This window comes from Betta splendens, chromosome 15, assembly GCF_900634795.4.
Source record: "Betta splendens chromosome 15, fBetSpl5.4, whole genome shotgun sequence".
NCBI lineage: Eukaryota > Metazoa > Chordata > Actinopteri > Anabantiformes > Osphronemidae > Betta > Betta splendens.
This window is the reverse complement of record NC_040895.2, coordinates 5,983,552-6,264,962: the sequence shown is the minus strand read 5'-3', so window position 1 is coordinate 6,264,962 and position 281,411 is coordinate 5,983,552. Positions and strand designations below refer to the sequence as shown.

The 281,411-nt window shown below is 45.6% G+C and overlaps 15 protein-coding genes, 3 long non-coding RNA genes and 1 pseudogene across 35 annotated transcripts in view; 10 read left to right on the top strand and 9 right to left on the bottom strand.

Moving 5' to 3' along the window:
- cdc42ep3 (CDC42 effector protein (Rho GTPase binding) 3) overlaps window positions 1-2,881 on the top strand; it is a 5,573-nt gene extending 2,692 nt beyond the window's left edge. Inside the window, exon 2 of the mRNA XM_029127677.3 lies at window positions 1,119-2,881. Within this exon, the coding sequence (XP_028983510.1) occupies window positions 1,321-2,385 (1,065 nt within the window). The 5' untranslated portion in view covers window positions 1,119-1,320 and the 3' untranslated portion in view covers window positions 2,386-2,881. The remainder of the gene's footprint in view (window positions 1-1,118) is intronic.
- A 16,443-nt stretch (window positions 2,882-19,324) lies between these two features.
- Window positions 19,325-23,272, top strand: LOC114853339 (uncharacterized; annotated as a pseudogene).
- Window positions 23,273-26,515: 3,243 nt separating this feature from the next.
- On the bottom strand, window positions 26,516-32,731 carry LOC114842115 (uncharacterized). The gene is made up of 16 exons (XM_029127629.2): window positions 32,494-32,731; window positions 31,174-31,633; window positions 30,944-31,049; window positions 30,568-30,785; window positions 30,193-30,324; window positions 29,891-30,058; window positions 29,528-29,664; window positions 29,270-29,381; window positions 29,102-29,182; window positions 28,778-28,958; window positions 28,604-28,693; window positions 28,363-28,449; window positions 28,148-28,208; window positions 27,938-27,976; window positions 27,223-27,407; window positions 26,516-27,109 (listed from the first exon to the last, which is right to left on the bottom strand). The coding sequence occupies exons 2-15, from the start codon at window positions 31,600-31,602 to the stop codon at window positions 27,377-27,379; spliced, it is 1,872 nt and encodes a 623-aa protein (XP_028983462.1). The 5' UTR covers window positions 31,603-31,633; window positions 32,494-32,731; the 3' UTR covers window positions 26,516-27,109; window positions 27,223-27,376.
- A 4,282-nt stretch (window positions 32,732-37,013) lies between these two features.
- On the top strand, window positions 37,014-42,121 carry opn3 (opsin 3). The gene is given in 5 exon segments (XM_029127566.3): window positions 37,014-37,468; window positions 39,067-39,144; window positions 39,147-39,385; window positions 40,954-41,205; window positions 41,497-42,121. Coding segments are annotated over 5 exon segments (1,158 nt in total). The 5' UTR covers window positions 37,014-37,149; the 3' UTR covers window positions 41,767-42,121.
- LOC114842076 (kynurenine 3-monooxygenase) lies at window positions 39,592-50,688 on the bottom strand. Of its 2 annotated transcripts, XR_008692594.1 has the most exons (16): window positions 50,426-50,688; window positions 50,189-50,258; window positions 49,983-50,080; window positions 49,369-49,458; window positions 48,627-48,675; window positions 47,967-48,054; window positions 46,749-46,914; window positions 46,577-46,648; window positions 45,223-45,344; window positions 44,586-44,733; window positions 44,450-44,507; window positions 44,018-44,100; window positions 43,828-43,929; window positions 43,680-43,739; window positions 40,935-43,329; window positions 39,592-40,765 (listed from the first exon to the last, which is right to left on the bottom strand). XR_008692594.1 is itself a non-coding variant. In XM_029127564.3 (15 exons), exons 1-15 carry the CDS (start codon window positions 50,486-50,488, stop codon window positions 43,192-43,194), a joined length of 1,407 nt encoding a protein of 468 aa, XP_028983397.1. In that variant the 5' UTR covers window positions 50,489-50,688; the 3' UTR covers window positions 39,592-43,191. The 2 variants fall into 2 exon arrangements, 1 of the variants encoding a protein (XP_028983397.1); XM_029127564.3 differs by having other exon boundaries at window positions 39,592-43,329.
- A 1,030-nt stretch (window positions 50,689-51,718) lies between these two features.
- ide (insulin-degrading enzyme) lies at window positions 51,719-70,602 on the top strand. 4 transcript variants are annotated; one of them, XM_029175926.2, is made up of 25 exons: window positions 51,719-51,875; window positions 52,789-52,973; window positions 53,775-53,982; window positions 54,937-55,106; window positions 55,677-55,799; window positions 56,115-56,227; window positions 56,388-56,550; window positions 56,637-56,729; window positions 56,863-56,954; window positions 57,148-57,228; window positions 57,691-57,794; window positions 58,981-59,083; window positions 59,181-59,303; window positions 59,534-59,616; window positions 61,269-61,413; window positions 62,905-63,015; window positions 63,159-63,279; window positions 63,948-64,039; window positions 64,442-64,553; window positions 65,784-65,951; window positions 66,127-66,399; window positions 66,802-66,863; window positions 67,671-67,743; window positions 68,079-68,146; window positions 68,547-70,602. In XM_029175926.2, exons 1-25 carry the CDS (start codon window positions 51,790-51,792, stop codon window positions 68,640-68,642), a joined length of 3,048 nt encoding a protein of 1,015 aa, XP_029031759.1. In that variant the 5' UTR covers window positions 51,719-51,789; the 3' UTR covers window positions 68,643-70,602. The 4 variants fall into 4 exon arrangements, with proteins under 4 accessions (XP_029031759.1, XP_029031756.1, XP_029031757.1 ...); XM_029175923.2 differs by lacking the exon at window positions 61,269-61,413 and adding an exon at window positions 60,433-60,577; XM_029175924.3 differs by lacking the exon at window positions 61,269-61,413 and adding an exon at window positions 60,433-60,577 and having other exon boundaries at window positions 51,739-51,875; window positions 52,757-52,973.
- A 48-nt stretch (window positions 70,603-70,650) lies between these two features.
- On the bottom strand, window positions 70,651-79,585 carry marchf5 (membrane-associated ring finger (C3HC4) 5). Its single transcript, XM_029175937.2, has 6 exons — window positions 79,142-79,585; window positions 75,564-75,766; window positions 72,724-72,854; window positions 72,370-72,553; window positions 72,119-72,285; window positions 70,651-71,835 (listed from the first exon to the last, which is right to left on the bottom strand). Exons 1-6 carry the CDS (start codon window positions 79,183-79,185, stop codon window positions 71,719-71,721), a joined length of 846 nt encoding a protein of 281 aa, XP_029031770.1. The 5' UTR covers window positions 79,186-79,585; the 3' UTR covers window positions 70,651-71,718.
- Window positions 79,586-79,677: 92 nt separating this feature from the next.
- On the top strand, window positions 79,678-105,806 carry cpeb3 (cytoplasmic polyadenylation element binding protein 3). Of its 7 annotated transcripts, none has more exons than XM_029175932.3 (11): window positions 79,678-79,815; window positions 81,988-82,892; window positions 86,791-86,944; window positions 90,929-90,985; window positions 93,522-93,545; window positions 94,541-94,708; window positions 95,366-95,455; window positions 99,496-99,614; window positions 99,704-99,818; window positions 99,995-100,176; window positions 101,561-105,806. In XM_029175932.3, the coding sequence occupies exons 1-11, from the start codon at window positions 79,776-79,778 to the stop codon at window positions 101,786-101,788; spliced, it is 2,082 nt and encodes a 693-aa protein (XP_029031765.1). In that variant the 5' UTR covers window positions 79,678-79,775; the 3' UTR covers window positions 101,789-105,806. The 7 variants fall into 7 exon arrangements, with proteins under 7 accessions (XP_029031765.1, XP_055358549.1, XP_029031767.1 ...); XM_055502574.1 differs by lacking the exon at window positions 79,678-79,815 and adding an exon at window positions 80,171-80,314; XM_029175934.3 differs by lacking the exon at window positions 79,678-79,815 and adding an exon at window positions 81,576-81,711.
- A 1,343-nt stretch (window positions 105,807-107,149) lies between these two features.
- On the bottom strand, window positions 107,150-122,436 carry btaf1 (BTAF1 RNA polymerase II, B-TFIID transcription factor-associated). The gene is made up of 38 exons (XM_029175921.3): window positions 121,999-122,436; window positions 120,811-120,934; window positions 120,463-120,577; window positions 119,916-120,059; window positions 119,379-119,578; window positions 118,676-118,809; window positions 118,439-118,568; window positions 118,290-118,358; window positions 117,979-118,068; window positions 117,796-117,891; window positions 117,276-117,452; window positions 116,896-117,036; window positions 116,657-116,781; window positions 116,369-116,489; window positions 116,143-116,247; window positions 115,851-116,000; window positions 115,536-115,678; window positions 115,270-115,444; window positions 114,920-115,123; window positions 114,253-114,673; window positions 113,942-114,126; window positions 113,618-113,774; window positions 113,072-113,181; window positions 112,692-112,893; window positions 112,435-112,583; window positions 112,171-112,323; window positions 111,573-111,694; window positions 111,168-111,335; window positions 110,996-111,073; window positions 110,787-110,916; window positions 110,541-110,682; window positions 110,289-110,419; window positions 110,022-110,144; window positions 109,494-109,646; window positions 109,199-109,410; window positions 108,926-109,085; window positions 108,640-108,810; window positions 107,150-108,328 (listed from the first exon to the last, which is right to left on the bottom strand). Exons 1-38 carry the CDS (start codon window positions 122,010-122,012, stop codon window positions 108,179-108,181), a joined length of 5,574 nt encoding a protein of 1,857 aa, XP_029031754.1. The 5' UTR covers window positions 122,013-122,436; the 3' UTR covers window positions 107,150-108,178.
- Window positions 121,440-127,381, top strand: LOC114870826 (uncharacterized). The gene is made up of 3 exons (XR_003788433.3): window positions 121,440-121,700; window positions 126,780-126,852; window positions 127,242-127,381. It is a non-coding gene; the product is annotated as an uncharacterized LOC114870826 (long non-coding RNA).
- On the bottom strand, window positions 126,129-129,133 carry ccnj (cyclin J). 2 transcript variants are annotated; one of them, XM_029175936.3, is made up of 6 exons: window positions 128,915-129,132; window positions 128,603-128,692; window positions 128,070-128,280; window positions 127,683-127,982; window positions 127,254-127,413; window positions 126,129-127,171 (listed from the first exon to the last, which is right to left on the bottom strand). In XM_029175936.3, exons 2-6 carry the CDS (start codon window positions 128,669-128,671, stop codon window positions 126,805-126,807), a joined length of 1,107 nt encoding a protein of 368 aa, XP_029031769.1. In that variant the 5' UTR covers window positions 128,672-128,692; window positions 128,915-129,132; the 3' UTR covers window positions 126,129-126,804. The 2 variants fall into 2 exon arrangements, with proteins under 2 accessions (XP_029031769.1, XP_029031768.1); XM_029175935.3 differs by having other exon boundaries at window positions 127,683-128,280; window positions 128,915-129,133.
- Window positions 129,134-131,585: 2,452 nt separating this feature from the next.
- LOC114841958 (zinc finger protein 518A) lies at window positions 131,586-136,914 on the top strand. 2 transcript variants are annotated; one of them, XM_029127266.3, is made up of 4 exons: window positions 131,586-131,800; window positions 132,127-132,418; window positions 133,198-135,237; window positions 135,321-136,914. In XM_029127266.3, the coding sequence occupies exons 3-4, from the start codon at window positions 133,212-133,214 to the stop codon at window positions 135,923-135,925; spliced, it is 2,631 nt and encodes an 876-aa protein (XP_028983099.1). In that variant the 5' UTR covers window positions 131,586-131,800; window positions 132,127-132,418; window positions 133,198-133,211; the 3' UTR covers window positions 135,926-136,914. The 2 variants fall into 2 exon arrangements, with proteins under 2 accessions (XP_028983099.1, XP_028983100.1); XM_029127267.3 differs by lacking the exon at window positions 131,586-131,800 and having other exon boundaries at window positions 132,095-132,418.
- Window positions 136,915-137,181: 267 nt separating this feature from the next.
- Window positions 137,182-148,774, bottom strand: blnk (B cell linker). 4 transcript variants are annotated; one of them, XM_029127270.3, is made up of 24 exons: window positions 148,618-148,774; window positions 148,363-148,425; window positions 144,611-144,657; window positions 143,087-143,152; window positions 142,673-142,719; window positions 141,183-141,226; window positions 140,982-141,093; window positions 140,648-140,751; window positions 140,449-140,509; window positions 140,290-140,364; window positions 139,889-140,001; window positions 139,737-139,762; window positions 139,577-139,621; window positions 139,455-139,479; window positions 139,334-139,373; window positions 139,169-139,229; window positions 139,017-139,044; window positions 138,907-138,937; window positions 138,719-138,794; window positions 138,307-138,335; window positions 138,137-138,192; window positions 137,962-138,045; window positions 137,731-137,886; window positions 137,182-137,637 (listed from the first exon to the last, which is right to left on the bottom strand). In XM_029127270.3, exons 1-24 carry the CDS (start codon window positions 148,684-148,686, stop codon window positions 137,521-137,523), a joined length of 1,575 nt encoding a protein of 524 aa, XP_028983103.1. In that variant the 5' UTR covers window positions 148,687-148,774; the 3' UTR covers window positions 137,182-137,520. The 4 variants fall into 4 exon arrangements, with proteins under 4 accessions (XP_028983103.1, XP_028983105.1, XP_055358550.1 ...); XM_029127272.3 differs by having other exon boundaries at window positions 139,976-140,001; window positions 148,618-148,773; XM_055502575.1 differs by lacking the exons at window positions 148,363-148,425; window positions 148,618-148,774 and adding an exon at window positions 144,845-145,000.
- A 1,589-nt stretch (window positions 148,775-150,363) lies between these two features.
- dntt (deoxynucleotidyltransferase, terminal) lies at window positions 150,364-199,685 on the top strand. The gene is made up of 11 exons (XM_029127594.3): window positions 150,364-150,990; window positions 153,606-153,780; window positions 158,746-158,862; window positions 164,657-164,827; window positions 166,421-166,492; window positions 166,715-166,838; window positions 168,544-168,676; window positions 172,687-172,789; window positions 178,043-178,291; window positions 178,453-178,536; window positions 196,768-199,685. Exons 1-11 carry the CDS (start codon window positions 150,797-150,799, stop codon window positions 196,852-196,854), a joined length of 1,509 nt encoding a protein of 502 aa, XP_028983427.1. The 5' UTR covers window positions 150,364-150,796; the 3' UTR covers window positions 196,855-199,685.
- On the bottom strand, window positions 182,795-217,254 carry LOC114842096 (uncharacterized). Of its 2 annotated transcripts, none has more exons than XR_003783253.3 (5): window positions 216,861-217,254; window positions 216,632-216,774; window positions 215,543-215,676; window positions 183,818-184,082; window positions 182,795-183,370 (listed from the first exon to the last, which is right to left on the bottom strand). It is a non-coding gene; the product is annotated as an uncharacterized LOC114842096 (long non-coding RNA). The 2 variants fall into 2 exon arrangements; XR_008692590.1 differs by having other exon boundaries at window positions 216,632-216,771; window positions 216,861-217,250.
- Window positions 217,255-219,853: 2,599 nt separating this feature from the next.
- Window positions 219,854-239,276, top strand: hs3st1l1 (heparan sulfate (glucosamine) 3-O-sulfotransferase 1-like1). 2 transcript variants are annotated; one of them, XM_029127297.3, is made up of 3 exons: window positions 219,854-220,237; window positions 220,862-221,015; window positions 237,865-239,276. In XM_029127297.3, the coding sequence occupies exon 3, from the start codon at window positions 238,026-238,028 to the stop codon at window positions 238,953-238,955; it is 930 nt and encodes a 309-aa protein (XP_028983130.1). In that variant the 5' UTR covers window positions 219,854-220,237; window positions 220,862-221,015; window positions 237,865-238,025; the 3' UTR covers window positions 238,956-239,276. The 2 variants fall into 2 exon arrangements, with proteins under 2 accessions (XP_028983130.1, XP_028983132.1); XM_029127299.3 differs by lacking the exon at window positions 220,862-221,015.
- Window positions 239,277-252,894: 13,618 nt separating this feature from the next.
- On the top strand, window positions 252,895-254,368 carry LOC114842224 (uncharacterized). The gene is made up of 2 exons (XR_003783279.3): window positions 252,895-253,471; window positions 253,655-254,368. It is a non-coding gene; the product is annotated as an uncharacterized LOC114842224 (long non-coding RNA).
- Window positions 254,369-257,817: 3,449 nt separating this feature from the next.
- On the bottom strand, window positions 257,818-259,122 carry LOC114842051 (homeobox protein vent1-like). Its single transcript, XM_029127521.3, is given in 4 exon segments — window positions 257,818-258,281; window positions 258,390-258,533; window positions 258,535-258,623; window positions 258,711-259,122. Coding segments are annotated over 4 exon segments (774 nt in total). The 5' UTR covers window positions 258,997-259,122; the 3' UTR covers window positions 257,818-258,026.
- Window positions 259,123-260,852: 1,730 nt separating this feature from the next.
- LOC114841866 (kinase non-catalytic C-lobe domain-containing protein 1-like) lies at window positions 260,853-281,174 on the bottom strand. The gene is made up of 30 exons (XM_029127061.3): window positions 281,144-281,174; window positions 278,679-278,737; window positions 277,481-277,627; window positions 276,847-276,964; window positions 276,624-276,763; window positions 275,568-276,194; window positions 274,253-274,367; window positions 274,058-274,129; window positions 273,913-273,974; window positions 273,676-273,834; window positions 272,709-272,786; window positions 272,513-272,597; window positions 271,163-271,346; window positions 270,407-271,068; window positions 269,926-270,064; window positions 268,624-268,895; window positions 267,920-268,275; window positions 267,111-267,204; window positions 266,928-267,025; window positions 266,660-266,838; window positions 266,178-266,288; window positions 265,932-266,079; window positions 265,709-265,837; window positions 265,390-265,581; window positions 265,197-265,279; window positions 264,565-264,721; window positions 264,065-264,187; window positions 263,639-263,698; window positions 263,048-263,205; window positions 260,853-262,136 (listed from the first exon to the last, which is right to left on the bottom strand). The coding sequence occupies exons 1-30, from the start codon at window positions 281,172-281,174 to the stop codon at window positions 261,908-261,910; spliced, it is 5,067 nt and encodes a 1,688-aa protein (XP_028982894.3). The 3' UTR covers window positions 260,853-261,907.
- Window positions 281,175-281,411: the final 237 nt, after the last annotated feature.

The window sequence follows — 281,411 nt, the reverse complement described above, 5'->3', positions numbered from 1 at the left end:
CGCTGCCGTTCAGCGCGCTCACACATGTTCCGCATCACTCGGCGTGTATATATAGCCTCGCAGCGCTCGCCGGCTGACAGGTTTATTTGTGCTGAAGACTTCACCTTGTGCTCCGCATCCATGCCCCAGCGAGGAGTAGGTTGTGAGGCGCGTACGGCGGCGCAGCCTTGGCTCCGCGCTAACGGGCCCGCTAAATAAACACAGCCTACTTAAAGTGTCTCAGATAAGAGCGATGCCGTTTGTGTCTGTGGGGTCGGGTGCAGCGGGAATGTGGATGTTTTCTCGGTGAAACCGCTTCTTTTTTTACGCTTGGGGTGGACTTGACCGCCCAGGAACTCACGCGCACTCTGTCAGACAGTCACTGCTGACAGACCTCTCATAAGTAAATATGTCTATAAATGGGCAAGCACTCTTCCCGCTGGTAGAAACCCACCCCCCATCCAGCGCCACCACCTCAACTGTACACACACTTAATCTGTTAACGCCCTTCCTCCTCGAGTGGCCCTCTTTGGTGGCTAAGTCGTCCGTCTTAATTAATTATTTAATTAGAAAACATCTGAAAAGCCAGCTCAAATCAAATTCTTTCATTCTAGCATCACGGCTTTTGAACTTGGAGATTACCTTTTGGCCGTGAAACTCGAAGCAATCCAGAATCCGCCGCACCTCCTTTCTTTTTAAGACCCACTTGCCGTGTAACCCCCCCCCCCCCCCCCCCCCCCCCCCCCCCCCACCCCTCATTCTGCCCCTCTGGCTCTATCTCCTTCTAGAGCGTGCCTGAGCGGTAGCTGGTTGCTAAAACAGGCTGATCCTACTAATACCCCCCACCCCCTCTCACCCCCACCCGCATTTGATTCTCTTCTCCCAATCTGGAATCCAGCTGTTCCACATTAGCGCATCCACAGTTCTGGAGGCCAACGGAGGCTCATGTGTGGAAATGTGAATAGAGCAGCAGAACTCACCAGACGGAAGAATAGAATGACTCTGTTTCTTACAGGATCCAGGGTTTATTTTTGGGGTTTGTGTCCAAACTCAAACTCCTGTCCTTACAATAGACAGGAGTTTGAGGTAATGCTTTAGAAAAGATGCTGACACCTTTTCCTCTTTTTTTCTGATTTCAGAAGCACAAGACCATCTGACCTTTCCACACTGCAACAACCTCTCCTGCTTGGAATACCGCTTCCTGATCAATGCCATAATCGCTTACTTGCTTCCTGTTCGACTGAGAATGTAACTGGAGCCTCCTCCCTGGGGAACCGTGACATCCAAAACTGATTTACAACACTTCTATCCTACAGTATATCAGAGCTCTCATCTGCCACCATGCCAGCCAAAGCGCCCATATACCTGAAACCCACCAATAACAAGAAGGGCAAGAAGTGCCGCCTCAGGGATATATTGTCCCCAGACATGATCAGCCCGCCGCTCGGAGACTTTCGGCACACCATCCACATTGGCAGAGGTGGGGAGGGAGACGCCTTCGGAGACATGTCGTTTCTCCAGGGGAAGTACGAGCTTCTACCAGGGAAGGGGGACAACCGCCCTCAGTACGGCATCCAAAGTGAATTCCTGCGAGCAAACAGCACGGGTGACGCTTCCCTCGTGGAGACGCCCTCGCCCGTCCTCAAGAACGCCATCTCCCTGCCAACCATCGGTGGCTGCCAGGCGCTCACCCTGCCTCTGATCTCCTCCACTGTGTTCTCAATGCCCTCAGAGCCGCTGGAAGACCTCAAGAAGACCGACGACGCCGATGAGGTGGAGATCCTGCAGATGGACGCTCTGCTGCGCTCCATGGAGGTCTTCTGCAGCGAGCCTTCGTCGCCTTTCAAGGACGTCCAGACGAAGCCCGACGTGCTCCTGGATCTGCTCCAGAACACCAGCAAGTCCGCCTCCAAGGCCGTCGCCAAGGCCAACAAAATCAACAAGGGCGAGAGCAGGTTTGAGAAGCCGCTGCCCTTTTACATCGATGGCCGCAGCAGCAGCAGCGTTTACAAAGCCAACGGAAGCCTGAACAGCAACACGAGCAGCGGCAGCTTCGACAGCTTTACTGGTAAAGGGGACTTCCAGAGCAAAACGTGCAACGGGAGTGGGAGTCTCCACGGCAACAGCCTCTACAGTGGATACGGACACTTTGACAGTGACATTGCCCTGGGCTTCAAGCAAGACTTCCCCAAGTGCAACGGCGAGTGGGTGGACAGAGACAGTGGGGTGGAGGAGGGGCGCATCTGCGATTTCGAGTTCGAGTTCTCCAAGGAGAAGAGCACGTCGCAGGATTCCCTCGCTCAGATCACGGGCTCGTTCCTCTCCCTCGAACTCGACCTGGGCCCATCCATCCTGGACGAGGTGCTCAACATAATGGACAAACCCGCAGCGAAGAGCAGGCCTTGAGCTGCGGCCGCGTCCCGGGAGACGAAAGGGAGCCGTTGAACTCCAGCCATGAGGAGGGAAGGACTCGTGAAGCAATCAGAGATGGTGTCTGGATATATCATTAAGATGAAAATGAGCTGCTTATGTTTTTAATGTCAAAACATATAATTATTCTAGCTTCTATGGAGTGATCATCCTGGTTTTGTTTTACTGACGTTTGCCCAGTCACCCGCATGCTCAAGGTGCATGTGCTATTGCTTTGCAGCTGAGACACAGTCTTTGCCTTTGAGTTTCATTTCTGTAAAAAACGCGTTGACGTCTGCAATATGCACAATGATCAGTGGTCATTTGCTTTTTACACACTTGAGGCACAGACTCTTTAGAAACACGTAGCATTTTGTGACTGTGTCTAACGAAGCCATATTTTGTTTGTCACACAATTCATCTTCCACCTGACCAACACTATGCATATTTGTGTTTTTAAACTTGTAACACAAATAAATAGATTTTGACCTATTGTGGCTAATTTCTTTCTTTCGGGCAATGACTGATGATGTCTGTGTGACTTTAGCTGCTACAGGGCTGGGAAAGGCAAACAGGAAGGGTGCCCGGGAAAGAAGGCGTCGCACATGGACAGAGACAAGGAGAGAATGGATTTATTTTCTCGCCTTTGACATTCCTTGCATTCTGTCTGCCTGCCCTGCAGTGGGAGCACCGGTGGGCCTTCATCTTCCCAACCAGGCGCCCGCTCCGTTTGTTTGCATGTGGATGGGACAGGCAGAGGAGGGCTCTTAGGAATTCCCTGCATTCCAGCCACAGCGAATAAAGTGTCCAGGACCGAACATAAATCAGCTGTTTTAGGTTTCGGGGCCTAGAGCCACACGATCTTGTCTGTCTGTCTCTCTGTCAGAATGTGTGTGAGCAGCTGCACCTGGTAAATCCCTTCAAACAGATGTCACAGGACAGAAGAGTTCCTCCGAAACCCAGTCACTGGAAAATCCCAGCATCGGCTCAGAGCGACAACATACAACCTGGGAGCACGGCTAATGAAAACCTTTCATGGTAATTACTGTGCTTATGCTGTGTGTGCAGCGGTACATCACTCACTCGATGACAGTCTGCTTTTTTTTTAGGTGTGTACAGTACCACAAGCAAGCTCGTCCTTCACAGACAGGACTTGCCAGCGCTCCGCTGGCGCGTTTCTTAGGTTATTAGGAATATTTCTGTAGACGGGCCAAAGCCGGCTGACACAGAATACCAGGAAATTCCAATGCTTTCTGAAATCCAACACAAATATTCCACATATGTTACACACTGAAGCGTTCTGTTATCGTGAGCGCTCTACAGTACATGGACCACAGAGGGAAGAGGTGCATTTGAGTCGTCGACCGTTTGGCTTTTTGTTCACATGTTGTAGAGTTTTACTGCGGATTCCATTATTTCGAAGAATAAACAACAGACCTGTGCGTTTGGATTGGAGTTACACCAGAACCAGAACAGCGTATGGAAGTCACCCCTCGTCTCGTTTCTGGTTTCCTCTCATGGAGCCTCAGGGTACAAGATAAAATAGCAGAAACCAATGTTAGAAACCATCCTGGACTGGTTCTCATTAGCATAAGCTGGAGGTTTGACCTCGGGAAACCTTGACTTCAACAGCTACACCTGCCATATACAGTATGTGTATATATATATACAGTATATACCACACAAGTCGAACAATATTCCTCTTGTTTTACCATAAAGTAACAGCTTGGTTTCACTTAACATTGAAGATGTCCATCTCTAATGCGTCACTGAAAATCACTCAAAAGTACATATTTTAGAGCTTTTTTTGAATTTTTCTGACCTTCACGCTGGCGACTGCTAAATCAGTGACAAAAGGAAGCAAAAACAAATCTTTGTAAGTTAGCAGGTTCTGGTTTGTGAAAATTGGTCACGTACAAAGGACGCCAACTTTATTATTATTATTATTATTGTAATTGCAAATGTTAGTGTAAGGCAAATCCAAGTTGAAAAATACAATAATTCAAAAATATCTGACTATCAGCAGATGTGCAGTGGACTGACAGGCTACACTTGCCCTCACCTTACAGTACAAGGGGAATCATTCAAGAACATTTTGTGAACGCTCCTCCAGAACAATGATGTTCTGGAGGGATTCAGCTGGAGCCAAGTTCAAATTGTCAATTCAAAGATGATTAAGCTTTGGCCCGGAGGCCACTGGTGCCAAGCAAAGCACGGCTCAGACCCAGTCAAACGTTCCACCCCGCCTTCGCAGCGCAGCAGCATAATGCGGACTCTGTGTCTCACGCCGAGGCCTTCGTCCTTTAAGGTGGACGAGAGCCGCGACAGGCAGACGAGAGGGGAAGCTGTGGAAGCCGCAGGCCCCAGATGGAAACAGCGGAGACCATGGAGCTCCTCTTGTTTTAAATGGGCCCAAACACACATCTTGACATCCCGCTTGACATTCAGCCAACACGCTGAACAGGAGGAAATATCTGAGGAATGAATTTCCTCAGCTTTGCTCAGAAATGTTATTGTTAAAAAGTCCTCCTTCTCACTACAGTGTTGCTCATTGTTAATACGTCCCGTGCGTCAGGGGGCCTCGCTGCTGGAACTTTCTCCGGATCATTTACTGTTTTAAGGCTGAAGATGGAGCTCGGACTCTCTGTTCATTCAGCGGCTCCCTTTCGGAGCATTGAAGAAAGAGCTCCTTCTCGTGATGCAGTGCAGATACGATGGGGCTCACGAGCACAGTTTGGCTTGGCAGGCGGCGGGTGCCCGGGCTTCGCGGCGCTGTTGACTGCTGTTTGCTCCACAGTAACCATAGCGAGGCGACTGGAGCACGTGAGGGCTGGGCTGAAAGGAGGGCAGTGAGAGGTTTACAAGGCTGAGCCATTTTACACTCTCCCCAATCATTTATAGAGATATGAGATAATTTATTAATGACACAAATAATACGTGTCTAACAACCCAGCAGCATGTCGCTCTAAGGCCCAGCGCAGGTGCTGCTGTGTTTTTCCAGACAGACGCTGGATCCTGTACATTCCTGCGTTGGCTCAGCCTGCAGTCAGTGATAAATAGTGCCGCTCTGCAAATCTGGGCTCGTCTTGTGTTTCCCATGTTAATCAATTTAATTTACAACTCCCCCCACGCCGCAAACAATCCATGAATTATTTATATTTAATAATATTTATGCAGCCCGGGAAGAAAGGGACAGTGACTGAGCCCAGCAGGGCGGAACAGAGGAGCGGTACTGGACGCCGTCTGTGTCTGCTTCTCCTTTTAAGGCTGCACGAGGGAATGAAACCAAACGCAGAGAACATGTGAGTCCTCCTGAAGTCACCCTTGTCTATATTTTGACTCTTTTCAAATGGCGCGACCCAAAGCGAGGGCAGCAACAGGCCGTCCACGTGCCATGGACAGCGTCTATATGCATCCAGCTGCTTACTGTATATTTTTATATACAGTATGTGCTCTTCCTCCTCTGCTCAGGCCGTGCCTCGGAGGATTCCTTCGGTGCCTTGCTGGGGGGCAGAGGAAGGGTCTCGTGGGGTGTCTCTCCTTATGGATGTGGCTGACATCACCCCAATGAGACGGCTGAATCCAGGCAGCGCGTGGGACCCAGTAATGAGGCCCGGCCACCGAGCTGCTGACGGGGTGGTGTTTATTGGCGGATGCATGCCTATGAGCTAGGAATAGTTCAGGTTAATAAGATGCGAAATATTTTGGTCCGCGTCGTCGTGTGAATTCGGGTGTCACCATTGTGCAGCCTTCTTCCGTCATCGGCGGCGGCGGTTCTTCGATATGTGAGGTCGTCACAAACGCAGGTCTGCCTACAGGAGCATGTGTGTGTGTGTGTGTGTGTGGGGGGTGGGGGGGGGGGGGGGGGGGGGGGGGGGGGGGTGGCGTGCATAGGTATGATTTCCAAAGATCCTCTTAAATAAGCACAGTAATATGAGGATTGATGGATTTCCCTAGCATCCAGCTGCTTGATACTGTAATTGTGAGTCTATGGAGATTTCACAGCTTGTACAAAGCTTATTGCTGAGTTAACATAAGTGGCTCCTTGTCTGAAATGGAGTGCCGGTCAAAACGAATTTGACAGTTGTAATCACCAGCAGTTCCCCAGACAACAACCAGGGAACTGGTTGATTCCTCGCCCCCCGCAGCTCAAGGGAATCAAAACTATTCACATAGCTGGAAAATGACACGGGCTCCTGTATGTTCAGTGAGCACACGGAGCTGGTTAGCCAGAATTTTGAAACGGACTGTTTCCTTCCAATTGACTCCATCTCATGGTTATTTGTCAAAGATATAAAGTGAGTTCTAGCTGCACTTATGGAAAGCAACCAGCGTCCAGGTCAGGACTACAGTGCATTCCTTCATGGCCTACAGCTCTCAGGCTTCTGCCTTTTAAGGCAAGACCCCATTCTGTTTCTGCTTATCCCCACGCAGGCTTGATCCCTCTGCCTCCGGGGGGCGCGCCGGGTGCCCCGGGGTCTCTCTTCATAAAAGTCGCCACCAGTCATGCAGTCACATCTGCTGGAAATTTTCGGGAAAGGTCCCCGTCCCTCCGACCCCGTAAAGAAACAGCAGCTGGCGGCCATTTATTTTACGCTTTGTTTGGAGGAGCCTTCGCACTTCGGGTTTGCACAGTTGAATTACAGCCGGGCAGTAAAGCGGAACAACAGCAGAGAGGCAAACAGAGAGCAAAACACAAAATCAGCAAACTTCTCAAAAAGGGAGAGAGAGAGTTATGGATGAGCCTTGATGCTTTTCACCTACTGCTGTGACCTCTGTCCTGCTCTCAGGAGCCGCATTGTGCTTCTCCCTGGAACACACCAAGTCTGTGAAATTCATCTCATTTCCATTTGACACCATGGGGAGCAAGGCAATATAGCCACATATCCTCCTGGCTCCTTCACTGGATTGTCAATCATCTGCGAGGACTTAGGAGCCCTGGCTCCTCTCACAACCTCTGTCAGAGCGGAGAATGTCTTGGACGAAGGCCTGGTTTTCGTCAAGGGACGACATTAAACGAGCAACAAAGGTTTTCAAATTCATCAGCAGTTATTGTCTGGAAGCGGCGACTCAAAGCAGAATGTCAGCGATTCCTAAGATACTTTATAACAACTACACATCTGATTTTTGTTACCATTGAGCTGCGGTACATGCAAAGCTTTGGGCCTGTTGTAAAATGTTATTATATTATTATTACATTAAACCCACGTCGTCACATCATCACTTACATAACTGACCTTTGCCAGGGGTCAGAGGTCACAGGGGCCACGTCTTGAGAAAGACGAGAGAGAAACATACTAGTGATAAAGTCTCCCAGTGTCAACATTCAGTTCTTGGTTTGAGGAGCACGGCATTCTGGGAGGAGACGTCCATAGGAAAGATGGATCGCTAAGGCCGGCGTAAATGACCTCTGGAAACCTCACGGCCAGTGGGAGCTACCCCTCTGCCCAGAGTTTGAAAAAATCTCCATTTGTCTAATTGATGAATTGTTGAAAGACCCCACACAGAGACAGACACAGACGAGTGCTGCAAACTCCCACTGACGATCTGGAGGTAATGAGCCAGAGGAGAACATTACAGCATTATTGCCCGGTGGTGTATTAAGAACAAAAATTTTATGTGGCTGCATAGTTTAGGACTCTCCACAGGTTGAGTATTTCCAGGAAAGTGTCTCCTTTAGTTTCCAATCCATCCTGCTGATGAGACACTGGAGCCACTCAAAGTTCAGATATCCAAACTCGCACACTGTATTTTTAAATACAGCTGAGTTGAGTAAAGCCAAGTAAAAATAGGAGAGTACAACAATTCCCCAAACTGTGTAATAAATTACTAATAAAGTCAAAGTGACACAAAAGCCTGATGGATGAACGCATCTGCACGATGGTCGCAGTAAGTGGCGAAGAGCGCCATCTGCTGGTGAATTTAGCCATGTGTTCAATCCTGAACTTTTGCCACAGGTCATATTTTCCTTTGGTTGAATCAAAGCCCATCTCTCCTTTGTTCATGATGGCGGTGCTTCAGATTTCCCCTTACACAATCTGTCCATTCTGTACAGTGTTTCTGTACAGTGTTATGTACAGGGTCAGCTCAGGTCGACACAGGAAGGTGACTTCACATGGTCCAAAGACTGGAAGGACCTCTTGTTCTATTGATCAAGTCAGATAAATAATAGTTCTGTGCCGGTTTCTCACCTAAAAATGTTCACTTAATGTTTCCTCTAAATCTTTTTTCTCAATCACATCAACCCCAGAGCTGGAGTGGGACACTGAAAATGCTCTGGCCTGGCTTCAAGCCCTTTCCTCGCATGCGGTCTGCTAATTGGACCTGTTGGCCAATGAGCCCTTTGCGTGCCAGTCCATCGTTCCGGCCGCTGCAGCAGCGGTGTCCAAAGCCACCGATTCATGGGGGGCAACAGATTAGATAAATAATTCTTCTGATATGAGATTTTAGGTGGACATAGATTATAGACTTTAAACATATTAACATTATAATTCTGAAGATATTGACCTGTATGAAACTGAAAGCTGTATGAATTTTTGCATCAACTGGCCTCATCAGACCCTTAAACGTGATCATTTTGATTTCATGGCGTGATGATATGATGTTGATGCTTATTGCTCTGTGACACTGTGACATGTACACGTGACGTAACTCTAGGCTTAAAGAGATTCTCTGGGTTCTCTGGGTGTGTGTGGAGCCACTGGGTGGCAGCCTGCCCTCACTGAACAAACAGATGAGTGTTCACCTGTGACAGTGAACTTTGTCACACGTGGACTGTGACTCAAAAACACATGGTTAATAAGTGTCCCAGCAAACAGAAACAATCACAGTTTGCACTTTGTGTGGTTTTATAAAGGCTTAATGAACATAACAGTTCAGAAAATCCATTTATTCATAGACAAGCCATCCTCCATGTTTCCTCTTTCTATTCAACTAATCGAAACAGCTCTGTAAACTATCTAACAAAACCATGTTTTGATCTAAAAGCATATGGATTTGAACATTCATCTTAGATTAGATCATTTCAATAGAGCTCTTTCTTTCCTGTATGAAACATCATAAAGCTGTTTTGAGGATTTATGGTTATTTGTTTCCTCTTCCTTCCTTTTTCCTTCTTCTTCTAAAATAAATGTGCCAGTAGTAAAAAACTGCCCTCTTTTGAGGTGTTCACCTGTCAGGAAGGACATGAAACTTCTTGTGGATCCTGCAATGAGCCGATCCAGGTGAGCTTTTCTAAATAACATAAACCTTCTTAGAAGAGTTAACGAATTGCAAATACATAAAACCACCACCTGATGAACGCAGTGAAATGATGATGATATTTGAAGTCTGTTTTAAAATCTCACACCAAAACCTTTTTTTTTCCTGTTTAAACCAATTGCGGTCACAGATCAGTTTCAGTTTCAGTGGTCAAGCCGTCGCACCAAGTCACTGAGTGGATTAGCATGTTGTCTAGGTGTCTGCGCTGCCTTGCATACAAATAGCCACAGATCAATGTTCAGACAGCAGTAGATACGTGGGCAGCAAAGGTGAACGCAAATACAAAACCCTGACCTGTGTCTGCCCAAACTGATCACCCACAGTTTGCCTGCATGCAAGTGGGAACATCTGAGCATGTGTCAGTGGATATTAGCCTCCCACAGCCCAGGGTGGAAATAATAAAAGGTGCTCCCTAAATAACAATAAATTCCCAGAGTAATCAAGAAAAATGATTATAACAGCTGAGGGACATGCTGTATTCATAACACAAAGAGCATTGAAGATGGGATAAATATGAATGATAACAAAACTAATATGATGATGTACTTTAGTCTCTTTTCTATTATAATGAAATCCCAGCTGATAGAGATAGATATTGTGGATAGATAATTCATTCATCCCGGAGGGAAATTCACATCCCCATTAAAGTGTTCAAATTCTTGGGGTGTGATATTCAATATCTATCTGATTCTTTGTCTTGATTTATGTGGGAAGCATTCTGTCCTCAGCTAAATGAAGCAAATTTATCTCGAAGCGCTGAGGACTTCAAAGAGATTTCAAGTAAAGCATCGTCCTCGTACTCGTTTATAACAACTGGAGGCGAAGCGGCAGGGCTCCAGTGAGCCTGACCCTGACCTTCTGTGTGCGGTGGCTAATTAGAAATGCATCGAGGTGAATAAACGCTTCGCTGTGTGGCCTCAGCCATCGCTGTCTCAGACGGCGCTAATTTGCAGGAGGTCATCGTGGATTCTGTGCACCGCTCCATGACGGGCCATTAAATACACAGTTACACCACTTGGCTATAGCTTTAATGCAATGGTTTCAACTCTGAGGCTGAATTTAGTTAAAGGCTGTCATAGAGCCCAGAGGGAGGGAGGAAAGAGCACGCTGAAATGCCATCACTCCGAGGTCATCCATCAGCCTGTGTATCCGTGGCAACAGTGCTTTAGAGGTGACACCTTCCACTTACATTACGGTAGCTAGTCCTCCCTCACAGCCGATGAACTGGGTGTCAGGAATGATTATTGCCGTCATTAATGTGCAATAAGCCACAACTACGCCTTAACAGGAGCAGTTCTTCATATTCATGGGAATGATGCAGATACTGTAGTAGAAATACAAACCAGAAGGGTGGAGGGCTGTGAGGAGTATTACAGATGTTTGTCTGCACTGGTGAGTCTCTGCTGTCACAATGTCCAGCTGTCCAACTAATAGACAGGAGTCAATGAGGCCAGAGCTGTTTGAAGTGTCATTTGTATATTAAATAGGTGGAGGCCTCCATCTGCACCCTTTACAGGCCTTTAGTTTTTTCAAACAGCAGATGAAGACATTCTCGAGTAGCCTGAGATGATTTCTCAGGCAAAAAACAAGACTGGTACTGTAGTTGATTTATTCTCTCTTTAACCCCTTTAATCCTCAGAAGTGTAAACAGACAAGATGCAGCAGCAGCAGGTTTTAATACACTACGATACCATCAGGGTCTGTTTGAGCACGTCATCTGAATTTTAATCAAAGAAAATCAGGGTTTATGTAAATTTATGTAAATGCTCAGTTGCCTGTAAAATATGTCAGGTTGTATCAAAGACACTGTCTATTTGTCCAACAACAACAACAACAATAATAATAATAAGCCCAACCCAAGTAACCCAGGTGTTCAGTGGTGCCGTTCGCCTAATAAATTAGGGGAGAAAACACGTATGCTGCCCGCGGGGCCGTCATCAGCCTGTCAGCTACATTGCTAAATCCAGCACAGTGGCCACTAGGTGACCAGGATTCAGCAAAACACACTCATGAGTAATGTGTGTGATACAATGCAGCATGAGCAGTGGGCTGAAGCTCTTGTACGGAGCCACATGGCATCTATTTAGCAACCTGTCTGTCTTCAGCAACACTTTCATTAACAATTTATTTCTGCAGGTGGACCATTAAACTCTAATGTTTCAGTGAGTTGCATCCAGGACAGTGTGAAAAATAAATAGTTGATGGTCCCTGAGAAAAGTTCTTTTGATAGAAATACACATGAAGTTTGTTTCAGGCTCCTGTAGTTTATAATTTCATATTATTCAGTTTTCAATGTAATACAGTAGATCTGTACATCTATCTAAGCTATCGTATTAGAGGAAGTCGTGGTTGAAGGCTGCTTGTGTTTCTGCTCTTAATCACAGTCACTGAGTACTGTTGGGTTGTTTTAATGGCTGAGCTGGCAATCGCTGCATTATCTCACATTCTCACAGCAGGAGAAGCAGAAGAGGCTGAAATGTAGGACACCATATTAAAGGTCTGTCTGGCTCCCATGGTGACCACTACTCTAATAGTATTATTGTTTTTCTACCAGCCACAGATATTCACATGCCAATATTACATGAAATGACTGATGGATGAGGTTTTCATGGTTTTCATGTCTGAATAAACAATAAACAATGTCTGCACATGGGAGAAATTAGCATATAGTTAAATGTAAAACACTCTTCAACCCTGCATCACCTACAGTACTGTATGTCAATCCTGCAATAGAGGTCATAGGTCAAATGATTTCTCTTAGTTAACTTTTAAATCTTGGTTGCCTCTACATCGTTTCTTCAGAAATTACCTTTTCCAGTTAAAACAGTTGTCTGGAGCCTCTGGAGCTTCGTGTTGCTATGGTGATGACAGCGCCATCAATCTTCAAGAAAGAACATACATCCTGTTTTAAGTGAACACAACCAAATACTGGAAGAGTGAAAGCTAATTTAAGTTTACTAGCTGCTGTCTGTGAGGCAGGACTTCATTAGAGGGAGTTCTGAGGATCGATAGCTGAGAGCTCTGGTGTTATTAACACCGTCTTGTTATGAGGTTGAGTGAAAACGCGCAAACATGCTACGTTAATGTGTGTCTTTTCATGTGCGTTGGATTTATTTGAACGCTTTAAAGAAACACAGGCAACGGACTGACTGAGCCGCACTAAGAGAATAGAGGCATCATCCTCCTAAAATCATGAAAGACACTTTTGATGGATTGCTTCTAAGGCCTTTAAATGAAAGCACATTCACAGCAGAGCCAAAAATTCAAGCAGTGGATTAATATTAGGGTGAAGTTAAATTGCTTTATTCTGAGCTTAATCAGCGTTGTAAACACTTTTTTAATTTGCATTCATGCTGAGCCTTTCATACTAAATAACACAGTGTTGTCCTTTGCGGCAGGTATAAAATGCTGTTTGCCCATTTTTCACATTGTTATTCAAAAATTGAGCAGGAAAAAGGGTTAATGGTGCTTTGAACAAGAGAAGAACGCTCCTCGTGCACTTTAAAGGCTGAGCATGCTGTCACCGGCCTGTCAGAGGTGCAGCAGGAGGAGGAAGGATCACCTTTGTGCCACTTTATTGGCCGTCCCCGTGGGTGGTGCATCAGTGAGAGGGGCTGCGGTGCCAGGAGTCCTGGTCCACTGAGCCACGGGCCGAGGGACAAGGTCACGGAGCACTTGCAACACGATTAGATGCTGTATGAGCTGTGAAGGCGCGTCAGACTGTTCCTCCCGCTGTGCTCTCCCCCCTCTTTCTCCCCCCCCCCCCCTTGTTGACTTCCCCTTCACACAATATGTTCAAGGAGCCCTGGTGTAGTAGTTGTAGCAGCAAATGTTGTGCTCGTGTTTCAAGACACAGCAAATGGTTTACTGAATGAATGACGAATCCAAGATATCTGATTCTATTCCTGATTGCACAGATGTTTCTCACATCTGCTTAGAATCTGGTTAGTTCATCGCTGACACTACAGTCAGAGCCATCTTTCATCCCAAGCCCACGCCGTGGAATCATTCGGTCTCGGAACACATAATCTGCAAAAGGAAATAGATTTTTGTGGGCAATATATATAAAATGAAGGACTTGCTGTGAACATAAACAAACAGTCACAAACTCAACATCCAAAATGAGTTGCTCCTAATAGAGATCTTGAAACAAGTTTTTCACCCCCGCCTCCAGAAGAATCAAATGAACTACGTCTAGAGTGAATGTTTTGTTCCATTTTTCACCGCTAAAGGAAAGTTAAGGCTTGATTGGTGAATAAATGCATTCCACATCTTCTGACCCGCTTCTCTCCTCCAGTTCCAGCTCGTCCAGACTCATCGCTTCAGCGGTTCCACTTCACCGCTGACGCACGTTGCCTGTGAACCTTCGTAGGGAACGGATTGTGCCGCTTCGCTTGGGGGCTGGTGGAAAACAGCGTTTGCAGCCTGATTTCACTCACACATAAACAAGAGGCGTCTCACCTTATAGTACCTGAACCTCTGTAAACACCAGGAATTATTCATGTAACCAGTACTTTGGCGTTGACTGTGAAACCTGTCCCAGTGAACCAACACTATTAAATGCGGTCACGTAAGAGCTCCAACGCATCAGCATCAACAGGAGATGAACACAACATTGATCTTATTTTGTTTGCCAGTTTCTATTTGCTTAGAGCAGACACACGACGCTGGCTTCTGAGTCCAGGGTGGGACTCAATCAGAATCAGAATCAGTTTGATTTGCCAGGTTCTCACAAAACAAACATGGAGTTGTATCCGGTCTGACTGTCTTTTTATACCCTCGTGCCAAACATTAATTGTTTACATATTATTTACAGTTATAAACACTTATATTCTTACTTATATAGTTTTATGGATATACCTATATGAATAAGATATATGCATATATGGTAGGATAATTTAAAAATTGCAGCACACAAATGCAGCAATTGCAGAAGACACAGAGCCAGAAGTTGTCGATGGAGGTGCAGAGGACAGGCTGAATGATGGCCGTGTAGAAGAAGTCAGCAGCTCCTGGGGCAGGTTGAACTTCCTGAGCTGTCTCAGAAAGTGCAACCTCTGCTGGGACTTTTCGCAGACAGCGTCTATGTGGGGGGACCACTTCAGGTCTTGGGAGATTGTGGACACTAGGAACCTAAATAGGTCCACTGTGTTGTTGCATACATCAGGAGTTTCACAGACGGGTCTCCTGTGGTGCAGTCATTAGTGTAGCCGCGTTAAATAAGTCACTTTTAGTGCTCTCTATTCCCAATCACAATGAACCACATTTAGGCACATGACTAATAGTTTGAAATGAACACCATAATACTGGTGAGTGAAAATAGTGAAATACTGGTGGTTTGTGATTTTCTGTATGCAGGTCTGACGTCACATAGTAAACATTCTTCTCCCTCATTAGGAAAAGTGCATGAATAAAATTGTGCAAAAGTTTGTACCTAAAGAGGAGTATCTTCAGTTATAGGATATGATTCTGTCAGAGAAACTCCAAGCCTGAAAGACAGGCTGCGTACAGGAGTCAGTGAAACCACCATAACCCACCATGTCTGTGTTTTGTCTGTGTTGGCTTGGCAGAGTGCCCTTGATGAGGTGTCCAATAAATTGATTGTGTTAACCCTGGACTGCGATGATGAAGATGACACAGAACAAAAACAAAAACAAAGCCCTTGACTTTCTTACTTACATTGTGCTGCTCAGGTTGCAGCTCATCTTACTGACGGTGCCTGTGAAGTGGACAAATACGGGTGCTACTAACAGATCGCTAAGAACAGACATCATCACGTGCGAGGTCGTCCAGTTATTGTTTATTTTTGCTAGGTTCGCACTCAGCCTCCAGGACACGAGTGATGCTGCAGGGAACAAAAACTGGAATGAACGTTGGCAGCGCAGAGGATTCTTCCACATTTTGCTTGCATGGCTTCAGGTGACTGGACGCCTGCCGGCACAATGAGACAGATGGACATGGGCCTAGATTATCTTCTGTAGCACTAAAAGCAACCGAGCTTGAAATGTGTCCACTCAACACAAAGCGAGCTGAATCTCTGCTTTCAATTACACTTAATCAATACATCGAAACAGTTTCAACTTTGACACACATTCAGAGTGCCTCATTTCTGCACCTAATTGAACGTTTATTATAACAAATGTACATTTATACAGAGGAATAATATCAACACACATTTAATGGATGCGTTATGGTGTATAATGTTATTATATAAGATCTATTATTGTCATATTTTACTTTTTAAAGTCATCATTTTATTACATATATACCTGTCTTTGTAACTGTGTCTGCAAGCATCTGTTGCCACAGCAACTATAATCAGTTATGATTCAATAATTGAAATCCTGTAGCTACAGCGGGTGTTCCTGTTTGTGGAGCAGTACACAACTCTGCTGGCTTCTGTGCAATGATTAAAAAATCAATAGATGACGGAAAACCTGAGGCTGATTGGTCAGGTTGTGAGACAGTCAGGCAGCAGGCTTTCAATAACTGTAGTCACACAGATGAAAGTGAAAGAAATCACTGAGTGGGTGAAGGGATGCAACGAAACTGATTCTAAATTAGACTTTCAACTGTTTCTGATGTTTGTTTGAGTGAATTTTAGAAAACAACACAACGGGCTCCTCTGATTCTGAGAAACTCTCAAACTCTTATTGCAACCATCAAAGAATTTCCCAGAATTCCTCCTTCAGGCTCTTAATCCTCGCAGACGTGCACAAGATGAGACACAAATCTCCTGATCCGCAAACGTATTCATAATGAGGCTAGACGACTTCAAAAAAGATTGAGTCCAGCTCCCACGAAGGCACAATGTAATGCATTAAAGATGAGGCGATCTGATCGGCTCCGGCAACACTCGACTCTTTCAGACGCAGTCAGAGCTTCATGTTTACCTCTGTGAAGCAGCTCTGTGTGGGGCAGATGTTGTCAAATGCACTCAAGCATCTTTTATCCCAATCAAGGCTGTCCTCGGAACAGTTTAAAGGACAGGACACGCAGACGTAGAGTCTCCATCCTCTTTGTTGTAGTTTCAAGCAGCGCATACAGTGAAATCCCTGTTTTTCTCATGTTTGACACACTGATCTACTTCTTCCGCCGTCAAATAAACCGACTAGCAATTAACGGAGCGCTAGAGAGGATCTGGGTCATTCAGAGCCCACTGATGAGTAATTTGCCAGCAGCTGGAGGTGCGGCGCCAGACGGGGAACAGGATATTAACTCCTCGCAGCTCCACTGCCTTTTCAGATGGAAGATTGCGGCAACAAGTGACACAACAGTATTTATGAACACCCTCCCTGTTTATGTGTGAAGGGTAAACAGGGGGATGAAATCGGATCGCGGAAATTATTTTTATCAGAAGCGCAGCTCTGCGCATCAACAATATACTTGTGATGGTACAGACATCTTGTCTAATTTAAACAACCCAATAGGATTATGGATAAATAGGAGCATAATGAGCAGACTAACAGAGTTACACAGACTTCCCAGAAGACGCACAACATGTCACAAACTAGATAAATATGCTATTATTACAGTACAGCTCAGAGGCTCCCAGTCATGCAAACTTAAGAACTGATGATATTATTGTGACAAAGAGTCACTTTCTGACTCACTATATGCTATATTTAAAATCAACAGATCCTATTGTGGTTTTATGGGGAGTCTTTACATCATCACAGACACACAACGAGCACAGTCTACTACCTGGCTGTCACCTGTTTGTCTCCCAGTGCGTCCACATGAGCCACAAAGAAGTAAGAGACACCACCGTGTGTGGGCTCGACTGCTTCAACTCATGAAGTCAGAGTCCTGCACAGTCGCAACAAGCTAAGTTGTATAAAATAAAAGCTCAATGCTACAGACACTAATGATCAATACATGTCAGACCAATTACTTTTTGTCCCTGACTTTTTTATCAGATGATAGATTTATTAATAGGCTGATCGACATTAAATGACGAGGTCAGTTCACACAAATATGCCACCTGACCGGGACATACCCACGTCTCCTGGACTGGGCAGACGGAGGGGACCGAGTGATGTGTCTTATCTGGTTTCCCCCCCACTGGTCCATGAGTTTGCCTGTAAAGGGATCCTGTAATGGGATGGAACCCTGTGGCCTCACTTCTTTTCATAGCCTATCATCAGCTTCAGCACAAAGACACAACCACATATCAAATAGCCAGCTGGAGTTCACCCTGGCTGTGAGAAGGAATTTGTATTAGTAACCCACAATCAATCTTTATTACTACTGTATAGCACTCTTCATGCAATAAAATGTAGCACAAAATGATTTTTTCCCAGCATGTCTGTTTGAGCTGATATCTGTTGTAGATTAAATGGCTGACAATGTGGAAGAAGTTGTTTCTTGGAGACGAGTGCGTCCTCAGTCCTAATCCAGTTTGTCACCGAGCCAACAACAGGCCGGAGCTCGAGCGGCAGGCTCAGATAGACAAGTGAAGACAGCTGGAGCGATTAAGAAAATGTGGAAGCGACAGCCTCCAAAGTGGACAATAAAACCGTCAGACGCCCGTAGATGCAGTTTGTTGCTGCCACTGCTTGTGGCTGAGACAGATCAAGAAGGTGGGAAGCGAGAGTGAAAAGCTCACCCTACATTCAATCATACTCTGCCTAGTGTTGCTGTACGACCCCCATCATATTACAATGATGAGTAAAACATATAGTAATAACATAATAATAATGGAATAACTCCTGTCCTGTCAATAGAAATGAGTCTGCCAGGGCAATAGGAAGCTAATAATGATAATACCAAATAGTGCAGTGGCTTATGACAACACTCTTCTGAAGCTTTATGCGATTTTGTGTGATGCTGCACACAAGCTGGGAGTTCATTATGCGAATCAATAGTAAAATGGCATTAAGATGGGTTGAAATACCTGCAGAGGGAGCCCCCTAGTCTTCTTTAATTAATCTGGTCATCCACTCACGCCTGAGATGAGACTTGGCCCTAAAGAAATGCTCATTATAATAATGTGCACATGCCTGCGTGTCATTGCCCGTCAGCAATATTCAGCGGGACACAAAGGACGCTGAGGATGACACTGAGAGCTGCTCAGTAAGCAGCTGACGGGAGCAAGGTTGTTAGTGAAGTGATGAGCACTGCAAAGACGTCGGCCCGGGATGAATGCTAACCGTCTAAAGGGCCGAACCCGACCCGGGGATGAAACGAGGAGCCGATGCAGCGGAGCAGGGAATCCGCACGGTGGTGAATAAGCGCAGAAACATGAAGGGAACGCTTCTCTTTTGGCATTTACGTGGGAGGATGAGCTGTGTATTGTCAAACACTTCTGAAATGTCACATCAGGAGTAAAGGTGCCGCGCCGTCGTTACAGCTGCGAAGTGAGATGTAGGTCAGGAGCACCCGCTTCGGACGTTATCACGGCATTCAATGGCCATTATCAGTGGTTGTCAGCTTATACTTATGGGCCAATAGGTGCCTACTCCACCTACTGACAGCGGTGAGTAGGTGCAGCAGGTCGTCGTCATCTATTCCTAAAGTAGATCACGGCTTGGAGGACCAAACCAACTGAATCCAGATCCACTAGAGGCGCTGTTGAACCCTTTTTCTTCACACGGGAGAATCGACGCGCTGACCAAGGTAACAAGTTCATGTAGTCAGATGATATTTCCCATAACTTTTAGGTAAAACATCCAATTGTGGGAGGCAAATTTTTAAATTGGCATTATCAAACTGGCAAATTATCACATTAACGCTTTTCATCGTGGAAATGTTCCCCTGTTTAGGATTTTGATTATATTAGCCAGCGTAACTCAGCCACTAGCTAGCTGTATTCTGTTCTCCCATTTCAGACGATAATTTTATTACTCCAATATTTTTTGGGGTTATGTGGACAATATAAAGTTGTTTTGTACCGTGAACACTAACTTTTCCTACTTCGTTTCTGAGAAATCCGTCGAGTTTGGTCGGTAATTTAGTCGTAGTGCGTAGTGTAAAGTACTACAATACCCATGATCCTTAGATGCTGTTATCGAGATACGGCCTATACGCCAGTCATGGATGTGTCGTGAGATCCGTAACGAACAGAAAACGCTTTGTTATTAAAGGTATGCGTATACATTCCTAAACCTAGAGTTTTCTAATGCACCCATGGGGGATTCACTAATTAAAACAGAACACGTTACGTGTAGTTAGTGAAATACGTTTAATTACGGCGTAATGCTTATTCCCCGCCGTAAGAGGGTCACATGACCGAATTTTAAGATCAATGATTGGGTCTTGTTCTTCAACGTCACATAGAGTCGCAGTTAAATTATGTTCACGACTAGATCACAAAAGTTTTTTACATCCACGTTCTAGTATTCTCTATGCTCAAAGATAATGTCATACACCTAAAACACGTTATTTATCTTCTCTCTTTCTGTTTGTATTTCTCTTAGGCAGGATGGAAGAAAGGGGTAAGCTATGTAATGTCATACATATTTAAAACCTTGTTTTGTTCACCTAATGCTTTGTTTTGCTCATTGCTTCACACAGGCAGAACAATGATAACAGACCAGCAAAAACAATCTTTAAAACACTTTTTTGAAAAAGGAATGAGAAGTGTTGGGTCTCCGTTGGTACAAGCAGCTGCTGAAACCACTGCGTTGCCGCCTTCTATCATAGAGGTAAGATACATTTTGTAGACCTGGCAAGCTCAAAGAAAGGATCAGAGTATGGCCTCAATTATGACCTTCATATTTTAGATACTAGACAATTTTATCAATATCAAAGTTGAATCTGAACTGTGCACATTACTAAACAGGGACAAATGCCATTTGTCTGAACACTGTGGACAATATGAATTACATTGCATTGCATTACACAGTAAATTACACGTTACAGTACATGGTACTGTATACAGTATGATACATGGTACATTACAGTGCAATACACAGTATACTGTACAGTATACAGAACCCAGGCACAGTACACGGTACATGGAACTGTATATATTATAGTACAGTATACAGTACAGTATACGATACAGTACACAGTAGACAGCACGTCTACTAACAGCATAGACTATATTTGCCCGTATAAAAAATTAGAAAACAATGTTTATTTTCTCTTACTTACGTCAGAGATCGTTTAAGAGGTGCAATAGTTTTACTAACCAACTAATAGTCAATAGATGTATATGGACAGTAATGAATTGGGGATAGCTGAAGGCATGTTTCTGCTGAAGTTTATACATGGAGGCAATTATTACATATCTTGTCTATGCTTAACATTACCAACAGTACACTATTAGAAACTACTATCATCTTGACTCACACGGAGCTAAAATTATGTAGCAAATGTGACATAACACTTATCTGTTTGTACCAACGTTGGCATGTTAACAGGTGAATAACATTAACATTAAATTGTGCTGCATATTATAACTTTCATGCTCTGTGTTTTATGAAGTGAGTAAATCGTAAGTGACATTTTGCTGCCTTTCCTTAGCTCTGCATTTTTCGGAAGAAAACACCTTCAGTAACTACATTAACTGTCCTCACAAGACGCAAGTCAAAATAATAACATTCATGACTGCAAATATAACGTTCATTTTTGTCATTTTAGAATTGGATTGGAAATTTTAAACGAACGTTGCAAGGACCTTCTAAAGTGAGACCCATGAAAAACAAGCTGTATAAACGAAACCTATCACCATACAATCTTTTTTGTAGAGACCATCTGCAAAACAAAGGTAAGAGAGCTGGCGTGATCAATGTCTTATTTCATAGCATATGTAGTATATTTATAAAGTAAATATTTATTTAAAAAATATGTTATCACAGTTGTTTATATTTCACCATTGAAACCCATGGCAAAAAATATATTTTATAGATTATGATGTTTAAACATATTTCACATATTCATGGCTAACAGGAAATACTGTGGGAACAGGCCAAATTATATTTTCTCTATGATTTTGAGGATTCATTCTAGTCAAAGGTTATGTCTCTAAGTCTAAGTGTCTCAACTTCCTACTAATACTCTACTACTACTACTACTACTACTACTACTACTACTCACAATAACCACTTCCAAACTTTAATACTGTTCTTTCAGGTTTTGCTGTTGTCTTTCTGTGTTTATCTGCATGTAAAAAACATCACATTAATTTCTTTTATTCTCAGGAACATTGAAGGATATTAAGCAAAAGTGGCCTATGTTAGGGGAAGAGAAAAAAAGACAGTACTATGAAGAAGCTGCAGCTCTTAGGGCTGAAGCAACAGTCAAGAACCTTAGTCCTGAGATGAGGGAGCTTAAAATTAAAAGCACCTGAAGAGCCTGAAGTTAGAGGTTTGAAAATAACTAGAACCTGTTAATAGTTTCTTGTCATAAGTAGGACATGATGTTGTCATGTATAAGGTTTATACATCATTCCAATCTAAATAAATAATTTCAGTGTTGGCTTCACATAAAACAAATTTGTGTATTGATATCATTTGAGCACATTGCAATGTAAATTTATCTTTTGAATAATATTCCTTTATTCTTATATGATAGACCTGCTGTAGTTTAGCCAAAAGAAATTCACTACTAGACTAACTCTAAGTCTATTTTCTCTAAACATGGATAAAGGTGTCCAGCCTTGAGGAGTTGGGTGTGGAAACAGTTGTACTGTCGTTTGACCACCAAAAGGCCACAATGGAAGTCAGTGAAGTGAGCAGTAAAGGAGCTTCAGAATTTCTGGCCTCTACAGACACTGTCAACAATTTTGCCCTCCACTTTAAAGGTTAACACACACATACTATAAACACATACTTCTCTATTATCAGACTCATTTGTTAAATAATGTTCTCCATTATATCTGCAGCTTCTTCCTCAGCCATACGTACCACAAAGGAACCAGTCAGTGTCTTGGTCAAGAGGGTGCAGGAACTGTTTAACCAGAAATACAGTAAGTTCTGTTTTTAAAGCCAAAATAAATCAGATCTTTACTGTCATTGTTTCATGTACAGCCAAATAGTCAGTGCATAAAATGTATAAACCATATATATATACACATACATACGTACACATATACATATACATTTACATATACATATATTTGTCAAATATCTAAATATATTTCACCAATAACTTTTTAAAGGCAGATTGAAGCAGCTGTTGCACACTCTCTGCTGGATGTACTGTACAAAGTCTATCTGTGTTGTGTTATTTTTATCGAGTGGATGCAAAAAAAAAGTACCATTTTCTAAGGTATGTTCATTATTATAGAGGACGTCGGGGGTGTTGGGAAGATTCCATACCAGTCTCTTCGAAATCACAATGTCACCATTCATGCTGCTGGATTGCCCAAAGGCCTAACATTAAAAAAGCCATCTTTCTATGGAAGAAAACAACTAGAGGACATAATAAAGGCTGAAGATCAGATTTCTTTCCATATAGGTAAGTGATCTTGAGATTTCTATGACATTGATTAGAGTGGTAATTAAAAAATAGTGACATGTAATATCTCTTAATTACTTATCCCTCTATAATAAAAAAGTCCACTGCTACTTAAGCTTATACAGTATGTATGGCTTATTGTCTTTTTAGACTCCACAATTGTAGAACTAGCATCAAAAAGCAGCCTTTAACAAGTACTGCAATAAAACCCATACAAAGGCATATTGTATGACTTAACTGATATCTTGAGATTTTTTCATAAATAAATAGGTGGAGAAATGGGGCACAATCACAGACTGTGGAAGAAATACTGGATGCCATGTGTGGAAACGGTAGGTTTCTTGTGTTTTATTATAGTATTTGCTATTGTTCTTATTCACTACTTTGTGGCTGTGGCATGATATTGCTTTTATAAACATCTAAGGCAAGCTCTACTATACAATATAAATAAATACATTACTTTACTAAAACGTTGTTTACAATGATCACTTGACAACTGTGGCGCTAACGATTCAATTGCCAGTTCCTCTGGCTTTCATGCCAGTGTCCTTGAGCAGACACTGAACCCCAAGCTGCTCTCTGTTTTGTGAATGAATTGTACATTTCTTTGGATAAAATAGCATTTGCTAACAATGCAAGATGGCAGTGTCTCTGAATTATCAAGTAATGACTGTGGTGGCAACAGAGCCGACCCTTGTCCTCCAGAGTCGTGTTCCTCTAGTGTTTTGACACTTTCTGATGAGCCATGATAATCCACAGCTACCGATATGTCAAGTTTTCAGTGAAGGTTTCTGTGCTGATTTCTTGTCCCTCAGGGTGCCATTGCACTCAGGAGCCTGGTGAAATGAGCATTAGTGTGGCAGTGGTGACAGTGGCAGAGGGGTCTGTGTTGGAAAATGATCTTATATGTTCACACCCATCTTTTATGTTTTGCATGGCCGTCATATTTCAGATCCACTAACTTTTTTGTACATGCTGTACTGTAGATGCAGCTAGACGTGACTCATTTGGACTCGACATCTGCAGTGTCTGCCATGCGCATTTCGAAGACAAGCGAAGAAATGCCTTGAAGAAATGGCGACAGTGGCGTCAGTGCAGCTCATGCCAGAGATGGTCACATTTGGCTTGTGGTTTTAAAAGAACTTTATGCATACATTGCCAGGATAAAAATACAGTTTAGTCTATGTTTGTAATAAAAAATAAATAAAATGTTTGTGTATCAGTACTGATTTGCCTTTGGTCCATTGGTTTTCTATACTAGTGCACTCACTACTGATTTCAGTAAGCCATTAAAAATTAGGAATTAGGTTAGCAAGATATATTTCCAAATATGTTAGTGTAAGACACTGCATATTACTTTCATGTTTCTGGGTAACATATGTGCCATGTCAAACCCAGCAGGATCTACACACTCAGTAGCTGAGGAATCAAACAAGATCACTGCATGATATAGCATTGGACTATCAACACACTGCTCACCACACACAGTAATTTCAATTTACTGTATGTCCAAGACACTGTCACACTTCTGGGATACCAACCTGTCCAGTTAGTGAGTAACACTGATTGTGAAACAATTTTACCTGATATTACAACAAACAACAGGTGAAAATTAAAGGCAGTACTGTAGCAAGACAATTCCTATAAAGGAATGGTTCTGCAGGTCGTGACCTCAGACGATTTCCCTTTCCTCAACCTTTTTTTGCATTTTGCCTGTGCCCCAGTCACTGGAGGTAGCTAAGGCCTTTGTCTGCAACACATAGATTTTGCTTACATGTAGGTAGTGCAGCTCATTTAGGATGACATCAATGAGCAATGTGATATGAAGATTTGCTGTATCTCCTAACATGGACAGCAGGAGACGTGGAGGAGGCCCTAGAAAGACAAGTCAGCTGCAAGACTTTTTCTGCTCATTTGTGTAAGAAGGATTAACAGGAGCACTGCCAGAGCCCCTAGAATGACCTCCAGCATGCCACTAATGTGATGTCCTTCTCTATTAGAGTGGTGTGAAGGCTTTACAACAACAGGTTGGGCCTGCAATCACAGTCCAATACCATGAAGGCTTGGGTATTTGCCTGAGAATACCACAATTGTAAGATTTGCCGTTGGAATTGCGCATTTTTTTAACGAATAAGAGCGGGTTCACACTGAAACACGTGACGTGTGACAGAGTCTGGAGACGCAGTGGAGAACATTATACTCCTGTCACATCCTCGATCATGACTGGTTGGAAGGTGGGTGAGTTATAGTCTGGGGAGCCCTTTCCTTGGAGACCTCTAGGTGCCAGCCAGAAGTGCCTTACTGCCATTAGGTACCTGGATGAGATCCTCACACCCATTGTGCTCCTTCTGGTTCATGAAAATGGTTCATCTCACTGAAGTGTGTCAGCAGCTCTTGCATGACAAAGGCACTGATGCTATGGACCATTCCTCAGACCAGAATCCAACTGAGCAGCTCTGGAACGTCATGTCTTCCATTCACAGACTGCCCAAGAGTTGACTAATGTCCTGATCCAGGTCTGGGAGAACATCCTTTTGGAGAACATCTGCTGTCTCATCAGGAGGTGGCCCATATGTGAACCACACACACTACTGAGCCTCACTTTGAATAGTCCTGATGAATTTCAATAGAAGTTCATCTTGTGATTTGACTATCTCACTTCTTAATCTAGACCTCATATTTAATATTGATTTTTATTTCATCATTCTTGTGTCATTTTGTTCTCTGTAATTTACTATGTGGTAAATATTTTCAAGTGGGAGATTTAATTCAGCTAGATTTAGAATGTTTGTGTTTGTATGTTTTCGATTAGTTTACAAATAGACACACCTAAGGAAGATTTTCTTTACTTTCATGTTGGTCAGAAGTCTAGCAGCAGTGATCATCAGTTGGTTGTATTCGGCATGTTTACCTAAACAGATAATGTCCTTAATCTCCAAACAAATCTTACCAACAACTCTAAGTGATAGCATTCAGCCCTATCTAAATGCACACACAATAGTCTTTTGAAAAGCTTTGGCATGACTAGTCAAAAAAGATTTGACTAGTATGTCAATCAAGTAACAAATCTCATAGTCGAGATGGATTACAGCCTAACATTTATTTTTAATGTCATGCAATCTACTCACACTACCTTTGTGATTGACCGGTACATTCCCAGGAGATATATATATATATATATATATATATATATATATATATATATATATATATCTCTTGCCTCCTGTAAAGCTTACCTTGTAAAGTGCAGTGAGATAACCTTGTTGTGAATTGGTGCTATTCAAGTAAAACGGAATTGAATAGATCACGATTGAAGTAGTGAACACCCTCAGTGTAAACGAATAGCTTCAACTGCTACGAACAGTATGTGAACACATCATGTGCATATGCATTCCTTAGCCCTTAACCCCAACCATCATAACTAAATAACCTTATTCTTGTAGCACATTTACCATTTAAAAAGACAAAACATTTATTCTCTTCTTTTAAACTCTTTTATTTCATACACTTTCACAAAACACAGGCTTTAGGAATACCTAAATAAGTACATTTGCACAATCCTGCTTGCATATTTACAAGTCTGTCATTTTAGATTCTGTGTTGGATGAATCTGCATTTTATTTTAGCTTTAAATGCTATCATCACAATCCTCCTCATCATCATCATTACCATCTTCATCATCATCATCATCATCATCGTCGTTGAATAAAGCCATGTACACATCCGGTGATATCACGTTCTGGCAGACTACATTCAACTGTGGCAGGTAAGCGTGTGAAAGAGGAGCAATACTTGGAATGTGTTGCTGGAACATCAAGGTAGCATTATGTAGTTTCTGTTCCAAGTTTATAATGGTGCCAACAAGAACAGCTCTGGAGCCAGGTTGCTTAGTATTAGTAATAGCTGAGTGTAAAGAAGCATGTTGTTGCTGAACATGATGTATTAAAGTCTTCATTTCATCCTGAAGCATGATCTTCTCCTCAGCAGCCCTGGTCTTCAGGTGCAATGCATCAATGGCACGTCTTTTGAGGGATCGTGAAAAGTCTCCTTCCTCTGTCTGACAGCACAAAAATGACAAAAACTGAATCTAATGTAGTACAATAAAGTAGCATCAATAAATGAACAAATAACTATAGATTGATAAAAGTCAACTTCCTGAGGTCAACACACATTTTCATCAATGCTACAGTAGACAGGCCAGGAGGGATCACATGCTTCTTGAAAATCCATCTGTGGTGGGAAGATGGTTGTCTGTGGTGGCCATTGCAGACTATTGTAATCTGTTATGGTTTTCCTCAGTCTCTTGTTACAGGCCTTAATTTGTTTAGACAATCTGACAGCAATTCCCTGTCCATCTGTAAGACAGAACAAAAATGATCAATGACATTTAGCAGCAAACAACAATTATAAAGATGATTGCCCTAAGTTATAGAAAAACACATATTTAGTAAACACATATTTAAAGACAGATTATTCCCACTTGAAAACCACACGTAGAGCCCTGTTTGGTATAAAGTCTGTTGTATAAATGCTGATCTGGTATTTAAATGAATCACAGTCACTCAGAATGAACATTTTCTCATTTCATACAGTACAAAAATTATTACTAGACACATAGGTAAACATACTGTACCTGGATATTTCCGAAGTGTAAGTCTTTCCCTTGCTTCGGTTCGTGCCTGTATGACCAGTTTACTTCGAATGTCCTGGTCGAGCTCTCGCATTGTTGACTGGAATATCGAATCTGACTGATTCCATCTTCTTGTTATATGGTACTGTATTTCAACTTTTTGAAGACAAGATTCAATCCTAAACACAGATGACAATGCTGCTCATACCAAATACAGTGCAAATTAAGTGCTGGGTATTAAAAAAGCTTACTTACTTTTTCTCATCTGCAACAGCTGAATCATGATCACATGATCTAAATGTAAAATAGTTGTGTTTAAACACACACATAGCGCAACGCACTTAAAAGAAAGATGCTTACATATTTATTGTTGGGGTCACATTTTTTTAACATGAAATACAGTGAAGTAATCTTGCATTCATTTAGATTGATGCAATTTTCAAAGTACAACAGTTACTGTCTTACTTGAGCTGCTGGAGCTCAATCAGCGTTGTCACATACACCCTCTTCCATTTGGGAACACTGTCTAGAGAACAAAGGTCAAGATATTATGGTTAAATTATGAACAAGATCACACACACACACACACACACACACACACACACACACACACACACACACACACACACACACACACACACACACACACACACACACACACACGCACACACACGCGATACCTGCTATTTTGGTTTTCAAAACTGTCAATCTAGCAACTTCGTTCTCCGTTTCCATCCATCTCTGTACAGTGTGCTCTGAAACACTCGCTAAAAAAGAATGTATTAGTCATTTTGAAGGTCAGTCATGGATGTCCTTCTTGCCTTCTTGTTAAGAAAACTTTGACGACTGAGAATCTTGACTAACAGAATAGTCAATTCGTGTAACACTTAACTGAATAAAAGTACAATATTAAAGGTTTACCTGGTGCCTCTTTTAAGACAGCAGCTAACTCCTCTTTAGCTAGATTAGCGACCTTCTCTGCTTTTTCCCATCTGTGATGGAGCTGCACTTCTACAAACAAATGTCAATAGCTTCACAATTTTAATTTTTTAAGCATATCAAAAATTTCTATGTAAATACAAGAACTGGCCAAACCTATATCCGCTGTTTTTCTCCTCCCATAATAAAGAAGTGCTTCAGTCAAGAGGTCAAGCCGGTGGGATGGACTCATCTCTTTTGTAATACGAGCAAATCTTCTAAGGAAGGACCACAACCTCTCCATACCTTCTCCATCTGTTAGCCCAAAGCCTTTTAATCTTCTCGTACTGTACAGAACCTATGAAGACACTTTCTTACAGCACACTGAACTCAAACATAATTGTTTTATGTATAACCCTTTATGTTTAAGTATCAAAAGACTAATAACAAAAATAAATTAGACAAAAGTAATTTGTGCCCATAACCTGCGTTAATCATTACCTGACACTGTAATTTATGACCAAAAACATGAAATGCTGGAACAGCCAGAGATACGCCTTGTTGCATTGCTTCTGCTTTTTTCTGATGGCACATAAAACAGCATATTTGAAGTGAATACACAGAAAGTAACATTTACTTGAAAATTTTTAGTTGTGATAACATACTCACATGCATGTGTGATGAAAGTACACATGCAATGTCATATATGACATGCAGATTGAGGTTCTTGCCCTGATTCCTTGTTAGGAGTTCTTTGATTATATACATTGGATATGCTAGCCTTTTGAAAAAGAGGTTTATTGATTGTATAAAAAGGTTTTAGTATTATGAAATTTAAAAACTGACAGAATAAAACATATTTGAGAAACATACAGTTTGGTGATTGGGAACAATCATACTGACACCAGTGCTGTGTCTTAAACTCACCGTTCTCCCTGGGTCATGTTCAAAAACACCAACGGAATCTCATGGCGGCAAGAGACTCCAAACACCCCTGTTACATCTAGTTTTTGTTGGTTTTTTTGAGAACGAAGCAGGTTCCCTGCCTTGAAATTACTACAGTCCTGATTAGAAAATATAGAGAAGGTAGAAAAACTGAAACATTACATCAAAACAAAGACCAATGACCAATGATTCATGACCAACTACTTCATTTCGGAATACACATCAATCAAAATATGTTTTACTAACATACTACAGTTACACTACAATTAAGAGGGCTAATGACACCTCTCAACTAGAACAGTGAAAGAGGTCTCACCAACAGTTTTTGATTTCAGTTTTACTCACTTCATTTGGCTTGGAACCATCAGGATGGGATGACAGGTATTCTTGCACATCTTCTTCCCTCACAAACATTCTGTTACCATGCAACGGCTCCACCAAACTACTTCCTGAACTTCTTTTTCGAACAAGGCCAAAGTTGGCATCCATTGTTACAATCAGATTGCCGTTACTCTAAAACCGAAATGTTAAGATATAAGTGTATAATTATAAAAATAAAATATATTTTATATAAAAATATTTTTACAGTACTTTAAGTAAAGGCCCAGTCCTCAGCTATTGCTTGAACATCGGAATGTAGATCTAACCTTAGGACATACTGGGCATGTTGTTCCATCATCAAATGAGGGACAAAGACCAGATAAACTTCTGCATCTAAAGTGGTGGTGGCGAAACTGGGATATAGATTCTCCCACCAGAGCTCTGTAGAGCATGTTAACCTGTGGTAAAAGCAGTAAAGAATATGTATAATCAGATTAACTGCAACTAAAGCTGTTACATTTGAAAACAGAATGAAGATAAACACTAGACCTACTGTAAGTATTTCAACTATTATTGATTCAACCAATTTATACATTATACATGTGCTTATTAATACAGGATTTATATCACAGGAAAAGTAGCATGATTTTTAAAAAGATTTAGTTTAAATAAAAATATTAATCAAATTTACTTTATATTACCTCTGAAAGAGACAGATTGTTTTTCCACCGCAACATATTGCAGAATCCCTCAACAGACACCTGGCATTCCATGGACAGATAATGAAAAAGCTCCAAAAGAGCTATAGAGAACGCTGTTTGAGGCCTCTCTGGTGTCGCAGGCCAGATTCCATATCTGAGCAGGGTGCAAGTTTCTGGTTCACATGTACAAAGAGTCACGCTGAAGCTGCACAACTGGCCTAAGGCAGAAAGAGAACCAAAAAGGTTATTAGTTATAAGTTTTAGTTTCGGGTTTAATAAAGCATGTAATGTGTGACAATAAATTACAATAAAAAGCAATACATTGCAAAACATTTTAAACATTACAACTAAATATCAAACATCTTTAAAAACAAACCTGTGTTCACAAATATTTTCATATCTCTTGCGTACACAGCATGAGAACAATGTTCTCCTGGTAAGCGTAGTGCTAATTCAAGCGGAGATGTCACATACAATGTTTTCTACATCAGAAAAACAAAACATAAATAGGAAAAAATAAATCCAAATTGACAGCATCATTTAAAAATACCTTTAGCATTATTTGTTACTTAAATATATAAATAAATTAATCAAAATGGTCCTTACATTCCATTTCTCTGGTAGGTGCAAGGAATTGCGGTGGGTTTTTGTGATACAGGTCTCACAAAACATATTAGTACTGCTGCACTCAAGGCACCTATACTCTGCATGCTCTTTGCAGAGAGCACAGATATTTGTAGATGGTGCTGATGACTCATAAGATACCCGCAGCATATCCTCTTTCAATGAGTCCCAGGCCCTGAGCTCCTTCTTCTTTGCTTTTGTGTAAGCAGTCTCGGACATGCAACTGCTGCTTGGTTCTGCCTCTGAATGTTCATCCAGAGATGATGTGGTGGTGACAGGTGTAACATCCACAGTTACAGGTGGATGTGAAACGTTTCTCAAAACAGAAACTTTGGTAGCACCACCAATGGTCCTCCGACGAACACATACTCTATGTTTCGTAGATCGCACACTTGTCCTGTGTTTCACCATATCTCCAGTATCTCCAATATGACAGTAAAGCCTGGAAACAAGGAGATATCAAGAGTCAAACCTAAAAATGGTAAATTCATACTTGGAAAAGAAGTATAGGGAAAGCAAAATAACTAATCCAACAGTAAATATAAAAGCAAAATAATATAAGTAATCCCTTATCTGTCTGTTTAATTATTATTTTAATAAAACGTTGAGACGTAGACACGACCATAATTTAACTGCGACTCTCTATGTGACGTTGAAGAACAAGACCCAATCATTGATCTTAAAATTCGGTCATGTGACCCTCTTACGGTGGGGAATAAGCATTACGCCGTAATTAAACGTATTTCACTAACTACACGTAACGTGTTCTGTTTTAATTAGTGAATCCCCCATGGGTGCATTAGAAAACTCTAGGTTTAGGAATGTATACGCATACCTTTAATAACAAAGCGTTTTCTGTTCGTTACGGATCTCACGACACATCCATGACTGGCGTATAGGCCGTATCTCGATAACAGCATCTAAGGATCATGGGTATTGTAGTACTTTACACTACGCACTACGACTAAATTACCGACCAAACTCGACGGATTTCTCAGAAACGAAGTAGGAAAAGTTAGTGTTCACGGTACAAAACAACTTTATATTGTCCACATAACCCCAAAAAATATTGGAGTAATAAAATTATCGTCTGAAATGGGAGAACAGAATACAGCTAGCTAGTAGCTGAGTTACGCTGGCTAATATAATCAAAATCCTAAACAGGGGAACATTTCCACGATGAAAAGCGTTAATGTGATAATTTGCCAGTTTGATAATGCCAATTTAAAAATTTGCCTCCCACAATTGGATGTTTTACCTAAAAGTTATGGGAAATATCATCTGACTACATGAACTTGTTACCTTGGTCAGCGCGTCGATTCTCCCGTGTGAAGAAAAAGGGTTCAACAGCGCCTCTAGTGGATCTGGATTCAGTTGGTTTGGTCCTCCAAGCCGTGATCTACTTTAGGAATAGATGACGACGACCTGCTGCACCTACTCACCGCTGTCAGTAGGTGGAGTAGGCACCTATTGGCCCATAAGTATAAGCTGACAACCACTGATAATGGCCATTGAATGCCGTGATAACGTCCGAAGCGGGTGTCAGGAGTCGAGAAAAGGCTGTCACTTTGAAACACTGATGCTTCTGGAGGCCACAGAACGCAACACGACACGGAACTGAGGAAATAAACAAGGGTGATGAGCACAAACTCGTATGAATGACAGTGGAATGTAACTCCTTAAGGTTATAGGTTGTGATTTGTCTTTGTAAGTGTAAAATCCCCAAACCTCAACAATTAATTAAAAGACGTGTCTTTGCTACTGTTAAGATGAATTGCCCTCAACAAACATCAGCGTTGGTGGTTTGATCTCCAGCGCCTCTCAGCTTCATCTGCATCTGCAGCTGCATCTGACGCTCGCGAGGGGCTCGTGCAAAACTCCCACACAGAGGTTCTATTCAAAAATACTCTCCGATCCATCTCATCCAATTACTGAGATCTGCTGTGCTGCGATGAATTATTCATGACTCAATGAAAACGCTCCTCAGAGGTTAACATGTTAATCCACAGTCTGCTGCTCGGAATCCCTTTAAAAGATTATTTGTGGAATTCATCTGACATCGCTGCCCGCAGTAATTAAGTTGCTTTCTACGGGGGCTGAGTGGGGCGTCCGATCTGTGACCTGCCGCGATCAGAGATTAGTTCTGTGTCCTGGTAGCGGCGTGTGGAATTTGACTTGGCTTTTGTGAAACATTAAAGCAAACTGATTAATGTTAATTTTTAAAGCTGATGTTAATTTTAATTTTTTTTTATACAGTTTAGAATGTGGAGGGTGTTTAGCGATTGGCCCATAAAATCAGATAAGTGGACAATGACTTGCAGCAGCCTTAGATATCTTACCCTGGAATAACCTTGGATTTTTTTTTTTACATGTCAGATACGAAGACGCCGCAGGACTAAAGCGTTCACACATTTCATGTTCCTCAGACAGACAGTGAAGCTCCTTTGGCAAATTCTCAAAGACTCTTGGCAGCGACAGTGAAGACAAATGACGACATCCAACGTCTCCGTCTACGAGAAACAAGTGTGATGCTACTGATAACTGACACTCTGCCAATGATTCTTGATCGCTAATGTAATGTGCGATGTTCAAATCCCACTTATGGTTTAGACATTGCCAAAAACATGTGAAAAGCTAAAAGCACACTTCCACCTCATGCATCCTGGGAACAGCAGCGCACTGCAGCTGCTCTGTCCCTGTTCTCGGCTCCAAAGATCACTTTCACCACACTGTTAATCCCCCTCAGAGACAGATGTGATGTGAAAACGCCATTTGAGAGAAGCTGGATTTTCCACTGGGTCATTTTTAATCTAAAGCATGAAAAGTGCTGGTGCACAGCGCACAGTAACAGCAACGAACACTGTTTGTTTGTGGTGCTTGATTTCACGCCCACTTTTTCACTGTTGAAGTTGATATTTTCTTAGAATGGAGGATACAGTAATTCTACAATACAGAGTTTAAAGGTGACTTAGTCGAGTATTTTAAAGTACTACAGTGTTATTCTATGTGATTTGCCATCTTGGAATTGTTTGTTTTCACATTGCATCTAAAATGAATTAATAAGATAAGATAAACTTTATTCATCCCACAATGGGGCAATTTTTCTGTCTACATAAGCAAGGAGCCATTAAACAGTACAGCAGTGCGGAAGAACAGTAAAAAGAACAGGCAGCAGTATCAACTATACAAGAAAAAATGACCCTAATCAGGTAAATCAAGAAAGAAGTAAAAAGTAAAATTTTCATACTGAATGACGATGATAATATAACCAGTGAATCCTGCACTGTGGGTGTAACAGTGTGGTGCTGAAGGCGCTGCTCAGAGCCTCTATAGTGGTGCAGGGGTTGGAGGGGTTCTCCATGATGGATGTTAGTTTACCAACATCCTTCTGTCAGTCCAGTTTATTGTCGAGGTGAACACCCAGGTATTTAAATGTGTCCACAGACTGAACGTTCACCGGTGTGTGTGGTGGAGGTGGAGGTTGTTTTGCTCCAGACGAGGCTCCAGCTTCTTCCTGTAGCTGTCCTTGCACCTCCTGATTGCATATTTGAGGTCCCTCTGCATTCTGCACGGCTCCTCTTTGTCCCCTGAGAGAAAGGCCCTCGTCTTCTCATTTAGAAGCGCTTTCAGCTCAGCTCAACTCTAAAGCGAGCTTGTTTAACAGCACATTGTCTTAAAAGCTGCTCGTACCGTGACTTCAGCTGAATAAAGAGCTGTGTTAAGCTTGTCCTGCATCCTTCCAGGTGAACTACGCTTTCATAAACATTAGCTGCCTGCGTTTCAAATGTGACACTGAAGCCTGAAGCTGCTCTGGAATGATTCATTTCATTCTTTTTGATAAGTGCCGTGCGTTCATTTCCACTAAAATATAAACATTTGCATTTCTAGCAGAATGCAGACAAAGTCCACAGACTAATACATTTATTTATTGCCTGCAGCTATTCATTCGTGCATAAAAGTGGCGCTTTGTGTTTGAGGAAGCGAACAAAGCCTGAATATCACCTCTTCTCTGCACCTTCATATCAGCGCATTCACCGGAGACGGAAAAAAATGTGCCAGTGTGACAAGCTTGATGTTTGCGACAGTGAAAAGCCACTTAAAGACTTATTAGAAAGCACATTCACAGCACAGTGACTGTAATGTTGCTTTAATTGCGCCTCAGGAGGCCTCAGCAGGAGAAGTGGTGAAGCACGTATGCAGAGAGGACGCTCAGCGGAACTCATTACCGTGAGCTCACTGTCCTGAGATATAAAAATGAACTGGAAGACAGAGATGGAGAACGATTAACAGATAGAAGGACGGAAATAAGTGATTTGATTGGAAATGTGACCCAGATGCAGAAACCCTGAACTTAAGATAACAAGCATAGCACTATGTGGACTTTATACTGAAGCTTTCTGGCTATACAACACACCAGACCTCAGTTTGAAGGCTTTCAGGTATTTACCACACACACACAGGTTGTTGTTCAATCCTCTTGACCTATTTATCAGTTGGATCTCACAGTTACAGTATATTGTGCTACATCTGTGGATTTGCTGGTGATGCAACCAGCATCACAACACAATTTACCCTTCCAGTCTTCGGCAGCAGACTTCTCACAGGAAGGTGACTCTTAGAGACACAAATTAGATGTGTGACTATATGTTTCATGAAAATTACTATACTGCAGTGAAATCATAGACCCATCATTTCCATTCACGTAAAGCAACACACCTGCATGTAATATATTCAAGCTATGAGTTGTCATCTGCATCATATACTGTAGGTCTGGAGTCTCCCTGTGCCATGCATGTCCCCAGCACACGCTCTATTCTGAATCAACCTGTAGGCACAGAGACACAAGGTCAGACTTACACAGCGTCACTGCAGAAATCCAACATTTCAGCGCGGCGACATTTGTCCGTGGACAAAGCGAGATGACTCTTGAAAGCACCACACTAGATATGTCAGCGCTGCGCTGTCGTCATGTGGTGTCTGGTGTACGTGAAGCTGTAGGTCAGAGGAGCCCACAATGGATTTGACTGCTTCCAGACCTATTATCTGAACATGCAAGTTATTTTGGTAGCTCATATATCTTTTGCTACTAAAAACAGGACTATGAAAAAAACAACATGTCTGTAAAAAGCCCAGCTCTTTGCAAATCAGAAAAGATAATGTGATTATTATGGGGGGGTCTACTGTAAGTGGAGAGGTTTGGTCACAGTGTCAACAGGACCAAAACAAAACTAGCATGTTTTATGGTGCCTATACACATTAGATAACCTATGTATGAATTACATATAATCCATGTGATAAACATACACCAATTGCTTTTTTGACAGCTTCAACTTAAAACTTAGAAAAATACAGTCTGCTTTTAAAAGCAGAAACAAAGCCAGAAATGCTGATTTAAATTGAACTAGATTCTTGGTAGCCAATAATGGTTTGTGAATCGATATTAACTATATACACTCGGTGTAGAGGTGTGAATAAATTATTTCAGCATTTGAACAACTAGAAAGCCTCAAATGCTGAAGACAAGCCAGAGTTAATTTTTTGTAACTTTCGTTTCAAAATAAAAGAGCGAGAAAGTCTAAAAAATGAAATACTTTAGGGATTAACGTCAGCCTAGTCTTTGAAACGGCCAGTCCGGCTGTTTTATTAGAGGCCGTTTTAAAAACATTGTTTTAAGTTATTCTAGTGTCCCTTTTGCATGCATAGCTTTCAGGCACCTGTAAAACATGTAGGTCAAAACAAACATTTTATTTTGAAATTAACGCCGGAATCGAAGTTGCACAACCTGTGTGGCTTGACCGTGTTACATTGACCCACTTTCATCAAACTGTCTCAGCTGGGTTTGAATGAACGTGGCGGGGCGGGGAGCGCGTGGAGCTGACAGACAGTCTCGTGTCCGGCACGCGCGCGTTCTCACACCTCCGAAAGCACAATGCTGGAAACGAAGTTTTTGGCCACGAAATGAATCCTGCCAACGAAACCCGAGTGGAGAGAAGTGCAGAACAACATCTGTTCACCGTGAGCACCTACAAACTTCTCGCTTTGACCATCGGGACCATTGGGGCGTTCGGCTTCTGCAACAATGTTGTTGTCATCGTCCTCTTCTGTAAATTCAAGCGGCTCCGCACGCCCACTAATTTGCTGCTGGTCAACATTAGTTTGAGTGATTTTCTGGTTTCCGTCATCGGGATAAACTTTACGTTTGCTTCGTGCGTCGAACGCGGATGGATTTGGAGCCAGGCGACATGCGTGTGGGACGGATTCAGCAACAGCCTATTTGGTGAGAGAAATAAAATAAGGAAAACCTTAAATATTAGCATGTACTTCATTATCAGAAATAATTCTAGGTCTAATTTCAATTTATTTAATTATTACCCAATTATGCTTTCCCGTACTGATGTCATGTGAAGTAGAAAATGTCATTATAATTTTTTTTTTACGAAATGAGCTTTAATGAAAAGCTCTCGTGCACACATTGTTGTTGAAAACGAAGCTGGTAAAACTGTACACAAGTTCAAAAACACAGCGTGTCAGTGAACTCACCGTCTATTCTCTAAATCTAGCGACCTTGAAGAGGGGTTTAGATTTATACCTTATATTTTTTATATTTTGTGTATGTAGCTATGTGTGTGTGTATATATCCATGTATAAATTATAGCTTAAGTATCTATTAGTGCGTCACTCTTTCCTCCACTGTGTCCTCAGTCTTCTCTGCTGTACGATGACAGTCCAGCGATCAGCTGTAACTGGTCACTGTTCAGGTCGCAGCCCTGCAGGAACCGCAGATTCCTGTGGACGTGGCTGAATGTGTGATAATGAGCTCATTAGTGCAAATCAGCCAGCTAAACACAGATGCACTGGATGATTGGCCCCTTCCTCTGTCATCGTCCTGTCCTTTGCCTGACATTGGATGGTGTGCACATGATGAAAAGGCTGCGTCTGCCTCTGTCTCTGGCCCCACGGTTCACAACACTGCGACGGCAACTATTGATCACATTTGCATTGCAAAATACGTCCCACCGATGAGGATTTCAGATCACAAGCATGCAAAGTCGGTGTTGCGATGCAGAGTTGTGGCTGACATTTCCCTCCCAGGTGTGACTCAGGGGCAATTCACTGATGGGATCAAATCGGATCAGTCAGGCTGCCGCTGTGGCTGACACTCAGACGAGCAGAGCACAGCAGGCCGATAACAGAGACTTTAATTAACGTGACAACTCATCCTGAGAACCCCCCACCCCAAGATTCACAGTACAAGACAGCCCCCCCGTACTCTGTGTGAGTTGTTCAATTGAAAAATTCAAGGTCATACGCGTTGCTGTGGCGTAATCTGGTATAAACACCGTGAATCCAGCTCCAGCGCCTGCTGATACAATCACTCCTGTATGCGGCTTCCTGCTGATACCGGCTCCAATATAAAAATAGAAAGAAATAGTTTGCCACCTCCATCTCTGTCCTCTAGTCTTCCGCGCCCAGGTGTGTCATCATCATTGCACCCGTCCTGCGTATTTACCCAGTGGAGGTCCGTGTTGTGGGGACCCACACACACACACAGGCCACAGGGGCTACGGCACACAGCTGCAGGGCTGCGTCTCAGATCCCTGCATAATGTGAAGCGTACCTTTTCAGTATGTCTGCAAGTTGGATGTGTCTGTGCATGTAATGACACTGTTCCTGTCTTAGTCTCTTCATCAGCTGTCAGCCAATGTGTGTGTGTGTGTGTGTGGGTGTGTGTTTTTAGACCCTTCTGTATCCTGCCCCGATGTGTTGACATATATGCTCCGAATCCCGTTTGATGAAACTTGTTAAGTCCACTGACCCAGATCCTGCAGCAAGTACTCAGTCTCCCTCTCTCGCTCTCTCTCGCTCTCTGGCCAGGCATAGTTTCCATCATGACTTTGGCAGCCCTGGCCTATGAGCGGTACATCCGCGTGGTCCACGCCCAGGTGGTGGACTTCCCTGGGCGTGGCGGGCCATTGCCCACATCTGGCTGTACTCGCTGGCCTGGACGGGAGCTCCTCTGCTGGGATGGAACCGCTACACTCTGGAGATCCACCAGCTGGGCTGCTCTCTGGACTGGGCATCGAAGGACCCCAACGACGCCGCCTTCATCCTCTTGTTCCTCCTGGCGTGTTTCTTTGTGCCTGTGGGCATCATGATCTACTGCTATGGGAACATCCTCTATACTGTGCAGATGGTAAGACGGGCAGATGTTCTCCTGGCACATTTAACTATTTGATGCCACTTGTATCATATTTGACACACACACACACTGTTACGGACAAGGGTCAAACTGGACTGGACTGTATTTTAAAACACACTCACTATGAGTGGGGAACAGGCTACAAAGGCCTTCAAACTAAACTGGAGGGAGGACCCAAATGCACGACCCACAGACAGGACTGACAATAAGTGATTTAATAAATAAATAGAACATACAGACTGAGAACAATACAAACTAAGGACGCTGCGACTGCAGGATAAGCCAGAAACAAAAAATGCAAACTAACACATATAACTCACAGGTAAAACAAAAGATCACTGCAGAGCAGGAAACTAAGTAGCCATACTAAAACACAAAACATGCAAACAACAGTATCCAACACAAACAGTGAACAAACACACAAACCTGGACAGAGCACAAGAGCACGACGACACTGCAACACGTAACAAGTAACCCATAACCAGTAACAAGTAACACGTAACGAGTAATGCACCAACAAAGACTGTACCCAAACCAGAAACTTAAATACTTACTAAAACAGGTGACTCTAATTAACCTAATAACAGGACATGACATGACAGGAAATGAGAAAACAAAGAACCAACCAAGAGGGCCTTAATGCCACGTGAGCCAGAGTGCCCTCTGGCTGTCTGGAAGCTGACTCACAACACACACACTTTATTAGGCAAAATCTGCGTTCCAAATGTGATGTGATAAACAAAATAAATTCATACATTCTTTATTTCACTGAAAAGAAACTTCTTGACCTTCACTTTAATTGGTCTTCCATCATAGGTTCTGTTATAGCATTGGTCTGTGTCTTGTGCCCTCACTCAGCATCTATGACATCATCAGGTGGAGGATAAGTCCTGTTCAGGTTGAGCAGATGAGGATCAAACATTTGTGTTCACGTTTCGGCCAAAACGCGGGGATGTTTTTCCTTTTTGACGTTCGTGTTAGAAATGAGGGAATCTGTATTCACCTCATTGTATCATCTGCTCCGTGCTGAAAACAGATGGTCAATGAAGAATTTGGAACAGGAGAGTACGTGAGCAGAACACTCTGCAATTCTAATCAAATGACCCAGATGTCTGTCTGCGTCACAGGTTGGTGCGGCTGCCGTCTTCTATCCCTTTAAAGCGTTCACAGCCTCGTAGGAAGCACGAGCTGCCACGTCCTCACAACCCAGAACCCAACTCCCTGAGCCCCTCGTGGGCCCGGGAGATCTCCCCACACGTCACGGCCATGGAGAGATGCCGGAGCCTTCAAAGAGAAGCAGTCTGAACTCTGCCGAGTATTTTTGGCTCGACGGTGGAGAGAGAAGTGGTTAGCCTGCCAAAACATCTGAAAATCCTGAAGAGGAAAATGTACACATGCTAAACATAAACAAAAAACCCACCCCGTGAATAAATGAATAGCAATAGAGGCAGCAGTGGTTCAGATGAGCATAAAAATCGGCTACTCTGTCATTGTGTTGCTATATACTCTACAATTGTAGACTGTTTAATTAATGGCATCTTACTCGTGTGCTGCCTTTGTAGCTGCGCTCCATCCAGGACCTCCAGACGGTCCAGATCATCAAGATCCTGCGCTATGAGAAGAAGGTGTCCGTCATGTTCCTGCTGATGATCTCCTGCTTCCTGCTTTGCTGGACGCCCTACGCCGTCGTGTCCATGATGGAGGCCTTCGGCAGGACCAGTCTGGTTTCCCCCACGGTGGCCGTCATCCCCTCGTTCTTCGCCAAGTCCAGCACGGCCTACAACCCTCTCATCTATGCCTTCATGAGCAGAAAGGTTGGTTCCTGCTTGTAACGAGAGCTGCGACTAAGTTTTAATCCTCTGTGAACGGAGAATTTAAAATGGGCAAATAGAGGAAATTAATGGAATAATAACTGTGGTTTAAGTAAATGAAACAGATGTTCATTCATATTTCTTATAGTCATATTTGTATGAGCTTTGCTCAAACTGTGTGATTTGACAAGGAATTTCAGACAAAAGGTACCACTACTAAGGCCTGAGCAGGTGGGCTGTGTGTGTGGGAGGGAGACTGTCACAGCTTGATGACTCCTCTTCCTCATCTCCCAGTTCCGGCGCTGCTTGTTGCAGCTGCTCTGCTCCCGGCTCTCCTGGCTGCAGCGCAACCTCAAAGAGCGGCCCCTGCCCCGGGTCGAGCGGCCCATCCGGCCCATTGTGTCCAGCACGTGCGGCAGCAAGGAGCGGCCCAAGAAGAGGGTGACCTTCAGCTCCTCCTCCATCGTCTTCATCATCACCAGCGACGACTTCCGCCAGCTGGGCGTGGCCGCCAAGGCCGGAGACTCCCCGGAGGTCAACGTCATTCAAGTGAGGCCGCTGTGATGAGCGCGGACTGGACCGCTCAGCCCAGCACTCAGTACGCCTCAGGGGCCCAACATGCTGTTTCAAGCCAAAACCCTCCTGTCTGACCTCTGGATGTTTCTGTGTCTGCAACAGATTTGTATCATCCTCAACCAACATCAGCTGTGGTGACATATGTGACTTATACTGTAGTTAACTGGGAGTAGGGTGTTTCTGAACTGGCTGCGATGGTCATAGTGAAGGACCTGAGTTTGACAGCAGATTGTTTGGTTGGTACCCAACTGAAAGTGTGTAACATGGAAACAAGCCTTAGCTTCTAAGTTCAATAAATGACATTACTGTGTATGGATTCAATAAACTAGACTATTTTAGGCTACCGGATGTGTGTATCTTATCTCCTATCAATGCAAATCTCCAGCGTGACGAGAACAGCAGCAGAAAAATGACATTTGGTGGAATGATAAGTAGGAGAACTGCAGGAGTGTAATTTAATAAGAGGAGATGAGACTGGGACCTCAGTGTGCTCCAGTGGGACACACCTCCCATAACCTCCTGGGCTGTCAGCTATGAATAGAAATGATTAATGGATTTGGATGACAAAGCAGTTAAAATAATGGATGGATGGATAATTTAGTGAGGATATGAGCAAGTGAGGGGTCTTTGCTTTCATACTTTCAAGTTTCAGGACTTCAGCTTTGTAGAAAGTGGAGGTTTTTGTTTAGCCTACTTATCTAGTGTTAGATGAGATGATTCAATCCCAAACCTGAATAAACTCAATGAATATGACCAGTGTAAGCACGAATACTAAGAATAGAAGTAAAGTGGAGTGAAGGCTATTATGAGACTGAAATAAAACTGCAACATAAATAGAAGAGATGAAAGGCGTTTGAGAAAACAGAGTCAGTTCTGGAGAGAAAGGTATAAGACAGAGGAAAGACAATCATTATTATTACAGTTCAGGGAGAATACAGAATTTTCCATGGTGATATGGTATTTGTTGTAATGTTTTTCATGACATGTCAAGCTTCCTAGGGCGAATAAATAATAAATATGACTTTTATATGAAGAACATGATGCAACAGCTACCACCTACCATGTAACCTACTGTATATGTGGTTCCAAACAGAAACAGGCTCAAATAAAATAAACTTCTTAAAAACTTATAAATCCAGTAAAATCACAAAAAGTCATATAATTAAATAATAATTTATAGAATAAGACATATAATATATAATCTATCCATTTATCCATCCATCACCCTCCTTGTCGCCCTGTCATTGGCTGATGGGGCTCATTAAGCATAAACTAGAGGATGTTTAGGAGACAAAGGAAGATTTATTATTTTAAAAGCAACACAATCCTCCACCGCCTCTCACCTTTGTTCAGGTTTATCACATATAATCACATGATGTCATTCGTTTCCCTCTCCACTCTTTGTCAGATCGGTCATTTCGTTACGAGCCTGGTCCAGATTTTCTCGACGGACAGAAGGAGCTTGTTGACGTCGGGGGGGTTTTTGAGGAGCAGGTAGGACCCCCCCACAGCCGCCCCAGTCGCACTCAGCAGCAGGCCACGATTTACCACCTGGGACAAGTACACAAGAAGCCCCGCAGTCAGAGCCCTAGCTCACTATTACCGTCTGTAACCATATAAAAGTCACCAGTAGCAGGTAAATGTGAAAGGTTTCAGGCATCAGTACATTTCACATAAATTTAAGTAGGAAAATCTGAAACACTGTGTAGCAGCTTTGTTTGTGTCACAATACATGAGTTGATTCTAAAAAGGGAAGTCTTTTGAGCCTTTCATGCTCACTGCTGATTACTGGATGGAGCGACTTCAAAAGAGTCCCGAATTACAATCACAAGACGTTCAAAGGCGCGAAACATTCCCAGAGTCGCAAACAATGTGCAGGAAGTTTTCTTAGGAGACCATACTTTGTTCTGCCAGTGCCAGCGCTGCACAGCTTCATGGTAGCGAGTCCTAGTGAAGGTGACCTGCAGACAGTGGGGGCGGAGGTTAGACAGGTGTGTGTGGTGCAGAGCTGTGCTGTAGGTGGCGCTGTGTGGTTATTCTCACACTTGCCATAGTGTACAGTGGGATTATTGTCTTTGGCATGAGGAAGTGAAGCACGTTATCAACATGCTTTCTGAAGAGGAACCATTTGGAGTTGACGTGGGCTCGCATCTGCAATGCAACACAGGACAGCAGCAGATCAGTGCAGCGAGCGGGTGCAGGTGCTCCCGAACTGGCACAGTGCTAAAGGATGCGTTACTTCAATGTAGTTGTACATGGCCAGGTCTGCGATGGCGTGGTCGTCTGGAACCCGCACCCTGCTGTACTCAGGTAGCACAGCACCTGCACACACACACACACACACACACACACACACGCACACACACACACGCACGCATACGCACACGCACAGGCACGCACGCACGCACACACACACACACACACACACACACACACACACACACACACACACACACACACACACACACACACACGCACCACACACACCCACACACACAACACACCAGCGCACACACACACACCACCCACACACACACCACACACACACCACACACTACACCACACACACACACATGCACCACACACACACCACCACCCCACACACACACACACACAGAGTCAAGCAGCTGTCAGGCTGCTCTATTCCAGTTTCTCTTCATTTACTTCTTACCGAGATCCTCACTGAACCGATCCAAGACCTCGTCAAAGACAATGCAGTCCTCGAAGCCCTAAAGAAGCACGATTTGGAGGCGTGAGGCTCCATTTAATCCCTTTCTGCTCCTCACTCTGCTCCATTTGGTACTTACGGCGTTCATCCCCTGCCCATAGAAAGGCACCACAGCATGAGCCGCGTCGCCCATGAGGACACATTTGTCATGGATGTGGTATGGGGAGCACTTGACAGACACCATGGCCTGTGCAGGCAGTCGGAAATAATCCCTCCTGAGAGCCTCCCTGCGGGACACAAATGCAAGTAAAAGAACGGCGGACTCATTTAAAACTATTCACTTTCACACTTCAGCTTTTTCTAAATTACAGACATCGGATTTAACTTTTTTCCAAAACTATCTGTCACAGCTGAACGAGCAAAAACTATGTCTGCCTTTATAAAGTGAAACAGATGAAACTCGCATTATGATGTGTATGCTCAGACTAAAGACCAGCCCAATATAAGCTGAGGGAAGGAACAGCCTGGAGCCTTCCTCCAGCTCACACCTCTTCTGCTTCTGTCACCTACAACACAGGATTCACTACAAATTAAAAGCTCAAAACCGCACAACTGTAGGCCTCCAATTTCACGCTTCACAGATCACGACTCCCGATGTAGCTGGAGACCGTAGGATGGCGGCAAATCAAAGTGTTTTGGAGCACGGCACGGCAGGTGGGATGAAGGGATGGAGGCAGACGAGGAGAGGAAGGAGGTGACGAGGGGGAGTCACTTACTCTCCTATGAGAGGGATGGCGTCGGGGAAGTATTTCTGGAAAAACTCAATGACCTCATCTCCCGTGGCGATCTTCTCGAAATCCTCAAAGGGCATGAAGAGGGTACATGTGAATGTCTTGTCCTGAATCAGAAGAACAGACCTGGTGAGAAGTGGTGTGAGAGCTCAGATGGAGTGTGATGCACATCTGCCAACTGAAATCGGTGTCGGGCAAAGCTCTTAAATGTTAAGGATTCTCCCAAAGTCAGCGGGATGCTAGCACAGGGTAGAGTCTGGGAAAGACGAGCTCCTGCCTTTACTGTGGTTGGTGCATGGTGTGACCACATTAACAAGAAGGAATTAGGGAATGAATGTATTGTATTCAACACGTAAAGGTTGCATTTAAACAGTGTGGAGCAGGTTTTACCTACTATATCTATTTCTGCGATGCATACATTTGCTTATGACATATTTCATATTGGTATTTTGTAATTGAATAGCATGAAGGTGCAAAGGAAAGCAAATGTATTCGAATAAAACGTTTATTAAAATAAAAACCTTATTAAATGGAAAAGTTGATTTTTCTAAAAATGTGCTCCACAAGTTAAATCTTAAGGTTTCAACCCTCTAACCGAATTTGGGGGAGGATGTGTAGCAGTAGTAGTATAGCAGGCTAATGTCTGTCCAGCTTAGACTGGACGCTAGTAATGTTGAAGCTCAGAAAGCAATAAATTGGACATTGTTTTGTTTCATGTATCCTGTTCAGACATCTTGGCCTTTATTGTAATTTATCTGATGTTCAATAGTAATATTTAGTAAATGTGGTAAATGTGATTGTGGAGGAAGAGTCTGTGTGAAAACATCCTACCACCAGTTCATTATTAAATTGAATGCTGAGAACTGAGCTCGTTAGAGAATTTAATAGGATGGGTCCTCATAGCAAAGGTATTAGTCATTATGTGCCCGTCAGAGCAGGGACTGTCCATCAACGTCCCAGTCTCCCTGGAGACCTTTTCACACTGTCTCATTCACCATGGTGTCTATGCACCACGGCGAGGATGCTCTACTCTTATCCTCAGCTCTAATGTGTTCCTGGAAAGTGGGACAGCGTGTGACAACGCGGATCCACCGTCAGCCGCCGTAACCTGGTCTCACGTTTGTGCTGAGTCACGCAGAAAAATCCTCGCGGGATTAAAAAGGACAGGTGGGACAGAGCGACATCAAACAGACTCTGAGAACGAGGACATTGTGCAGCCTTAGGCTTCTGATGGATTCGGAATAAATTGCTTAACAGCCAAATTATGCGACATAACAATGGAGGGCAAACGTCTTTGACATTGCCAGAGTCAGTGCTACAGCTGCAGTGCAACGCTCACCAGGTTGGGCAGGGCAATCATCATGAACGTGTTCCGCGGCCAGATGTGCAGATAATTAGGCTTCATGGCAAACTGAGGGTGAGAGAAACAAAGGAGAAATGGGGAGGTTGTGCTTAGAGACCTATTAGCAGGATGTCTCCAGCGCCATTAGACGCGTGGTGCACACGCTGACCTCTCCGTTGACGGGCGGCATGGTGAGCTCCATGTAGCCGTGAGGGATGTACGTCTGGCTGTAGTTGAAGCGACTGCGGCGAAGGAATTGCTTTCGGGTGGCGGAGAAGGCGCCGTCACAGCCGACGATCAGATCCGCCTTCAGCTGCACCTTAGAACCGTCTGGCCTGAAGAACGAGAACACAGCTTCAGCTCACTGTGACTGGACTTGACCCGACCGTTCTCGGCGCTTTAGCTTCAGGGCGACCGGCCGTGGGAAACGCCCCCAAGCACTGCACATTAGTGCATTATTCAGTGTGCAGAGGCGGCGTTTCGGCCACAGGCCTTCAGCGTGTCCCCGGGTCTGCGTCTGTCAACCAAGCTGTCATCCCTAAAGTAGCTCTTTGTTTCAGCTTTTTAGTTTCACACATTCCAAAGCAAACGCAGATGAGAAGTCTGTGCCCCTCAAACTGTGTCCGGGTCTACACTAAAATCACTTCCCGTCACGTCATGGTTGACAGACAGGGGCTTGTTTGGCTCTTGACTTCTGAATTTGAGCATTTGTAAACCTAATCTTAAATATAACTACACAAAGACCAGAGAATTGGACAATATTGGAGCAGATACAGCAGGAAAGGTTATGTCCTGGTGAATCGGGACTCTCTTTCATTATACAAGCTGCAGAGAGCAAATATGAGCTGTCAGCGTTTAACTGCAGGGGGGGGGGGGTTGATGAGCTGTGGATGGGCAACATGCGCCACGGTGACTTTTGGATTCGGGGCATATTCACGGCCTTTACACAGAACTAACCTGAATAAATTAAAGTGTTTGCTCTCTGTGGCAACAGCTGCAGTGACTCATTCTAATCCTGAGCCAGGAGGCTTTTAAATTGAATTAACAAACCACGTGATAATGTGCACTTTAAATGGGTTTTATACACATCTAAGATAAGGCTGATTTTTGTTTTGCTTATTTAAACTGTGATTAGGTTTTGTTTGTGGTCCTGCGGAAATAATTCACTGCACACGTCTGTTAATTCACACAACGGAAAAGACCAAGAGGTGCCTCAGTGTTAATTAGGTTGTTGAGCCTGTGTCACATTTTCCTCAAGGGCAACTATTTAACATGCTACCAAAAAGTCATTCAGGTTCTTGTGAGGCAACGTGTTTATAGTCGTACGGCGTAACTGTTAACTGTTATGTATGTGTCTATGTACTGTATAGGACCTGTAACTATTTACCTGACAAAGGTCATCATCCCTGTTTCTGCACTCCAGTCATGCAGCTTGTGGTCAAAGTTCAGCTTAGTATTTGGATATGTGTCTGCCTCTGTGGGAGCACAAAAACAGCTTAGACATCAGGAGCAGTAGAATATGGGTTCTACTCAAACGGTGCAGGACACACAACTGGCAAAACTGCTTAGTTTTTTGATCTGATTTAGTGAGACCGGACATTTGAGCTGTGACATTATCAAAATCTCTTGATCTCCGAGTTCAGTCTAGCTGTCTGAACAGATGCTGGTCCTGGCTGCTCATACACCACACTCCACTGCAGCCTCCGTACAATGAGACACTTGGTTACATACAGTAGAGATCAGGCTCAGATTGCCAGAAAGTAGCCTAATGTAGAACAAGAAGGAGGACAGTATGTATTTTAACTCTGTAGAGCTCTGGGTGAGGTTCATGAATTATAAATATATTGGGAATATACTGGACAGTAAAAATTAAACAATGTACATAATATAATTGTTTGTGCGTGGACATTTATAGTATAGTTTTGTCCCATAAAGGGTTTCAATTAATTAGATTAATACAGTGGATTAAAATATTTTACTCTTCATAGAACCAGAGTATATATTGAACCAATTATGGTGTGGTTGAAGCACTGTACTATGATCTTACCTGATAGCAGCTGTTTGTTCAGATTGGCGCGGTCTACGGACAAGATGTACTGCAAGGAGAACAACGTGTGTTAGAGAGCAGCTCTGCTAGACGTGCAGCTTCACAACTAGAGCTTGAAGGGAAACCTCCTGAGTTTATTCTGTGTCTACCTACATTCATGTTTTGTTTAAGACACATTTACATATACTGGCAGCAGTATAATTATAAAAACTATTTTCAGAGGGACAATAACTTCCACTTGAAATTTTCCACACATTTTTCACATTGATCTATTTACAATACATGTGTGTCTTTTTGTTGCAGTTTCTTTTTACATTTCGCATAGAAATAAACAGAAAGGTTGTGTTGGTACAGTATTAGTGAGGTATAGCATGGTGCAAGATTAATATTTAATGTGCTGTGTGCATGAGGCAATTCTTACAGTGTGTTTACACTTCCAGCACTTGTAAAACAACAACTTTTAGAAGATTTTGTTCAGCAACACATAACATAGTAGAAAATGGAGACAATGTTAACAATAAACAAAAGGAGTAGGTGACCCAAGGCTGGTTACTATGTAACTTACTATGTAACACTACTGTAAGCCTGTTTGATTGCGTACGCATGTTGCAGAAAGCTGAAAGATTAGTGTTTTTATGTGATCAACAAGTAGCCTATCTGCTGTATGGTATAATAGATGTTTAGAGAAGAAAGGCGTTTGTAATATTTGCATTCTGACTATATTTTGATAAACTAAACTCACCTGGCCTTTCTTGCCATAAGGGATTGGGGACTGTTTCCCACTCAGTGAATGGATCATCCTGGCATGCATAGGGATTCCCTGAGAGACAATCTGAAAACCCCCACCAACAACACATTATTGCTTAACTTCTTAACGGATTTTTCATTCAGTCACATTTTTAACACAGCTATAATGTGACTAATTACTCATAAAGGGCAAGGAGTGGTCAGTCAGGGGAACCCTGGTAAAGTCAGTGTTGCTGTTATGTTGACTAGTCACATGAGTGCAGCAAAAAGAGCTGATGCAGGTTTCTCAGGCGTGCATAATACGATCAGGCTGCAAATGTGGCATAACAAAACAGTTTGCTGACCTGAGATAACAAAATCAAAACCTCTTTATTGGGTTGCAACCAAAAATACGGAGGGTAGATAGATTCCCTGGGGCAAGTTCACACATATCAATATGTATTATTAGACATCCAGCCAAACACAGCATGAACTCCACTTTCATTTACAATGTGTAGGGTAAAATGCTTTATATGTGATAGAAATAACATTTGCAAAACATTTGCATTGTTTTCAGCTAAACCAGTCAGGGTTTCAATTATTTTCTATGAATATATTTTATGACAATACCTTCTCCTCCATGCCGACGTGTCTCAGTGCCTGTCGGCCTCTGTGAGATAATGCCAGGTTAATGCTCCTTCCCCTCACAATTTGGGCTTTTCGGATATCTGGTTAAAAAAACACACCAAACGCTTTGACGTATCCATTAGAAGAGCAGTGCAGTGAAGTTGGATTTTGATGTTTAAGCGTTTGGCAGAAAGAACTTTGAAAACTACCTTCCCTAGTTTCAAACACTTCCACATCAAACCCTCTTTTGGCTAGAAAGCAGGCATTCAGTGCCCCAACCTACAGTAAAGCATGACAAGGAATAGAAACAACTGTTTAAAAAGTTATATTAGGTGCAATACTGACAGTGCTGAGACGTTTATAAATACTGTTTTGTATTTGTATATTTATTTTGTCCATTTTACAACCAAAATTAATTTATAAATCATTTTTAAATTTTGTCCTACCAGACCACCGCCCACCACTGCTACAACTTTTTTCTTAGTTGATCTGCTGGTTGAATCCTCCATTTTTAATTGTCCTCTGATAATGACACCGTATAGTTGAAACGGATTTACAGAAGTCGACGGTAGATATTTAAAAGAGGAGGAGCGGAGTGGATCCCCTGGATGTCACTCTCGAAATTATTTCCCCTTTCAAAGCAAACGCACGAGATAGATAACATGACTTCCCTGAGTGCGTCCAACTACCAGCTGCGATGTCGAAAGGACCTTGACTATATTAACCCTTGTACTTTAGTATTGAATGTGAACTGTTATGGCCTCGGGTCAATTATTACGTGTCGGATATTAAATCTGTAGTTGCTACAAAAGAACCAAAACCGACTCACTAGTTTGTTTTGCATAAAATTACGTCCATGAAATTATAAGAAAAGAATAGGCTGCGTGATTACAGCAAAGTCGACACAGTGAGTGCAGCACCCACGTTTTATACAGCAGTGTAATAAACTGAGCTCCTGCTCCTGATTGTTACAGGGATCAGTGATGAAACGCAACGCGCCGCACAACAACAAGCTTTGTCTCCATCTAGTGGAAATAAAGAATAGTTATAAGCAAAGTTTATGCTATACGCTGGAACGTCATATTGACGTTGACGACATAATGATGGAACATTAATTATATCTGATTAAATTAAAAGGACACCTTTTTTTAAATAGATCAGTGTTTTAAACAGGCAATGCTTGTATACAGGCCTGCATCTTGATAATATGGATTTTCAATAAATACATTTGTCGTTCATTTTTTTAAATATATACTTTTTTTATTTACTACTTTTATTTCATAGAAACTAACAACTATATAAAAACCCAACCGCTGAAACTCATACGTGCAGGTTTACAGATTTACTCAGACTTGAAAAAAACATTATGGTTAATTTATTTATTTATCTCTGAATTTATTACTAACATATTTATGACAGTCCAATTCTTCTGAGTCTCAAATCCTTTGATTCATCTAGACTGTATTCTCACTAAATCATCAGATTGACACGTACTACAAAAAATGAAACCTGACCTGACGCGCTAGACGTCCATGGAAATCCACCCGCTGGTTTCCTAATCGATACAAGAATCAATGACACAACCCTTTTTTCCGAAATAAGCCAGACAGTTGCCTTTGTCTGACTCATTTTAATTTGAACTATTATACTAACCGCTAGATTTTGTCGTGTTTAAATGTATTACTTGGTAAATCTATTAACAAATGGACAAGTTCCATGCTTTATTACCCTCTGTTCTGTGTTCGATTAATCGCGTCTCTTCAAAGATGGCGATGTAAAAGCCAAGGTTTGTTTTCTATGGGTGTGAAGTATGTTTAAATGCATTAATCAAACAGCCAGGTTTACGAGATATCGTCAGTCAGCGGGTAAAGATTATTTTCCTAACCACGATTTTAGGTAAGTGATGTCTGTTAAATGTTGTACGTCTAAAGGTCTTTTTCACACCTAACATGAAGCAACCGAAGCAACGTTAGCTGCTCGAGCCGTTAAAGCCGGTTGTTGACTAGGATGATCCTGTTAGCATAGTTGCTACACAAGGTAGAAACTAAACATTTAAATGATATAGCTATATTGTTTATAACGTTTTTATAGTCATACACTTTACAAAAACGAAGAATTTACAGCAGAATTAACAACACAAGACAACCGTACCGGGATCTACATGAACATTAACCTTTGGTTAGCTAGCCTTTAATGCTCATTTAGCAAGCTAACGCTGTTTTCGCCGCTTATAGTGGGATTATTCGTGTCCTCCAGCCTGAGTTGCTATAGCTAATCTCGGCTCTAAATAATGTCGCGGTGCGGCTTCAGTGAGTTGTCGGTATATTGTGAATAGAATCCGCGGTTTTATTTATCTTTCTATACTTTGTTAACGGTTTATTTAAAAGCAGTACGCAAGTTAATGTAGCTGGTTGTATTTTAGTATACTGCTGCAAATGTATATTAATAAATGTCATGTCTGATAGATTGGCCTATATTGGCCCATTATGTGTTTGACAACAGTAGCAGTCTGCATAGGCATCCTAAAATACTCCAGGCTGTTTCATGTCCAGTCCTAGTTCTCGAAGATTACTGTCCTGCCTGTTTTTCAACAATTCTTTCCCAAACTGCGACCGATTCCCTGGATCAGGCGTGTTCAGACGATCAGAAACTGGGGGTGCAGGAATAATTGTGTGAACAACTAGGTCTATGACCAGAGAAACAAAGCAAAATATAATGTATATAAATATCAATATGACGGTTCATACTGTTTGACTTTGACTTCACTAAACTTTCAGCTTGTTTGTTTGTTGTTGTTTGTTTGCTGCAGGCTGGTGTCATCCTTGCCACTCAGAATGACTGACCAGGCTGTGAAGAGGGTGGTTAGTGATATAATTCGCTCACCCGAGGACAAACGGGTTTACAGGGGCCTGGAGTTTACCAATGGTCTAAAAGCAATACTAATCAGTGACCCAACAACAGACAAATCATCTGCTGCTTTGGATGTTCAAATAGGTAAGGACAGTTCTGTATCACCCTGCCAAGTGCAAATGGATTTTATTCTGTGTCAGTTTCCTTTTTTAAAAGGGCTTTGCTTATCAGTAGAGCTAAAGAACCATAGGAAAAACATATGCAAAACTTTTTTTTCATTTAGATTATGGAAACAAACCCACAGTTTAATAAATTGGCATACATCACAGAGTTAGTATGCACATATCTCTAGGAAGGATTTTCCACCAACATCTCTACAAAAGGAGAAAAACGGTAATGTGAATAAAACAACATAAATCAGTGTGAAGGACGGAAGCAGCAGAATTGCATTCCACGGCAGAAATTTGTACAGTATATTACAGTCTTAGTCACGCTACACTGCATGTGTATATGGGGGAGGTAGAGGCAAAAGCTTGAGAGATAGAAGCAAAATTGCATTTTTTTTCCTTATAGTAATGGGACAGTGTCCCAGCTGGAGTTTGTCAGAGCTGACTGCTCTTGCTTTCCCGTGCAAGCACTCTGCGTACACTGTCAAAGGCCCTCAGTTCTTTGAGCATTCTTGACCACCTGGGACAGGTTCCCCTTGTTCCGTGTATGTTCCATCCAAATTTTTTGCATATATATATATATATATATATATATATATAAGCATTAAATGTGAAATTATTGTGTTCCTGTTTTAGTTTGTTCATTTAAAATAAAGTTACAATTCTAACTTGCGCCAGGCACTCTTTCTCCACTCTCATGACGCAGTCTCAAACTCTGTGGATTCCCGTGCGTATAAAAATACAGATTATCAGCATGTATTCTGTGTATGTTTTACAGGCTCACTGTCAGATCCTCCCAACATCTCGGGCCTGGCACACTTTTGTGAGCACATGCTTTTCCTGGGAACAAAGAAGTATCCCAAGGAGAATGAATATAGCCAGTTCCTCAGCGAGCATGCAGGCAGCTCCAATGCCTTTACAAGTGGAGAGCATACCAACTACTACTTCGATGTGTCCCATGAGCACTTGCAAGGAGCACTAGATAGGTAATTTGCTGTTAATTGAATCACAGATAAATGTTTGATTGTTTAGCTATCCGTATAATGCAATTCTTTACATAGCTTTCCAAATGTTAAGAGCTGTCATGTTGTTCTGTCTGTTGGTTACCAGAACCACCTTCATTGTTCTCTCTTGTAACCATCAGAACAATTCCTACCCCCCTCGAGCTACAAACCGCAGGCATAGGGTGACACCGATGTCCCGAGCCTTGCAAGGGGCTCTGCTCACATGTCAGCTGGGGTGATTTGAAGAGGACATTCAGGCAGTGTCAGAATTTAACCTATAGGATATGCTTACCTACTTATAAATGAATGATAGTCCAGCAAGCACCTGTCTGTGTGGTGCTCCCGCGCCAGTGAATTGTGAAGGCCATCTGGAGTTTTGTGGTAGTGAAAGGAAACAACAGTGCAGAGTATGCTGAAATATTGATGATGGTGCCTGAAAGTAGAAGAACTCTGCGTCTAATAGGATCATGTGTGTCATTAGCTGCTCACAATATATTAACCATATTATGCTTAAATTAAATGTGTGGGTGCATTTGTGCTAAAAGGTCACAAGAAACTTTTCAGAGTTTAATCTCTTTATCTTAACAACCAACTGCTCTGATGATGCAGATGTGCTTTCTTAGACAATAATTAAAAGGCAACAACTTATTGTCCTGAGTCATGCCTGTAGCTTCAAACCAAAAGTGAGTGCCCGGGGACATGTCTTTGCCATTGCATTTAAATTTTGTCTGCTCATCCTTTCCTTATTTGCATGGCAGTTGATTTCACTTTGCACTTTGTATGCAAATGTAAATTAATGTTCATGTTGGTGTTAACAAATGGTCTATAGGGCAATAAGTGTTTACCACCACACAGAGGGAATATTAAACATAAATATGAATTAAATATTAAAGATATGTTTGACATCAAGTATTTGTCTTTATACAATGTTTGTAGGTTTGCCCAGTTTTTCCTGTGCCCACTGTTTGATGAGAGCTGTAAGGACCGGGAGGTGAATGCTGTGGACTCTGAGCATGAAAAGAACCTGATGAATGATGCCTGGAGACTGTTTCAGCTCGAAAAGGCCACTGGCAACAAAAACCACCCCTTCAGTAAATTTGGAACAGGTAGGAACTCGACATTAAATTAGTTAACAAAATTTGAATCTGTTTGGATTTGGTAATAGACAATTATCCGTTCAGTGAATGCAGTTCTTGGCAGGAAGGGATCTTACTGTGTTCTAGTAAATTAAAGCGGACGTCTCTGTGCTTAAAATAGCCACCTGATGGCAGTCTTGAATTATATACTTGTTATTGCAGATAGCAGGGGATCAGGCAGGCCTGAAAATCCTGCTCTCTTGGCAGACTAATTTATCTTCTCCAGACTGTTTTTAGCTTTTATGTCTCTCTCATTAGAGCTTGTGCGCTGGCATTTGACCTCCCTCAAAAGTGCTGCATGTACACAGTAGTTATCAAAGTACTGTACTACTTTACAGATGTAGAAAGGCAGCTTTTTCACATGAACCACTTTATTTTCACCTAGACGTCATATCAAATTAGAAGGACTTATAAAACTTCTTTTTTTACTAATCTATGTATTAATTTCAGTTCATGCAGTCATGAACTGACCTTGCTTATGTTTTATGTGTTTTCTTTTTTAGCTTATCATGAAAGTTGTGCATTTTTTTTTTTTTACAGGGAACAAATTGACTCTTGAGACCAGACCATCTAAAGATGGGATTGACGTCCGCCAGGAACTCCTACAATTTCACTCCACCTATTACTCTTCTAATCTCATGGGACTTTGCGTGTTAGGAAGAGGTAACCATTAATCTCTGACACATATGTTTAAATGTAGCCAAAGCTGCCACAAGTTGTGTATGGACATGGACAGAAGCACAAAATTTACTATTGCAACCGTAACAGCTCATTCAATTTATTTCCAGTATATCGCCCAAATTCACCACAGAAATAGTCTTAAGGCATTTTGCAAATGTTACAATTGCTATACATTAAATGTTTATTGAAGAATTGGATAAATAATTGGGCCTAAATTAGATTTTTCTAATACTGAAATAAGCTACTTGTTTTCTGGTAATTCAAAATTGTGAATGTCTTTTTCCTTATTACCTACAGAATCATTAGATGAGCTGACCTCCATGCTGGTTAATCTTTTTGGAGAAGTAGAGAACAAGAATGTGCCTGTGCCCGAGTTCCCTGAGCATCCCTTCCAGGAAGAACACCTCAGAGTAAATTGCTTTCTTATCTCTCGATTATTTCTCTTACTTAATAATGAGATATAGTGTAAAGCCATTGCGTGTATTTAATGAATTTCAAATTAAGCCATGTTTTGCAATGTATTCAAGTTTTCTCTAAAGTAATCTAGATGCTTTCTTTGTGCCTTTCCAGCAATTCTACAAAGTGGTGCCTGTCAAAGACATCAGAAACTTGTATGTGACATTCCCCATCCCAGATCTGCAGAAGTACTACAAGTCAAACCCAGGGCATTATCTGGGACATCTGATTGGCCATGAAGGGCCTGGAAGCTTGTTATCGGAGCTAAAATCTAAAGGTACAACACAAAGTAGAACTCCAGGACATTGACACACATGTTTATAGATCCCAAGTTAGAGTCATTGTCATGGTAATTCTTTTTAGGCTGGGTAAACACACTTGTTGGTGGGCAAAAAGAAGGCGCCAAAGGCTTCATGTTCTTTATCATCAACGTGGACTTGACTGAAGAGGGCCTGTGTAAGTACAACCGTCACCATTCTGTCTGCTTTGTAAAAGCATTTTGCATGTGCCTGTGGTTATTTTGTGTGGTGTGATTTATTTAAATGAATTGTAAATCAAATCCAACAAAGCATGAGCTGTGTCACTGCAGTGCACGTTGAGGACATCATCTTCCACATGTTCCAGTACATCCAGAAGCTGCGTACTGAGGGACCTCAGGAGTGGGTGTTTGAAGAATGCAAGGTAATTAATGTGTATTTAGTGGCGCGATGTCAGACTGAGGGGCACAACAATCTTGACCTATTTACATCTGTCTAGTTGATAGCATTGATAGCAGAGGCTAACAAACTGAAAGTATTCATTTTAGATGTTACAAAAATCTCAATTATTGTAAAGCATTAAAATAATTTATTCAACTCCATCTCTCTTTCTGCAGGATTTAAACAAAGTGGCCTTCAGGTTCAAGGACAAGGAACGACCCCGTGGCTACACTTCCAAAGTGGCTGGTTTGCTACACGTAGGTCCTCTCTCTACCTGCAAAGGTTGTTACTAGGGAGACACAATGCAGCTCAATGCGTCTGTGCCTACTGTTGTCATCAGCTTGCCTGGTGCTGCTGTTGCCTCTGCACTGAGAGAGTGGAGATTTACCAGAGCCAGCGCTTGATCGGATTTATTATGCTTTCTAAATAATCTTGGTAGCTAAAAACATATCTTTATTTAATTACCAATAGCAAGTAGCAATAGCTTCAGATTTATATAGAAGAAATGCAAAAATGAAAAGTTATTACTACTTACAAGTGGTTATCCCTTCTATATGAAAGAAAGACTCAGTTACATTTGGCAACATTTACTTCATGTATTTGCATTCCCCTTATCTTAAATTAAAATCTTACTGATCTGTTTTACATGTTTAAGTGTTGTTTTCTACCTGATCCTACTGTGCAAGTGGACAAATTAACTTCTGCTCTGTGTGTTACAGTATTATCCTATTGAAGAAGTTTTAGCAGCAGAGTACCTTTTGGAGGACTTCAGACCAGATCTGATTGAGATGGTGCTCGATAAACTCAGACCAGAACATGTCAGGTCAGTGGAAAAACATTAGTGTCTGATCATGTATCAACACAAAATTGTGAAGAATAAGCTTTTTTTATTCTATTTTCAATAACACTAATTTTAAACAACACATGTATAAAAAACTAAATTAGATTCATCATTAAGGGCGGTGGAGTTCTCTTCAGTAAAATATAAATGTTACTGGACCACCAAATAGAATATTTTTTGTTTTGTTTGAGGTAATTTATAGAATATTTACACTTTAAAACACCACAATATGTATTAATGAACCAATGCATAAGAATAAAGAGACCCTAGAATCTTTAATTTCATAAGTTTTAACTTCAAAGTGGTTCTAGTCTGGTTAGTGACAGGTTCTTGGCACTAAAATTTCTGAATATGTACACCCACATCCAGCTCAAGACTTAAATAGAAAATGTTGGTATTGTCATATTTGGTAGCATAATAGTCTAATACTTATTTTTATTGATCCTGATAATATTAGTTATTATTATAGCTATATAATATATTAGTAGAGCAGTACATTAAGTTCCTATATAAAGTAACATCAGTAAATTGCAAAAATAAAGGAGGTATGAAATGTGGCAGTTTTAAATTTAGCTGATGTTTTGCTTTTGTGGAGATGCTCAAACCGGTTTGTATTTGAAGAGCACCTCTTCGAGACACATTTGTCTTTGCCCGTTAGACTTGATTGGAGCTAGCGTCATTTATTTTATGGGATGCTGGTGTTGGGCCAAACAAAGTGCAGAGGTGCGGCTCGGTCCTTCCTTTCTAGCTTATGAAGCAGGAGATTGTATGCGCATATTGGCTGACTCGGATGGTTTTCATGCCAGTCTTTTCCTTTTTTCCAAAGTAGCTGTGTAACCTTGAGGACTTATCAGCAGCTGCTCTAGCAAGTTGGACTGCATCGTGAAACCGCTAGTCTCACTTGTTGATACTGTTACTGTTGCCAGTTTGGTGATTGAACACTTATGCTGCAGAGAAGCCCACATTCTAAAGGCGAAACACTCCAACAGTGCAGTGCGCAGGAATTTTAAATGTAGCTCATCAGTTAGAGGCAGACAACATGTCTCTGTCCAGTCCAAATGGAACACTTAAAAGCACTCGCATCTTGTGCCACTGTTACAAACAGGGTTGAATCAGCTCTGCTTGTATATTTACTGTAATAATATTCACTCGTTTTTCTTTTGGGCAGAGTTGCAGTGGTGTCAAAGTCATTCGAAGGTCAAACAGACAAGACAGAAGAGTGGTATGGCACGCAGTACAAGCAGGAGGCCATTTCTGAAGAGACCATCAAGGTTAATCGTTATTGTAGCGCTCTGATTAATCCGCATACAATACTGGGAATGTGTTTTAGTTGTCCTGCTGCTTACTCATTATATGTTTGTCCTTCAGAAATGGGCAAGTGCTGATCTCAATGGCAAGTTTAAGCTGCCTATGAGAAATGAGTTTATTCCTACCAAGTTTGAGATCTACCCACTTGTGAAAGACTCTCCATCCGTCCCCACATTAATCAAGGTAAGTGCTGTCAACCTGACGTAACAGTTCATGATTTACTCCATTTACTAAAGAGATTATTTTCTTTTTTTCATACTTTGCTGCTATTGTTCTCTTGAGACACAATATGTTTCTTTTCTCCCAAAGAAAGAATAAATAGACAAAACCCTGTGTGCATTGTACCTTTTTGTAGTTAAAGCATGTTAATGAACAATTTTGTATGTGTATGGTGGTTTGTTTGTTTTTCCCAGGACACTGCTATGAGCAAGGTGTGGTTCAAGCAGGATGACAAGTTCTTCCTGCCCAAAGCATGCCTTAACTTTGAGTTCTTCAGGTGAGTAGATCACCTTTAAGCCTTGTGCATGTGATATTTGGTGGAAAATGGTTCTACCCTTCAATTTGTCTGTGTCGTATGTTACAGTTTAATCATATTTTTCTGCAAACCCTATTTAGTTTTTATTTTTAACATGGGTAAAAAACACGCTTGGAAATGAAAAAACACGTTATTAAGTAGCAGCAATGTTTAAAAGTAACTTACTAGCAAATAGCACAATGTCAAACACAGGCAATCATCATTAGTTAGTCAAAGAGCAACTTTCAATGGGTTAAATATATATTTGGTACGCAGTCAATGTGCAGTGATGTGCTACAAATCGGATAGGACATCACATTCTGTTTTAACCAAATAACAAAAACGGTGGCTCAAACTGACCTCAAAGCATTCACCGTCACAGGTTGTTCTCACAACACAGAGTACCATTATGTCCAAACAGTAGTTTACAATGAAGGCACACCTCTGTCTGGAACTGTCCTCATAGACAAACAATAAACAGAGTTGTGTTATTAACCTATGTAGAATTGCAAATAAGCATGTAGTAATATATTGAATGCTTTAATAATCCTACACCATTTTGACAACACTATGAACATAAAATTTTAAGACACTAGATTGTGAAAAAGCAACGCTGTTAAATGCTTTTGGGTAGAATTATTATTGGACAGAGTTACTTAGGTCTCAGTTTAGCTTTAGCAATTAAACATTATTATTATTATTATTATTATTATTATTTAGTAATATGTAGCTTTACATACTGCCCACTACTACCAATATTTCTACATTTTTGTTTGACCATTGCCGTTCTTTCTACAGCCCGTTTGCGTATGTGGACCCATTGCATTGTAACATGGCATATTTATACCTGGAGCTCCTCAAGGACTCCCTCAACGAGTATGCATATGCAGCCGAGCTAGCTGGCTTGAACTATGACCTTCAAAATACCGTCTATGGGATGTATGTAAGTATCGAACTCCCCGCCCATTGACCTCCTGTTGCATCCCAGACCTTATGTCCTCCACCTACAGTATGATGATGCTCATACTGAGCTACTGCGGCTCTGCCAGGCCTGGGTTAACAGGACATTTTAAGAAATGTGTTTGACCCCATCAAGTGGTTTCATCATACTGATTATGATCTGAAAAGTTTAGATTATGACAAAACTTCTGTAAATCTAATTCCTTTTCTCTGTATTTGCTGAATACTGCCACTCATGCAGTTCCTCACAAATACCTTTTATAAACTTTCAGACCCAGACCTGGCTAGTCTCTGCTCTCCCCTCATCTTTCTCGTCATCCTTCATGAGTTTTTATTTTTGTTCACCCACTTATCACAAAACGACAGATTTGTTTTTATTGTGATGTATTTTGGGTGTCCCATTCCCTGTTTTCTTTAGATGTATTTTTGCTAACTGTGTTGTTAGCACAGTTGATAAAGTGGTGTTTAACCTGCGACACACAGTTGATTATTGTTGGGTTGATCTGAAAAACTCAGAGTTGAGAATAGTTTTGGTCAGTCATGGCTGAACACAAGGCTGCATATCCATACTCTTTTACATGTAACATTCCTCCCATCCTTGCATTATATTATTTATTTTTATTTCCAACAAACACACATTTTGTCCTTTTGTTGTCCTTTTGTCCTCCCATTAGTCGCTACCTATACGCAGACCCCCTGCACTGCAACATGACCTACTTGTTACTCAGATTACTGAAGGATGATTTAAAAGAGTATACATATGCAGCCCGCCTGGCCGGGCTGGTGTATGGCATAGCCTCAGGGATGAATGCCATCCTCGTAAGTAAGCTGTGTGGGGAAGTGGGGGCATCAGTGACGTAGCCACTCTAAGGCGTTGGCACGGTGTGAAAACAGCTCGGTGTCTGACTTTCTAGCTTTTGCTCTGTTTCTGTGACGTGGAGTGTGTTTGTCTAACAGCAATCTTTGCTTGCGACAGTATTCCCTGCAAATGCCAACTAAAATTGTCACAGGCTAGCTGATAACGCTACAGTAATGTATACACAAATTTTGATCCAGAATTCTCTAATGATATATTAGATGTCCCAATAATATCTTTTGGCTCACACTGATATAGTTAAATCTCTGCTGATAGAATTGGACAGTGTTGGATGTTAATTTAGAAGCGAAATTGAAAGAGTTGCCACTTCATCCGGCAGCCCAGACATTTGCTCATCTGTCACGGTGTCTGACTCAGGGATATAATGTTGCACAGCAAAATAAGAACCTTCCTACAAACTAATGTATGGGTTTGTCTTCTCTAAAGCTGTCTGACATCCACTCTAACGTTCTACACTGTTTGTCTTATGACCCAGTAACCTGCATTCATTAGCCACCTCGCTAGTGAATTCATGGGGCTGACGCACCCAGGGGGACAGCTGTTCAGCACGCCGTCTGTGTGGCGGTGTGTAATTGATTCGAGTCAGCAGTATTGGTGGAGCTGCCTGGTCATTTGTCAAGGTTAATGATGCTGGAGAAGAGAGATTACTCCTAACAGGTGTCACCGCAGGGACTTGGCGACAGGGAGTGAGCAAAGAATGGGATGAGCAGCCAAGAGAGCAAAGTCTTGTAGTTGGATGTTTTGCTGAGTCATGAAGAGCCATAAGGTGCCACTGACATTGCAAAGTGGAGTCTTTAAATAACCTTGGCAGTGCTTTTCCATTTTTTTAATGCTCATTTGCATAGAGGCACCATGTCGCCGACTGCTTGTGTGTTTTGTTTCTGCAAGGCTATAAGGGTTTGGACTAATGCTGCCTCGTGTGGATCCAGCTTCTTATACAGACTGATTGATTGATGCTGTTTATGTGCCATCTTTATATTTTAAGCCATTGTTCCGGTGTTCGACATTATCTTTTACTACTAGTTTCCCAAGTTTTGTTGATGAAACTAGCTGTTGATTAAACACCTTCTGTATATTTATTTTAAATGTGTACAGCACTTTGGCCAACTGCGTTGATTTTATAGTGCTTCTATAAATAAAGTTAGATTGGATTGGATTGGATTACCACACTTTTTATAGTCTCTAAGATTATTTACATGTTTTAGATAAAAATTGTTTTGTTTTTTAAAACTCCATATGGTGGCTCTGAGTCATAATGTAAAGAGGGACTGGCTCTTTGGGTCATTATTCAGTTGGCCATGAATACGGTATAGTCCAACATTACAGCTTGTTGAGCTGCAGCATGACATGTCAGAGACGTCAGGAAAAGCAATCCTCGTGCTAGGCCTCAACGTATTGATCTGTTTGTTCATCACATGCTCTGTCTGCTGCAGCTGTCTGTGAAAGGTTACAATGACAAACAACACATCCTGCTCAGGAAGATCATTGAGAAGATGGCCACCTTTGAGATTGATGAGAGGCGTTTTGACATCATTAAGGAAGCGGTAAGCTCCGACTGCATCGCCGTGACGACAACGTTTTGAGTTATCAATCAAATTGACTTACTGAACAGAAGAAGAAGAAGTCGTAGTATTGATTGTGAAAGTTTTTTTTGTTAAATGCTTTTTAACCTATTCTCTCACTGCAGTACATGAGGTCTTTGAATAACTTCAGAGCTGAGCAGCCTCACCAGCACGCCATGTACTACCTTCGTCTTCTCATGACGGAGGTTGCTTGGACCAAAGATGAGCTCAGGGAGGCTCTGGATGGTGAGATGCAGCTCTTTGTCTTTGTCTTTCTCTCCTGCATTCCTCTCAAACCTCCCGCCCATGTGCTGTCAGTGAACCTTACTGAGTTAACTTAAATACAGAGCAAATGTGTGAGTGGGTGTGTCAGTAGAATGTTAGTTAATTATCATATATAGGAGTTTTTGAGTTTAACCTTAGGGTGTTTGGCTTGCGGTCGATAACGCACTCCTCCTTGTCCCCCCCCCTCCTTAAACCCTAATTTGAATGCTGATGCCGTTCCCCAGCAGATGACTCCATAGCTTCAGACTTTCCTCTCTGCAGTCCCAGTCTGGAACCTGAAGGACACATTTTTACCACTGAATCCAACCTTAGATTCACATAAGACTTAATTAACCTACAGCTCAAGCCTTGATTACAACCACTCGTCTGTATCCTCACTCTCTTGTCGTCCACTTTTCAGGGTTTCTTTGAAACCGCATATTCAGTGTATAAGTGAGTGCATTGTTGTGGACAAACAGTCTTTTTTAGCTGAATGGTGCATCTCCAATAACTAAATCTACTCCTTGAATGTTTGAATTCAAATTGACCAACCATATAAATGTACTGTAGATAGAGGATTTTTAATTACATTTTTTACTGACTGGGAGTTTGAGCTCTCTGATTTGTGTTTTCTGTGATCTGTATTCCAGATGTAACTCTCCCACGCCTCAAGGCCTTCATACCGCAGCTATTGTCACGGCTACATATTGAAGCGCTTCTCCATGGCAACATCACCAAGGAGGTTTGTTTGGAGTTTTACTGCCAGCTCTCATTTTATCATTATCTAAATAATGTAGTTTTCCTTTATGCGAGTGCTCTATGTTTTGTTAAATGTGAGCCTTGTGATGTAACTGCAGAAGATTCAATATCAAAAACTCCTCTATACGAGTAGTTTAACTTAAGGTTCCTGTCGGATGCATCAAAACGATGAATTTGTCACTAATGGAGGAGAATGAGTAGAAGTAACAATCCATTGCTTTATTAATCTGCACCATTCTGTAATATCAAAGCAACGACTGAAAAATTTGTTTGAAGATTTCTGACATAAGCAGATATGGACTTGACTGTGCTGAGCACCTTTTTTAAAATGGCCCTGATTCCTTTTCTTACCTGTTGGGGGCTTGCATGTTTTTTCTCTCTCCAGTCCGCCCTTGGCATGATGCAAATGGTGGAAGACACGCTCATTGAGCACGCTCACACAAAGCCCCTCCTTCCAAGCCAGCTGATTCGCTACAGAGAGGTGCAGGTTCCAGACGGTGGGTCCTCGGCTTCCCCTACCGACTCCTCAAACACTCACTGGTTAAACAGTTGCAGTCGTCATCTCCCTGTCACGCCTGCCTCCATGGCAACCGCACTGAAGGGCCCTTGCAGCCTTGACTTCGTCATTAGTGACGTGGTTTTGGTAAAGGCTTGATTTGGTTACGCCTTACATGTCGCTTTCTTTTCCCTGGATGGAATATTATAGTCTCTGAATGGAATTGGATGTCACAGGACAATATGCATACATACCATCCAGATGAATGCACATGTAATGCAGAGTGCCTGTGTTGCCCTTGTTGATTAGATTGGGGAAGTTGATTGTCACGGAGAAGAAAACCAGAGCTGTGCAGGGCCACCTGCAGACTTCCTGTGTTTCACTAAGGGATTTTCCAGGCTTGGCTCCAGACTGGCATTGAGACACAGAGCAGGATCACATGAGGACAATAAGGATGTGAAATGTGTTTTACAGTATGTCTAGTAAACGTGTTACTACTCTCAAACCTGAAAGCTTCAAAGCATAACGGTGGTCAGTTAGACATGTAACAAGTCTGACTTTTTCCAATGTGTTACTTCTTGTGAGAGCTTGTTCCTACCAGTGAACTCTAGTAAAACTCTGACCGTGCTGAAAGGACTGTATAGGACGATGTTGATGACTCTCTGGATGTAGCGTGCACAGCGAGTGCTTGCTCAGCATGTACTTAAACGTACCTGCGTTATCCAGCTTCAACCTGTCAACCATTCAGAGCGAGCCTTTATCACACGCACCAAGAAGTCGAAACTGCTCATAAAAAGGAGCTAGTTTGTTCCCATGTTACACTGAAAGGCTCCTCCAGAGACATTGTACAGTTGAAGGGCTGGAGGAGACTAGTTTGAAACTACTTGGCAACAAGAAAACGACCATACACACTTTTAGGAGAGTGTCATCACAGTGCTTGAATAGGGAGGTTCATGTAAAGGACAGAGCTCAGGCTTCTCTGCATATCTACATGTACACCTGAGACAGCATCAGTTGGTAGGCATTGGTTGTGAAAGTACTTCATGCATGTTTTAAACCTCATCCAGTCTGATGAAGTTGACCTCGGTGACCCTTCATGGATCGGTGTGGGTTTTGGGCATAGTAAATATAAAACTGCTCTAACATTCCACATCGGTTTTTGATGAGTTGTTCTGTTTTTAGTCCCGTTTGGCACCCCTACATTTTCAAAACATGACTTTTGTCCTCTCAGGTGGCTGGTACGTTTACCAGCAGCGCAACGAGGTGCATAACAACTGTGGCGTCGAGATCTACTACCAGACAGAAATGCAGACCACCCATGACAATATGCTGCTTGAGTTGTTCTGTCAGATCATCTCTGAGCCCTGCTTCAACACACTGAGAACCAAAGAACAGCTGGGTGAGTCCACACGACTCTTTAGTCTCTTTGCAGTGACGGTTTCAGTAATTGACATATTTTTCTTTTACAATTATGTTGCTTTAATTTACGTTTCGTACTTGGATGCTGCTGCTATGTCCAGAAGCTGTATATGAAACTAAGGAAATGTGTCTGCGTGTTCTCCTCATCCCTCCAGGCTACATTGTGTTTAGCGGGCCCCGGCGGGCTAATGGCGTTCAAGGCCTGCGCTTCATCATCCAGTCGGAGAAGGCGCCGCACTACCTGGAGAGCCGAGTGGAGGCGTTCCTCTGCACCATGGAGAAGGCTGTGGAGGAGATGAGTGAAGAGGCCTTCCAGAAGCACATCCAGGCCCTGGCCATCCGCCGACTAGACAAGCCTAAGAAGCTGTCCGCTGAATGTGCCAAGTACTGGGGAGAGATCATCTCTCAGCAGTATAATTTTGACAGAGGTGAGCTGTCTCGTAATAGGTCATAGTGGGCGTGGTTTACCAGTAATCTGCCAAAAGATGTGAACAGGGAGTGGTGCTGAATACTTGGACTAGCAGTGTTATAGAGGAGAGTAGTCAGGAGAACAAGGCCTGGTAACACACCCAGCGAGGGCACAGAAAAAAAACACTGGTCAGTCACAGTCTGTTTCATGCGCCATTAGTAAGAAACCGCGTTCATCCTCAGACTGAGGCATAAACTAAATTGAAATGACATTTAAGTGTTTTTTTATCTTGTCACACTTGAATGTGTGTGTCACTAAGATGTATAATTTGCTTTATGTGCAGTCCACCATTCTCATGCTGTATATACTGTGATACTCAACTGATGATGTTAATGCTTCTGTTTACCACGCTGTGTCACAGATAACATTGAAGTGGCATATCTGAAGACTCTGACGAAAGAAAACATCACTCAGTTCTACAAAGTACGTAGTGCAACACACTGACACGTCTCTGAGCTGCAGCTTGTACCTCACTGCAAAACTTTAGTTATCAAAATATTCTGATTATACTTCAGTCCCATTAGCACATATGTTTATATATAAAATGTTCAGATGTAGAGGATCCTGCTCAAGGTGTGGCGTAATGTTGAGTGGTGTTTTCCCTTCCTGGCCCGTATTGACCGTTACTGGACTCAGCCTGCCCTCCCTGCTTTCATCTCCTCCGGCTTCTATTCATAGCCGTGGAGGTGACACTGACACACGGCGCTCACTGCCTATCAGCTGCGGTAACCACGGTGAGCCAGCCGGCTTCAAGGGGGATAAAGGGCCAAATATGCACCGCTGCTGACAGAATTGTCATTATCTCAGCCTGGCAGAAAGCGTCACAGGCCCCATGTAGAATAATGCATTAATAATGTCACTTCGGCAGCAATCGCACAAGCGGCGCTTCTCCCCCTATTTGTGATCACCAGGGTCGCTCTGTCTGACTGCAGATGAGCAAAAGCTTCAGTCTAATATAATCCCCAGCCAGAGACTGTAGCTAAATCTCCACAGGGCTGTCATCACTGATCCCAGACTCAGCGGGAAAATTACACAGCTACGGCAGACACACTAAACCTCTGCTTCTTCTATGGACCAAGAAATGAGTCATTCTAGTAAAAAAGTGTTTTACAAAAACAGTGGATGATGACTGTAATTCTGAAGAATGTCTGTTACGTTAGTTGAGGATCGCTTGGCAGCAGTGTTTTCTTTGGCTGCATCATCACATGTTGTTTGTCTTCATCTTTGCAGGATCGGTTGATGGTCGAAGCCCCCAAGAGACACAAGGTGTCTGTGCACGTCCTGTCTAGAGAGATGGACTCCTGTAAGTGTCTGTAATGGCCACGTCTGCTGCACAGGCTCAACTTCAGCGGGTTCATTCCATGTCACTCTGACCCACGCTGTGTGTGTGTGTGTGTGTGTGTGTGTGTGTGTGTGTGTGTGTGTGTGTGTGTGTGTGTGTGTGTGTGTGTGTGTGTGTGTGTGTGTGTGTGTGTGTGTGTGTGTGTGTGTGTGTGGTGTGTGGTGGTGTCTGTGTGTGTCTGTGTGTGTGTGTCTGTGTGTGTCTGTGTGTGTGTGTGTGTGTCTGTGTGTGTGTGTGTGTGTGTGTGTGTGTGTGTGTGTGTGTGTGTGTGTGTGTGTGTGTGTGTTTTTCATCAGGTCCAATAGTGGGAGAGTTCCCTGCACAGAACGATGTCAACCTGGCCCCTGCTCCGTCTCTGCCACAGGTAATGATCCAGTTGTGTATTTAAGCTGCTGACACACAAACACACCTGGATTTTTTTTATTGTCATATTAATTGAAAGACCAAAACCAAAAGCAGCTTTTTCTCTGGAGTTTCCCCTCCCTTCGTTATTATTCCTGTCCAGGTCCGGATACATCTCAGTGTGTTGTTCCCTTCATTGTTCTTGCAGTAGTGAACACATGCTTCCTCATTGGTGCTGCGGTCGTACTACGAGATGTTTCTCCTTTCAAAAAGAGTTTCACTAGAGTTTACATTTTTGTTAATTATGTGCAGTTGAAAATAGTCCTGACACCACTTCAGCTAGTTACCGTGGAGATGATGTGCATGTAGGTACTGATTCAGCTCGCCCAACTCTCTCTTACTCTTACTCTTCATCTCCTCAGCCCACGCTGATTCAGGACATGACAGAGTTCAAGAGGAGCCTGCCTCTCTTCCCCCTGGCCAAGCCTCACATCAACTTCATGGCTGCCAAACTGTGAGGGGGGCCTCGGCAGGTCGTCCCACAGCAGCAGGGGGTGAAGGTGCACCTGGGAGGAGCCCTGCTACGTTTCTCACCCACACCCTCCTCCTCTCACTATTCGGAAGTCTGTCACCTGACTGAGCCTGCATGACTGTGTGTGTGTGTGTGTGTGTGTGTGTTTGCTTGCATGGGTCCGTGTGTGTGAGGCCGGAGCCACTAAAAAAAACAACAGATGTTTGAAATCAAAAGCGTGTATTTGAATCACACAGTTAGCCCTGCCCGTCGTTATAGCTGTGGTGATGATAGAGGACGCACCAGACTCACCAGAGACGCTCACACATCATGATACTGTGTAGGCTGTAGTTGAGGACATAGGCAACCAAAAAAAAAGAATAACAGAAGACGAGGGCCAGTTCCCTCAAAATGAGTGGAAGTATACTGCGGAAGTTCACAGTAGGAGGTATTTTATTTAAATTAGTCACGTGCTGCTTTGAAAATGAATTGAGGGTTTATATTGAAGTGAAGGCTCTAGAAGCTAATCACCGTAGCTCCATGAAGGTCTTCTCTCTTATTTGTTGGACTGTTCTGTTCGCTGTGTAACCACTGAAGGCACCACGACCCTCTAGAAAGCAGCAACACGCTCGCGCCGTAGGAATGTTTTAGTCCAATTGATGCGATTTTTGAAGAATCTCTGCCTTATAATTACGGTTTTAATTCTCGTAGGTTTTGAAATGTTTTTGCTTGTAAACTGGTAAAATGTTGGGACCCTTTGAGGAGCTGTTTTAAATTGCTTATCACAGATCGATGCCCATGTAGTGTTTTTATTGTTGCATTGAACAGTAGTTTGTACTTCAGACATCTCAGGGGAAACCTTCATGCTGTTTTGTTTTTTTTAAATTTTCATTTCATTTTATTAGCGAGCGAATAAAATAAAAACACTTATTGGTTTCAGCTACATTAGTTTGTTCAGGTCGTTTTCCTTCTGTAGAGGTTTTTCTTTTCAAACTTACAGTGGCTGTAGACACATTTTTTGTTTGTTTGGTGTAAACTCCATGTTGGCATGCGAGACTTTCTGCAGCTTGTGCCTTTTCAGGGGGGAATCAGATAGTGTATATCTTTCTGCTCTTGGTCTGAAGACTTTGATCCCTCTGTCCTTCTTATATTGCTGGACTGTGCATTGGCCCTCAGCGTAGATGTGAAAACTGCAGCCTTTTTCCTCTTTCTTGTTGGCGAAAGGCTCTAGTCTGTACTTATTCCTGTAGTAAATATATGCACTTCTTTCAATAAGCAATAAATGTACTAATGTGGAGAGGGAGGCAGACTGAGATTTGATCCTGGATCCGCTGATCCCTGGCTGTTCTGAGTGGATGGTGATGTCAGTAGAAGCGCGACCTGCTTTCTCAGGTGCTACTCCTTTTGCCACTGCTCTGTTAGGTTAGGTCTCATTTCCCCCCTCGTCCAACGATAGCTGCTCTCAGGTCTAGCTCTTCACTCATTCACGCAGTGCTGCCTAGATTTAAGGTGAGGAATTATGTATGATTGTATTTTGTCAAAAGCTTCTTCAATGTTTTCCAGCATTTTACTACGTGTGATCAAAACCATTTCAGTTTTTCCTTCCTCCACGCGGCCCCCGCTATTCATTACCAAGTACTGTGTTAAAAGGCACCATTTCATTGTGGTTAAAACCCAAAGAACCAGCAGCAGCAGGACGCCTCAGGTGATCCTGGACGTCCAAAGCTGTAGCGAAGCCGTTTTCACGCCGTGGGCAGAGATACTAACATTACATATCAGGCGTGGGGGAACCATGCTGGTTACCACATCAAGTACCTAGAAACTGGTTTAGATAATCAAAGGCTTTCTTTTATTTCCTGAATGTCTTTAAAGGCTGATTTTGGTTGGCTGGATTTTTGGGTGCTGGTAATGCAAAGAGTGATGTTTTGGGTTTGTACCTATGTGTTTAATAAACTGAATGGAATGAAGCGTTTCTAGTGCAATAGTTCCCTTCCAATCAATGTGCTCATGGAAAATATTTTGAAAAATACATTTATTCACAGAACTGATACAATAGTCAGAAGCAACATCTGTACAACACAGTTCAGTGTGCTTTTTTGGCAGAGTGGAGACTTGACAGTGACAATACTGTGGAAGTTGTGGTTGTAGGACATGGGTAAAGCAGGCACAGTTCACTTGTGCAGGTTAGTGGTCAGTTCTCCAGGCCATTTTGGACTTGCATTAAAATAGAAATTTGATGCAAGCAGTTCCTTCTTAAAGTGCTGTAACAGAAAATAAAAAAAACACTGCCTGCAGAGCTACAGGCTCAGTTAAATGCTCCAAACTTGAAGCTTCCTTTCCAACCCTTCACTGCCGCTTACGTGGTGGACACGGTCTCATGGCAACAGACTGCAGGAGCGTCAAACACTGAGCGCCACGATTACGCCACATAAGGACGGATTGTAAAATGGAGCTAAAGTTACAAAGTATGTGAAAGAAAGTGGAAAAGCATAACAAATGATCTGAGTTAGAGTCAAACCTCTCCAGAGCACAACCTTTTTGCCTTCTGGCTGTAGTTAATGTCCTGCATCACAAACTGTTAAACATTTATTGTTTAATACATTCCATACTCAACATTATCACTCGATAGAAACCAAACATTGGCAAAAGGACTTGTCAAATCTGCAAAAGCATATAAAACAATCATTTATTATAAAACCTTCCAATTAAGCATGCCCTGCATTTTTCTTTAAAATACAAGTAAGTAGCATTTATGCAATGGTTGAAAACAGCCACACATTACATTAACGCGCCACATTGTCCAAAGAACTTCCAAGGTGAAGTAACTGCAAACATGCTCCAATCTGTGCTTAGTTTTATCCGTCGTCACCAAAAGGAAGGAGTCTGTTTAAAAACTATGCGTAGTGGTGGTAGTCAGGATGCTCGAGCAGAATGTCGCCTCCAGGGAGGATGAGAGGAGGACAAAGATGAGGGTGATACTGATCCCAAGTCTGTTTCACCAGCACTTCAGTTTGACATTTCTCCTGCCTCTGCTCACAGCTCCTAGAGGCGAGTGTGTGGTATAAGCGGCGTCCTGCTGGGCCTCATGCCTCCTCCTGCTCAGGGAAGTTGAGGATCTTGCGGTGGGCTTGTCGCAGGTACTGTTGCTGCTTGAAGTACACCTTAAACGCCCCCTTGATGGCCACAAACGCAATGCCTCCCTATAGTGGTGGGACAGAAAAGCACTGGTTTAATGAAAACCTGGGGTTACAAGTGTTTAAAAGTGGACAAAGACACTAAGGAAGACAACTGCTTGTAAAAGGTGCAAGATGTGCTCAGTCTTTAAATCCTAATAACCCTGTGATGCATTTTTTTTAAAATGGCTTGCATTTGCAAAATAAACACCTAAAGCAGAAAACAAGAGGCTTCAGTGGTCAGCTTTTCTAATGCAGTTCTGCCTCCTCCCTTTCTGCATTAGCTCTATGAGAAGCCCATTGTACCCACCAGGATGGTCCTCTGTAGGTTGGAGTTGACACTGCTAAACATGAGCTTTCCCACGATGGTGGCAATAGTTGGGAAGACAAGGGCTCCACACAGGATCCGTGTGGCTGACACATGGTCTGCCAGGGGGCTGGCCTCTGCTGGGATACGAGGAACTGGGCAGCCAATCCCTGGGACCACAGCAGCAGTAAATCAAACATTCAATTTCACAACATTTTGTATTGAAAAACTGAATTATGGCAACGTGGCCTGACCTGGAAAGATGCTGTTGAGGATCTGCAGTTTGTTCGAATATTTCCTCCACAGACGCAGGACGTAGTCCTCCCAGCGGATCATCTTGCCGAGAATCAGCATGACTGGGATGGTGGGCAGGCCGATGAGCAGGAATAGGGGGTCGGCCCGCTCCATAACATCCAGGCCCTCCTTATGGCCCACCACCTTTTATAGCAAAGACGGCACCAAGAGTTGAAAGTTACAGCACAGGAATGAATTTGTTCCTAACAGTAAAGCGCCATCAATGAGCAGAAAAAGTACTAGTAGAACTTCAGTTTCTCACAAGGAGGACTGGATTCAGCTATTCTCAACCCCTTCATAATAAGTGACTGCACCTGCATGACTGTGACTGCACCGTACGTCACCGCAGTCCAGTAGATGGAGCCCACCATGATGCCGGCAGCAGCAAAGGGCCCGGCCTTCGAGATGAGCCGGTCTGCCAGGTCCAGCACATACACCACTGGACCTGAGGAGGGTCAACCAGAGATTTAAAGGAAACTTTCAGATATGACCTACCAAAGACATGTAAGCTTTCATTATTTTATGCACAACTAAGCAGCAGCAACACACAAAAAAAAGCAAAACCCTAGCTTAAACATCACTGCAGCACATTAAAAGTCTGTTGGACTGCTTCAAGTCTCATCTTGCTCAATTTTAAAACTGCGAATAAAACATGTGACCTATCAGTAAATGCTCCCTACAACACTGGAGCATCCTTAGGCTTGTTAATAAGGCATTATGGAAACAGGACATCTGCCAATAAACTGACATGTGCTCTGGCATTTTCCAGCATGACGAGAAATGTAAGTATGCAGTTTCTAAAACAGAGGCAGTTCCCACAAAAAAAAAAAAAAAATTAATTTAAAAAGCTGGCCTAAAATGAGGCTTCATCTGAAGTCCACACTGCACTTACTTCCCAAACTGACCACAGGAACATTGAAAAAGAAAGTTTAAAGTCTGCAGTTTGTTCCTCTGGCAATCCAGGCTCGAGGGAAATCATGCAATATTTACTGGAAGGCAACCTGATTTCCTCACGCAAACCTATCCACAATCTATTAATAACTAGCTCAGGAGTCGGTGGGAGGAGAGCGGGGGGTGGAAACACTGCCAGGGGGACTGAGCACCGATGTGTAGCCCTCTAGACACAAGAGGAGCTCAAACCAGCTTACTCTGATCTATAATGCTCTGCATGAACTCACAGTTCTTAAGGAAAAAACGTTGAGTATTTTACACAAAGACTGAGCTGCAGCAGTGGAGCAAAGTGGTACTTTGTTCAAGAGAACGGCTTCTCTTTGGTCACGTCAGCAACCACCTTGATAGATTTATTATCTTATTGACCTTGTTACTGTAGTCTAGAGCATTAAGACAGAGCTGCCAATTCGCTTTCCAGGTCAGCATGCAGGAGAACACAAGACCTTGTGTGTGGAAGGGAGACACCAGTGGGACCAACAACATTTACATTAGCACCAGCTTTTTATCTTAGAGACTGGTCATCACTGGTAAAGGAGCAGTGGAGAACACCAGATTGATCTTTTAATGCTTAAGTGCATTAATGTCACACACTTTGATGACTGTGTTTGAATCATTTTTTGCCTTTACCTGCCTAAGCGTTACAGCCAAATGAGACAGGGCTGCCCTTAACAGCTGAGAGCTGAGCAGTTCGTTTCAGTTTCTGGCAGCAAATTCTGTAATTAAAATAATTAAGAGATGGTTTAAAGCCTAACTGCCATTCCCTAATTCAAGGCTTGCGTGCCGACATATTGTTCCAGATGGCTTGCTTGCTCTTTCTAGGCAGAGTCAGTAAAGTAGCAGCAAGGACACACTGTCCTCTGAGTTCTACTGCCAGCCAAATTAGCATTATAGCCTGACACTGGCTCTGCGGTTAGTGGGAATATGGCCAGAAAAGCATATAGTTACTCTCCTGAGGCTGCAGCGTTGCCAACTTCTCTTTTTGCTATAAGTGAGTAAAAACAATCCAAAGCTAGGTCAACAGCATCCCACCAAGCACAAGTAATTCTTGCTAATATTGTACAGTGAGCTGCCCTCAAACTGGGGAGTACAAGTACTGCCGCAACAACAGTGCAGCAATTCAAAGCAAAAAGTATAAAACCACTGACTCTGAAGTTCACCGACCTATTCAATGGCCCACCAGGTGCCAATACTCTGACATGCACATTCTAAGGGATCACATCCAAGGAAGGAGGCTGCATCTCAAGAAGGTGAGACCTTCTTATGCCACAGTGAGTGACAGCACAGCCTCTGCCACTATAAATATACATGAACCTGTTTACAGACCCAGTCAGGCCTGCAAACCAACATCTTTAAGTCAGCGCCTGGCTCGTATTGCAACTAGCCAGCTGCCCAGTGGCTCACTGGTGACCCGGTGTCGTCATTCTGCAGAAAATATTGCCGAAAGGATAAAAACAAACATTTTGCAGTCTTTGAATTTTTCCTGTCACTAAAATGCACCAGGATGAGAGTGGTTTCCTCATTCCAGGGCAGTCAAGCTATGAGACAAGAAAAAGAAAACCGAGCAGTATCCAGCCAAATAATCATGGCAGTGTATTTTCACTCTGCTGAGTCATAGCTGGTGCTCAGGAACAATTGAAGCCTTCGTCACTCTGACATGTGGGCATAATTGAAACAGCTGCTTCTTTAAACTGGTGCTAGTCAGCCAGCCAGCCTAGAGCGAGGCTGTATAGCAAGCAAGCGCCCGTCTGGTCCTCGTCAAGCTGAAAAAATATTTACCAAGATCACCACAGAACCTATGCTGGCTGAGGTAAACAAACATGTACTCAGGCAGGGCGAAGTGAATGGCTCTCAGCTTTGGATACGGTTACAGACAGCAGCTATTAAGAGAGCTCTCAAAGAAAAGCTTCAGGAGTCTGTTTACATGGAAATTTGCTCTTGAATTCTGCTTCGATGTTGACAGCTGGAAGAAGCCTCTTCGTCATGACATTGAGTGTGAATAATTAAAATCATATTTACCGATTAGGTTTTTAGCATTCCCAGCATAACCTTGGTACCATACACTTACTATTTTTATATGAACTACACCTGAGCCCTTTCAGCCATAACTATTGATCCATCTCAACAACAAGCATACATAAACTTGACCCTGTTCTTTCAAGGTCACTGAATCTTAAAACTAGCATGAGTCATGAAAATAACCCACCGAGCTTGGGGAACACAATGAGGTATTCTGCATTGCACTGCGGGCAGGCGACGCGTGCTGTGCTGTTGCCTCGTTGTTTCTCATCAACCCAGCGTTGCAAGCAGGACTGGTGAACCCACTTTGTAGATCCTCGGCACCGACATGGACGCACCCACTCTGCTGTGCGGTCATCCTCATCTGTAGCAAAGCACACCCAGCAGCTCCTACAGACAGACAGACAGACGGTTAAAAACAAAACAAAACTAAACAGACATTTGCTAGTTGATATTAGATACAGGGGTTGTGTTTACATCCTTCATAGAAATAAATATTCTACACAACAATGAAGCAACTTCTCCATATCTGATTCACTGCACTGGTGGCAAACTTTACAATTTGACAGTTTGGCCCTTTCTATTTTTATTACAATTAATAACATCTTTGAGTATAAAAATCTGACCAAAATGCAGCATGTTAAAGAGGCCTAAGGAGGGTTAACAATAGACTTTTCCTTGGTACTATCATCTAACCCAGAATTCATTAGGTCCTGATGAATGCAAACTACTGAAACCGGTGTGAACAGGGTGAAACTTAAAGCAAGGGTGTCAGTATCTGGGAGTGATTTTTCCTAATTTACCATGATAAACCAGTGTGAGATTCATCCCCCATTTTACTGCACGAGACTTCCAGAATCTAGACCAGAACTGAAGTTTAACAAGCCACACAACACATGGCCTTTCACTGAAACAATGACTAGGCTGCACCAAACCCTGAGAAGCTTGAGAAGAAAGTAAACCTTAAGGCTGTGAGCTTGTCTGTTGAGAAGCACGGTTCTAATCTAAATAATGCCCCATGAGGAAAGAGTCCCGTAGTAGTAGTAGTAGTAAATAATAATAAATAATCCTCCAAATTACAGTAGGCTCAGTGACCTCCATCTATATATACACTGCAGGAAACAATTTGTTCCGTTACAAAGGTCGGTTCAAAACCAAGCCAATGCAGGATGAGTGTAACAAAACATAGCAGTATCTTTTTACAGGGTTCTGACAACTAGCTGCCTGTGTCTGGCCAGATAACACTTATCTACAGTGTGCAGTTCCATTTCCTGTTTCAACTAGGTAACAGGTACAGCATGACTGCAATGAGGGAAACCTGCAACTCACTAGGAAATAGGAAACGAGTCCCATCAACCATAACAGGAAAAACTCCTAAAACGCTTTCAATTGAGAGACAGACAAATCATAAATTCATTAATATAGAACAGTATATGACTTATAACTGTTTACTTTTCTAATGTATTAGCAAATTCAATGCATGAATGCCACGAATATCTGAAGAAAACCAAAGCATCAATGGATGCCAGCAATAACGAAACATTGAAATAAGGAATTGTTTTACAAAACCTTGACTTACAAGAATGAACATTTGTACAGTGTTTCACCAAAATGAACCATGTATATTTTAACCCACATGCTGCTTTAGCTAAATAATAGATGTCAAATCTGTGGCCCGGCATCCTAATGAGTTCTTTTGTGCTCAGTTACTTAGGCCCCTGGGGAGCACAGGGGGGTCCTCTAAAAGACTAGATGGCCAACTTAGATTATGTTGTCAGGTCACTACCTGCATAGGATGATTTTCCAATGCTGTCCTCATGCTGAATTAAACATGAAGATGCTGAAGTGGAGCCTTCAGTACAGCATGATCAAGTAACATGGCCAGTGTGGGTACAAAATGTGCCTCCATCATACAAACATTAACTTCCATTTATTTGTCCTCCAGTCCACCAACCCCAGGCTTCTGATGAAGATGCTACATTTAAAATCTTTTTTTTTGCACCGCAAAGCTAGAAAATATATAGTGGCCAAATCTATTTCACTCTACTAGAAAGCTTAATTTCCCCAATACTCCAGAAGAATGAATCCGAGTCAGCAAAACAGACTACACAGATAGGTTGAGTAGAACAGTGGGACAGATATGTTCAGAGGACGACAGTACTGGGGAACAAAACCCAGAGCTCCCTTTGATTTACTGGCTCCTATTCCTGTAACCCAGTCTCACAGCACGAACGAAATTAATACAACAGCCCCGAAACGCTATCCTCAGTGTGAAACCTTAATCTCCAGCTTGTCGCATCAACCCTGTCTAACAGAACACTGAAAGATAAGCCTGCACTGCACAAACAAAATGGCCTACAGCATAAAGAGTGTTTCTGTGCAAATGTGCATGAAAACTAGTTTGCAGAGCAATGAACATTATTCCATGTTTCCAGAACAAATTCACACAAAGAAAAACTGATGAGACTATGTAGTTTTAGTCAAAATGTTCTTCAAAAATAAAATAAAATTGATAATAGCAGCTTGCCTTACATTTAGACAAATTGTCTTTTTAATTAGGCAAACTCAAGCAAACTCTTCGCTGGTCAGAAGCTTTAACCTATCCAATGCAATAGGATAAATGCAATGTGCAACAGAACATGCAAGGATGGAAGTGTGACTCAAAATGAAGTGTGAAGGCATAGCTAAGTCCTTATAGTCTTATACAAGTCAGGCTTGCTTTCTTTAAGCAGCACATAAGCCACACTACAAAAGACCCCTTTCACTCACGTGACTGTGGGAAAACTGGACAAAGGCACGGTATAGGACAACCAAGATCTGCCCCACAAGACCTAAAGGGAAGGTTACAGTCTAAAGGTGATGCTTCCCCCCAAGTCTGCACATTTATACCCAATTACAAACTGGCCCCACCTATAATAAACTCCAGGTGTTTAGCTGCCTCAGGATAATGTGGCTGCAGAAAAAGAGCATGTGTCAAAAATATGTAACTTATCAGAAAGTCGTTAAGTTTGCTTTAATTGAGAAGAGTTTCCCCAACATCTACTTGTTAAACGCTAGATTGTGGAGACAACTGGCTGGTTGTGGTAAACCCTGCAGAGCCTTGCATTTTACCAGTGATATACACTGCATTATTAGTATGTCCAGAAGCAGGAGGTGAAAACATACATTTGAATGTTGGTGTCTTCTCAAGCACCATCACTACTTCAGATGAGGCACACTACAGCACACATACTAGACTATATACAAAAGAACCACGAGGGGCACTTCTACAACTATATATCTGCATTTTGAATTTTGGACCTTGTAAGTGTAAGTTTACTTTAGATAGGAAAAAAAACACAAGCGCATGTTTGTTCCTTGTGTCAGGAGATCTGGGTGTTCGTATTCACAACTTACTTCAAGGAACTATCAAATTCAGAGTTGCAGTGATAAATTACTGCCTGAACCTCACCTTAAACAAATGTATTAAGGGTGGTGGTGTGTGCACACACCTTTATTGTAGCATAAACTTATATTACCTATAAAAACGGTCATTGTAGGACGTCAAAGCTGAATGTACACATGAAAAAAACGCTCATTACCTGAACAGTCAATTGCACTTGGTGTTTTGTGCAGCAGCGCGTAGGTGCAACCACTGACTGTCAACAGCAAAAGATTTAAAAATAAAAGCGCAATTAAAGGTTCAACAGCTAACGGCACGAAGAAAAGCAAAACTAGTTTACTACGTAGCAACCATTAGCATGCTAGCCTTAAACTTGAACTCACCTGTCCAAATTCTGCTGCATGACCACTGCACTCTGTTCCGCCATTATCGTCGAGAAGCAGAAAAGCACTCAAAAGCTGCCTGGACAGTGTTGTGCGGTCGAGGGTTTTAACGAGTTAGAAATAAAACGATAAAAATAAGTGACACGCCTGTTTAAAAGCTGCAGCTGAGATTTAGGGTTAATCGCGTGCTAGCTAGCAGACGAACTAACGCTAACTAGCTACCGAGGCTTTTGTGTTTACACGGCGTATCAGCTGCAAACTGGACAATTCTTTAACATAAAACTATTTCTTAAACGGGACAACTTAAATAATACTTATCTGCAACCGATAAACTACTTGAAGTGAAAGAAAATCCCGTTTGCATTAGCCACGGCCTTCTTTGACACTAACAACACCGAACTGGCGTGACCGCTTGACTCCATTGACGGGCCTTAGATGAGCTGACGCTAAATAGCGCAGCTGTGCGTGCTTACGTCATCAAGTTGAGGAAGACGCCGCGGAGGGCACGCTTCCCATGACTTGGGAAATGTAGTTTCATAACGCATCCCTCCCTCGCATGACCCATAACTAGCTATATTATCTTCTTTATCCACTCCGGAGAGAGAGACAGCGGCTTCTAGCAGATACAGCCACAATGATGATGCACATATGGCTGCAAAACATTTCTAACAGCGGTAGGATGCTTTGCTCTAAATATCTATCTCATAATAATAATCTCATCTGCATTTCCTTTGCTTTGGTATTCCAGTATTTAAATATGCCATAGAATATAAAGCACTTACCTTAATATACAGAAGTTAGACATAGAAAGTATATTTATGTTTATTTTGTATGTAGAACGTGCATGTTGTGTTAAAACGATAGAAAAATACGCTGTCGATCATTACTATATTAGTTGCTTCATTCATTGCCTGTGCCAGTTTTTAAGTTGATAAAATTTCAACTCAGCCATGAAGGATGAACGCTAGAAACATATGTGTCGAGCAGCTACTGCACGCTGAGAAACTACAACTCCCTGCAGGCTCCTCGGCATCATCCATGCGCCGCAGTCAATCAGCTGTTGAGGCAACTGCTGACTCTCTCGGCACAAGGGTAGCTGGTTTGTCATATCTAAACCCAGACGGGGCAAAAAGAAACAGCTTTATTTACAGAGTCTAAAGGTGAACGATACAGGTAATTCACACTTCACGTTGGGCAGAGAAGTGACCAGGTTGTGTGTGCGTGTTGTTTTGTCGCTTGTGTGAAGGGGGACACATATGGATTAAAGGGGGATTTCAAAGGAAGACCGCTTCATGGAATGTATCTGATGCCTCGATCGGCGCGATGAATAGGAATTTGAGTGACCGGGTTTTGGCTGTGTCTGTGCTATTGAGCCGGTGATGTGAGACACTGTACACTGCTGATTGTGCTGCTTTGATGACCTTGGAAGCGCAGCTCTTCTAGAGGAGAAAACACGGATTAACTAGTGGGATGCGTGCAATGCGGGCTATTGCGATTACACAGGGTCCAAGTTGTGTCGCTGCCATCATGCTGCTGAAATTGTCCGGCGTGTCTTGTGGGGTGTCATTTTCAGAGAGTGCAGACTAAAGCACCCATGTAAGTGACAGGCCTCGGTGTGGGTTATATGTTCGCTCTCCTGCAGTCAAACAAAGTCCACGGAAGCCTTATCAGCGTTATCGTGGCTTTTAATTCACTATAATTTTAACCTTGGGTGATCTGACACTGTGCCACATAGTTGTGCGCCAGCTAACACGATAGCGGACGGTTCGGCCCCGCAATATTCGAGCGTACCGAGGTCTCTTTACACGGACTCATTGCTATTTCACGTTAATTATGTAGCAGCTTTATGGCTTTCTGAATGCAAAATTACCGCCAGGGTAGTATTGCAAAGACTGCTGCTAATAGTTCTTCTACGAGGCGTTGTCCCTGAAATGCAAACGATGATTTTGCATGACAGCTTCAATATGCTGGGCTAATCTCTAAGTCTGAATAGATAACACCGAATAGAGCTCTAGTCATATGGCAGCATGAGCTTTAAGTTAGTGTTTATGCCTTAAATTGCAAGTACACGCTGTACCCTGTCAGTGGAAACAGCCTGAGTCAATGCGGATCTCTGTGCGCTATAATAAATTCTTACCAATATTATTCCTGTCGGGTCGTGTGTATTGGCAGACTAATTCACTTGTGTCCTGGTTATTTGTGGTCTGCTTCGCAAACATGGCTCGTAGACTGAAAACGGAATCTGTGCTGTATCACACGCACAAGATCTTTGCGGTATGACAAACTGGTACAGGTGCGTCACATTATATTGCGTTAAAAGGGCGACAGTGCTTTTTTTAGGAAGTCATTTGAATTCGGAAACAAACAAACAACGGTTGCATTTTGTCGAGGTGTCTGGGTCAAGCCAGAACTGTCTTAACCTTGTTGAAGGACAGCTGTATTTACTGACGTATGTAAATGAATATAGGGGAGGTCCTTGTGCAAAAAAAAAAAAAAGCTACACTGATTCAGTTTCACATTGCAGCTCCGGAGTTCCTGCGTGGAAGGAAAACGAGACGTGGCGAAATCCGGTGAATATCCGCGGCTGTATAGTCCGTTTGCAAATTGTGGAATTTAGGAATCATTTCGGTTTATTCCCGGGAAGTGTGTGTTTTTCCCTCTTCTTCCTTTCGGCTAAATGGGTGATCACGCATTCGCTTTGCAGTTGCCCGGTCCTTCTAACATCATATCCTTCTCGGAGTTGTCCCACTTCATCAGATTCTACAGCAGCCCAGCCAGCCCCGCGTACGATGTCCTGAATTACAGCTATAATAATAACTCATCGTGTGTGTTTCCCCCCGTTGCAGCTCAGCAAACCATGCAGGATGATTTACTGATGGACAAAAACAAAGCCCTGCCTCATCATCAGCAAGATCCGACGCAAGTAGATCCTCCTCCCTCCACCCCGACCCCGTCATCGGAGCCCACTTCTTCTTCATCGGAGTCAGACAGCCCGTCGACCGGCAGCAGTCAAGCGGCTTCAGCGCTGAGCAGCAGCAGTAGCAAGGACAAAGTGCCGATGGAGTCGCCGATCCTGCCCGGGTTGAGCTTCCACCATCCGCCGCCGGAGACCGGCGGACCCCTGTCCTCCCCTTCCTCCTCGTTTGGGAGCACTTGGTCCACGGGAACCACGAACGCCGTGGACGACAGCTTTTTCCAGGGAATACCCTCAGTGAACGGGACGATGCTTTTCCAGAACTTCCCGCATCACGTCAACCCGGTCTTCGGGGGCAACTTCTCCCCGCAGATCGGCCTGGCGCCACAGTCCCAGCAGCATCAACAGCAAGCTCAGCCGCAGCAACCCCAGCAGAGGAGGTCTCCTGTCAGCCCCAGCCAAGGCCCCTTCCCGCAGAGAAACGCTTATCAGGCCGTCATGAATAACAGCAAGGGCTCGTCGTCCTCGTCGCCTGCTTCGGTCTCCTCGTCGGCTTGGAATAATCACCAGAACGCCGCCTGGAGCACGGCCTCCAACCCCTGGAGTGGGCTGCAGGCGGGCAGGGACCCGCGCAGAGCTGTGGGCGTCGGGGTCGGGGTCGGTGTAGGCGTCGGGGTGCCGTCTTCCCTCAACCCGATCTCCCCAATGAAAAAACCCTACAGCAGCAACGTTATAGCACCCCCGAAATTCCTAAGACCTGGACCCCTCGCCCAAAAGGCCTGGATGGAGGACAGCGCCTTCAGGACTGACAACAGCAACAACACATTGCCTTTCCAGGTAATCACATACTCCCATCGAACAGGCCTAGGCCGAAATGTTTGTGATATTCCGTATAGATCTGCTATTTCAGGATAGTGAAAGATGAACATATAACAAATCCTATTATAAGGTCAAACTGACATTATTTTGTTTTAACACGTTCCTGTATCAAGAGGTTATTCGTATATGTATTAAATTAGTTGTAGAAATGGGCAGTTAAAACATTTTATTAAATGGCACATACTCGTCACTTTTTCAAATAGATCAAGATTATTCTCCTACTAGCTCTGCGCCACCATCGCAGAGGCGTTAATTTCAACAAATTTAGGTCATTCGACGTAATATTCCTTTATTTTAAACGTACTGGTGATTCGTACACGAACAGACAAACGATAAGCGCATTTTGCCGGTCAGCGTTTTGACAGGCTGATGTGACGTGTACTTTGGCAGATTATGTTGTAAATGTCAAATAAAAGAAATCATACAATGCTAGATTTATTTATTAAGCATAAGCCGTCAAGTTTTTACACTGTCAAAAACCAATACGCTTTGTCAACGCTAGAAATTGTTGCTCTGAGAGGCTGAATTTCCTCTGCCACCTTAAAATCTGAGGGTTTAAAGGACACGAGATGCATTCAGGTGCTTCTCGTAATGTTTCCTAAATTAAACAGACACTTATACACATAAGCTGCTGTTCACTCTTTATTGTCGATATTATTTCAGCCATCTATAATCTAGTTTATACTAAAGACTGACCTTAGATTTGAGTTGAGCCTTGTACCAGTATATAAACAAAAATCTATGTTGTTCCCGGACTATGTAAGATTTCCGATATATATGAAGGCAACAACAGTACTTGCATTTGATTGGCTGGTGATGGTGAAGTGGGCGGTCTTTGAACCTGAGCTGACGATTGAGAGCAGGTCAAATCCGGAAGACAGAGGTCGTTTTGTTCTTTTTAATGTATATTTTACGGAACACACGTGAATGTTAAATAGTTTTGAATTTCGGTAAGACACTGTTCACAACAGAAGTGGTGACACATTATTATGTTTCTGCCGTGACGAAGTAAAATGGAACAAAACATGCCAATAGATGAAGAGTTAGCTTGTTTATAATTGTTAAAACCTAAATGCAACAGCTAGTAAATAATCGAAAGTAAAGTTTCAGTTTATTCTCTGAATATAGAATGAGACTCTATTCTGCTGTGTCTTAACCTTCACTATAGTGTGTCTGACATGGTAGACTAAGATGAACAGTCCCAGCACTGTATGACTTTTTCACATGGCCGGTCATGTGTTTTCCCTATGTTTAGCTATACTGCCCGACCAAAGAGCCGACCTAAAAAAGGGCCAGCTAAGTCACCACCTTAAAAGGAGCACTTGTTCACCTGATCAAAGCCAGTTCACCAGTTACTGTAGCGGGAGCTGTGTGTGCCGGTGAAATGCAGCCAGATGCAGGGTGAAATTCCACCTAGCTTGAAACACACAGCCGTTTGAGGAGATAATGATTGTGTGTGTCAGCCAGGCCCTCCCTGGGCTTTATTGCTTAGCTTCCTCTGCTTACTCTCCCTATCTCTGCTTTTTTTTTAACTCCATCAACCTGTAGCTCTAGTTATCAATTGTAAACAGGGTCAAGGGGCCACACGTCACATGTTTAGACTGTTTTTCATTCATCTATCTGCAAATAACCACGGAAACACTGAAGTTCTAGCTCACAATTTGCATCATGTTCTTACAGATTTAACATGGCTAAATACTAATTTTCCTTTTATTAAAACACATTTAAGACAGAGCCAGGAGGGAATTTGTAAAATTTAAAAGACATAATAATGTTTTTATGATGTGCGAGGAATTAAACAAATGAAGATCTGCTAATTGAATGTTTGATCTTATATTTAGGGTTTGAGCGGGGCAACAATGGAGGATACATTTATTTCCACAATATTATCATCTAATTAGTGAGTTTATGACATATTAAACAGTTGTTGTGCTCAAAGTGATGTCTTTAAACGCCTTTAAAGCAGATAACATTTCTGTTGATCATCTACTCGTGGTAAAATATTTGTGGTCTCCGCTCAAACTAACCCTAGTGACATCATCTGCTTTGCCCCAGGCACACAGTGCCAGCTCTAGCTCACACTCAGCCGCTAAACAATTACCGTCATAATTGGAGAAGAGTTATCACCAGAATGCAAGGTTGGTGTGCCACATGTCAGCCGGCCTGTTTACCGGAGCGAACCCGCCCCGAGGTGAAGTGCTGAGCTGAGCGGAGAAGGCAGAGAGCCCACACCGTCTGTCGTGTGGGCAGCTGGTGGCAGGTGTATTGCCTGTCATTCTGCTGATCTCCCCCGGTGTTCCTCGCACACAGCAGATGAAACGCGAGGTGAAACTTTGAATCCCGCGTGCGCCTATTATGTGCTTGTACTTGCCTGCTGCCGGCGGCCGCTCGGAGGCAGAGGAATGTGTGGAATTCAGCTTAACGTGTCAGTGTCAGCCTTAAGACGCGAAGTCACATGAGCTTCTCGGAAGATACCCTGATTTGAAGCGATGGCAGCGGCGATTGTTGTGTGCTACTTTGTGATTGCAGTCACTTGCTATCAGGTCACGCCAACATGCCGTCTGATGCAACGCGGTAGGAACCTCAGCAGGTTTATGGGTGAAACAAGCTCAGTTTATATTAGGAAACTAATGTGGTTTAGCTCGTTTGATTTGTTTCCACCCTTGTTTTTCCTCCTACAGGAGTTTGCATCCTATTCTGTCACCTTAACTTTCAGATGACCATGATTTAACCTTGAATATATTTTCAAAAGGCTGCAAATTAAAGATGAGGAATTGAAACCGATGGCAGAGTGTGGCATTGCCAAGGGACAGGGGGCAATAGTTCATGTTCTTTGGGAATATTTACACTAGCTCTGGAACATTTGGCTCATTAACCCTTTCACTGTTTAGCAGAAAAGCTGAATCACTTCAACTCTTTATCAAAGATAATGTCAATTAAACTTTCTATTTCCTGCTTTTTGGGAATCAGACATGAAAATTTATTATTTCTTACTGCAATTTCACTTTTCACAATTTTACTACCAATTGGTTCTTATTCTGGCAGCCATTAAGCATTTCAACTTTTATTTATTTTATTTTATTATTTATTTTCCTTTGACCTTGTAGTGTGTTTCTTCCTCATTTCTTCTTGATGGGGATATGAGCTGCAGTGTTGTCAGGAAATGACAACCTGAAGCTGCATTCCGCACTCGGGGAAACGTATTGGCTGCTGTAAACAATGCAGTCTGGGACTTCTGCACATTTAATCTCTTTATGTCATTTGACGGCAGCGAGCTCTCCGCCCCCCCGTCCGTCACCCTGCCCGTCCACGTGTGTCAGAAAGGAGGTGAGGGGAAGGAAACTAAAAGCTCAGCACTTTCAAATGTTTACCGTTTGAACCAAGTGGGCAGATTTTTATCTGTGTGGCACTGTCGGGTTCAGAGAGTGTGTGTGTGTGTGTGTCGCACTTTTGAATGCTCAGCCAAACGAGCAACAATAGCCGCAGTGTGCAAACAATGCGGACACAGGACACAGCTGGCAGGCTGCAGCCTTCAGCTCCAGCCCGGCATCCTCTCAAGCTTTACCTTCGGCACACATGTCGCTGTGGTAAACTCATTCGCACCACACCTTAACCTTGAGGCGTTTGATGCTTCATTGGCTGCAGAGTCCACCCTGGAAGTCTTTTGTGTTCTCAAAAAGTTTCCCTGTGTGTATGTTGTCTGCTTTGTGAAGGCGTGACTCCATGTAAATCATAATCAAGAACTCCTATCTACATTTAGATCACAGCCTACAGTGTCCTTCCTTGGCCTTGTTTTCTGTGTGATCCACTGCAGTGACTCTAATCCCAGCCCTTCTTCTCTTTTGCTGTGTTTCAGGACCGGAATCGGCCCTTTGATGCTTTTAGCTTGCACTCTTTGGAGAGTTCCTTAATGGATATGATAAGGACTGACCATGACAAAGGTAAACCACACCCTGCCGGTGGCCCACCAATGACTATCGCTGATATTGTATGGAGGAATCATTTTGCAGGTTAGGAATATTCATACGTCTGTGCTTACAGTATTTAGGTTGGTTTCATGTATTTTTCCTTTCTGCTTCATGGGCACATATCACATCTGGAACATTCGCTTTTTGTTTTGCTCTATTTGCCAGACTCTCAGTTTTGGAATGAATAATTTACATTTCTATCCTTACCTGAAGAAGAAAGTCGCCACTTGTGTCCAGGGCCTCATAAGCACACTGCATTTTTGTCTTTTTTTTGCTAGTTTCCTTTTGTTAACTACAATCGGGATCAAGTGATGTCCTCCTGTGTTGACTAAACATGTTGTGAGTGTACATGTAGAATGAGTGACTGAAGGAGATCATGAAGAATATGCGGGCAACGGGTCAGAGGCAGTGAAAGGCAGGCGGATCTGCCTGCGTAATGTCGTATGTTCTAACAGAGCCCGTCTCCCACCCCGGCCCCTGTTGGGTCGTGCTGTCGGGCTTTTATTCCCCTCCATCCTTTCATCATAACAATGGAAAGTTGGTCAGAGGGCCGCACAATGAGCCCTCGTCTGCGTAGAGTCTGTTTTCTTGTGCTCAGAGTCGCTGGAAACGCGTCGTCATGTCCTGCAGGGCTTCGCTGGTGATTGTTTATCACGACGTGGAGGGTGGTACATGCATTCCTCTGTCTGTCTTGCCTGTTTATGTCAGCTGTGGCCGCGTAGAAGGTGCTGCAGAGCAACTCTGCCGTCGCGATGGAGATCCTGTGGTTGTGAAGGTGTTGCCTTCCTGCCGCTCTGCATGCAGTGATAATGACACTACGCAGCGGCTGAGAACCACCAGTTGACGCCGATGGAGTCGCTGGGCCGAGTTCTGCATTCCGAGCTGAACGGGTCCCACCCACGTCCATCCCATCACAGACATTGCTCACATACTTCCCATTGTGACTGGAGTGGTTGTTTTTCTGAGACTTTTATGAGTCCCTTTATGTGTGCGCTTTTTAAAGAAGGTTCCACTGTGATGTGAATATGAATAGGTTGTTTTTTGTGAAGCGCGTGTGAGGGAGCCCCACCCACAACACACTCAGACTGTCCAGACAGGGTCCTCTCTGGCCATGTGTTGTTGCTGATGAACTTGTTTAGGGACCAGTCACAGTTTAAAGGTACTTGCGTGTTCATGTGTGTGCGCGAGTCTTTGTTTTCACCACCCTCTGATGTTTTCTGGAAGCTCTCGGACTCCTGGTGGGGGGAACAGGGCCACTGGGGCAGCTGAACAATCGGGCTCTTTCTGTGGAGCTTCACGCACCCTAGCTGGCATGTAGTTCCTGAACTGGGTCAGCTGAGCTCACGTGTGAAGACACACACACACACACACACACACACACACACACACACACACACACACACACACACACCATTCTCCCCTTGGCCTGGAAAAACTACCACAAGTCTGAAAACACAAACACACACACAGTACATTGACATCCACTCTGTCTGTGACATGTAAATCAGCTGTGACATTCCAAAGTACTCTCACCTAACTCATCGTGTCACGCTGACACCCATTGTTTTCTTTGACAAAAGTGACTCAATAACATGATACTGTTTCTCCACTCACACACCACTCACACAACCTCTAGATGCTGTCACTAATCACTTGAGACGAGATAAGTGTTAATAAGTCTCCAAAGTCCTTGTGGAAGTTGTGTGTAAATGCCACTCCACCCACGATGTCTCTGACTCTCTGAACACACACACACACACACACACACACACACACACACACACACACACACACACACACTGTCCCTTCATTTCTCGTGTCTTCTTTAGGTTTGTTTGGGTTCAGAAACTGGCCACACCAGCTCATGCCGAGGTCAGAGGTCGATATTCGTCTGACGAGCTGAACTTGACCTCTCAACTTTTTTGACCCTTTGCTGACAACTCACAAGATGATCTCAGCCACTCAGGGATGCCCCCTGTACTTTAAACACCTAGCAGTGATTGCGCAGAGATAAGATAATGCGTTTGTGGCCCGTTTTAAAGGTTAAATTGTACCTTGCTGGTGTTACTCGCTCATAGTGCTGCAGTCATTTTTGTTGTGGTGGAAAATTCATGACTCCTGCAAGCGTGACTGAGCTAATCCAGTCCAGTCCAGGCCATAAGACAAGTCTGGGCTTGTTTTGTCTATTAAAATCACTGTTTGTCCACTTCTCACAAACCATGATACCAGCTATGGCCACTGCCAAGTTGTGCATCATGCTAAAATAGATTCTGGAAATCCTCTATTATTAAAAGCATTTGGTTGTTTTACGCATATTTATGAAAAGTCAGAATCATGAACAGGGTGAACCTCTCTGCACTTTGCAACTGGCACGTTGACTCCTAGAGGCGTCAGAGGAGCTTAAGGGTTTGCTACAGTATGGAACTGATCAAAAGTATATGACACATGGACCCGTAGACAGAACCATATAGAACCTCAAAGTACTGCAGTCAAATATCTCAATAGGTGAAAGGTGCTGGATCAGGGCGTTGACCGTGTCTCCCGATGGCTACGGCCTGGAAAAAGTCAGCAGAGCGGCAGCAGCAGAGGCTCCTGACCCCCCAGGCCCTTCACTCAGCCCCTAGAGGAAGCATATGGCAACAGCTTAGGGCTATTTTAAGGCCCCCGAGAAGGCAACTGTCCCCCTCTGTCACCCAAAATGACTAATGGAGAAGGAAAGGCATGCGCAGTGTTTTTGTGACTTTTCCCCTTCTGTCAGCAGAATCCCAGCTTCAGGTTCTGAATATGTTTTATGTCTTCTAGACGCCGGCGTGCCGTGGAGGTGCAGGGCCTCATCTAAAGCTAGAAGACATTCTCTCATTAGGACATTAGGGCACAAACCATCATTTGGCTGCTGGATTAACAAATAGACCGCCTACGCACTTATCAATACACCGCCCCGTGAACTTGTCCCTCTGGGCCCTCGAACTTGATAGAAAGCCTGACAATCAGGCGTGGTTGCTGAGACGGTGACAGCAGTGACTGTCTGTGTCCATGCGTTGTACGTATCGGTGTGTTGACAGAGATGTGAGTGTCTGGGCTTGTTACCCTCCGCTCGCCTGCGGGGCCCCGCTGTCGCTGGGTTCTGACTGGCTGAGAGCCGTGTGGAAATCCACATCTGTGGAAAACCCACCCCTCGCCCTCCCCCCACCCCGTCTCCGGGCTCACTGCTTTTTATTGGGTTTTATCTACTCTTGTCTGCCATCCAGGAAAAGGACCCCTCGCTGTTCCCACTATCTGTCTAGCGTGGCCGAGTTTCCAAACGTCTTACATCACCTTGTTCTTTGTTCACCTACACCAGGAACACACACCAGTTGCTCCACCGTCTGTGTGTCAGATAACCAACCTGTGGTTGTTGCGTATTGCGTAAAACGTTGGCGTAGGCGGATTTTGACGCAGGACCCTAATTTGAGGCGCTCAGGAGCGAAGGGCGCGCCTTTGTGGCCGCCGCAGACGACGACTTAGACGACGACTTAGACGACGACTTAGACGACGACTTAGACGACGACTTAGACGACGACTTAGACGGCTACGCAGACGGCTACGCAGACGGCTACGCAGACGACGACTCAGATCTTTAATCCCAGGTGTCTTATTCCTGCCACGGCTTAATTGTAATGTTCTCGCGGTGGCTTGAATGAGTAGACGGGGGAGACGGAGGCAGCCTGGAATGCGGCCATTTCTGTTTCGACATCCCAGACCAGGGCAGCGTTCTCACATCTCACGTGTGTCAAATCCCCAGCCGTTGCGCATTCGAGGCCTTGTTTGTTTTTTTTCTTCTTCTGCGTCCTTCTGTTTTGCTTTTCGTTGCGTTGGGTAAATTGTTTATTCACTCCAGGTCAATCATTCCATCATGACTAGTGTTTTTTTTTTTCCCCATTCCTGACTATAGAAGACTCAAACCACCTGTCAACAAGTTGGCTTTTATCAGCAAGCTCCATGTTTTTCCCTCATTTGTAATAAATGTTTTGTTTTTTCTTTTTGCAGGACGTATGGGCATCAACTTCCATCACCCTGGAGCCGACCACATAATGCCATTGAATAGTAAGTCACATTTGACTGATGGACCATCACTAGTGGTTTCGGCCTCTCGTCCCGTGTGGAGCGTGGGAAGTATTTTGTGTTACGTCTCCTTAAAACCATGCATCCTAACTACAGGGGCCCTTGTTGGTCCACTCTGGGAACACCTGCCTGCCTGCCCTGTACTGAGGCTCAGATTCCCTGACACCATAAACTTAGGGCAGTCCTCATAGCACTGTGGGGGGAAACACGCTCGACCAGTGGACAGCCTGTCCAAAAATACCCCCCACGTGTAAGACTAGATTCTCTCCACCGAGCGTCACGTGATCAATAGTGACCCATAGATGAGCCAGAGTTCACATCTCATTCAGCCGAGAGCCAGGGATGTGATTTACTTTAGCGTCTGTGAGGAGAAATAAGTCTTCTCCTCGTTTTGTCCAAACCTCAGAAGGTTCTGAAGTCTTTCTGGACTGACTCATGATCAAACCAGCTCTTTCCCTCTCATTTCCCCTATAAGGTATAGAAACGGATAAAGGCGGAAGATTCTTTGCTAAAGGGGGAAAAAAACTCAGCCAAGGAGTTTTCACACCGTCACATCTTGACAACAATGCTGCTTCTTTCTTCATTTTGTTCTTTTCATCATCCGTGTCCTCGGAGGGCGCCTCTCGGATTGATGTTAAAGTGTTGTGTGGTGGGATGACTTTCAGGCGAGCACGGATCTGCCCAGATCTTCCAAGTCTGTCAGAACTGGCACATTACGCCGTCGCCTGTGATGTGCGCAGACAGGAAAGCTTTGGATCCAAGTTTAAAGCGCTTCTCCTTCATTTCTTCCCATTAGCTTTGAGGCTCCGCGAGAGAGCCTGGAAGGGCTTCTCTTTCTCCGGATGGTGTTAGAATCCAAAGCTGAGTGGAAGAAGAAAGGCTGGAGAGTACAAGGAATGGGTCCTTTTACTTTTTGGTTGAGGTCTCTGGAACTTTAAAGCTAAACAGAGGGGCTCACATTAGACTCATCATTCCCAAAGGAATCACCCAGTTTACTTTCAAACATTCTCCCCCTCTCTCTCAGTTATCACACACTTCCCTGTTTCCTCCGCACCCTTGTGGGTTGTCTCGCTCTCATTAAGGCATTTGACAGTTTCCCAGCACCAGGATTTCTTCATTTTGGCCTCGTTGCTAGGTGACTTTGTTTTGGCCGTGCCTGGATGGCAAAAGGGCAAAGCTGCAAAGAGGCTGCCCAGGTTTTTTGGATTCAAAAGCCAGGTCCTTTTAATGAAACTGTAGCGAAGAAGAAGAGGCTCAGAGACAATGTACTCTCCAGGAGAAGCGGGCAGGCCGAGTCACGCGACGGGGGTCTTATTGGTTTTCGAGGTGACGAGGCTGCTTTGGTAAATGATCAGTTCAGAGGAGCAGAGGGACCCGTTTAGCGCTGTTCCATCCCCTGCTGTTTGGTGGAATTCGCATTGTTATAAGCTGCGTTTGACTTTCACTCGTGGCACAGCAGGATTAAAATTGAGCTTGTTTGTGGTTAACAGCACATGTTGATGTTTTTGTAAAAAAAATGCTGATGCTGCAGAAAAAGGTTAAAATAAACCACATCGTACCATCGTGGCGACCCTTCTATCAGCAGGTGAATGTTGCTGAGTAGTCACATGGCCTCATTACAGAATTTATTTCATGATACAGAAGGAAAATTATGAACCTAGAAAACGACACAGAAAGCTAATAAGGTGACTTAACTACTTTTTTTTTTTAATGGATGGAATTAGCCGATAGCCTCAGGGCTCACACAGGGAAGTCAGGGAAAAAGCTTAGTTGTCGTCCCATGAGCTAAGAATGGAAATGTTGTTGCTTGTTGGAAAACAGGAAGCCTGTAAAGCCCTGTAAAAGGCTAGAAGTTGCAAATGATGTTCTATACTTAAACTGACTAAACGACCTGAGCCCAGAAACCGGTACAGGACTTGCTAATTAAGTATTAGTGCTGTTCTTTTGTCACCCTGGCGTCACAGCCTGGTCTTCGTCCCCTCTACGTCTAACCCTTCCTTCCCACAGCCCTCAGGCCGTCACCCACCTCCGTCCCCTCTCCTTATCCTGTGGGAAGAGTTTCCAGTCACACCTGGCCTGACTCAACAGGCCTGAGAACAACGTTTAATATTTTACCAAGGCCATGATAATGACTAACCAGCTCTGCCTTCAGCCTGCTTTATGGCCTCATTTGTGTCTATTCCTACGAGATTAGCACGCATGTGAGCCATTGCGGGTTCATTAAACCTCTGGCGACGGGGCATTGTGTTGACACCTACTTCCCCCTGTGCACCCTCCCCTAATGCATGTGCATGCGCTTGTTGTCAGGGCAGGTGCGGCAGGTTTGACTGTGGGCCAGCGCCAGGCTGCCACCGTCTCCCCGGTGCTGAGGTCTAGGTGTGGCCATCTCTAGTGTTACTGTCGAGACTTTCCTTTTGGTTCCACAAAACCCATGTGTCTGTCTCTCTTCCCCACCCTTGTTCCTGCCCCGACCCTCTGTCTTCCTTGTCTCCCACCCCCCCGCTGTGCTGACAAGCAGCCCGGAGCTATGGCCGCCGACGAGGTAACGTGTAGCATTTTCTCCGGGGTTCTGCTTGACATGTCGGCCATGTCTCTCCAAGGCTGAGGGGGGGTCTCCGTGTGGTGTTGCTCTCTGCTATTCATCTGTGCTGTGGTTGAATGTAATCGTATTAATTTTGACATGCTCTCTTTTTCCATGTTGTGCATTTAATCAGAACGAGCTGAGGCTCCACCAAATCTGTCCATGTGAATCTTGTTTTGCTTGATGGTGAAAGGGGAAACGAATCTCTACTAATTTTCCATCTGTCTATTCTGAGTCAGTCTTTTAAAATCAAAACATTAATTAGGAGCCAACACAAAATTATAAAGCTCCCCATGATCAGTGCTGGCTATGAGAGGAATCGTGTTTATTAATTATTAAGTCAGAAGCACATCTCAGACACGACGCATGTTTGGATTGTGTTCTTCTAAAATCAATCGTGACTGAGGATGAATATGCTGACTGAGATGGGCTTCATCATCTGGATGGCTTCCAATCTGGCTCCTCCCTGATTTCATGCATTTCTAAACTCATTCTGTTTGTCTGCAGCCGGGACACAAGCTGCTCTGTGCCACTCGAAAGGCTCCTGAAAAGCGCAGTAAATGCGTAATGGAACCAGGTTTTGATTCAAGATGCTCATGAGGGTCTGTGTGATTTAGCACGCAGACGTTTGCGTACCACATCTCTTAAACCTCCCGACCATAAGAGACAAACGTGGGTCCGACGGGGCCACGCTCGTTACCGCAGCAACGGCTCTGTTCCCATGTGTCCCTTAACACAACATTCTAAATTAGGATATCATCACTGCCTGTATTGATAATGTTTGACCCTGTCTGATGCACATGCTGACATGTTGAGTTTTTTTGGAATTCTTACAAAATAAGCGTTGGAATGATGTGTTGAGTAAGAGCACACAGTCATTTCATAGCACAGAATTGAAGTGAGGCCATGATTTTTTCCACCTTATTTCCTCATTCTCTCTCCTCCTCGCCTCCCAGGTCGCTCCTGTCTTTTTCCCTTTGAAGACGGTTTCCTCGACGACGGCCACGGCGACCCCTCCCTGACCCCGGGCCTCAACTCGCCGACCCGCTGTCAGAACGGCGAGCGGATGGAGCGCTACTCCCGCAAGGTGTTCGTCGGAGGACTGCCGCCCGACATAGATGAAGGTAATTAAAGAGTCGCCATCTGACAGCGGCGCTCTCTCTCTTTCTCTCTCTCTCTCTCTCTCTCGTTTTCCCCTCCTTTGTGCTCCGGCCTGCTGCGCATTCAAACTGGAACATACTGTACTGTACCCGCGCTACTGGAAGCCTCCCAGTACAATCTGTTTCTGGCTCCTCGCCATTAACACGCTCCGCGAGGTGTTCAGTGCAGCTTCGAGGGGCTTTAACTTTAGAAATGTGCACAATGCTACTCTTATTTACAAAACCTTTGCTGTGGGTTGTGGCTGAACAACTGCAGCTGACACGTAGGTATTGAGTTTGTATCCTATTTACCCTGAAATTTAGTAAAATAACCGTAAACGCATGAATTGAAGCTACTCGTGTTTAGTTCAACTTTTGAAGAATTCATGAGGCTACTGTTAAATGAAATGATATTCATATGTGTCTGGGCTGGTGCACAATGCGTTCCCCTTTAGCTGGCTGAAAAATGAATGAGTTTCCGCAGCACTGAGTCAGATGCCGTGCTCCTGTTTAATGCAGCGGCTCCAACTGCAGCCGGATCATGGAAAGAGGAAACAAATACAGTCCAACTGTGTTAGAGAGCGAGTCTCTGCACTCGTTTGGGCCTGTTCTCTCATTCCGCTGTCTCCCTCTCACCTGCAGATGAAATCACCAACAGCTTCCGTCGCTACGGGCACCTGGTGGTGGACTGGCCCCACAAAGCTGAGAGCAAGTCCTACTTCCCTCCTAAAGGTAACGGCAGTTCACACGTGAACATCACCGCGGGCGCTCGGCCGCTCTAGCGACGGGGGGGGGGGGGGTTGTGTTACTCGCCGAGGCGCTGTTTGTCTAAGACGCCACCCGTCGCCGCCTGAGGAGCGCGAACCTCTTTCTCCCGTCGTCGTTGGACCACGGATCAGTTCCTGCAGCCACTTGCTTGGGTCCAAGAGCTGCTTTGTGCTGCGCGAAGGAAGCTGTTAAAGACGCTCTGGAAATACCTGACATTCCACGGGCCGATGGTAACGCTCTGCAACCTGAGGAAACCTCTGCCACTTCCTCTCCCCACGCATCATTTTTTTTTTCAGCAGCTCTTTTTTAGCTCGGGAGGATTATTTTGAATAGGCTCGGCTCTACTTATATCCAAAGCCGGGGGGGGGGGTGCAGCATCCTTTTAGGGGAATGAATACGCTTCCAGCGCCGCGGCTGGAGGATGCCGTCATGTAAGAGGAGGAAACGTGGGGGAATAGAGCTTGTGTCTCTCTGATTTAAAAGCCCCCGACTCCAAACCTCCGAGGGAAACTAAAACTATGAAACTCGTGTCGCTGTCTCCAAGTTAAGAGGCAGGAGTGTTTTGGCAGGTGCCTTGTGAAAGACTTCTAAGCGCTGGTGCTGTGGATCCCGGGTTGAGTGCAAGTGCACATCTGCATGTGCTTGTGTTCCGCGGAACCACCGGTTTGCGAATGTGAGACTCTCATCGGTCTCAACGTCGTCCTGAGGTCGACTGCATGGAGTAGAACGCAGTCGTCACCTTCTGGACCATCTGGACGGTCGTGAGAGTGATTTGGTTTGGGAACGAGTCATTGTGGCTCAGCCTAACATCACTGGAAGCTGCGAGAGCAATGGCTGGTACTACATGCTACTGTTTTAATGTATGATTTAATATATAGGTAATATTTTCTTAGTTATAGCAATTTTTTCAGTGCTGATGTTACTGTGAAGTCATAGTTAAAATGAGTGTTATGGATGTTTTAGTGAATCTGGGCCAGATGTGCTGTTTTCGCCAGGTTTCTTTCACTCTGCTCCCACGCGTCTTCTGAGAAAACGTGGGACTTAATGCAGCTTTAAATGGTTCCAGTGTCACTACAATTTGTATGAAATGTGTTAGTGACCCCCTGCTGCCACTCTCAAGCCACCCCCCCCCCCCCCCCCCCCACACACACACACACACACCGCAGTTATAGGCAATAACCTGGAAAAGTGAGGGAGACGTTTTTCCGTCCATCACTGACGCGTTCGTGTCCAGTTCAATGACCTTATGCTTCCTACACGAAGCGCCTAACAGCCGCGCGGCCGAGCGCCTGTGCCGCAATCACCGTTTAACATGGCGCTGCATTACGCAATGGTTCCAACCTGGGGCGGGTTTTATTTTCAGTCGATGACTTCCTCAAATTGAGATGATTAGCGATGCTTGAGTTCACCTTCTCTCTGCTCTGTCACCGGCTGCTCTCCACTTGCTCCACAGCCTCAGGGCCCATATTTGTTTTTAAGAGAGCAGATGTTTGCGTGTCCTTCCAGACTTCCTGCCAGGCCTCCTCCTCTTCCTCTTCTTTTTCCTCCTCCTCCTCCTCCACCCTCTTCTCTCCTCCAGTTCATTTCTGTGTACGCTGCTGTGAGCAGTTGGCCTGATTTACAGGCTTGTCCAGGTTTTCCTCCTCCTTCCCTCTGCTCTTGTGGTACATGCGTGCAGCATCTGTGAGCTTCAATGGAAAACCTTATTCACGCTTTCACTTTCAGGATGAAGTGTTGGCGTTTGCAGCTAAAGTTTGCTTCCTAACTCACAGCAGTGTTTAACCACATGTCATTGAAACAGGCCTGTCTCCTGACATTGTGTCGGGCAGGTCTGACGCCTGTGATTTGCTGAGTCAGCATCATGGCCCCGGTGCTTCAGCCAGAGTCGCATCAAGCCTGGTCAGCCATAGTTTTAGCACAGTCAGTGAGGTAATGGAGAGAATGGGAGCATAATATGGCGTTTATACTACTTAGGGATTCATTCTAGTGGTATCAATTCCAAGCAGTGAAGGATCCGCTGACCCAAGTACCAACCCAATACTTTCACTCCACAGCCTATTTGCTTTCCCTCCACCAGTTAGATGAGACGGGTGAAACTGCTGAATTGTGAAGTGAATTTAAATCCACCACCAGCAGAGTCTGGCAGACGGGCAGAAACACCAAGGCATTTTTCTTTATTGTCCAATTATTACATGAATACATGTCTTCTGTGTATGTTGTGATGAATCTAAGCTCTGATACGATTCAGGCAGCAGTTTGACAGGCGTTCGGGGCCGGTGAGCTGAGGTCAGGCCGCTGTTGACCTTCGTGGGGTCGTTGGTCCGCGGGTGCAGCCTGCCGCTCTGTGAACGCCGCTCTTCAGGGCTGGGGGAGAACTGCAGGTGCACTTCCTCCCTTCCTTCATGGGAGCTCGGCAGCGAAGCCCTAGAAATCTCAGGCACGAGCCACTGCAGATGTGGGCGTGAGCCCCTGCACTGCGTAAGGCTGCAACCGGCCCAGTTCAGACTGGGCGTCGGGGGGTCGACGTGGCCTCGGGTGCACTGTAACCTGATGATAACCTAACGACTGTCTGAATGAATGTGGTTTTCCATTAAACCTAGTTATCCAGAAGTCCAACCTCGTCACTGCATCTTTGTGTGATGTAATCCAAGTGAACAAAGCTGTTACAGTCCTCGCAGCCTGAGATTGTGTGGCACACGGAAAACCAGCGTCTCCCTCTTTCCAGTCCTCCTGCACCAGCGGTGCAGCTCTCCACCGGTCTCAGGGTCTTTCTCTCGTCCTCTCCTTTCCTTCCGACCTGCCTCCCTCTCCCTCCATTTTCCCTCCCGCTCGGTCTGCCTCTCCTGCCCCGGGTCATGGAACACGTTGTTCCTCTCCTTCAGACTCTATGTGCCGCTGGCTAACGCTGACTGACGTTAGCTTCTCCGAAGGGGGGGGGGGCATCAGTGCTAAACCGCACGATTTTCCCAGTGACGAGGCCTCTTTATGTAACTGGGCAACGTGGAAAAGGGTTGTGTGACATGGACGCACGCAAAAAAAAAAAAGACGATGATGCACAAAAGTCCTCTTCACGCCAAGTCTAATTATGTATTTGTTGGGAAGAGTCCAAACTGTTGTGTGTCGACCGATTACAGGCAGACGGGGGAATAGTCGTTCACTCAAAGCAACAGATTGCAATTAGTGTTAATACAGAAAAACATCATAGGCCTGTGGAGGTTATTAGCCACTTACAGGGCTCATAATATTAATAATAATAACAAAATGAACAGCCTTCACTGTTTCAGTGCTGCTGAGGACACACACCCTTCTTTAAATGTCCTAACCCCTTTTAATAGGTCACAGGGGACGTCATCAGCATGATGTCATTATTATGGTAACAGCTGTCGGCAACGGAAGGCCGCTGAAAGGTCGGCTCCTTTTCCAGTTTCTTCACCTCCGCAGCCAAAGTCCCACCAACTGCAAATGTTTGCACATCTATTAATGCTGAGACTTGAGCCGACGGGCACTGCTTTTGTTGTGCGTTGAGCGCCTGACGACACGGACACGCCTCACGTTCACACACAGGTCCCCGTCGCTCCCCGGGCTTTGAGTTCGAGTCGGTCCTGCGTCCGTCCCCTCGCGAAACCGGCTTAATGGCTGCGACCTTGGACGACCTCCGCTCTCGCCGCTGAATGATTCAACAGTACAACGAGTGAGTGTGCGAGTGCCTCTCTCGCAGCTGTGCAGCGACGTGGCCACGCTCCACCTGAGCCGCCTCTCGGAGGATGCGCCGCTCATGAATTTTGCATAGCTCCTTGAGGAGGGGGGCTCTGCGCTTACGGGGGCAGGAGAGGAAAATGAGGAAAATGAGGACGGGCTGGGTGGAGATGAAGGAGTCCGAAGCTGAATTTTATTTAAAAAAGAAATATTGGGTCATGGGATTGTGACTTGAGGAAGAACACGGTCACAAGGTTGCGACTATTAAAAGCCTTTTTCCTCCTTTGATTCCTCCCTTATGCTCTCAGGCTACGCCTTCCTGCTCTTCCAGGAGGAGACGTCTGTCCAGGCCTTGATTGACGCCTGCATTGAGGAGGATGGCAAGCTCTACTTGTGCGTGTCCAGTCCCACCATCAAAGACAAACCGGTAAACTGAGCTTTATGTTGGGACCAGTTAACAGAAAGGGTGAAGGAGCATATGCAGAGCAGATTTTTCTTCGTGTCTTCGTGGCGCAGGTCCAGATCCGACCCTGGAACCTGAGCGACAGTGACTTCGTCATGGACGGCTCTCAGCCTCTGGACCCGCGTAAGACCATCTTTGTGGGAGGAGTCCCGCGGCCTCTGCGTGCAGGTAACCGACCCAGAAGCCTCCACGGTCTATACACCGGCACCGGAGGCTGGAGTGAGGGTTCTGCCTGGTTCTGCTTGGGTTTCTAGAGCTAGGCCAAGGGCTCGTCTGCTTTTCTAGGGGGTCTGAGACCAACAGCGAGAGACTGCGGCTCTAACGGTCTCCTCTCTTTCCTCAAGTGGAGCTGGCGATGATCATGGACCGTCTGTACGGAGGCGTCTGCTACGCCGGCATCGACACCGACCCGGAGCTCAAATACCCGAAGGGAGCCGGCCGCGTGGCCTTCTCCAACCAGCAGAGCTACATCGCCGCCATCAGCGCTCGCTTCGTTCAGCTGCAGCACAACGACATAGACAAGAGGGTGAGCGAGTTCATGCACGGGTCCAACAGCCGTTCACTGGAGGACAGCGTCTCAGACACAGTCCTTCCCCCTCTCTCTCTTTGTCTGTCTGTCTGTGTTTGTCTCTTTCTCCCTCTATCTCTCTCTCGCTCTCTCCCTCGCTCTCTCTGTCTCTCTGTCTCTCTCCCTCTGTATGTCTGTCTCTCTCTCTCTCTCTCTCTCCCTCTGTCTGTCTCTCTCTCTCTCTGTCTGTCTGTTTCTCTCTCTCTCTGTCTCTCTGTCTCTCTCTCCCCCTCTTTCTCTCTGTCTCTTTCTCCCTCTATCTCTCGCTCGCTCTCTCTCTCTCTTTCTCTCTCTTTCTGTCTCTCTCTCTCTGTCTCTCTCTGTCTGTCTGTCTCTCTCTCTCTGTCTCTCTCGCGCTCTTTCTCTCTCTCTCTCTCTCTCTCTCGTGCATCACAGCGCTCATTATAGCTTCCAGCCGCGTTTCCAGCCAACAGCACAGCCTGCAATAACCCCAAGGCTGGGCCCGGCCGTGTAATCACGGTGGCCCCTGGCTGCCGGAGTCGCGACAGATGTTTGAAGCTGCAGACGCACAGGGCTGCTTTAATTATAGCGGGTCCCTATACGTGCACATCCAGGCCGCGCCGAAGTCCGGCTATTTCAGGCGCGGCGGAACAGATCACGACCAAAAGAGACTGGTCGTCAGCCAGGGAGTCGAGCCTCTGTAAGGCGGAGCCTCAGCCGCCACCTCTGCTCGAAGGGGTGGGGGTTTAAGATGGGAAACAAATATATTCATTTGAATCCTTTCATGTGGTGAGTTTTAAACAATATACTATATTTGCTGCAGATCCCAATAACTTCTTTGGCTCGTTGCACTTTTCTCATTTCTCCCAGCAGCCACAGTCCCATTAACTGTAACTGGCTGTGAATGGCAGCCAATGAAAGCTCATTACCTCGGGTCGTCCTCCCGTCCGCTGAGCTCGTGTCGCGCCGCCAGGTCCGGCCTCCTCTTGTTGCCGAAGCCGTGGATTGTTCTTTTTTTTCTTTCTTCCTCCTACTGTTCAAGGAGTCGATAACCTTTCATTTCGCGGCCACGCTATAATAAGGTTAGCGTTCACCCCTGCCTGCTCATGCGCTGAGGCGTTGTCATGGTGACCGGGCTCTCGTCTCTCGGCGGTCCGGCTCATTTCGCCGGTGGACAGGACGGCACCTGACTCAACCTAGCCCTGATTTAGTCTAGAGAACTGCACCCAGATTGTTCTGCATGGAGTCTGAAGGAGCCCACACAGCTGCTATTGTAGCTGATGATCTACAGTAATGTCACCATCAACAGAATAAACGGCATGATGTTGATACCGCATGTTCTGATTGCTCTTGGTTGAATTCTGCCGCTCGTCCTTCGCAGGTGGAGGTGAAGCCGTACGTCCTGGACGACCAGATGTGCGACGAGTGCCAGGGCGCTCGCTGTGGGGGCAAGTTCGCCCCCTTCTTCTGTGCCAACGTCACCTGCCTGCAGTACTACTGCGAGTACTGCTGGGCCAGCATCCACTCACGGGCCGGCCGAGAGTTCCACAAGCCGCTGGTGAAGGAGGGCGGCGACCGCCCCCGACACGTCTCCTTCCGCTGGAGCTGAGGCGGCGGCGGCCCGGTCCCGGTCCCGGTCCCGCTCCGATGAGCCCAGACCCCGACCCCACCGAGACCTCCCGCACCCCCCCACAGCCCCCACTGGGACAGTGCTGGCAGAACCCCCCACCCCCACAGCCCCACGCCGCCCTGCCCCCCCCCCCAACACACACACAACACCTCCTGAAGGAGAAAAAAAAAAGGATCCCACCACACACGCGGGACATGCTTCACACCACGCGCCTCTGGACTCATCGCGTAGTGTCCCTCTGAGGAAGCGCTGATGGAGGGGCGACTGGCCAACGGGCGTCAGCTTAGAATTTGCACCTTGGAACAAAGTCTCACTAAACACTCACTAGAGGCAGGACGGTGTGTTAGACACCTGGCTGCTGTCGCCCCCCCCCCCCAGTTCTGCTGACTGGGCGGTGTGGCTCATCCTATTGGACAGGAGGTGGGACCATACAAATACAAAGGCTATATATTTTGTTTTCTACCTATCTATACAGATAATATAGACAATTTAAATTTTATGTAAAAGGAGCATGCACTTATTTTCAGAAACTGTAGTTCTATTGCCCCTAATGAAAAAAAAAATCATTACCAAAGGCAAATGAAATTAATGCATAGGTGGCGTAAAATGTAGCAACTGCGCAGCGTGGGCTGGTGCCGCCCAGAGGAAAAACAACACGGCTATATTTGCTCTAGAATCCTGACTATGAAAATGTTAATACCTCACACGCGCCATCAGATTAGTTTGCTTTCGATTTCTAGGTCTTTATTTTTATAATAACATTATTTTTTAGTGTTATGTAAATGTAATGCTGCAATAGCTTTGCTGCTAAATCCATGGTATAAACAGATACCATAAGTACTTTATTCAGGCTGGAGTGAGAAACGGTGCAGAGAAGCAGCGAGCCGTCGCCGCCGCGGGGGCGGGGGGCACCTTCGTAGGGAGGGGGGGTCGGGGTGGGTTGCCCCCAACTGCATGTTTATTTCAATCAGGTTGATGCATGCAATACACTTTACCAGTATCATGTCTACTATTCGACTCAGCCCATGTTTGCACACAACACACTAGAGACGTACGTTCAGCTCATACTGGACAGAAACGGGGGGAGGGGCTGCTGGGGGGGGGGGGAGACCTAAATAGTCAGATTAAATGTAGGAGTACCATTCAAAACTGTCTATGATAGGTGAAGTACTTTTTTTGCAGTGATTGTTGATATAATTGTGCAATTTTTTCTACCATATGTAGTCAGGCCTGAGTATGCCTAGAACTGTGATTCGCTTTAACTGTCGTTAATGTCCGACATAGAAGTCCTGTGAACCTTCATAACTAGTGTATGCACATGTATATATGTTCTCTTGTACACACACTTGCACCAGTACACGCGGAAGCCTCACACACACACACACACACACACACACACACACACACACACACACACACACACACACACACACACACAGGCCTATGAACGCAGTCTGACCTGAAGAGGAGCCGCCGCCACGTGAGCTTAAACTTGGCTGAGGTGTGTTTTTTTTTTTGGTTCTTTTGATAAATCACGTCCCCCCCCGTAGATAAAAACGCACACTGACGACGCAGAACGCAACCAAAGAGCTGACGTGTTTGACTTTCGCCAGGCCACCGAGACACGGAGCGAGCGGCCGCCGGCTGCAGACAGTGCAGACGGCGCAGGCTAAGAAAAGAGGGCAGTTAGTGGAAGCATTGAAGCTACTGCAGACTGGAGCTCTGACTACACAGCTGGGGTGGGGGGTGGGATGGGGGGGTTATGGGGGAAGAGGCATTACCGTATTTATCCAGATTGTTTTTTATTTCTCCTGCAAAGCTTGAAGTAATGGACCTGCTAAAACATAGTGGATATAAATATATTTTTGTTCTATTCAAAGGTTATGGCGCAGTCAATCAGGACTGGGGGGGGGGGGGTGCGGAGGGGGGGGGGGGGGGGTGTACGCCAGTTATGAATGCAATGCAGACACTGCTCCGGTCGGTCCGAGAGGCACGGGGGCCAAGTTACACTGGTTTTAGCAGTTTTGTGGACAATCCGGACGGTTTCCTACATCATTGCAGCTCTCTCTCTCTCTCTCTCTCTCTCTCTCTCTATCTATCTCTCTATCTCTCTCTCTATCTATCTATCTATCTCTCTCTCTCTCTCTCTATCTATCTCTCTATCTCTCTCTCTATCTATCTATCTATCTATCTCTCTCTCTCTCTCTCTCTCTCTCTCTATCTATCTATCTCTCCTTGTTTTAGTCACAAACTGTTATTTTGCTTCAGAGTAAAGGGCCTGTGTCGAAAGTCTAATCCAACCTAAGCAGATTTTTTTTTTGTTTTTAATATTTACTGATGAAACTAAAAATACAACATTTAAATAAGAGGCTAATCATGAGTAATAATACTGATCCCTATGAAAGTGAACACTGGGTGTTTTTGTGACCTTTCTTTCCCCGCCCAGACTGGTTTTCTATGTTCGTTCCTTCTCTATGATCGATGTTTGTTATGCACTACTCTTTGTATCTGAACAGTTTTTCGACAGTCAGCAGTTCTTTTTGTTGAAAGACAAAAAACAGGCGACTAAGTGTGCTTTCTGACTGACAAGATCTTTTGCAATACCTCAATTTTGAAAATGTATTAGGAGAGAAACTGATATTTTCTAAGTGAGTTTATTCAGATGAAAAATATATATATTAATTTAATTCTTCAAGAGACTGATTTAACAGAGGGTTGATTTTTTTTATTTTTCTCATTTACTTTTATTTTAAGAATTTATTTTTTTGAAAATGACAACAACTGAAGGAGTTAGAGCTTTATAACTAATATAATGATGTAGTTAGTGAGAGTACAGTCTACTTTATTACAGTGGAGGTTGCGAGTGTCCCACTGGTCAAATTAGTCGAACCATCAGAGAAGAGCTCTGGGAGAGAAAGCTGATGTTTCCCACGTTTTTGTATATTTATAATCAGGCGTGTACTATGCTGACCAGAGTTGTGAAAGCGTTCTTCTGTTTATTATTTTTTTTAAGAGAAGTTTTTTATGTTTCCTAAAAGTATGTGCTCCTTTTTCGTTTTGTAAAAAAAAATGTTAAAAAAAGGAGGGTGATGCTGGTTTGTTAGCCTGACGTCGTCGGTAGGAAACTAAAACACGAGACCTGCGAGAGTCGCTGAGCAGCAGGAGGCCGCGAGGCGAGAATGTTCTTTTTAACACGAAGCTACACAAGTGTTTTCACCTGTAACTTGATCGAAAGCCCCCAAGGTGCATCAATTGACTGGTGGCCTTCTATTCACGCAAGACTTGAATTAGTCCCATTTTTTAAGGCTAAGAACCTTGATTCTTTGTTGTAATGTGCAATACTGTTTGTACTGTTTGTAGAAAAGAAGAAAACGAGAAAAAAGAGGCATAAATCTTTATTGCAGAATTATTTTCATTGCAAGCATTGTGATTCACTAAAATCATTTTCTACTGTGTATTTACCTACTCTACCTGCTAGTACCTTCCAGTAGTAATGTAGCCTTTGTACTGAGAAATTTTCATTATTTTTAGAAAGTTTTGCTAAAAAGAAAAGAATTTAAATGTATTTACATATTTTCATTTTTATTTCATGTTTTTTTTTTCTTTACAGACTTGTTTCTCAACCATTAATACTTATTTCTGGGAGAGACTTTCATATCTGGTCAATGTCATTAATATTATTTTGTATTTTTTACTTAAAATAAATTAATTTTTTGATGCTAATTCATTTAAAAGTTTATTTTATTTTTTATTATTTCACTTTTCCTTTTTTTTTGAAGCTGAAAAAAACAAACTTTGTAATAATGTTACAAGTGTCTCAATTTTTGAATTGCTCTGCTTTATGTGTAAACTCAATGATGTTGCTTACCTTAGTGTGAAAATGATGTACGGTGAAAAAAAAAACTACTCACAGGCAACAGATCGGTGGTTGATGATGTTTAAGTGATTCGCAATGTAAACAAATGAATAGGCAATAAAATAAAAATGGCCGAATGGAGCATAATGCAGTATGTTGTGATGTAATTATGGAGGACGGACAACAACTCTGATCATTTACTCTACTTATGCTGCTTCTACTACTACTTCTGCAACTGACTCTCCAATAACTTCCTCCTGTGTAAAATATTCATTACCATCTACTAAAAGAAGATGCAGAGTGAGCATGAATGGATTTGAAGAGTCTGAGCAGAGCATGTACGATGGTCATGACCTCCTTTACCTTTTTTTGTGTGTGTGTTAAATCGTATATTTTCCCTTTTGATCTTCTGGCAGCAGTTTGACATTTGGCCAAATACACATGCAGTCGAGCCCTAGACGAGCACATTGACTCCACTCAACCTACAGTTCATGTAAACCCAAAGGAATGAACCTGTTTTTGTTTGGTGCTAAATGGAACCAGACGGAGCGCCTGCGTTTTCATTTTGAAACTAAGCTAATACTTTATCTCTAAAGCTTCAGTCCCATAGGGTGGGGTCAGTCTTCACGTTTCACTCCCATGAAGATGATGGAAAAAATATATTTCCGCTCAAGGCGCCTTATTGAAATGTTTGTGACCTTTAAGGGTCTTCGTGTGTCCAGCTCGACCTGTTTGAGTCCTGCCACCTCACTGCTTATCCCACTAATCCCTACGCTCTCTCACTGGGATGATAGAAACCATTTGATATATTCTCCTCTGTTGGTTGATGTATTTCCTGTAACTAGACCTGGGTGGCGTGTGGTGTATTCTTCATCCTCTGGGTAGGTAAACACTGTAGATCTCGTCATGTGGTTTCAAACTAGATGAAGTTGCTACTGTTTGTCACAAACATCCCACTACTTTTATAAAGGTACTTTATTTAGATGTGTTTTCATTTTTTTTAACTGTTTCTATCTTAAAGCTTTTGAGATTGTTGAACTATTTTTTTTTGCAGTAGAACTCGTCTGAAAACATGGAGCCCAAAGCTACTAATACTTACCACTGCGTCAGAAGCTGCAGTTCCCACCTTCATTTTTCTTTTCTGTACCAATAAGCAACTCTTATTAAACATAGTTGTATGACGCTGTGAAACCTTGTGGTGTTTTGCATGACATCCATTTACACCTTACCCACAGCCTGGATCAAACACTACGGCCTTTTTATTTCAGAGTCAGGTGACCAGGCAGTAATTAGTCAATGAAGGGTTGATCCAGTAGCTGTCCTGAAGCACTCATTTGTTTCCCCAGGAGATGTGGAAGCAACAGAAATAAAAGTAACACAGCCATGGTTTAGAATCTCACATCTGAGCCATTACTTTTCTTAATGTACAATCACACCATCTTCTGGCCATTAGAGTCATAATACAAAGAAAAAAAAAAGTGCTCTTCAACAAAAGTGCTGTAGAATTTATTAAAATTCCACAATCATTAACAAAAGCCAGCCATTACAGAAATATGTACAAGTCTTTCTCTTTTAAAATATTTGTGACAACTTTCAGGTACCAGTTTGAGTTTGGCGCCATGTTCAGTCTCTGTAACGTTGCCTCATGTACAGTGCTCCCACCAGTCATTTTACATCACATTTGCAGGAGCTGGACACAAAAAATGACTTCCTCCCCCAAAGCCTGCTGACACCAATGCACACTGTCCTGGGGTGAGTTCCCTTTATCACCATGCAAAGGGTTGGAGTCCTCCTGTAGAAGAGCTTCATTCCTACAGCATTAACCGTCTTAAACTTTCACAACGCTGCGATGACATCCTGTGGTTTCACAGTGAGCTCGTCACTTTCACACCACTTTCCTTCGTCGTATGGAAACATGTTTGTATCCATCAGGGAGAGGGGCGCTGACATCTGTGGCGGTGCACCACAGTGCTTAAGACTGTATAGAGCAGAGGCAGGGGTCAGGGTGGGGCTGATATGAGGAGAGGTGCGACTGACTTAATATCATATATGAAGCAGTTAACACTATGCACACTCAGGCAATGCAGCAGCAAAGACAGTGGGCAGTAAAAGTACCTGGTGCTAGTACAAAAAGGTCACTGTTAATATGATAAACCGAATGCTTGACAGCATGGAGCAGCATCGCTGAGCACAGAACGGACACTGTGGTTCCATAATACAAAGTAACACTGGGGATGTTGCACCATCACCATTGTATTCTGTTAGGGCTTGATAAAAAGCAAATGAAATAATGACCAACAATGGTCAGAGGCAGAAGAAAACATCAGTTGGGGAATTTCTCTTAATCCAAGTCAAACACTGGCTTCTTTTTCTGGCTGTGTTTCTGTTATTCCTCTAAATATTCAGCAACACTTTCCTGTCCTCGTGTGTAAGTTGCGAGGGGGGGTCTGTCCCCTGGGTTCTAACCAGGTCCTGCTTGGCCAGAACACAGAGGCTGTGTGAGGTTAACACTGCTACTGCAGGGAGTGCATGAAGCTGTCCAGGTTGTACTCCGTGTCGTACTGCTGCTGGTCCCACAGCTCCCCCAGGCCGTCCAGCACCGACTTCATCGAGGCCTTCCCTGAGGTTGTCTGTGACTGCTCGCCCTTCGCACACCTCTCATCCTGAAAGCGCAGCAAGTTCAGGATGAACACTTCATAGCAAGCTTACAGGTTCAATATTGGTACAATAAAAATTGTAAATACTATACGTAATCAGTAGCAGCATTGTCTAGGTTTGTGTAAAAGGCATCTCCAACCTACTACTTGTTCATATGTATAGCTTTGTGTCAATTATTATAAAGTTAACTTATATCATCACAAAATGCTTCACTGAGTCTTTGAAATTATGATGTTTTTAGTGATCTAATGCTTTGAGTTCCTACACTTCTAATTCTACTCTCAGTCTTTCAGCTCTGGACACTTGATGGTCTCACCTTATCTAGAGTGAACAGGTTGAGGAGCTGGTCTGTGCCCATGCTTTGCAGGCTGGTGTTCTCTTGGCTGATGACAGTGTTGGCGATGCTCATCTTGAACTTCTGAAGCCCCATGATCTTCTCCTCCAGTGTGCCTCGTGTAATCAGCCTGTACACGTTCACAACCCGTTTCTGGAACACAAATAGTGAGAGTGGTAACCGAATGACTGTTACTGACAAATTAAAACAGTTCTTTGTCAACTTAAAGCCCATCATGTGTATCTTAAAACGTATATATCAAATGTACCTGTCCTATTCTATGGGCACGATCCATGGCCTGTAGGTCCCTCATTGGGTTCCAATCATGTTCTACAAATACAACAGTGTCCGCACCAGTCAGGTTCAGTCCCAGACCACCAACATGTGTGGTCAGAAGCAGCACATCAATAGAAGGATCGTTGTTAAACCTGAATTACAAAAAGAAGAAAGTCCAGAAAAATAATTCAAGTTCAGTATCATATGTTAAGTACATTAAAAAGCATCAGAGATCTAAAAATCTGTGAGGTATCGATCTACTGACCTGGAAACGATGGAGTGGCGCAGGCCAGCCTGCACACCACCGTCCAGCCTCAGGTAGGTGACAGTGGGCAGTTTGGGTTTCAGCAGGTCGTGCTCCACGATATCCAGCATGCTCTTTAACTGACAGAAAATGAGCACGCGATGCTGGGCCACCACTGCCTCAGTTCCACCCTCTGATCCTCCGCCACCACCCAGACCACAGTCCAACAACAACTGGAGAAAGCAATGAACATGAAAACTACAGTAAACCAGTTTCGGGTGTAGTGGTAAATTCTAAAAAGGCAGAGGTACAGTACCTGTTTGAGGGCAGAGAGTTTTGGTGCATGCTGGATATCACGCAGACTGGAGTTCTGACCTGCCAGCTGCTCAGTGATACGCTTGTACTCTGGATGCTGAGGGGTCAGAACCAAACTTGGATGGTTGCATAGCTTCCTCAAGTACTGCAGGGCCTGGAAAAAAAAAAATCAAGGTGAAAGGAAATCAAAGTAAAAGCCACTGCATGAAAGCTAATACAGGACTCTGGTAATAAGCAATTTGGCTACTTTAATTTTAATGTGCAAGACTTTAGCCATAGTTTAAATGTACTGTAAATAAGATGCTGTGGTGGTAAAAACAATACGTAAACGTGTTCACAAGATACTTATTGATGTTATTTGACAAGTGTTGGTGACATTAGCCATGAGTAGGAAATATAGAACATATTATTGAACAAACGGTGCCTATACAAAACTAAACTAATCGCTGAAATTATTTAACACCTAATATTTGAAGCAGATTTCCTCAGTGGGTACAAGGGAAACACTTGAGCTGAAAACAATCTGTACCTGGAAAACATGGCCTGTAGCCTTCAGTTTAGGCTTTTCCTCTTCTTCTGCAGAGGCTGTAGAGATGCTGTCATCCACGGTGGCCTTGGCTCGAGACTTTGCAAAGTCTTCATATAACTGAACCTGCAGGTAACAAAGCATCAGACTGTTACATGATGATCTTCATTATCCAGCTATAATATGTTGGCAGCCAAGTTCATTATAGCATTTCTATACATGGTAACTTTTTCCTGTGAGCAGAGTTTTGTCTGATAAACCACCACATACCTGTAGAGGACTAAGGTTGCAGTAATAGTCCTGAATTATTTTAGGGGGAAGGTCCTGGAGCACGTCTTCCTTCATTCTACGCAGAAGGAAAGGTAACACCTGTCGATGTAGAGCCTCCATTGCTAGGACGCCTACAAGGAGAATATACACCAATGTGTTGATGATGTCTGATGTTGTTGATGGGAAGAAAGTTACATAGTCTTTTAACAAATCAATAGAGTTGTTCTAAATGTTCTAACAGAGCTGACATACCTGCCTCCTGCTCCCGTGAGGAGCTTTTTGCATCTCGACTGGCCAGTATTGGTTTGCCATAGCGAGCAGCAAACTGGCGTTCTGTTCCAAGGAAGCCCGGCATGAGGAAATCAAACAACGACCACAGCTCCAGAACGTTGTTCTGAGGGCAGACAGGATTGGGAAAAACAAAAAAAAGTTCACCCTCCAACTCTTCGATACAAAAGGGGGGAAAAAAAGCGGTAGAAATTTAAAACTGTATCTCACCTGAATAGGGGTTCCTGACAGGATGACCCGGAAGTTGGCAGCCAGTTGCTTGATGGCTTTGGAAAGTTTTGTTTTCCCATTCTTGATGACATGACCCTCATCAAGGATGCAGTAATTAAATTTTATATTTCTGAAACATTAAAAATACTTTAACTAGTGAGAACAGCTGTACAAACATAAATGTACACTTATTTAGGCATATTACTCACCTAAAAAAGTCAATGTCGTTTCTTACAACGTCATACGAGGCTACAATAAGGTTGTGTTTTTTCACCTGGTGCTGCAACCTGGGAAAAAAAATTCACATGATCTTTTAGATAGTCTTGAAAGAATGCAGGTTTTTACTATTACATTTCAACAGGTAAGCTGACTGGTCCTCACCGCATTCGTTCTGTAGGAGGTCCAGTGTAGTGCAGAGGGTTGAGGTATTCTTTGGAGCAGAATTTGCTTACTTCATCCACCCAGTGGCCAGTCAGTGTGGGAGGACACACCACCAGCGAAGGGAGGGGGCTGCAGTCTGCAGCCTTCGTCTTGGCATATTCTTGTGCCCTGCACAACATGTTAAGGAAAACTCAGTGTTAATACAATTTACTTAACATTTAAAGATTAATATAAACTTCCTTTTGAAAAGAAAATCTAGTCAAATAAAACATAACCCTTTGAGCTTTAATGACAGGTCCTCTGTTTACGGTGGTATCATACATTTACACAATGTTCTAATTGAAAAATGCTGTAGATGACTGACAAATAAGGAGCTGAAGCCGTACAACTAAAACTGGACTGTACCTGAGGTAGTGATCTCCTGCCAGAATGCAGATGGACTGCAGTGTCTTGCCGAGACCCATGTCGTCACAAAGGATCCCGTGAAGCTTGTATTTATTCAGGAATGACAGCCAGTTCACTCCATCCTGTGACATGACACAAAGCCAAATTTAAACTACAAACACAAAGCCTTGCTCGCTAAAGCAGACACAGACGCAAGCCCGTTTCCTGTAGCCGTGTTTGGTTTCAAAATAGCATTGTCATCCGAGTCAGCTAAGGCTGAGTAGATTTGGATCTATGAGGTTGCGTTAATCAACAGACTGACAATGGTAGAAACACTTTCAGCACTGCTCTGTAAAAGAGATAGATAGCTTGTCCCTGCATTTCCAAGACCTACTGGAACAATTCTCTGCTGCCAATTGGCTGCTTTATATGTATTCTGTCAGGAAAACCCATCTGTTCTCAGCACCGTGGTCTGCAGCATTTAAAATAAAACTTGTGTAGCAGAAAAGTGATCTGACAAAACAAATCAAGCATAAATCACAGGCATGATCTGGGAGTTGTTGTTGTGAGTGTCACCCTTCATTACCTTCTCTAGAAATACTGAAAACATGAACCCCACCTGCTGGTACTTCCTGAGCTCGGCCTTAATGGGCACAGGGATCTTGTAGTTCTCCAACTTTCTGCCATCTAACAGTTGCTCAAGAAAGTGACGTTCTCTGGCTTTCTGGCGGATGAGGTCAGCAGACATGGCTGGAGGGTCTGGTATGCCTGCCTGTAACAAGAACAAATAAATGTTACCTTCACCTTCAATTAATACTATGATTTCAGGTTATTACCAAAAGATTACTTTCAAACACTGTTTTAGCCGTTTGTTTGCTCTTACCTCTAGTGGCAGCAGGCGGATGAGCGTAGCAAAGCACTGTGTGGCCATGAAACGAATGCTATCACTGGGGTCGCTCATACGGCCAAGCACTGGTACAACCAGCAGCACAATGTAGGGCACAATGTCCACATCCAGCTGCTCCATGACACCTGGAGACACGTCAAGGACTGTACAGGCTAGAAATAAAACCCAACAACCAGAAGACCCTAAAATATTTATAGTGCACACGAGAATCTAATTGTCAGAGTCCAGGATACAGGCCAAAGACTCGATGGCACCCTCCTGCTTGGTGGAGTCATCAATAGCGGCTAACCAGGGTAGTACACATTCCAGGAAACTGTTCATGGTCTCCAACATGACAATTTTACTGAGGATGCCCACACAGCGTGCTGCCATGTGACGCACGGCTGTGTATGGGTGCTGCAGGCAGGTGAACAGATGGGGAAGGTGCTGTAGTAACTACGAGAGGAAAGACAAGACATTAAGAGGTCTGAAACTTCACCTCAATTCCAGTGTAGTTTATCACCTGGGAGTCCCATCTGCAATCCTAAATGCCACTTATCTACTCTATTCCATATGTTTGTGAGATTATGTAAAGGTCTTGTCATATGATACAGTCTTGTTGACGCAGCCTTACCAAAGGCTTGAGTTCTGTGGCCATGGCCCCAGCTGTGATCTCCAGAACTTGCAGAGAATTCACCAGTTCCTGAGCTGCAGTGTCTCCCCTTTCCAGCTGGACCTGCCTATCTAGAACACAAAGAAGGCAAATGATGATTCAGGCCGAGAATTTACTTAAACTAATGTGAATTTCAAGCTGTTGGACAGTTGGGTTTTTTGCCCCTTTTGACCCTGTGCTTAATCACATTGTGGCCTGCAAAAAACAAATTATCCATTAAAAAAAAAAAAAAAAGAGTCATTGAAATTGCCACGATTTTGTTTAATATTGTGTGTGTGAGTGTGTATTTTTATGTCTAGGCACATTTTCCCCTCATACAGATTTTTCAATAACATTATAAAATTGAAGCTGCAACCATCTTCAAACAGAATATCCCGAAGGACAAAATGTATTATTGTCTGAATACTCAGGACTGAGCTTCAAAGACTTCCTTGAAACCTGAAGATCTCATGTGGAGCTTGGAAAAAATTGCAATCCAACAACTACAACACGGTGAGGTCAACATACCAATGCTTTGATTTTCAGTAACTGCAGTCCTCAGTGGTCCCACCATGTTCTCCCAGAGGTACGGCAAAGACTTAATGAGATCTGCTCCAAAGTGCCGTGCAATAGTTGTTAGGGAGAATTCTGCCCCTCTCCTCTGAATAAGAAATGGCTTCTTGCTCTACAATAAATAAATACATATATACATACATACATACATACATACATACATACATACATACATACATACATACATACATACATACATACATACATACATACATACATAAGAGTAAACATACTGTTGACAGAAAGAAACTACTAGTGCACCCCAGTGCCCTCCTGTACCTCATCATGTTCAGTATTGATGGTGCTTCCAGGTGGAAGCTCTGTCACAGGGGTCTTTGGGGCTTTAGGGGCAGGACCTCTCTTGCTAGTGATAGCAAATGCTGCCCTTTGGTGACGGTACAGGGTGATGATGCCGCGTGTTTTGCAAACCATGTGATGCATGCCATCTTTCTCTAAACCACCACCTAAAGATATAAAAACACCAAATATTGCATCATTTTTCAACATTCACAGATGACAGTATTTGAAGGGCTGCCGTAGTGATTTTTATCAAGGTTCTAAAAATATGTGCATGTCACAGCAGAACCTACCTTTGGAATTGTCCTGTGCTGGGGGTACTGGGGATGCAGAGGAGGGTGTAGCCGTGGAGTCCACACAGGCAGAGTTGCAGAGGTTTTTAATGATTTTGGGATTGGGGCACGGTGAGCGTCCAGCACACTGCTGCAAGAGCTTGGCTATAAAAGCAGCAGCATAGCCCTGAACCAGTGCATTCTCTTCTCGCTTGATGGCCTCCATCAGAGGCCTGACCAGTGGGTTAAGCTTGTCAGGAAGTGTTTGCAGGTTAATTACTGCACAGGCTGCAAACATGTGGACACGCAGATGAAGCTGCTGCCATTCTGAGCTGGTCTCGGTCACTGTTGCCTGAGCCTGCTGTCGTTTGCTGTCCAGTGCTTGAAACTGTTTAGATTTTGCATTTAGACCTGCTGTTGACTCTGTGAAGATGGTAGTTACCTGGGACACAAGAGAGGAGAAAGTGAATGACTGGAATAGGAAACGCTTTACCTGGAACCTCATATCAAAAGCTGTCAGTTCAGAATTTCAGAAAAAAAAAAATTAGTTGAACAAAACACAAAAGCTTAATATCTTAACTGGCTGTGCCATCTGAATTAACGGTAGTTATAGTTTACCTATTTTTTTTTTATTGTGTGTGATTTTAGTGGGTCAATAAAATACAAGTCATTAAGCGGGAGAGCTTACCAATTCATTGGCTTGGTCAATGGTAAAAACACTGCTACTGAGGCGTTCTTGCACATCTATTTGGGCATCAGCGAGCAATGCAATGAGCTGCTTGCACTCGTTCTGCATACGCGTAAAGGGAATGGCAATCTCATCATAGTACAGCTGCTCTGACAGAATGGCCAGGAGACGAGGCTGCACCAAGGATGACACTACTTGACAATCCTGAAACAAAGACATCAAAAAGCTAAAGGCATTTTTGCTAAATGCCCAATTCCATTAGGCTCATACCATGGATTAAAAAAAAAAACAAAAAAAAACACACACTTTGAATGAGTATACGTTAAGTAAATTCTGCCTATGGTTTTTACCTCCTGCAATGCAGCCCACTCGCAAAGCACCATAGCCACAGCTATGCGCTGCAGGGCAGACTTTGAGTTGAGGTGGAAGAGTAGCAGTTGGCCTAAAGACTCAGCAGGTCGGATCTCCTGAGATGCAGCATTAAGTTGTGGATCACAGATACACCGACACAAAGCCCCCAGCAATCTAGATTGCACAAATAAAGTCAGAACTGATGAGAAAAAAAAAAGCAGGTATCATTACAAAAATAATAACTTCATCAACAGTGACCACTTACTTGGAAGCCATAAGGCGAGCACGAAGCACCACATAGTCTCTGGTGACTGGGTCATCCGTTACCGTTTCCGCTCCGGCTATATACTCCTGGACAATTTCCTTTACCTGATTGGTCCCTTGACGTGTCTTGGTAGCTGCTTTATCCTGTTTTACGAACACATGGAACTTTACTTCAAAAATTACTAGGGGAGTAACCAATATAACAATATGCATCATTTCCACTTTAGACTATAAATAATAGTCAACTAAAAATATAAAAAGATGAAGAATACAGTTCTAGCCTGATTGAGTTATAAGAAAAAAAATGGTGCAGCACCTTGGAACGGGCCTTCACTTCCAGGAGCATATTTAGGTCTATAGGAATATGCGAGGCCTGCATCATGAGACAGAGCCATGCCCCCATCCATGGACAACTGGCTGCTACTATGTACTGCTGAGGGGCCTGGGTCAGCAGTTCCATCCACACCTGCACACACCCAAACAACAATAAAAATAAGTCAAGGTAAATCCAAAATATCCTCCAATTACATGAAAAATACTAGTGGAAGTAGCAGAAATGAAAGTATTGTATCCCCCATAATCAAACTTTAGCTGAACTAAAGTACAACCTTTTGAATTAATTCAAGGATTTCCTCGTTGCTCTCTAGAATACAAGACTGGAACATGTGCCGCAGCATATCTTGTAAGATAGGGTTGATCCACACTGCACAACTCTGGGACACACAATGTAATTACAGGATTAAAAAAAAGGTCAGAATGCAGTACATGTGACTACAAGTCAACACAAGTAGTTAGCAAAATACTACATTAACATTTCTTACTATTAGATTATACCTGGTCAGCTTTAGACAGCAGCGTGAAGAGAGTTTCCAGTGCTGCACGTCTTACTGAAGATATAGTGTGTCTGAGGAATGGCCAAACACGAGGAACCAGGACTGTTAATGACTGCTGCATGCTGAAACAGTCAAGAAAACAGACATTCAAGAGATGTCCATCAAGATCATTATTAGGATATTAAATTTGGTGAGTGTGTTACGTTTGCTCAGTGGTGGTTTATCATGTATTTAGGTGTAGTTGTATCTAAACATCACACAACCTTAAACATAAGGTTCAGAGACTAACCTGCACTGTCGAACCTGTGGATAGGTTAACAATGAAGACAGCAATGTCATGATGCTGTTAGTGGAAGCTGTGAGGTCATCTAGGTCCAAAAGAGCATCCCATAGTGTATTCACTATGAACGGCACCTAACAGATGAAATCTTACTTTGATTAATTAGACTTGTGTAAACAGCATTGCATGAGATGAAGTACAACTTCAACGTAAAATACAATGAGCCAACACAGTTCAGTTTCTCGCACCTTACTGGGTAGAAGTTGTACCAAGCCCTCTACAACAGGGATGAGGGCTGCAGCTGCCACAGCTCTGACATCATCATCTAAGTCCTGTAGTCCAACAGTGATGGCAGGGAGCACCCGAGGCAGCAGAACAGAAATCAAGTCCTGAAAGACAAAGAGCAGCCCGATGAACAGATTGCTGCAAGGACTGGAAGACTCCCACAGTGACATCTCTGCCCAAAGAGCACATGTGCTAATAGCCCAATAAATGCTTTTCATCCTTGCACACATCCTCACACTCCCTTGATGTATATGCATGGCCATATGGCACAGAGATCTATTCTCTGTAGAACCCCAGTAAACTTATTTTAAACCTCATCGTACACACACAGAACATATGGTACCTGTCGGACAGCCAGAGCATATTTAATCCCCAGCAGGCCTCCATGACGGACCTCCCACTGGTCCTCTTTAAGGAGCTTCAGCAACACATCCACCGTTAGGGAGACACCAGTTTCATTCATGTGGCGAAGCGAAACACCAAGTGTCTGAGCACACGTCTCTCTGACAGGAGCCACCACCTGGAACAGGAAGAGCAATTGAAGGTTGAGTATAACATATGGGGTCTCAAATCTCAATAGCTGATGACGGCTGCTTTAAAATGTTAAGACTTTTTTATACTTTCTACATCTTCAAAATAATGTAGAATATTGTCGCTTAAATTGAGCAAGTGAGACGCTTCATCTAAATAAAACTGAAGCGGTGCAGCTCACTACAAGACCAATTTCACTGAGGTTTCCGTTGCAACATGTCCTAACTGTTGATGCACATGCATGTTTCATCACTGGTGTAACAACATAAAAAAAGAATGTAGTACAGTAACTTGCTCAGACATGCTGTTTTTTGGGTTAGCAAAAATCCCACCTCATCAGACACAAAGTCCCCAAAGCGGTCTAGAGCAAAGACACAGAGTAATCGGATAACCAGGTCCTCGATCCACTCTTGATGCTGCCGCAACATCTAAAGCACATCAGGCAGTAGGTTTCATGTTAAACTCATGTTAAAAAAGGTAAAAAAATTTTACAAAAAAATAAATCCAGCATGTACCTGTTCCACCGTACATCCCGCCATTTTCCCACCACCTGCACCGTGCGACTTAAGTATTTCTCTGAGACCTGTGCCTGCACCATGACGAACCTGCAAACAACCATAACGTATATAAAAAATATTCACATGCAAGTTCACACCAATTTTTAATATTAAGATTGCATCTTCTTTGCATTTACAACTATTCAAACACTAGTCCAATCCAAGATTTTTCTTTTGGATCACAGATTGTACCATTAACTGGGCCCACATGCTCATGCTGTGGACAGTCAGCTAAAATTAATTATCACACTCTCTAATGTTTTTCTTACCTCCCACGAAGGATTGAATAAGTCATTGCAAAGCTCCTCACAGAAACTCTCCAGTGGCCATTCGTGTGTCTAATGACAAACAGACAATCATGAAGCATGAACACTTAACCACCAAAGACATAAAAATCTCCAAGTTACTGATTCCTTACTTCATCAAATAGGCCGGAACTGTCTGGAACATTATCAATTAAAACTTTATTCTCAGTTGCTGATTGGTCAATAACAACATTGGTGGTTTTCCTTCGCTTCTCCTCAGGCTCACCTTCAAAACTGTCATTACTAAAAAAAGAAAAAAACAGAACTGAATTAATTTTATAACACTCTTTCCTTTATGCTACAAGTCTCCAGCCATGCATGTTGTAAACAGACAATATGTATTATCATACCTCTTTTCATTTGGATCAACATCTCTTGATCGTTGCTTTGCTACTAGCTTGGCTATTCTTTTAGCCTTATTCTTCTGACGATTGCTCATACCTGGTCGGAACTCTGAGTCGATCAATTCAGCAGCCTGCATGGGCTGTAAACAATACAACAGAATTAAACTTACAAAATGAAACATTACTGAAAACACACACACATACACGCTTTACCTTCACTTACTCATGCTCAAGTATTTTTAGAGATTTAATTCTGTTCAATAGACAATACAGCCTCATATATACAGCAAAAGTTATTATTCAGTATCTGACAATATATTCTGAAGAGTCTGGATTTATTTTTAAAAAAGTGTTTACTTAATAAAAGAATAACATGTTCAGCCCCTCACAACATGTCTCACAGGGTTGTATCATGAATAATACATGAGTATGCACCAAGACAATAGGCCTGGAAGCACAAAAAGCACCAACAGGCCTTGAGAAGAATGATTCACCAAAAATATTGTCAGGCCAGTGATAACATAATCTGTATCTGTTTTTTGAGAAAATAGCATGACAAGTAGGAGTTAGACAATAACTACACAGGTAACATTTAATTGCAGACAGAAACTGAGGATACACTTCACATTCAGACTAAAAACAATTCATCCAAAAAGGACACAAATCCCTACTAAATTTGAAGAAATTTAATTTGAAAATTTGAACCCACCACATGGTTGCGGAAGGTGGACCCAGCTGCAACTTTGCTTCCATGAGGTTTAAGTCCGCTAGTTTGGCAGGTATAGTCAAGGTCTTCATCATTGAACAGCTCTTCTGTGTCCATGCCAATGGCAGCACCCATATCCAGACCAAGTTTTTTCTGGAGAAGCTTCCTTTGGTGAGCAAGACGTTCCTTAGGATCCATCTCAGCTAAGGAAAGAAATGACATGAATTCAAAGAAAAACTAGCATGGGTAAATAAAAGAATTGGCCTTCTCCATCACATATCCTTGAAAAGATCCACAGAACATGCTAAACTTGTGAGAAAGTAGAAGGTACAAACTTGTGTATCAATTTGCTCAGAGTTAGACAATTGTGAAGCAATTCAAAAACTAGCCCATAACTAGTTTCATCTTAATTTTAAATTCATTCGAACTCAAGATGACAGTTTGCCTGTGAACGGGTTACAATCTGAAAACATAACCCATATTGGCAAACAATATTTGGTGTGAAAGGAAAGCAAGTACAATAAAAGTAACACTACTGACCACTTTTGTCCTCCTGCAGCTCAAACTCAGCGCCAGCCGATCCCAGCAGGGATGCACCATGTTTCAGGAGGCGAGAGATGTCAAAATGGTAGAAGCTTAACCGGTCACAGGGGGAGTCCTCTGGAGATAAGTCCTCACAGGACTCTACAGAAAGCAAAGCAAAAAGTCTTAATACCCACATGTCTCATCATAGATTTTCGTTTTTAGGTTTTATGGTATAATTAGTGAATCATGTATGGCACTGAGGCATTTTAATATGACAAGCTGGTCTATTAAAAAGCCTGCACAAATGCCTATGATGGCATCTTCAGGTAAAATTACATCACTTAGTTGTAGTGTAAAAAGGCAAATATAACTATACAAAAGCAAACATTAGCGAGTTAAACATTGTTTTCCAGTGTAGCCCAACAAGGCTGGATATCATTTCACATAAGCATCTATTTTAACTGCAAATTATACATTTAAAAAGGCACACGTATGCATCACCTAGTCATCACCAAAACGTAGGAGAATGCATCTCTTTCAGCAAACAATTCTTAGAGCTTACCTTCTTTAGGCTTGGGGGATGGATCCCATTCGGGAATATTCTTCACAATGGCTTCAACAGCTTGGCCTGCTGCTATACGAGTGTCCCAGTTGGGACTCCTTAGGTAGGTCAACACCTAGTAACCAGAAAACACCCCTAATTTACGACAAATGTAACAACTGAGATGATCAAAGTATACGCCCATCATTTCAAATAGCCACAAGTTCATACTTACAGACAAACATTACATTGTCATACACCAATGCGTGACATTTGATTTCAGTGATAGGCAAATGTCCACCCTCCACCCTCATATTTTTGGCTGTGAGCTTGCAAAAGAGTTTAAACCGAGCTGTATCAAACACACACCTTTGATAGAAGATTATTGAGCTCATGTGGGTGCAGTTTGACGACTTCTCCAAGCTGCTGGGCTGCTGCTCTCCTGGTTACCGGTGTTGTTCCAGTGTCAAGTAGAATAAACAAACGGTCAAGTCTAAAGAGAGTTAAAGACAACAATACAAGGTCAACAGAAACATCAAAAACAATACACACAGCTCAGCACTTAAACATCCGGTTTCCTCTTGTCCAATTTGTGGTGCTCCACCAAGATTTAAACCTACTAAAGAAAGCAGCCTATCAGTTCTGTCCTTGGTTAAAGAGATGCATGTATGACTTAAATTCCATGTAGTCTCAAACTTATCTTTAGAGCGATGCTATCAATGCTGCACTCTTTATCTACTAAACGATTATACACATTAAAAACTGTTGGCTTGGCACCAGGGTAACATGTAGGATGATCCTAAACGCGCACGGATGTCATTAGCAGCCTATTAATAAAGTGGAGTGGATTAGAGACGTATGGGCCATGAGACCAGGAAGCTCTAACGCTGAAGTTTAAGTACAGATGAGCATACTTTGTTATGCAAAAAGGGACCAACGGCACCACGTGGAATTGTCACAACAAGCGCAGTGAACAGCACGGCCAGCTAGTAAGACGTTAAAGGGTGCATTTTGAAAACTGCCCGGTCTTAAGCATTAGGAGAGGCAGCAAACTTTTGGTAGGACAATCTTGTGTACACTAGTTTAGTGTGGAAACTGTTCCTCTAAGCAGCGTCCCCGTTAAGCCTATAAATACAAACATTCTTCGGCGCAGACAGCCAATGGATCGTGTGGACACCGGCATGTTTCTAATTTCACCAGAAGAGCCAACGATTGCTGCTCTGTACTGACAGAGAGCATCAACAGAGCACTGTGACACGGTAAAACGTAAAAATAAGTTGGCTGACACATCGCACCTGCACTCAAGAATAGTTTATTGGCAATTCTGAGTTCATGTCGCCTTGGAAACTCACCAAAATGAGTAGTGACTGGATTAAGTTAGCTAGTTACACCACAGCGTTACGTTTTATTAGCCTGCTTGCTAACGCTTATGGGCCTTCGACAACCCATTCATTGCTAAATTCAAAGCTAGCAGGTTTTAGCCAGTTAGCTGGCTAACTGTTCAGGAAAGTCTGACAAAACCGACTCAGTACAAGCATAACACTGGGTAAATCTTACCTCGATACTGCCATGGTGGATGGTTGTGTGGCCTTTCACGCCCCACATCCAACAGGCAGCCGGTAATTTGAGACTCTTCCCTTTTTGCTCTTTACTGTTTGTAATGCGGCAGACAACAGCAGATGAAGTCATTAGCTTCTTAGCAGCTAATGCTAGCTAGCTGAGGCCCAGGCTCGGTTTCTGGCCGCCCCAACTCTTGTCTGCCGAAGAGAGTGAGTTCACCAATTCATGGCATCAAAGTTGTCCCTCTTGTGACTTCGGTATCTTCTCTCAAAAAATATCGCCAAGAACCATACGCACATCAATCTATAGCTCAAGTTACCCTTCAGAACTCCTGGTGGATAAATATTTTAACCTAACAAGATGTAAAGAGTTATTTTGTTGCGCGTTCGGGGCAACCCCAAAGACTGTTTTTATATGCGGAGCCATCTTGCATTTATTCCGTCCCCCACAGTAGGCGGCAGCTGATTGGCTAGAGGCATCGGAAGAGCCAATCAAAATGCTCCGTAAAAGAGGAAACGAACGCAAAGGACTGAAAGGCTGAAAAGGAATATTCCATATTTTTCTTACCGATGTTAAATGTAGGAAAAGGCAATCAGTCCAGCAGCGTTTTAGCTAAACCATTAAAAAGATGCACATTTAGCTTTTGTTTACACTCTCGCATGTGTTTAAATGCTGAATTTGAATTCTACTACCGACTCTGTATCTCAATATACACATTTTTCTAATGTTAATATGATGATGATGTTTTTAGCCAGTTTATAATAGTCTTAATTTAATTAAGTATGCCTGTTAATACATTTTCACTTGAGCCATGAGCTGACCATGGTCCTGAAAAGTCAAAGGCTGATCAATTATCAATAATTGTGTTTCAGCAAAAAAACACAAGTAGCACTCAGCAACTGTGCAATTTAACATCCTTATGGGGCATTGAGTAGAATTAACCTGCTGAGTGCCAGTATTTGCTGTATGCATACAGTTACATATTCCTTTGTAACTATATAATAACATTACTAAATATTGTCAAATCAGTGGTGCACAGTTTACAACTATATTTTAATAGTTTATAACAAAACAGGTCAGTAAGTGTCTCTGTGTAGCTAAGATCTATAACGCTAATCAAAAAATCTAAATTTAAATTGTACATTTGACCTCCTTACTGCATTAAATGTGTTTTGTTTTTAAACACCAATACACAATCAAAATCACACAAACAAATCTAAGGATGTCATTGATATGCTCTCATGTTCTCAAAAGCTTATTATACACTATATAAGCACCAAAAGAGTAATTGGATTTTGGTTTGGAGGTGATATTTTAACTGAATATTGTAATTTGTGCAATGCAGTGTTAAACCACACAGGAGCTACAGACAATTTGAATTTACAGATATTTTATAATGAGCATTCTGTTTGCTGAATTTTGGTTATGAAACGTTGTTATGCAATATCTAAAATAAGCGTGGGGCAGCACAGTTTGGAGTACAATGTGTGCTGACTTTAGATTAGTAAATCCTGTTTTAACTCTTCACAATGTAGGATTGAATTTAAATAGGTTAAAATGGACAATGAAAGGCATATTGACTGTAGTATCTTTTAAACAATCCATACTTTGATCATATCTGCTGCTTCATCCCATAGTCCAAACACATATAGTTAGGGTACAACAAAAACAGTATCTGTTTTGTACTTGTAAATATCAATCTATTTATTTAGTTACACATGTTTCCTTAGCTGTGGATGACATCATTTACACTCATTTTTTTCATTGCCTGTCAGAGCACTAGAGAAATTATCAGGCGCCACGTGTGCACATTGAGCACACTTGTTTTTCATGCATTTCATGATTGCATTTTACAGCACGTTTTCTTCTATAAAACCCATGTTATTCCAGACTAGAGCTACTTCAGAAATGCTTAAGGCGCTGGGCCTCTTCATCTTATCTGAAATTCCAATGACCTATTCATACTTGCATGCATACAGTATGTACCATCTGCCCCCTGATACTGAGTGAAGGCAAATACATCATCTGAAGTGAATAAAAAGGGGGAAGAGTTTGTCATAATGCTATGATTGGCAATGTTTGCAGAAGTTTGATGGTAATATATCATCTAAATGCAGATAATGGTCTTATTAATCCTCCTTCTGAAGGTGGACAATGCGGTTTTCATGAGACACTTTGTGCGTAATGAGCTCACGAATCTGGAGGAGGATGATGCATCAATCTCTGCAGAACATGGAAGTGTAATTTCCTCTTCTCCATGTGATGTTGTAATTCCTGTTTAACCTGCAGGCTTATCACAGTCACACTAAACTGTTTCATGTCAATCGAAATCACATTAGTTCACTAGCTAGTTAGTTAAAAGCTTAATTTCATGATGAAAAACAAAAAATCTCTGTTATTTATATTATAGCTAAAGTGATTATTTCAGTGTGTTTTCTCTGGTTGAAATGTTAACCTCTACAGCAGTTTTTATAGCCATCTTTGTAATGATGCTTCTAGATGTGAAAGTGGCTCTGGACTCTATAGCAACATGAAACACAACATTGCACAAGTGTGCAGTCACACCAGTCCCCCCCTTGTTGGTATCATATGAACAGAGGCACTGAGAGAAGAGCCCTGAAGCAACAATTTGACTATGACTATTTTCTATAGCTTATTGTTCTATGCTCATATTTCCATCTTGCCGTAGATTATTGTCACTTCCTGCGTTTACATTTTGTTCGCTCGGTCTTTTTTTAAATGTTTGCTTCCTCTGACCCCTTTACTCTGAACCACTCCACCTCTAACCACCTCAGATGAAATCACCATTACCAACTGTAAACATTTCCCGTAAATTATTGTGAAACTGTTTACTGGTAAAATTCATCTATCTTTAAAGCAGTTTGTCAATGAAGTTGATTCCTCCAATATGGGAGCTGGTGCCTTTGTGCTAATAGGTCAAAGAACAACATGATTCATTTCTGTGCTTTCTTTTCTCAATGAGTAACCCTAAAGTATGATGAGCTGGCCGTTATTTATGGGAGAGGCAGCAACAACTATTGTTAGTTTGGTCTGAGCTTAAGAACCTGGAGTATTGGAGTAGTTTGAATCACAAACACAAATGTATATTTTAAATATAAAATAATAAAACTTGGTATTATGTGTCTGTCTGTAGAGATGAATGCGTGGGCAGTAGAATTTACAGTAAAGTATGTGAAATTCATTGAACTCATTACTTTCTCTGCTTTTCTCATGGACTGTCTGGTATTGAGATTTAAGATGCTGCCTGCTGGGGTGAATGAATTTCATTTCCACTTAAATTTCAAATTCTTTCATTCGGAGAAAGTGAATAACCCGAAGCCAATGTACTTAGAAAGTCGTGTAAACTGGATGCAGTATAATATAGTGAATAACATAACAGAGCGGAGTGGTAAAGCTACTTAAATCACAGCCCACCTACTGTTTTGGCTACTCAACTGATCTCCACAGTGTTTGGGAGGAGAGGAGCAATGAATCACAAACAGCCTGGAGGCTTTAGTGTTCATCACTACTGCAGGTCTAGCAGTCTGCTTCCTTCTCCACAGGAAGCTTCTCAGAGAATAACCTTAGCACGGAAATGCTATTTTGGTGAGTCTGCCACAATATGACATGTAGGAATTAGGATGCATTGAGGGCTTTGCTGTTGCCATCAGACTTGACCACAAATAAACTTAAACATGTGGCTCCACCCCTTGATGTGACCGTACAGTGCAGGCATGATTCACCGTGCAACTATTCACTCATCAAGATTTGAGAGCAGAGGCTTGTTTCCTTTGAAAAACAGCTTTGAAATCCAGACTGATCCAAACTGTCTGACATTTTTCAGGGCTGGGTCTGATCTTTGCAGCCCACATGCAAGAAGGGGTAATGAAACTAGTAATGACTGAAATGTGGCACATACTGCCCTCTGCAGACGGTGGACCATAACCAAGCAGTTGGCAACTTCACCTTTATGTCACTATTTTGAAATAAACTTAAGTAACATTAATTTGGCATTACTTTTTTTTAAAGAAAAGATCTAATCAAGTCGTTCTTAATCCCTCACATTTAAGCATTTCAACTATAAAAACACCTTATTTCACATAAAAGTAAGCAACTGGAACAAAATCTCGGTTAAACACAGATCTGTATTTTATTTAAAATGGTCGTTGCTAAAGTGCACGGCACTGAATGAAATCCTCTCTGGAAGAGAAACAATATTCTCTGTAAATAATTTGTGACATTTAGAGGAGTATACTACTTCCTAGTTTTACAAAAGGAATCATCAAAACCAAACCAAACCAAGAAAAAAAAACAAAACTAAACAAGAAAACGGAACACCTACACAAACTGTGCTCTCTTACAACAACCACAAACTGAGATAAATCCCTTTACTGTTCTTTCAACTTAGTCACAAAGGCTACAGCCACGAGGTATTTAAACACTTGAGGTACTTTGGCTGACTTAATTAATACTCATGTGGTCTGCGGTTAAATTATACAGTAACACTAGTACAGTGGTGCAAACTCTGCCTCTATGCCACAACATCATTCATATGCGATATCGCTCTCAAACATCTTGAAAAAGAAAACTCCTCATGCAGGCTCCCCGTAGAAACTACGGCAGAGGATGCATATTGCACATTCTGTACACCTTATGTTTCAAAGTGCTGCACCACCTTTCAAGTCTCTTCAAATTAAAAACAATCTTGCTTTCCTTCACGGCATCCCTTTTCTGTTCGAGGGAAACGGATCCCCACCTCTTTTCTCCTCCTCCCCCAGAGATAACTACATCCCGGACACCCCATCATCTGTCGAAGCACGGAGCGGCGCAGGGATAATGCACGCTGACTTGGTAAGCCCTGCTGGGGACGCTGGCCTTCGGATCCAGTGAGGCAGTGATGGCCTGGCTGGTGCTGTGCTGGGGGCCGGCAGGAGCCTGCAGGCTGCCTGCGCTGTGGCCGAGGTAGGACGCAGGCCTGAGACCGGGGGCCGGGCCGGGCTGTGGAGCCTGCTGGGGGAACTGCATGCTGGGCCTGTGCAGGTACTGGGGCACAGCGGCGCTCGGGCCTGAGCTGTGGTACGTCATCTGCTGCTGCTGCTGCTGCTGCTGCTGCTGGCTGGGCTGCGGGCACTTCTGCTTGTTGGCCTCTTTCACGTCACTGTCGTGTGCCCTGGGGAACAAAGCAGCGTAATTAGCTTCCGAGCACTGACACGTGTCTTGTTTTGTTTTGTCTTTTGCAGAGGAACACGCACATGAGAAGCTTCTCGGCGCAGGGGACCAGGATCTCCCAGGTGTAGCCGGTGAGGCGCAGCAGGCGGGGAGGCCATGTGGGCGACAGGTGGAGGATGAGGCGGGAGGCGGCCACGCACGCGGCCGCCACCAGCGAGGGGGAGAAATGCAGAAACACGTGATCTGAGGAGAGGGAACAGCCCATATTATTAAATTAATTAATGCAGCACATCGGAGAAGTGTAGTCAAGTTTTGATTCCTTTGTTCAGATAGGATTCTGTCTTTGCCTTCTTTCTGGCCAACACAATAAGGCTACAGCAACATGTCAGGAAGCTATAGCTAAAGCTAACTAGCTTAGCACAGCAACTGACCCAAACTGACCCAACCCAAACTCTCTTTTTCCTGATCCCACACACCATCAAACCAGTCCCATTACCCCTGAGGCCACTTACCCTGTAGGGAAACCTCTAGGAAATAATCAGCATACTTGGCCATGTATAATTTAGTCTTCTCTAGACTGGTCATGGGCCAGCCATCGTGGAGGTCTCCCTCCTGGACGGCTATAGACAGGTAGTATTCAATGAAGTGAGCAGCTGTGGGGAAGTACAGGTTCCACTGGAAGGTTTCCAGCAGCAGGAGCTCCATGTGGAGCAGACCCTGCTTTGTCAGGACCAGGTTCATGGAGCTCATGCAGCCCAGGCTGTTAAGCGTGTCCAGCTTCGGCACCCGGTCCTCCCTTTCCTCGAATTTACCTGCAGAGAGGATGAGGGAGAGGAGAGTCGGGCCAATGGGCAGTGTGAGCGACTGGACGCCAGGGGGGGAGGCAAGCACACACTCACTGGCCAACAGAAGACAGGAGAGGGAGACCATGTGGAGCTGCTGCAGCGTGACGTCATAGCGGTCCATGAAGAGGTCCAGCAGGTAGACGGCCAGGTGTCTGGCCGCGGGACACAGCTGGAAGCGGTTGCTGACAATGGCTATGAGGTCTGCAAAGTATCGTCTCAAGCTGAGCTGAGGGGACTGGCCTTTGTAGGAAGGCAACTTGAGCTCCTGATGGACAACATCTTAGGTTTATATCAAAAAATTGACCTTGTTTTCGGTGGCGTAATCCAGAAAAACGGCCTCCATCACGTTTTTAACCCAGGAAATTAAATAATGACAAAATGTTAATGCAAATTAAATTATAATTAAAGAAACTTTCCTTTAATTTCTATTTAATAATTTTAAGCCTAAGAGAGAAAATTATTAAAAAACAATATAATGATGAAAAAAGGTATGAAACGTTTAAATCAACGTCCTCATGACAACAAGGCGTGCCATGTGACAAAACCCAGGTTGTTGTGGCAGCCATCCCTGAAGTTCCGACACTCACTTTGTATCGCAGCGCCTCGTATATATCTGCAGCCAGTTGTCCTTTCCACCATTGGTCCTCTAGCTCCATTTAATAGTGCTTTGGAAATCCCTGAAAGGCAAAACGTGCGAGCGCGTGTGTGACTCATCATGTGGTTCTTGGGGATGTTATGCACAGGGAACGAGTATTTACGGCACTTTTAAACCCCCCACTGTTCACGTTTGCGGATAAAGGGTGCGCATCCAGCCTGTCGTTCGCTGTGGAGAATGAATGAGTTCCCTTCACTGGGAAATAAAATGAAAGCGTTAATGAAGCTCAGGAGTCGAAACTCACCCAATAAGCACATGTGGTGAATGTTAGGGCCAGTTTCACTGAAGTAAGCTTCAATTCAAACTAGCCGAACACGTCTGCTTACGCTCATTGTTGTAGTCGGCGGGGCTCCACGGCGCACACGGCACGCGTTCAGCAAACACAGCTGCTGCCTTCACGTGCTGCCGGAAATGCTCGCGTCACCCTAACAGAGCGAGAACGGCCCACGGAAAGACGAGGGCGCCGCATACATGTGTTTATCAGGCGATACTCACAACACACACGTCTCATTCTTATCAAAATTGTATTATTAGTGCGTAGCACCTCAGAATAATTCACCCTTGGATCTTCCTCAAAGAACTGAACATCATAATGTTTATCAAGTCTGGACGTTTAAATGTGTATCAGGCAGTTTCCTGAAATCAATCATAAAACAGTGTTTTCAAAGAAAGCATCAGTCAGACTCCACTAGGACTGTTAATAACCAAAATAAGGGCTTCAAAGTAGTAAGTACAGGTTGCCAGACACCACCTGTCACGTACATGCCACCAATAAGAAACAGACAAATTTAACTGACAACCTTCAGTTATCTGAATATATAATATATGTATCAATAATTATAACTGCCATTGAAAAATGCATTAGCATTGAGGAGTTGATGTGCAGTAATTCTCAACACATATGTGTTTACTGTAAACGGAAGTAATATTAAGATCAAATGATTAAAATAGGACAGAAGTTAACTATTTACAGTACATATGACAAAGACTTCACCTTGTTCCACCAAAAGTACAGAACACACAAGAACAGATTTTGAAATAAATTCAATAAAATCAGTTCACTTTTAGTTTAGGGAAGAATTAGATTTAGGTCTGCTGAGTTACCTGGCAAGTCTAAAACCTTCCACATGAAGTCATGTCTTGATTTGCATGTGTTTGGATTCTTATCTTGCTGCATGATGCTCCTCCCAATTATCTCATACAATTTGAAAAATTATGTATTGATTCTCTGCGGTGGAAGGGAGCACCCAACCCATGACGTTATGTCTACTCTGCTTCCCATACGGACCTGTTTGGTTTGAATTATGATCATAAACCTTCTTTCTCTGTACTTTGGCCTTTCCATTTCTCTGTAATTGAAATTCTGTGACTCATCTCTGGACCGTTCAGCAAATTCCCACCTGGCTTTCTGATTCTTGCTGCTGATGAGGGGGTTTGCATTCAGTTATATGGCTGTTTCTTTAGTCAACGCCTGTAATACCTTCACCTCTGCTGTGTCCGTGTAGTGACGCGTATGTCCGTGGGTTGCATTTGTTATCCAGCTGCTGTATTATGTAAGGCACTTGATCCCCCTCTTTTGTCAGATTAAAAATGGTGTCATATACAGATTTGTGCTTTTAACAACAAATTCAACAAATGAGAAACTGATAGGTGTGATTTATTGCCACAGGACACATCTGGGACATAAGAAGCACTGGTCAATTGCAACACTTGGGTGAAAAGTTGCTGTTTCCATGTCTTTTAATATGTCTAGATGGAAACCTCAGCAAATAAAAACTGACATTTTGAACTATCCATCTTCTACTGCTTAATCCCTAATGTGGGGTCGCGGGGGATGCTGGAGCCTAGCCAGCTTCGGATGAGAGGCGGGGTAGACCCTGGACAGCCTGCCGGTCCATCGCAGGGCAACACATAGAGAGACAACCATTCACACACACACACTCACACTCACAATCTGGAGTGACCAATGAACCTAAGGCTTGTTTGTGGACCGTGGGAGGCGAACATGGGGAGAAAATGCGAACTCCACACAGAAAGGCACCCACTATAATATATTCTATTAAACTCAAGTAATTGAACTAAACATGTTTGGAGGAGTCTGTATTTTTTTTAATTATCTCTATGATTGATTACAAAGTGACAGATCTCTGCTCCCTTGAAAAAAAAAAAACATTGAGTCATGTTTGTAGTTCCTGTTCAAAATGGGTCATTTTGACCAAACAGCTCAGCAGAGTGTAGTTTGACCCAAATAGTTTCAAATGACACTGACTGTGCACTAGGCAAATATTGTCACTGGGATAAAGAAAAACAACATTCACCTCTGTTGTAGAAACTTTTGAGGCGTGTTCTTAATGGAATGGAACCGTCTCCAACACAAACAGATGATGAGCTATAGGTTGATGGTGGTGGCAGTGTCCTTTACAAGGTTTTATTTTCTCTTATGCACTTTGATTGTCCACTGACTTGCTCAGCGGTGAGTACAATTTACTGCTATTGTCCTTCATGGCAAAGGGACATGAACACCTAAGAGGATTTCATGCATTTCACACTACACCTGCTTTTTTGAACAAATATTAAGGTTGTGAATTGGACATGCCTCCTCTCAGGGTCACCTTATTTGTTGTCTGGCTTCTCTTTGATTAGTTACACTATGCTGTGGGGAAAAGCAGGCCCAGATACAATATTGAGATTGAGATTTTAGCTAAGGAGGTGACACAACTTTGTTTCCTATTAAGATTTTGGCAGTGGGATAGTTGTATTTTGTTACAAACTAAAGCACAATGAAACCAATTTTTTATTTTGCTCATCACACCCTCGATTACACATCTTTGTATGTGCTTCAACGTTGTATTTAGTGACTTGCAGGACACTTTCGTTTGATTTGTCATGTTTGCTTTTGTTCCCATTTTATAATTTGCTGTGTGTGTTCATACTTAGACGTGCTTTGTCTCTAGAGGCCGTCGTGTCAGCACAGTGGGCTATTTTTATGGCCATTATTGAACCGTGGGGAGCGCGTCGATATAATGCGTAAAGTGCTGAAAGGATGCAAAGGCACCCTGATTCTGCGTGGAGGAGCAGACGTACAACGAGCCACAGCGTCTCTTCCCATCTGGTCCATTACCTCGTCAAGGTAATGAGCTTTACATTATGATGAGCCGCAAAACACACCTTAGCAACAACTCCGACAGAACACGAGCACAAAAACAGCCATGTCAGCACTTTATCACACTGTTTCCTACTTGTTGAGCTAAATATAAACACCATAATGTGACATTTCCGTGATGTCTAAACATTATATTTTAGCAACAGGTCCAACATATTCTACACATTTGTAGAAAGCTCAGGAGCATTATCTGCACTGTTTTATAAACTATTTTATTGTGGTGTTGCTAAATATTTCAGAATTTGATCTTTGGCCTGCGTGTTAACGGGGGAACGTACTTTTGTCTGATGCAGAGCATGAAGACATCCCTGACTGAGATGTGCTCGCGCTCACTTCAGACTTCCTACTATGTTGATATGAATTATTAATCGTTCGCACGTTACTGAACGGCGACTTTGCTGCATCGGGACGTGTAGCTGCGCTGACGGCACCATGTTCGTGCTCCGCCGTGGGCCGAGACGGGACAGCTCTCCGTGGGTCGGCGGCGCCAGGCTAAAGGCTAAAGCAGCTCAGCGGCTGTAATCCCCGGATGAACCATCATGGCTGCCAGTCGCTGAGCTGTCAAGCTCTCCACAAAAGACAAAGGTAAAAGCCGAGACAACAACACGCACAACTACATATTTACTCTGCGCGTGTTCGCCGCGTTGGCTCAAACTGCGGCGATAAGTCGGTGCGAACGTGGAAAAAGCGCACGCGGCGTAACTTTGCCTCGTCGCGTCCAATTCTTCCAAGTTATTCGCTCTTTGTAAGCGCTGGTGCGTCACGGCGACGCCAATTCAAATCAGCCGAGCGCCGCGTCCCCGCAAACGTTACCGCAGATCGCCGTGTTTGCGCAAACTAACGTCGACGCGTTGGCTTCGTTGCGAAAGTGAAAATGCGCTGTTATCGCCGCGCCGCAACTTCGCCGCTCCCGTGGCGCTAGTACGGTCGACGGCGGTCCCATCACTTTGTTGTGGTTTTGTCACGTAGGTTGTGTCAAAGTGTCCCGTCCTGTCACTATTCACCAACGATGATCTGTTATAAAGATACTGAGCGGAGTTTGTGCGCTCGTTGGTCCGTTTAAGGGGGATTTGCAGCGGCACTTCACGTCCCAGTTGTTCTTTAAGCAGGGTTTGAAGTTCGGAACCGCTGAGTGGGCAGGTGGGTCTGATGCGGGTTCCTGCACCTGGCGCCTCAATCTGAGTTCCTTACTTTGCATGTGATGTTAATCTCCTAAATTAATGTCTGCACAGCGTGGCGATCCAGAGCCAGCAACAGGTGGAGGCGAACAGAGCGAATTCAACAACTCAAAGAGTTTAGTATTATCCACCGTGGACCTAAATCATCTTCAACTCATGGTTCTGTTGTGTTTTAAACCTCCACAGAAATCTAAAAAGCGATGGATGCTTGCGGAGTCACATCCGCAGGAGATAATACCCAGTGTGTCAACACGAGGAATAAAGCTTTGCACAAACGGCTCCACCTCAGGAAGACTGCCGTCGAGCCCACAACTATGCAAAGCACAGATAAGGGCGGCCCGAAGAAGATAGCGGAGGAGTGGGAGCGTGGCCCAGCGTGGCCCTCGTCAAAGAAGTCCCTGCAGGAAGCGGAGCAGAGTCAGTGTTCACTCAGGTTTAGGTGCTCTAACTGTAGGGACAACTTGGAATATGTTCCCAAAGACCTGGTGAGACACTTTGAGGAAAACCACAAAGGAAGCCCACCAGTTTTCTCCTGTCATTCATGTACTTTTAACACCCATGAATTCTCCTACCTTCAGGTTCACCTATTAAGCCACACGGACACTTTTTCTAGTTGCTGCATCTGCAGAGACAGCGTGCAGCGGACGTGGTCCGAGCTCAGCACGCACCTGTCTGCGCGTCACTGCCAAAACGGCAAATATGTCTGTGAAACCTGTCCAGCGTTCTGCACAAGCAACGTGCAAGTGTTCCTGGAGCATATGTGTGTGCACAACGTGCACTTTGAAGAAGCTGATGGCGATCTGTCGCTGCACGCGAAGGACAAGAATCCGTTTGGACCCAAAACAACCACTCAGAAGTTACACTGTCAGCACTGCGACTACGAAGCAGCCCAGCAGTGGTTGATTACTAAGCACATTAAAGCCGCTCATGTTTGCCAGAGTGGCAATGAGAGGAGGAGGAGGAAGAAGAAGGAGGAGGTTAATTCCTTAGCAATGAAACCAAATGACCCAATCCCAAAAATGAAGCCTAGATTAACAAGAAGTGCTGTTAGCGAAATGTGCTGGCTGACACAGGACTGCTTGTCTCTGCCAGGGAGGGAATTCTTGGATAAATACTGCCATCTGTCAGACCCACAAACAACACTAGAGGAGACGCAACAGTTTTTGATGAAATCCGTTGCCAGGGAGACCGGCGATCAGAAATGGACCAACGCTCTTAAAACCGTCCTGTCAAACGTCCCCCAAGATGCCAATCTCCATCCCAAGTCAGAGAGCGGCCTCATGTTGAACACGGATCTCGCAGTTCTGACCGTCAAAAACAAGATAACTGTAGCCCCGAACGGTGGTTCTTACTCCAAAAGGTTAAAAAGGATGACGTCGTCAGAAAGAGAAGCCGTGCTGCCTGAAAGTGCCGCCGCTGATGCCTGTTGTGCTGTTGACAAAAATGGGTGTCAGGCGAATTTAAGCGCTCCTGCACTTTGCGCACAGGCTGAAACCAAATCGCACGACGACATCTCGGCGTTGGCGCCGAACGAGCCGTTCGATTGCGCCCAAATGCAGGAGAACCGAGAAAACCAGGGGTTAGAGACTCTGGAGGAACACGGTAAACACCAGGATGCCGCGGATGAAGGCGGGAGCACCCTCGCCAGTGAGCTGAAGCTGGCGAACGAGCGTGAGGCGCAGCCATCGGTTCGTAGAGTGCCTCCAAGGAAGAAGAACTGGGGTCAAAGGTGGAGAAGAAAGTCCAGATATAAAAAAGTAGATAAAGCATCATCAGCCTTAAAGATAGTGCTGAAGAAGAATCCTGTGAAGGACAAGCAGTGGGTGTCGCAAGGCTCCCTGTCTACATCAGGAGATCACTGTAAAACACCTGAGAAGACAATGGAGGTGTCTCAAAATGCGTCCCAGACGAGGTCTCCAAAGACCAAACTGCCCGACACATCTGGCAGCTTAACGTCACAATGGAAGCCAGGAGTAGAAGTCGGTCCCGGCTGTGCTCCAAAGCCAGCTGGGTCCGATGATCCGGACGGGGCCGAGACTGCCGCGCCCCAAGGCTCGCTGTCCGAGCGTCGAGAAATGCGAGATGGTGCCGAGACGCGCCCTGAGCCTGGGAGCAGCGTGGACGACCACACGTCGGAGGCCACGGCTCCAGCAGCTGACGGCGTGACTCCGCTCAGCAGTTACATCAAGCGCTCCCCCGTTTCCCAACTCGCTGTTACTTCACAGGGTAAGCTGCCGCGACGGTTTCCACACACACAATGGTTAAAGACCACCAGTGAAGCATTTGGAAATGTCTCCTTTCATTCACAGGTGACTTGGAAGACGCGAGCCTTGCTCTTTCCATCGAGCAGAGAGAGTTGCCCGAACGTCTCAGCTCAGAGTTGGTCAGGACGCGTCCTCCTGCGGGGAAAGCCATTGAACAGGAGTCCTCACCAGCCTCCGGGCCCGACTGGCAGCCGGCCCCCAAGAGCCTGGAGAGGACCCTGAAGCTAATAGCCATAAATCCATCTCAGCTGGTGAAGCGTCCGTCGGGAGGCCAGCCTGTCGTGGTGCTCAACCATCCAGATGCCGACATCCCCGAGGTGGCCCGGATCATGGAGGTGGTCCACAGGTACAGAGGAGACGTGCAGAAGGTGGTGCTGTCACGCAGGACGCTGGGCGCCCTGTCGGCCACGGGCGGCGCCGCCCCCAAAGGCGACGCCCCACCAGCGTCTGTCCAGGAACGGTTCGTCTTGAAGATGAGACTCCGTCGGCTTAGCAGGAAAAAGTACGAAGTGGTGGGCGGGGCCTCTGCGGACGAGGACGCCGCGCCGCGGTTCAGCTGCTGGTTCTGCGGCAGGGTCTTGGAAAGTCAGAAGGTCTGGATGGTCCATCGGCGGCGGCATCTGATGGAATCGCCACAGCCGAAGCTGTGAAAACTGAGAAATGTCGCTCACACTGGATGAAAAGCGCAGACCGCCTGGAAAAAGATGACTTTGCAATACACAAAAAAGGAACGTCTAACGTTTTAAGTCTTAATTGAAAATGGTTGTTTTTGATGAGAATCAAATCACTTCCTGGAGGGTTCACGTTCTCAGGGTAACGATACATTTACCTTTTGTTTGAATCTCCCGGTCTGAGTAGCTTGATACAAAATCTTTGTAGATGAGTGATTATTTGTACAGCCACAATGTGCTGGTAGCCTAGCTCTTTGTATTTGTTTCTATTATGTCTACGCAGTAGCTTTATTTAAGGTGATGTAAGTACACTGTCGTACGGAACCTTTTCTGGAACACTGTAATCTGTACGTTTGCCATACCGTGTGAACTGAGCGGATCACTTCCTCTACGGGTAGGCTATGCAGTGTGGTAGCTATCGTATTTATGTTGGAATGGGACGCAGAGACCCTGCGTTACTCAGATACCAAAACTCTGTTTAAAACCAACAAAAAAAGACAATAAGCTGTTTTATTGACCATGTATTTATTATTCTTAGGTTTAGTCTTTATATGCTTTTCTTTATGCTTTATTTTTTGGGCCTTTGGAAGAATCAGTGTATTTGTAAATTATGTTTCAACCTATGAGAGGTCTATTTTCATCCATTCAGGAGAAGTCCCTAAAGGCACGATTATATTTTTTTAAAAAGTAACCTTGTGATGACAATCAATTACTAACTTTTTTTTGAAATCCTGAATTCTTAAAGATCAACATGTCAGTTTTGTTTCCATTTCGTCAGACTTGAAATGATCTCGTCTTTGTAATTGCACTATGAACGGAGGAGCCCCAGATCCCGTTACCTCACCTCATCAGGCCAAAGCCTTTGACAATCTCAACTCTTACTGTGGCTGAACATTTCCATAGGAGGCTGCAGTCCCTCAGTATTCACAGCAAGGGAATCGTAGCGTGTGTGTGTGTGTGCGTGTGTGTGAGTGAAAGAAAGAAAATCAAGGACCATTGGACAGATGTACCTAATTTGTCCTTATTTTTCATTTTACTTAAGACTTCTAATTATGTATATAGTCCAGGTAGTGTCAAATATTACTGGACAATTGTCACAAAGTGCCTGGCGTTTTTTTAAATATGCAATAAATGTACGAGTGTGATTGATAGCATTACTTGTTAAACAGAGAATAAAAGAGTCTGTCAGTTGTGGAGATATTTCGGTGACTGAAGGTAAATATGACCACCTTGAGTGACAGCACAAGGAAAATTCAGTTTTATTAAACAAAATATACAACCTCTCATCTGGCTCCCTGAAATATTGCTCTCATAAATTATTTGTATATCTGCTTCTCTCTGCTGCAGCGAAACTGTCTCATACCCCGCATTAACTTCAACACACTGTTCACTGCCTGAGCATTAAAAAAAGCAAATCTCAATAAAACATGAGTTGTAATGTTCTCTGAGTCGGTGCCGCTTCAGCTCTGCATGGCCAGCAACACAGGCCCGAGTCCAGCACAATGACATTAAATGGAACCCACGCCACGTTTGAAAGTTGAAAGCGAGGTGGTTTCTGTGGGCGTGAGCGCCGCCTAGGGCTTGGTGGGGTGGCACAGCTTGGTGGCGTCCTTGGTGTTGCTCTGACTGTCGATCAGCACCAGAGGATTCCTCTGGTGGTTCTCGATGATGTGACAGATGCTGCTGAAAAACTGGAAGCAAAGCATTTGTCACTGAGAGGTCTCAGTACCCGTTTCCTCTAATGTGTAACATAATCGGCACCACTGAGTGATGCGCGGCCGCACCTCCTCCCCTCTCTTCTCTCTCCCCAGAGCGTACTGCTTGGTGGCTGGGATGAAGCGGATGGGGATGTTGTACACTCTGCCCTTGTAAAACACCACCAGCGTGTACGGCTGCTGCGCGTCCTGACCCGAGCTCCTCCTCACCATGAACGCCCCGTCCTGAAAGACAAGGCGCCGGCGCTCAGAGCCCGCGGGGGGGGGGGGGTGAACAACGCACAACGGCGCTGCCCTCACCTTGTTGAGGCGAAACAAGGCGTCGTCGGCGGTCTTGCGGTCGCAGCCGTTGGCGAACCACGGCTTCTTGTGGAAATCGGTGTTCTGGGAAGGAAGCAAAAGCAGCGATGGGCTTCATTTGTCCCCTGAGTCTGCATGTGAGTGGGTTTACAGTACCACGCCCTGTGTGGATCACCTTATCCTGGTCTGTTGAGCCGCTTTCATCAGAAACACTTGCTCCGTCAGTTGGTTCTGAGAAGCAGGAGACAGAAATGACATCGTTGTGGCTTTTAGATTGTATTTTTTTTTTTTTTCACCAAAGTTATTGAAAAAGTTTTTGACACACGACAAGGAACAGTTACGTACTTGGTGTGGTAATATGTGGAAGAGGAACTCTGCAAGAGAGACAGTAAATATCCTCACTGAGCTGCGATCAAAGGCAGTTGTCATTGTTTGAGCATCTTTAAAAGGACAACTTCTATTTTCAACAGCTTCCTGTGATTGTGTGTTTGATGACTACGCACATGAACGCTATTGACCTTACTTCTGCCTGCTTCAACAAACCAATGCCACTTACATCACCTGGAGGAAGTTTCCAGCCCACGTCGTATCGTCTGTTTTCTTCCCTAATGGAGCTTGTGATTGTGTCGTTTACAACTCAACGTACTCACACTCACTCACTCACTCACTCACTCACTCACTCACTCACTCACTCACTCACTCACTCACTCACTCACTCACTCACTCACTCACTCACTCACTCACACTAGTCACTTACTTTGGCCGTTTCACGTCCAGCGTGAACGTTTTAGTTGGCGGCTTGTGGTTGGCGTGCGACGCCGGCAGCGTTCGACCTGAGAAAGTCCACGCATTGATTGGTTTGAATAATATTTCAGTGAAATCGTCAGTGAAACACTTATTCTCATTCTGATGTGAGCAGCAACGTGCATCAGTGTAAACACTTACTTTCAAATTCTCTTGGTTTGACTTCTGGCCTCTGCAACAAAGGTCAGCATTGAAAAATCATGATATCTTTGACTTTCTTGTTTTGAAGTTTCACATATAGATGTTCTTACCAGCCTTGAAGGTGGTTTGGGCGACCTCCTAAAGAAAGAATGTGATGAACAGAACACTCATCAGTATAATGTCATATTGTAAACAGCTACGTCATACGTACATATATGCATTATACAATGTATACATATACAATATATAAAGTGATTCTCACTCTCTGAGCAAAGGTCTGGGGAGAAGAGGAGGGCGGTCGTCGGGCACATCACTGGAAGAACCTGCAACAGCGCACAAGGCTTTTAAGACGTGGGAAGCAGTCAGACATTCAGTTCACACGTTGGCCTCTAGGGGCGCACGACAAAGTCATATGTACTGCACTTACTTTGATCACACACTTCATATTCATCTTCGCCTGTGGGCTCCTGAAAGACAGTAAACTATCAGCCAGGCTCTTAATCGTGTGGTGTGCGTCAACATAAAGAGAAACTCTTGGCGTCACTTACAGAAGGAAGTTGCCTCACATTCAATCTGAAAACAACAGCTTGTTATTAGTGAAGGAACATCAGATTTAAAAATAAATTACTGGAATTTTTTACAGAGAGGTTCTAAAGTGACAGATTATCACCTGGGGCTCGGCTTCGGACGGAAAGCATGCGATTTAGTTGTGAGTCTGCAAGATGGATGTAAAGAAAACAATATTGGTGAGCCTATTTCCTGCATGTGCTATTATTTTTGCACACCTACAGGTCTAAATTAATTTAAAATTAAAGTAGTGTTATATGTACCTGCTTGGAAGACGTAACGAGTTCTCCTGGAAAGTTGTCATACATGCAGTCAGTTTAGGATTTCATACTGTATGCTTTCATACTGTATACTCTCTCGTTTCTATACTGTGATAAGTGCCACATATTATTTTATTGATCAATTCATCCCTTACATGGATTAACGTATGTGTTGTTTCTCGCAAACAAGCAAACTCCACATGTCTCATGACAGGATGTTTGTTGTGTGTGTGACGTCGTACCTCTTTATCAGGAACTTCATAACAGTCTGAAATACAAGCGTAGAAGTCATGACTTTTGAGAATTGTGTGACTACATGTTGTTACATAACGTGGAATGATGAGGAAACATGAGCGGGAAGATTTCACAGTGAAACGTGTATTAATAAGGTAGAACTTGTAGGCTAAGGGACTGTACAGTAGTCCTGTAATATGTAATATGGTGGATCTCACTCACTCGCTCACTCACTCGCTCACTCACTCACTCACTCACTCACTCACTCACTCACTCACTCACTCACTCACTCACTCACTCACTCACTCACTCACTCACTCACCAGGACTGGGCGAGCGCTCTGGTATCGCTGGGGTCACGGAGGGTCGGCGGTTTCCTGCCCCACTGCCATCTTGAGCTGAGGAGCGTGGGAATCATTTGTTATAAGACTTTCTTCACTCCCTCGGTTCTTTATGTGGCATAATTCAGACATGTCGCTTACATGCGGGTGGATTTTCTTCGGGTTCTATGTAGTTGTCATCATCTGGATTGATGTAGTCTCCCTATAGGACAAGATGAGATAAGACAAGACAAGATAAGACCCAAAAAACTGTATTGAACGACGTGTTAAACTCTCCAGAATTCAGTAACCGTTGTGGAAACCACAACACGGGCCTGGAGTGCACTTAAAGCGGCTTTACTTCATCGGTTTCCGCTTGGGTGGGTTCTGGGGGCAGTTGCTTGGAGCCTTTGGGGGGGCGCAGGGGCTTTCTGGGTGGCCGGCTGGGCCCGTTACGGCAGCTGTCTGGAAAGCAGAAGCAGAAACTGCAGGTCATCATTTGCATAAACTCCACTCTGGAGCCCTCTGTGTATTGCGGCTTTGTCTGAGCACAACATCCACCGAAGATGAGCCTCGTGCAATTTGTCCATGAGGCGAGTGAAACTGCAAAAACACGTCTGAGCTGCCTGTGTAAAGGCCCGTGTTTGTGTTAAATGGCACCGGCGGAGGTGCATGGTGGTTCCTGACGCACTCACCGAGGTACTCGCCCTTGGGGAAAGCAGTCAGAGGCGCCGTGGGGAGGACTCTGTGGGGAGGAGGAGGCTCGTAGCTGTCATCGTCGTGCGGGTCCTCGTACGTGTCATTGTTCTGCAGACAACAAAGGTTTCACACAAATGTCTACTTCCATACAAAACAACTTCCTAAATCACTCACAACTGGCACTGTGTCCAACTTACATAATCGGGGTCGGAGCTTTGCTCGTCACTTTCTCTGCTGTTGTCTGTAGCAGAAACAGAACAGAGGATTCCTTAAAAACGGGATCTGCGGAGAACTGTGAGCTTCCTAACCAGGTAGAAGCTTTGGTTAAACCAGCAGTGCGTCTCCTCAACTCAAAAAATGTTGAGAAATGTCTCAATTGCTGATGCAGTTTGCAGAATTAGGCAACATCTGAAAACAAAACTACTTCTCAGATGCTATCGTGGTGAAGTGATGCTACACTAAAGGTGTTTTCAGCGTTTCCTGTCAAAGGATGTTGTGTGTGTTCCTACATGCATAACATTATAATACTGTAATACATAGTTTTTAATAATTGTGGTAACCGTTCACTAAAAGTGATTCTAACTGTGTGTGTGTGTGCGTGTGTGTGTGTGCGTGTGTGTGTGTGTGTGTGTGATTAAAACCAACATGTACTTTCTATCCTCTGCTTCATCTGTAAGTGGCAACTGGTGTTTTCCAAAAAATCTAAACTTGTCCCCAAGATTGCGACTATGGATTCAAGGGGAAGCAGAGACTTCCTCTAAGTCACTTTTTAAGTTTTTCTGCTCAGGCAGAGTTTGTTATTGTTTTTACATGTAGTTGTATGAGTTATAACAGTTATGACATTACACAGTAATTGTACTTGCTTCTTTTGAACAGTGCAGAACTATTGCAAGCCCCAAATAGCAAGATAAGCTAGTTAGCTTCTGCTAATGTGCATAAATAGTTAATACACAGAAATGAGAATAATATCAATGTCTCATTTATCTGCCAGCAAAAAGTCATTAAACAAGACTAAAATCCCAAATATTCCATGTAGATGTATAGCTAGTGAAAAAAAAAGTGCAAAGAGAAAAATACTTGTTTGTGTATTAAATCTGGGCTCAGGAGACCTGTCCTTGAACCCACACAGCTGTGTGTTTGAAAGACATGCAGTGTTAAAGCGCTTTTGAGAACTGGGAAGAAACGTGCAAGACCACTAACAGCTTATAGCAGCACTTTTATAGATGATAAACAACACCTAAAGGTGTTGCTGTTATTTCAGTAATAGTGTGCATCTCTTTTCCAGATGTCTCATTACAGCAAATAATTCAACCGTGCAAAACCAATGAAGAAGCTAGCTACTACTAGTGTGTGTGTGTGTGTGTGTGTGTGTGTGTGTGTGTGTGTGTGTGTGTGTTTGGAGTCATCACATGTTGCTGCTTTCATTTTATGAAGCGCAGAAAATCCAAACTTCTGCATTTTTTCAGAAACTACCCTCATGCTCCCGTGTGAAACGTGAAAAGGTGCCATAACGTCTTGGACGTCCAGTCTGGGCTTCTAGTCTCTGTGACTTATGAGCCACTGTGTAATCACCGCTGGCCCTTGGGCATCGTTGTGTTTTCTCCATCTGAGCAACAACACTCAACCCTGTTTTTCTTTTCCAGTATAATATATATGAACTGTACGGACTCAAAGACACAGTCCTCACCTCTGTAGTCTCTTGCAGGAACCTTTGGAACCGGCTTGCTTTTCAGTCTGAGAGAGAGAGAGAGAGAGAGAGAGAGAGAGAGAGCAGTGAGTTGACTCCACCAGTAGCAGGCGTCACTGCAGCGTCTATTTCTGTGCGCCTTCGTTATAACGGGGACTCGTTTTAGGAAAGGAAAGTGAGAGAGCGGCCATCTGTTGCAGTTATTTCTGTCCAGCGGACTCAGTAATTCCATCGGTTGTGAAAGAGGAATTGACATTGTCTCCTCGTGCATTGCGCCGGTCCTGCGCTGAGGTTTCTCTGGTCACCAGACTTCTTGGACAAATCCCCGCCGTGTCTGCTGACATTTAAACTCGCGCTGTGTTTTCCCGTTGTGGGTCTTTAGGAGACTCCGTTAAGAGCCCGAAGCTCACACACCTTTTGAGTTTGTCCAGAAAGCTGCCGTCGTTCTTCTTTATGTCTTGAACCATCTTCTGCAGCTGCCTGGAAAACACAGTTGGAACGGAAAAAAACTGTAAATGAAGTCACAAGTGATTAGACAGAAACTCAGCAATATTTTGTTTTGCAACATCTCCCTTTACAGTTTCTCAAGAACTCACTAAGATGTTAATAAAAAAAAATCTTCATACCCAGTGTTTGTAGTCAGCTTATAGAAAGGCAAGACTCGTGATCTGCGGTTAACATTGCTATTGATCAGAACCTCTTACCGAATCTTTGCGGTGGCTGGAGCGGTCAGTTTACCGAACGTGTCCATGTTAACATTTAATCCAAGCGTTTGCATGGCGGCCGCCACATAGTTCACACAAGTGTAAATGAGAAAAGGTGTGTGGCCGCAAATCATGTCTTTGTCATGGAGGGGGCGGGACCTAGGCGTGTCCGTCACCAGCCTGACTTCCCTTTTTTCACAGCCCGTCTCGCTCGCACAGAGGCGCGCACACAGATTTCAGCAAGCGTTTGCCTCACATCACTCTTCTTCGTTTGAGCTGCCGTCAACTCACGCACACGATCCCGGTCAACAGAGAGAGAGGGAGCTGGGATTTGACGGAACCAGGCATATAAAATAAAATGAAAGGCCTTTAGTCAGCCTTTAAACCAGATGAGCTCACTGACATGTGTCACGCTGAAGATCATGACTAATGTTTCCTCAGCTGTGAGTCCGTTTTGTAGCCAAGTGAATGTCAGTGTGTAATAGGACCCGCAATTAACCTGCGCGCTGGTGATGATGTCATTTCCTGCTCTCTAGACAAACTCAGAATAACCCAATGAACACCTACACTCCAGCCGTTCCTCTAAAATCATAAGGTCATCGTTAAAGAATAAGATATTATGTTCAATAATCAGTGGAAAAGGTAGAATGAGTGTAGAATAATGATTTTTATGATTTTTTTTATTTTGTTTTAATTTCACAGATGAGTTCAATAAGTGAAAATACTTGATACTTGTTGAAAATACTGATTATAATTTCAAACCTTGCTGTTTTCTTCCTCCTGTAAGTGAACGCATTCTGGGAGTTGTAGGTCAAACCAGCTTGACTTTTCCTTTACGTAAACGTGGATGTTTAACTTTCTATCAGAGTAAACAATGTAATTGTGGAATTTTTTACATTTGGTAGAAAATAGAAATGCAATAAAAACTTATTATTCTTTACTTTCTGAATGGTACATTTCTACTCTCACTGTGATGTGTGCCAACACCCGTTAATACACATGGGGCTGCGTGGAGCACACAACAGGAACACGCTGAACCACACAAACAATAAATGCAGGTGCACAACACTAGTTTCGTTTCTGAGTCATTCTTTCTTTCCAAGTAAAGAAAAGTCTAGACTTTTTTTTCTTTTTTTTCTACTTCATATTATTTCTATTCATTTTTGGAAACAGAATATGTGGAGGATGAGTGGAGACACATGAAAGTCAAGGAGTTGCGTGTGGTCCTACTTACGGTTGGTGGATGAGGCTGAACTTGCTCATGTCGCTCTCAGACAGGTTCTGTGGAAGCATCAGAAATCAGCTGGAGACATTACACATGCATCAGCACCTGCAGCAGCAGGCATACAGTAGCAAGCCGTTAGCTCTGCGCTAACAGGAGGTGGCAGCATCTCACCAGTGGCCGAACCCACTGTGTTCATTTAACCACTTCATTCCTCCAGATCTGGGTTCAGGGGTCAGACGGTACCTTCATGCAGAAACCCAGCGATCTGCAGCCTCACAGCCGTCGCATGCACTCAGTTGGTCGCGTGATGTACCTTCATTTGCAATACAACGCTCGGGAAATCCTGAGGAAAAGCTTTTATTCCTGAGACTGAAACCGAGAGACGTGTGCGAACGCGACGGCGGCGCTCAGTTAACGGCGGGCACGAAGCAGAAGACACAATCACGGCCGAGGAGCTTCCTCTTACTGAAACACACGTAACAGCGCATTACACCATGTTCATAAGATCAAGGATCTGAACCTTTGGCCTCACAGACACACACAGGAAACCAGCCTTTTGACACGGAATGAAACATCACACACTGTTCCCCCCGTGGACACTCGGGCACCGCTCACACTTTGCATTATTTATAGGAGTGTGTGTCCTTTTCTTACAGGCCACAGGCGTCGGCCTCTCGTCTGTGCGACTCACCGGGAGTCTTATTACCAGAAATGACACTTTTCTCTATTTCTGTCTCCATAAAGGGACAGAATCTGAAAAAAAAAATAATGATGTTTTAGTTTTCACTGGTCCTTTAAAGCCACTACATGCTGGATATGATTATTTGTAGTTTTGACGCCCTCTGCTGGTATCAACTTAACACACTGCATCTATAGCTTATATCATTAATAACATTATTATGCCTTATATGAGATTCATATGATACTCACTCATTTTCTATCTCTTTATCATCACCAGGTTTTATTTGCTTCTTGTATTTTTGCACTTTGCACACTGTTAAATCAAGCGTTGCTGATGTGAACACTACAAACCACACAACAAAATGTCAGTAGACATGAAAACCATCGTCCTATTATAATGACAACGCTGTCCCAACCCTGTTTCTTTAAAATCACCTTACCCTATTGTTACCATATGTTTAAAATTAACTCACAGTAAATTTGAAAAATGCCTGGATACGCAACACACTACTGAAACACACAGAATGTATCTTTGTGTGACTAAAAATCCAAACTGCTACGTCCTGTTTTTGTTTCCTTCACAAACATCTGATTTTGCAGCAACCTCCAGTTTGTTACTTGCTTCAGTGTCTGGGTTCAGGCCCTTCGCTGAGTTACCGTCGGGGAAGGATTGTGGGTTAAGTTAAAAGAAATGTATAAAACATATTCCTACATTAATATTTAATACTGAACATGATCTTTTCCCGTCCTCGTGGGGGGGGTTCTTCTTCTGGACTTGACTGCGGTCTCACTCCTGCACATCCAGCCCGACCGCCTCCCTTCCTTTTCCTATCCATTAACGAGCACACATTTGTGCATCCATTCAAAAACATTCATTTCTGAATTTTCTTGGGCAAATTAATCCAAGGCCAAATCCCTCCATTATGAGGCAATCAGGATTATTACTGTCACCCCTGCTCTGTTTCCTCCTCCATCGTCTCCTTTTAACTACACCCCAAATGCGTTCTACCAAAGTGTGCGTTTTACCACCACATTTGATAGCGACAACAAAGCGACGGTGCGCTGTCCCCTCTGACTGGCCTGACTTCCTCATCAGAGCTGCCACGCGTGCAGGCAGCGCCGCAGACACGGAGCCTGACAGCTCCTTTGATCCAACACATGTCTCTTTCGAACCCGTCTGCTCGCGTGAGCCAGGCATCAAAAAGATGGAGATCGCCTCCGACGGTGACGCGCAGTCAGACGCACGGAGGTTGTGTTTTCTTTCAGCTCGCTCACTCATCGGAGCCCCGTCCTCCTCGTGGAGCGCGAGGGATGCTGGAGATGCGGGAAACACCCTGGACTCATAGTTATAGCCAATAAATGAGAGTAACTGTTGGTATAATAAATAATTAGCCGTAGCCGATCCTTATATAATAGTAAATGTTTTTGTTGGCTACTTACTTGTATGTGTTTATTTAGGGATTTTCTGACCTTTGCGCCATCTACTGTATAAATATCACATGAATATGCAAAGTAAGCCGAAGGCAAAGTTCAGCTGCAGCACACTCACTGGGTGACATTCAGAGCCTGCAGAACAGACTGCCCTCAGACACGCGCCGAGCCGTCAAACAAGCCTTATTATAGACTAATTCTGCTGTAATTCCAACCAGTAAGAGCCGAGTTAATAATTCTCCGCTGCATTCGCCAGGTACAGAACCTCAGCAATGCACCTCTCCTCCTCCCCCCGTTTTATGTGAGATGAGGCTGTTGAAACGTGCAGGTCATAAAGGTTGAACACTTTTTTGTCATTACAGTCCTGACACTATTGTATCATAACCCCCCCCCCTCATTTCAGGAAGTGGCATTTCACTGCCAGACGCAACTCTCGGCTGTTTGTCAAAATAGAAGAACTGGATGTAAACTACGACATCTGCCTCCTGGACTAAAGAGGTAAAAAGCGCCGCCTACCGACGCCTGAGGCTAAACACAGATGTCCAAATAAAACCTATGAGAATAAAGTGTCTTTTCACCGCCCCACCATCACCTAGTGGCTCAGCGGCGGCTCTGAACCCTCCATCGGTGTGAATGTGACTGAGCCTATTTGTCAGCTCTGGCCTCCTGTAAAAGGAGGAGAGCTGGGGCAGACTGGCCCTGACCTCTGACCCCCTGACAGACGCGGGTAAAGCTTTGGAGAGATGGATGAATCATTGTGCATGTGAACTTACTTCACAGTGGGCTTCAAAAGCATCAGTGTTATTGTTGCACTAGAGGAAAAGTCAGGAATGACATGATTTTCTGTACAGAATTAGGCAACGTATCCAAAAGCTGATGGTACGTTTTAATGCAGACTGAAAAGGTGGACTCTCTCTCTCTCTAGGTCACACACACACACACACACACACACACACACACACACACACACACACACGCTTTGCTCCTATTTTCAGAGCAATACAGGGGAAGTAGTTTCCTGATGCAATAAGACCCAGTGAAAATAGAAAGATGAGAGGATGTGGCCACTAAAAATATAAATGAGATCAAATGCCAAAATGTTTTACTGAAAATAAATCCAAAAAACATCAGACAGGAAGTTCCACAGGGTGCACACTTCAGCTATTGCCCTAGTTCCCCATCAACAGCTTCCTGCAGGTTTAGTGATACTCAAGTGAGTGCTGATTAAACGCTAATGGCTCCCGCTGGAGACTCGCCCACTGCAGCGAGCTCTGGTCTAACGTCTGAGGACCCTCAGGCGGCGGCGGCGGCGAAGGAGGCGGCGCTGTGGTCAGCTCCATGTCAGAAAGGTGCCTGGTGACCGCCTGCGTGCACTGGCATCACTTCCCACAGCCGGTGTCTCACATCCTGTTACTCCGCTGTGCGTGAACGCGTGGACGCTCAGAGTTGAAGCTCAAATATTGGACGTTCAAACGGAACGCTGTAAATCGCCTTCAACGGCTGCTCATTTATAAACAGCACATATACACTTTAATGTAAGTGCATTAATAAAATCACTACGACACTAATAGGATCCTGAACAGATTAGTGCCTATGGATTCCAGTGTTTTTGGGTAATTTGGGTGAGAGGAGAAAAGGGAGCAACTCACCAGGAGCCTCTGTCCGTTAATTCTCAGCCTGTTCACGGTGGGAATGCATTCTTGCATCTTATTCTGTGAACAAAACACATGTGTTTTTATTCACTACTCATTTAAATCACGATCCTCTGGTCGCGTTCTGCCAACACTTGCCTGCGCTACGTACAGTAAAATGGAAAATTAGGAAACGAGCCTCAACTCACCGTCAGCCACAATAATAATAATAATATAATAATAATAATCCCCTGCCCTGTTTCGCGTACTCACCTGGCACATGAAGAAGGCCACCTGCGTCTGGTCCCACCTCTCGCACTCTTCTCTGGTCGGCAGGTTCATCTCTGTCTCAGCAGGGAACCTGAGAGAGAGCGTGTGCTGTGTGGACGCGCAGTAATAGACTGACCCGTCACGCACCGCAGCTCCAGCCACCTTCAACAGGAAGCAGCGCGCACAGGAAGGTCACCTCGTTAAAACCAACGCGTACTTTCTGTCTTCCTCTGCTTCGTCCGTAAGTGGCAACGGGTGTTTTCCAAAAAATCTAAATTTGTCCCCAAGATTGCGTCTATGGATTCACATAAAAAGGGGAAGCAGAGACTTCCTCCTCATTTTTTAAGTTTTCTGTTCAGGCAGAGTTTGTTGTTGTTTTTACATGTATTTGTATGAGTTATAACAGTTATGACATTACACAGCAATTGTACTTGCTTCTTTTGAACAGTGCAGAACTATTGCAAGCCCCAAATAGCAAGATAAGCTAGTTAGCTTCTGCTAATGTGCATAAATAGTTAATACACAGAAATGAGAATAATATCAATGTCTCATTTATCTCCCGGCAAAAAAGTCATTAAAAAAGACTAAAATCCCAACTATTCCATGTAGATGTATAGTTAGTGTTGCAAAAAGAAAAATACTATGAAACTATGTTTGTGTATTTAGGAGACGTGTCCTTGAACGCATACAACGTGTGTGTTTGAAAGAGACTCTTTTGAGAACCGGAAGGTAAAAAAAGTGCAAGACCACTAACCATTTACAGCAGCACCTTTATAGATGATGAACAACCCCTAAATGTTTAAGTGTTACAGTTATTTCAGTAACAAGGTGCATGTTTTCAGATGTCTCATTATCTAACAGCAAAGAGCAAATAATTCACGCCACGTTCAGACAAAGGTAGGATTTTTACTACTGGTGTGTGTGTGTGTGTGTGTGTGTGTGTGTCTATCCAGCTTGTCATGTTAATGTTGCAGGTACTGTATTTATAGTATTGCATAAAAGCTGTAGTTTTCTATGAAGTAAACACAATCACATTCAACTACTCGACATTCTTTATTATTTATTGCACCTCTACCTCATTTTGTGAAATAATGTCAGTATTTAGATGTTTTCAGACGCTCGCTGCATCTCCAGCCGTCGCTGCTGCCGGAGCAGGAGCCATTTGTCTCGCTGGCGTCAGAATTCCCTCCGTCAGCGTCGTCCACAGCTGAGTGACTGGGGGCCACACCGTCACACAATTAGTGGCGTCTGCCCCGTGACACCTGTTAACCCCTCGGAGCTCGGCGCTAACGAGAGCTGCGTGATCGCGTCTGCCGCGCGGCCACAGGCGAGAGGCGCTTATTGAAGAGAAGAAATGAACAGCGGCTTAGGTAATTAGATGTCAAATCAGGGCCTGCGATGACGTCCCTCCTCCTAAATCAACCAGTCGATAGAGCAGATGCAGATCGTAGGAAAACTGCCGCAGAGTGAAATGCAGCTGTAATTACCTCTTGAAACAATGATGAAGTCACTTTCCTGGTGCATGTGCAGCTCTCTCTCCGCCTTTCGTGCTTCCGCGTGCGCTGAACACTACCTGTCCGTCGCATGAGCCGCTGGGATCTCCTGGGACGCCCCCACAAAGACACTGGCTTTGGGATGGGAGCTAATTAAAGTGATGGAGCAGATGGTGCCGACCGGGTCCGGCCGTAATGGACAGCTGGGGGGCCGCGCCTGGTTCCAGACAGGCACCAGGTGCGAGGCCTCACTCCAGCCAGGAGGCAGAGCCCAACTTTAAAGTTTTCGAGAAACAACTGATGTGAAACTGCCTTTGCTTTCCTCCAAACTGCGCGAGCAGAGCAACTCTTACTGGAAGGGAATGAACGGCACCAAAAGGCTTTTATCTCCCCTCTCGCGTCGTCTTTTGATCTCGGCGGGTGGTTTTTGGTAAACACCAATTCCTCAGCACCTGCTGCCGACGGTTTTTCCTGTCTGCCATCCCTCACCGACCCTCCAACCGACGCCCCCGTCCCGCTGCAGGCGGCCGCCGCTGCGGCACAAACAGCGGCGGCGCGGCCACAGCTGGTGTTTTTCCTGCCTGGAAGTGAAGCGGAGCACAACGGCGCCGCGAACGCACGCGACACAAGCAGGGAAATCCTAGAGGATCCAGTGTGTGTGTGTGTGTGTGTGTGGGTCCTGAGAGATCATGCTCCGCGCTCCCGCGGTGCTCGGCGTGAGGAAGAGGCCGAGGCCGGCGGAGGCCGGCGGCGCCGGGCGCCAGGAGGTGAAGTTTGGGGATGTCAGGCTGTATCTGGTGGAGAGGAAAATGGGCCTCAGCAGGAGAAGCTTCCTGACCCGGCTGGCGAGGTCCAAGGGGTTCATTGTGGACGAGGCCCTCAGGTAGGAAAGCGCTTTGGCCCCTTTAAAAATGTGATGCAAGATTAGAGGGCCGCAGAAATATTAGTGTGTGTGTGTGTGTGTGTGTGTGTGTGTGTGTGTGTGTGTGTGTGTGAATGCGTAATTAAGCCTCATTTTCCTGCTCAACTGAACGTGTACTCGTCTGTACATTTAGAGGCTTTAATGATCATCTGTGCGCAGAATCTGAGCCACAGTCGAACTCGCACTAAATCATAGCAAAAGACAAGCGGCGCTAATGAAACAGCTGCCTCGAGAGAACAAAGGTCACGCCGCCGTTGGAGACGGGTCAGCGTTGCTTCGCGCCTCCTTTAAAAGGACTTCCAGCCTCCTTCCAGGTCCAATTAGATAATTAAAGATCAGCTATTGTCTCATGAATTCTTAATTAAGGAGAGTTAGTGCATTCATCCTGTCTGTGCTACACCTTAGTGCATTTCCCCCCTGAGTCATAACTCACTGCTTCTACATAAATAAGTTTAGAAGGGAAGGGGGAGAAACTGACTAACCAAATGCAGCTTCTTGGCAGCGAGCTACAAACACAACACTGGCAGAAAGGCAGGAACTTTTTTTAATGAGTTTGTTGAAAGTTTTTCATTTTGTACTTAAGGAGAGATGTGCTGCGAGTGTGCGAGCCTGTTCCTCTGCGATGATGAATCGTCTATTGTGCGTGCGGTAATTATGGAAGCAGCGCGCCTTGTTCATTGAACGTTTCTTTTAAATCCCAAACTGTGAACACAGCAGCAGTCCTCGCTCGACATCACTGATGCTGCCTTTGAGGCCCGTCGTGCTGCTGATACCACCTACCGCTTTTTAAACTAGCCTTTGTTATTGGAGCTGAGCGGCCGCGCCGACGTTTTGATCTCCCCTGTATGTTCCATCGCCTGCTTCCTGAGAGACGCAGCACCTACTATTCACAGACAGTGACGGCGGCTTGTCAAAATGAAAACCCACATCAAGGTTTAAAAAAGGGGGAAATGAGCATGTGATTTAGGCGCCGGGTCAATAAAGTGGCCCCTTGAGTGTAGTAGAAGCAACGTGTGGGGATGTGTGAGTGCTCAGATGCTTGTCAGAGAGTGGCTGCCAGCCGCGAGCCAGCTTGGCCATGGCAGCATTCCCAGAAACACAGCTTGAGCACTCCTACGGTTACACTTGGCTTGATGCACGGGTACGAAACCAACGACAGGAAGTAGAGCGTGCCCGGCCTCAAACTGACATTAATTCTCTGCGCCAACAAAACTGATAATAGCTGCAGTTTGATAGGAACACCTCCTATGTCTGCGCTCAGACAAAGCACAAAACATGGTCATATTGTGTGTGTGTGTGTGTGTGTGTGTGTGTGTGTGCGTGTGTGTGTGCGTGTGTGTGTGTGTGTGTGTGTGTGTGTGTGTGTGTGTGTGTGTGTGTGTGTTGAGATACTTGCACACATATACTGGTTTAAAGTTCAACACTTTACCATTCTATATTTAAAGTTAGGTGTTAGTTAGTCGTCACGAGCTGTTAGTAATAAACACACAAAGCAAAGTGATTAACTGAACAAAAATTTTAAATCAATTTCATTTATTAATTAAATGTATTACTAAATTGACCTCCGGGAAATAAAAAATTTACAATCTTCATCTATTCACGTGAATTTAAAATTAAAATATCAATTAAGTTGAAAAGAGTTGAATTATTTATTAGAGTTCATGCGAAAAACATTTTTATATGAAATCAAACATGATTGGCCGCATTCAGTGTCTTTAGGTCAAGTCAGTTCTTCACACTCCATTGGCTTCAGCATTGGCTGTGGACACAGTTGATGGGTATTCTGCTGTCAGCTCTGTCTTTCAGAGGCTTAGAGCTGCTGACTGGAGAGGAGCAGAGGGCTGTTCGTATGAAAGCCTATTAACTTTAGCTTGTCCTTGATTCTGGGCGCAGAGGCCCACTGGTTCTGGGAACTACACTCAACCTGCTGCTTTATATTCTGTGTGGTTATGCAGTGAGATAAGAATCCACATTCAGCGGCTGGATTATATCTGTGTAAACATGACACAAAGAAGGCGTTTACATTTTTTTACATGCTCTCTTGCTCTCAGTCTTCCTGTGAAATCAGCCTGGGAACCAGATCTCTGTTCTTCAGTCTATTGTGGTGGACCTTATTGGTCCATACATTTGTGGACGCTGGTGGCTGGACCGGACTCCACAGTGTCTGCTGAGCAGATAGAGGATTAGTTTTGCCCGTGATTTGGCCAATTAGGTCTCGGTCTGAGCTCTGCTGGGGCCTCCCTTAAGGAGCCTTTGCACCACTTTGCTCCAGCTAGGAAGGTGGAAAGGGAGGAGCATTCCATCGGTAATTATGCACGGCCGTGACCCCCGATTGGACGTGGCAGTTAGAGTCTGTGGCAGGAAGCAGAAAGGGACGAGGCTGCGAAGAGACGTCTGTTGAGAAACTCTAAAGCTCCAGGAATCACTGGTTGAGTGAGTTCAGTATCAAACAGCAGGAGCAGGATGCTGAGATGCATTTCAAATGCACATCCCAATCACAAATTTAATAAATCTTAATAAGCATAACAAAAGCATGAATTTAACATGGATCTATTGATTTCCTTCCTTCTCTCTAGTGACACGGTGACTCATGTTGTGTCTGAGGACCGCGAGGCGTCGTCCCTGTGGACGTGGCTGAGGCAGCGCGCCCTGAAGGACCTGCCAGGAATGCACGTGTTGGACATCAGCTGGTTCACTGACAGCATGAGAGAGGGAAGACCCGTCGCCGTGGAGACCAGACACCTCATCCAGGTGTGTCGGTGTCATAAACTAAACCCAAGTGTGGGGTTAAACACTAGAACTACTAAGGGACGTACACCTTTACATATACCCCTAACTACGGCTGGGTGATCACTTGTCCGCCACGCTCCAGCTGGCACCCTGCCAAGAGCCGCTTTTGTTACGTAAAGAGGGCCATCACCGACGCACTCTGTGGGGTGGGACGGATGGGCTTGCTGACCCTGCTGCTGCCTGCAAGGCAGAGCAGGGTTCCTACTCAGGTTCCTATGAGTCTATGAGTGACATCCACTGTTACAATGTTCCACCGCTATGTGCTTGGATTTAAAAACGTGAAAGGACGAGTGTCATTGTTGCGGTCTCACCGAAGGAAGCAATGAAAAACATCAACAATACAATAAGACAGTTTTGCTGCTTTGCTTATTTACAAAAAAACTAAATAAATTATTGCACTGTAGCGTTTCCAGAAAAACAAAAAAGACGGCAGTACAGTACAGAGGTTCACAAGCCGCTTTCGGCAGTGCGTCATGGACGGACGTTGTTCTGCCCGCTTTCATGTAGACACGGAACTCTTCACAGTTTTTTCAAACGTAGATTTGGTTAATTTCGTTATTCATTTACAACATGTAAATGCAAATGCTAAAATTACAGAAAAGATAACAGTACATCCATCAAATTTAACACATGTGCAATAAAAAATATAAACAGAAAACGCTTGAGAGCGTTTCCGTTTTATATTCCGTTTATTTCGTTATTACTTCTTTCACACCTGTACCACATAAAGTCATTGCAGAGCTACAGCCGTGTTCCTACAAAGTTAACCAGCTGTTTATTTTCGTTATTCCCTCTTTCATGTCCGTCTGGTGAATGAAAGTGGGCGTGGCCATCCACGTCCCAGAGCGGTGACACTGGGGGATGGGAAACACGCATCAACACGGAGCACAAAGATCTGCGTTTCTCTGCTGCTACAGCCTCGGCTGCGTTGGGTTGTTAGTCTCCCTTTCACCTCTACCATATGAAATGAAATGTGTTCCTACGAAGTTGATCAGCCGCTTTCAGAATCAGTATCGTGTTTTTCCCCAGCTTTGAACAGGGAAAACATTTTTTATTTACAAAAGAATGTTTGTCAAAGTTATTGTCACCAAAAATTACAAAAAAAAAACAGAAGAACAAAAGTACAGCCATATAGTTTGAACAAATGTGCAAAAATAATATAAACAAAAACTCGTGAAAGCATTTCCGTTTTTATATTCCGTTTATTTACACATAAAAAGTGCCTCGCTGCGTTGGGTTGTTAGTCTCCCTTTCACCTGTACCAAATGAAATGTGTTCCTCCCCAGCTTTGAACAGGGCAAACATTTTTTTATTTACAAAAGAATGTTTGTCAAAGTTATTGTCACCAAAAATTAAAAAAAAACGACAGTACAGCCATATAGTTTGAACAAATGTGTAATTAAAAGTATAATATAAACCAAAAACGCTTGAAAGCGTTTCGGTTTTATATTCCGTTTATTTCGTTATTTCCCCTTTCACCCGTACCACATAAAGTCATTGCAGAGTTACAGCTATGTTTCACCAGCCGTTTTCAGCAGTGAGTCATAGACGGACGTTGTTCTGCCCGCTTTCATGTAGACACAGAACTCCTAAAAGTTTTTTCAAACGTAGATTTCATTAATTTCGTTGTTCATATGCAACATGTAAATGCAAATGGTGCACTTGCTATGGGTGATAACGGCCCACCCTGCATTCACCTGTACCACCGCTACAAACACCTCTCTTATGCTGATAGCAAGTTCCCCACCAATCTCCACACATTTACACGCATAGATAATGAAACGAACCTGCCACGCCTAGCCCTGGAAAAAGATCTGTGTGCCAAATAAAACATCGCTGTAAAGAGAACCGCACGATCAAGCGATGTGCTGGCTGCTACAAATACACATGTGGACAGTGTATCAAGCAAAGACCATGGACATGCCACTTCTGTGACAAGTGACTGCAACGCAAAGCAGACAAAAAACGAACAATGTGTCATTATTTTACACTTACCCACTTGGTTGTAATTGGTTGTAATTTTTGGTGACAGCGCAAACCATGTGTGAACTGTGTGAACTTTTTTTTATGAAGCCTCGCCACATTTGAGAAAAATCTAAAACTGTCTTCTATCATTGGAGGTGATCTTTGTATATTTTTAACATGGGAATAATTCTGCGATAACTTTTTATGTGTAAATAAACGGAATATAAAAACGGAAATGCTTTCACGAGTTTTTTGTTTATATTATTTTTGCACATTTGTTCAAACTATATGGCTGTACTTTTGTTCTTCTGTTTTTTTTTTTTGTAATTTTTGGTGACAATAACTTTGACAAACATTCTTTTGTAAATAAAAAATGTTTTCCCTGTTCAAAGCTGGGGAAAAACACGATACTGATTCTGAAAGCGGCTGATCAACTTCGTAGGAACACATTTCATTTCATATGGTAGAGGTGAAAGGGAGACTAACAACCCAACGCAGCCGAGGCTGTAGCAGCAGAGAAACGCAGATCTTTGTCCTGCGTGTTGATGCGCGTTCCCCTTCCCCCAGTGTCACCGCTCTGGGACGTGGATGGCCACGCCCACTTTCATTCACCAGACGGACATGAAAGAGGGAATAACGAAATAAACAGCTGGTTAACTTTGTAGGAACACGGCTGTAGCTCTGCAATAACTTTATGTGGTACAGGTGAAAGCAGTAATAACGAAATAAACGGAATATAAAACGGAAACGCTCTCAAGCGTTTTCTGTTTATATTTTTTATTGCACATGTGTTAAAATTTGATGGATGTACTGTTATCTTTTCTGTAATTTTTGGTGACGTTACAGTGCAAACTATATTTGAACTAGTTTTTTTTTTAGTAAATAAACAGAACTTCGCCACATCTGAGAAGGATCTAAAACTGTCTTATTGTATTGTTGATGTCTCTTATTGCTTTTTGCTCCTATTGCACATCCTTTCATGTTGTAAATCCAAGCACATAGCGGTGGAACATTGTAACAGTGGATGTCACTCATAGACTCATAGGAACTGTGCAGCCTTGCAGACAGGAGCAGGGTCAGCAAGCCCACGCAACCCACCACCTAGAGTGCGTCAGTGATGGCCCTCTTTACCTAACAAAGGCAGCTGTTCACAGATGATTCAGGGTCTCAGCTAGCCGAGCAGATCATTTGACCACCTTCTAGTAGGAATGGGTATATTTAGAAAACCCAGTAGTTCTAGTGTTAAACACTAGGAAGCGTTTCTAGATTTATCAAAGACACTTGAGGCCATTTGAGGGATTGGATTAAGTGTGTGTTGTAGTCAGCGTCTTCCTCCTCCTTCAAATCTCTAATGTCAGTCCACTGACAGGTGTAATAAGACGCATAACTTCCCTGAGTCTCAGTCTCAGCTCATGTTGCCACACATCACTGCGCCAACAGCAACAGAAGCCCGTGTCAAATAAACTCATCCGCTGGACTAAGTGAAACACACACAAATAGACGAGCCCCCCCCCCCCGTCGTTGGCACCGTGTGGGCCCGGCAGCATACGGATCCAAAATAAAGAAATATGCTGTCTCCTCTTCCGCCCACGGCGGCGAGGGAGAAACACGCGGCTGCGGAGGGGACGCTGTGCCAAGCGGCGTCTCCGTTTCCTCCTGAAGGCCTGCAGCCTCCATCGTGTGACGGAACCGGAGCCCGTCTTCTGGCTCCGCCTCTGCTCTGCTGCATCTTTAATGACGAGGCTGAGGATGCTCATGTCGTGATCCGCTCTCATTCTCTCCCGTTAGGACGCAGGTGGGCTCCCGAAACGGCGGAAACCCCCGTGACCTTTGACCTGCTCACTGGTCACAGAGGATTTCATTAACCCGCCTGACTCCTCCACCTTCATCACAGGTGCAGGCGCAGAGACCCTGCACCCGCAGCAGCAGATGGCGCCGCACGTGGGGAAATAAAGCCGCGCCGCGTGGACGACATGACATTAGTTTAAGTTAATTAAAGCTGCAACAGTAGAGACGAGGCCAAGAGGGGATGGGCTCCTTCTGAGAGCGTTACCTCGCCTGTGTGATAACCCGGCCCAGACAGGGGAGTAGCCCCCCCCCCCCCTCCGCATACCGATGCACAGACATGTCTATGGATAAACAAATCCCACAGCGGATCACAGAAACCGAGGCGTGAAAACGACGAGCACCCTGTTGCATTCAGAGAGAACACAGCCAGGAAGTTTCTGAGGCGGCTTCACTTTTGATTGGCAGCAAATCTCTGCCATGAAATGTATTCAAAATTATTCCAATTTTTTATTTTGGGAGGAAGAGGAAAAAGCTCCTGGCAGAAAATAAATGATGAACGTTCTCTTGAATCCCTCGCTGATTGACTCGGCCCAGCAGTGTGAGAGGTACCAGCTCCGTTCATTATCTCCTGGAGACGCTCGACTTCCCTCTGCAGCGTCGGCCGCGTCCTCCTCCCTCGCCATCGCGTTCCCACCCAAACCACGAGCGCAATACTACCCCTTCGTGACGTCTAATTGTCTGCACGAATATTAATATTACATCTGTAATCCTTTTGACACATACGGTACAAATAGGGGGAAAAACGCTTCTTCATAGAATGAAAAGGCAATTTACAGGAGGCAAATTGGATGATGGCAAGCAGATTTGTAATGCTACGGGTTAGGTAGCGTAATGGATTTGGATGCTAGCAGACTGTGAGATGAGTGTCATTAGCCTGTTGCCCTGGAGACCCAGTCATAAAAATAACTTCTTCAAGGCACTTTTTTTTGCATTTGTATGTAATTCGGGTTGAACTCTTGGCTCCGCGGCGCCGAGGAGCACTCGCAGGCGCACGGATGGCTGTAGGTTGTTAACAACCTGCACGGGCAGAAACGCGTGCGATGCGATGACAGAGCACAGGATGTGCCGCGTGTCCGCGCGTGCTCACGGGTCTCTGGTTATTTCTGTACACAGGACACTTTGCCCACGCCGCCCGGGTGCTCGACGCCTCCACCCGCGCCCGCGTCCAGCATCTCTCAATACGCCTGCCAGAGACGGACCACCACGGAAAACAGGAACAGGATTTTCACAGTAAGACGCTGTTGCCTGTCACTCAGCCGCGCCGAAAGTGCATCACGCTGCGCACGATGGGCCGTCAGTGCCTCCGCCGCCTGGTCGTCAGACGGGTGAAACAAGAGTGATGTGGAAGTGGTTGATCGCTGATTGTCTCAGGTGGCGATCGGTGTCAGAGGAAAGGGGAAACTGGAGCCGGAGTCCCTGCAGGTGTGGAAAACACCAAAACAGGAACAGGCCAGCTTCTGCATGAACCAAAGCAACACTGAACCCACTGCCGTTGACTGTCTGGTCTGTTGTTTGGCTCCTTTTCAAGCTTTTTTCGACACGATGACGTTTGATGGACCACGCAATTAATCCTGAAAAGAATGAATCATGAAATAATTGAAAGATTAGGCTCTAATAATAACAGCAATTACTTTCCTGCTAATTTTAATTAACTTCCTGTTTAACACCGCTGTGAGCCAATGGAACAGTCGTGGTTTAACTAACAGTAAAAATTGGCTATATTTACACAAATGCACTCCACATCAGCCTGTGTGTGTGTGTGTGTGTGTGTGTGTGTGTGTGTGTGTATGTGTGTGTGTGTGTGTGTGTGTGTGTGTGTACTTGTTTTTTCGGCAACGCAAGGACTATAAACCATGTTTTTGCTATCAAAGTGAAGACACTGTGACATGTTTGAAGGTTTTTTAAGGGGCAAGATGTGATTTTAGGGCTGGGGTTAGAATTGAGTTTTGGTTCGGGTTGGAGCAAAGGTTAGACGTCTGCCTTTAGTTGTGATGTTAGGAGTAGGGTGAGGGGCTAGGGAAGGCATTAATGTCAATGTCAATGATATGTAGAAATAGTGAGTGGGAGGAATGTGGTCTCAGCAGCCTCAATATAGCTACACAATCCTCCTGTAACACACACTGGTTATAAACACAAGTGTGCCCCCTCAGTGTGTGTGTGTGTGTGTGTGTGTATGTGTGTGTGTGTGTTTGTGTGTGTGTGTGTGTGTGTGTGTGTGTGTGTGTGTGTGTGTGTGTGTGTGTGTGTGTGTGTGTGGACTGCTGACGTGTTGCCGTCAGAGCCATTACATCAGTAATAAATGACTTTAAGCGTACACAATAGACGCACACGTGTGTAGTAGCCCTTCGCCCACGCGCGCCTGCGTCCACACATCAAGGCACTCGCTGACATGTGCGATGCTCCACGCACGCTTCACCTATGGGGAGGACGGCGGTTCGATTCCTTTCCACAGCATTAACTCCATAATTAGCCGTTCCCTACCCCCGTAATTAGCTCATTATCCCCACATAAAGAAGACGTTCTGCCACGTGTACCGTCCAGAAAGTCAGACAGGAATAATAAACAATATATGGTGCAGTAATGGGAGAATAATACCATCCACTGCAGCGTAGTGGTGCTAATGAGGGGTAGGATATTGATCCACTATAGGAAAAGCTCCTGTTGATCTGGTCTGCTAACGACTATGTGAGAGCATGATGGATGAACCGTGCATGTGCTGGTGCGTTCACAGTACTGTCAAATTCCAATGATCCTAGCGATCAGCTGCACTTCACTGATCTTTATACAGCGAACCACAACATAACCGGCACCAACAATTTATCCTCCAGTGCAAGTGTCACGTCTCACTCATACTGTAGCTCACAGTGGCCAGAGGTACAACGTTAAAAGGCCCTGTTTGTAAAACTCAGCCATAGCTGCAGCCAACATCACAGCGCCTAAAAGCATCAGTAAAACACAAAAGGCCAATTTGTTCTCAGTTATTTTTGCTGCTGCCATGTGGCTGCACTATTGTCTAACTCCTCTCGGGCTTTCATGGCTCAGGCGTGTAGTACTTCGGTCCTCCAGCTGGCCGGTCAGTGGGGTTCGGGTCCTTCTGTGGTCCATGACTATCCAGGGCCACTGTCACCTAGCAACCAGAAACTACAAGAGTTTCACTTCAAGCCGATACTGAGGTTTTATCAATATTTGCTTGGCTCGAGCTTGTTATTATTTTCAAAAGAAAGGACCTTTACAATCTGAAACATTAAATATATATGTATGAATACTGGGTAGATTTGATGAGCTTTAAGTCTTTGGTAGAGTATATGTCATTGGGTTCTACCGTCTCCTTATTTCCCCGAGGCCTCGGCCCTTCACCACCTGCTCCTTGACTGCCCTTGGCTTTTTGAATCTGACCGCCCCAGCGATGAAAGTGAAAATAGGTGAGGGGCGCCACGGCCACGGGGTCTCAGCAAACGACGGACAGGAAGAGTAAATGGGCCATTTAATGTATGAACGTGTCACAGAAAGGTCAGGAGTTTGTCAGTGGAGGCAAAAGGCAGCGGCAGGAGAGACACCCGACCAAGACAGTGGGCAGTGAGTTCAGATAAATGAGATGGAAAAAAAATGGATGAAGCTGCTTTTTGGTTTGGAAACTTTAAAAGTAACTAAAGGGAAATAGAGGCTTAGTTGGAAAACCTCTAAGCAACTAATCAAAATTAAAGTTTTTGTGCTTAAACTGAGCTAATTCCACTCCGGCTCCAACTCTGAGCTTCATATCTGACACATAAGAGCAACCACAATGCTAAAATGTCATCAGTTTCTTGTTACCGACATAAAAGGGAGCATTGCAGTGATTATTAGACCACACGATGTAGTCAGGGATTCAAATAGTGTGTGATTGGGGTCATCAGTACTGGAGAAGGATGAGAGGATGAGCATCATCAGCTACAGCCCCCCAGTAAAGCACCAGTCACCCACTGGCAGCATCGACAGCCAGATGCTACTGGTTTATGCCTGCTTCAACCTCATCCCTCTCTCTCTTCTTTCCTATTGCGCTCAGCGTCTCTCTCTCGTTGTGACGTCACTTAGGAAGCGCAATGAAGCTTACACCGTGTAGTCCTGGACCGATTAGTCTCTAGTGTGATGCCGACATGAAACTGACTCCTTCCAGGCCGGATGATGCTTTTGAGCGCACTGGGGTGAACTTTGAGTTGTTCGTGTGATACGCTGTGGGGAAGAGTCGTCGCGGCGCCATCAATCGCGTTAAAACTCTCTGCGTGGTCTCCGACCTCCTTTTGTGACTTCCTTCCCGCACACGCTGCGCGAGCATGACTCGCGGGCGCGTCGGTGATATGAGCTGCGGGGGGTAAATCGGCGCAGCTACATCAACGTCCGCCGCACACCGAGTCCTCCCCGCCGGCTCTGCCTCCTCGTTCATTAGACGCACACACGCGCGGCGTGATGCACTTGTGCGCCCGCTCGAGCGGCTTCGCTGTTGACGCGCTGGCTGCGGAGCGCGCGTCCGCGAGAGGCTGTTCCGCAGGTGAGATAATTAGCACTGCGCTACCGTCCAGTGTTTTGACCTTTCCCCGCTTCTCTCGGATTAACGAGACATGATGGCTCCAACTGCTCCCGTCTATCCGCTGTAGAGTGTAAAAAAGTTCCATAGTCACATTAATGTCAGCTGAGTGGAACACAGGGGTGAAGACGAAGTGAGTGGGAGGAAACTGGTCTCAGCAGCCTTAATATATCTGGACAATCCTCCTGTAACATGCTGGTTATAAACACAAGTGTGCCCCCTCACCTATCCAGGCCTGCGTGTGTGTTTGTGTGTGTGTGTGCGTGTGTGTCTGTGTGGGTGTGCGTGGGTATATGTGTGTGTGTGTGTATGTGTGCATGTGTGTGTGCATGCGAGCCTGCGTTGTGTGTGTGTGTGTGTGTGTGTGCGTGTGTGTGTCTGTGTGTGTGCGTGCTTGCGTGTGTGTGTGCTTGCGTTGTGTGTGTGTGTGCGTGTGTGCTTGCGTGTGTGCGTGCGTGCATGCTTGCGTGTGTGTGTGCGTATATATCCCCGTGTGTGTGTGCGTGCTTGCGTTGTGTGTGTGTGTGCGTGTGTGCGTGCATGCGTGTGTGTGTGTGCGTGCGTTCTTGCGTGTGTGCGTGCGTGCATGCTTGCGTGTGTGTGTGCGTATATATCCTCGTGTGTGTGTGCGTGCGTGCATGCGTGTGTGTGTGGTGGGAGGGTCATCCTCTCTCCACGTGCTGCAGCAAACGGGTCAGTGCGTCTCCTGGGTGAGCTGGACTCCAGTCTCTCGTCGCCGGCCTGAGGCTGCGCGTCTGCACGGCACCGGGGGTGCGTTGACCTCACACAGCAACGTGTCTCCGGGAGAGGAAATGCGGCGTGAACACAGCCCGGGCGCCGCGTCGTTCCGAATCAAAGGTGCGATACCTGAGTCTCAGGTTCCACCGGCCTGGAGCCCTGTGCTGTGGAGGCTGGTGTATCGGCTGGACAGCCTTTCATCACCCGTTATGAGAATGCTGGTGCATGAAGGGCAGCGCGGCAGCATGCTAACATTAGCACAGGACGAAACCACTAAATTGCACGAGCAGTAAAGAGCAGAGAGTCTGTTCTCTCTGCTTTTAATCAGTCTTGACTCTAATAATGAGGACAGAAGGACATGAGCACCACCTACAGACCTGTACAGGAGCCTAAACACAGTTCCTCCTCAGCTACTGACAAAATAAAAGTCACATAAAGGGTTGGCATTTTTTGACAGAACTCTAAAGGTCCATGTTTTGTAGCCGAGGAATAAATGGTGGCGCTGCCTGTAGTGGCTGCAGGCTCTGCTTGTGCGTTAACGTCCTTCCCAGTTACAGAAGCTCAGCGCACCAAGCTTCCTGTAACAGCACAGAAAAACCGGCCACGACTGCAACAGTGTCACTGCTGCAGCGTGTCATGTGAGAGATGCTGCTGTGAATAAAACATGGCGTTTCCTCGTGTCTTAATGCAAATGACTCAGTGTTATTGTTCTTCAGTTACTCTTTATTTGAAAAAACTTTGTGGGATCAACAAAAATCCAGCTCTAGAGATTCTTCTGGAGCATGTGTCACTGAACTAAAGTTCCATATGTCCACCTTCATGTATAATGAACTGCTTCAGACACCGATGTTATGTTAAGACTAATTTGAAAAGTCACTAAACACATTAATATAAATTAAAGCAAAAGAAATTAACAATATTTCACTTTATTTGTAATGTTTCACACTTTTTGTAGCGTTAAAACAAATCTTGTTTATTTTTGCCATAAGCAACATAAAGATAGTACCTGTTGCTGGTGACACATCTGGTTGCGAACCAGCGGGTTCGGGTGATGATTAGCGCCTCCACTGTGCTGCTGCTGCTGCTGCTTTGCACATCTGGAAGTGGCCATTTTTGCCACAAACATCTGAAAAGGTAGAAGAAATGTTCACTTCTGCTCAGAGTCCATCCAGAACGATTCCAACTCATATCCTCTCCCCTGCTTTAAAGCTAAATCGTGTTCTTAGATGTTTTTAATCAAAATGACCTACAGATCAACACAAAACATTATAATATTTAATAAAGTTACTGTCATTGTCATAATATACATGGATTCTAATAGAATGCTGTGTGCTTTTGTCTATAACTGTTTCTTTTGGAAGCAAATAAGAAATGACAGGCTCCTCTGGTACTAGGCCAATATCAAATGTCTCTGTCCAGTCATCCAGAAGAAAACCCGCATGTAGCAGGTCCTACAGTACAGGGACAGAGAGAAGTGACATAGGAAGGAGGAAGGAACTGTTATGTACTGTATGGGTCAGCACATCTCACATTCGACTGCACGCCTGTCACATTTTCTCCAGCTCTTTCTCTCTCTCTTTGGTTTCCTCCTCCACTCTGCTCCCTCATTCCTTTCTTAGGATGTTAGTTATTCTAAAAGTATTTATGCATGCATGCATTTAAAGGCCGTTCGCATGTTTCCCGTTTAGGCGCCTCCAATGCATGTCTCCTATCTTCTATCCCTAGGATGCCTTGGAAGTGCTGGCGGAGAGCTGCGAGTTCAATGAGATGGAGGGTCGCTGCCTGGCCTTCAGGAGGGCTGCGTCTGTCCTGAAGAGCCTGCCCGCGGCAGTGCAGCGTCTGGAGGCCACGCGGGGTCTGCCCTGCCTGGGGGAACACACCAGGGCTGTCATAGAGGTACAGCCAGAGTCCAGACGGCGAAGGACACGGATGATGCGTCTTTTTTTTTTAATCTTAGACGATGACTCAAACTTGGAATGCTTTCAGTAAAGTCAGTGATTCTCTAGTAGACAGGGAACTTCAAAGTGCAAGGTATGATGAGCAGCAGTGTCTGGGACGAGACACAGGGTCAGAAAACACATATAAAACACATATACTGTAAGGTCAGCGGGTTAATGGCACATAAAGCGGGTCGTATTTCCTAGAGGAGAAGAGACATCACGTGATTTGACCTTGTCTTTTTGTTTCTGGGTCATCAGGCAGTCATCCCGTCACCCAGAGTCACTCTCAGGGCACCAGTCACTGCAGGTTGTCAGAGAAAGTGTGGAGAAATGTTTCCCAAACGCAATGTCCCTGCAGGAGAGCGGGGCGACGGCTGGAGTCCAGCGCTCTGGCACATTAAACCCAACATAAACACGGCGGGTCTCTGAACCAGTTACAGGATCTGTCAAACCTGTCGGCGCCGAGGCGGATTTATTAAGCAAAATGTAGCGTAAACGCACCGGGGAGACCGCATTAGACTGTCTGCGAGTGACCCGCGCCCCCTGTTCTTACACGACACCCGGCGGGGACTGTTTTTGCGTGAGGTTGTCTCTTTGAACGCCTCAAAACAAGAGAATGACACGAAAACAGCGTGAAGGCAAACAGAGGAGAAAAAAATAAAATAAATGCGTGATGTGGTGGTGGAGGGAAGGGGGGGAGGGGGGGTATCAGAGCGACACTCTGTCAGCGTGAACCGAGCCACTCGCTGCTGACTGAGCATCCAAAAAAAGGGGGGGGGGTTGAAAACCCACTGACATGAAAGTCTGGGAGCACTGATGCAGAGTTGGGGATGAATAGTAAGAGAGAGAGAGAGAGAGCGAGAGAGAGAGTCTTCCCCTCAGCAGGAGGGTGTTGAAGCATCATCCGTGCGTTTGAGGTTGGCTTTAGCTTCAGGGTTGAAAGGCTGAGGTGGACGCGTGGACGCATCACTGAGCAGCTCAGGCCGCTTTAAACTGCGCTCCAAACTCACAGTCTGCATCTCAGGTTCACTGCTTCGTTGATGCCACATCTCTTTTTTCTTCTTTTTATGCACACATACTTATTTTAAGACTCTATCGCACAACCTCATTTCCAACAGCCCCCCACGGACGGCATCTAATATCACGCAGATATCTGCGCGCCTGATGTTACGCCTTCGCATAATGCCGACACTTAAAATGTGACCGGCAAATTGCCGGCGCTCCGCTGGGAGCAGCAGACAATTAAGCCTGGAACAAAGTTGTCTCGCAGCAAACAATAGAAGCCGGAATAAACATTACCTCGGGCTTTTTATGAACGCCATAAAAAAGGAAAAACGCTAATCTCAGGTTTCACAACAACAAAGTCGTTATTTCTTGAAAAGAAATGGAAATGAGGACACCTGATTTAGGTGCAAACTATTTTCAAACGAGCTGCAGTTCGGGATCGTTTGTTAATTGCTGATGGAACAGGAAACGAGGGGAACGCGTGCCAGCGCTGACACCAACAGCATTTTCCTTAATAATACCAGCCGTAATATGTTTTTTGCAGGAGATCCTTCAATGTGGCCATTCTTTTGAAGTCAGGAAAATACTCTCTGATGAAAGGTACCAGACACTTAAGGTCAGTAGATGGAAAAAAAAACATGTTTGCTTCCTCCGATCCGTCGCTTTAAAAATCACCCGAAAATGATTCACATTTGCGGGCTCCTAAGGAGCACCGGAGCTCCTTCAGACCTTCAGAACTTCAGCGCGCTACAACCCCCCCCCCCCCCCTTTTTCTGCCAAGAGCCTGTCATTTCAGAGCACGGCGTCTTGATTACGTCCTTATCTCGTTTCCTGCCAGCTGTTCACGAGTGTGTTTGGAGTTGGACCCAAGACGGCGGAGAAGTGGTACCGCAGAGGGCTGCGCTCATTCAGCGACGTGCTGGCGGAGCCCGGCGTTCGGCTGAATCGGATGCAACAAAGCGGTACGTCGACATCTCAGCATCTCCACGCTGTCGCGCCAGGAATGAGAGAATGGGAACTCAAGTTCTCTCGGGCCCCGATCGGTAGATTTCTCGGCGTGTCCCTTCGGTTCCATAGAAAACGGCCTGTGTTACACTGTGTAATGTGTTTTCTCTAAAGTGAGACGTGACCAGCGGGGAGTTTATAGAAAGGACTAAATGCAGTAGGGGGATTTTAATAGTGGTCAATCAATAAAGACTGTGAATGGGAATGCTTGTTGTGGAATTCACATGAAATCTCATCAATCACCTGCGCATGAAGCTGGAACACAAACAATAGGAGGCTGCTGACTTCTGAGTTATCACGGGTTCGGTCTGGAGGTGTTGGAACAGAAGGAGCTGCTTTAGATGTCTCTCAGGCGCTGTAGCATCTGTAATAAACTAAGAAGGAAGCGATTCCTTCCTAGTTTATTACAGATGCTGGTGGAGTTTGATCATTTCTCACAGTGCTTGTAAATGAAGTCGGTGCCAGAACGCGTTGAAGGTTACACGGCCTCGCTGGCTCAAAAGAAAACTGTAAATAAAAAAGATGACAAAAGGCCCCTGGCAACGTGCATCAGGGCGGTTTATTACACGACTCGTGCTTTATTACGTTACACGCGCGACTGTAATGCATAACAGTGTTACACTACATTAAGTTTTCAATCATTTCTGACTGCACCTCTTCTCTGGGGGGTGCGAAGGAGCTGGGAGAACGAAGGAGGTACAGATTTTCCCTTTGTAGTCGCACAACAACCAAGGTCGGGTTGTGATTATAATCACATTCATGGTCCCTGGTGGATGAATCCCCCTGTAATGACATCCCCTGAGATTTTGTCTGGCAAACATTTGTTAAACCACAAATTTCCATTTGTAGCCATCTAGAGCAAATCAAAGTCTTCATCAGATGCAATAAATATCTGTACAAGCGTACGTGTGGGAAGATTGGAATGAGGGGGCCTCAGTGGGACATTTCACATCTTTGAAACTGCCCTCCAGCAAATACAGATGTTTAGCAGACATGCACAACATAAATAAAGAGACATGCACCACATGCAGATAAGCTCAGGTTGTGTTGCGGTGGCAGGAATCCCACAGAGCATTTACTGCTCTGTGCTTACGAGTCTCTAAGCGAGGCACTGATTTTGGCAGCTATTCATTTCTTGCCTCTTCCTGCTCACTGTGCCACTGTACAATGTGCTAATACAAAGCGCACCCCTCGGTAATGAATTATGCTGACAGACACGAGATCTTCATCAAACCGGTCATAATCCATCACTCGCTGCACGCAGACAAATAATGTGCTTTTACGACAGGGGAAATGTGTTTGAATCTCTCCACTGTAAAAGATTTATATTAAATAAATGAACTGACAATCAAAAGATTGGGAGATTATTTGAAGTTGTTAATTCTAAGAAAGAAAAAAGGGAATTGTTGCTGTTGCTGAGAACACAGAGGGAAACGGGTGAACTCAGGAAGCTACCGTCAATCTGTCAGTCATGATTTAGCCCAGTCTCTGCAGTGGCCGTAATCCTCTGGTGTCTGTGCCAGGCGTCTTCCTAACAGGCAGCACAACGTATCACATTTTCCCCAACTTTTAATTCACCCTGACTCTCCACTTCCCCACAGCAAAAGGCTATGATTGATGGCTGGCTGCCAGTCTAATAACCCCGCGTTGTGCTCCCCGCAGGTTTTCTGCATTATGGAGACATCTCCAGGGCTGTCAGCAAAGCGGAGGCCCGAGCCCTGGGGAACATTATTGACGAAGCTGTCCGTGCGATCACACCGGACGCACAACTGGCACTGACAGGTGGCTTTCGCAGGTACAAGACTTGTCTCCTCCGTTCAGCGTTGATATGATTCGAACGCAACAGCGCTTCCTGTCTTTTCTTTTTCTGTCTATTGTTCAACTCATATTTGTTAAGCAGCGAGAAATGCCAATGAATCCCACTTGGCTTCATCTTATTAACTCCTGGTAGAGCACAGACGTCACAGTGTGTAGACGCCTCGGTGCCTTTATGTATCCTTTATTGTGAGATTTGATATATAGCACTGCATTGGCCTCTGCCTTAAAAAGCCTGAGTGCAGGCCGTTGATGTTTACATTAGGCTGCTGAAATGCATTAGGCTGTCAGTCTGTCAGAGTGCATGGTGAGTGCTCTTGTAGAGCTCCCCACTGAGTGCAACTATGTGCTCACAGCTGGTGCCTGCACCCGGTTCCGCCTCCTCGCGCCGCTCTCTTTTATGCGTCTTTGTCCGCGCGTGAGCGCAGACCGCTCCGTGCGGCGCCGTTGTAAAAACCCGGCTCGAACCAGCGGCGCGTGTGGTAAATAATTCAAAAGCAGCCCGGCGGTGACAGAGCGGCAGCTCAGCTGATGGCTTTTAATATCGCCTGGACACGCGTCAGGCTTTACATGTTGACAAGGAAAATTCTGCTACTCTGTTTGTTTTGTTCATACATATTCTTTTTTACCCCAAAATTTGTAAAAGAAATCACGACAGACTTTAAACTGTAAAACATTGTTTGTCAGTGGGACGAATAGAAACAGCTTTTTGAACATATTATAGTGGACAGTTAGCGCTGAGCTGAGGGTTATGGGTAGACGGGAAAGATTGTTTTATCTAAGTATATAGATATATTTGTGTATAGTTGTGGGTATATGAGATTACATATGTAATAGGATCAAGTGCAGGTGTGCAGTTGGTCTTTAAGTGGTCAATTCCAGCAACAGTTAATGTCCTTGATGTACTGTAGTTCAATTTAGTTTAGCTTAGCTTAGCTTAGCTCTACACCGTATGCACATGGTGAAAAAAAACATGTTGCCTGCTCATGCTTTAAATTTCAGTTGTGTATGGAAGTGAAGTTCAGTGCAAGTACGGATAAAACCTCATCAGCTTTAAATATAAAAATTAAATGACATCTGTAAGAATATCTGATTATGTAAATACCTGCTCCTCAAGGGGAAGATGTGGCAAAGATGGTTAGACATCAAAGAGATAATGTTGAGAACGAAGGGGAGGTTTATGGGCCAAGAGTCTGCTTGAAATGCCGTGAGGTGAAACACACACTTACTTCATTTCATATGCGGCGCAGGCTTGGGGAACGTTACAGTTGGCGACATCACTCAGAGCTATAATTGGAAGGTATGTGATCAATGACTACGTAATCTTGTCAAAAAGCTGATTCTGCTGCATGGTTTAAGAACAGCAGGGAGCATCATGAGGCCTAATGCACCAACATGCTCTCAAAGATGCCAGCAGCGACCACAAATAACGCGCTAATTCTCGACAGTGTGACATATTTGGACACGTTCTCATCTAAAGTCCTGTCGAAGCTTGATTTAATTACTGTGATTCAGAGTCTCGTATTAGTTTCATCTTTCCAGCCAGTAGCCCTTCACACATATACCAATTTAAATGAATGCAGTCGGCTCAGAATCGCTCATCTCTGGGCACGGAACACAAGGGAGCAACTCGGCTCCCCAGAAGTTCCACCCAATAAGCCGCGTGCTCCAGTAAACTGGAGCTGTCATCCTCCTCACAGGGAGACGGCGCGGCGCGGATTTGTTGATGCCACTGACATTAGGCTTATTGAAAGGACAGCTGTGGAAGGCGGGTGACACATCTTAAAGCGGTTTTGTTGGGCGGCGGATTAAAAATAGATTAAACTTCCACCACCGCTGCGTGCGAAAAGCTGGCGCGGCGTCGGCGGGGAAACGTATTTATTTCCGCGTGAAGCCGACAAGTCCCCACTGTGGATCTTATTTAACATCAGATTGTGTGAAATGCGACTCAAAGTGACGTCGATGTGTGTGTATGTGCGTGTGGGGGGGGGGGTCTCAAATCCTCAAACAGTCTGCATTGTCTGCCTTGAACAACAACTGAGATAAGTAATCCTTATCGGTTCAGCACAGGGAGTCATGATTCTTTAAACCGACTTCATTATGAGCTTGCAGAGGGAGACGAGCGAAGTCGGCTGATGATGAGTTATGGTTCCACCTCTCTGCGTTGCACCTTCCCAATTGTGCCATTGTTTTCAGCCACCTCCGTGGCGACAGACCTACTGGCTTCTATTCGCCTTTTACCTCCTGCTGAACTCTGCACGTGACTGCTGCCCGGGAAACTTTGTCTTCCTGCGTCTGGATTATTCATACGCGTCACCTTGTCGTCCGCGCAAATTTGTAAATAACCGATGTATATTTCATGGGCTTTGTGCGGAAATGCTTAATAATTTAGCATTTTCCCTCACGCAAAGAAGAGAGTCGCTGCATTTTACTCCAACTGGGGACTATTTTAATGCCGCTGCGGTTTTGTTGTGCACAGTTCACCAGCTGGTATCATGCCACACATCACCCATATCATTAGATGGAACAGGAAGTAGATCTGTCCAATTCTGTTCTGCTGACTTGGCCTAAATTGGAGGCAGTTTGTGCTCTGACGCACACTAATGCTGCGATGCTGGTGTCTCCTCCACTCGCACACATTCCCCTGTCGGGGCCTCGTGTGCAGCCCCGCTGATTGGAGGTAAACTCAATTTATGCTGATCGCCTCTCTCTGGGTCTCTCGTGTGTGTGTGTGTTTTGCTATTCGTGGCACTCGGCCGCGTTTTGCCAGCGCAGCAGCAGCAGCAGATTCACTTTAGCGCGCGGCACACACGCTGGAAGCGCGCTGGAATCTCAGCCCGGGCCAATTAAGAGCGGGGAGGTTGAGGGGAAAGCTGTGCGTTCAGCAGATGGGAGTGTGCGATGCGTCGTCAAACGGCTCCGTCCTGCCGCTCACCTCATTAGACGCATGTCTACTGTTCACTCCACTGAGTGGACGCACGCACTCCCGCGCCTTCTATTGTTTCACACAGGATGAATGACACTGGAACTGGAACCTGTGAAACCTGTGAGCAGCTCTCACCATGCGCTTTTAACGTTATGGCGCTTCGTGGATCTCTAATGGCGGGTTTCTAATACTTCCTTGCTCCCTGAATGAGCCACGGCGACCTTTGGAGCGTTCCCACGGGCCATTTGCGGCCTCTCTCCGCTCCTTTAATGCTTCTGTCTTTTGCTGCCGTCACTCATTTGTTGGCGGCAGCGAGGAGGGATCGGCCGTGCAGCCTCTCCACTGCCTCTTTAGGGCCCGGCTTTTGTAATAGTGTTGACTGGTGCTGTACATGAGCAATGGTGGCACAATGTGGAACTGTCTGAAATGCAATAAGAAATACTGTTAGTAGGAGGAATACATTATCAGTAATGGGTCCGGCAGAACAGCTAATTACACAAATGTACAAATGTGCTTCCAAGCACAGGTGGCGTCAGCGCCTTTTTGTTTACATTTTTGATCATTGAGTAGTGTAATAACTTCACGTCACTTACTTTATTGCAGAAGCAGTTTGATGGGAGCTACAGTACAAACAATAGAATAAACTTTGAAGTGTGCGCCGTGCTGTACTTCTGCGAGTACCTATGGCAACGCGCTAACAAACGAGCCCATGTTCGCTACTAATTGGTGTTTATTTACAGCCCCAGCCTGCAGGAGTGCTGGCAGGGAAAAGCGCCCCATAATAATATCTGCCTCGTGATCTACGTGGAAAATGATGGTTCCTGCGCGCGTTAAAGCTTTGACAGACGAGGCAACAAAATGCGAGCTTTTATACTTATCAACTGAGGACAAATGAGTCGTTTGATTAATGGAAGGAGTCGGGGCCATTAGCTTGGCCTGTGCTTTTAATAGCCCTGTCTGCCACCTTCCCTCTTCATTAGTCAAGCGCTGAGACTAAAAGATCGTTGGTTTCATTATTTCCTGGACACAGTGAGCGGGTAACTATGCTACGTCTTGGTCTCCAGGGGAAAGGAGTTTGGGCATGACGTGGACTTCATTGTGACTACGCCGGAGCAGGGGAGGGAGGAGACCATCCTACCGCAGATTATTCAGAGAATGAAGAAACAGGTAGGTTTGTTACCTCCTCTATACAGAGTTGGTACAGTCGAACAGTCCTGCATTTTCTGGAAAGAAATATGAGGCACTTACAACATTTCTTACTGCACATACTATGTTTCTGTACATTTAGTGTCTTTCAATAACAGGCCATTAAATGGGTGGAGTAATTTCTCCATCATTCAGAAATGTGCTCTCGAAAAACTCGCAGGAGGCTTTTGAGAAAACTAAAAGAGAGAGGTGCCGCCGGATTTTACCAATTCAGCCACCTTTAATAGCAAGAGGTTGGGAAAAGGTGAGTGAAAATAGCACAATTCAACGGGTTCCTTTAAGAACTTTTAGCTGCTTTTAAAGAGCACGGGCATCACTGGAGACACCCTTGATGAAAAATGGATCCTTTGATGGAAAATGGGCAAAACAGAGGGGCGGGTGGGAGGAGACATAAAGCAGAGGATGAATGTGGGAGAGGCTGGCGATAAGAGTAGAGGCAGTTGAAAGTGCGGGGACTAAAACACAGAGATGTCTTCCCATACGCACAAAGCTTTGATTCAAACAGTGACAATTCTTCAGCTAATATTTAAATGAATGCTGCAGAACAGCACTTACTGTAAACACGTTTATCTAATTACATTAAGATGAGCTTCTAATCACAGAAGTGCTTTCATATCTCCACTGTGCTGTTCGGCTTCTACAGCCTTTACATGGTTCCGTGAGGACAGGAATTTCCATAGTGGAACAACAAATGGGAAAAAAACGGACGCTAATGTAAAGTGATTTGTTGTGTGCGTGCTCAGATTCAGCCTCTGCGCCTGTTTACTGTTGGAATTAGATCTCTGGCAAATGGAAGTAAAACAATCAGCTTTTAATAACACAGAAATGGAAAAGATGCAGAGCATTTGACTTTAAGGGATCAGTTTCTAAAGTTTGCAATATGGAATGTAATATTTGGAATGAACTAATAATTTATACAGGCACTGGCATGACAGGAAAAACAAGGTGAGGCATGATGTTAACTAATAATTATCAGGGCAGCGAATGATGTCATAATAAAAAATAACTTACACTGAATAATAATGATGATAATAATCATTATCATAATGACATTATTACTATGTCCATTGTCTATACTGTGTCAACATCTATTAGTCTTCCACACAGCACATGTAATGTGGTTAGTAACAATTTAATCAAACATGTCTTCCAACTATTATAATGATGTTCTAATATTTAATTTACTTAGACGTGACTTCTCTGGTCTCACATTCCTAAACCTGTATCTGCTTTTGAAGCAAATCCCTTCGTTAAAATGTTGATAGGCGAATCAGATTTGTATTTGATTCGCCTACCAACCAATTTGTTTCTAACACATTATCTGTAGCATCACTGTTTTCAGCAGGTCTAATATTAGTTTAAACTCAAAATGGGAAAATGAACAATGTGACCTATGGGAGAGGTTGGAGGGACCTTTCTTCGCGGACGCGGTCTTGTCTCTGGATAAATGCGAGGATGGAGAGGGTCATAAGTCTGATGAAGAGCAGGATCGCGCTGTCTCGTCTCTCTGCCGGCTCCTTTTTGTCATTGCCGGGTTTAAAAATAAACCCTTTGTCCTCGCCTCTCCACACCTCCACATGCCTCCACTTCTTCAGAGGTCCATCCCCGACGATAATTACCTTCTACTTATTGTGCGCTATCAGAGGAGCTCTCACCTCTCGCAGCCACTTACGCTCTCTATAGGCGGAGGGGGGGGGGGGGGGGGGGGGGGGGGGGGGGGGGGGGGGGGGGGGGGGGGAGGTGCGAAAGCGCGTGTGAATGTGCGGATGGGCACGAGGAGGCAGAATGGATGTGAGACAGCGAATTAAGCGGGTGGGAGCAGGTGTTAAAAAAGCTTAGGAGGAACGGCGTGATACGACAGGTAGCTTTCTTCTCAGCGGGTTGGATGGAGTGCGGGGACGAGGACACAAGAGACAGTGATTAAGTGGAGGTAACAGAGGTTCGGTCTAAGTCGTGTAACCTTGTCATCTGCGACGGGGCCCCCGGGGGCCCGCGCGTCTGAGCTCAGGCCCGGCTCCCGCACCCCACCCCATCCATCCATCCAGGCCCCCTCTCCAGCCTGCAGGGAGTTAAAAATACATCCATCTCGTGATGTCCTTGTAAAAATGGGTTCATCACTTCTCCCCCCCCCCCTTCCTCGCGCTGATATTCTCAAAGCATAACTCGGGGGCAAAGGCAAGGTCAGCTAGCAGCTACTGTGGCAGATAGATGAGATTCAGCTTGGCCCCCAGTAATGGCGGTGGGCGAGGGGGGGGGGTCTCAGCCTCCGTCCATCCATCGCCACTGTCTCTAAATACTGCGTAAGTGCTGTGATCTCAAGGCTGAGCTCTGATTGCTCTCATGCCCTCATCGTGTTATTGAGCCCTGTTTGGCCTGAGACACACGCGCGCAGCCGTTTCCCTGCAGTCGCATTGGAACTCGCGGCACTTTGATTTCGCCAATCGGCTCCTCTTCGTTCGACGGGGGTTTTGAAGTCTCTTTCTGTGAGATCAGAGCCCCTCGTAACCCCCCCCCCCCCCCCTCCCCCACTGCGCTCCTCCTCTGGGTGCAGGTGGCTCTGGCCGCTGGCACCGCTTATTCCCGTCTAAATAATCAAATACACAGTAAAAAAAAAAACAAAAAAAAAACAACAACTCAGCTTTGAGATCACAGATTCCAGAAGTCGTGTTCACTTGACTCTATTTCTTCGCGGCACTCGGAGGCGAGCCTTTGGGGGAAAGATTATCTTCCCGCTGTCCTCCTCTGTAATTCCCTGTGTAAACAGTGGTGGATAGGCTCGCGCTCAGATGCTCGCTGACATTACCTGCTGCGTGGGAGATGATTACAGAGCGCCACTGGGCCAAACAGCCCCCGGCGACGCTGAAGCTGGGAACTTCATGACATCCTGTTTTTATGGTGGATTTGTGAGGGTGTGTGTGTCGGATAGACTGAAGCAGTGTGTGTGTGTGTGTGTGTGTGTGTGTGTGTGTGTGTGTGTGTGTGTGTGGGCAGGAGACCTCAGTGAACGAAGGGCATCCATATTCAGCTACTTAATGGTGTGTGCAACCGCGTGCAGCTATAACTCATTAGCGCCTTTCTCTGAAGGCACCCATGTGATTTAAGGCTAAAGAGATACGCTGCCAGGAGGGACTGAAATATCCGTCTGAACAGAAAGTGATCCACATTTGTGGTCTCATGTCTGAGACGGGTTGCAGACGTTTTCATGCAACACGTCTCAAATGTGACTTATTTTTTAATACCACATTAGTCAGTGTTTCGATGCTTTTGTGCCGTCACACCAGTCTCATTATCTGGAAGCTGCCGCTGCCTTTAACCGAGCTATTACTAAAGGTAAAGGCAACTTCGCGGCCCCCTGTCCCCCCGACTGCTATTGGAAGGTGAATGGTTATCTGTAATTGCAGAGGGAGCGCGATCCGAGGGCGCGGCAGACAGTGATATCAAGAATTTTTGCCTGCACTTGTGCGACAAACGAGATCAGACCTGCAGATAATTAGAAGAGAAAAAAGTGAGGAGGTGTGTGTTCGTGTGTGTGTGTGTGTGTGTGTGTGTGTGTGTGTGTGTGTTGGGGGGGGGGGGGGGGGTCTTTGAGATCCGTCCTCAGTGTCCACCTTGCTTTTCCCAGCACCTTCCTCATCAGCAGCCTCTGGGCAGAGCTGGTCTCATCAGTGGAGCCTGTTGAGGCCCACCTGACAAGGTGTTTAATGCCTCGCGATCACGCCAGGACACGAGGCGGACGCCGAGCGAGAGGCCGCTCCCGGTTATCGCTCTTTAAGGAGAGTGCAGCAGGTTTACGCTCTGCGGGTGGAGAGCAGTGTCCCAGCAATTACACCGGGCCCCAGAATTAAATTGACAATTTGTAATCTTAATCGGCTTAACGCCGCCGCGTCTGGGGAAAGGCATAATCAAACAGAGCCAAGCCTGGAGGAAATCAATTCGCAGACTCTCCTGTTCGTCTCCATGCTCCATCTACTCCATCTGCTCCACCCTTTTCTTAGTTTCCCTCACAGGTTGCCGTCCTGCACACACACCTCACCGTTCCCTTAACTTGGGGTTTTGTTTCTCATCAGTGGCCTCTCTCTCTCTCTCTCTCTCTCTCTCTCTCTCTCTCTCTTTCTTTCTCTCTTTCTCTCTCTCTCTCTCTCTCTCTCTCTCTCTCTCTCTCTCTCTCTCTGTCTCTCTCTCTTTCTCTCTTCTCTCTCTCTCTAGCACACTCACATCTTATTTTGCAGAGATTTCATTTATCCAAGTGGTGGAACCATTTACCAGGGGATGGACTTCAGCCATCTACTCTGGCTGACTGGAGGCCTGTGTCTCTATTTGATCCTAAACTCGGCCATATTCTTTACTCACCACTTATTTAATGGCACAATAGCTGGTCCCTTTTCCCTCTGGTTTCTTCTCAGACCAATGGTTTATACCAGCGGCAGCGCACTTAGGGTTGCATTATTTTCACGGGTCCCGTCAAAATGTGAAAACTCACAATCAGTGACCTGATTTACCATTTAAGATGATTTTACCTCAATTCAATATTCTACTGTATTTGATCCAGTCCCAGTGAATAGAACACGCTGCTTTCTTGATACGTCGACCTTCATTGAAATCCATTTAATAACATTTCATTTGACAGGTCAAAATACATAAAATAACTGAGAGCTATACATTGTGTGTCTGTATCTGCAAAAATAATTGGTGGCCTGCAAGTGTGTGACTAGATAAGTGAATGGATGACCCCTGCAGTGGCACTGAAAGGGAGGGGGCAGAGGTCACCAAGGTCATCGCAGTCTCCTTTCATGTCCAGAAGCTGATATACAGTAGTAACTGCAGAGTTGCTTCAGCGTGTACCAACTACAACCCCATGTGTGGTGATGCTGACCATTAAGACAGGGCTCAGTGCAGCAGCGGTATAAATCTAGAAACAGATGATGCACTGTGGCCTCACGGTCAGATACAACTGGATTCTATTGTCCACGTGCTTTTCTGTGTGTGGAGTTTGCATGTTCTTACAGTGTCTGTGTGGGTTTTCTCTGGTTTCCTCCCAAAGTCGGAAGACATGCAATTATTGGATTCTGTAAGATTTTCCCAGCATGCTTTATATTAAATGTTACTGTTTTATATGTATCTCTGCATGTGTCTATTGTTGTAAAAAGCAGCTGCATCACATCAGTAATGTCTCCGAAGCTCATTTGACACAGTCTCCACTCTCTCCTCACACAGGGCATTCTGCTCTACTCTGACTACCAGGCCTCCACCTTCGACGTGTCCAAGCTTCCCAGCCACAGGTTCGAAGCCATGGACCACTTTGCAAAGTGCTTCCTGATCTTGCGGCTGGAGGGAAATCAAGTGGACGCAGGTCTGAACAACGCCGAGGGCGACAGCAGGAGCTGGAGGGCGGTGCGCGTGGACCTGGTGGCGCCGCCTATGGATCGCTATGCCTTCGCACTCCTGGGCTGGACTGGCTCCAGGGTATGATACAGCACAGTAGAAGTAAAGAGACATCATTTTCCATACTGAGCTGCAACTGATGTCCAAGAATAAGAACGTCCAAGTTATGATATTTCACAACTACATTATCTAAAAACTCAGACCCAGTGATGTCAGACCGCTGATGTGTTTTCTGCTTGCAGCAGTTTGAGAGGGACCTGAGGAGGTTTGCTCGGATGGAGCGGCAGATGCTTCTAGACAACCACGCCCTGTATCACAAAACCAAGGTACCGTCGCGCAAAACACGCCTTTATAAGAACAAATGCAGCTTGAGTGGTTTTCATTCCACGTTTAATTAAGAAAATCCAAAAATGGATCCTCGTGCTCCTACGGTTGAAGTGTTTACAATGATTTATGCTTCTTCGCAAATCTTAAAGTATTCTGTTTGCCTGCTGTCTAAAAAGTACATAAACAGACAGAAATGTAGTGTGAGAAAGCGTTTGAGTCAAGATCCACCAACGCTGAGATCAAACCAGATCAGGGTTTTCCAGAAAGTACACGAAGGGAGAGTGAATCGCTGCCAAAGCGCGGCCCTCAAAGGTCAGTGGAAGGATTAGGGCCTGCGCGTTCAAATGCCGCAGCGGGCGGCAGCTCGGACAAGGCGTCTGAAATGATCCTGCATCAAGCAAGAACATTTTTAATTACAGCACAGAGGGTGTACGGGGCTCGGCCGACTAGATGCACCCCATTAATGCACCACGAACAAAACGCACCCTAATCCTCCAATATACAAAAGCACGAGCGCGTTAATGTAAAGGTAATTGCAGCGGTGAGCGCATGGTTCATTTACACATCTTCCAATTAAATAAACAGCATCTTTCCTCACGCACACGTACAACGGCGCGCGGCAAAAACCTATTTACAGTGTAACTCATGCGACGTAATAACCAATTAACTCCTTATTTGCCTGCAGGGCTGCAGCTAATTAAGTTTTCTTTGGGAACACCTCATCTTTGTTGGAATCATCCGCTTAATTGGCTCCGGGAGGGTTGAAGCAGCAGGCAGGTGTGTGTGTGACGGCCTCGTGCAGTGGGGACCACGGCGGCGTCATAATTGGTAACCTGTGGCAGGACGGGCTCAGATCAGAAGCCGCGTTCCGCACGTTTGGAGAACGGCGACTGTAACTGCTTTGAGCTACAGCACGGATGAAACTCAATGTTTATTGACGGTTAAGTTCCAACGTTTGATGGAAAATCAAAGAAAATGTTGAGTGAATCATCTTATACACTGCGGAATATGGGACGGGTGTGTTTTAATGATGTTTTACAGATTTGGCAGCAGGTGTGATGCTCTTGACGCGGGTTGGACTTACTGTATGGCTTATTTGAACATTTGTTCTGCAGAAAGCAACAAGTTGCATATGCTTTAGCTAACAAATGAATGTTTGTCTGGAATGTTCCCATCAGTGAAGCCGCTAGTGATCGTTCATTCATTTGTTATATTAGTATCGGTCTGAAGCGTCCAAGCTCGGCTTTGTTTTTTGCCTGTTTTACAGCTGTCACTGTGATACACCCTTCAAAGCACAAGTGCCTCAGAGTTAACTCAGTCTGAACATGTTCACATGGCCCTTAAGCTGAAGGACTCAATTATTCAGCAGGAAACAGTTCATAGTACTGACAAGACAACAAGAATTCCAGGAAACTGTCAATCTTTGTGACGGGCGGCTCTGAAGCTGGTGTTTATCCCATCCTCGCGACGCTTCCTCGTGTCCTTTAAGGCCGCCCCGTCTCATTTTCAATGCACGGGCTGAAGCGGAAAAACGGCTTGAGCTGCGAGCGGAGCAGCGCGAGGGTGTTAGACGTGTCGGCAAGGAGATCGACAGCGGAGACGCCCCGTCACCCGAACGCGCCATCAGCGGCTCCCCGGGGACAGAGGTCAGAGTCCTGGGGATCAGCGGCTGGCAGCTTCCTGACAGATATTATACGCAAGCAGCCGGCGTTCATATGCATGGGCGGCGTCAGGCCTGCTGACCAGGCAGCCATCCGTGGAGGGGGGGGGTAGGAAAACCTGCACATCCAACACAAATGTGTCCACAGGAGGAGATTTACTGTGATAAACAATAGCAATGGTGAGAAGTGGGACAGGACTAATTACGGGATTTCAAGGTCAGCAGAAACCGTGACCCGTGCGCTCCCTCCCTGCTCCACATCACAGCCGTAATTACTGTAATGAGGATCAATGAACTGTCCCGCTGTCTGCGCCGTCGACTCCGGGGCAGCGTGGACGAGGAGCGTCTCCACCTGCCGAGGGCTTCGCCGCGCGCCCGCCCGCCCGCCATAATGGCGCTTTCATCTTTTGCGCGTCTCTCCTAATTGGCCGGACGCTTTTGGAGGAGACGCGGCCCTGCCCGTGTCACGAGAATGAGGGCAGCGAGAGGACCCGCGTCTGATTAAAGGGGAGACGTCTCAGCTAAACACCAAAGGCGCTCATTTAGAGGACTTTAATCTTGTGGGCTTCAGAGAGGCTCTCAAAGGAAGCTGGCCAGTCTCTGTCTTATTATGAAATACTTAAAAAAAGATTAGAGGCCTACACTCCAGCTAATGATTTAGTCCCAATTAAGGACAGCCTCGGGAGGAATCATCCGTTGACTGTGATGAAACAACGACTTACGCTTCGCACACGCCAACCACTGCTTTTGAGTTTGTTTGTTTGTGCAGGTGAAGGCTGCCATTTAAAGACGTGACACCGAGAAACAGCAGTGAAGCGGCTGAAAGAGCAAATTCCGGTCCATAGTGGGATCGTATAACATAAACCAATTACCGGGAATGACCCCGCCGCACGAGGATTTATGGGTGTCGGGGGGTGGGCGGCGACAGCTGGAGCTCCTCCACTCATAAAGCCTCGCACAACACATAACAACACAGCGCGCAGGGCTGCGACCTGTGTCCTGGACCGCACTTGCCAGCACTTTCAACGAAAATACGGATGTTTTATTTATTTATTTATTTCTTTTACGATGCTGAGCTAAGTTCGTTTCGCGTCCCTCAGATCCAGTCACAGCAGAGCAGCGGCAACGTCTGTTGAGTTCAGCTCCTCTGGTTTGAGATGGGTTGAAAACACAACCAGAACACAGAGTCTACAACCAACATTGGACTGGACGAGACCACAGCATAAGACGGTTCCACAGTATGAACCTGTTTTATTAATATGTTTTAGCACAGATGTGATGAGGATCAGTGTGAGTGAGACTTGTGAACAAAAACCTTCTGGTGAATTAAATGTGTAAATGTAAACACGCATTACATCACACGCATGGAGGAAACTACACAATCTGTTCTGAAAGCTCCTCGTGTGCGCAGATGTTCTGGTCTGTGTTTCTCATGACGTGGATCAGTTGGCGGTGATCACTTTTTACGGTTCCCGCTTCTATTTGCCCGTTGATCTGCTTCACACTGCTTTTGTTCCACGTTCAGCTGAAGGATGATTGTTGCAGACTTTTAATTTGCAGCCAGTGCCCGTGTTCATGCTCATGTTGGACGCTGGTCTTGTTTTTCTCCCTAAAACGCCCCTCAGCTCACTTCTTACAGCGCTGCAGCCTCGGAATCGGATTGTTGTGCTTGAAATTGGTGTCGGAACACAGAAAGACAACCCAGGGTATCTTCTGCACCCTGGTGTGATCGATGGAGCTGCACTTCCACTGTCAGATTTGGGTTGAGGCTCCCTGCTAGCGATCCCCGACATCTGGGCGTCCTCTGAAAACGCTCTGCTGACTGGTGGAGCCACCGGCATCGGTATCTGGACACCAGGGTTGAATCTGAACTGAAGGTTTGGAGGTTTGAAGGTGCAGGTTTGAGGGGGGGGGGCGTGTGTACGGGTGCGTGTCCTCTGCTGTAAGTCTGAAGGTTTGTGATAATTAATATGTGTAGTGGGCTTGATGAATGAGGACAGGCGGGGGATTTCATCACGCCTGGACAGTCTGAGTCCCTCCCCGAGCAGGAGGGATCCGTGACCTGCCCAACACCTGCAAAAACACACCTCTCCGTGAGGCCGCATCTACCCTTGAAACTCGCACAGCGTGCGCGAGAGCTCGGCGGAGCGGCGCAGGCGCGCGTCCCCAGGTTGTTAACCGAAGTTCGGCCTTAAAAAGACCTGCTCACGGAAATGCGCTTCCTAGTCGTGTGCTCCGGCCATTTGTGCATACGCTCACATACCATGAGTGAGTGTGCGTCTCAGTGTGAGTCTTTCTCACAGGGTAATTACTCTGTGTCGTATGTTGGAGTGTGATTAATGAGGCTGTGGTCAAAAGGCTGTGAGCATAGATGTCCTGGCTCTGGTCCTGAAGCACAGTTACTGATATGAGAGGCCCATTCATATTCTCTGTGCGGCAGACGCCCCCAGCGCTACAGCATCTACACCCCCGCTCCAAATCTAATATGAGCCCCAGCGCAGCGCCGCCGTTAGGAACAATAAGAAACTCATATACGCTTGAGATGATGAGAGCTTAGAGTGATACAAGTGGACTTAAATGATGATGTTTGTATTTATTCTTCTTTTTATGGTTTTGACGTGTTAAAGAAACACCATTATTTCCAATTGGATCAATGATTATAAAATTTAACTCAACTTTAAAAGGAAAACAAAACACAATGTAAATAATAATAATAATAATAATAATAATAATAATAATAATAATAATAATAATAATAATAATAATAATAATAATAATAATAATAATAATAATAATAATAATAATAATAATAATAATATAGTATTTTATAGTAGTAATAATTTGTATGATATTACAAATCTCTTTTAGTTAAAAAATTCCTCCTTTGCTCCTATTCACCTCCAGACTTTCCTCTTCTTGATGTTCTTTTCACCAGTGCTGCCCGAGTTACTGGTGGAATCGCGCCCTTGCTGCTATAGACAGCAGTAGTGTTGTGTGTCTGCATGTGTGGAGCATTAGAAGCCTGCTGACTGACAGCAGAGCGCTCCCTCCTTTGACTGCTCGTGAGGATGAGCGTTGCTTTCACATCTTCTGAAGGGAATCTTGTCCCAGTGATGCTACGTTGCTGTCGATGAGTCTGGGTCACGGAGGCCTTTGACCCCACGCTGACGTGTCTATTAAAAATATAAAGTAAACATAGTATTTTGTTAAAAGACATATGCAAAAGTGTTCCTGCAGAATATTTTCCTGTTTATCATGTCAAAGTAAAGAACTTTGCTCAGAATTTATGAATCTAATACCACACGCACTGTCAAATTACAATATGTGGGATGTAGAGTGCTCGCAGCCCCCCCCCCTTTGAGCAGTGAATGAGCGGACAATAACAGGGCAATTGCACTGGGCTTTGGGGAGCTCCGCTCCCTCTAACAGGCAGTGTTTGCACAGAGGACGGAAGCCGCCTGGAAGTGGGCCCCACACCGCGAGCACGAGGAAGAACGGGGAGGAGAGGTTTAATTTAGCAGATGGTGGTGCAGGGACCCTCGGGGCGCAGCGTAGTGTAATACACACACACACCTGGGCGCACGCAGTGACAGACAAGTGAGCCGGGAAAAGTGGAGTACCTGTCCTCCAAACATCCTGCTGGCGAGGATGGGAGAGCTGGGAGATGTGCTGCTCCTAAATGGAGAGGGGCGGAGGGGGGGTCGCATGTGCAGACGCTTCTTCTCGACCTTGCTTCCTCGTCCGTTCCTATGAATCTTAATTAACGGCGGTGGATGAACGGATGCGGCGCAGTCGGAGTCCGATGTTCTTCCTCTCCGTTCTCCAGAAGAAACCAGAGTTAGAGTTTTACACTGAATCTGGCGTCCCGACCATCCACCCCTTTTCCTGCAATTAGAATAAAACTAATGGGATTCCATTAAACGCATGCAGGAGTTTAATGCTAGTGTGCTCTGATTGCTGCTTCCATTATAAACCCTTAGCTGACAGCTTTAATCTGCTGCTTAGAATAACCTTAAATGATTTCTCTTATTGAGTGCGAAACACGAACGTGCCCAGTTCTGCTCTGTGTCCTCACGCCATTTACCTGAGTAAGTAAGTAGGAAGCAGGGGGGCGTCTAGATCGTCTACATGTCCAGATCATGTAAGGACAAACACAATGTAGCATTTCATTAAGCTCAGTAAATGGACTACATGTTGAAGTGTTCCAGGAAACGCTACTCTGGTAATTGCTACACGGAGTGTTTTCACTATTTTCAGAACCAAAATTGATTTAAAGCCTTTTTAAAACCTTTTCCAGCCTCCAAGCTTCCTGTTAGGTTGTAAATGGCCTGTTTTATCCTGGGCTGTGTGAGGGCTGTCAGGCCACGTGCTGTAAATAGGCCCAGGACTCATTGAAGTGTGGACCACATACTGGAGATACGCTGTGTCTGCATGAGGGTGTTTAAGCTGCACAGGAAACAATGGTCGGATCTCCGCCTGTCGACTTTGGGTGTCGTGCATCCAATTTAGCAACGGTGGTATTTCGCAACATTATAGGATATAAGCATTTGTGTAACACTTACGGTTTTATGTTCCGTGGCAGATCGAACAATGTTTGCAATGAGTTTGTTTTTGTTCCTGGTGCATAAAACAGTAAGTGCTGAGACTGCTGCCTTTATGACCGAACCTCAATATCACATTAGCTTTAATAACGGCAGTGCAGCAGATCTCTTCTAGGTTTAAGTCCAAGTAGATGCATATGACAGATAGATAGATGGTGTTAGTGAGGCTGAAACTTGACATTTGACCACTAAAAGTACATTATTTATTGTGTTTCTTTGATATTGGCGTGTTCAAAGAAAAGGACATGACCTTTGACCTTGGACTACAAAAAATGAGGTTGTTCCAACCAAACTACTCCAAGCAGAACAGCATGGATGGGTCACAGCATTTGTGATCTTTAAACACTGATTGAAAAAATCCTATCCATCTGTCTTTTATTCCAATGTGCCACATTTGACTACTTTGCCTGAAGCCAGTCACAAAACATCAGGCCCCATACGCTGGGACAGATGACCCGGAAACATGATGCCTCCGGCCACTGCTGTCGCTGGTGTGGAGGAACCCACCTGGGACCCCAAGGCATTAACGGCGGTTACATGCACTGGCCAATCGAGTTTGAGCTGCAAACATTTTCACCATTAGGTAAAAATGTCACCATTTTTTCCAAGAAACCTCATCAGTGCGTGGATGTGATGTAGAAATGTCATCACCGTGGCTGGAAACGTCCACAGCATGGGTGAAGAAGTTATTATCACTGCAGATAGAAAAGTCATCGCCATGGATATCAGTGTCATCACTCCAGTGGAGGCGTCACTGGATCATCTCGTGCTCTATACGTTACATTATAAAGTGCCCGATTCGCGCCGTTAACGCCGACGTGATAAAAACAGCAGCGTGCGATTTGGCAGAAATGTCCGGGAAAAACTGGGCAATTATAAAAAGGAGACGCCTTGGAAGGAGAGCAGAACCAGATGAGGACCGGCCTCTTAAGCTGGGATCAGACTGAATGAGTGAACGAATCTCAACATATCTCACATTTACAGGCTGCCCGCTCTGGATTCCTCCCCTAAAACCTTGTCTTTCCCCTCGGAGAGGAGCTCCCACCTCGCCGGGAAGATAAGGACAGGAAATTGCAGATTACAAGATTCATTCGGATTCGTAAATAGGATTTGGAAAATTGGGCCGTCTCGAATGTTGCTAACGCGCTCGTTCTCGCAAAGTGTGGCCACGCGCTGTACTTGACGACCAGGAGGAGGCTGGAACCCCCCCCCCAGTCAGAAGGGGAGCGTGAACGGAGGCGTCGGGCTCTGGAGCAACAGCTGGAAGGATTAGCGCTAAACTGTAGCTGCTGCAGCCTTTGTTTTAAGCTCGCTGTTTTGTTTCCTCCTGCTTATATGCTGTTCAACCAATGCCTGCATTGAAAAGTGCTGCTGCCCACTTGCTGGCAACTTGTAATAAAAATGTACTGTACAGCTTTAGCTGGGAGATGGTTTTTAGTTTTAAATGTCATACTTCTCGTGCTTTTATTTTGTAAAGTATCCTTTTTTTAAATTTTAGAGCCTTTTCTCGACCAGAGGAGGATAAAATATGTTAAAGGTGGACTTAAAAGTTGCATTTCTGTCCTTGTCATCACCTTGTTGGCTTTGCCCCTGCGTTGCATCCTACTCATCCAAAACAGGGCAAATTCAATAGAGTCTGCATACAAATAACAGAAACACGTCTGAATGGTAATTACCTGTGCAGACTTTGTTTACTGTGAGCATGTGAGGTCTCACCTGCAGCCCCATTGGAGGAATATGAGATAATATAAACTAAAGTGTCTCTCAGCTCATTTGTATTTGGTTTTATTCATGCCCATTTCATCCCCCCTCGCGCATCACTCATCGCTGCTCGTCTCCTGCTCGTTATCTCTGATTGATGGTCATTGCTTCCAGACCGCGTGCAGGTGCTATAATCAGGCTCTCCGGCCGCGGCGACGCCACAGCGGCGCAACAGGTCAGAGCGTCTCCTCGCGTTTATTCAGGCTGAAAAAAAAAAACAAAAAAAAAAAACGCTATTCTCCTCGGAGGGAGCTGCCACTCAGCATTACAAAGACACCAGTTTGCTGGTTCTCCATAAAAGCCTGCACATATTTCAATATTTCTTCTCTGCCAGTTCAAGGAATTTTTCATTTCAGGGATTGGCTTTGATCACGCCAATTTGGACGTCTGCTCCGCTGTGTCGCTGACTCGGCCTTGAAAGGCTGAGCGGAATGATTGCAGACAGGTAAATCGCCGCGCACGCACGGCGGTTTGTGCGGCGGCGGCGCTGCTCGCCGAGCTTTGTGTCGAGGCGTCGGCTGCATTGATGTTTAATTCCTCTCCTGAAGTTTTCTCGCCTTGATTCGCGGCCGCGTCAAGTCTTCTCGTCAAGTAGTAGTATTGCAGTACTCGGCTGCCATGACAGCTGCGAGCTGGAAACTTGAAACGCGAAGCCGGAGCGGTTGAAAAATCAAGATATTCGGGAGCTCTCCTCTGTCTTCCTCTGCCTCTGCCTGGAGCGAGACAGGCCCGTGTTCGCTCCAGCCACCCAGGTAATAACGTCTTGTGTGCCAGGTGAACTATGCAAATATTGGACATTCATTTCGGGATAAAGTTGCCATGTGATTGGATTGTTCTGCACAGAGGTCAGAAAAACAATTAAGAGACTTTGATGGGAAGGACGGGTGCGAGCGGGGAGCGCTGCTGCACTAATGGTGCTCGGGGCTGAGTGAGCTCAGCATTATCGAGCCCGCTAATAAATAATCCACCGGCTTTTTGGATTTCATCCTGCTTCGCTGGCGTGGAGCGTGATCTCCACACGGGCTCCCACCTTTTCTCACATGAATATTACAGCAGCGCTTCACGTCGGGGTAAAAATATAAGAAAATAAAAGTGGGTGAACAAATAATTGCGGGTCACGCAGTTTACGACCACGAGACGTTGGCGAGAACTTAGTGCGGCTGTGCTTCATGCTTTACGCTCACACACACACACACACACACACACACACACACACACGCGCTTTCATCGGTGGCTGTGACTTTTAAGTAGCTGCTATCAGCTGTTGATGGGTCATTAATAAATCATATTATTACACATTTTACAGTGTTTGAACAACACGCTGTCCTGGGAAGGATTCATAGCAGATGTGCTGTTTTCCACTTAGTGCTTGGTCCAAACCGTCTGTTCCTCGTGTCCGTTCAGCCTGACTTTGCTGCCGTTCTGAGGCAACGCCATGTGTGCTTTTTCTCTCCTTCCGCCATAAAATGGCCTTCCACCGACGCTTCGAGAGGCCGCCCTGCGACGCGGCAGCGTTTAATGCGGGGAACGTGCCGGGGGAAAGGCATAAAAAGCGAGCGAGCGACGGAGCGAAACGCGGACAGAGGGGGAAACGACAGCACGGCTTTCGCCGCCGTCGCCACGGACGCGCCGCGCGCGTGTCAGCGGGACGGTCATCCAATGTAATCAGCCTCCACCGCGGGGCGGCTCCTCCAGTTAGCGCCGCTGATGAATCATATTGACAGCTATTGCCTGACAGAAGGGGGGCGATGAGACAGGAGGGAGCTCCAGCATGTTGCGAAACGGCCTAAAATGAGGTTGAATTAAAGGGGAACAAAGAAGAATGGCTTTTTAACGAGAAGAACAATCACTTTGTTCCTTCTGTCGCCTATTTCACCATCGCCGCCTCACCCTGCGCTTCTGCAGCCTCTAATCCGCCCACGCGGTGCCTGTTACCAGCACTTAATGGTGGAACGAAAACAGGGAGCGAGGTATTTATAGATCCTGTCGCGCTTCTGTTTTGCATGGCTTTAAAAAAAACATAAAACCGTGGCGTTCAATACCAGGCTATTATCCTGCCCAAATCCTGCAACCGGCAATTTGTTTTCCTGGACTGAAGTATTGAGTTGACTCTGAATGCAGGAGACGGAGGGAGAGGAGGACAAGCAGATGGAGGAGGCAGAGCCGCAGTGAGCGCTGACACGCATTCTGCTTCATTATTGATAAACGTGAGTGACAGGAGGCTTCAGAAGGCCTGGCGTTGGATGGCGTCGATGGCGACACAGCTCCGCCGACGTCCGTCCGCTCGCGGGTCCCGTTTCAGATTGCTGCATGACTTATCCACAGGGAGAGTGCGTGAAGCCGCATGCTCCAGCAGACGTCCTCGTCACCGGTCCGTGAACGAGCTCAGGTTTGTGTGGATGCTGCACGGAGGAGCTGCCGGTGACCACACAAGCTTCTGAAGCGGTTGGAGGGAAGGTTAAACAGAGCGTAGCCTGCCAGCTCCGTGGGTCACAGTGTGTGTGGATGGAGCACCGGTAACTGGATGTAACACGATGTCTGTCACGGGACTGGAGCAGTGAACACAACACTGGTGATGGTTGATTGGCACATTGCATTTTACATTTTGATATCATCTAAATATTTCATGTCAAAATGTTTCTTTTTCCCAGGCAGCGTGTGGTGACTCAGCGTTTCCCTGAGCTGTTTGTTGATCAGAGGTCGGTGGTCCATTCTCTGTGTGCAGAACCGGCATGTTTTGGTGAAATATGAGCGAGCGGGCTAAAGATAAGAAGAAGATGTGGTCACCGCGACGCTGGCTGTTGGAACCGGGCGATTAGAAGGAAAACGCTGATCAGGAGGCGCAGGCGCGAGTCACGACAGATCAAATGGCATTTTGTAAAGCAGAGAGAACAGTTTAGAGCAAGAAGCTCTCCATGAGGAGCGCTCGCAATGAGAAGGAAACATGCGGTACCTTGAATTAATGTGGCGTGGGAGGAGACAGCGCACGTGGCTCCATGCTCCTGGATCCTGAGAGAACCATTTCCCAACGTAGGGAACTGTGTAATGACATAATAGAAGACTGATGGCATTCAGCAGACTCTCATCTCGGTGCATTATGAGTCACGCCGGCACTTCTGTGTTGGATGGTAGCCATTAACACTAGAACTACTGGGATTTCTAAATATACCCATTCCTACTAGAAGGTGGTCAAATGATCTGCTCGGCTAGCTGAGACCCTGAATCATCTGTGAACAGCTGCTTTTGTTAGGTAAAGAGGGCCATCAGTGACGCACTCTAGGTGGTGGGTTGCGTGGGCTTGCTGACCCTGCTCCTTCCTGCAAGGCTGCACAGTTCCTATGAGTCTATGAGTGACATCCACTGTTACAATGTTCCACCGCTATGTGCTTGGATTTACAACATGAAAGGATGTGCAATAGGAGCAAAAAGCAATAAGAGACATCAACAATACAATAAGACAGTTTTAGATCCTTCTCAGATGTGGCGAAGTTCTGTTTATTTACTAAAAAAAAAACTAGTTCAAATATAGTTTGCACTGTAACGTCACCAAAAATTACAGAAAAGATAACAGTACATCCATCAAATTTTAACACATGTGCAATAAAAAATATAAACAGAAAACGCTTGAGAGCGTTTCCGTTTTATATTCCGTTTATTTCGTTATTACTTCTTTCACCTGTACCACATAAAGTCATTGCAGAGCTACAGCTGTGTTCCTACAAAGTTAATCAGCTGTTTATTTCGTTATTCCCTCTTTCATGTCCGTCTGGTGAATGAAAGTGGGCGTGGCCATCCACGTCCCAGAGCGGTGACACTGGGGGATGGGAAACACGCATCAACACGCAGGACAAAGATCTGCGTTTCTCTGCTGCTACAGCCTCGGCTGCGTTGGGTTGTTAGTCTCCCTTTCACCTCTACCATATGAAATGAAATGTGTTCCTACGAAGTTGATCAGCCGCTTTCAGAATCAGTATCGTGTTTTTCCCCAGCTTTGAACAGGGAAAACATTTTTTATTTACAAAAGAATGTTTGTCAAAGTTATTGTCACCAAAAATTACAAAAAAAAACAAAAGTACAGCCATATAGTTTGAACAAATGTGCAAAAATAATATAAACAAAAAACTCTGAAAGCATTTCCGTTTTTATATTCCGTTTATTTACACATAAAAAGTTATCGCAGAATTATTCCCATGTTAAAAATATACAAAGATCACCTCCAATGATAGAAGACAGTTTTAGATTTTTCTCAAATGTGGCGAGGCTTCATAAAAAAAAAGTTCACACAGTTCACACATGGTTTGCGCTGTCACCAAAAATTACAACCAATTACAACCAAGTGGGTAAGTGTAAAATAATGACACATTGTTCGTTTTTTGTCTGCTTTGCGTTGCAGTCACTTGTCACAGAAGTGGCATGTCCATGGTCTTTGCTTGATACACTGTCCACATGTGTATTTGTAGGAAATAACGAAATAAAAGGAATATAGAACCGAAACGCTTTCACGCGTTTTTGGTTTATATTATATTTTTAATTGCACATTCGTTAAAACTAGATGGGTGTACTGTCGTCTTTTCTGTATTTTTTGATGCTGTTACAGTGCAATACTGTGTGAAATTTATATATTGTTTTTGTAAATGAACAAAGCTTCGCCACATTTGGGAAAGATTTGAAACTGTCTTATTGTATTGTTGTTAAAAAAAGTGTTTTTATGTGTACATTTCGTTAATTTCTTTATTTCCCCTTTCACCTGTACCACACGAAAGGCATCGCAGCGCTGCAGCCATGTTCCCAAGACAAACATTCTTTTGTAAATAAAAAAATGTTTTCCCTGTTCAAAGCTGGGGAAAAACACGATACTGATTCTGAAAGCGGCTGATCAACTTCGTAGGAACACATTTCATTTCATATGGTAGAGGTGAAAGGGAGACTAACAACCCAACGCAGCCGAGGCTGTAGCAGCAGAGAAACGCAGATCTTTGTGCTGCGTGTTGATGCGTGTTTCCCATCCCCCAGTGTCACCGCTCTGGGACGTGGATGGCCACGCCTACTTTCATTCACCAGACGGACATGAAAGAGGGAATAACGAAATAAACAGCTGGTTAACTTTGTAGGAACACGGCTGTAGCTCTGCAATGACTTTATGTGGTACAGGTGAAAGAAGTAATAACGAAATAATCGGAATATAAAACGGAAACGCTCTCAAGCGTTTTCTGTTTATTGTTTTTATTGCACATGTGTTAAAATTTGATGGATGTACTGTTATCTTTTCTGTAATTTTAGCATTTGCATTTACATGTTGTAAATGAATAACGAAATTAACCAAATCTACGTTTGAAAAAACTGTGAAGAGTTCCGTGTCTACATGAAAGCGGGCAGAACAACGTCCGTCCATGACGCACTGCCGAAAGCGGCTTGTGAACCTCTGTACTGTACTGCCGTCTTTTTTGTTTTTCTGGAAACGCTACAGTGCAATAATTTATTTAGTTTTTTTGTAAATAAGCAAAGCAGCAAAACTGTCTTATTGTATTGTTGATGTTTTTCATTGCTTCCTTCGGTGAGACCGCAACAATGACACTCGTCCTTTCACGTTTTTAAATCCAAGCACATAGCGGTGGAACATTGTAACAGTGGATGTCACTCATAGACTCATAGGAACCTGAGTAGGAACCCTGCTCTGCCTTGCAGGCAGCAGCAGGGTCAGGAAGCCCATCCGTCCCACCCCACAGAGTGCGTCGGTGATGGCCCTCTTTACGTAACAAAAGCGGCTCTTGGCAGGGTGCCAGCTGGAGCGTGGCGGACAAGTGATCACCCAGCCGTAGTTAGGGGTATATGTAAAGGTGTACGTCCCTTAGTAGTTCTAGTGTTAAAAGCTCAGCTCAGGATGAAGCAGAGAAGCAAAACACTCTCCTGTATTTGGAACTTTTAGAATCGCTTCATAAGCCGAACGGTGTCGGGTGAAGCCTTGACGATAGAGCAGCAAAAGCAACTCTCCTCGAGCGCACGTTTCAGGGCCGCGACACCGGAATTACTCGGCGCTGCTTGGTTATTTTCTGCAGACACCGTCACAGTACATGTAAGTCAGCAAAAATGAAGAACATCTAGAACAAACGGCGTGTTTGCGTGGCACCAACGCCTTGGAACGACTGCGTTCCGGAGCCGGAGGTCAGGCCCGGGTGACGAACCTTCAGCTGGATTTCGGCCGTGAGGTTTTAACGAGCGGCACTTTGGTGTGAATGTCTATCGGAAGCTATTGAGGGAGAGCCACTAGAGGTAAAACAGATATGCAGCAGAGAAGCGGGAGTGTTTCTGCTTATTTCAGGCTGTCTGTAGCCCGTGCACCGCTTTTGTTCTCCTGGTGTGATCGATCCAAAGGCCCTGGATCTCATCCGCTCGGTGCGAAGTCAAATCTCGGAGGCGAAGCTCATATTTTGCCAATGAGCCGTTTTAATTGAGCAGAATGAAAGGAACGCTGAGGCAGCGGCATCTGATCGCGCTGTCTGCGCCGGGAAGCGCATTGATCATTCCCAACCAGTCCCCCCTCAACAAAACAATTCATTATTTATAGGCTTCAGTGAAGCGCATCAAAGTTAATTTGTTGTTATCATTGGAGGAGCGCTGCGTTTGGGTTCCGCGTGACGACGGCTCCACCAATCACTGGCCGCGGTGACCGGGTCGGACCGGAGTCGCCGCTGCACCACCACTTTGTGACCGCGCGCCAAAGCGAAGCGGTCGCCTGCTGCACCAGTGCATCAGTGCAGCAAAGCGGAACGTTTCCCCACTTAAAACATCTGCATTAATAAACCCAACCCCCAAAACCGAGCAGGGGCCGAACTGCTCTCCTTTTAATTTACAGGTGAACTGCATTTGTGTAATGAAGTCTGAGGCTTTATTTAATCTTGACCATTTTGTCCACTGTTTGGTTTGTGTCTCCTCACTAAACTAATGGGAATGTGACCGCTCTGTTCTTTGGTGGTGAGTTGAGCTCCCTCCACATGCGTGTGGAGCCACAATAAGAAAGTGAGAAACCTGCCTGACGTTCGCTCCAGACGCTCCGCGTTGCGACTTCACCGGCCTCTTGCAGCCTAATCAGCCGGATCGCTCTCATTCGCAAATGTTGACGTGGCGGCGGCGACGTGGAGCGAGCGCTCCGTCGTTTCCGATTAGGAATTCATCATTCGCTGCCCCAGCGCCCGGGCTGATTAGTGAGCCGGGGAAGCTGGGTAATGATGATGACACTAAACCCAATCACTGTTTTATAGGCAGCCGTGCTTTATGATGCCTGCGCTAATTGCCGGCGTGATTAGTGAGGCGTCTGCGCCCTCTCTGGTCGCCGGGGCCGTCCCGTGAACCCGCCTGCAGACGGCGGCGGGGTGGGGGGTGGGGGGTGCAGACCTCTCCCTTTTTCTGCCCCTGTCAGCCCTTTTCCCGTGCACTGCAATAAAGACAAATTCACTTAGAGGCAATCGGAGGTGTCTTTTCTCTATCTCTTGGCCATGAGATAATCTGCTTCCGACTGTCAGGGAGGAGCAGAAAGTCCAAATGAAAAGAGGCGGAGAACTCCGGGTGGATTGATGCCGGCTCTTTGTGCTGCGTGAAGGTGGACGGCCTTCGGCGTTCGGCTGCTCCTCCTCACACCCGCGGAAGCACGACGCGTGGAAACCCTCTGTGTTGAAGGCCGACACTCACAACAACTTTGCATGTCGCTGTGGGGGAATTTGCATGGATTAGGCTGATTTGCATTGTTCTCTGTGGGAACTTTGACCCTTATGGACAGGTTGATTTACAAAGTAATGACGCTCTTAACCAAATACCAATCTGCAGCCTTTTAAGTGTGTTTCTTCTTCCATGGCTGACGAGCTCCCGTCCTTGACATCCGCCCCGGCTCCACGGGGTTGAGCAGCCGTCCAACTTCCTGTGCTCTCGCTCTCTCTCTCTCTCTCTCTCCCTCTGATGTGCTGTCGGGCGTTCGGCCACGTCCGTCAGCTCCATCCATCAGGCGGCGGCCGGGGCGGCGGGGAGAGGATGACGGGCAGCAGAGAAGAGGCAGATGTTTGGCGGGAACCGATATGTGCTCGCGTCCACGGGGGATGTCATTACGTGGCGGACGGAGAAACATGTCGCTGATTAGCAGCTTATTAAGTCAAGGACACTGGCTGGCAGGAACGCACCCGGCCTGTTGCACCCACGGCTTGCCAGTCACCGACGACACGAGTGTCTCACACAGATAACCTCTCTTTCTAATTAACCGCTGCTCTGTAGCGGCAGAACTCTGTGCAGCAGAACGAGGTCCAGGAAACGGCTCAATTGTTCCTGTTGAGAGTCTAGTCTGAGCCCCGGGTTTGCTGGACCTCCTGTGTTGCCCTCAGAACCGGACCGGTCCGGTCCGAAGCCGGATGGATCGCATCTCTCTTCCCGTCTCCGTCCGTTCATTCGCTCTCCACGGCCGCTCGCTCTCCTTTTTATCACCTGTGAGTTTAACCCGGCGCCGGCAGCAGCGCTATAAACCGCGGCCGTGCATGTTTGCGCTCAGAGCAATAAATGGACTCGCGGTTCCACAAACAGTGAAGAATACGAGCCCTAATGGGCCTCGCGGTGGTTTCACAATTTTAAATCACAAATATGAAACAGTTCCTCCAGCCACACATAGCTCTGTTTTAAACGAGGGCATGTTTCTCTGGGCAGCACAGTTTAACTTTATTATAACTTTAGATTTTTTTGTAGGTTCTGCAATAATTTCTATTACTCCCAGGGTAATTTAATCAGGCAGGGTAATAAACACACAGTCAAACACTAACGTAATAGAGACATATCTAAGATGGTCATGTTTGGATGCTGTATTTTTACCTCTCATTTTACTACTAATGCTGTGGATGCGCTACTTTTAAGTGCAGTGATCACATTGGTTCCCAGAGGTCCTGTTGTATTGACAGCAGCCTCCTGGCAGCGACAGGATGCTGATTCGCTTCTCTTGCCTCCGCGTGTCAAACCGAGCGTGACCTCGGCTCCCTCCGCTAGCGGCGGTGGGAGAGCGAGGGCCTCGGAATGAGTTAGTGTCCGCTTCCAGCCAGTCGCTGTTACTGTAGCCTGTGCTGCATACGTGCACCTGCCAAAAGGTGATCGTAAACCCAGTCACCTGCGTTCATAGCTGATCAACGCGTGTTCTGAGGGAGAACTCTACCTGGAGGGAAACGAGCTGCCCTGTTTACACAGTGTTTGAGGAATCGACTCATGGGGACAAGTGGCTCTAACCCAGTTACTAAATTACCTTTGAATGCACAGCTAGCAGCTAAGGCGGCCTAATGCGGGTTTGTCATTGTGACAGATAGCGTGAAATCAAGGCTAAGCTAAGCGTGAACCCTGAGCTACAGGAGGCCGAGCCGGTCGTCCGCTTAATCGGAGGGCGCTGAACCCACGAGTTGCACCCGATGGACCACAGGCAAAAACAGCTTCCTCTCTCAATGACTTTCATGGAAAAACAAATAAAGTGAAGATCGGGAAGAACAAACTCCCGCTCACCTCACTTTAGCAAACGTGTGGGGATACGACCACGCTACCAGATCTTCGTGTTCAAGGTTGTACGTTTTATGACTTTAACCATCGTACGAGTGATGCTTGAAAGCGATAAAGGTGTGATGTGAGCTGTTCAACCACCCCCTCCCGTCATTCGCCTTCTAACCAAGCAGCTCGGCCCGATGGTGTTCCTCTCCCTCCGGCCCGTCGACTGGTCGCCCCCGGTTACGTCTGCTGTCGGCTCACGGCCGTTTCTCTTTTTTCTGCCGTCCCTTCGCAACCTGCCAGGTCCAGTTTAGCACTCGACGGCGCGGATGTGTCACAATCACAGCTTTCTCTCGCCACCCGCTGCCCGGCTCCTGAGGTGAGTCAGGCCCGGGCCCGGCTCCCGCAGAGTCAGAACCCACCGCAGTAGTTAATGGCCCTGTCGCGATTCGTCAGGGAAGAGACTCAGCACAATAACTCGGAGCAAGGTTAGCGTGTGTATGTGTTGGAAGGACTCTGGACAGTCAGATATAAATCTGTTCTGTCACGACATGTTTGAGCCTTGACACAAACCGGCTGGATTAGAATTCTGCACCGGGGTCCAAATACGAGTCAGCCGGACCCCCTGAGGAGCGGCTCGGAGCTAATCCGCCGAGTCCTTTCTGCCGTTCTGCACACGTCGCTGATCTTCTGTTTGTTTGTCCTGTCTCTAGAAGGAGTTTCTGGCAGCGACGACGGAGAAGGACATCTTCGCCCATCTGGGTCTCGAGTACATGGAGCCCTGGCAGAGGAACGCGTAGGCCTCCGGTCCTGAATGACACCCCGCGCATGCATCACCGGGCGCCCCATCTGCTCGCCGCCCTGCAGCTCCCTCCAGACTCACATCCCAGCGTCTTTTGCTTTTCCGCGCGCTTTTGTGCCGCTGTGGACGCCGTTCTTGTCGCTTGAGCGTGATTCATAATCTCCCCATTGTCTGTTTATTGTCTATTAGCAAGAAAACGCGCTGCTCGCGCCCCGTCTGTAATCACAGGCGGGACTAAATAACAAATCAGTCAGAGTATGGATCGGATGAGGCCTGTGAGGAAGGAGGACAGAGGGAAGCAGTGGAAGGAGACCACAGAGGGAAGAGGAGGGTGGAGGAGACGAGAGGAAGAGATGAGAAAGGCAAAGGGGGAAGGGAGCTTTTGTCAAGCAAAATGTTGTAATCACCCTCCTCCTGGCAGGAAAGTGCTCGGTGTGAAGCTGAGCCAGGTCTCCCGGGAATCGAGGGGCGGGTAATGAGCTTCAGAAAGAAAAGCGCTCGCTGTCGCCATTTAGCATCCATTTAGGGAGAGGTCCACTGGAGATGGTTCAGCCGGCATTCCGCCACGCGTCTGCACTCGTCCCACAATGAAGCCTCTTCCCGAGGTGCTCGGCGGAAATTAGAGGCAATCAGCTGGAGCGGGGAAATCACGAAGGATTCAGTCGCCGGGTAAACGAGTCCGCTAACGACGAGGACGCTGCTCGACGCTCCGAGCGCCTCCGCCTCCGGTGCATGAAGCAGCCACTATGTCGTTGCTCCGACGTCGGCTCGTGTTTTTACGCAAAGGCGGTTGTCGATCGAGACGCGCGGCCTCGTCGTTGCAGCGTACAATGGCTCTGCAGGACAACGATCCGCTTATGGGGAAAATCTGCCGAGTGCTCGTGGGCCATTTAGGCGGAAAGGCGGCTTGTTTTTCCCCAGCATGAGGTCCCCTGCCCTGTGGTCCACACCCCCACCCCTCCCCAGCAGACAGCAGCTCCCGCGATGCTTCGCCTCAGCATCCCAGAGCGGAGACGGAGGAGCGCTAGACGTTCTAGTGAGTCACCCTATTTAAGGATCTTTAAGTAGAACAGTCTGGCACTTGGAGGACCCGACCCGAGCCTCCCCCGTCTCCTCCCCTCTCCTCCCTCCGCCTCCCGCCGTGCTCCACAAACAGACTGTACACAACGGGCCTTGTGATGTTAAGCAGCTGTGGCACACTGAGCTCCAGAGAAATCAAATGTTTTATAAAAAGAAAATCATGATAAAATTGGGATGAAGTTTTTTTTTCCTCTAGCTGACCTCAATACATTTTCATTTGTCCTGCTCTCTTTAGCCTAATTGTTTCTCAAGTACAAATGGGAACTCTTACTACTTCCACATTAACAAATATTCGCTAGCGTGAAGGAATTAATAGCGAGTGGAAGAATTTAAACATTGTAAAAGATCTGTTTGCCAAAGTCAAAGCACTTCTTTCCCCAGTGATGGTGCTCAGTGTTATCAGTGTTAAGGTGCTGGATCATCTCCACACTGCTAATATTGACGGTCTTGTCACTGAAACGGCTCTGCTCTTCCTGCCTATGTGTTTCCTGTGTGTTTCAACTACAAGCGCTGCCAATGGCGTCTGTAGGACGGATGAACAGTAAACACAGTGACCAATGCTCAGTCTCTGGTTTGGGGGAAAGTACCTGGGCTCAGACATCACAGGGGGAGATGAACACGATTACAAGTTTACTCTCAGTAAGCATGAGGTGACAGCACTTTCAAAAGCCTCAAGAACGTCTTCCACCACCCGATTGCAGTCTCTCTGAGGTGGAATTGGGATCGGTGACGCCAGAGTATCAACTGGATCCACGTTTCAAGACATTCTGGGCGCTGGTGCTTGAATCTGTCTTACATGTACCTTGTACAGTACCTTAACATCTGAAAGTGTGCTCTCTGGTGAAGAGTAGAATTGTTTTACATGCACTGGTATAAGAAGCAGTGTTTTCTGTTGCATTTGGAGAAACCACAAAGTTCATACAGTACACGTTGGTTTCATTTTTACTTTGGCTGAATAATGAATTTGTAATTCAAACAAATCATTGTTAATTAACATAAAACTGTTAACAAAACCTTGTTGTGTGTAGAACTAGAATATGAAGAGGAACTATTATCCATTACCCATTTTCACAATATATAAAATAAACAGCAGAGTAAAAGGTTCAAACCACATAAATAATACATGTAAACCTCACAGGATGTTATATTCCTAAATACAACAGACTCACATATGCACATATTAGTGTACAGTTAGTTTAGTTACATTTGAATGCTCCCCAAAAACAAAAGGTTGGATCCAAATGCCAGTTTGTGTGTGTGTGTGTGTGTGTGTGTGTGTGTGTGTGTGTGTGTGTGTGTGTGTGTGTGTCCTCCCACCCTGTCTTCCCCCTGCGTGCCTGTTCCAGTCTCTCCAGTTCATGTGTGTCAGCTCTTTAGTTTTTATTATGAAACTAGAACTAGGAATAATTTCCAGTCATTCTTCCGTCTGCAAAGACTAAATGGTAACTGGATAAAATGGTTTCACTAGTTCCATTAAATTATTACTCCCCAAATTTCTGTTTCACCGAAGGAAATAGTTTTCGCTGATGTTTGACTCCAAAGCGTCAGATCAGACTCATTTGTTTATTCATCACTTTCAACCAATCACATGTGGCCATTTTCTATGCAAATCATCGCCTTTGGCTTCTCGCCGTCTGGCAAATACTCCCTTTTTTTTGCATGCTTGATGTGTAAGGTTCTGACTGCGATGACAGATGTGTGAATATATGAAAAATTGCTTGCAGGAATTTGCATAAAAGTACTTGATTTGCTGACAAAAAATGTATTTTGCCATCCAATCAGTTTTCATTTCTACCTATGCAATAATTTCCCTTTCCCCACTTTTCACTCAGCGACATTCTAGCGCCGAAAGCCTTCAATCACTGCTGCCTGACACCTATTCTTTTAAGTCGCCCAGATCCATCATGGCACGACAGCCTTTTCCCTCTGACACCTTGACGACATGTGCCAGTTAGATCTAAGTCGGTCTGTGTCCTGATGTTGAACAAACACACAGGGGTCCGTTCATAGATACGTGGTGGGTCAGTGGGGTCAGGGGTCACGTGGGCCACAGTCAGACAGAGAACTTTGCTAATGGTCCGACATTAGAAAATCCTGTCCCCGTTCATCGAAATGTCACTTTGTCTGTTGCTTCGCCGTCCGTTCGTGCTACTGTACGTGAAGTGACGCGGGGGTCGATCTGCAGCGCCGTCGATTATTCGGCCGGGATGTTGCGAGGTTGATTGAGCGAGCTGCTGATGTGGGAACGGTTTGCATTGATAGGAGGTGCTCAGAGATTAATGGACGGCTCTCGGAAGAGGACACACGTCCCCGGGGGAACATGCCTCAGCCATAAAGCCTCCCTGGAGAAGGTCTGAAGACAGATTATGGAGTGTCACTTTCCTCTCAAAGTTACGTGACAAAAGGTCATGTGTGTGTGTGTGTGTGGGGGGGGGGGCACACAAATCAGTTTGATTAAAGCCCAAACTAGTTCCAGCCACGTGTCAAACGTGAAGCGATTGAAGACGAGGACCAAAATAGATGGAGACCAAACACTGATAATGGTTGAGCCGAGCTCCGAGAGCAAACTTTCTGGCGTATTGTATCGGAGGACAGTGATTTATTGGCTGTGCTGCAGGGCTCGGATGCGTGCGCGTGCGCAGGGGCCAGTCAAAGCCAATGGGAGGAGGTGACAGAATAGGGACGCCGTGCATCCTTGCCTGTCACCGCGTCAACTCGGGCGGAGAGAAGAGAAGCGCACGTGGCCGTGACCGGCTCCGCGGCAGAGGGAGAGCTCCCGGCTCGCCGGCCTCGTGAACGCGCGTGGGGAGCGGAGCTGCCTCCGCGCGCTCGCACAACAAACTTCAGCGCGGGTGACCTACAGCGCTCCTCTTGGAGACAAATGGCCCGCGTGCCGGACGTCGGGGAGGGCGGACAGTTTGGGAGCGCGTCGTCCTCCACAGGTGGAGGAGATGAGCCATCTGCTGCTGCTGCGCGGCCGACCGGCGCACGCGCCGCTGCTCGGGTTTCTGCAGGTCTAAATTAAAAGCAATGAAAGGAGCGCGTCTCGGCAGGTGTGTTTCAGTCATCGGGGATTAGCAGTGCGGCTGGATAATAAGGCTCTGCTGTATTGACTCGTCTGCCTAATAAGTCTCCCATCTTTATGAAAGTCCGATAGATTGCTGAAGTACACCCTCGATCAATACGCACGCGCTCCACAAGCATTCCGAGAGAGATGTTTACTCGGTTTTATGCATGTATCCCCTGCAAATATAAACAGTCTGAGGCTGTGCACACACTGTGTTCTGTTCATGGGTGGAATGCACACACGTTCAGAACGAGTGACCCACGCAGGCTGGAGCAGGAGCACATGTTGTTTCATTGGCTGTGTGAGCATATTAACTGTACGACCGATGAGTCGACGTGGCCTCCTCGCGCTGTCGGGTGTGTGTGTGTGTGTGTGTGTGTGTTCCCCCCTGCGTGCCTGTTCCAGTCTCTCCAGTTCGCTCCGCCCGCTATTCCAGATGGAGCCGCTTCCCCATCAGGACGTTAATGAGGCGGCGCTGTTCATTCTGCGACTCTTTGAACGGAGGGCCAACCATTTAACCCCGCCCGGCGACACCCCCCCACCACCACCACCAACCCCCCTCCTCCCCGGACCCCCGTGTATTTTTAGGCTTCAGCTCATTTCATGCTGAATAAACACCTTAGTACGTCTGCTTCTCCTCAGGGGCCACGCCGCGTGTCATCCTGGTGGATTGAAGAGAATATGTATTTAAATACGAGGCCCTCCGCTTCATGGTCGCGTGCAACATCACCCCTTTAAAGCGTCATCTCGGATTACTATAAACTAAGATCACGGTCAAGTTGATTGGCAGCCGTGCCGCAGTTCATCCAGCATTAGGTGTGAAATTAACTGGCCTCTACCTCAGAGCCACATTTGCAACAGCTTTGGTTTTTTAATTGACGTAAAACCCTGCTTTGTTTCCACTGTCAAGATTGCGTCACTTGGAATCCGCATTAAAACGACGCATTGTTGGTCCCTCATTAGATCACAGGCTCGCGGCTGTGTTCGAGCAGAAGCTTCGTCCTCTCTTTCGGATGAAGACTCCGTCAAAGTTTGACCTGCAAACTTGACAAAGAGCGTGATGACGACATCATACGACGACTGAGTCCCTTCCTCCTTCTGTCTTGAAGCGCATGTTGAATCAAACCAGTGCGATCATTAATGGTTGATTCGGCCTGTTCAGCTTTAAGCGCACTTAAGTTGTTAGATTTATTACACGCTCACAAGTAACAACGTATTCTAGTTAGAGTCAAAACAATAGACGTCTTCCTTAATCAACGACAGTAACATTTTCTCTGTGATGCTGGAGCTGAACAGCGGAGTTGACGCGCTGCTTTTCCCCTCTTTCATCAGCTCTCATTGAGTCAATCTGGATGATTGCTCCTGTTTAATGGACGTGAAAGAGGAGATGAACGTCATCGCGGGTGAATCCCTCTAACTCTCAGTCTGGCACAAAACGAGTCCCTGTCCCAAATTGTCGGACTCCATTTGCCTCGGACGCGGGCGCTCGGCAGCTGTTGCTCCGCGCGCTGCCCACGCGCCGCTCTTCGCGCTAATGCCTCCTGATGTGTGAAAAGGCACCGCTACCTGCCGCATTCACGGGGAACCATTGTGTTGTCCGTCCTCTGTGGAGGAGCGGGTCCAACGCGTGTTGACGGGGCGGCGATCAGAGACGCAGACAGACCGCCATCAGGCTCCTACTCACATTTTGCTCATTTTCCGTCTGTTTCATTACTCATCGCGCTCCGCCGCTGCTGCCTGCGTTTAGCGCTGATGCTACAGTGCATTATTGCATTCGATGGCGAGTCCTAGCGTTAGCTTTGAACGATTGCAAAAGCCCTCGCTTGGTTCCAGGGCAGAGAGAGAAAGACTTCTAATACTGTTCATGACCCATTTCTCTCTCTCTCACAGACAGAAGCCATGACACACACACACACACACACACACACACACACACACACACACACACACACACACACACACACACACACACACACACACAAAGTATGAGTGAGGTAATTATTTAGAGCCGTTCTGAATCGAGCGCTTCTGGAATGCGTTGGTTCTGTGTGATGCTATGGAGCAGGAAAAGCTCATCTCCCTGCACCTTCTCAGGGAGAAACAACCAAACATCTCCCTGCGATGACAGGGCATTTTTATACGAGGCCTAATGTGCCTTTTTTTCCCATTATGAGCATCAACAATGCTCCGAAACATTACGGGCCCTTGACTCCCCTGGTTGTGCGGGGCGACGCGGTGACAGCTGGAGGTAATTCACTTTGCTTCATTTTGCTGGCAGTTAACAGCTCATGGGATGATAACGGCGGCGCGAGGGCTTTAATCATATTCCTCTGCCTTCCACAGAGATATTGCTTTTTTCCCCCCCCTCGCAGTTTATTGTGTGGGTTGGGGAGGGGGCCAAGCGTGTGTGAGAGGGACGTAAAGAGGGAGGGTCGGGCGCGCGCGCGCGTGTGTGTGTATGAGGCTGCGAGGTGTCACGGGAGGCTGAGGGACATGTATCATCGATCCGCCGCTCCAGGTTTCCTGTACACGAGGTGGCATTAAAATGATCCATGGCCTCTTTGCCGGGCTAATACCAATGATATTGAGATATCCAACCTCCGTTTTCCGTTCCTGGCAGCATCTCTAACACACACACCGGCTCCTCGGCTCCTCTCTCCTCCTCCAGCGCGGAGACAAAGGCTGCGCGTCTATGGGACCCGTCGCCGCTGCCTCTGCGGCGCATGAGTAACTGTCGCACGGCAGCGGAGGCGCGTGTAACGCACACCATCTGCCCCCCCTCTCCCCCTCGCCTCCAGAGGGGACGCCAGCAGCGTCTTCCACCGCCTAGAAACAACACGGGAGCGCGATCCGCCGCGTGAACGCGCCCGACTCAGCTGGACGCAGCGCGCGGCGGCGGCGGCATCTGAATGCACCGCCCGCGTTTGTTCCGCCATATGTAGAATCGCTGCTGGCGGCGAATCAAATGAGTCATTATGAATCTGTCCACGGGCAGGACGTGGGCCGGAGGCGAGCTGCCCACGTGCAGCAGGTCCGCGCGCACGGAGCCCAGGTTGCGGCGATTTACTGGCGATTTGGCAGGAGCGCCTGCGTGTTTTTGTGTTTACGCTCCCCGCTCTGTTACCTTTCCACTCCATCACGTGGAGATGTCTGGAGGGAAGCTCATCGCTCCCCCGGGATCCGATTTATTCCTCTCATATCACTTCTTCGTCACTTCCACGAACCCTAATCGATTTTTCGAGCCTAAGCGCGCTCCATTACTAAGAATTACTCACGCACCAGCGAGTGAGAAAGGATATTAATCAATGCAACCTTTGTCGCTAACAATCCTGTTATTCTATTGGAAGACACAACCCAGAGCCGGGTTTGTGTTTGATGCCGCTTATTAACAGGCCTCATGCGCCGATAAGGTCAATACCCGCAGCCCGTGGACGGTGAAAACCTGTTTATAACGACATCCTGCAGAAGGAAAGGAGCCGCGTTGGAAAATCTCATCTTCACTTTGCTCTTTAATCGGATGTACATTTGATATGAGGAGGAAGAAAATACAATAAGTCAACCCTTTGTTTTTAATATCAGCTTAGAGGTTCATCCAGATATTAACTTTCTGCACCTCTCTGTGTTGTGTAGTTACCAATGTGCTGCTTCTTTTTTGTTTACTTCATTTTTCACCCAACTCATCCAGTGGAAGTGGACGGCGCTGGTTTTCTTGCTGCTGTTTTTCTCTTAAAGATTTTTTTATATATATGTATATATATCTGTCTCCTGACATAATGGAAAGTTGAACCAGAACCAGAAACCCTGAGCAAAGTTCAGTGTTTGTATAGTTGGGTTTTATTGTTTGTGTATTTAGCATGGAGCTGAGCTTCACACTCTGAGCCTTTGAGCCGCTTCTCCACTTTTATCCTGGCCCGAGCTGTAAAACATTCAGCACGCGGCGCCGTTGGCTAATTCCTCGGGGAAATAAGCGGCTCCTTAGCAGTAAAATGTTTCATTCCATTCAGCCGCCGCCTTCAAACCTCGTCTGTCTGCTGTTTAAAGCTGGGCGAGTGCTGGACAGGTGGAGTCTGTGGATGTGCACAGCTGCTTCCAACGGAGTCTGACCACAGACACGAGCCATTATTTAATGTGCGTCTTGCGTCATTATTTGACCTTTTTAACCTCACACACAGCCGTTTAACCCCAATTGACTCGAGTGTTTACCATTGATTGTATGTGGTCCTTTCAGTGGCATTTCTTTAAGGTTGTAGCACACAAATGAACCGTTATTCATCGTTTCTTCATATTTCCTGACAACGACCATTTTGAAGTTTATGACCCTTTAAAATGTTTTTTCTGCCGTTGGGTTTTTTCCTCTTATAAAATACATGATGTTTAATGACCTGAGAGCAGTGTCAGACAGTAATGGGCAGTGAGGGCAGGTTCACAGCGTGCCCACGAAATTACAATGAGGCGGACGGAGAAGTGTTAGTGTTAATTTCTCCTGCCTTGACGTTTTGAAATATGATTTAATTCATATTTCCTATGATTTTGCGTTGTGATGTTCCTGAATCAATCTCTTTGGGCCACTTGCATAAATTACAGCAACATTGCACTAGTCTGAGTCTATGACCTCATTGTCATTAGGAGTTTCAATGAACGCAAGATGCAGCAGTTTGTATCATGTGATTACATGAAGGTGCAACATTAGTTGTTGGAAAACGTTTTTCACATTTCTTGCAATAATAATAATAAGAGAACAGAGTGTCACATTTTTCTTTTGTTTACGCATGTCACAGTTTTTAATCATATTTAATGTCAGTATGGTGTCAAACGAAGAGACAGAACAGTGTCTCAAAGTGCTGCAAACCAACATTACGTTACACTTTATGAGAAAATGTATGTTAACAATTAGTGGCACCAACAGTTTGCTCGGGCTCCATTGAGCGGTTGCTCAGCCTCACATGTTGCAGTCTTTACATTCTGTGTCTTATGCTGCATTCGCATTTTATTGGTTAAAGAGTCCTCATCCATTCATCCAGTCGTGCGCATCTATTCCGTCCTTGAGTCATATTTTTATAAAAATGACAGCGAAGTAGGAAGCCTGTACTGCACATCTTTGCAGCCATGTTCTTTATTAGAGCAGATTAACCGTCCTCAGTGAGGTTAGTGCTGAAGTCTCTCCTCTGTTATTAGTGTATAAATAATCTTCACCTCTTTAAAGCCCTAATAAATCTGATCTCAGTAGACGTCTGTTTAGTTGAAATCAGGTGAGTGACCGTCATCTGATCTTAACTCTGAGAAGGCCTCTCAGGCAATCAGCGTCTATTATGGCTTTAATTCAATGGCACTATGAGAAACGTGGAATAATTACCTCCCTGGCTCTCAGTCTGAGAGGCATTAAACTGTCCGCAGCTATTTGTTAGTCCTCCTCCGGGTCTCTCCATGACAGCTCAAATTAAGGCGAGAACAAGGCAAGTGATGGTATTTTTAATAACAAGTGTATCTGTGTACTGGACGGTCAGTACACTGTGCAGCAAACACAATGAGATTTGAGTTTAGTCCTGATCAAGTTGCTGTTCCGAGTTATTAAAATCCCTGAGCGGGTTCCACTATGGAGAAAGTGGGTGACTGTGCCCTATCAGACAGTGTAGTCATACTGTACAAGTAGATACTAGTCTCAATTAGCAGGAAAATCACTGTCAGCTCAGCATCAAATGTCTAATTTGCAGAGGATGACAAACAGCGAGGAGTCCAAAGTTGAGACTCTGGGTCAGTTCTGTCTTTGGGCCGAATCCTGCTGCCAATTGCAGTTTGAGCAGATGGTCGGCCATCACACAGAAGGAGTGTTTCCCCGAGGAAATGACCCAATATTTGGCAACAGTATCAGAGACGTCGGTTCGCACGGGGCCTCGCGTTTCCTCAGCTCCTTTTCAGCGCGTGTTCGGGAAAAGCGTGGACAGGAGTCAGACCGGCGCGGGCACAAGAAGCGCCTGTGATGACACATTCACACAGGACATGCTCTGGTGGCGGTTTCATCACCCCCGCCGTCACCTGCTCAGCGAGTCCGGTCTGAGCCGGGCCGGATCGACCCGAGGCTGCTGGGGGAACGGTGATTCATTTCAGCTAACAGATGGCATGTAATGATGCAATTAGCAAACATTAACTTAAGGCTGCACACTGAATAAAAATAAGTACGTCTCTGGGTCTCATTAGTTTCCATTAGCGTTCTGTTTGGATGTCTCTTTAAAACGTTGATCTGTTCATCAAGAAATAATTTCACGACTAAGAAAATCTGATTAATTCTTCTGCTCCTTCAGTCTTCTAAAATCTTCAGGACCATCAAAGTTAATTATTTGACTTAGCATCTAGCCTTTACCTCCATTTCCCAGAATGCCTTATTTCAACAAGCATGTCAGGAAGTTATAGGAAAACAAACCACACTACTGTTTTCTCTGTTAGTGACCAGGTCTTAGTTTGTTTAAACTGTGTGGCACTTTGGTGAAAAAGCCAAGCCTGCTCAGCAAACTCTCCTTAAAGGTAATAAGGAGATTCCTCAAGGGTAATGGCTGAAATTAGCTCGTTCTTGTGATAAAGGAAGCGGCTCAGGTTATTAGATCTCTCTCCACTTTCTGCCTAATGTAGTGTGGAAAAGGCTCACGCAGGAGCAGAGTGTTCAGATATTAGCACAGTGGCTTCAGCTCCTGCGTCTCCTGCTCACACTGCTGTGTGTACGAAACGCAGCATACTGTGCTTTTCATCTGTATGTTCTAGTTGATGAGAAATTAAATTTAATAAATGAGGAAAATGCTCTAAGACTTTACTGGTTGAGATAGTATTCAAGAAAATTTACTGAGCTCATTAGAGACAAACTCAAGGTTAACCTGCAGAAAACGAGTCTCAGGCAGAGATTATTAATACCAATTAAACACACGTCTCTTAGGGCATGAAATATTGTTTTTTACAATGTACTAAGTTCCATTTCCTCAGCGCATCAAGTGAAAGTCAGTGTAATTATTGTTGAGGTTTTCTACGTCTGATGTTCAAGGCGTGGAACCATAAACTGCATCAGAATTAAAGATGCATAATGCTTTCAGCCTTTGCCCTGAGGTCTCAGGCCACACACACACACACACACACACACACACACACACACACACACACACACACACACACACACACACACACACACACACACACACACACACACACACACACACACACCACACACACACACACCATCAGTCTTCTTAGGCATTCTGCTGCAGTCTTGATTCAGGCAGAGCTTCGCTGGACCTTGACCGTCCATCTATGATGCACAAGTCATTAAATCTTCACAATATGAATAATTCACTTATATAAATCTGCAGGTTCTGAATCAGCTTGTGTGTGTCACACATAACTTATATTATTTACATTATCCAAATCTTTAAGCATGGACCAGTGTCCAAACAGAAGCATAAAATTGTCTGACGATGCTGTTTATTTGTAAAACATTTGTAGAACATAAGGGAAAAGTACAAAAGTCTCAGCTGCAGAATAAATGTGTGTCGAACCGTGAAGTTTGATATTAAACGTTTCTTTTGCTAACAACACCTCCTCTGCAGGTCTTCTATAAGTAGACCAGTGGAATCCTGAACGTGCCTTCTGGTCCTTTGGAAGATCAGCAGTGATGCTGATGTGTGCATGGGTCCAGGAGCATTGGCTGCAGAGTCAGTGGGTGGTGATGGCGACGATTACAGCGAACACGGGATCTGAAACAAAGCTGCTCAAACAAAGCTTCCTGCAGCGACACCTTGTTGTGTACCTGTAGTCACCCCCCCCTCCAACCCCTCCACACGCCAGAGATGAAACTCAGCTGCAGACAAGTGTGAACCCGTGCGTTGTATTCGTCTGCCAGAATAAAGGCGAATGAATCAAAGCGCATTGTTGTGACAACGCTCACTCTCTGATCTACTGGCTTGTCACTAGCAACACACAACCTAACAATGGCGAGAGATTTTAATCTGACTGACATCAAGTTAACGTGTCTGCGGGACATATTTACCATTAGAGGAGGTTGTCTTTGCTCTTACATCTCAGTCCCAGTCATCACTAAGGAGAGTATTTGTTGAGCTTTAAGGGTTTGATACGTGTCCTGGGCTCTGAGACATATTTGCTAAACAGACATTGGAACTGCAGCGTGATGTAGCTTAGCTTAGCCTTTCACCTCATGACATTCAGTTCACACTCGGATGAAGTACATGCGCGATGGTGACTGCATGCTGAATGACAAAGCTTTCCAGTGTCATTGTACAGTAGCTGCCACCCCCCCCCCCCCCCCCCCCCCCCCCCCCCTCCTTCCCCCACGACGACATGATGTGTCCTTGTCTATTCCGGCTTCCTTGGAAAGGTAATACATATGTACATGCTTTTAGAGAGTACACTGTCATTTAGACCTTCCTAGACATGAATAATTCAAGGTTTCACTCTGCCAAAAATATAAATAAAAAAAAAGAAAATCCTGTACTCAGCATAGCAAAAAAGGCATTAGTATATAATATCAACATATCAACTTCTTGAAATACAGTGGAACTTTACATTTAGCTACTCACTGGATAAGAACTGTCTTAGAGTTTTATTCTTTAGAGTTTTAGCCAACTAATACATACTGTACATCAGCCTGTACTGTACCATGCTTATACAGTAGCACTGTGTAGTCCTGGTTAACTCTCAGGGATGGGATGGGGCCACTGATGTACTATATGTGGTCAGCATGAGAGCTACCTGCCCGCTGAATAAAATATGAGCCAGGTCTCTGTGGGATTCAGCTAGAGCATGAGCCAAGGCTTTGGTTTCCTTTGATATGACACAATTATGCAAGTCACAACTGGTTATCCTACATATTTTAGTTTTAGCTTCAGGTCTCTTGTTGCTCATAAAGTAAAATATCCTTTAATGATGACATAAAGCATCATTAAATAGGAACAATTTGGAAAACCATGTGGAAATAGTGGAGCGGAAACCCATAGACTCCTTAGCTCCAGCGCAGATCTGGCCAGTAGAAGTGTTTATCCCAGCATGATTTATGTTAATACTGGGCTAAATGGGGTGTGAATCCTACATTTCTTCCCTGAGCGCCGGCTCAGTGGAAGATCTTGCTGGCGAGACGGCTTAAGCTTGCAGATGGGCCAGGCTGGTCAGGCTTCCAGTGGGAATCCTTCTTCTAATTGATATCTACCTGGTCACGCGTCAGTGCATCCGTAATCTCACGGATGAAACGAATGTGTGGCAATTCATGAGGCGTAAAAGCACCAGGAATGTATGTCTTTGTGATGAATGGCTGGTTGAGATGAAACTGACCGTTGATCTTAGTCTAAACTGAAATTATTATCAGCTCCTACGTCTTTGTTAATGTCTTCTTTTTGAACCACAGTTCCCTGCTTCTAGTTTAATATTACTTTCCAAGCACATGACATTTAAATACTTTGATTGCACATTACAAATGCAGTGTAAATAAAAGTGAATAATTGTTCACAGCCACAACAGAAGTTTCACTGAAATGGTTCTGTCAAGCCCAGCGGATGTTCTCTGCCCAGCCCCAAAGAGTTAACTGATTAACATGTACTCCAGCCTTAAGTAGACTCCAGATGTGAAGGGTTAACAGCTGCCTGTGCTGCCCCCTGCTGGCAATAATACTCAGCTTGTGCTGCTTTAAGTCTGTTGATACATCTGTAGTTCAGATGAGGGAAATCTGGTAAAATGGTGTTAAATAACTCTCATTTGTCCTAATATTAAAAAATAATATAACTTGTAATATAAGTAATATTATTTATGTATTTCTTAACTAGGCTTTGCAAAAACACCTCAGCATCAGGAGACGTGTGTGTCAGTCAAACTCATTGTGTAGGACAACATCCACAGCTCAGCACATCATTTATTAAGCACACACGTGAAAAACACGCTGCAACTGTGACCTTGGTTTCTCCTGTCTCCCGAACCCAGATGAAATGGGGGCAGGATGGGGCCGTGGAGCCGCGTGCACCTCTGAGGGGCTGCGGGAGACCGTTTAGCCCAGTTCGCCTGGCAGCGCCACAAATTATTCACGGAGCGAGTGTGAAGCGGGATTCGCACCTGGGGGTCACCGAGAGTTCACAGCCTGGGTGTTCTGTGTAGGCGTGTGTTCAACCGGCCACCGCTAGCCTGTTTAGCTGGGGCTTCAATGTGTCTGTACACGTGTTACAGGTCTACATTGTTAAAACTTGGGTTTGGGGCCTGGTTTGTTTCAGGGCGCATTTATAACAGGACACAGATCCAAATCCAACGGCACCATCTGTCACTAGCGACTATCAGATGTTGAATGAGCCAGGATTGCAATAATAATGGAGGTTCTGGGTTTGAATCCCAGGTTGGGCCTGGTGTGTCCTCCTCCCAGGGTACAATGGCGTCCTTCCATAATCTAAAGGCATGCCCTTATCTTAAATTTGGTCCTTTCTGTCTCAATGCATCGGCTTTGAGATCTGTCCAGGGTGTTTCCTGCCAATATGGCGTACGACTGGCAACCACAGTCTGGAAGTCAAATGGACCCACAGTCAAAGTTGCCAACAGAAACTCTGCTAGGGCTGGCAGACTGGGAAGAATGGTTGCACTGAGCCAAGAAAGACACACAGTAGACTTTACATGGCTGGACCCAAGTCTGGAGGACGGATGAGTCCAATGTTGGAGACAGAAGCCTGGGCAATGCATGGGGGAGAACTAAGTGGTTGTAGTGGAGATACAGCGATGATGGCAACGATTCCCGGCAACGAATGATCGGGAATAACCTTCAGTTTGCACCAGAACAATAGTACAAGTATTCGTACTGTATAAGTATTTGGACTGTAAGTAGCCAGATGTGTGTCCTGTAATGCTGGTGTGGCAGAGGCTTGAACAGCATGTGCTGTGGAAGGACTGGGAGAGAACCACACTGGAATATCTGTAAAAACCAGTAATCAGTAAAATGATACAGATCCGCCAGCCGCTGCTTGACTGTATCCTCCATCGCTCTGCGCATTGATCAGACCCGGCATCAGGAGTGGAGCCTACAAACAGATTTGGCTTCAGGCTGAAGCCAAATTGATTTTTGATCCAGGCACAAAAACAGCAGATGGACTCAACGAGGAACTTGATCTTGTTTATTCTTTGGATGTTTCTCGCAACTTTTTCTCTCTTGAAATTGATCGGAGCAAAGGTTGTGTGCGCAGCGTGCCATTAAATCATTTTCCTAACAGGCTGAAATGTGTGGAACACACCCGTGTTCTTGTGTGTGTGCGGCTGCATTAGACACTTTGATAACAGTGTGGTAATATTATTTGAAAGGAAGCTATTAATGAAACAACAGCGGCAGCAATATTGTTTTTCTCGCTTGTTTTCTTTTCTCGTCTTTCTGTATTTTGACACATTTCAGACGTGACGTCCACATTTACTCTCTCTGCAGTTTGCACAATGAATGAAACCCAACTGCTATTAATAAATGAAGGCTTAAAAGCAGCCACTGATTATTTTGTGTAGCTTTATTACTGCTGTTATTCATAGAATATCCTTGCAGTTCATACATCTTGCTGATTCTGGAACTACTGCATTGAAATATAAATCCACGGATAAGGACGCGGCTAAACGCTGGCGTGGCGAAGTTTTTCGAATACTAATTTTAGTAACGAGCGCAGGGTTGATGTAGTTGAGTCAGAAGCACTCGCAGTTATGCAACACGGTGGCACTTCAGCTTGTTTTGATTTGTTTTGGAGTCGAGGGAACAATCACGTTTTAATCAAGTGGATTATAATTTGGTGCGTGACATCTACATGACAATCAGTTTCTCAGCAGGCGCAGGGACACAAAACAGGTCCAGTCTCTATTTTAACAGAACTGGCAGGAAGCAGGACCAGAACCCAGACTCGCTTATGATGCAGAAGATGTGTATTCACTTCATCAAGTTGTTCCCAGATGCTGGCTTTAGCTTCTGCTGCTCATGACGCTTACATAATATTTACCATATGCTGCACAAGCCACATAATGCAGTCAAAGATTAGTTTACACACATCCACATTAACCTTTAAACAACACTGTAATGGTTTCGCACAACGTGATGTTGCCGTGTAAACTTAACCAGACAGTGCACCAGGTTCAAAGGCTCGTTTCAATGTTTGCAGCTATTCTCATGAGACGCTGTTGTTGGACTGGAAAATAATGTGTTATGTGTATTGTAGAGCGCTTCCCATTACATTTACAGTAATACACAGTTGAACTGTACTCTGTATTAAACACTAAAGTATAATAGTCAGTAAGGGGCCTGGTGTGTTTAATGTCTGGCAGAAGTAGCTGTTCAGCTTTGTGAAATAGATTTTATTACTTATAGACGTTCAAGCTGATTTTCCAGCACGTGTCAAGGAAAGCTCCATCGCCTCTAGATGTTATTCAATCAGCGCCTCTCAGACTCAGGACCGATCAGACCTGCGCTCCGTAATCGAGTTAGAGACATTTCTATGCAAACTAATTTGCTGGATAGTTGAGAAGATGGAACAGGCGCCAAATAAACTAGTGTGGGAATGGAGAAGTAGCTCCTCAAGGCTGTTGATTTTCTGCAAAGACTGCAAAGTTTGGGAGGGTTGTTTACCCAGAGAGGGTCAACTCTGACTTTAATTATAGAGAAAAGGCAAAACCTGCTTAGGTTTTAGTTTAGTTCAGTTTGTGGTCATCTGGATACATGATTTAGTGGGTCTTAGCTGGTGAGCCTCCATTCAAATCCATTGCAGGGGATGTTTTCCAACCATCAGACTCCCTGGAACAGCTGTGTTGAGTGCATTAGAAGCTGGAGGATGCAGGTTCGTGTCCCCCGTTGCAGCCTCACCAGAAGCACGCCTTTAGAATATGTTCCTGCCTAATGCCGACGTTTTGTTAATGCAGCAGAACTGTAACGTTCACGGCAAAGAGGGATGGAGGGTCGATAAAGGAATGGATTTGTCAGCAGGACGGTTGTGAGGATTAACCACACGAATCCCGCAGTTCAACATCCCTCTGCTCACGCGCGGTTATTTTGATCTCCATCACTAGAACCTGGAGACAGCTCCCTGCGCGTGCAGACGAGAGCTATGACTCCCTTTGGGCTCAGCCGCCATCAATGTGTCTGAAATGTGCCACGCTGCATAAAAAAATGAGAAAAAAAAAAAAAAAGTCGAGGAAAAAGGAACAAAACAAAAACCAAATCTTACACGGAGTAAAAAAGCTATCGCACTCAGTACTTCTCCTTTGCCGGAGGATACAAATAACTTCAAAGATCTGTCAGAGAAGAGGCAAAGCTAAGTTTCTGCTGCGAGTCGCACTCCTTCCTTCTCTCCACTTCGTTTCCCGGGATGAGGGACAACACTAACGCGTTTGGCGATTCCACCGCGCGACAATAGATGTGATCAAAGTTATTGTGTTTACCTGAGGCACCGTTTGCCGCCAATAGAAAACCACTCTTTTTCTGCCTTTTTCTGCCTTCGAGCAGCAAGAACAATTATATATATCTATATTTATACAACACAAATCCATCCATGGCCTTTGTTCTGACTGGGTGGCTTCGCATTATGTCCTGTCCATTGTATTATTTAAATTATAGGCCCAGTGCAATGAGTGATAAATGTACGAGACGACCATAGTTTCCCATAATGACAGCTTCACTGAATCCACTGTGAGCCGTCAACACGTTGTTTGTTGAGGCTTAAAAGCAGATAAATATGCAAACACAGCACATTTGGGGAAAAGGTCTTTACACACTATTAAATATTTAGATTCGCTGAGTAAAATAGTTCTAGACTGTGTAAACAATCACACACACACACACACACACACACACACGGATGCGTTACCTTTTACAGGCTCAACAAATCGTGTTTCTAAGTCTTCTCCACAGACGTGACACCTCCTGCCTGCTGTCGCTCTCATTTTCATAAGTTGACATGCTCATTATTATTACAACGAGGTGGCGTGGGTCTGTGACAGACTCAAACTTCAAACCGGCTGCAAATCAAACGCCAGTATCACAACGTGACAATGTACAGTATTAGCTCCCTTTAATGATGAGCTCACCTTTATAATTCACACGCTGTCTGCTGCCTTTACTTCACACCATAAGCATTTAACTCTCCAGGACTGGCAGATTTATTTTTGATTTGTTTTAGAGAATTCAGGTTTTTGATTTCATGTCATACTTTAGTGACAGACCTGAGCGATGGGGCCTGTTCCACGCCAACAGCGGCGACTCAGGGCTGAAGTATTTTAGCCCGTACAGCAAATGAAGACTATAACATGAAGTCATTGCCAATTAGCTTGTATGAAGCACAGCGGCTTGAAAAGCAAAGAGGCTACGGCGCTAATGAGCGCTGATCACCTGTTTAGAGGCTCTGCGATGGCCGCTCTCGCCGCCCGGATCAGGCTTTAATCCTTTTTCCGCTTTATCAGTATCACGCAGGAACAAAGTACTGCAACGCAAATAGCAGTACGACTCCCCACACCCAGACGTGTTTTTACACACGCTTCTCCCCTCCTGCCTTGATTGACCTACTTTTCAAGATGCTAATAAGTCAGCGAGGAGACGTTTGGTGTAGCCTTGTCGGATCTGCTCACCGTGGGCCCTCATCACACTCCTGTCAGCCTCTTCTCTGCTGATGCCGTCCTTCTTTTTTCACTGAGGGGAGACTGTGGAAATAAAAAGGAAATATGTTGAATGTACTTTTTGGCAGCGCTACGGTACCTCCATTGTGCAAAGCGTTAATCGACTCAATCTGAATAGCAGGGGTTGGTCGATTTTAATCAAGGTTAGATTGAAATTTGCAGAGATTTCACAATAAAGCAAAGCAACTAAGTCACTTCCCAATAGCAGGTCTAAAAATACCCCTCTTAACACACGCTGGGGCTCGTGTGGAGAGGCTCTGTGGGCGAGTGGGAAGGAGCTAGTTCAATTCAGAGATCGCTGGTCATCTGATTGCACAGCCAGTCATTGGGGGGGGGGGGTCGGCTCGTTCACCAGCACCCGGCACCAGGACCCAACTGGGCCAAGCTTCACACTACCCTAAACTGATACACTCCCACACAGCAGAAGCCCCGACTCCGCACGTCGAGCGCCTTGTACGGTTAAATATTAATGCAGTTAAATCGGAACTGATGCATGAATGTGTGCATTTTCAGCCCTAATGAAATCCCCGGTGGGCTTGTTTGCGAGGCGAGGAGACGTTCGGGCAGGAGAGCGGGCGGCTCACACGGCGGCAGGCGGTGCCACTTTAACGTGTGAACAAACGCGCTCACATCACCTGCTCCCAGTGAAGTGGAGCCTCAGCGCTGGAGACGGGGCAGCAACGCTCAAGTTTTGGACTTACAGTACAAAACATCCACTGAGCAGGAACCCGCATTTGTTTTACATGTTCCTTCTGATGCTTGTCATCAGAAATGAGACAGGATAAGAAAATGCTCACCTTTCCTGCGGTACATGAATTATCTTAGCTTAGCATAGTAAGCTAACGTCCCCTGGTTGTAGCGCTATTTAAATATCATTTCTCCACGCGAGCAGTCTGAGACTTCCCCTCTCAGCACAAAATTTAATCAAAGTACATGCATAAACACTTAAAACTGAATAGACTGGGAAGCCACGACTCACCCTCGCCTGCTCCCGCGTGTTTTGACTCTACTTCAGCTCCCACGGAGTCGGTGCGGCGCAGGCCTGCGTGACACTTGACCGTCCTCCTCGGTTTGAGAATCAAAGCATCCTGAGTCGTGTCAACGCGCCGCAGAAAAGGTCTGCTGATCCAGGAAAAAGAAGAAACATTTCATCAGAACGCAACACTTCGATGGGTCAGGCACCTCCGTCACCATGGCGATTGAGTCACCTCAGACCCTGTGGTGGTACCCAGTGAGCATGTGGTTCCCCTCATTCTCGGCGAGTGGCAGCGAACAATCACGACCAATGGCCTGAAGTGCCGCGTCGCCTCGTACTTGCCCAGGAAATCACAGAAGTGATGCGGGAGCCTCTCCAGGAGCCACAATGGGGTCTATGCCCTGTAAAAAGCCCGGGCCGACGACGGAGGATGGGCTGGAAGTAAACCTCAGAGGTGATCCAGTATGTTTGGTTCCAACCTAAATGAACTGGACCCGGCCCTTAAAGCTGGAACCGTTCACCACTACAACAAAAACAGACCCATGACTGTTTGAGTGCAACAGTAACTTGGTTCTATTTAGTTCAGGGTTTTGCTTGGAAGCAGTACTTCTTTGTTGCCATGGTTATAATGACAACACACAACTGTCACTGTGGATTAAAGCATGCATGTTTTGTTCTGCCATCACTGCGTGTGTGTCACTCGCTCGCCCCTCACGCGATGATGTCATGGCACGGCCGCCTAACTGTAATAAATGACCGTGGCCGGTAACAACCTGCTGGCACAAACAATCTATGAGCTCATTCTTTTCCAGGACATTGCCTATGTTGCTATTAGCTCTGTGAAAGGTTGCGCCTCTTGGGTCATTATTTTGTCTTTCTCCTGCCTGAAACGCCCTGTAACGTGGTTCAGTCGTGTGGATGTCAGAGCAAAAGTATGATAATCATCAGATGCTTATGGAACAGAACAAAACTTTCAACTTGAATGAATGATCATTGATGGCGAACATCAAAGGAGTGATGGATGCAGCATGTATTGGGGGGATCTGGGATCAGCGTCAACTACGAGCCTGCTCGGATTTCAATAGCCTTGAAATAAACATGAAGCGTATGCCACAGTTGCAGCAGTTTGGCAAGACACTCGGTGCCAAAAGCAACAGGAACGTTTCATTGTTTTCCTCCCACATTAAAATATGCCGAGGCGTTTGAGGCAATAAAGATGATTTGACTCTTAAAAAAAATGATGGGATTTAGATTCCGGGGCAGAACTGAGCGACTGTTGTAAACAGCGTCTCCACGTGTTTGCATGAGCAGGGAGATTCCTCAGGCCAAAACCCAGTACAGCACAGCTTAGAGTCGACCTCAGCCAGGAAACATCGGTGTATTGACAGTTGGGGAGCAGTGGAAATGCTCCTGGTGCCCCAGTGCACCCTGGGTAGGATCACCCCAAGACAGCAAAGCGCTGCCTCCGCTATCAAGACATCAAATCCTCTCTTAGCGGCACTTGATGAAAACGGCATCAGTGCGCGCTGATGCAACTCGCCGGGGAATTATGAAACCACGCTCGGCTTCATCTACTCAATGAAAATTTCATTTGCCGCAGTCCTTTTCGGGCCTCGATGGGACGAGCGAGCGCAGCGGCACGTGCGGCGTCGCCGGGGCCGTTGATGACCGCGTAAACAGCGATTTGCTCTCATGGAGTTAACATGAAAGCCGTGACTACCAGCGATCGTCCAGTCAGCACGAAAAGTTAAATTGAAGCTGGGACTCGAGGCGGATGCGCTGTAGGCCGCTGCTGCGCTGAGATCAGGCGCCTGATAAATTATCAACTACATCTGCGCCCTATCGCCGCCTCTTGCATCCCAGCGCTCCTCAAAGCCGGGTCAGGAGCTCCCGGGATCCTAGAATCCCTCTTCCCAGCGTCTTCTTTTCACTGAGCACAGCACTCCATCTTCCTAAACTGAGCGGAATTTCCCTTTCCACGCCTCAAACTGCACCCCCGTTCCTTGAAAGTGGTCTTTTGCACTCAATTAAAGCCAAAGTTGTCTTTTTTTTTACTTCTATCCCCCCCGTCCCACTCAATGAAGCCTCTGCTTGCTCTGCCGCCCCGTCATCCGTCACACTGTCTTCAACAAACTCCATACATTTTTCAAGCAGTCACATATGATCTGCCGTCCTCGTTTCCTTCTAAGCTGTTGAAATATGAATGCGCCCTTCACTTGCCCTCCCTTTCCCTCGTTTTGGGCGTCCGGCTACAGCAGCTAGGACGCCGAGCCGGTCTCCTGGAGGAAGTGGTGGGAGCAGTCGAACACGCGTCCATTATGAATGGGGACTTTGCATCCGCTCGTGCTGTAGCTCCCAGGCACATCTGCCCCCTTCATTGTAACAGAGCTCTGTCTTTTTCCGACACGATGCCCCACCTGCGAGTCTGTTTTTAGACCTACGCTGGAAACTTAAGCAGGAGTCCTCGGAGGGGGAGGTTCTTATGGTAATCAGTTCAACTTTTTCAACCCTCTCTAAACGAGTGGCGCACAGCAATCAACGCGAACGTGTGGACGTCTCTCTCTCTGTCGCTGAGCGTTCTGTCATCTGACACTGGCGCTTCGGGGGTTAATTGCTCATAGTCTTGCTCACAGTTCAAGAGGTCCCGAGAGCGGTGTTATTCATATCCCCACAGCATCACAGTCACAGTCAGGTCTGATGTCGGACAACGGTGGAATAGCCACACACCAGACGCACACAAGACTTCACAGTAGATCTGTTTATATTAAAACCTTCAAACCTCATCCATACTGTAGGTTAATGCAATGTAGGCGATGGCATCATCAGGTTGTTTTGATTGCGATGAGTGCAAATATGCGTCATTAGTTTCATGTGGCACAGTTAGTACTGTGCTGTAATACCACAATAAATAATGGAATGACGTTGTGGTGTTGCTATAGCCTGTTTTTTGTCTCCTTGATGCTGATTCATTATGTCTTTTGGGAAAAAAGCTGCACTTCATCTTAGGTTAAAGGTGGAGGCTGATATTCTAACAATTAGTGACGTCAGAATTATAGTTTGTAGTTCATTCATCAGGTGCTAAAGATTAAATAATAGTTCTAATATATGCGTCGTAATAAACCCACCGACGTATAAGTGATAGTATAGGAGCAGCTTTCCCCGCAGAGAGCAAGTGATTTGTTGGGGATTATTGTGTTAAACCCTGAACTGCGCCTCTCACGCCGTGGATTGCGGAGCATCAGCGTGGAGAGCACCTTGCCCTGATCATCTGACGGCAGACGGCTCCTCCCCGCTGCCTCCAGTCTGCCACGCAAAGCGGCGGCTCGGCCACAACTCTGCACGCGCATCTCTGCCCGGGCTCGTCTGCGTAACCGGGAGACGGAGGCGACTTGGCCCACTTTGAATCCGCACGGACTCCGCTCCTCGCCGCGGTGTCCGCTCTGGCGTGAGTCCGTGATGAGCGCATCGGAGAGCGCGGACGGACGCGTTTTCCCCTCCGTGCACCGGCGGTGCGCAAAAGTGCGCGCCGAGGCGTCTCGGCGTCTTCCCGAGAAATCAGCCCGAACCCAGGAGGCGCGCTGAGATCCCCACCGGAGCCGCTCGTGCGAGGTAACCGCATTTTCTCTAAAGATCTTCTTGCACTTTGTTTTATGCGGTGCTCAGGGAGCACGCTCGCTCCCTCACACACACACGCACGCACGCACACACACATGCTTTTATGAAACACTAGAATCTCCAGCGTCTGACAAAAGGACGTGTGATGCGTTTGAATTTACGGGCGATTAATCGATCAGTCATGAAACCGAAAAAAAAAATCAACATGGCCTCGCAGGAAGTCAAGACGTTTGGAACGTGAGCATTTATTGGCGTGAAATGAGCGCGCTGTGTCTTAAAGTATTGATCAAACTAATTAAAACGCTGCATGTAATAAATTAGCCTTTTCAGCTTATGAGTCAGGGGCACATTGTTCCGTGGATCCTGTGGATAACGACATTCCAATTCATTCATAATAATATGTGTGATTGATATTAAAAGTTTTGGCTGAAGTTATAGGCTTTAAACAACCATTCATAGAAGTTCAAGCTCTGCTGGATCACAACGAAAACACCTCACCGAACCTACGCTGGCTGTAAAGTGTGCCATCGAATCGCAGCATAGGCTTCACGAGAGAAGAGGAGCTAATGATAATTGCTGCTCTCTCCTGTGCCTGATGTGGCATTGTTTCCTCCTCAGCACCGACTCCAGCTCTCCGCCAGCAACCGTGCATCAGCGTCACGGGATGCAAATCGCCACAGGTTGAGGCGTGTGGGTGTTGGCTTGAAGCGAACCGGTGCCGGCGCCGTAGCTGCAGGATTTCTCCAAGGCGCGAGCCGGCGTTGGGGCTGGAGTAAGTTCTCTGATGAAATCCCAATGAAACTGTTGTGATGCCGTCGTGCATCAGCGGCCGCGTCTTCTTCCCGTGGCTTATAGGCTTTAGTTGCCGGCAACGCTTGCTTGTACTGTAGCAGTCGTGCTCCTCACTGAAAGAGTTTAATCAGCGCACAGCAGGCATTGGGTCATGCTACTACTACTAAAGTCCTATTTCTGGAAACACAAGTGATCCACACTAAAAATAAAAGATCTGTGTGAAGTAAACAAACATTTCAAGGATTACATGACAGGAAAGTTAATTAGAGAGCAGTCGTGTTGAAAGTGACTCATAAACAATGTGTTTAACATAATTATGATTCTATTTTATTTCCAGTGGAAGTGAGTTGGGTTAAAGTTAGTCGCAGAGAGATGCTGAGACATCTGTTTATCGGCAGCTAAACTGAGACACCTATTCTGTAAAGGTTTGAGAGAAAGCAATGGTGCGAATAGTGTGTGTGATTTTACATTGTGTGGTTGTAAAGCTGATAGGGGAGTATAAGGAAAACTCAAAGTGTCTCTGTGATGCATGTCTGGGCAGAGAAACAGCACCAGTGTCATATGAGAGCTTCAAGTGGAAAAGCCCCAAACAGGAGAAGACGGTAGAGGGAAGAGACGGATCTTCAGCTTCCTGTTTTTTGTGTTTTTTTCTAGTTTTCGTGTTTGGCAAGGTTGGCAGATGGAGCATCCAGTTGGCTCCGCTCGAACAAGGGAAGCGAACAACAGCAAAACAAACGTGTTTTCCTTTCCTCAAATTTTTCCTAATCAAGAACAATAGAGAATAACAAGAGAGCGTAATTAATATTTGATGAGGTGATGTTTGTTGAATTAAAGGATGAAAAGCGTCGGCTGTGGCATACAGGCGCTCTCTGGTTAAAATGCTAATTTATTCTAGTGGTTTTGACTTTTTGTGTTTGAGGGGGTTGCTTCATTCGTCCTTATTAGAAGATAAAAGAGGTTTCACGAGAGACCCAGTGATTCCTGCTGTGAAACAGTCTTGATGCAATCTCCCGGCCTTGTTTTACTGTATATCTAAAAATCATTGATTTGGCCACACTATAATTACAAAACAGAGGCTATGTAAGTTTTATTGTTTTTTTTTATCATCTAGCATTTGTGAATTTTTACCTTGGATGTTTATATTTATGTCATTTATGGCGTCGTCGCAACCAAGCTTTTCTTTCTTTAGTACTGTACATTTAGGGTGTGGAAACCTCACGGTGTGAAGTATTTTGGGTAGACTGAGTCATAATGATGAATGGTCTCAGCAGCCAGCTCTTAGTGTATATCACTGAGGGGAAAACATGTCAGTCATTCAGCACCTGAACTAATGAGAGCGGGCTGAGCTTTGCCACACAGCCTGGACTTAAACAGATTTCCTTGATGTGACTGACAGTGGGTTTGTTTGGGGTGTGAACGTAGAGGGGGGGCTTTTACCACGCCATCCTATAGGTGAAGTCGTCCCCGACCAGCACAAGCCCAATTTCAACGAAAGCAGCGGAGATAGAAATAGAGTGTGTCCATTTTAGGCCGGTTCTTTATATGTGGCTAATTGAAGGGGAGCCCCTTTGCTTGTGTAGATTTGGACAAACACGGCAAATGACTCAGCAGTGATGTATCATATGTTTTCATGAAGCTCGACTAACTGGCTCCCTGTTTTAAAATAGCCCACCACTGTAGATTCCACATCCAGAATAAAATGCCCATGATGCATCAGTGTATCATAAGCATCCCAGAGAAAGTTCCATCTAAAAGTTCACATAAACCGAGTGGTAAACTGTTTGATGTCGTTGGAGGAGTGGCTTCTCTCAAACGCATTCATACTCATCAGGTGTCCTCATTTCCCGTGCGCCCGGTTAAATGGAACTTGTCAGCTGTCGTGTGCCTGATGACTGACGTTGATCCGAGCTAATGATCGCTCGGTGCGTCTCGGGGCTGCGGGACTTAGTCATCGTGCTCTGGGCTTCAGCAGAACACGTGCGTGAGTTCAGCATCTGTCTCGGTTCACTTTGGGTGGGGATCGGGTCAAGGGCTCATCCCGCATTGTGATGGCGGTGAGATATACATGCAGGCGGCTGGATTCCTTCCTCCTGGTATTTCATGTCAGCCTTGAGGGGAAAAATTAGAGGATTAGCAACAACTTTGTGCTTCTATCCCGCTGTGTGCATCTAAATCCAGTGGAAGCCATTGTTCTTTTAAGTAGCTTGGCAACTGAGCGCAGACGCAGGCTCTGATTCTTCCAAGTCTTTAGAGCCACGGAGAAGCAGAAAGCCGGTATTTTGGAGCTACCTCCCCTTCCATTCATGCTCTTTCATGAGGTAAGAGCGAACAACTGAGAGTGGGCCGTGCAGCCGGCTGCCGGGACCTCTTCACTTCAATCCGCGGCTCATGCATAATAGATAATTCACTGTAACTTACAGTACAGGGGCAGAACTAGGCTAATACCCACATTTGCATATTGGTGCCGGATTCCATAATTCATGAGCTCGAAGCCGGCTGTGATCTGGTGAAAGGATCCACCTTGGTCCAGATGTTGTGTTCCGTCTCTCAGGGCCCCGGTACCGGCCGTGCACACCAGCAGCATAATATGCAGAAGACACACTGGCGCTGTCATTGACAGCGGGGTTGGTGCATCTTCATTATCAAAAGCCCCGGCGCCTGGATTCAGCCTCTGGGTCAGCTTTGATAAAAACACGCATGACCTGATGACCCAATCAAAGAGCTGGCCTTTTCCTGCTTTATGTTTTTGCCAGTCTGAAATAATAGGAAGAGGTAGAAGTAGGTGGAAGAGGTTCGAGGAAGTCATTGTCGCCATGTGTCACAAAGTAGACTTATCCCTTCACTTGACGACGGGCCTGTCTTATTTATTCATTGCCTTTGTTCTCTGCCTGCCTCACACGGGGCTCTTATTATTGGTAATATTGTCCTTCTATGTATTATCTGTCTATTTATATATACATATCAAAGCACGTCTTGTCCCATTTGTCAGATTAACGCCGTCTCTCGCCTGGCAGAGATCACGACCCCCGTCATGTGGAGTGAGATTTGTTTTGATCCAGAAGCCTCCGCTCAGCTCGTGTGTCAGTTGATTTGCGCGTGGGCGTGCGCGGTCATGTTCAGCGAGGAAGGGGAGAAGTAACAGATAGTGATGCACAGTATCTGTTTGTCAGATATGGTCCTAGCTGGGCCGGGAGTCTAGATGTCGGTTCCGCGGGTCGCTTCAGCGCATCAGCGAGGTTTCTCCCGCTCATCGGGGTATTTTGAGATTATCGGGGGATGAATGTTTTGCATATCAAACGGGGGTCAGGTTGTTGAATGATTGTTAAATGCCTTGATGTGTTCTTCATCTACTTGGTGAAGAAACTACAGCGTGATGTTGATTCAGTTTTGCTTTGCCTCGTAGCTGGCCAATTATTCCTCACGTGAACCAAATGTCCAGTGCTCCCGCCGCCGCCATTGTATTCGAAATACCAGGGTTGGCTAAATATATAATTTGCTCTTTAGAGACATTGATTCATGTTTACTGTGGGAAGATGAGACACCCAGACAATCTGCGCTTTGATTCCTAAGTGAAGCGCAGAGGAGCTGCAGTTAATGACATTGCCGTGACCTTCAGATCAAACCCTTTAGTCCTCGTTAAGCTTTCTGCAGAACTAAGCTGTTGTCGATGTAGAAAACTGATTAGCGAAAGGTCAGCAGGTCGTCTACAAGTAACTTTAAAGTATGTAAGTAGGTATTAAATAAAAGCTCCAACTAGTTGCTGTAGGAAGGCGTCTGAGCAGGTGCTAATGATGCTTAGAAAGGGTTCAGCAGCATCTAGAGACAGTGACAGTTGTGCTGCCCAGTGGAGTCCTTCAAAGTGGCATATGACACGGTATATGTCCAATTTAACACAACAGGCTCAAAAGTGAGGCTTTAGTCCCATATGGGGGTGAATAGTTAATGTGTAGCATCAATAGAATCCACATTTGGATGGATGGATGGATGGATGGATGGATGGATGGATGGATGGATGGATGGATGGATGGATGGATGGATGGATGGATGGATGGATGGATGGATGGATGGATGGACGGACGGTTATTGGTTGTTATCTACAACCTCACATCCTGCTGGTGTTTTTCAGCTTGTTCAGGTTTCCGCTCGTCATCCTACAGATCCGCTGCCTTTGCTGTGCGTGTGGTGGAGGCTGTCAGTGCTGTGTGCAGCCTGGGGGTAACACCTGCAGTTCCTCCATCTGGCACGTTTTTCAGATAAAGACTTTTTTAGACAACATATTTTTATTTACAACTAAAGGGAGTGCTTGAATAAACGTAGTAGTGAAGCTTTCAGCAGCTAACGTTATTATTTATTCATGTTTTGAGATATATCCTCGCTCTCGCTGTAATCTGTCTGTCTGGGACAATGAGTAGTTTCTTGAGAAATATACTCAACGTGAATCTTTTGCTGCACTAAAGCACAGTAAATCTCATTAAGATGTTGGTCATATTAGGTTTAAAATTATCCATGTAAATCGATTTTAGTTCCCATTTGTACTTTAATGCTAATCTTGTAATTACTTTATTTGTTGTTTTTTTCCTACGCACATTTACTCTATGCATGTAGCAGATGCTCAGCGTGTTTAACTTTGATCAGTTAATAAGTGTGAGCGGTGATAATTTGGATTTAAGATGATAATCATGATTATTTTCATTTTGTTTCCTCTTTAGTTATTATCGCCTAAACAGAAAGGCCGTGTCGTCTCTAAATGGGATTTCACTAAATGATAGTAAATAACACGCAGGCTGAAATCAATTGGAAATGAGTTGTACAAAACATGTTTTTCCTGATGGTTCATTTGCAAAGCGCCTTGTTCTATTTTTCATATTCTGCATGTATTTCTGCAAAGGAACCCAGTTAGAGACCTATATATGATGTAAGCACATTTTTGAGTGTACAGAGGGCTTTCGCGTCAACTATGGTGACGGCTTGCATGTGGAGGAAGATGAGCTAAACGTGCTGCATGGTCAGATAAGATAAGGCGGTGATGGGGAGGAGGAGGAGGAGGTCAGAGCGCGTGATGATAATCTGAAAGTGGGCGGGGCTATTATTGGCTAGAGGTAATGACAGCATGTAAAAGGAGTAAATAATCTTTGTTATTGAACTTTTACCCGAGCTTCATTTGCTGCTTTAGTAAATATTTCATGTCATGTTCACCTTATGTGTGTGTTTAGTAACAGAGACCACATCATGTGATCACAGCTTCACTGGAGGGAAGACTTTACATTTTTACGAGTGATAAAACCTGGGCCAGTTAACTGGACGACACAAGGCTCTTTCAGTCCAAAGAAAAGTAGAGAGGATTTCTCCCTTCACCTTCAGAATGAGTTTTCATCCCAAGGACTCCTCTTCATATCATATCCGCTTCACAAACTGCAATAGGATTACCGTGTGTGTGTGTGGGGGGGGGGGGGTTGTAATCTGCTCCAGCGCAGTAACGATTAGATGTCAGCTCCCAGCGTTTCAGTGAATAACCCTCATTTCATCGCTTCATGTAAAAGTGCAAAAAAAGGTGGTTTGGGTCACCGTTCGTAGCGGTGCTAATAGCGATCTCCGCTTTTCTGGCTTTCCGGCTGGATAGAGTTGGTTTGACAATAGCAATCCCTCAATATATTTGTAGAGCATCAGAAAAAGGATCAGCAATAATGGGAGTAGGTGGAAAGTTGTTAATGAGGGCCAGTAAGAAATCCTGCTCTGTAGATGATCATATAATCAATACTGTATTATTAAAATTCTATTTAAATAGAATAATCCAAATACTGATTGTTTTGTTTAATAATTGGGGGATGATGTTGCTTCTTTACTCCAACTCTCTTTTCCCAGGTTCAAACTGAAATGAGTGACATGTATAAATGTGTCAAATGCAAAAATCGGCCTCTAGAATCACTGGACACGGTTTTGCTTTTCACTTTTAAATGGGTGAAGTCACTAGAGAGCCGCACTTGCTCAGTTTGTGCAGCAGCATCTACGCGTTGATGACTTCCTGAGCAACAGATGCATTCTGCGTTGGACAGTGATTTAATGCAGGGAGCCCTCCACATGGTAAACTCATCACCCAGCAAATTAAACTATTACATCCCCAGTTGGAGTTAAATATGGAGAAAATGCTCATTTAATGTTTGATTACACCCTAATACTGCCATCAAAACAATAACGGCAGCCACTTATTTCCACAAGTGAGTTCTGCTTCTTTGCGAGATAACGGCGGCCATCGTTTGCCGGTGACGTTTTATTAAAATGCCGACTAAGGATGGAAAATAATTCATCTGTTCTGACTCATTATGAGATGGCTCTCTAGTCTAAAGATTTGTCTTCGTTATCCAGCCAAGCAGCGAGCCGATAATGCCGCCTCATTTAGTTTGCGAGCCTCAGTTTTCCCCGAACGATAATGCAGTTTCTCTTTTGTGCGGCGGTGGTAAAGACAAGCCAGCCATTTTCAATACGCGAGCGGGATTACAAAGGTTAATCATCAATTTAAGGCTAATCTTTGCTAAATACCGATGGAAGCATAGCGTGTGCTACAGAAGGACCCCCCCCCCCCCCCCAAACAATCCTGTATCTAAATGAAGATAGAGATGGGTAATCTGGGCTGAGCAGGGAGGACTGCTGCACTCTTCTCCACTAATATTCAATTCCTTCAGTGTTTGCTAAATTGAGTTGTGGCTGCTAACCTCAGTATCTGTATCACTTCTTGCCAAATTTAAAGCAGAATTGTTAAGAGAATCGTCAAACACATTATTTTCCACTTCAGTCTCACTGACTTCAGTCTCGGTCCTCTTCAGTGGAAGGAGTCTGCTGCACAAGCTCAACCTCTCACGTCTCTCCTCGTGCCTCATTGTTGCTATGGAGTTGAGATAATTATGGAGTTTTAACGTTATGCAATCAAGAACGCGATCCCTTCTCCCCAGTCTGTGAGAATGTGTAATTAATTTCCTCCTTTTATTATTTTTTTTCTTAATATGCCGACGACTGGAAACGCGAGGATCCGGTCTGGTCTGGTGGATCGCGTATGCCGAGTCGGCTAATTAAAATCAGAGCTATAGTTTCCACCCTGTTCATATTTGTCAAAGGTGGCGACTAAATGACATGAGATTTTAGAAGCTATAAAACCGTCATGCACATATCTAGAGCGGAGTAATGACGGTGGAAGAGCCCAGACACTGGATTATTGATAAGTAATGTATGAATTTAAGGCTGTTCGCTAAGTTAATGGCATCACTCAACTGATATAAAATCGCTACATACTGGACGTAAAATAATTTGACGACTTCTCAAAGAATCACAAAACTTTAATACGCTATTAAAACATTTTGTGCATCATCTTGGTCTGTGTTGGTTTTCAAAGGGCAGGAAATAAACTTGTTTTCACTGAGATGAGCTCAGGCCACAGCAGGCGTTTCCTATTGATCTGATGTTTTAGGAATTTTGAGCAACAGGAAATAGAACCCACTCACCTTAATGGATAAAGCAGTAATTATATTGACACGTTGGACTCCTTTAATAAAGATAAGCTCCTTTGAAACCCGGTCATCTGAACTCATTTTAAAAGGACTCGGACTTTTCTTGACAAGCTCGGCATCGACAGCAAACCAAACAAGGCTCATAGGTCCCTTTTTAAAAGCCTCTTTATTGATTTTGCTTTGAGAACACACCACGACTGTTTTCTGTTTTGCTGCAACACATACTGTAGCAGCCTGCCAGTGCCCTTTCTCTGCTTTTTCTCTTTTTTTTACATTCCTCCATTAGGCCTCTGATGCTGGGTCCACAAAGTTCTCTAATTAAGAATTCGTCTTCGGCAAATTCCCCCATAAATTGGCCCTCGCTGCAGAACGTGTGGTGATAAAAAGGCTTATTGGACCACCGACCTCCTCTGCTTCTTATCTCCCATAAACACTTCAGTTGGTTTTACAGGACCATGGAAGCTGTGGAAGGAGCAGGGAGCCAGAGGGGGATAGTTGGGGGGTGGGGGTGGGGGGGGCAGATGACTTATTCATGAGCAACGGCCCGACGCAAGGGCATGGATGACACTGACACTCGTCATACTTTGAGTTGCTACCGTGCGCAGATGCTGCTGCTTCATCTCTGGCCTGGGCTTCGTGTCAGCGTGCGGCAGGGGGGCTCTTTAAAAGGATGAAGTACTTATTAGCACTAACATTAGCTTATGGGTTTAGCACCGCGACGGCAGAGACAAAGCTGTGCTCGCCCTGCAGATGCGACACCACGTTTTATTCCTTCTACGCTCTTAACCCGATTCTGTCACACACCCGGAGCTGCACCGCACACGAGGTCGTCTTCTGCTTTAAATGGCTGAATTCCACACATACAGTCCAACAGTTGTCCCTTCAAGGACAACTGTTGGACTGACCTGTAAACATCTTGGTCGGCCTCGGTCATACTTCTATAAACAACACTTCACTACACTGATTCAGATACACCCCCCCCCCCCCTCCCCTCCTTACAGTCTCACTGTCTGCTCTCCGACCTTATCTATCTGTCCTGATGAACCCAAGGAAAAAATTCCAGCAAGGTTTCCACTTGTACTGTGTGATACTGTATGTGTGTGCGTTTTATTACTGTTTGTACTGCAATTTGCTTCCACTGTCGGACTAGCGCCGGGTAACCTGGCTGCTGATGGGAATTTCCCCGCTGTGGGACTAATAAAGGCATTCTTAATCTTAATCTTAATACATCACACCTCTGTTTGCCTTTTCGTGTTCCGAACCTCATCTCTGTTTGAACGAATGAGAAGTCCCACCGCGCTACGCAGGCTGCACGCGAGGAGCGTACGACATGTTCGCATTCACATCCTCTGCCTGTGTTATGTTCCCCACAAAGAACAAGAGGCAAAAACATTAACCAACGCATAGGTGTGGTCGTCCTTGGCTGAAAACGTCTGTAACCAGAGCCTGAGTGGCTGCGGGAACCCCGCTTAAAAGCTCATGTAAAGCCCAGCTGGCGTGAGAGTTCTCATCTGCTCTCAGGCAGAGTGGAGACGTGGAGCTGACGTAAGGCCCACCGCAGCCCCATGCTACGCAGGCAATGGTGTGGAGCCACGCGGAGGCAGAAGCTGTAAACATTGGAATGATGGAGCGCACAACAGCCGCGTGACGCTGCGGCGGCTCGCGTCCTCCCTCATCTCCGCCCGGTCGGGGCTCTGGAGCACCCGCAGCTTCACAGCCACAGACCTGGCTCAGGGAAATGGAGCTGGAGATCGTGATTATAGATAAACGCTCCCTTATGATCTAGTTTGCCCTGCGAGTAGGAAATTACAAGAATGTTGCTCAAAGTTGAGCTCAGAGGCAACTGAGGTTATTTGCCTCCAAGGTGCCACCTGCATTCACTGCTGACCTCAATCTGTGGCCACACGGGCATCATCTTGAAGGACACTGAGTATTGATGAAACACAAGTAATCAGTTGACCAATGGATGATTTTGTTTAAATACAATAAGATACTTGTTTAATTTGTACTTTTAGAAAGAAAAATTTGAGATAAAGGTTTTAATACATTTACATACTTTTAGGGACATTGAATCTTTGAAAGAAAAGTTTTTATGAGAAGTAATTTACTGCATATTCAAAAAGGAATAGTTTTACTTACAATCATTTATACCCGCAGCAGTATTTTAAGTTATTTAAGTTTAAACATAGCAGTACCAAAAATGAAATATAATATAAATATTACTCATGTGCTGCTTTTTAGCAAGTATAAAAGGGAAAAAAGCCACAGGTTACCTTCCAGTCTTCAGTACAAACCCTCTGTATTATCCTGGATGTGACTGAGGTTGTGGGAAATGGTGGAACGAAAAACTCAGAACAACTGTGAATATTTTATTTGATAAAGTGTCTGATGCCGACGCAATTGATGAAAATCAATTGAAAACAATGACTTAGCAGGTTTCAGAGCGCGGCGCTGAGAGATGGCTCAACCGCTGCAACCCACACAGTCAGATCTCCTCTGATTAAGTTACAATCAATGAGCAGCATGTGAAGTGACAACTTGAATTACTTATGCAGATGAAGTAGTTTGATACTGTGAAAGTCCGAGTTCAAGGTCGTGGCTAAATGACATTCCAGAAATGTCATTTGGCGTCAGTGGCTGATTGTCTTGCAACTGCTGATCTGCATATCTCCTAGCCACGCTCCACTGATTTATCAGTGCACGTTCCTCTCAAACAAATTAAGCTAATTCTGATGTGACTGTGAAGTGTAAACTGGAGGTCAGCTGCTTTCACACTAGGTGTGTCTTTCCTCTTTACACAAGGCCAGCTCAACTTTTGAGACTGTGGCCAGACTGACTACAAAAGAATGACCCAATGGCACAACCACAAGACGTACAGAGATATGAAATAATTCATAAATTTACGATGATACTGACCAGGTGAAAACACATGTAAACTAACATTATCCATAAATACTAAAGCTTGAGGTACAGTTCAACAACAACTCAGATTTAAGAAACTAAAAAAAACTTTATTGAATCTGTAATTGAATCGTTAGTGTTGTGTCACTTCCTGTTTCCTGTTTCCTGTTTATTTCCTGCTCAATCACTGTAAATCTCCTGGAAACAGGAAGTGACGGAACACCAACAAAGAAGACTGAGCGGAACGTAAACAGACCGTGACATTTCTAGATTTAGCACTTTTGTTCTATTCCCAGCATGATTTCTTTCCACGCTGTGCATTTGTATGCTGCTACACTCCGTACAAGGCTGCGAAACAGTTTTCAGCCGAACGCACTGTTATCAGCTCGCTAACTGCAGCCTGGTGTTGAATCGCTCTGGCGCCTGGCAGCTGACGGCGCATCGCAGAAGGCCCAGATACTAAACCTCAAGTTCTGCAGAGCTGAACACATATTTGCGATGGCAGGGAAACACTGGCAGGTCTGTGGCGTGTGCCTTCCAGTAGGAGGCTGCTGTGCCAGACTGAGGGCGCTTTTTCCAAGTACTGTACTGGAGATGTGCACACACAAGTAAGGATGAGACATAAAACGGCCCCTAGAGTATATATACCTTGGTTAAAGTATATTAAGGCTTTGTTCTAGTGCAGCTCTCACAGCGCATGACTCAAGACTTGGCTCGGGTGGAATTGCACCATTACATAATGTTGTTTATGAGACACAAGACTGATGCTGTTTAATAAGCAACGCTGCAAGTTAAGTAGTAGAAATCAGGATTTCTCTGCCCTTTGCTCTCCAGTGCCGTGGCGTCTTTGTCAGCACCCAGCAGACTTTCCTTTCTCTTAGTCTCTATTTCTCATTAAACTATTTATCAGGATCAGCCTCATCAAAGATTGAGAGCATCCTCGCAGTTCATTACAAGATGCCTTGCTTTTTATTTGATGAAGTAATTCATTCATAATGGATGCGCATCTTGCAGCTCGCAGGCTGCCTGGGAGACGGGAGAGCGGCGTCGGCTCCAGAAGCTCAGGCCACGAGATGCTGCCGCCTTTCAGAGGGCTCCCTCTGCGAGAAACTGTGCAGCAATTACTTTACACGGAGAAGATCAAACTCATTGTGAGAGCTAATAAAAGGGTTGATGGGAAAACCCTGATAAGAAGTACAGTCGCATTAAGTCTGTGGAGCGGAATTAGCGTTATCTTAGCATCGCTGATGAGCAGCCTATTGCACGGCCTCGGCGCTTTATCAGAAGTGGCATCCTGAATGAGGATCATCAGGGCACCCTCTGATTGAATTCCTCTCATGGTCCGTTGTTGTTTCTGTCTGACCGTGGAACCGTTCTATGAGTGAGTCAGCGTCCCTGGGATTGGTCGCCTCCGCTCATCCAAGGGTGATGAGCAAGTCGGCTTATTTTATCAGCGAAAAGCGCCTCCTGGGGATCCAGACAATGTCAGCCCATGCTTGAAATAAATCTCGGCGCATTGACAAATGTCAGAGCTAAACTGGAGAGAGACTAGGTCGGGGGGCTGGGGGACTCGGCGAAGCAATCGTGTCAGCTGAAGTGTAATGTGGTAATTTGAGGACGGGCGCTGTGGAAGGGGAGACGGGACGTGGCGCTGCCAACGTGAGGACGAACTACGAACGCGGTGGCGCTGGGAACCGTTTGTTGACTGGAATCTGTTGGCATATGCTGCTGGGGCCGCGTCAGCGTTGGGGCGGAGGCCTGCGTGGGGGTCCACGTTCTGCTGCACGTGCACCCAGATGGTGGCGGGCAGGAGGATGGGTAATTGGACGAGATAGTGTTACACCGCGCGGGGGAGAAAGCGGAAAAGGTCGCTGTATGATAATATATGTAGGATTTAACTCAGTGTATGGATGATTGCTGTTAAAACACTGTACTTAGCGCCTGGGGCCGCGTGCGTCTGGGTGCACCAGCAAATGACAGATTACACCCTCCTCAAGTCTGTAATGAATGCCTGCGCTGGCATGTGGGTGTGGATTAGGTCATTGTCTTACTCGCGTGGCTCCGGAAATAGCCCAATATTGCTCAGCTTCACAGCTGCGGTGTAATTTCTTCTTCAAATGAGATTTCTTGCCGTCCTCGGCGCCGCCGCTGTGTGAAACGCTGCCGAGGTGTCGCTGTGGGTGGGAGCTGGAACAGCCTGGCGTCACGTAGCTCTTTTTACAGCCACCCCAGACTGAAGACACGTGTCGCTGATGTCCGTTGGAGGTTGGTATTCTCTCGCTCTCTCTCGCTCTCACCTCCAATCAGACACCGTGAAAGCTAAGGTAAACAGAGTGACAGTGCAAACCTTTCCTCAGGTAACTTGACCGTCAAAATAAAAGCTTAAACATGTTTTAACTTAGGGTCACCTACTTGCATGGGGAAGGCACTTCAAATTAAATGTAAACCACTCAATCATCATGAATTTACAAAAATAATGACCCGAACAGTATGTTATTGAACCTTGTCTCTGAGACACCAACATGATTTTGCCCATTTTTTTTATCATTTTATATAAGGGTAATTAGTGATGAAGCATAAAGTGAAGGGTAGAGGACACGTCCCGTCTCCTGTGGCTTTCCTATGTGCCTATATAGGAACACATTAGACTGATACTGACTGAGGCCTGTGACTTCCATCCATCATACAAACTTGTTATTGATCTGGTGACAACATGAGTGAGCGCTAAATGACATAACACGTTGAGTGACTCATCCACCAGGTGGCCCCAGAGGAGAGTGCTGCTGTGCGGCAGGTTCCGGCTGCAGTAAAATAACTGGCTGTCACCATTTATGAGTCCCACCTCTGATCCCACCAAGTCAAGCCAACGTTGCACTGTGAATGTGAGTTTATATATTCTCCAGTGAAAGTCGTAGACAGGTATTTTAATTAGAAGTTGACAAGGACGGAGGCGCTGTAGGTTGGAGAATTAAAAAAAACACAACATCTTTTATGATATCGCAGGAGCAATATGTCCGGTGACACTTGATCTTGGGAGCATCCCTCGTTCACCTCGGGTCATTAAATGGATCTGCGGGGCAGCTGGAGGTTAAATGCCAGGCTTTCGGGCGCCTCGCTCAAGGGCACCACTTGCTGAATTACTCATTCTCACTGCCGCTCATGCCTGACCAGCCCGGGGATTGAAAGTGGCACCTCTCTGTTCCCCAACTACCACAGCCTCCAACCTATATACCCACCAGTAAGTGGCTGTAATACAGCAGTAATCCAAATAGATGGAGACCACTCACTCATTATTGCTTCCCATTATAGTGGAGCTAGCCGTGGGAGGGAATTGAAATGCCGAGCAGTGTCCCTCTGCTTGCTGCAGAGTGTATTTTTAGTGTTTTGGATGCTTCACATGCTGTTGAAGAATAGACATACGAGGCAAGTGCATATATTTAAGGAGGTTAAAGTAGGAAAACAGAATTAGTGAGTAGTAAAAGCCTCAAGGTATGTTCATGGAAATTAATAAATTGGGTCTGGAATTGCACTCTGAACCAAAAAAATAATAAAAATCATCCATAATTTAAACCCATCCAGTGTGTGGGAGCGCAGATTCAGAGTTACGCTCTGTGGGTGTGTGGGTGGAGAATTTATTGCACCGTTTTTTTTAAGGGTCTGATGGAGAGAGAGCGGTTGAGGGAGAGAAGTGGGAGCAAAGGGGAAAGTGCAGGAGAAAATAGGAAGGTGAATCCATTCCGACGTCCCGAGTGATGCAGTTTTTTTGGGTAGAAGGGTCAGCGTGTCTTACAAGAGATGGCCCAACGGCGCTGAGATACAAACAGAAACTCACCGGGAGCGGGGCGGGTTCGACTCGCTTCCACCGCTGCTGGTGGGCTTTCCTCCACTGCTTGCCACAGTGAAACAGCAGCACCGATTTATACGTTTAACTTGTCCCCCTGATATCGATCCATTTTGCAGCACAGGAGTCGCATTTATAGTGAAGCTTTATTGCATTAATAATTATTTTGCACTAACTAATGAGCATAATAGAAAACCTGAGCTGCCCGCTGCCTTGCACTTAAAGGCCGAGGGTCCTGTTCTATAGGTGCATAGAAGCGGCGGTTTGGGTTAATTAGTGGGAAGCTCGGTTTCCGCGGTGCCGAGAACCCGTGGAGCCCAGTGGGATATAATGAATAGTGCTGGGCTGTCTGCTCGGCCAGTAGGCAGCACTTGTGCTCTGCAGGCCAGGCAGGTGTTAAAACCCATAATGGTCAGCAAATGCAGCTTTGGCGTGCGGGGAGGCTTTTTATCACGAGTGGAGGTGCACAATACAACAGCGCTGACCTCCACATTGTATATACACACACACAAACCTCAGTCAGTTCCAGCTACAATGAGAACTGGCCTCATTCGCGTCAAACTGAACGGGCAAATGTAAGACACTAGGATGACACGTACCCAGCTAGTGGATTTTGAAATCTGCATCCCATTTTAAAGCCTGAAGGGGATTAAACGGAAAAACCGAAACTAGAAAGATATGCGTGGAGTGCTGAATAAAGCAATAAGACCCGGTGGAATGTGAAACAATGGCTGATTCCAGGTGGTGCCGCGCTGTGAGGCGAGTGGGGGGGGGGATTGGATGAGACAGGAAGCTCGTCTGGCTGCCCGGCTGTTAGCATTGGACCTGGCAGCTCTCTGCCAGGGAATCGCTGACAGGCAGGCGCGCCTGTCACCGCGCATAAGTGCCTCCTCGCACATCCCCGCGCCCGCAGGCCGCCGCCGCCGCGCGAAGCGGGGGCCGCGCAGCGCAGCCTTTATGTGCTCGAGATCCTCTGGAAGGTGAGACGAGGGCCGCGGGTGTGGAAGCACGCTGCACCCCGCGCCGCTATGCGTAATAGCCATGATGCACTTTGTCTGAATAGAGACGGCTGCTGTGATTATATTATGTTCTTCAAGCAGCAAATAGTGCAGGTCACCTGATTAACAACAGGTTGAAATGACTTTTTTTGAAATGTACTCGACAAATTCGTGTGTTATGGGCCTGATTTTGTAGTTGACCTCCACCTAGATGTAGTCAATCCAACATCTTTTATCAGCAATAACCCAAAGACCTGCTGCATTCTGGGTTTCCTTATGCTTTTGTCTTCGGGGTAACAGACAAAAGCAAAAGCAGGTTTCTCCTTCACAGCTGAAAAACACCCTTTTGACACAGTAGCCTTTGAACCGTGAACACAGCTGTGGCAGCAAGACTGCAAGTAGGATCCCATCACAGCCAATCAAAGGTCACCTCAGGTATGACTGCTGAGTGCATGCGAAGTGGGCTTCTACCCTAAAACTTTATGTATAACAACAATAGCATTAATTATAGTGTATGGCTAAAACAAAAACACAGTTATCACCGTAGAGAGAATAAAAGCAATGAATGTCATGAATTAAAATGTCATCCTGACATGAGACACGGGCTCTTTCAATAGTGTGTACTCAAATGTCTGTCTCATGGCGAAGGTGCCAGTAATATGTGCTGTCTACTGTATGTGTCAACAACACTGTGTGTGTGTGTGTGTGTGTGTATGTGTGTGTGTGTGCGTGTGCGTGTGCGCGTGTGTGTGTGTGTGTGTGTGTGTGTGTGTGTGTGTGTGTGTGTGTGTGTGTGCGTGTGTGTGTGTGCGTGCGTGTGTGTGTGCGTGTGTGTGCGTGTGTGTGTGTGTGTGTGTGTGGACTATCTCGCTGTGTTTAGATTACCTAACCGTGACCTTTTCTGTTGGAGCTGGCTGTTTGCATAGGCCGGCCCGGTTGTTGTGACTAGCGCAGTGTAAGCAGCAGCTCTCGTGGCCTGTTTTCCTCATGACAGTATCTGAGAACCTTCACTTTTTAAACGAAGTAAGTGACTCTGGAACAAACAATCCTACTATTTCACCCCTTCGGAGCACGGGGCCATATTTAAGGGGCCGTTTCCTGGTTTGCTTCGGGGAAAAGTGTTTCAAAGAAGGCAAATAATAAAATATCATAAGCATACTTATAATATTTAAACATATATCTAAATCTAAATTTCAGATCTCCGGTGTGGATTCGGGCCTGGGAAACGACGACAAAGCGCTGTGGCCCCGCTGTCTGGCCTCACGCACACTTGCATATTTCAGACACATTTTCTAAAGAGCCGCCCGGCTAAATGTTTTTCAGCCGGAGAAATGACAGTTTCAATTAAAATGGACTTTATAGAGTGAGAGAAGGGAAGAGGGGAGATGAAAGGCTCCAAAAAGAAAGATGAGCCGAGATGATCCTTTTGAGATGATACACTTAGAGCAGACGTGGACTGTATTTATAGTCGGATTGCTTTTTTCAGGGGAATGAGGAAAGTTCCGTTTCATTCTAATTCAGACATTCTGTTTCATATGCTGGGAATCTGAAAGCCTTTTCTTCCCTCTTTGTTTTTGTGCTTCTCTACAGATGTGCCGTGGACTGCCGATGATTTCTCCTCGTCCTCCTGTTCATATCCAGCGGCAGACACGGACTGCGCTTCCCACTGCTCGCGTTTACATTGACCTCAGAGAGACAGATCTGGTCCTCAGCTAAATCTCGATCCCTCCCTGGCACTCCTCACCACCACGATGGCTTGTTTCCTGGCGTCTGCCTTTCTCCTGGTTCTCCAGACACATGCTGCCCCACCTGATCCTCTCCAGGTGGGGTTTGGCCTCGCGCTGGACCCACAGCGACAGCGATCCAATTTCTCGGGAGACGTGGCTTCACCCCCTCCCCCGGGCGCCAGTAAAAGAGCCCCGCACAGCATCATCATAGGGGTGCGCAAGGGGGGCACGAGAGCGCTGTTGGAGATGCTGGACATACACCCCGAGGTCGCCGTCGCTGCCACCGAGGTGCACTTCTTCGACTGGGACGAGAACTACGCCAAGGGCCTGGAGTGGTACCGAGACCTGATGCCGTACTCCTACCCCAACCAGATCACGGTGGAGAAAACGCCGGGCTACTTCACGTCGGCCCTCGCGCCCGAACGCATCTGCGCGATGAACTCCTCCGTGAAGCTGCTGCTGATCCTGCGGGACCCGGCCGAGCGCGTCATCTCCGACTACACCCAGGTGTACTTCAACCGGCTGGAGAACCACAAGCCGGTGCAGGCCATCGAGAACCTGCTGGTGCGGAACGGCGCCCTCAACGTCCGCTACAAGGCCATCCAGCGGAGCCTGTACGACGTGCACATGCGAAACTGGCTGCGCCGCTTCCCCCTGGAGCAGGTGCACATCGTGGACGGGGACGCGCTGATCCGCGACCCCCTGCCCGAGCTGCAGAAGGTGGAGCGCTTCCTCAACTTGCCGCCCCGGATAGCCTCCACCAACTTCTACTTCAACCAGACCAAGGGGTTCTACTGCATCCGGAGCGACGGCCGCGAGCGCTGCCTGCACGAGTCCAAGGGCCGCCCCCACCCGGCCGTGAACGCCACCGTCCTGCAGCAGCTGCGCTCGTACCTGCGGGAGCACAACCGCACCTTCTTCAGGCTGGTGAAGCGCACGTTTGACTGGCAATAAGGGAACCAGATCACAGACCGGACCGATAAGGGGCCATGAAGCACTTTAGCCACATTTCTAAGCCCCTGTCAGCAGCCTCCTAATAACTTCCGCTGCTCACGTGATGAGGCAAAACATATGAAAAACTGTTACTGGAGGCATAAGACTTAATGGAAAAAAAAAAAAAGACTCAAGCTTAATAAGTCATTCTGTCTGTGCTGGCAGCGTTTAAGTGATCGAATCGCAGCGAAAACAAGTTTATGAACCTGACGAACTTCTTTTCCTCCTTCTCTTCTTTGATATTCTCGTTCTTGATAATAAATTGTTTCGCCTTCAAACGTACCATGATAGTATCGCTATCTCTATCCATCTGTATTCTGGGAATGGAACGCCTCCGGGCCATCCAGCCCATGTTATTTAAAGAGTACACCGAGGTGTGCAGGGGCATTAGAATAAGCCTTTGATTTGCTCCGGTGGAAGGTAGACATTAATGCAAGGAAATGGTTGCCCCCGGAGCGGTGCTTTAGTCGTACAGGAGTCGCTAATGGCTCTGGACGTCGACGCTGGCCTGCGCCTGCAGCTGAATCAGTCAAATCTCCCCAGTCAGCAAACTCGGATCCAGGCAGCTGCTGTTGCGTTTTTGCCTCCGCTCCGTTCAACAGTTTGCTCAGGTGTTAAATATAGTCATTAAATTCTCTGCCCAACAGTTCTGGAAAGCATTTGCTAACGACACCGTATCTGCTTTTTTTTTTTTTTTTTTTTTTCCCCAATCACACTTACCGCGCAGTTTTTCCCAGAAACATCCTGTTGTGTCCTATAAACGCCAGATAGACGCGCTCGGGTTTCCTCCTCATTGATCGGACTTTAAACAGCAGCCAAAGCTACAGCTCCGGTGGGAGCTGATATTCATGTGATCTCCCCGCGCTGTCTGCTGAAATAAGCACTAAAACCCTCCTGAGGCAAACAGCCATTGATGCTACATTGGATCAATATCCAGAACATGGAAGGGGCTCGGGGGAGGGGGGGGGGGGGGGGGGGGGGGGGGGGGGGGGGGGGGGGGGTGATAGCTGTGGGCTATGTGTGCCGAATTATTATATGCATACTGTAGTTCACCAGAGAACTGGGGGTTTAAATTATTATCAGACTGGGACATGATGTGCGCACACCAGTGTTGTGATGCCAAAGTCAGCGCTAAATGCAGTCATCCATAACCCATCCTGCTCGGGGACGTTCACCGTGGGATGCTCGGCCCCCAGAGTGGCCCACGTGTCTGTCCGCGCTCCTTCCAGGAGCTCCTGCGCCAGCACGCGCGCAGGTAAAGGCTTGGTGACAGCTGCTTCCTGACCCTGTCTGCTCCCGTGCGCGTCGCGCGCTCGCTCGCGCGGAAGAGAGAGAGAGAGAGAGAGAGAGAACGAGGCGCCCTTCGCGACGACGCTCGCATTAAAGCACCGCGTTACCGGTCGCTCCCACGGCGTTTCCGTTGAGCAGGTGGGCGGAGAGGACAAAGGGGCACGTTTTGCACAGATTTCTACTTTTAGTCTTTATTTATTTGAGGCGACGCTCGCATTTGTGCAGTGCGCGAGGAGCCGCAGCAGAGCGATGGTATTTTTATCTAGTTAATACCACTGCGCAGCAAATGCACCATCATGACTCTTTCTGTTCTGCAGAAACAAGCTTATACACAACAAAAGCCACGAAATCACGTCACTGCGGGGGTTTCGCGTACGTTTTGCTGCGTCCTGGGAGCAGTAAGAGAGCCCGTTCCTACTGTAACACTACGTGTTCGTCCCATTTCACAGCATCCGCCAACTCCAACGATCTGGACTGCTTAGGATTTCTACAAGTGAGAAACATCTCTTGAGTGTTTGCGAGGAACATCTGGTTGCTCACACACGAGTGATAAAAAGGCAGCTTGTGCGTACGTGGCACTCTGGATGTGTGAAATAGATCAGAACCAATTCAAATCCGCTTTTTCCTCATATTCGTCAGATAGAATCTGATGAATACAGTGGCGAATGATGAATCTTAATATCCACCTTATAACGGTGCTGTGTGGTTTTAGTTTGGCTGCTCTAATGGAAGGTAAGTAATTCAAACCCTTGACACTAACAAGTTATTTTAACTAATGGCTACTATTGAGTGAGTCACTTATCACTACGTGCCTTTGATAAGTGCCGACCCGGGGTGTAATTAAAGGTTGAGGGGTGGTCCGGAGCGATCCGCTGTAGATGTTTTGGCTGGTCGTGTCATCCTAGAAGCCTCTAATGATCTGTCTGGGATTGTGATTGATGAAGCACTTAGCATTAAATCAAAGCACAAGGAAAGCTCGCTGCCTGCTAAGCTGTTTGCAAACTAACAGCCCCGGTGTTTGCATGAAACAAGTCTATTACAAGGGGGTTCTTGATGGGAATTAATCACCTCCACGTCAACACTGGAAGCAGAACCTAATGCACATTTAAAGGTGACTGTTGGGCTGCATGAGCAAAGGCCAGTGTGTGTGTTTTTTTTTGTAAAGCTTTTCTTATTCTTTAATTCAACACGTCAGCACGTTTCCACAAGTAATTAATTAAACACCGAACGACTTCAATGACGATAGAGGATTTGAAAAATGGTCTCGTTGCCCTCGAAGCTGAGCATCTTCGTGCTTATTTATCTATTAAGCACACAATTCCTGCGACGCAGCTGTGCGGGCAGGTGTGAGCATCTGGAACGCGACGCCTGTGAGTCCACAGCGCGATGGAGCCGTTTCAAAAAATATGAAGGCAGCTCCTGTGCAGGGTGAACGCCACATTCGAGTGCTGCAGCATAAGCAGAATCCGGCACCAATGGGGTGTTTTTACTTCTGTATTTATGGCTCCGCTGCAAAAAGCCTGTGGGGAATGATGCATAGTAAATAGCCAACAATCTAAACCGACCCACTCAAAGCTCTTTTTTTTTTTTTTGCTTTTTACATCCCGCCCGATCAGACAAAAATGAACAACACACATAAATATAATGAGATCGGGCCCCTTGTAAAGCGGCATGTTCCCTAAAATGCATGTAGGATTATCACCACACAAAATGCAGATGAATGTGTTTTAAATGCACCCCCGCTCCCCCACCGCCACCCTTGGCGATTATTTATTCATTTGTTTGTTGGTTTCTTTTTCATTGCCTCGGGTGCAGAGGGCACGCACTTGATGGGCTCCCACGGCAGTCTTTGCTGAACTGGAGGAAGGCCCGCTGCCGCATTCAGGTCAAAGGGAGGAGGAAGAGATGCTGCAGCGATGTAAAAGCCCTTTGATTAATCCTTGGAGGCAACGAGAGCAAACGAATGACAAAAAAAGAAGAAGAAGGCGAGATCAGGGAGGCACGAATGAAACGCAGCTTCCGCGAGGCGAGACGCGATGCTCTGTGCACGAGGCTGAAGGTACTCAAGGTGCAGCTTCTTTCAACAAACACGCCTTTTAGGCCGCTCACCTTTTTATTTACTGTATTTGCTAACAGTTAATACAAACACTCGCATCTCGTGTTCAGGGGTTTCGGATCATGTGGGTCAAGGGATCGGATTATGAAGTTAGCAAAGAGAAATGTTTCCTTTAGGCTCACGGCTCATACAGTATGTGGCCTTTGATGAACGGGCGATGCTTCGTTGTCCAGCCGAGCCCAGTTTACATTACAGCGAATTTTCAGGCTGAACCTGTCAGGAAGCATCTTCCCAAAGCGTCTGGAAACCGTAGCGACAAAGACGTAAACAACTCCAGCAGCGTCGTATTCGCGCTGGGTGCTGATACCCTGCATCTCCGTTACCAGCGTCGCTCTCAGCGCTTTCCTCCGCCGTCGCACTGCTGATGCAGCACGCGGCTCTGTGCGTGTCCTCCAGGCTCCGTCAGCCTCTTTCATCCCCCGGTCCCTCCTCGGCAGCTCTTGTCTATTCAAATCAAGGCCTGGCGGAACAGCGCCGGAAGGCATTTCGCTCCGGAATGTGAAACCGGCGCTCCTCCGGGTGTACACGGGGGCCCCGCGTCCCCGCTCCGATTCCTCCGCCGCCGAACAACAACGGCGTCGAGTGCGTCGCCGCGGCAGCGCGGGCCCACGGGAGCCGAGTGTCAGCAGCTGCGGCGAGAAAGGGGGCGAGAGGGACCCGACGGAGGCCTGTCAGTCTCCCTGCTGCGCTCTTCACGGCGGCCGGGATCAGCCAGGGCCGCTCAGGGCCTCTTCCTCCTCACTTCTTCATCCCCCAACTCTTTTTTTTTTTGTTTCGTCGCAGCATTTCGCGCGGGGGGGGGGGTCACAGTTTGACTCGTTTTTCAATGTCACACCTCATAACTGTCTGGATTTCATTGTTTCAGGCCCAGAGTGGATGGAGTTATTTTTAGCACGTTCATTTACGTTACACATATTAAGCACGCTTCACAAGGCAGCCGGGCACCTTCCTATTGCTAATTTATTTCAAAGCAGCCACTGTGTGCTGCTCAATTTGCAGGCGCGTGCAGATGTGAAGATAAAGGCTGTTCAAAGGGACAACACAGGCTTCAGACGCAGACGCGATAGGATCAGCTCAGTCCCCCTGAAGTCCACGGGACCGCCAGCAACTTGTCCGCTGGCCGGGCTGCTAATCCACCGGCCTCAAGGCCGATCAAACAGGTAAATAATCGGAATGGAAGGAGAAAAGGATTTCCACATGAGTTCGCTTGGGCGGAGACGCTTGATCCCATGTTATCTGGCTGTTCCACAAAGCAGAGCAGCATCGTCCTCCCGTCGTCGGCTGATGCTGGAAGCGTCCGCGTCCGCCGGACGTCGCAGGAAAGTGAGGGAAGAATCCGGCTGGACTCACCAGAGCCGGATGGAGCCTTGGCTTTTCAGTCCCTGTGGTGACATGTGGTGTCAGAGCAGCTGCCTTGTGCCGTGTGACATTTGCTGAGGTTACACTGAGGGGTCTGGGTTCAACCACTGTTTTACTGTGTGTCAGCACATGGAACAAGGCAGCAGATTGTCACTATGTCTGCCCTCTTTGATTCCTATAACTGATGGCAGTCTGGTAACAGATCTGTGCTTTTTCACAGAATATCCAGGCCTTGCAATAACTAACATCCATGTTTAAGCTTGGTTCAACACTAGAGTGATGGGTGCATGACTTTAATTTACTGAGACTTCACTTAAACACTTAAAGACACTCAATGCTTTTCATTCTGAGTCTAATTTGGGAGTCGTGGTTGGACATTATTAACATGATTTAACATTTAGCATTAGCTTGTTAATCCCATTGTGCCCAGTTTAGTAATAAAAGAATAATAAATAGGTAAATCATGATTTTAGCAAAAGACACATACAACTTGTGTTCTGTGGTTAAACAGCCGAATGTTACCTAAAGCTTTCACTCGACACCAACCAGTTTAAAAGAACAAAGCTCCACCTGCTGAGGTGCATTAAGTGTGTAAATAGAGGTTGAGTTAAGTCATAGTCACTTTACTGTTGCCAGTCTCCACCCAGTCAATATAAGTATGTATATTTACTGGTTTAAACAGCCAATGTTTCAAAAATTACCATTTTAAATGACTCTCCTGGTTCTGACTATAGACTTTCACGACAATGGCTTGAAAATCCACCCAGGAGTTTTTTCATCTCCCCTCAGAATACATTATGTAGTTTGACCTCCCCTGATGGAAACCGAGGTGTCTGCATTACCATGCATATAAACATGTTGTTCATTTATGCTCCTCTGCGCACAACTCATTGATTCAGAAATTGGGAACGCTGTGTGCACACACACACACACACACACACACAATTTTAATGAGTTTCCCACCTCAGCCAATGGGAGAGGTGCATATGTGTGTGTGAGCGGTGGCTGGAAATGAAGGGGTGTAGCTGGTCAACTTGAACGCAGCCTTGTTAAAAAGTCAATTAAAGAGAAACAAAGAAGGAGCGGGAGGGGGGGGGGGGGGTATTTCTCCTCGCAGCTGTTTTCACTTGCAAAGCAGCGAGCCACCTCCGCGAATGAGCGCAAGGATTATTTATAGGCCGAGCCTGGATCTCTGAAGGGAGCGAAGTCTGAGTCCGACATTACGACTGTTTGTGTGGAGTTCCACATCAAACCCAGCTGCTGCAATTGACAATTTCACGCTGCAGCCTCGTTCAGTCCTCGGGAGATACAAGTGTCCTCAAATGTCCAGGCTGTGGCCACACTTCGGCTGATAAAGGCCACACTGTGTTATCCCGCGTCACCTTCAGGGGTCGAACACGTTGTGAGAGCGGAAAACGTGTCTTTACCGTCATATATTCTTTGGATTGCAGTAATAATAACTCCCAATCAATCAAGTTGAATCGGCTCTGTGTTTCTCCAAGGCGTCATTATCTGAATTGTGCAGAGGGTTCGTGTCCCGTGCGACCCAAAGAACGTGAACTGATCGCGGCCCTGCTGCTCTCTCAGCTGCCAGACGTCCACAGCTCCTTCTTTCATCCTCGGCCCTTGCTGATTTCAGCACTGACGCGTCGATACAGAGCTGAAGAAGATGAAACGGCGCCAGACCCAGCCGAGACCGGTGCTTGCGCTCGCACGGGGCCGGGCCTCGTCGTGGGCACAGTCGTGCTCGCTTATCGCACCGCTGCTCTGTGCTCTGTCCTCAATGAGACTTCAGCTGCTTTGGCGGTTTCATTAAACAGCACAGTCTGAGGCTTCTTCATTACAAACAAGTTCATCTAATTTACTGTGATGTGTTTAGGACAAGAATCAAAGAAATGACTTACGTTCTCCTCCCACGATTATTTCATCAAAGTTACATCATGATGTCTGTGACTTTTATGCACTCAAGTTTTAAAGCTGTGACTAAAACTTGTAACTGAGTGATTATTGTTTACCTTGGTGTCCTCTCCAAAAAAAGCAAAAAATATTTCTACTTTTTTTTAAATAGAAGAGAACATGAAGATTTACTTCAAAAGGACCTTTCTTTTCTGTGGGTGAGCTGTAATATTCAATCTATTAATGAATATGAGATAATTAATGCCTTATAATTACCAAGTCAGATTTTGCCCCACAATTTGAATTAATTGAATAGATTAAGAATTAACTCCAACCTTGGTGGGAACTGACTTGAAAAGATAGTTAATGAAAAGAGTGGAGGGAGCGAGGAATAGATGTGGTATCAGTGCTGGAGATGACAGGAGATGAGAATATGCGGATTTTAATTGAAATGATGATAATGACACAGAGAGATGCCTCGGCGATAAGAGGAGCTCTGCCTCCAATGGTGGGAGGCTGGGAATTAAAAAATGCTTGTACTTCTAGTAAATCCAGGTGATTTGATGTTTTTGGCCCTTAAGTGGAAGCTGCAGGTGTTTTATTAAATCATACTGCTAAGACCTGTGCCTCTGTGCAGCAGCTCCACACTCTATCCTTTACACCTCTCTCCTCATCGTCTTGATATTTCACACAGGCTGGACAGACATTAGCCGAAGGGTCCTGACGTTTGCGTTCCAGCTCTGCAGGCCACAATCTAACACCTTCTCCGTGCATCTGTCCTCTATGAGAATCACCTTTAGGTGGACGTGAGCTGTGTGTGTGTGTGTGTGTGTGTGTGTGTGTGTGTGTGTGTGTGTGTGTGTGTGTGTGTGTGTGTGTGTGTGTGTGTGTGTGCCTCTTTTGGCATCTTGACCAGGGGCATGTGCGTGACAGTAGAAGCACCTGGCCTCCCCAGCAGGTAGCTGTGTATGTATTAATGAGACAAAGTGTCAGGGACACACAAGGTGCATCAAGCTGAGAATGGCTTGTATAAAAAGCACTGCAGACGCCGGCCTGGAGCTGCTACCCAGTCACACACACACACTCACACACACACACACACACACACACACACACACACACACACACACACACACACACACACACACACACGCATTGTGCTGTCTTCCTGGCGATGGGAGATGGAAGCGCATATTCTCTCCCACAAAGCAGGCGATGCACACGTTTGTTTCGTTTTCAGCCAGCACAGCTCAACGACCGTGTCCTCCCTGGAAGATGATTGACAGCCGATCACCCGCCCCTTAGCCCCCTGGGAGAATGCAGGGAAAGCAACAGGAATTAGAATTTTTATTGACGCCGGCCTGAGACAAGAGCAAACACGGGCACGGAGGTCAACATCATAAGTAAACACTCACGTCTTGTTGGGTAACGACAAAGTTTTATGTTTCCAAAAATAAAAGTTGAACTGAATAAGAGTTCTTGTCACATTTTCTATATTTCTTCCTTAACAAGATAAAAAGAATCACTGCCAACTTTTTTGCTTCTAACAACCAGTCTGGATCTCAAGGGCACATCTTAAGGGAGTTGTCTTATCTGATTTATCGCTCGCTTCGACTTAATTAATTTGACTTCTTGAGAGAAAAATGTCTGTGAAGTTCTTCCCCTTTACGTCTGAGCACCATGCAGTTCAAGGACGCTACGGCTGGCAGCGGGCAGAGTTATGTATTTTGGGATCCTCGCGTCTGTTTGGCGAGAACATGAGCGCGGGAGGTTTTATTTGACAGCCTGCGACAATGTGGCGTGAGAGGAACGCCACACGCGTTCAGCGGTGGAAGCTCAGAAACACACAGGCGCTGGGACGCGTCGTGCAACCTTCATCTCCTCCGTGTCACAGGATCGCAGGAGTCGGAGAACTCCCTGTTCCCTGGAGAAGGCCCAGCAGCCGCCCCAGCGCCCGTCTTATCTCCACGTTCCCACCACCGGAGGAAGGCAAGGTCCTTCATGCGGCTCTTATCGCTCGGCTGGAAGGGAGAGAAGGAGGTGGGAGGAGGCGAGAGGTGGGCGCCCCCCGCTGTGCAAGGCCACGGCCCCGCTTTCCCATGGCGGGGTGTGATCAGCGGCGCCACCGGGGCGCAGCGCTGGTGAGGAGGGGGGGGGGCATCGCTGCTCAGATGAAATGGGAGGAATGTCAAAAGCTGGAAACCGGACGGCCCCCTGTGACCCCAGCGCAGCGTGAGGTCAGATACGAGTTCAAAGTAATTAGAATCCGATCAGATGTGCAGATGTTCCAAACCTCTGCATTCTCACTGCATTAAGGAAGCGTCGAGACTTTTTCCTTTAATATGTTCTATCTCATCTCTGGCCTCCAGGGCCATCTCACCTCTGAGGGATTCAAGCTGGATATGGAATGTAGAGGATATGATGAAATTTACATAAAAGAAATTATGTAAAATTGACTTTGATTGCACTTTAATCTCTGAACTCTCATCTCACGTCAACAGCAGCATTACATAAATGACAGTGTTCAACAGAGTCAAACGTCTCTTTGCTTTTAAATGGATCACATGAAAATACAAACTGTGACTCCCGAGTGCAAGTGTATTCATAATAAATACCAGCTGTGAACATGAACCTGATCCACTGTGGGCGTTATTAGATCGAGGCCAGCTAATAGTGTTTGTCAGCCGTAATAAAAGAGCTTCAGCAATCAGCTGTTTGGTGCGTGGGCTTTCAAAGCAGCGCAGCACAAACGAAGCACAACAACTGTTTAATGTGACAGTAGGAACAGCCCCAAAAGCTGATCCCGGATCAGAACCTGAACTGAAAAGACAGTGGTGGCAGTAAAATTATAGAGGAAAGGTGAAAGAAGTTAAATAACCTGTTCATCGTGAAAAACAAGGTCAGAGACTGGACCTGTTTTTGAATATTTGCTCCCAGTGGCCTGTTTTACCAGCACCACTACACAAAGGTGTTGACTGGACTGGAACGCACAACACGCAGCTGCTGTCTGAATTCTGTGACCAAAGGGGCCGAAATATAATGACACACTTTCACAGTTGCACAAAAGGTTTTAAGACGGGAGGTTAAGAGATTTTTCTCCAAGCTCCACTCGTTTCCCTTCTTCATGGTTTCCTGTATCGCGTTGTCCCACCTCATTCATAATTCACATCTCGCATCTTATTCATACAACACGGTTGTAAATTGCTGGTTCCCACCTTTACGGTGGTGTCCGGCACCATTCAGAGCTGTTTCAGAGCTCAAACCGTGCAAATGCAAAGCAAACACTCATATTTTTGTAATATCGGACGTTTTAGTTTTATGAACACAGCGTCAGTATTGTTTTGCATGTTTGCGTACGGGCACTTAATGCCAGCAGAAGTCCGCACTCTGACTTCATTCGAGTGAACCCAGCATGTGACACCAGGCCGCGCTGCTGAACAGCTGATCCACTCCAATCACATCTCATCAGCTTGTCGTCTGCTGTTCTGACAGAGGCCGTTGCTCCTCTGCGACCTCCTCCCTCTGCACTTTTCTACCTGAGGCACCAGGAGCTCCACTGTGAAGTCTGCCGCAGCCGATTTCTGACTGAGGAAGAAACACAGATGCATTGTGGGTCATTGTGTTTGGTCTCAAAGGGCTCAGCTTAAAATCAATGTGGTTCTGTTTTAGTGCACATTATACAAATCCTTTGTAGCGACACACTTTTCTCACTTGATTCATTAAAAAAAGATCAAAACATAATCAAAGGTTTTCTAGTGGAATGTTTCTCCACACAAACATATGCATTTTTTTAAATGATACTCTGCAGTGGCTTTAACTGTTTAATATGCACAGCTGGGATTTCACGCACAACTCTGAATGTCTGATGGAATCCTGTGGAAAACATTGAAATCAGGCCTAAAGTTGACGTAACATTTCCCACATATGCTCATTTCCAAGGGGTTAAAACAGCAAGAACACACGTTGGCCCTAAGATAACACGGCCGCAGCACAATAAAGATGCTCCGTGTGCTCCTGGAGGATCGTTTGTGGAGGGACGAGCACAGGGCTGACGGGCGAGAGAGAGAGAGATGAGAGAGAGAGAGAGAGAGAGAGAGAAACATACAGGGCCGACCCCAGTGGGAGAGACCTGGGAAGTCGCAAGTCGCAGGCTTTTGAAGTGGTAATTTGCCCGGACCTGAGGGAGGGTTCCCAAATTGAAATGTCTTTTGACAACAACAGACAGCCACCGTTGTTATCTGATTGAGCCATCTTCAGGGAGCGAGGACGGGGAGACAGAGACAGCGAGCAGAGAGCGAGGAGGACGGAAACAGGGGGGTCTGTTTAATTTAGCTTCTCTGTTGCTGATGATGCGCGGCCCCAGAGGCTGCGGTGCTTCGGCAGTCACTCCCTGGACGTATGTTTTAGAGCTCTATTTCAATTTTGAGTTAAATCCCAAACTTGAATGGGATGAATAGGAGAGAGCATCTTTCCTGTTACTACGGCTCCCTGTCGGCGCCAGATCCACAAAGCAGAAGGAGAGACGGATGCTGGCTGAACCATCTGCAGCCCTGAATCATATGAGCACATGAATTAGAGTCATGAATAAGCTTGAGGTCAAACACTGCCTGGTTTCCGTTTCCGTGATCTACAAATAGATTCCTGCACGCGGCCGAGAGACAATTTGCAAAGATCCCAGTGATTAAATGAATCCGGAGATGTTTGTTGAAGTGAAATTAGGCGACGCGCTGTAAATGTTTGTGCTGCTCGTTGACTTCTGCTGGTAGCGTCTGCTCAGAGTCTGACTTTAGGGTTCACTGCTGCATTTGACCTCATGTAATTACTGTTTGGGAGAACAGCTCTTCATCGCACTCTTCCTCTGCTCCTCACGCACGCATGCACTCGATGCCTCGAGCTGACGGGGACTTTTACCCCCCCGACGCCTGAATTCTCCCCACCGGGAGCCAGGTGGCAGCGCCGCGGCCCGTTCCCCGAGGACCTGAGGCTGAGGTGCTTCTCTCGCTGCCCCGTGGCCTTATTCTGTCAGCCAGCACCCCCCCACCCCCCCCCCCCCCCCCCCCCCCCCCCCCACCCCGCCCCGTGCAGATTGGCACTCGCACAACCCGCATCCACCTGATGCTGCATCTCCAGCATCACAGCGGGAGAGATGGAGCAAACGAACAAAACAATGGCAACACTTGGAGCCTGTATTAAATGTGAGCATGAGCGCAGTAAATGACCTTGAACAGACAGAATGTGCCAGCAGTGATTTCCCAGTGTTTAGGTTACGTTGTACTCAAAGTAACCTTTTAAACTGTGACCAGAACAAGACAGATGCCACAGTACCAGCTCAGTGAGGCTGCATTGTTCATTGTTAAGAGGCCCACAGAAAAAAAAAACAGATTTAAGGTTTAAAAATATGTTTTTCAGCTACATTATTTGTTTGAAATGACTGCTTTCTGTGTTTGAATGACCCTTTTTATCCTCTGGGATCTTTTTGACAGGACAAGTCATATGTTTATTAATCGCGCATCCATTGGTTCACATGACCCCTGACCTTTGGCGTCCAAAAAACCCATGAGGTCAAAGGTGGGAAATTCCTTGAAGATGGTCAGCAGCAAAATCAAATCAGCTCATCCTTGCATCTACGCAGACGCTTGCTTTGAGTCTGAGGAAACTCCCCTCAGGCACAAAAAGACCCTGGATGAGTTCAGGCAAATATTGGAATCTGAAGCACAGGTCGCAGCTCAGAATGTTTAAACTAGTTTTCATCTCAGTTTCCTCCACGCTGAAGTGTGCACTGACTCGTTTGTCGCTAATGAGAGTTGCACGTCGCTCAAATTGCCGCTCGGAGCCCACAGACACTTACAGGTGTTGTCTGCGTTGTTCCTCATCGCCCCGTCCTGTCGCAGCGTCACATTCCTGAACGCTCTCCTTACGAGGCGCCGCTCCCACTCGCCGGCAGATGTGTTCAGATGAACAAGCAGCTTTTGTTGCCTGTTTCTTTTTTTTTTTTTTTTTTTCCTCCCGCAGACGTTTCTGCCTAACGCTGCACATTTGGCCCGTTTCAAATGGAACGCTCGGCACAAAAACAAGAGTGGATTTTTTAATAGCTGCATGTTAAAGCGGCCCAATTAAAAGCGGGCCCTCGTGAGACGTGCGGGAAACGAGTGGGGTCCTTTGATGCGGGGGCGCTGCTGCGGCAGACTATGCTCGTTTGCCTTTGTTTCTTCCTTCGGAGATGTGCCTTTAAAAGATGCTGCACCCTAAACTTCCTCTATCAGTTCAGTGCGTTTTTGATAAGAGCTCCTCACTGCACAAACACGCCGAGGCTTATCGGACCTTGATCCAAGAGCTTTGTCTTAGTGAAAGAGAGCAGGCTGCCACGCTCTGAACTGTCAGGGTTATTAGAATATAGTGTTATATGTATGGTTAAACAAATATTTGCCCCTTCACTGTGTAGACAGCAGGAAGTGTTTGACCTTTGAAGAGTTGAAGCTACTGCCACCAAGTGGTGGTTTGTGGGGTTTGTGTTTATTGGAAAGGAGAAAATAACATGCATAGAGTAAAGCAGAATAATAGTGTTATATTACTGATTTACATTAAAGTACCACTATCACTTTACACTAACAGATGAATACATATGTATATTAAACATGAGATTATAATTATAAGCAGTGATTCAACACAATGCCTTTGTTTCCATACTTTTCACTGAGGAACGTCTAGAACACTCTTGCATTAGTATTTCATCTGTGTCTCAGTCTCCACATATTGATTGATTGAGACATAATATAGGTAATTTTATTATTAATTAATTTGATATGCCTCCCTGGATTTGTTTTGTCACTCTAAGAAATAGCATCAAGCCCTTCTCATAATATTTCCTGTATGATGCCGTACAGACTTGTGTGGATCAGACACATTTGACAATAGAGTCAAACCTTGACCCCGGTATAAAACAGTTATTCTACGCGCCTCGCTCCTTGTGGGGCTGATGATCAGAATCTTATGGCAAAATATTGTTTCCCGGCGCTGCGTGATAAGAGATGACCTCAGCGGGGCCAGCGTGCTCATCTAAGACAGATCCCCCCTTTGCTGCAGCCTGTGATGTATGACTGCTGCTCTTAACGGTGCAAACTCAGAGGTTCAGAGCGCAGAGCACAGTTTCATTCTCGCCTGGTTGCACTGGCCTTGACATGCCACAGCACTCCCTCTGCTACACGGTACACGGCCCGTGTGTGTGTGTGTGTGTGTGTGTGTATGTGTGTGTGTGTGCGTGCGTGTGTGTGTGTCAGCAGTGTCTCACTTCAACACACCCTAAGAGTCCTTGTCTAGAGACCTTGAGTGCTAAAAAGCATGAGGGCCCCTGTTCTGGGAGAGAGAAAGGCAGAATAAAATAATAAATAAAAAAAAATCCCAGAACAGAACGATAAAGAAAGTTTTTTTCTCCCACCAGCAGGAACGAGGTGTCCTGAACATTTCCCTTCTACTCTTTGCTTCTGACGTCCGCTGCATGAGTCTTAGAGGCGATAGCAACTCCACCGGGTTCACTGATAAACAGGAGGATTTGGGCGGAACAGACGCTGAAGGTTGCGCACAGTGTAGCCAGGCGTGATGTTTGGGTTTTTTTTTTTTTTTTCTTCTTCCTCCAGAGACATTTGTTGCATCCACAGGTGCGTTGCCATGGCTGGAAACCAAGGAGGGAGGAGAAGCGCCGCGCGAGCACAGACAACAGCTACTCTGTCTTTCTCAAACATCTTCAAGGTCCCCGTGGAGGGATAAATGACCGACGGGAGGTGCTCACCCAGGAGACGCTCATCTGGAGCTGCACGGGGTAAGTCCTCTGCTACAGTCTGACTGCTTCCTTGAATCCAACTTCAGCATTATTTAAGACTCTAACGACGAGCTTTGCTTTGATTCTAGTGTTTTAACCAGGCACTTTTCATTGAGTTTGCCTTTAGTGTCAGCTGAGGAATATGTGACTTACTGCGCGCTGCTTGTCCTCTCTCTCCTCCAGCCTCCGTCGTGCAGCGGCCGCCGGGCAACGCTCGCTGTTCCTTTTTCCTATGCATATACCTCTTTGAGATGTAACTTTAAAGAGGCATGGGGCATGGGAAAATGGGGCTGCAGAGGTATTCCACCAGGCCGACGGCCTCTTCCTCATCCTCCGTGCTGCACAGCTGACTTCAGAGCGGCAGAGTTTGACCGAGGAAGCCCACAAACTGTGTCAAACTGAGCGCAGGTGATTTTATGTGGTCATATTCATTCGTGGTGACATTCTGTGTGTAGTGTGGCGACTTCTGTTTTCTGATTAAAGATGTGTTGACTTTAACATACCGGATGGTGGATTCTGACTTGAATTTAAGGAGTTTTTAACCTCAGTATGGTTTTACATTAGTACTGTAGTTGTAATTGTGACTCTGAGTGGCCATGATGCGTTTTACAGTGTTGCAGCTTTACCTACAAAGAAACAGGAGATTTTAATCGATTTGATCATGAGTTCTCATTTATGTGTTTTTAATCAAAGCTTTCCCAAAATTTAAAAAAGTTGTCACCATAAATTAACCTATAATGTAACATAATCTGAAGCCACACAGGCATTTGTAATAACTTTCATACATTTAAATTGTTGTTTTATAATTATAATTATATTTAATGTAGAAGTCACAAACAGTGTTCTAGAGTATCTTGAGTACTTCAAACCATTCATTAAATATTCATAAAACTTCAACTGTGTCTCCGAGTTTTCAAAAATGACAAAAATCATCTTACATTTCTATCAGATAATACAAAGGTCACTCTAAAATGAAAACAAACTCTCCTAGAGTTGACTGCGCGCTGAAGCCCGTCAACCGAACCACCTGGTGATGCTGGAGCCTCCGCTCTGTCTGACTGCAGCCGCCGACCCACGTCGGTGAAACGCTCATTGCCATTCAGCTCAACGGTTCCTCACCCTCTCATACAACAGGTCATTTATTAATGCTCGGGTTGCCATTAGCGGCAGGAACCATCCCAGATTAACGTTGCAGACTGAAGTCTCCTGGTTTGTGTAGCGGCGCTGCGTAATCGGCACCCTATCGTTCCTCTCATGACAGTCGTTACGCATGAATGGGGTTTTAATCATCCCCTTTAATTGTGGGACTCCTGCTGGAAGGTATTCGTATTTAGCGTCTCTCGCGCTCACGGGGAGTCGGTGCTCCACGAACCCACTCAGACTTTGGATCAGACATGCTTGTGCTGCTTAACATCCAAACGAGCGGGGATAATCCCTCCACCAGAGGGCATTTCTGTGACCACCCTGCAAACTCGAGAGTGAACGAGCATACGGTGACTCCGTCAGTCTCCCGTAATGACGTGGCCAGTGTGCGCCCTGCTCAGACTGGAGGGCGCCGCCTGCGACCTATGCGTCTTTCAAGTAGGTGTAAATTGTTCAATCGGGACACAACAGAGCTCAATGGATATCAATGATCTGGCAGTTACATCCTCTTTGATGTTTCTTTGAAGATGCAAATCTACAACAAGCGTCGGACGCTCGCAGCTTGAAGCGATGCTGCGTGAAAGAATTTGCCCGCTCCACAGGCCTGAAACTGGGCTGACCGACGCTTGGTATTGGTCCACCTGATTCCGAAACCGAATGTTTCTCTGTCTGTGATTTCACTGTGTGCATGAGAGACGGACATGGAGAAAACGAGGCCCGACTGGATCACAGTTCGGTGGGAACAGGAAGACTGGCTGCAACATTTGTTAACATCCACGTTACAACAAATGGCAACGACCCGGAACAGTCCTCTGCGGCCTCGTCGTGTTGTGCTATTTTAATGTTACGCAGGCTTTGTCATCTACTTCCTGTCCAAGTTAATACATTCTAGCAGGTTTTAAATTTGAACAAATCCCGATGACACTTCACACAAACTTGTCATTATGTGTTTTATTTGTAATCATTCAAACATTTTTTTATTTAATCAAAAGTTCTAGATAATAACAGTGTTGTCTTTATTATATATTTTCTTTTGGTGATAGAACAGAAACTGTGCAGCAAAATATTTACATTATTATAACTATTTATCTACTCCTCTTCAAAGAACGAGGTGTGGGGGTGGGATGACAGGGAGAGGGCTGCACTGGTGGTGTGTGTGTGTTTGTGTGTGTGTGTTGTGTGTGTGTGTGGGTGGGGGGGGGGGGGGGCTGTTTATGCCTGGGATGGAACGCGCTGCAGGCGCGGAGCTGTCCATTCGGGACGGGGTGCTGAAGCAATGGAGGCGGAAGCGGAGCGAACGGGATATACAGAAACTCAGCGCAGATCCTGGACCTGCCCTTTGAGCTTCATCCTTCTGTTCTGGAACCACGATTTCACCTGGAAATTGGAGCACGGACATCAACGCGTGCTCCGTTACGCAGAAGTCTTACAAAGTACACATGGAATCAAGGGTTCCCTTAATAAATGTTCGCACGGATAACTCATGCATTTCTGTCGTGGTTTTGTTATTTACCCACTGACTTTAGTCATTAAGACAAACATTAACTTCCTCCGTCGAGATCTGCGTCTTCAAAATTCCTCATCTTTTTATTACTTATCACATTTTTGCCGGTCATCTGTTCATAATGACTTTATGAAAGTCATCTCGCTGAGATGTTCGCCACATTCAATGCACCCAGTGGTTCCAAACGGTGCGTTTCTGTGTCCTTATGTGACACTTGCGCCATAGTCGCCTAGGGGAGAACCACACGTCTTTATTTGCGTAATGAAAGAGATGTCAACAGAGCGGCAGAGACTTGATGGTGGTTGTAATTGAGGTTAATAGAGGCTCTGCTGTGGATTTTCTCACCTCCGTGGCTGGCTGCGGTGCCGTGGCGCCAGTAAGTCTGAGTATCAGTTACCCGGTATCTCCAACTAAATGATCTCTGTATAACGTGATTCGCGACTCTATTGTCATTGAAGAGTGGACGTTTAAACAAAATGCCGGATATAAAGCCCCGTCAAATGACTAGTCACAAGCCTTTAGTAGGTGTTGGCTCCTACTGCGCCTTTTCTTAACACACGGTTAATGGAAGCGTTCCAGGTTCAATCAAAGCACAATGTCTGACATAACAACGCAGATGCTGGTGATTTAAGGAAAAAAATTATTATAAAAAGTCGAACATGAAATTACTTTTATGTGGCCTGGCAGATTAAATCGTGTTGTTATTATAGGGACATTTCCAGGTGAAACTCTTGTCTGTCTGTCAAGTCTTTGTTATTGTGGGACGCGGTGGGTGCGTCCGCATTTCCACAGACTTTTATTGAAAGTGGGAAAGATCCGTTTGATCTTTACCTGTATAGTGTCTGCAGCACCATCAAACCCTCCTAACAGCGGTGGGACACGCAGGGTTTCAATGTAACATTACTACAACACTGTAGAAAGAATCTGTTGCAAGTAGATTTCAGTCAACACATTACTTAAGCAAAAATAATATATAAATCACATATTTGAATGTGTACCACCGTCATAATTAAAGATGGTTACCGTGGAATTCATTTCAACCGCTTTAACTTAATTAAATAAATAAATTAAGTTGTTTTAAAGTTTGCTTCCGCCAAATCTCATCACCTCGGACTTCAAAACGGGGATCAGAATGGCGCTCGCTGGCCACACAAACCTCCAGACTCCGTGGAGCCAGGCCGGAGGGCCCCTGCGGTAAGTGCAAACTTATCAATGAGCAGCTTAATTAGGGCTATTTGTTGACCATGATCTGCCCGTTAGTTGGCTTTTGAAGTGCAGATGCGGTGGACTAACAACACACATGAAAGCAGAGCGCCCGCATCTCCCTCTGGTACCGCGTTTAATAGATACGACGTGTCACCATGTGGCATTTCATAAAACGCTGCGTTTTGCTAACAAAATGACGTCATATATATCTATATAAATTTATTTTGATGTGTTTACACAGCTCAGTCTGAGTAGATCAGGCTTCACAGTCTGGATTTTATGAGAGAATCGAATCAGCAGCTCCGCAGAGTGAGCGGTGATAAGAACCTTTAAACTTAATGGACAACTGCCTCCGTTATCAGCTCATTCCTCCTCCAACGTCCACTCAGCTGAAGACGAAGGACAGGATGATCCATTCAAATTGAACTAATCCCACCGTTTGATAATATCACGGGGCCGTATAAGCGTGGCTCCAGGTGTCTTAGCAGTGTGTGTGTGTGTGTGTGTGTGTGTGTGTGTGTGAGAAGATACAGACAGGCGCAAAGACAATAGCTACAGTAGATAAGATACATTTTATTTAATGATAAATATATTCATCTTTAAATTATATACAACCTTTTTTAACAAATATAATAATATTACACATTAAACTACGAATTGCACAAACGTTAAGTGTTTCAGTCACAGAGTTCGACAGTGTCTTCAGTAGAAGTGTTGGTTGTGGATCATGAGGTGAGGAGGGTGATAAGCCGGCATCTGCTGCTGGAAGACAATGTGCGGAACGGGCAGCGGGTGAAAGGCCGGCTCGCTCCCCGGGAAGTGGGGCTGCTGGCCGCCCATGCTGTGGTACTGAGCCGGGGGCAGGGGCTGGAACATGAGCGGCGGTACTGGCGGGGCGAGGTAGTCCTGGACCTCGCGCTTCAGCTTCATCCTGCGGTTCTGAAACCACGTGCGAACCTGATAATGCAACGGAGAAGCCAGAATGAATCCCGTGGAACGCGCCGTGATGCTGCGGTCGCCAGATGCTGCCGAATCGGTTTGTGGGCACCAAGGACCGCTTCTCACCTGCGTTTCTGTGAGGTTTAGCTTCTGTGCCGTCTTCACTCTCTCTCCGGCGTCCAGGTATTTGTGCTTATTGAAGATCTTCTCCAGTTTGCCGATCTGCTCCGGGCTGAACTTCGTGCGCGCGCGACGCTGCGGCGCGTCTTTTCTCCCCATCGCGTCCGTCATCCACGGAGAGACACTCTGACGAGGCCGCCTCGCTCTCGTACCCGGATGAATACCCGCTGTTTTCTGAAACTGGAGAGAACGGGGCAAATTGGTCACTATCGCGGTTTGCGCACCGACGCTTCCGGTTCGGTTGTTGAAGTCTCGTGCGCTACTTACTTGGTGACGCGCAGCTGGATGGAGGCAGGGGCGAGTCCTCGCGCCCGTTGCTCTCCGCTGACCCCACGTGCTCCGTAGACTTTGGTGCCGTGGGCTTCAGCTGCAGGTAACCTTTGCCAAACGTCGGAGGACGCGGCGGCACCATGCAGGGGATGTGAGGTCTGCTGGTTGGCGCAGCATCCGCGCCCGGTCCGTGCTCCGTCAGCCCGGTGTTCTGATGGCTCTGGGCCAGCCAGTCCACGGAAAAGTATTTCACCATCTTCTTCCCAGTGCTGCTCGGTGACATGTGAATCCTACGGATGCCAGAGGGCGTGTGCGGTGGCCCCCCGCGTCAGGATCAGCATTTATAGGGATCTGGCCCTCGACTCCATTTGCATATGTAGAGGCCCTTGTTAACGCCTGATCGTTCCCGATGATTAGGGGGTTAATAGCTCGTTATTGAAGTCTTTACATATCCTGTGTGTGTGTGTGTGTGTGTGTGTGTGTGTGTGTGTGTGTGTGTGTGTGTGTGTGTGTGTGTGTGTGTGTGTGTGTGTGTGTGAAGCCTTGGCGCCGCTGAGTCTGTGAGAAGCCTCCTGAAGCTCATACATGTGTCTGAAACCGGGCTCCAGCTGAATCCCCCGTAGAGGTGGAGACGTCGCCTGCTTTCATGTTGCTGCTCCACACAGTCGAACGAGAGCGAAACTTGTCAGGATGCAAAATCTTATTAAGTCATTCTCTTCTCTTCCTGCAACGTTATCCCCACACATATTAACAAGGAGCCCCGTTACTAAAATGCTTTTGTTGTGATTTGTGGCAAAATAAACAATTCATGACTTATAATGCGTTTCAATTTATCAAACGGATGGTTAAAACAGAACTTGGTTCCTCTTATTGTTACTGTTTCCATTGTCCCACGTGCCTATAAATTTCCACTTCATGATGAGATCAAGATTTTACGTGCAACACGGCTTCAGACCTTTAAACTTATACTTATTTGACGCGTAAAAGTAGCCAAAAGCGAGAGAATAGTTCAAAAGAAAACTTATTTCCGACTAAGAGTTCACCAAACCTCTCCTGTGACTGCTTCGACCCTTTTGGGGTCATCAAATGGAGAAAACAATCAGTCGTCAGTGGTTTTAGTATTGACATGTCTTTGATATCCCGGTGAGTCGCTGGCGCCAGCAGCTCCAGAGCCAGCGTTTGGCACAATCGCTTCAAACATTGCAGATCAAAGGTATTACAGTAGCAACACAGTTACGCCTGATTGTCGGTCCGTTCAAATGTAAATATGCTAAAACAAGCTGCGAGGAAAACCCTCAGAGACCAAACAAAGCAACCGAATTCACGTAATCCTTAAATTGGCTAATGCGCAAAACGGTCGGAATGCGAATGCAGATGTTATTTATACGCAGCAGTATCAGCGAAATACGTCTTGTCGTGGTCGCTGACAACGCTACAAATCATGTCTGCTGGGCGCCAAGTAAATTGAGAGGCAACTTTCGTTCTGGCAGCTCCAACCTGTGGGATTTACGACCCCGCTGAGAGATCTCTGCGTGGAGCCGCTCGGGGACAAAGCCACTAAACTGATCGTTTAGTTATATGACAATGCAGATAAGAGGCCGTCTCGAGTTGTCTCCTTTATCGGCGATCTGTCGCTGCGATGGCAGGAGTCCCTTCAGCCTTCTGGTGGCTCTTTATCTCCGCCGCTTTGAAGATGCGCCCTGATCCCGTTAGATGACAATAAAAAGCGCCCGGGACGCCGCCTTCACACTGCGCCTATTTCCTCAGCCCTGTCTGCGTGGACGCTGTCTGTCCGAGAGAAGCGCACTGTATTCTGATCCCGTCCCGTGGAGGCTGAATAAATCAGCAAAGCGATCTGAAGTCCACACAATATTCAAATCAATACTGAATTGCTGCTTTTATGGGAGGCTTGTCTGGTTATTATTGTTCTGTAGCTCCCCAGGCCTTTACACAAAGAGCTACTTTAAATCTCCTTATTTAATATTTAAGAGCAGCATAGAACCTGTAATAAATAGTTAATAACAGCTATAAAGTTGTAAAATAAAAATATCAGTATTTGCAGAGTTTGTTTTCCAAGTTTTATCTGTTCAGCGTTTTAACTTCTCATGGGTCACGACTGGGTAAAAAGACACACAGAACTTCTCTAAAATGTTTATTATCAAATGCTCTGAATGTGTAAATGCAGCCGTTTTGTCACAGGAATGCAGGTGAGCAGACGAAATGCACAATGATCTCTGAAATGTTGAGGAGCAAAGGTATAAAGTCATAGAAGTCAAGTACTTGAAAATAAATACTTCAGGAAATGTGTTTAATTACCTTCCAATTATATGATTTGAGCTCTTAATCCTGTTTTGGTTCGTTGCTTCACAACACACTAAATAAATGGCTTGATCTAATCTCGTTGACAGCCGGTTCTGTGTGAGGGACCCGGTTCCGCCACATGGACAGGTCCAGTCCTGCAGCCGCTCTCACGCCTCCGTCGTCCGGTGCTGACGTGTCTCAGAGAGGAACGGTTCCTCCAATAACGGCGCCAGACGGAATCTCATTACGTCCTCTGTGATGGTAACACGCCGCCCTTCGCCGCGCAGCGTCCATGATACACTACACTGGGCTGCGAATGGAATCAATGTCAGCTATCCCTTCGGCAATAAACCTCATCTGGTGAACTAACAGTCTGCTGCGGTTTCAGCAAAGCATGTCATCAGTGCATTGTTCAGCAAATCTTCAGTCAATAAACAAAGGCAGATTAACGGGACACGAGGAGACTGGATGAGGCGTTTGATGGAGCAGTGCTCAACATCAGCATGCGAACGCATTCACAGCCGGGTGCAGTCACTAAATGCAGAGCACAGATGATGCAGCCGTATCTGGAGCACTCCAGGTTCTGTTTCAGTCCAAACATGAGCTCTCGTGTCAGTGATGCCAGTGGAAAACAAAGCTGTGTTCGTCTATTCGGTGACAGTGAGCGTTGGACTGAGCAACAGACCGCGGCAGGATCCAGCTCCTGTTCTTAATGGACTCTGCACCCTCAGACCCCAGTTCACGGTTTCAGCTGGCTGTTACGTAACTACTGGTGAATATGTGACAGCAGGGACGCCCGGCGGGTCGAGGAGTCACGGCCCCGGGCCCCACGGCGCCGCCCGACCCGGCGGCGGTGCCTTGTTCTGGGCCGCCAGAGGTCGTCTGGGCCGCGGTCACTGGAAGTTGGCCCTCACCCTCCTCAGCGCGTCCTGGATCCGCCGCGCGGGTCGCTCGCCCGTCAGCTGGAAGGCGGCGTCGCCGTCGGCGACCGAGAGGCGGAGGTCGGCGGCGGCGAGGCGGCCGATGCGGCGCCGGAGGTAGGCCTGCAGGTCCCGGTCCGGGCCGTGGGCGAACGAGGCCTCCTGGAAGGCGTGGACCTGGCTCACCACCTTCGCTATTCTCCTGGAAACAGGAAGCAGTTTTACCTCAACACCCATTTTTTTTTTTTTAGCCTGTGACCTGATTTCGAAAAGAACCCGAGTAACTCGCAGCTGTGGCTCTGCCTCTCGCTGCTGCATCTCCTGACCCCAGCATCTGGCTACACGCAGCAGCCTCGCAGCTTCTGGCTCAGGCCTCTCCTCCAATCAAAGCCCGTCCCACGGGCACCATCTGCTGCTGTCGCACCTCCACCAGCCGGCCGGGTTCACTGCTGCCACCGCACCGCCACTCGTACGTGACCCCGGCATCTGGTCGGCCATATTGGAGAAGGACGCGGGAAAATACACGCCCGGCGCCGGTCCGCGCCCGGGATGCGGACGGAGAGCTCGTTTTTCGGCAAATGAAATCAGCCGCTGATGTTTTGCGTCGCCACGGAGACAAATCAGGCCAATTTCACTGACACACACACAAACTTTACACTGAAGGGTGTGAAACGCTCCTGCTTTCTCATCACGCCGGGTTTCAGACCACGCGCTCTGGAAGGAGGAGGGACTTTGCTCCTCATTGATCCGGCGGCTGCTCGTAGCAGATGTGCTGCCACTAATTAGATCATTTCATCCACGCGGTGCCGTGCGCCGCCGTCGGCTCGCGCTGTAATATTACGTGCCTGGAAGCGTCTATGGAAAAACACTTGAATTATCTCGGCCCCCCCCATCGTATGTAAATCCAGCAATTACACCGATGCCTACGTGATTTTCTGATATCTTGAAGAAACAGGCTATAAATTCTACGCTCCTGATGATCAAAGTCCTGAGGCCTGCACCAATATGAGTCGTGTATATGTTCAAATTAAAGGGTCTGACTGATGGCATGGCTTCATGTGCCTGTGTCTGATGTGCAGTCATATGGTTTCATATAGTTTCTGTTCCCCTCACCTGAGCTTGGTCCACTTGTAGGCCCCTGTGGTGAACGTGAAGGCCCCGATCTCCAGCTGCTGGACGTGCATGGCCAGGATGTGCGCTGACGGCAGCGTGGGCCTCCTCGGCGCCGGTTCTGCCCCCATGAGACACAGATCATCGCTTTTCAGGAACACCTGAGGAGCGAAGGCATTCACCAGCACAGTAAATAAAGTAGCTTTAAATGAAATAGACCAAAAAAAACTTTCTTATTTCTTTAACCGCGGCTCTGAAAGAGGGCCTTCACACGTGTCGGATTCTTTGAGCCGAGCTTTCGGAGGCGGAGCCAGCTGTGAGCTCTCACAGCGCAGGCCCAGTTGCTCCAAGCTGTTTTTCTATCGATTCGTTTGCCCTGCAGCCCCGCTCCACAATATGTGACCAGCACCACACACACACACACACACACACACACACACACACACACACACACACACACACACACACACACACACACACAAACACGCACACGCACGCACGCACACACACACACACACACGCACACACACACACACACACACACACACACACACACACACACACACACACACACACACACACACACACACGCACCTGCACGGCTCGCAGCTCCTGCAGGATCTCGCACACCTTGGAAGACAGATGTTTCCAAGCCTGACGGCAAACAGAGGAGATGGAGTTTTATTTAGTAGCTGTAAAATGAAGACTAATTATACCGCGGCTTTAAAGCAACGCCCGAGTCAATGAATACAACCTGCCTTTATGATAAAATATATGTAAATTGCATGGAAATATGTTTTTTTAATTACTTCTTTTCATGGGCCACATTCTTTCTTGCAGCTCTCCCATTTTCCACATCTTATTTGAATGCATTAATGCTAATTTCTCATTTGTCAAACTAATTAAACACCAGCACAGTTCTGTCACAGCTGAAGAAAACATTTAGCCTGAGGGCACTGGACTTATTGCACGCAAGCACACAGACTCTGAGCGGAGTTCGTCTAGAAGACGCGGCCGTACTGGTAGCTGCCTGACAATCCCGTTGTCCAGGCCTCCGAGGACCTGCATGGCGGTGGCGAAGTTCCTGGACTCGTAGCAGTGTTTGCCTATCCACAGGTACTTGGTCAGCAGAGCCACTTGTGCCTGCGGGAGGCGGGGAGAGAGAGAGCATTTGCAACAAGAACAAAATCACACGACTGCTGTGCAATTAAAGCCCTGGAGGCAATGAGTGAGTCTGGGAGGTCTGAGCGAAACAATGACAGCAGTTCAGCTGTTAGAGCAGAGAGCGGCTTGAGTTTTTATGTTAATTTAAACAGCGCACAAACCCTGAATAATGCATCTTATCATATTGTAGTGCCTATGTGAAGAACTAGGAAGTAGCTGAAGGACAAACAATAAAGCTTTCAACCCTTCCTTGTGTTTATAACAAATCCAACCACAGAGCAGAAACAGAACAATACGCCCTCAGTGACCTCTGATGATTAATCAAAGCCCTCACACTCTCACGAGTTGCGTCTCACCTTGATGGAGTCGCAGATGATTATTTCAGTCGAGATCCAGTTAGTGACGCTCTCAGCATATGTGAGCAGCTGCTGGAGGGAGCTGTCTGACGGCGTGCCCTCGCACCCGAGCCCACTGCTGCCCCCTGCTGGTAAGATGTGGCAGGACACGTTCCTGCTTCAGGGAGAACAAGGGGAGGAAACTTGTTACTTTGCTAAAGATGTGACGGTTACATCATGTGAGGTCTAAACTTTTTAAATATTAAAAATTAAATTTCACATTTCTTTTAGAGCATCCTATTGGGGTTTCCATATAAACCCATTGATATAGTCGTATTCCAAACATTATTAACTCATACAAGTGCCTTGACTTTAAGTGACTTTGGTTTTTATTTTAAGCTATATAATTAAACCTGAACAAAGTTAATTTTACTCTATAATTCTGTTAAACCACAGTAATGTTTGATTGTCTTATTTTCATCAGTCCGTTGGTTTCCTAACATTCCTAAGCCACTTTAACCACATGTGTGAACACATGTAATAAAAACACAGTGAATCATATTCAGAGTCACTACTGGAGCCTGTGGCTGGATGGATGTCAGCACTGGTTACTTTACATGTTGATTCTCTGTTTAGGCTACAACAGGACTCACTTGTTTAGGGTTGAGACCTTGTCCCCGATTCCTCGAACTCTGGAGTTCAGAAAGTGCACTGGATGACATCCCTGGAACATTTCCTGCATAACAAAAGAATCGTGAGCCTTGCTTTGCATGAACAGAGACATGGCTCCCTCTAGTGGCGTAAAGGAACTACAACAAGACGACTGGCCGGAGAGGCCTGCTCCACCTGCTGCAGGAGGGTGAGCTGCTGGGCGACGTGCTGTGAGCTGGCTTCATGTTGGCTGAAGGGCCGTCGCTCCTCACTGTGCAGGTCTCCCAGCAGGGAGCCGTAGCAGGGCACAGGCAGCGCCGCAGCTACGGAGAAGGCTTTGTCTTTGTGCACTGACACAGGCGGCTCCACCACTTTGGAGATCCTCCACTGGAATATATAGAGATGCACTTGAAATGGGGGTGAAATGATGCAAGGACACTGGGGACGTGCTTTATAAACATAAACCTTGATTTTACAGCTAAGCTGTGATTCTAAAGGGAATTATGATCGCAACCTTTCTTCCGAGCTCCTCGGGAGATGAATGCAAGCACGCAGATTCGCTCTGTTCCTCGCTCCAAACACAACGCAAAGGGCTGTGGAGCGCGGCGAGAAGTTTGTCCCCGCGCGCGTCTACGGGAATCACCTGCGGACACGACCGGACCAAGCGAACCAGGAAACTGGCGTGAGCGTGTTCAGCAACAGCCGCCGCAACGTGTGGACCCACAGGGGTCACGCACCTCGGTGGTGAGGAAGTTTTCCAACAGCTCCGTCAGCCTGGACTTTGGTGGGAAGTCCACACTCTTACAGTCTGTTATCCAGAAGCAGAGCAGGTCTAAGCTGCGATGGAAGATCTTTTCACTGTCTGCTGACATGTCTGCGCCTTCCCTGGCGTCAGAAAAAAGAACCACTGCACATTCATAGAGAAACGTTTTAGGCTGTACAAAACACATACATACTGTGGCCTGTATAAATATGATACATACCTGGCGGAAGTGATGAATCTCTCCATTATGAACTGCAGTAACTGCTCGGGGGAGCAGAAGAAGCGGTAGGTGTACAGGAACTGCTGGATGTAGCCTTCAATGGCCGCATTTCTGGAGAAGAACACTGTTGTAAACCTACTGGGACATTTAAAAAGTGTCTCCGGTGGAAACTCAACACAGTATGTTCAGGTACTGTGACTGTAAAGGAAGCCTCAGCAGGCTTCCTAAAGGCATGAGCGGTGAACATGTGACAAAAGAACATGTGACCTTGTGTTGTTGTTTGTTGATGTCGTTTCCAGCAGCAACGGAATCAATGCACTTAAATACTCAGGCAGAAATACGACACAAAGAGTAATAATCATTTCTCTAAATCTGTGAAAATATACATTATTACCAGTTTGGATTGAATAATAAGGATGCGCTTTATTGCTCCATTGGAGGCAGAAGAAGGCGCTTTGTGTCCGACACAGCAGGGACTGTACCTGGCGTAGAGATGAGCCATGAGGCCCAGAGGAGACCCGGCCTGAACAGCGCTCCGGCCTCTGCTGGTGCCAAAGCTTAGAACAGAGGGGTCCTCAGAGGCTCGGAGGTCCCGAGAGCCGCAGACGGCCAAGCGAGGCAACAGCGAGGCCTCCAAACCCCACTGCTCCACGCTCAGAATCTGGAGAACGCACACGTACAGACTGATGAGGCGGGTGTGAGCGACAGCGGAGCCGAAGATGAAGATGAAGAAGAGGTTCGCGTCAGTACCTCCAAGTATCTCCTCACAGAGTCCAAAAAGAGCACTTTGGATCTGAGCTCGTCGAGCTGTGACTTGAGCTTGGACACCATGAGTCTGTTCTCTGAGCCTTTAACAGACAGCACAGATGGTTACACAGGTGGGAGGTCATGCCGTTTCCATGCACGAGAAGAGGTTGTGAATCTTCTCCCAACCTTTATGTTTTCTCTCCTGTTGAATCAGCTTCTGGTAGAAATTTCTCGTTTTCCTCAGGTTCCTTGTTTCAATTATCAGCTGCTGCTGCAGTTCCTGTTAGAGGGAATCGCACAATCACACAACGGCCCTGAAATAACACCGCTGCCGGGTGTTTTCCAGTGTGTACGGGGCAACGCCACAGAACGCAACAGCAGTTTTGAAGTGAAAAAAGCGACAAGCAAGAGCCGCGCGGCTGTGACGTTGTGTTATTATGGTCTGCAGAAGCCTCGCCAAGGAGCAGAGGTGCCATCAAAGCGCGCAAACACAAGGACTGTCCATTATTATCACTCTGCAAATGACACTTACTTCCCCTGCTGAGGGCCAAGTCGGCCGCATTAATATTCTGATCCAGTTTGGGGGGAATAATGTGCCAATTATCTTAAAGTCCTCCACATGTTCCCGTCCTATTTACCCTACAGCCCGACGGGGCCCCACTTCATTACAGAGAGGAAAATAATTCCTGAAATGATTCATAAACTCGACCTGGTGAAGGGCTGGATGACTTTAGGAAATGAAGTCACATTCAATAAGCACTTATGTATAATACAATATATAATACATGCAGAAAATACATAATGAACGAAAAGTGTAGCAGTTTTAATGTAGAGTTTATAACCAAAGCAAAATGGCATCTAGATCTAATATGTGCAAATCTCTGAATGAATACATTGAACAAATTCATGTACATTTTAATGTGTACATCATCATAGAGACAGGTTATTGTTGTTATTGTGAACTGTTTGTTCACACAAGGCTTCAAAGAACCCACCTGGGCTTTCACTTCCAGACATGGAGATCCCGTGTGCTGCCCCAGGTTCACTGAGTACTGCACCACCTCCGGACCGAAGCACTCCTCTCCGTAGAAAGCCAAGGCCCATGCCGGTCCGAGGCCCAGGCCCGGTCCCTCAGCTCTGGTTCCAGGCGAGAGGAGGCGCTCTGACGCCAAGGCGTCGCCGTCCTCCATGTCCTCTGAACAGTCCGGGCTCATCTGCTGAGCCCCGGCGCCCGTCAGTCCTTCCTCTCGTCCCCACGGACACCCGGCTTCAGAGGGGCTTTGATGGCCGCCCCCCGCTGAGCGATCTCCTCCCTCCACGACCCCTGCGTCTGAACCGTCAGTGCTCACGCCTCGACCCAGAAAAAAAAACAAAAAAAAAAAACGGGATGTCGATGTGGGGAGAGAGAAGGACTGAGTCACATGCAGAGATCCAAGCCTGGTCCTGGAGGTGCAGCGGTCATCGCTTCACAATGCGTCTACTGTTGAACCCATGAGGCAGCTCTGCCTGAATTTTACCTCGTATCCTTAAAGGACAGTATTTATAATCAACAGCACCACACATTCAAACATCTAGCGCTGATGGGAGATGATGAGTCGAAATACTGCCACGCCAACAATAAAATGCACCAGGTAGTAATACAAACACGTTAAAGACATATTAAAACATGAAAAATAGAGAAAAACAACGTCTGTCCTACCGTGGCCGATACAGTGGTCACTACGCTCCGACCGCAACTCCACCTCTTCGGGCGCGGCCTCGTCTCCTCCAGGATCTGACCGAGCCTCGGATCCTTCCCAAGGCTCCTCGGCAGCGGGACTGGACGCGTGGACGTTTCCATTCAGATCCAGGCGGCCGCGCAGGCGGTCGCCCCCCCTCCCTCTGCAGGCTCCGGCCACCAGGGGGGGGGTGGGTGTCGCCCTTTCTGCAGCCTTTGATGGAGGCTGCTCATCAGATGCACAGTATGGGGCACTGGTTAGAAGAGACAGCACACGCCATCAGCACAGGACCGTTACGGCTACACAGCAACAATTAACACCTGAAGGTGAAGTATAATAGATATCTGCTTAAGTATATGAAGAATATACACTTTCATACAGAAAAATAATTTTATTGTCAAAATATTTTAAACACTTAAAGATCACATACACATTATTGCATAAAATTGGATTTTGCCTATAGGCAAATTGTTATTATAATAAAAGAAGCATGTGCCAGTTCAGTGACTGCCTCTATTCACACACAGCCATAGAGCAAACACACACTACTGTATCTCTTCTCACCACAGCAGATTAAAGGGTCTCTCCACATTTTGCCCTGAGCACAGAGAGCACGACATTATGAATATAAACATCTGTGAGAGAACTGAGGGGCTCTTCACTCTGTTCCTCTGTAGCTTCCATGTAAATAAAGAAAGACACATAAGGCCTCATCAGCATATTGGCAATAACGCAAAAAGGCATCTGAATGTGCTGTAAAGCTGTCGCCATGGGAACCATTGTAGCCGCGGGCGGACGGAGACGTATGAAGTGCATCCTGAACGCTGCGCATGGGTGGGTTCAAAGCAGGAGGGGTCAGCGTTCGGAGGCGCACGTCTGTCCTTCACAGCCCACGCAAGAATAAACTCAATATCTCAACGCAGGCAGGCAGACGCGGCCGCTTTGTGACCAATAGGACCCGCAGTGGCAGATGAGACGATACCCAGCAGATATTCTGTAACTTTATATAAGTATGTGATGGAACTGCTCCTTTTCGTATGAGTCAACCAAGCTTACGTAAGTGAATTCTGATGTGTGAAAATAAGGCGTCAGAGATGTTCTGTGCTCAAACCACTACAGCCCGTTGACGTCGTCAGGTGCAGGTGATAAAACTCAAATGACATTTTGTTTCCATTAATTCTGATCAAAAACGATTAGATGCATGATGTGTGACTATTAAGTCACAATGACAACAGCTACAGGCCGTGTCATCCAAACACAGCTTCGCTGCCCGACCCACTCACAGTGTGGACGGGCTGTGGTTGACCAGGCAGTGCAACACGCCCAGCAGGTCCTCCTCCCAGTACAGATGGCTGAAGCGCTCCTTCACAACTCTGGCGAATGTGCGGTGATCCAGGTCCTTCAAGGAGAAGATGTACTCCCCTTGAAGAAAGAAGAAGAAAGAAAAGTCTCCACATAAGATGAGATGGACAAAAGAAAAATTCCATTTAAAGAACAGTGACTGAACATTATGGAACATTCGCTGTAGACAAGGAAAGGTTCTTCATGGATCCAGTGAAAACAAACCATGTAAAACAAATGCTCAATTATAAATGTAATATTTCAACACTGGGAAATTTGATGTAATGACTTCCTACTTCCTTGTCAAGGTACTTCAAAGTTATGGTTTCAGGATGTAACTACATCCAAACGCAACATTTTAAAATTGACACAGCAACATACACTTATATATATAATATTTAAACACCGTCTGAACACACATACCCATGGAAATGTCCTCTTGTTTGTTTTCCAAACACCCACTGAGTGAAAACTCTCCCTTGAGCAAGTCAATCACCTCCTGTAAGGCAGGGAGAACCTTGGAGGAGACACAAACTGGAGACGACCGACTCAGTCTTTGTGTCAGGTTGTGATTTGTTCCGCCTTCGGGAGCTTCAGACACACTGTGCTTTCTGTCACTGAAAGGACTCAACGGTGGGCTACAGTCTCGGGGTTCGTTCAGAGAGTTCATACGAGCACCTCCTGTGCTCTGTCCGGCTGTGATCAGTTCCTGCAGAGGCTGCGGAATCAGGGAGACGTTAATGTCCAACCCAGGAAGAAAGTCGGGAGCCCGGACCTGCACCGGCACCAAAGAAAGGCGCCCTGTTGAAGGATTCTGGCGAAAAAGGTAATTGTTGAAAACGCTGCAGCCATTGAGGTTAAAAGACAACGGCTGTGAAAGAGACACCTCCAGATGGGACACATCAGGAAAAGTAGAAGCAGAGCTGGAAACTGTGGCTACAACTGTCTGATGGACGGGCGACTTCTGTGCATGGAGATGGAGATCAGGGTCAGGCTGCGAAGGGTAGGTCTGTTTGGAGGCTGGCGTGTAATGGAGATCCAGCCCTTCCTTGTGGTCACAGCTTTTAAGGAATTCATCCAGGGTCCTATAAAACCAGAACAGCCCTCATTAACGCTCTCATTTGAAGGACATGTAGAGTTGCTTTGCAGCGATCCACCTCTCTCCCTGGAACATCGTACCCGTCGATGACGGCTCCGATGTTGTGGCTCTCTCCTGCTTCACTGGTCAGGACGATGGGGCTGAAGTGTGTGGAGGTGGACGTGAAGGCATCGGGGAGCTGGGCGTCCCTGCTGACTGGGTAGCTGTGGGGAACAGGGCCAGGCACAGGAGCCAGTCGGCTCTCAGTGGCCATGGGCACAAAGCCTACGCCCAGTTACAACAAGGCCAGTTACAATATCGGGGATATTGTCTCATGCACTGCACCAAGTGTGTCAAATATTAAGAAGACCTGCTTCTTCGACATCATCTAGATTAAAGCCACGATCGTCTTCTAAAACCTGCATTAGTAGGACGATAACTCACTGGCAGGATCTTCCCAATAGATGACATACTTACTGTAGAATACAGTGGACATTTGAAGGAAAACTGACTTCAAAGACGTGACAAATGAAAGGAAACAACATAAAATGACTCATGACTCATCTGCCTGAAACGATTCTTTCCCCTAACAAAACATATTTATGATTTTTAAGTATTATATATGAAAAGTAGGATTTCAAATGATTGTTTTTTTTTTAATGAACATAACGCAAATATGCTCAAACAAATATAATATGTGTAAAAAAAATCAAGTAACCTTTACTTCTAAATCTATGAAACAGGTTGAGCATTAGTTGGCACAGGTTATGCAATTAAATTACATTACGTTAATAGCCTTTTAGACATAAAGCTTGTGTTTTGTTCAAATACCTGATGTACAGGTAATGAGGAATTTCATAATAACTAACTATTTCATCAGTTTATAATTATGCGATAACTGAAAAAAACTTTATTTTCTAATGGAGCAAATTAGGTTTGAAGTGACAACCCTTTACTTACCAGACTAAGCTTTACCAACTGAACCACTTTATCAATCAAGGAGGTGGTACTTTATTGGATAAGCAGTAGGAATACAGTATAAACTGTATAACCAATATATAAGCAATCAACCTTACATATTATAACTTATATTTATCATTTGAAATATTATATTATATTCACATTACATTAGCTAGCATTAGCCCTCTGGTGGCTCAGTTTGTATAGTGCCAGAAACCAGGAGGTTGTAGGTTCAAACCTCATTGATCCCACCAGATCTGTAAGTGAGAAACTTCACACAAGCTCCGGAGGCGTAACTCTAATCTAACTGATCAACTTTAAATTAAATGTCACCTCTTACCTAGTATTTATGTGATTAAATTACCAAAGTCCAAATTTTAGGCATGATTATATTTTGAGTGTAAGTCTCCTTTTGGTTAGATTTGCCTTTAATTTGCCATTCGTCAGTATCTTGCATGAGGGGCGTCTGTAGTAAAGTGAAGCTCTCCTACCACTGTTTACTGGAGGCTTTTCACATAAACTTGGAGGAGTTTCAACTGCTCTCAAATCTTCCGCATCGCTACATTTCGAGGCTGGCTGAGGGAAAACAGGATGGATTCAGTACAGTGGCATCAAACAGGCACAGACCAGACAGAAACAAGCGACTGTGACGATCATATGTAATCGTGTGTGCGGTGAAACCTTTACCGGGTGAACTCTGCCGATGAGGTCGTTCCAGACCGTCTCAGCACTAGTCCCTTGGTGTGATAAGTAATCACGGCAGCTCTGGAGCAAAAACCCACATGACAAAGTGTGTTAGCGCTTCACACCGAGACAAACGCCAGGAATGTCACAACTCATCTGACCCTGAAACCAAAAAGCTTGAATAAAACTAAGACGTTCTGTATTTGGAAAAGATTCCTTCAAAATGACTGACAGCATAAGAAGCAAAACTAAGACTTTTCTGACCAAATGACGAAGCACTTCCTCAAACTGTACTTTTCACGTCTACAAGTCTACGTTCACATAATATGTAGAATTGAATGGTATTTTATTTGTAGGCCTTATATAAATGCCCTTCAAAGCATTTAACAGAATCAAAGGCAGAATAAGAAAATAAAACAAGCCAGTGACAACTAAGTCATTGTGATTCCCAGTCATGTCACCACAAAAACCCCTAATAATCATTACTCATAAATAAAAATGAACCACATCAGGTTTACATAAAAAAATCTGCTAAAACAGTATTTCTTAAAACTTTTGCATTCATCCATTTCTCAATTCCAATGAATACTGTCTGAGAACATTCCACTGAGCTTCCCTAAAGGAATGTTATTATATACAGTACATACATGACTGTGTAATCTACTGTTATGAGGGAGAGCAGAGACTAGGATAGACAGAGAGGAGCAACGCACACAGCTCAGTGGGCACTGTCTACTGGGAAAAGTGATGGGTTGGCTGAAGTCACGTAAACATCAATTTTAGCCGACTGCAGTAGGGAACTGCAAATTGCAGGGAATCTGTGTCTGGTAAAACACGAGTGTGTGGAGTGTGTAATAATGAAATCCATGTTTAAGGAATGAGCAGAGAACAGGTCACAGAGCAGGACAGAACCCAATAAACTGTGTCCAAATGGAAGTAACAATCCAAGACGCTACAGCAGCAGCAATACCTTCTTGGCCGCGACAATTGTGGGTCTCTCAATAGGCGTCCTCTTCGCCATTTCCAGGAGGAGCCTCTTCAGCTTGCGAGGCATGGCCAGCTTTTGATTTGGTGATAAACCAAACTTGGCTGCAGCCCAGAGAATAGCAGCGACTCCATAAACGCAGACCTGAGTCGGTACAGAGGCGAGTGAATGAGGGCTACACGCTACAAACCAAGCAGATTATCAATAAACACACACACAGACCTTCTCAGTGACAATTCTGTGTTCTTGATACTCGGGTGCGAGAAAAAAATCCTCTCGGGATCCTGCAAGGATTGGTGAAAAACAGTCATTAAAGTCACCAATGAGTGCATGCTCAATAACGTACTTCCACGTTAGAGTAACCTACCCAAGCGTTTAGGTTTCAGGAAGATCACTTCTCCCTCACAGCCCACGTACACCGTGTCCAGGCATAAATAGGCTGAAACGAGAACAAAGCAGGGAGAACAGTGACCAGAAAAAAACAACAACCCTGTGCATGTGGCATCATCAGTGTAATAGCTGGTTCTTGGAGAAAATAAATAATGAAGATGGGCAAAATCACCTGGAAAGTCAATGTAAGTCTGCAGCGAGGACAAGCAGGTATAACACAGAGCCCACAGCTCGTTAATCATCAGCCTCCGCCCACACCGAGCCAGTAAGTCTCTGAGAGAGATCCACTGGATGGGAAACAAAGAACAAACGCGCGTTTGGAAAGACGTCAGGCTTCAGATATCCCAGAAGGCCTAATTAACTCAAACTGAAGTAATCCCTCACTTGACATCCCCTAAATCTATATTTGAATGTTTCAACCCTCGGCAACGATTTGTCTCCATGCGTCACGTTGGCCCATTTGGCTTGTGATTACTCAGTCGCTCAGAGAGCGAGCGCTTCCCCCTGAAACTGTTACGTAACCCAGCGAGTCCCTTCGCTCTCGTAGAACAACCGTCACTGAGCCTCTTCGGGCCGCACACGGCCTCCTCTACCCGGTGCTTTCAGGAAAATGCCGTGTGCACATCCAGCGCGACACATGTTCTACACTGGGTGTATTTAACAATTCATTTTAGTGGCGTCTTGAAGATTGTAACCATGACAGTGTCCATTTATAGGAGAGAATATAAAAATTATGGTCAAGTTATTAATGTAATAATAAGATGTAAAGGTTTTACATAATTAGAATGTTCATTAGATATATAGACATAAAATAACTTGTGACGTGTGCTGGACATCCATCCATCCATCCATCCATCCATCCATCCATCCATCCATCCATCCATCATTCTATCTATCTATCTATCTATCTATCTATCTATCTATCTATCTATCTATCTATCTATCTATCTATCTATCTATCTATCTATCTATCTATCTATCTATCTATCTATCTATCTATCTATCTATCTATCTATCTATCTATCTATCTATCTATCTATCTATCTATCTATCCATCCATCCATCCATCCATCCATCCATCCATCCATCCATCCATCCATCCATCCATCCATCCATCCATCCATCCATCAAATTCTGCACTGTGAGTTTGCTTTGCTTCACTTTACTTTGCTTACAGATGAGAAACACTGTCCTTGGCTAACAAAACTGTTATATCATACAGTTCTGCGTGTATCCGTGCAGTTCAGTGTATTAGCTTTACACAAACTACTGCACAGCATTGGTGGTGAAATACTAGAAAGATGTTCCTACCACAAACCAAATCTGAGGCACAATGTTTTCATTTCTAAACTGACTCCATACTTCATGAGCCTTTTTACATTTCAATCTTCCCTTTTCACATGTGTTCTTTCTGGCAAAAGCCAACTCTCCAGTGGACAGTGATGTAACACAGACGTTGATGTGAGGACTGTCTGGCACCAGCTCACCTCATCCTGAGATTCCTCATTCAGGCACAGCATGCTTTTGGTCATGTGGTTATTAGGAATGTAGAGGCTGTGATTCAGTGGGCTCTGGTCCTCGGACGAGTCCTGCTTTGCTTCCAGGTCCTGACAGGATGCACAGGAAGATACTAAATCCTGAACGCAGTGCTCCGACCCGTTTTCAGCGCCCAGTTCGATGTTTGCTTCTTCGCTGCATGAAGTTTCTGCCGGATCATACTCGACTTGCGTCGCCTGGTTTTCCGCACTCGCGCTCCCGTAGCCCTCGGAGCTGCTGCGCGGGTACGAGTCGCAGGACCACCCGCGATCGAGCCTCTGAAACCTGTCGCTCCACGCGCCGCTGTGTTCGTCCGCTCCGATCTCGGTGAGGTCGCTCACAGGCACGCTGATGTCTCCGTGCGTCGGGGGGGGGGTGGAGGGCGGGTTGTTGGAGTCCGGGACCGAGCAGGAGCGGTTCAGGGCGCCCCTGACCCTGTTGAGCCTCTGCTGAGTCCTCCGCCTCACTGGGGAGCTGCCGTGAGAGGTGAAGTCCATCTCATCTGCCAGGATCATGCCGTCTCCCCCACCGCCGACCAAATCCTCAGCCCAGAGGGAGGAATCCCAGGCCCCGCATAACTGCAGGCGAAATCATGTGTACAGTCTTTTGTATCAGCGGCAGCAAATGCAAAAATAATGATTATAATTATATTAATAACCACAAAGCCCAGCTGGCCGTTGTGGCGCAACCAACAATTCTCTGAGCCTGGTCATAAACCAGAATGACTGAAAGTAACATCAGTATGTGCCAAAATGTGAACAACCGCTGAAGTTCTGGATGGAAAATGGGAACCTTCCCTTTAGCAAAACGGGCCCTTGGCTGGAATAGAACTATCCCGCAGTAATATGTCTTGGGTGTAAGAGAATCCAGGAAGTTGCTATAGAGTTTCAGTTAGGGCCATAAGAGCTGCTTTGCTGTTCTCGGTCAATAGGCAGCACAGCTCACTGGTCTGTGTGCTGTACATCCTGGGTTCTAGTCTCAGCATCCGTTCCCTCACGGTCCCTCACCTGCTGCCTGGAAAGGCCATTAGCCCTGACCGGACTGTCGCCGCGCACGCGGTTGCTGCCGTCGTCCGAGCTCAGTCTCTTCGCCGGGCGTCTGGGCTTGGGATGCTGCCACCTGGCCTCCCAGGAGCAGGCCTGTCCATCTGCGTGCACATACAAAGGCAGCAGTTGGCGCTGGGAGGAGTCACAGCGGAGGCGTTTCCACGGAGACAGTCGATGAAATCACCTTGAGCGTTCGAAACCGACTCGATGGAAAGCACCCGGCGGCCGACGGACGACAGTTTGCGGCACACGGCGGTGGAGGAGGTATTAGACAGACGCGCTGCGGCCAGAGACAAGATGTCCTGCAGAGTCAACCAAGACATGAGGGACATTTACCACAAGGACATGAACCAATGGGAACACGAGGCAGTGTCTGGTTTTATCTGTAGCTTTTCCCTTCACCCACTTGCCTCCGCGTGTTTTATGGATGGCTTCTTGCTTGGCATCTAAGGAGGGAACCGTGCGCAGGAGCTGGTTTTTGTCACTTTGATTCATCACTGTCTCTCTCTGTACGCTTCCACAGTATATGTGTGCTAGCTTCATAATTGGGCCTTTGACAAATTCCTTTTTCCTTGTGAAACTTAAAGTAACACACTAAACAAGTATCTTTATGCAGATTTACAGGCTGCTGATAAAGAATTCCAAAACTAGTGTGAGTGTGAGGCGAGGTCCATAGTGGACAAAGCACCAGTCCATCAAAGGTCCACATGACTGTAGATGGACATTTAGATGTACAGTCACTCCCAACCAAACCTGAGCCTATAGATAGTCCGACCATGTCATTTAAAAACGATTGAGGGTCAAAGCTGGCTTTGTACCTGCAGCAGCGGCCTGTTCTCAGGATTCTCCTCCTGCATCTGCTCCAGCAGCTTCTGCATCTCCTCTCCCAGCTCAGCCTCCAGCTCCGGCTCGATGACAAAGGTCAGCGCGGCGGAAAGCGTCGAACCCAGGGAATAAACGTGGCCCTGAAAAACGGGGACAGATGAGAATAAAGGTTGAGCTGTGAGTTAATTCGAGTTAATAGCGGAGATCTAGATCTACGAGTGGCTGAAGAGAAACACTGAAGCAACTCCACAGGATGCTCTCAGTCCTGTGACGTATTGTACACATTTAAGACACAGCTTTGGTTTTGATCTACTTCACTGACGGCCGATGAAGGAGGCTGCAGCCGACTGAAACGGGTGCGTTTGACTTCACATCCCAAACATAATGATCACTTCCTCCATCTGAAGTGGACTGTGCCTATACTTATGTGGTCAGCACATGTGCAGCCCAGTGTGGCTCACAAAAATAGAAGAGAAAACACTCAGCCGGCCTCCGATCCTGTTTGTCTTACGCTCCGACTGTGGTCGTGCGTAATGTCTCTGGAGAAAAACACAAGGGGTGGAGGAATTTAGAAGTTCTGCTGCACATTGAATGTAAATACACTAAAGTGACTCAAAAGGATCTTTCCTTTCTGATCTGTGTGCTTGCAATGGAGAAATATGTCCACTTGATCCTGTTTCCTCTTGTAGGTAAAAACAAAAGGTGTTTATTAATCAGCTGTGCCACATCCTGAACTCCCCATGCAGTCATCCATTTATCATTCTAAGTGCTTTTCCTCTTAAGGGTCGCAGGCATATTGAGTTAACTTAATTAAAACAAATAAGCCCACAATGACCATCTCGTTAAGGCAACTGCTCTCCCATTAAGCCATGATGTGTGTAATAAGTCACTGTCAAATTGATTCTTATATGTTAAGTTATATAAGTTATTCCTTTGTCAAGAATAAAATGAATATAATATGTGCCCTAGATTGAAGTGTGAGATCTAGATCTTGATGACTAGACTGTGTTTCTTCTGGCTTTTCCTTTGCTTCACACAGTCAGACGGAGGCGGCAGAGGGAGAGAGGACGTTTAGGTGATGAAACAGAACGAGCAGCACTGGCCCCGTCCTCCTCCTGTGTCTGTGTACCGTAGCGGACCGAGGGGACGTCATGCAGCGGGGACCAGATTAGAATCCATAAACCGCCTCACCTCGAACGTGCTGCCTGTGTTGTCAAACTCGGGGGGTACGAAGGAGCCTTCAGGATCGTCTGTGGATCAAAAACATCCCAATGAGCCGCTCCGTTGGGCCCGTGTGAGAAACCATACATCACAGTGTCATCGGTGCAAAGAGAGCGCGCAAACACAGGCACGCACGCACACACACACACAAACTGTACACACGGACTTAGGGCACGAGAGGCAGAGGTACAGAATGAAGAGACAGGAAGGAAAGTGGGTCATGACACATCTGGGTTTGTCTCCTAGACTTAAGAGATCGGCTCCCAGGTGCGTTCAGGCTCATCTCCATTATTCTTCTCCCTCCTTTCCTGTCTCCTCCGACTTACTCTCCACTCTACGTTGGCCTTTTTATGTCTTATAACCTGTTTGTCTCTACTTTAAACTCCTTTCCTTGGCACTGCTCCCTTCTTTTTCTTCTTTTCGTTCCTCCTGCACTCCTTTTCTCCACACTCCTTTTCCTCCTTTTTCCATCTGCTCTGTCCTTTCTCTTAGTATTATTGACTACTTCTATTTTTCATCTCTCACCGTTCCTCCTCTCCTTTTGCTTTACTTTCCTGTTACTCTCTGTCTTCCTTACTCCCACTTCTATGTCTTTTTCTTTCACCTTTCATCTTTTTCATCTTCTGTCCTTTTCTTGTTTCCTTCTATCCTTACCTTCATACCCTTTTGTATCTCCTATACTCTTTTCATGTCATGAAGGTTAACCTCCTCTCTCTCTCTCTTTCTCTCCTTCCTTCGTTCATATCTAATCTCTTTCCATCCAATCCCTTTAATCACCTCCCGTTTTACTTCCTTCCCATCCTCCCTCCCATCTCTTCATTTGCTCCCCTTCCTCTCCTATTTCCTTTGCTCATATCCCTTCTCGTCTCCTGCCAGAAAATGTTGACAAGCGAAGACAAAGACGGAACGACACGTGTAGAGAAAAAAACAGACGAGACATTAAAAGTCCTTGAGGTCGGGAAGAAATGTCACCCAGTAAATAAAAGGAAAGACATTGGTTGTCAGTGACGCAGTTGCCTCCGGGGCGACGGTGAGAGCTTGGTGAGTCACATGTGCCTACAGCGGTTTAGCACAACAGGTAGCATTAGCAGAGCCGTATCAAGCATTCAACATGCTCCATCTCCAAATGAGGCCGACTGTATTTCCCAGCGAGCGCAGCAGGTCTCGTTTTATCATAAATGGAACAGCTTGCGGTGCTAAACCTTGTGGGAATTTTAGGCAGGTTTTCTTAGTCATCGTTGCATAAAAACCATTAGAGGACATTTTGTTGCTCGGGCTGGTGATGGCAACGCCGCCCGCTTCGCCCACAGCCCCGCACAACGGCCTTCCTGTTATTACAGCAGCAATTAATTATCCCAAATGAAACCTATTGACGAGCGGTGGTGGCGGCAGCTGTTCTCACAGAGATCCATCACCGCGGCCCTCAAGGTCGCCGCAATAATGGGGGCGCGCGTTGGCGTGGGAGCGGCCGGCGAGCCGCGCGTCAGCTTAAAAACCTATCGCACACAAAAGAGTTGAGTTGAATTAAATCAATGGGGAAACCCGAAAGCGGAGCATGGAGTGGTGTAATTAAAAGTAAAGGAGATGCTGCGTTCAGCATTAGCAGCTGCTGGGCCGGACACAATCCAGCAAAGGATGAAAACAAATGAGGCTGAAGAGGATCGTTTCATAGCAGCTCCGCTACGGACGGAACAGTGTGGAGGTGAAGAAACGAACGCGGCCCTTTAAAAAGACATCATGCTCTCTGCGGTTGTGTTTGTGAGTTGATGCTCTGAGCGTGTGCGTGCGAGAGAGAGAGAAGCGCGCCGCCGGTCGACTACCGATTGGCTGCACAAGCTGTTGCCACAACGACGACCCCTCCGGCTACGCTTGATTCCAATCGATGCTCATCAAGTTTTTTAGCGCTTGGCACCAGCGCATGGAACCAGTGCACGGGTATTCACGTATGGGGGGAGAGAGAGATAAGACCAAAGAGTGAAGGAGAGGAGAACGAGAGCGAGAATGAGAACAAGAGAGAGAGAGAGAAAGACGAGGATTACAAAGTAAAGAGGAAAAAAGAATAACTCCTTAATGAATAATTCCAGTTTGCTTTGGTAGTGTGAGGGGGAAATATGTCTGCCTCTAATGTGAGCAGACCTGCAGAACTTTTTGAAGCGTTGCAGGTCCAGTGAAACACATCATAGGCATTTTTAAAAGCAGAAATTTGCAAATTAAAACTGATAGAGGTTAGTGTAGCAAATCACAGACAAGCACCTCTTGGAGTCAAACGTAGCACTTCACAACCTGTTACTAAGTGGAAGCCTCACAGTTAAAACTGTGCAGTGTGTGGTCATTTATTCATATTACAAAACAGACAACAATGTATAAAATATAATGCAGACAACCATAAATATAAAAACATGCTTTAAACCGAAGGATACGATGCTGTAACTCACCACTGAGCTGCTCATGAAGCAATGTTCCCATGGGCGTTGAAGGCCAGAGTGTCTGGTGGATGCACAGGGTGTGGAAGAGGTGGGAGGGCCTGATGCTCTGCAGGGCCACGGCGCCAATCTGCACACACACCGCCCACCACCTCCTCCTCAGACAGACAGCTGTCCCGCAGGGAGAGGATGTCGGCCAGAGACACGTTCTCCTGTGGACACGCACGCACGCACACACAGACGCACACACACATGCATGCATGCACACACACACACACAC

Excerpts from the sequence above, each read along its gene's own strand:
- ide (XM_029175926.2), top strand. The coding sequence starts at position 51,790 with ATGTTTAAATGCATTAATCAAACAGCCAGGTTTACGAGATATCGTCAG. Across the intron at positions 56,955-57,147 it reads GGGTGTTTGAAGAATGCAAG|GATTTAAACAAAGTGGCCTT; the intron begins GTAATTAATGTG and ends CTCTTTCTGCAG. Across the intron at positions 57,795-58,980 it reads CTCAGACCAGAACATGTCAG|AGTTGCAGTGGTGTCAAAGT; the intron begins GTCAGTGGAAAA and ends TCTTTTGGGCAG.
- dntt (XM_029127594.3), top strand. The coding sequence starts at position 150,797 with ATGCTCCGCGCTCCCGCGGTGCTCGGCGTGAGGAAGAGGCCGAGGCCG. Across the intron at positions 164,828-166,420 it reads ACACCAGGGCTGTCATAGAG|GAGATCCTTCAATGTGGCCA; the intron begins GTACAGCCAGAG and ends TGTTTTTTGCAG. Across the intron at positions 178,537-196,767 it reads CCCTGTATCACAAAACCAAG|AAGGAGTTTCTGGCAGCGAC; the intron begins GTACCGTCGCGC and ends TCCTGTCTCTAG.
- marchf5 (XM_029175937.2), bottom strand. The coding sequence starts at position 79,185 with ATGGCGGAACAGAGTGCAGTGGTCATGCAGCAGAATTTGGACAG. Across the intron at positions 72,286-72,369 it reads CCTCAACAGCATCTTTCCAG|GGATTGGCTGCCCAGTTCCT; the intron begins GTCAGGCCACGT and ends CTGTGGTCCCAG. Across the intron at positions 71,836-72,118 it reads ACCTACAGAGGACCATCCTG|GGAGGCATTGCGTTTGTGGC; the intron begins GTGGGTACAATG and ends CCACCACTATAG.
- cpeb3 (XM_029175927.3), top strand. The coding sequence starts at position 81,819 with ATGGGTGATCACGCATTCGCTTTGCAGTTGCCCGGTCCTTCTAACATC. Across the intron at positions 90,986-93,521 it reads CCACATAATGCCATTGAATA|CCCGGAGCTATGGCCGCCGA; the intron begins GTAAGTCACATT and ends GCTGACAAGCAG. Across the intron at positions 100,177-101,560 it reads ACAACGACATAGACAAGAGG|GTGGAGGTGAAGCCGTACGT; the intron begins GTGAGCGAGTTC and ends CGTCCTTCGCAG.
- LOC114841958 (XM_029127266.3), top strand. The coding sequence starts at position 133,212 with ATGGATGCTTGCGGAGTCACATCCGCAGGAGATAATACCCAGTGTGTC. Across the intron at positions 135,238-135,320 it reads ACTCGCTGTTACTTCACAGG|GTGACTTGGAAGACGCGAGC; the intron begins GTAAGCTGCCGC and ends TTTCATTCACAG.
- LOC114842115 (XM_029127629.2), bottom strand. The coding sequence starts at position 31,602 with ATGGTGAAACACAGGACAAGTGTGCGATCTACGAAACATAGAGTATGT. Across the intron at positions 29,183-29,269 it reads TACTTTCATCACACATGCAT|AAAAAAGCAGAAGCAATGCA; the intron begins GTGAGTATGTTA and ends ATGTGCCATCAG. Across the intron at positions 28,694-28,777 it reads GAGAAAAACAGCGGATATAG|AAGTGCAGCTCCATCACAGA; the intron begins GTTTGGCCAGTT and ends ATTTGTTTGTAG.
- LOC114842076 (XM_029127564.3), bottom strand. The coding sequence starts at position 50,488 with ATGGAGGATTCAACCAGCAGATCAACTAAGAAAAAAGTTGTAGCAGTG. Across the intron at positions 45,345-46,576 it reads TGATTGCCCTGCCCAACCTG|GACAAGACATTCACATGTAC; the intron begins GTGAGCGTTGCA and ends CTTCTGATTCAG. Across the intron at positions 44,101-44,449 it reads TCGGTTCAGTGAGGATCTCG|GTGCTGTGCTACCTGAGTAC; the intron begins GTAAGAAGTAAA and ends GTGTGTGTGCAG.
- blnk (XM_029127270.3), bottom strand. The coding sequence starts at position 148,686 with ATGAACCTGCCGACCAGAGAAGAGTGCGAGAGGTGGGACCAGACGCAG. Across the intron at positions 143,153-144,610 it reads TTCAGCCTCATCCACCAACC|GCAGCTGCAGAAGATGGTTC; the intron begins GTAAGTAGGACC and ends TGTGTTTTCCAG. Across the intron at positions 139,763-139,888 it reads CAACACATACGTTAATCCAT|GAGAACTCGTTACGTCTTCC; the intron begins GTAAGGGATGAA and ends ACAACTTTCCAG.
- ccnj (XM_029175935.3), bottom strand. The coding sequence starts at position 128,671 with ATGGAGCTAGAGGACCAATGGTGGAAAGGACAACTGGCTGCAGATATA. Across the intron at positions 127,414-127,682 it reads CCTAGAGGTTTCCCTACAGG|ATCACGTGTTTCTGCATTTC; the intron begins GTAAGTGGCCTC and ends CCCTCTCCTCAG. Across the intron at positions 127,172-127,253 it reads TGCGCCGAGAAGCTTCTCAT|GGCACACGACAGTGACGTGA; the intron begins GTGCGTGTTCCT and ends TTTGTTCCCCAG.
- LOC114841866 (XM_029127061.3), bottom strand. The coding sequence starts at position 281,174 with ATGGGAACATTGCTTCATGAGCAGCTCAGTG. Across the intron at positions 271,069-271,162 it reads ATCGGAGCCGTCATCGACGG|GACCCTGGATGAATTCCTTA; the intron begins GTACGATGTTCC and ends CTGGTTTTATAG. Across the intron at positions 265,280-265,389 it reads AGCTCACCCTCCTGCAGCAG|GAAATGTTCCAGGGATGTCA; the intron begins GTGGAGCAGGCC and ends TTTGTTATGCAG.
- btaf1 (XM_029175921.3), bottom strand. Across the intron at positions 117,892-117,978 it reads CGGGATGTACGGTGGAACAG|ATGTTGCGGCAGCATCAAGA; the intron begins GTACATGCTGGA and ends GATGTGCTTTAG. Across the intron at positions 109,086-109,198 it reads CGCCACTCCATCGTTTCCAG|GTTTAACAACGATCCTTCTA; the intron begins GTCAGTAGATCG and ends TTTGTAATTCAG.
- hs3st1l1 (XM_029127299.3), top strand. The coding sequence starts at position 238,026 with ATGGCTTGTTTCCTGGCGTCTGCCTTTCTCCTGGTTCTCCAGACACAT.